This window comes from Rhineura floridana, chromosome 18, assembly GCF_030035675.1.
Source record: "Rhineura floridana isolate rRhiFlo1 chromosome 18, rRhiFlo1.hap2, whole genome shotgun sequence".
In the NCBI taxonomy this organism is placed as follows: Eukaryota; Metazoa; Chordata; class Lepidosauria; order Squamata; family Rhineuridae; genus Rhineura; species Rhineura floridana.
In genome coordinates, this window is record NC_084497.1 from 8,298,625 (window position 1) to 8,583,852 (window position 285,228).

The 285,228-nt window shown below is 47.7% G+C and overlaps 8 protein-coding genes and 1 long non-coding RNA gene across 18 annotated transcripts; 2 read left to right on the forward strand and 7 right to left on the reverse strand.

Annotated features, from left to right (window-relative positions):
* Positions 1-1,437: 1,437 nt before the first annotated feature.
* On the reverse strand, positions 1,438-10,215 carry LOC133372864 (uncharacterized). The gene is made up of 4 exons (XR_009759566.1): positions 9,912-10,215; positions 2,710-2,747; positions 2,430-2,534; positions 1,438-1,630 (listed from the first exon to the last, which is right to left on the reverse strand). It is a non-coding gene; the product is annotated as an uncharacterized LOC133372864 (long non-coding RNA).
* A 3,984-nt stretch (positions 10,216-14,199) lies between these two features.
* TMEM259 (transmembrane protein 259) lies at positions 14,200-40,183 on the forward strand. 2 transcript variants are annotated; one of them, XM_061601957.1, is made up of 11 exons: positions 14,200-16,014; positions 18,020-18,295; positions 23,938-24,109; positions 26,147-26,257; positions 27,469-27,591; positions 29,184-29,284; positions 31,300-31,357; positions 31,775-31,858; positions 33,035-33,167; positions 35,112-35,211; positions 37,153-40,183. In XM_061601957.1, exons 1-11 carry the CDS (start codon positions 15,790-15,792, stop codon positions 37,897-37,899), a joined length of 2,130 nt encoding a protein of 709 aa, XP_061457941.1. In that variant the 5' UTR covers positions 14,200-15,789; the 3' UTR covers positions 37,900-40,183. The 2 variants fall into 2 exon arrangements, with proteins under 2 accessions (XP_061457941.1, XP_061457942.1); XM_061601958.1 differs by having other exon boundaries at positions 23,938-24,055.
* A 4,545-nt stretch (positions 40,184-44,728) lies between these two features.
* GRIN3B (glutamate ionotropic receptor NMDA type subunit 3B) lies at positions 44,729-99,294 on the reverse strand. Its single transcript, XM_061601838.1, has 12 exons — positions 99,021-99,294; positions 83,981-84,089; positions 78,549-79,302; positions 61,689-62,284; positions 59,896-60,178; positions 58,248-59,009; positions 56,216-56,361; positions 55,282-55,397; positions 51,809-51,960; positions 50,088-50,252; positions 47,244-47,311; positions 44,729-45,179 (listed from the first exon to the last, which is right to left on the reverse strand). Exons 1-12 carry the CDS (start codon positions 99,292-99,294, stop codon positions 44,795-44,797), a joined length of 3,810 nt encoding a protein of 1,269 aa, XP_061457822.1. The 3' UTR covers positions 44,729-44,794.
* A 1,963-nt stretch (positions 99,295-101,257) lies between these two features.
* Positions 101,258-135,180, reverse strand: WDR18 (WD repeat domain 18). 2 transcript variants are annotated; one of them, XM_061601302.1, is made up of 10 exons: positions 134,865-135,179; positions 128,225-128,335; positions 119,988-120,121; positions 117,086-117,227; positions 115,980-116,123; positions 115,334-115,398; positions 114,482-114,606; positions 106,534-106,700; positions 103,359-103,427; positions 101,258-102,522 (listed from the first exon to the last, which is right to left on the reverse strand). In XM_061601302.1, exons 1-10 carry the CDS (start codon positions 135,099-135,101, stop codon positions 102,391-102,393), a joined length of 1,326 nt encoding a protein of 441 aa, XP_061457286.1. In that variant the 5' UTR covers positions 135,102-135,179; the 3' UTR covers positions 101,258-102,390. The 2 variants fall into 2 exon arrangements, with proteins under 2 accessions (XP_061457286.1, XP_061457287.1); XM_061601303.1 differs by lacking the exon at positions 128,225-128,335 and having other exon boundaries at positions 134,865-135,180.
* A 2,812-nt stretch (positions 135,181-137,992) lies between these two features.
* KXD1 (KxDL motif containing 1) lies at positions 137,993-146,126 on the reverse strand. 6 transcript variants are annotated; one of them, XM_061600992.1, is made up of 5 exons: positions 145,988-146,126; positions 145,146-145,260; positions 143,765-143,917; positions 142,797-142,843; positions 137,993-139,806 (listed from the first exon to the last, which is right to left on the reverse strand). In XM_061600992.1, the coding sequence occupies exons 2-5, from the start codon at positions 145,238-145,240 to the stop codon at positions 139,580-139,582; spliced, it is 522 nt and encodes a 173-aa protein (XP_061456976.1). In that variant the 5' UTR covers positions 145,241-145,260; positions 145,988-146,126; the 3' UTR covers positions 137,993-139,579. The 6 variants fall into 6 exon arrangements, with proteins under 6 accessions (XP_061456976.1, XP_061456975.1, XP_061456974.1 ...); XM_061600991.1 differs by having other exon boundaries at positions 145,855-146,126; XM_061600990.1 differs by having other exon boundaries at positions 145,790-146,125.
* A 156-nt stretch (positions 146,127-146,282) lies between these two features.
* FKBP8 (FKBP prolyl isomerase 8) lies at positions 146,283-173,069 on the forward strand. 3 transcript variants are annotated; one of them, XM_061600988.1, is made up of 9 exons: positions 146,283-146,537; positions 161,966-162,300; positions 164,570-164,739; positions 166,006-166,094; positions 166,408-166,625; positions 167,913-168,085; positions 169,014-169,091; positions 169,979-170,116; positions 171,911-173,069. In XM_061600988.1, the coding sequence occupies exons 2-9, from the start codon at positions 161,994-161,996 to the stop codon at positions 171,995-171,997; spliced, it is 1,260 nt and encodes a 419-aa protein (XP_061456972.1). In that variant the 5' UTR covers positions 146,283-146,537; positions 161,966-161,993; the 3' UTR covers positions 171,998-173,069. The 3 variants fall into 3 exon arrangements, with proteins under 3 accessions (XP_061456972.1, XP_061456971.1, XP_061456973.1); XM_061600987.1 differs by lacking the exon at positions 146,283-146,537 and adding an exon at positions 152,601-152,707; XM_061600989.1 differs by lacking the exon at positions 146,283-146,537 and adding an exon at positions 152,756-152,831.
* A 4,280-nt stretch (positions 173,070-177,349) lies between these two features.
* On the reverse strand, positions 177,350-180,924 carry LOC133372681 (heat shock protein beta-11-like). Its single transcript, XM_061601607.1, has one exon. It carries the CDS (start codon positions 178,157-178,159, stop codon positions 177,512-177,514), a length of 648 nt encoding a protein of 215 aa, XP_061457591.1. The 5' UTR covers positions 178,160-180,924; the 3' UTR covers positions 177,350-177,511.
* Positions 180,925-181,004: 80 nt separating this feature from the next.
* Positions 181,005-181,936, reverse strand: LOC133372682 (heat shock protein 30C-like). Its single transcript, XM_061601608.1, has one exon. The coding sequence runs from the start codon at positions 181,603-181,605 to the stop codon at positions 181,066-181,068; it is 540 nt and encodes a 179-aa protein (XP_061457592.1). The 5' UTR covers positions 181,606-181,936; the 3' UTR covers positions 181,005-181,065.
* A 3,273-nt stretch (positions 181,937-185,209) lies between these two features.
* Positions 185,210-198,337, reverse strand: LOC133372428 (uncharacterized). Its single transcript, XM_061601030.1, has 7 exons — positions 198,229-198,337; positions 195,562-195,648; positions 194,928-195,147; positions 194,137-194,282; positions 190,218-190,334; positions 187,877-188,138; positions 185,210-185,379 (listed from the first exon to the last, which is right to left on the reverse strand). The coding sequence occupies exons 1-7, from the start codon at positions 198,259-198,261 to the stop codon at positions 185,375-185,377; spliced, it is 870 nt and encodes a 289-aa protein (XP_061457014.1). The 5' UTR covers positions 198,262-198,337; the 3' UTR covers positions 185,210-185,374.
* Positions 198,338-285,228: the final 86,891 nt, after the last annotated feature.

The window sequence follows — 285,228 nt, forward strand, 5'->3', positions numbered from 1 at the left end:
CCGTCTCTTTAAGTTGTCTAATTCGTCTGCTGTGCATATAATCCCTTCAATCAAAATAGAATTAAAACACAGAAGAAAACTCTAATAAAATCTTCCATTTCAAAGCCAGGCTAGTTCAGGAGAGTTAAAACAATCACCAATCTTTAAAAAGTTCTTACGGGCGACAGCGCCCAGGATGGACTAGTGGTTGGAGCAGTTAGTCTGGGACTTCCCCGGGATGCAGGTTCAAATCCCTGTTGGTGCGTTCAGCAATTTTGTCTCGCAAATGACGCTTGCAGTCATGAAAGATCCCAGAATGGAACTTTGTGCTCAACAGGACAGTTCCTGTGGTTCTTGAGCACCTTGGGCTGCCCGGGAAACCAGAGGCTGTGGGTTCAAGTCCTGTTCGGTGCCTGACTCTGTTTCGCCCTGAGTGGCTACTCAGGATCAGAGCCTCAGATAAGAGTTTTGGAGACCTTCTCCCAACAGCTGCTATAGCACAGCGGGTGTGAGTGGGTGTGTTGCCTGTCGGTGGAGCCAGAGGCTATGAGTTCGAATCCCACCATGTCCTGGAAAGAAGCAATAATGGAAGAATCAGTGATTATTGGGGTTTAATACCGTGCTGCTTCTGTGACCCACACACACAGAGCCTATTTGTGGAGGATAAGACTATCAAGGCCATCAGCCATTATGGATAATACGTACAACCTCTTATATCAGACAGCAGTCTGGCTCTGAATGCCAGTTGCTGCTGGGAGTCTCACGTGGGGAGAGTTGCTCTTGTGCTCAGGGCCTGCTTATTATGGGATTTGCACAGGGCCATCTGGTCGGGCACTGTCAGACCAGGGTGCTGGATGATTCGATGGGCCCCTTGCGCTTGACCCTGCAGCCAGCCTCTTCGGGATGGTCTGATGTCCTTAGCCAAGAGTGGCTAGGGTGCAGAAGGGCAAGGCTTTCTCTGGGGCCCCTTAAGAACAAGATTGGGATCTCCAAAAGATAACCAAGTGCCAGGTAATTCAGAAGGCACTAAAGGACGCAGGCCGGTGGTGGTGCAGATTTGCCTCTGGGAAAATGAGGATAGCTGGGTGCTTTGTAGCCTGCCCGGGATTTAAAAGAAGGTGTTGGGTGGACAGAGTCATCATCCCCTTCCTGCCCCCCCCCCCAGCCAAACACACTCCAGGGTCAGACAGATGGGCGTTGATGAGCCCCCCCCACGGACAATTAATTCATTCCTGAGGCTGCAAACATACCTGCAGTTATCTAGCTATATAAATGCTGTGTTTCCTGTAAGTGAAAGTTTTAACTAATCCCTTGCCAGCCCCTCATTCTACAATCACACCCACCCAAATCTCCTGTAGACCCTCGTCCCTTAGGGTTGCTTCGAGGAAAGGGGGTTGTCGGGGCACTTTCTATCAAACCAGAAGAGACCCAAAGGAAGGACAAAAGCAAAATTAGCATGACTTTGTTCTAACAATGTTTTATTATACACAACAAAGATAAAATGCATATGTGCTGCAGAAGGCGGTCAGCGAGAACAAATTGTCTCGCTCTCATCGCTGCCATAAAATCACAAGCCCAGGATCGGTCCTGGGACTGAGCCGTCCTCACAATCCGTCCTCAAAGGCCTCCATATTTTCTATCACCATCTCATCTGGGTGGAAGAGAAAAGAGGCTGAATGATGCCAGCTTTATTCGTTTCTTTTACGCTCCGACCTTCACCCGAAGGTGCCGGGGTGGAGACGCTCCAAATCCAAACCCAAGTTCCGGCCACAGTATTTGGCCTCAGCAATCCCAGACTCAGGCAGCCGCTGGGTTCGACACGGCCCCGCTGGGCCCACTGGGGCTGCCCCCTATGCCCACCGTCACTGCTGCTGGTCCCTCAGGCCCTCCCCAGGGATAGCCGCCGGTCCCTACAATTTGGGGCCAGCAAGAGCACCTCACCTGGCAGTCACTCCCCCCAAATATTCCACCCCCTCTCCCGCTTATGTGGCCTCAGTGGTGCTTTCAGGTGAACGTCAGGCAGCCCAGGCAGGCAGCCACCGTCTTTGGTTTCCCAAGATGCAGTGCCTGACGCTGATGCATTTTGGGGAAGAGAAGATAGCAGCCCCCCAGGCATGCACGCCCACCCCCGAGAAAAAGCACCAAGGTGTGAGCAGGGGATGGGTGGATGGGAATGGGGGCCCAGCTTGGTGCGAGGGGGACCCATCGGGGCGCTTTGCCAAGGGCATCTCCAGGCCCAGAGTACGGATTCGAGCAGAAGAGCAAAGAAGTCAGTTCTCCGTCGTGGACAGGAGGAGGGACGCTCCGGCCCCAAACTCAGGGCTCAGCGTTTGATGCCGAGTGGAACTGGCCATTCCAGGCCAAACGCCTGCACGGTCCCCCTCTGGGCCAGACCCACAGGCCTGTCTCCAAACACCTTCCCCGGATCTTTCACGCGGCATCCCACTCACCACCATGGCCTGCCCGGTGGAGTCCTGGACAGGGTCTCCTCTCCAGTGAGCCTGGGTGCACGTCTCATGAACAAAGTGCAGGGAAGACTCGTCCGGAGGCAGTTGCTGGAAGTGGCCAGAGTCAGGCTGTGAGGGAATTTGGGGAAGGGCTCCTCTGCGTCTGAGACCGCAGCACTGGGGGTCTTGCGGGACCCCAGAGGCCAAACGCCACGAGGGGGCCTTGGGCTCTGGGCAGGGGAGGGATTGACTACCTGCTACTTCTCCATCCTCAAATACTCACCTCAGGCAATGGGGAACCTCCGCTGATCCGCCGGGAAGCTGCAAGGAGACAAGCAGGAAAGGAGACGGAGATGGATTAGTTCATCTCCTAGCGTTTGCCACAGCGGATGATTATCACCCTCATCTTCCAGATCTTCCTGCTTCTACTGTTTTCTAAGTCCTCTTACAGGGGGTGGGGAACTGTGGGGTGGACTGAATGAACAGCATACGTTGGCAAACCACGCTGCTGTTCTCAGTACACTATCTCTCAAGACATTGCGATCTGACCAGTGGAAAAACAGGATGTGGTTAACTTTATGGCTGTAAACGATACTGACATCTGTAGTGGTTAAATAACTGCCTGCATATTGCCACGAAGATAATGCTGTTGTACTATGTATGTACGTGATGTTATACAATAGTTAAAGGTCATAGGCTGTTTATGGAGAGAAAATAATCCACGCCTCCAGGCGGAGGTAAAATAAAAGCGGAGACCAGAATTACGAGGGGGGCTCCGAAATTGAACTCTGGTCTCACCGTGTCTCACTGTGTCGTGATATCTACATCTGGTGACCCCGACGTGATTCAGAACAAACACCCTCGTACCCACTGGCAGGATCAGCCAACGGTGCACCTCAGCGTACAGCTCCCATTCGTGAGTATGGGGGGGGAATTGTCAGCTCAGCAGAAGGTTCATGCACAAGAGCTACAAAAAATTTTAAAACAGGATACCTCAGCTTTTATAAGTCGTTCTCACATTGAATCATTGTTAAAAACAATTCAATGTCAATGTCCATGGTATCCAGAGCAAGGATCACTACGTCAGTCAGATTGGATAAAGATAGGGAGAAAATTACATGAAGAACCAAGAGCACCTATTCACCATCTCTTATTATGGCAAAAGTGTGCTGAGGCCATTAGTCATTTAGGGATAAAAGAGACATCGCTGTTTGCCAATTCTGACCAGAAAACTCCTCTTTATCCCCAACTTTCTTTACCTACACCTGAAAAGGATATTGAGAAATTTGTAAATGCTCCTCCATATAGCCCTCCAGTTCAACAAGAACAGGTTACTGGGAAGGTTAAAGCAGCCATAGCTCAGGCTGCAGCCTCAGGATTATTATCTATGGAAGAAATGGGAGACTGGGAGGGTACAATTTCAGCTTTTCCCGTTACATATCAGCCAGATCCTAATAATGCTAATAATCGCATAGCAACTTGGACAGCTCTTCCGTTTTCTGTTATTAGAGAAATAAATAAGGCAGTAAGAGAATATGGGATTACGGCTAATTATGTACAAGGGATGTTGGAAGGAGTAGCTACTGGATATAACATGATCCCTCAAGATTGGAAGGATCTCTTTAGGATGATTTTGACTCCTTCGCAATATGTAGTTTGGGACCAAGAATTTAGACATGCTGCTATAGCAGCTGGGGATGCTAATATCATTCCCGAGCAAATTTATGGGTCAGGTAATTTTGCTACCATAGCACAACAAGGGGTATTGCCTGAAGCCGCATTTCATCGAACTGCTGAGTGTATACAGAAAGCATTTAAAAAGGTGCCTGCTGGGAAAGAACCCTTACGTTCTTTTACGAATGTACGGCAGCAAGCAACAGAGCCCTATTTTCAGTTTGTTGACCGTTTGAAAGAGGCTCTGACACGGCAGGTTGATAACCCTCAGGCACAAGGGGAATTATTGTTAAAATTAGCTTACGAGAATTCTAACACAGACTGTAAAAAGATTTTGAAAAACATTATTCATAGACCGCAATATGAATTGGGAGACATGATTCAAGCTTGTGCAGAGGTAGGTACACATGTTCATGCCATGACATTGTTAGCTGGGGCATTAAGACAGGGTAACAAACCTACAGGCAATTGTTTTAATTGTCAAAAGCCTGGTCATTTCAGAAGGGAATGTCGGGCTCCTGGCGGAGGAGCATTTAAAGGTGGGGGCACTGTTACAAACCGGCCAAAGAAAATCTGTCCGAAATGTAAAAAGGGTTATCATTGGGCTAATCAGTGTCGTTCAGCTCCCACTACCAATACCAATGTGTCTTCCCGTCCTATTGAGGGAAACTGAACTTGGGGCAGGCTTCCAGCCCCGAATCTCAAGGAAGTGTACCCACCCCTGCTACTCAAGGAAGCGCTGGAATTGATTTAATACATGCAGAGTCAAAAGATGTTCCTTTGCCTGGAGCAGTTCTTTTAATGCCTACCACACTCACTGGCCCTTTACCAGAAGGCACCGTAGGCCTTGTACTACCGCGATCCTCTGCTTCCAAGAATAATATAATGGTGGTACCTGGTGTTATTGATTCTGATTATCAGGGAATTATTTATATTCAGTATTGGAGTCACCTTCCCCTTCAGTTGAAGAAGGGAGATTCTTTTGCGCAACTATTGTTATTGCCATATCGTCTTTTCACATCGAACACTTCCTCCCAAAAACGTACTGGTGGATTCGGATCTACAAGGACGAAATCGCCGAGTGTGAGTATTTCAGGTAATCCTTTCCATCCACAGGTAGCTGCAGTACTGGCAGAAGTGACCAGGGAGAAACCGGTTCGTAAGTATTGTTTAAACAATGTTCTTTTTGAAGGTATTATAGATTCTGGGGCAGATGTCACAGTAATTGCTGAACATAACTGGCCATCCTCTTGGCCAGTAGAAGTGGCCCCTTCTGTGTGGGGAGTGGGCGGAGCTCAGGATTCAAAACGGAGTAAGGATTGGATACAAGTTGTTGCTCTTGATGGTGATCGTATAGCCCACATTCGCCCTTGTATTTTGGACATTTCAGTAAATCTGTGGGGAAGGGATTTACTGGAGCAATTCCAGACCACCATTGTTATTAATGATTAGCCAACAAAAGGCAGCTCTTCCTTTACAATGGAAGACAGACATACCCATTTGGGTAGAACAATGGCCCTTACCCAAAGAAAAATTAGAAGCTCTGCACCAACTGGTAAAGGAGCAACTGGAAGCTGATCATATAGCAGAAAGTAATAGCCCTTATAACACCCCAGTGTTTGTGATTAAAAAGAAATCTGGAAAGTGGAGGCTCTTACATGATTTACGAGAAATAAATAAATTAATTGTGCCCATGGGTCCGCTACAATGTGGGACGCCTAATCCAAATTTAATTCCATATGACTATTCCTTAGCTATTATAGACCTGAAAGATTGCTTTTTCACAATACCGTTACAAGCGCAAGACGCACCGAAATTTGCGTTTACTGTTCCCGTATATAATAACTCTGGCCCTGCGCAACGATATCAATGGAAAGTGCTACCTCAGGGCATGTTAAATAGTCCAACCCTATGTCAACAGTTTGTAGACATGGCCCTGCGACCCTTTCGGGCTCAATACCCTACATTATTGGTCTACCATTATATGGATGACATCTTGGTGGCTGGGAGAACCCTCCCATCTATGTGGCAACAACACCTTACTGATCATTTGTCACAGTCAGGGTTGCAGATTGCCCCTGAAAAGGTACAACTCAAAGAACCATTTCTGTATTTAGGACATAAATTAATGCAATCCTACTCCACTCCTGTATTGCCCTGTCTTACTTTGTCAATGAAGCCAACTTATGTAGAACTACAACAATTCTTGGGTTCTATTAATTGGATTCGACCATATTGTAAACTTACCACTCAAGACATGGGGCCTTTATTTGAATGTTTAAAACAAGGACGTCAACCTGCAGATATTATTACTTTAACGAAACAGGCAAGGCAATCCCTAGAATTAGTTTCTACAACGTTAAAAGCTATTTGGGTGGATCGACAAATATTGAATAAACCACTGATTTTATTTGTTTTATTTGATGGAAGCCAACTTTTTGCTGCACTCACTCAGGAGTCAGGCTCCAATGCTACACATATAATAGAGTGGCTTTACTTAGCCCATACACCAAAGTCATCTATCACAACTTTGCCAATGCAAGCAGCAGAAATAATCCAAAAAGCACGATTACGATCAAGGCAATTATTAGGTATCGATCCGGTTGAAATTTCGTTGCCTCTTAAACTTTACACATGGGAAAATGCTGTTGCGCTTTCTGATGACCTTCAATGGGCTTTAGTCTCTTATTTGGGCACAATTTCATGTCGTTCCTCATCAGATCCACGGCTTCAAATTACACAAAAAATTCCTATCCAGTTTCAATCTGTAATCAGTTTACAACCCTTACCTGCGGTCACGGTCTATACTGATGGCAGTCCAACTAGAGGGGTTGTTGCATGGCACGAGCAGGGGGTTTGGAAGACAATTTTCACCTTACCCCAAACTTCCGCTCAGAGATCTGAGTTGGCCGCTGTTAGTATGGCGCTGTTGACTTTTGCAGATCAGGAGGTTAACATTATTACCGATAGTCTTTATGTTAAGAATGTTGTACTTGCATTACCCGGTAGTTATGTCTCTCCCATGCTGGACACTAATCTACTTGCTCTTATGCTTACACTTCAAAAACTCATACATACTCGGTCTTGTCGATTTGCTATATTTCATATTCGCAGTCATCAACCTTTCCCAGGATTGTTAACAGAAGGTAATCAATATGCTGATCAGGCTCTTCGTGCCCTCCTTTGCACACCCATAGAAAGTCATGCCCTTCATCATCAAAATGCTAAAGCACTCCAGAAGCAATTCCATCTTACTGCCCAGGAAGCCTCTGCCATTATTCAACAATGTCCCCAATGCACACAGTTAACTCTATCCCCAGAACCAGGAGTGAACCCACGAGGTCTCATAGTTAACCAGTTGTGGCAAATGGATGTTACACATTTTCCTACTTTCTCCCCATGGAAGTATTTGCATGTTACAGTAGATACATATTCCGGATACATATGGGTAACTCCTCAGAAAGGGGAAAAAACTAAGAATGTTATTAATCATGTCATTCGTTCTATTGCCATCATGGGCCAACCTCAGACGATAAAAACTGATAATGGTCCTGCATATGTTTCACAGCAATTTGCACAGTTTTGCACTAAGTGGTCCATTACACATTTGTTTGGTATTCCTTATAATTCTACAGGTCAAGCTGTCGTCGAACGTACCAATCGTACCCTTAAAGAGCATTTGCTTAAACAAAAACAAAAAGGAGGAGTACCACTGGGATTGGCCACCAAAGAGGAGTGGCTGGCACAAGTGTTGTTTACCATTAATCATTTAAATTTGTCTCAATCTCCCAATACTCATTTTTCCTTTTCTACTCGAGCGCAGCGGCATTTTCAGCAGTCGGAGTCTCTACCTGCCCCGCGGGTGCAGTTTCGGCAACTACCAAATCCAGAGTGGAAAGGCCCAGTTCCGCTTATAACGTGGGGTCGAGGTTACGCGGCTGTGTCTACGCCTGACGGTCCTGTGTGGGTACCTGCTAGGTGTATCCGGCCCTGGAAAGACGATGTCCTGGCACGATAATCTTAAGAATCCCATCCCTAATTTTTCTCTGCAACTTCAGGATACTGGGATGTCTTCCAGGAAGCGTGGTCGGAATGTTCCGCAACCTCCCGTGACTTGGGGCCAAATAAAGAACTTAGCAACACAAGCAGAAAAAGCAATGGAACAAGCCGGGGTGGACAAGACAACTGAGAATACCATTCTTGCTTTAATTGCGTCTTTAAATACAAATTCTATTTTTGTACTTTGCATTTGTTGGATTTTAGGAAGCGCCGGGGCTGACAGGTTGGGGCAGGAGTTGGGGATGCGGTTTCAACACAATATCTGGGTTCAGTTAGCAAGAATGACAAATGTGAGTGACTTTTGCATGACTGAACATGTACAGGAAATGGGTATGTTGGGAACATGTTTAATACCCGTATGCAAAGCACCTGGGGATATTGGGAACATTACAGGACTTGGGCGGTTCATGAATACTTCAGAGATTAAATATCATACTGTTTCGAATTGGGGAACTCCAACCTTCCAGCTGCCTGTTAATGCTTTTCAATTATTTACATCACATGTTGCAAATTCCATTAATAATACGTGTGCTCGGATGGTTAATTGTAGTCGACATAAGGTGCAGAAGGGATATTTCTGATACCATCTGTTGCCTGAGTCGACTGGTTCCCATTTTCCTTCATAAAAGGGAGTTGCTAGCCCAACGTAGGAATTGCTTAATAAAGCAGAAAGTGTATCACTAGCCATCTCCCTTGTTGGACTTCCTGCATTGGCAGTAAGTAACAGCAATCAATTACATAAATTAGCCTGTAATTATGTTAAGATGATAAATGCCACCTCTCGAGCCATTGCTTTGTTAAATGAAGAGCAGGGTATATTAAGACAAGCTATCTTGGATAATCGTGCAGCTATAGATTACCTGCTATTACAACATCAGTTGGGGTGCGAAACTATAAAGAATATGTGCTGTTTTAATTTAACTGACAACAGTTTTGAAATCAGAACACAGGTAAAAAACTTGAAGGATCTAGCTAATAACATTTTGCAGGACGCCCCTACAACTTGGTGGCAGTGGCTTTGGAGTTGGCTGCCCACTGGATGGCTAAGTCAGATTCTTAGATATGCTATTCTTTTACTCATTTTAAGTATAGGCTTATGCTGTTTTTTACAATACCTTTTCCAGACGTGTACACCTGTTGCTCCGCGACCATTACGTAGTAATTACTTTTTGCTAAAAAATAAAAAAGGGGGAGATGTGGGGTGGACTGAATGAACAGCATACGTTGGCAAACCACGCTGCTGTTCTCAGTACACTATCTCTCAAGACATTGCGATCTGACCAGTGGAAAAACAGGATGTGGTTAACTTTATGGCTGTAAACGATACTGACATCTGTAGTGGTTAAATAACTGCCTGCATATTGCCACGAAGATAATGCTGTTGTACTATGTATGTACGTGATGTTATACAATAGTTAAAGGTCATAGGCTGTTTATGGAGAGAAAATAATCCACGCCTCCAGGCGGAGGTAAAATAAAAGCGGAGACCAGAATTACGAGGGGGGCTCCGAAATTGAACTCTGGTCTCACCGTGTCTCACTGTGTCGTGATATCTACAGGGAACCTCAAGCCCCGCGGCCAAATACAGGCTCCCAGGCCTCTCTGTCTGGCCCTTGGCCCCCTATCCTATCCCCAAGGGGCCATCCTAATCCACTCCCTCCCAGTGCTTTTTCGGGGGGAAGTAAAAAAGAGGTGGCTGTTACAAAAAGAAAGCCCTGTTCCCTCCCCCCCCAAAACAGGGCCCCTGCTCACCTGTAACCTCAGCGGGCCTGTCTTGAGGGGGGGCACTTAATTTTGCCTCCACCTCAGGAACCCCCGTAGTCTCCTGAACCTAGAATGGGGGGGAGCGAAAGTGAGACAGAGAACCAGAAATGTTGTTGTTTGAGGTGGAGGGGCTCTGGAGAAGACGGGATTGTTGCAGAACAGCTGGAACCGAAACGTGGGTGGCCCAGTCTGTAACTGCAGGCACGTCCCTCCCATTTCATGCAGTGGAATTGACAAGGGCACAAGATGTGACCAGGACTACTATCTTAGAGGGCTGGCTACTGGCATGGGGATGACCCCACTTCACGGAAAAGAGGAGGAAGAGGATATCTCTGTCTATGATCCATGATAGGGATGTAGAACCTCCAGGTTCAGAGGCAGTCTACCAGTTAATGCCACCCGCTACAGGACAAGCAACAGGAGCGGGCTCTCGCTTGTGGGCTTTCTGCAGATATCTGCTTGGCCGCCGGACTAGACGGGCCTTTGCAATAGGGCTCTTTCTATGCTCTATGCTCTTTCAAGGCACACACAGGGACGTGGCCTGTGGCCTCTCTTTTGTGTGTCTGTGTCTCTGTGTGAAGCCGCTTCATTGCCATGCCACATCACATGGAGGGCTTCCAGCGTTGCGCAGGGCAGCGACTGCCGAAGTGATCTCCAAGGGGCCGTGGGGGGGGGGGACCCCGGGGCAGAAATGGAGGCAGAAGAAGTCTTACTTACATTTTGAGCATGGTGAGATGTGCCTGGTTAAAAGCAGACAAGCCCCTGACTAAACTGCCTACCTAACCCGCCTAAGCTAGCCCTCCCGCCCACCCCCACCCCAGCCCTATCTCTACCCGCCCTACGCCTAACCCTAACTCTAAATATCTAGCTAAAAAGTATAAAAAAAGAAATGAAAATAGATGAATAGGGAAAACCGAAAAGAAAAAGATAAACAAAATATAAATGTAACATATGCACAAGAGGCTACTGTAAGGACAGAATATGGAGAAACCGATTGGTTCCCCATCGGAAAGGGTGTGAGACAGGGGTGTATTTTATCACCCTGTTTGTTTAATCTGTACGCAGAACGTACCATATGGAAAGCGGGACTGGACCAAGATGTAGGAGGTGTGAAAACTGGAGGGAGAAATATCAATAATTTTAGATATGCAGACGATACCATTCTACTAGCAGAAGCCAGGAACGATTTGAAACGAATGCTGATGAAAGTTAGAGGAAAGCACAAAAGCGGGACTACAGCTGGACGTCAAAAAGACTAAAGTAATGACAACAGAAGATTTATGTAACTTTAAAGCTGACAATGAGGACATTGAACTTGTCAAGGATTATCAATACCTCGGCACAGTCATTAACCAAAATGGAGACAATAGTCAAGAAATCAGAAGAAGGCTAGGACTGGGGAGGGCAACTAGGAGAGAACTAGAAAAGGTCCTCAAATGCAAAGATGTATCACTGAACACCAAAGTCAGGATCATTCAGACCATGGTATTCCCGATCTCTATGTAAGGATGTGAAAGTTGGACAGTGAAAAAGGCAGATAAGAGAAAAATCAACTCATTTGAAATGTGGTGTTGGAGGAGAGCTTTGCGCATACCATGGACTGCGAAAAAGACCAATACTTGGGTGTTAGAACAAATTAAACCAGAACTGTCACTAGAAGCTAAAATGATGAAACTGAGGTTATCATACTTTGAACACATCATGAGAAGACCTGATTCACTAGAAAAGACCATAATGCTGGGAAAAACAGAAGGGAGTAGAAAAAGAGGAAGGCCAAACAAGAGAGGGATTGATTCCATCAAGGAAGCCACAGGCCTGAACTTACAAGATCTGAACAGGGTGGTTCATGACAGATGCTCTTGGGGGTCACTGATTCATAGGGTCGCCATAAGTCATAATCGACTTGAAGGCACATAACAACAACAATATAAACAAAAATAAAAATAACCGAAATGAAACTCCTCCACTCCTCTCTCTTGCTCTGCAATCCCCTCCTCCCACTCCTCTTGCTTTTCTCTCCGCTCCTCACTAACCCACAGGCTGGACCACCTCCGGCTGGTGCCTCTTAAGCCGGCTGCCAGCGATGTCACAAAGGAGGACAGGCCACGGTCACCGGGGCAACCCGCTTACCTGTCAGTTGTCCTACGATGAAGCAACCTAAGAGCTTGGAAAAGTTACTTTTTTAAACTACAACTCCCATCAGCCCCAGCCAGCAAGGCCACTGTATTGGGTTGATGGGAGTTGTAGTTCAAAAAAAGTAACTTTTCCAAGCTCTGGTTGGGGTGTCGCATTGGGACCTGGGAGACCTGGGTTCAAATCCCTGCTTGGCCAGGAAGCTCACTGAGTGACCGGTCACTGCCTCTCAGCCTAACCTACCTCACAGGGTTGTTGTGAGGATAAAATGGGGAGTGGGAGACCCATGTTTGTATCGCACCTTGAGCTCTTTAGAATATAAATATAATGGATAAATAACAACTTTCTGCACAAGACATGAGGCTTCGTTCATTACTTTTAATATACAACAATCCTTTTTCTTAGAAAAGCTGTGAATGTAAAAGGGAAGGAAACTTCCTTGCTGTGCAATAAAGCCAAAGGCGCTGGAAGTACCCAGTGACCTGACCCAGAGCTCCCTGAGACGGATCCGCCAAAGTTTCAAAGAGGAACAGGGGACTTTTTGTTGCCCCCCCAAGGACACCGTGCCCGGGCAAATGGAGGGCGCCTGCGTAGCTCCGTCGGGTTGCCAACCTGGGGGTCCTTTCCCGGGAGGAAGCCCCACTGAACACAGCAGGACCCCTTTGGAGTTCACGTGCAGAAGATTGCGCCAAAAGATCTCGTCTCGAGCTTCAGCTTGCCAACGCATCTTCCGGACTGGCGCCAGGGGTCGGTATGCCAGGGCACCTGACGAGGCCCCTGCTCCAGGATTTATGGCTAATTCCATCTTGCCTGTTGGATCCACTTTGCAGCTGCCTTCCCTTTACGATCCATGCATCTGACCCTATCCCCAGCCAGGGAAGATTCATCCTGCATTCTGTCTGCCCAGAACAGAGGGGATGGGATGCACTCCTCTACCCCTCACCATTTTACTCCTCCTCTTCTTGTATTTGGACATCTCTTGGCTGCCCATCTCCAGGGTCAGCGGGGCGGGACTGAACGAAGCCCGTGACGAATCCGCTTTCAGCATCTCGGATCCTTCGGCCATTCAGCCAATGGCCTCCTCTTGATTGATAGACGCAGAGAAGTCAGTCTCCAAGGAGCAACAGCAGATGCACAGAGCTCTGGGCTCCAACTGGGAGGAAGGGGCAGGATATAAACGTAATAAATAAATAATACATACATAAGCTCTGTGGGGCAGCTGCCCGTATTACGGCCTGTGTGAGAAATATTCAGCAAAGTGGCATGGTTCACATTCTCTAATGCAGATACATATTATTAATCTGATATGTCCCACTCAGAGCAATTGATTATTACGTCCATTGATTTCAATAACAGTAATAATACTTATTCAATCACTTTCCACACATTTGTTGTTGTTATGTGCCTTCAAGTCGATTACAACTTATGGCGACCCTATGAATCAGCGACCTCCAAGAGCATCTGTCCTGAAGCACCCTGTTCAGATCTTGCAAGTTCAGGTCTGTGGCTTCCTTGATGGAATCAACCCATCTCTTGTTTGGCCTTCCTCTTTTTCTACTGCCTGCTGTTTTCCCCAGCATTATTGTCTTTTCTAGTGAATCAGGTCTTCTCATGATGTGTCCGCAATTAAATGCAATTCAGTCTTCAGTAGTAAGAGATCAAATGCAAAAAGAGGGCTGGATCGGAGGTTCCCTTTCAGCGTTTGCAGTGCTTTCAAATCACCGGGCCTCTCCAACAGTTTCCAAAATTGTACACATCGTTATGATGATGAATTCAAGATGATGATGACTTGGAAAGGACAGGAAGCAAAGATATCTACAAGGCAATCAAGAATCCGTAAAAATGCTATTTTAAAAACCCCATCCTTTCCTCCGACCCGGTATCCTTATCAAGACACAGACAGAAATTCGACAGGTAGAGACGAATTCATGGAAAGCGTGTGGAGTAAAAGGGAGAAAATGGAACAATCGGATATTTTCGCCTTGGAGGTGCAAGTGCTTTAAGCTGAAAGCCTGCGGATTCCCTTCTCCTTCTCTTCTTCACTCACACATGTTCCTCCAGATCCGGAAGTGTACCTGAAATCATGGTCGCCGCATCCCTTCCCTCTGTGGGTTTCCCCCCCCCAGAATCCCTTGCGGCCCACCTCGGAAGTTTCTCTCTGTCTGGCTCACACCCGCCTCCTGCTGACGTCACCGCCGCCGAGGCGGGGAAGAACCAAACAAGATGGCGGCGGCCCGAGCGGACGCGAAGGGGAACTGAAGCAGAGGCGACTCAGGGCCGGGGCGCTCCCTTCACCGCGGAGGCCCCGAAACAAAAGGGGGGACGCCGGCCCGGCTCGAACTTTGCCCGTTTTAGGGCCTTGGAAGCGCCTCTTCCCCACCCCAGTCTACTGACACCTGTGTGTGTGGGGGGCGGCCGCATGTTTTGGGGGTGGGAGAAGTTCTCTTTTGCTTTGGGGGAGCCCCCCACCCCATTGAAAGCCACTCTCCTCCTTCCCCCCCTTTTAAGAACCCTCCCCCCCATTGTGGATCGTTTGGTTTTGCGGCTCCTTCCCCATTAGGAAGGGGCTTTCAGGCGCCCTCCTGCTTCACCCCTCCTTGTGAGGTAGGCCGTTCTCCCCCCCCCCTTTCCTCACTTCCTCCCCCCTCTGGCAAAGCTGCTGCTTCTGCTTAAGATTGTGCCCCCCAACTGGGAGGGATTTGGCAGCCCCCCCTCCCACTGTTGAAACAAGAGGTTGTAACCCCACCACCACCTTTCTCCCCCCCACGTTAAGGGGGTGTTTTAAAGTCGGCCTGTCTTGACTCCCCCATTTTTGTTTTTCTGGCAAATCCATTCCTGTTTCTAATCCAAATTCTGAACCCTCTCCCAATTTATACCATCTCATCCCCCCCCAGTTCTTTTCAACCTCATTAATCTCCCCTTTTAAAACACATCTTGATATTTTGGGGGTAACTTTCTTTCCCCCCCCAAAAAAAACACGCTACCAGATTGGACCCCTTTGGAGGGAGGCACCCCTTCCCACAAGGCTGACCCCCTCTCCCTTTTATGTTGGGAATATCTCTTCCCTAATCAGAGGTCTTCGTATCTGAAATTATCCCTATCGTTTCCTCTCCACCCCTCTGAGTTTTGGGGTAGTTCTCTTTGAGAGGAGGATCTGATTTCTCTGTCTTGCAAGCCCCTTTCTGCTCTGTCATCTTGGGGTAGCCCCTTTCCCTTTTCACCCTTTTCATTTTGGAGTTAATTCTTGCCCCAACTTAGTGTTTAACACCCCCCCAAAAAAAGCCCCTTTAGATTCAGTCTCTTCCCCTGCCCCCAAGCATTGTAAACTCCCCTTCTAACTTTGGCTAAATCAGCTTAACATCCTCCCCACTGTTTTTTTGAGGTGCAGTGGGGTTGTGTCCATTTAGCCTTTTACTCCTCTGCAACTGTGGTGCCTCCCCAAACTTCACACTTGCTTCCAAAGTTATTGAAGCGTTCACATCAAACCGTTTAAAAGACGGTATCTATTTTTTGGCGTGTGGGATATCCTGTCCTGGACTGTTTTTCCTTCCCTTTTGGGGTGGGAGTGACCCACTATTTTTTTCATTTCTCCCCACCCCCTTCTTGAGCGCCTTCTCCAGTCAGAGCGGAATTGATTTGCACGTGGCAAGCTGACGCCTTTCTTGGAAAAGAACAGGGGGCCACTTCTGAAATTGCTGTCGCCACAATTCCCCTCTGCCGCCAGAGGCTCAGGATGTCAGAGAATCAACCCAACCACCCCCACCCTCCAATGAACAATAATGTGGGGGGCAGGCCCCCTGCCGGAAATAACCGAGGGGTCCGCAACCTCAACCAAAACCCTCTCATCAACGTCCGCGATCGCCTCTTCCATGCACTTTTCTTCAAGATGGCTGTCACCTATGCTCGCCTCTTCCCTCCTTCCTTCCGTCGCATATTTGAGTTCTTTGTACTTCTTAAGGTAATGTTTGGGGGAGGCACGGAAGTGGGTTGTATGTAGCACAGGGTTGGGGAGCGTCAGACCTGGGAGCCAAATGCGCCCCTCCAGGCCTTTCTACCTGGCCCTCAGAAGTCTCCCTAGGCCACACTCCCTTTACACCTTCCTTGAATGTTTTTGCCTGGCTGCAATGCGCCCTTGAACTCTGATCATGTCTGGTGCTTGCCTGGATGAAGGATAGAGAGGTGTGTGTGTAGAAATTAGCTTGCTGTATGTACAAAGATAATATTTACATTGATTGCTCTGCCCACTTTCATCTCTGGCCCCACCCACCACTGTCATGCAGCCCCTGTAAGGTTGCCCAGAAGAGAATCCTCATATTTCTATTTCAAACTTAGTATTTAACTTTGCATTTGCCTACATAGAATAGTTTTCATAATTTGTGGCCCATAAACCTGGGGAGGGAAACAGCCTCTGTCCCCTCTTCCAATCTCGTCCACTTTTACAAGAACCTTCCTGGTTGTCTAGGTGCAACCCTTGATCACCACAGGCGACTAGCCATTTAGAACTCTATGCTAGGTGAATATCGTGCAGTCCTGTCGAAGGAGTACTTGGAGCGGGTGGGTTTAGATAACACTAGCAGCTTGCTTCAAAGTTTTTAAACTGTGCGTGTGTGCGTTTTTGCTGTGCTTGGCAGCACGTGTTTTCACATGGGTTTATTTATTAGAATAAAATAGTAATAGCGGTCAAAGCTTACAAAACGTGTTCAGTCAGTGTTGCCGCATTTTGCAGATGGGGGAGACTGAGGATGAGAGATTGGTGCCTTGTGTTATGAAAGTTAATGTCAGTATAGGCAGTACAGGTTGTAGAGCATGGAATCATAGAATAGTAGAGGTGGATGGGGCCTCTAAGGCCATCAAGTCCAACCCCCTGCTCAATGAGGAATCCAAATCAAAGCGTTCCCGACAGATGGCTGTCCAGCTGCCTCTTGAAGGCCTCCAGTATCGGAGAGCCCACTGCCTCTCTAGGTCATTGGTTCCATTGTCGTATGGCTCTAACAGGTAGGAAGTTTTTCCTGATGTCCAGTTGAAATCTGGCTTCCTGCAACTTGAGCCCATTATTCCATGTCCTGCACTCTGGGACGATTGAGAAGGGATCCCGGCCCTTCTCTGTGTGACAACCTTTCATGTACTTGGAGAGTGCTATCATGTCTCCCCTCAGTCTTCTCTTCTCCAGGCATGCCCAGTTCTTTCAGTCTCTCCTCATAGGGCTTTGTTTCCAGTCCCCTGATCATCCTTGTTGCCCTCCTCTGAACCTGTTGCAGCATGTACTTTGTATGTAGCAGCCCCTCATTCAATCCCTGGGAGAGGCATAGAGAACCTCTGCCAATCATTGTAGACGTTTCTGGGCTAGATGGTCTGATCAGGTACGAGGAAGCTTCCTGTGTCTTAACCCCACAAGACACAGAGCAGACACCTGAGCAGAATTCCTTGAGGGCTAGCAACTTGCGTGGACTCCTAGAAGTGTGGAGGCAGGCCCTGTATGCCAGGTGTGGGGAACCTTGGTTCCTCCAGATGTTACTGAGCGACAACTCCCATCATTCCAATGCATGATGGGAGTTGTAGTTCAGCAACATCTGGAGGGCCAAAGACTCCCCACACCTGTTTTAGGTGATTTAATGAAGTTTCTTGCTTGATGCAGGTAATCTTAGAGCCCGAGTGTGTGTGGAAATTAGCCTATTGCACAAAGGTGAAATTTACATAGAATAGAATAGTAGAGTTGGAAGGGGCTTATAAGGCCATCCAGTCCAACCCCCTGCGCAATGCAGGAATCTAAATCAAAGCATTTTGGGCACATGGCTGTCCAGCTGCCTCTTGAATGCAACATTTGTTGCTTTGCCCACCAGCCGCTTGCACGGGGCCTCCGGACGGTTGTCCAGAAGGGAATGTGGCCGTCGGGCTGAAAAAAGGATCCATGGCCTCGGCGCTCATCCATCTGTCTCTTCCCCCCGCCCCATTTTCTCCTCTAGGCCCTGTTTGTGCTTTTCATCCTGGCTTACATCCACATCGCCTTCTCCCGCTCACCCATCAACTGCCTGGAGCACGTCCGGCACAAGTGGCCGCGGGACGGCATCCTGCGGGTGGAGATCCAGCGCAACTCCAGCCGTGCCCCCATCTTCCTCCAGTTCTGCGACAGTGACAGGTTCCCCGGCATGGTCATCGAGACGCTCGGCGGGGGGGAGGAAGAGGAGGAGGAGGAAGAGGAGGAAATGACCGTGGAGATGTTTGAAAACAGCTCCATCAAGGTAGAGTGGGACCTGCCTTTGACCCCGCGCGTCTTTTCCCTCGTCTAGTTCCCTGTTGTGGAGATCCTCTTGGATACAGAACAGCATTGCTGCTTCTCCCTGCTGGGAATGTAAAACGCTGGCTGCTTTTCCGAGGTGACGTTCGGTGGCTGATTGAGCCCCCAAGGAACGGTGTGCGAGCTGCCTCGGTTGCAGGGCGGCGTATAAATAGCACAAATGGGGAGCTGTGGGCCAGGTGTCCAAATGTGGCTCTCGGGGCCTCTTTAACCGCCCTTGGGACTCTTCCCAAGGCCACCTCTTGAGATCAGCCCCGTGCCGGCCTTGCTTCACGCCTCCTTGAGTATTTCTGCCTAGCTGGAAATGTGTCCTTGAACTCTGATCGCTTTTCTTTTCTCTGTCCTCCATCCAGGCAGGCAGAGGGGTGTGTGTGTAGAAACTAGCCTACTGGACAAAGGCAACATTTGCATCTGTCGCTCCACCTACTTTTGCATCTGGCCCCGCCCACCACTGGCATGCAGCCCTGCGGGGTTTGCCTAGGAGGGAATGTGTGGCTGTCAACGATTCCCCACCCCTGACAGAAGCAAACTAGAAAGAGCCCTGCTGGTTCAGGACAGATCTAGTTCTCACAGAGGCCAACCAAATGCCCCAATGGGAAGTCCCCCAGCAGACCCCGAGTGTGACAGCAACTCTCCCCACTTGTGATTCCCAGGAGCTGATAGTCAGAGGCATGCCACCTCCGGCAGTGGAGGGGAAACATAGCCATTGTGGCTAGTAGCCATTGATAGCTTTACTTCCCTTGAACTTGTCCAATCCTCCTCTAAAAAGCCATCAGACTTTGCTCACCTCTCTTCCAACGGCGTCCTCCTTCCAACAGCCAACTTGCCAGATCCTTCCAAGAAGCCCCCGAGTCAGGTCCTCCATGTCTGTTTCTCCGCTTGTTATTGGTAACTGGAGAAAGTCTCTTCCCCTGTATTATAAGGAGGAGTTGGCAAACTGACCTATGTCCAGCAACCAAGTCCTATGGCAAGTGTAGCCAGCGTGTGGCTCTCCAGATGATGTGGGGCTCCCCGACTCCCAGCATGGCCCAAGGGTGAGGGAGGATTATGGGAGATGTGGTCCAGCAACTTCTGGAGGGCCACATATGTTCCCCCATCCCTGATCTAAGAAGGGGCATTCCTTATTGCATGTCAGAGATGGAAGAATGCCTTTATTTAGAAGAGGCAATCCCTCCTGCGGGGGAGTGTCTCTTAGGACAGGGAACATCCGCAGTCCTCCAGAGGTTGCTAGACTCCAACATGGCCAGTAGTCAGGGATGAAGGGAGTCGAGCAGCATCTTGAATGCACCTCGTTGGTTACTCCTGTCCTATGGGGGAAGGGTTGAAATTACTGGGGATGTTTAGTGTGGAGAAGTGGTTAGGAAGGGTTCCACCCCTTCCTCCATGAGTCCATTTGGGTTTTACAGCGCCTGTCAGGAAGATTAATCCCTAGAAGACAAAGACATACAAACATTGCTGGATTTTATTCTTGCTTACAGTCTTGTCAAATAGATGTGCAAGACAGTCGGTAAACAGAAGCTCACACATCCTTCCCCCCCCCCCTCAAAACGATGAGCCGAAGCTGTTTCCTGCTGTTGAAAAGCAGCCTCAGTCTTGGCCATTTTTCTGACGGAGGTTTTGTGCCTTGGCTCACTCACTTGAGTCACCGGGAGCTTCATTTGCTGCTCCGTGGGGCGCTTGCACTGGGGACTGGCTCGTGTAGGCTCAATGTGTGGAGTTTGTTTTTATCTTAGCAAGACTTGTATACCGCTTCATTCAAAAAGTATCTCTTAAGCGGTTGACATAATAATATAGAACATTCATTAATCTCCTCCCCCCCCGATTAAAGTCAGACTTTAAAAAGCAGCAGACTATGGGTTGTATGGAACTGAGCTCCACTCAGAATAGACACACTGAAATGAATAGACCTAAATAAGTGATGTCCGTTAATTCGGTTGGGTCTAGTAGGGAAGTTCAGTCTGCCCTCTTGATTCTAAATGGCATCCAGTTGCATCCTGTTCCTTGATCCCAGGAACCATCATGCAAAATTTGATTCTGAACTCTTAAGAGGTCTCCAGATGCATAGCAAACAGACATGATATCTACCTAATAAAATGGTGTCTCTTGGGTCGGGTTGCCTTAAACGAAAAGAGTTTTCAGCAGGCATTGGAAGCAGTGCAGTGAAAGTGTGCCTGCCTCATATCAAGTGGCAGGGAGTTCCAGAGAGTTGGTGCTGCCATGTTAAAAGGCTGATTGCTCCAAGTGCAGAACAAACATTATGTGGAGTTAGTGGGCTGGGTGTTTTTAAAGTTTCTTCTAAGTTCTACACAGCTAGCATAAATCCCTCCCTCCACCAATACTCATTTCCCACTCTTTTTCCATGCTATCAAACCAGCATGAAGTATGTTAAGGGTTTGTTAGATCAAATTAATGGCTTGTGTGAACATCGTCGGGTGTCCCAGGGTGGTAATGTGACTGATTTTACTTGCTCAATTTACTTCTTAATTTCATTTAATTTTCCCCAATATGGTTTCTTTTCTTTTTTTAAATATCCCTTTACGTTGAGAGTAACCCAGTGAGAGATTAAATAAACCAGCGCTACTGTTCACCGGCTGCATCTTTGGAGCTAAAACGATATTCATTATATTCAAACAGTATAGTATCATTGTTCTTGATATTAGATCTAACTGGGACATTTCTTCATTCAGGATTTATTTTATCTTGGGGGAAGTGGCTGCGAGGGGGCTTATATTGGCTGATTTCTTTGTGCAGATGCTGGAAGATTATCCTGCTGTTTGTTTTTAAAAAAAGTCAAGATGATGCACTATTCCTCAGTAGTGCAATGGGTGGCCTTCTGTCAAATGCAGAATGTGCGGGAGGGGAAGTTTTTAATTAACCGTCAAGCAAAGTAGATATTTATTCTACTCCAAGGTAGGCTTAACCTACTTTACAAGGTTGGTGTGAGGGTGCAACAAGAGTTGCAGGGAAGCCAGGGGTAAAATCAGGGTGATTAGAAGAAGTGATTAAAAAAAGGTGTAAGTTAAAAAAAAAAAGAATCCAGTTCCCCCAGAGTATTGAATGTGCAATACTCCAGACTATTTTAAAATAAACAAATTCTTTATTGCACCCTGAGGAAAAAAAAGGCTTCTAATTATAATAAAAAATATTCAGACAGATTCTCAAGAGCAGAGTCACTGGTGCATGAAAACAACGAATCCAGTCAGTTGTGATTGTGCTTCTACATTTTCATTCAAGGTTAGCCAATGTGGTGCCCCCCAGATATTGTTGGACTGCCACTTTATCCCCATTTGCCGTGCTAGATGGGGCTGATGGGAGTTGAGAGTCTGGTGAGAAACGGATATTCCCATCCCTCATCTAAGAAGAGGCATTCTCTGCTCTCAGGAGGGAATGCCTCTTCTAAAAATAGGCATTCTTCCATTTCTCCTATGCAGTAGGGAATGCTGCCTCTTAGAGCAGGGATGCTACTTAGACCAGATAATGTCGGATTCCAGCTCCCCTCATCCCAACAATGGTCACTCTGGCTGCAGCTGATGAGCAGTGGAGTCCAAGAACATCTGCAGGGCACTCCGTTGGCTAACCCCTCTGATTGTTAGCCCACTTTGAGCAAAGCCATGATTTACAGCAAATGCCTTTTTGAAGCCTCCCTGCAGCCAGCTGACTGGAGTCCAGGAGGGCACTTTGAAGGAGGTGGTGGTGGATGTCTTTTGAATAATCTTTATTAAATTTATTTTTCCAAAGCGCTCCTTCCACATAACAAAACAAACGTTTTCAGCGATGAGCATGGTGCGTATATTTCAGTGCACAAATATGCTAATACTCTCCCTATAAATATTTGCTTGTCTAAGAAATCAGATTTATTCATAATTCATTAATCTACTCTACTAAAAGTCTTGTCATCCAAATGTTAAATAAAAAATGGAAACGGACTGCCTTCAAGTCGATCCCGACTTATGCTGACCCTGTGAAGAGGGTTTTCATGCCAGGCGATATTTAGAGATGGTTTACCATTGCCTTCCTCTGAGGTTGAGAGCAGGGACTGGCCCAAGGTCACCCAGTGAGCTTCGTGGCTGTGTGGGGATTCGAACCCTGGTCTCCTAACTTTTTTTCTTATATATTGTTTGACTCCTGTTTTCCCCTACAGTTCCTCCTGTTTCTTTAACACAGTTGTTATTTAAATAAGTGACATTTGTTCCCAAATGCTCCTTAGTATGCTTTCCACATTTTAGCATGCATAATCCTTGCCAGGGTTGAGATATACAGCTCAGAGTTCAGAGAAAAGCTGATCTTATTTCTGTCTTAAATGTTTCATTTATAATCCTTATCGCCATCCTCCAGGATTGTTTCGCTTTCACACGTTCCCATAAAGCCTCCCTTGCTGTGATTATTGCAGAGGTTATATGGTAATTCTGGAGCCACGGCAGGATAACCCCCTGTTCCTCATCATGACAGCCTTTGTGCTCGAAATGAGGGAATTTGGAGCCCAGTGCTCAAAGCTGACCTTGGCAGGCTGGTGGGCTCAGGTGGGCTGTGCTCTGAAGGACGCAGGTCCCAGTCTGTGGAGGGTCATGACTCCAAACCGACAACCTTGAACTGAGCTCGGGGACCGGCCGTGGAACCAGATGAATTTTACAGAAGGGCCGCAGTTCAGTGGTAGAGCCCGTGTTTTGCATGTAGAAGGGCCCAGGTTCAATCCCCGACATCTCCGGGTACGGTTGGGAGAGAACTCCGAGTCTCAAACCGCCCTCAGATGTTTGAGAGGGAGCGGTGGCCTGGGACAGGGCATTCTTTGTGGCAGCCCCTCTGAGCTGTGGGATTCCTTCCCCACAGAGGTGCGCCGGGCACCTTCATGAACTATTTTTTGTTGCATACTGGAGACACACTTCTTTATATTTAACATCCTGCTATTTAAATACATTTTAGGACCCGCCTTATTCTTCTGATCGTAAATTCTTGTAACTGATTTCAGTGTTTTTTTTATTATTTTGTCGTAACCCACTCTGGGACCTTACGGTGAAAGGCAGCTAAGGTGTGGGGTGAATGTGTGGCGTAGGGAGCCAGAGTTGTGTGGCGGTTGGAGTGTTAGACTGAACGTAAGAACATAAGAAGAGCCTGCTGGATCAGGCCAGTGGCCCATCCAGTCCAGCATCCTGTTCTCACAGTGGCCAGCCAGGTGCCTGGGGGAAGCCCGCAAGCAGGACCTGAGTGCACGAACACTCTCACTGGGACCTGAGAGACCCGGGTTCAAATCCCCACTCAGCCATGAAGATCACTGAGAGGCTTTGGGGGCTAGGCATTCTCTCACACAGCCTAACCTACCTCACAAGGTTGCTGTGAGGATAAAATGGAGAGGGGGGGAGAATCACGTATGCCACCTTGAGCTCCTTAGAGGATAGAAATGTTAAAATAAAATAAAATCAATCAATAATAGTAGACAGTGCTGAGCTTGATCGACCGATGTACCTCATTTTGTATAAAGCACCTTCCTGTGTTCCTATGAATATAAACGAGCTGTCTATATAAGCACACACGGGCTCTCTTTAATCCCCTTCTCTCTATGTTGTTTTTTCCCTCCCCTCACTGACGCAGTTTGAGCTGGATATTGAGCCCAAGGTCTTTCTCAAGCCCTCCCGGCTGAGCGGTGCCAAAGTGCTGGCCCCCAACGAGAGCCAGGAGTTCTCCTTCAGTGGCGAGCCGGCTTCTAAAGGTATGCAGCCCCTCAGCGAGACTGTGTCCGAGTTTGAGATGCTAGCCAAAACAGGTAAAGACACCGTTGCAGCCTAAAATCTTTCTTCTTCCTTTCTTTCTTTCTTTCTGTAGTTACTAGTCCTTGCATGTCAGTAAGTTTCTCTTTTGAGAAGGAGTGAGCCCACAACGGAGAAGGCCCTGTGGCCTGTGCTCTCCCCCAAATCTCGGGGCACATGGTCCCTGAAATGGACCCTCTCCCAATGATCTCGGTGCCCGTGGAGGGAGGGGGTCACATGGGGGGAGGCAGTTTTGGGGGGGTGGAGTAGGCTGCAGGCCCCTGCGTCCTCCCTGTATGTGCTTGATCGCACTTAAATACGCCTGTTGTGCCACCTCACACATCAGAATGCATGCCTGCCATCACCCAAGATGGAAGGCGGGGTGAAGCAACTGGGCGTATTTAAGCATCCGTCGGCGGTGCATGCACGCAGGGGTGATGTTGCCTGGGAGAGCGGAGCTCCTGTTCTGCAGTCCGTGCCACACTCCAGTTGCGGCCTGTGACCCGGCGCTGGCAGGGAGGGAGCTTCACCCTCCCAGCCACAGGGCCCTTGGCCAGTGCCCGACCTGGCCATCCGCTGGCGCCCGGGCCTGGTGATGTTGGCCTGGGCTCAGTGGAGCATACAGGCACATGGGTCCCAGTTGCTGAGCTGGATCCAAGTGTCCTCCTTGCATAGTTATTTATTTAATTAATTAAATAGTCTGTGCCCTCCAGGAGTTACTGGACTCCAACTCCCATCAGGTCCAGCAGTCAGCGTGCCCAGTGGCAAAGGATGATGGGAGTTGGGCATTCTGCAACACCTGAAGAGCTGCACCCCTGATTTAAAGCATCTTCTTCTTCTTTTAACCCCCCCCCCAGCCTCGCTCTTCAGCTGAAAAGGCTCACAGAGCAGCTTGCAAAGATCAACGAACAAGACCCCTAGAATCTTAAAGAGGAGGAGTCTGGTGCCCTCTAGCTTTTTTTGGACTACAACTCCCATCAGCCCCCAGGCAGCTGTGCTGTCTGGAGGCTGATGGTAGTCCAAAAGTTCTAGAGGGGCACCCGGTTGGGGAAACTGATCTACTACTCTCTCGCTTGGCTTCTGCCACCATTGAGGTGGAGCGAATGAACCCACAGCACTCCTCTGCTGTGGGCAGCTTGAAGGCCCATCTCTACGCGGCGTCCTGTTTCCAACCGTGGGCAAACAGTGTGCCTCTGGGAAGCCTGCAAGTAGGATTCTACCCCCCAACTCATCTTGTTTGTCCCCAGCACTTCTTGTTCTAGAGGTATACTGCCCCTGAACATGGGAGGCCCATTTTGGCTAATAGTCACCAATAGCCCTTCATCCTCTAGCATTTTGCTTAATCTCCTTGATGCTGCTGGAGTCCCAGCTCCCATCATCACCACCACTCTTGACCATTGGCTGTGGCTGCTGGGAGCAGCAGTGTAGCCGCCTGGGGTTTTACGTTTTGGACGCCAGGTCCCCATATCTCCAATGTCCTACTAGCCAATCAGCGTGAAAGGCAAGTGTGTTAGCCACTGAGAAGAGTCTTCTAACTTGCTTCCTTGCCATTTCCTGTTGATTGGAGCCAGTCGGAGTGAAAGGGGTTCCTATTAGTTCCTACTTCAAAAAGCCAACTTGTGGAGAGGGAGAATTCTGTAATGGCAGAAGAAGAGACAGGGAATCCTGACGATAGCACCCCATCTATATCATCAAGCAGTTCTGCAGCAGCAGGAGATAAATGTGCAGGCACTGAAATTCAGTAATTCAAACAAGATCTCTGACAGTGAGAAAGGACAGTCAAATGGTGACAGTGAGAGAGAAGCAGACAGCAACATTCAAACCTGGCCAGATTATTCTGTAATCTTAGAAACTTGTTTTGAAGCCTTCTCAGGTAGCTATGGATATGCAGGTTCATCTCAACTCATTGGATTACCCAGCTGGATTTTCCTGAATCAGCTGACATGTTGTGAATTTGGGGGTGGGTGGGTGATGGTGGAGACCTAGGGAAATCTCCCGTTTCCATCCTCTTGGCCTTGCGCAATGACCCTTCCTTGCTTTTTGGCACCTTCCAGTCTGGCCCCAGGAAGAGTACATCGTCGAGTACTCCTTTGAGTATGGATTCCTGCGCTTGTCTCAGAGCACCCGCCAGCGCCTCGGCATCCCTGTCATGGTGGTGACGCTTGGTAAGTTTCCTTTTCATTCTGGCCACGCTGCCTAACCGCTGCTGCTGTTCGTTTCGTTGTTGCCTGCCGGGTGTGAGCCTGTCCTCTCACTTTCACATGAAATGCCTTTTTCAAAAAAACAAATTGAAGGTCCTATATAGCAGGGGTGGCCCTCCAAGAGGTGCTGAACTCCAACTCCCATCTGCCCTGGTAGCCAGCGTAGCCAAATGCCCAGCGACGTTTGGAGGGTCCCCGACGGTCACCGTCCCTGTTGCTTGTGAGAGATGGATGAGTGCCTTTATTTCGAAGAGGCGTTCCCTCCCGAGAGATGGAGGGGACATCTGTGGTGCTCTTGGTGCGGTTGGACTACAGTTCCCAGCAGCCAGCTTGGCCACTGGTCAGGGATACTGGGAGCTCTAATCCAGCAGCATCAGGGTCTTCCATCCCTTGTATCCATCACTTGGCAGCAGCTCTCCAGGGTTTGAGATGGGACGTCAGAGCCTAAAAGCAGCCCCGCTGCTGGATCAGACCAGAGGGGGCATCCTGTCCTCAGTGGCCAACCAGATGCCCACTGAGCAAGCGGGACCGGAGTGCAATAGCTCCCTACCCAAATGGGAATGTCAAAACATGCAGACCTTTGTAGCCGTTCCGTCATTCTTTTCTGCCCTCAGATTCTTGTTCCCAGCCATCTAAACTTGTAATGTGGTGATGTGATGCCCCTGGCAGTGATTGGCTGAGCCGCCCTGATGTCAGAGTGTGCCTCTGTGTGCCATTGGCTGACCAACTTCAATAGTAAACGTGTTCACAGTGCCTCAGCATCCTTTGCTTTGTGCAGTCGCAGCAGACTTGTGTCGTGGGGGATTATTACTGCAGATGGGGAAAGCTGCCTTGCTGAAAACCCCCGGATGCAAGAGGTGAACTTGGGAGCTCCCTGACTCGTGGTTCAAGTCTGTCTTAGCCGCTTATTCCTGTGCAAGCTTTGCTCCCTCCCAGTCCCAGTGAAATTGTCCGCTGCTTCCTTCGCAAGCTCCCGCTCCTTCCCCTTCAGCAGTTGAGACTGTTTCTAAACATTCTGAGACTCTACACCAACTCCTCGTTGCAGGGGTGGCTTTGTTGCGTAGCTGTGAAATGTGTTCACCATCCCAAGCCCTCGACTTGCTTCTCTTTCCCACACCGCAGGAACGTTTTCTCTGTCTCGCCTCCGTTAATTCTTGTCTCCACCTATTTGTCAGACCCCACCCGGGACCAGTGCTTTGGGGACAGGTTCAGCCGTCTTTTGCTGGATGAGTTCCTCGGTTACGACGACATCCTCATGTCCAGTGTGAAAGCCTTGGCAGAAACTGAAGAGAATAAAGGTTTTATTTATATATATATATATTTATTATTATTATAGTTTGTTTATATGCCACTTTTGGGCCAAAAGGCCCCCAAAGTGATGAACAGCACATTATAAAATACACTGCAAAAAAAAAATTAAAAATTGAGTCCATCTTAACTAGAGTCTGCTCAATGCAGGAATCCAAAGTAAAGCATATCCGACAGGTGGCTGTCCAGCTGCCTCTTGAAGGCCTCCAGGGTTAGATGTGAGATGCTGAGCCGTCCAAACGCTATCCCAAATCATCCAGCACCCCTCATGCATCCCAAAGTGTGAAGTATTTGTGTGATGCAAAGGTCTAAAAACAGTAAGACCTCATTCCTCCAACTTTGTTCCTCCAGATGTTGCTGAACTCCACCTCCCATCAGCCCCAGCAATCAGGAACAATGGTCAGGGATGGGGGGGAGTTCAGCAACATCTGGAGGAGCCATGGTTCCTCACACCTGCTATAAACAGGAAAATAAAACCATAGGTGTGCAGTTAATAGTCCATAAATTGACTGGGTCACACCTTGGGGAAAGCCTTCTTAAATGAAAATGCCTTCAGTTAGATGCGTTAATATCTTGAGGCAGAGTGCCTGTCTAATTTCAGCGGGCAATTGATTCCAGAGGGTTAGGGTTGCAACCCTGAAAGCCGCTTTCTAGCACAGGGCAGATGGTACCTGAAAAGCGCAGTTGCCAGATAGGAATATATGGAGTGAGACCGTCCCTTAATTTCAGTGGGTCTACTATAATTCATGGCGTCTTCGCTGCTTGCAATAGTTGCTAAGCCTGGCAAACACCTTTCCATACAAGTTTGCATATTTAATCTATTGATTTACTTGCAAAATAATTCCATACTGTCAATGCGTGTGTGTATATATATATATGTACACATATATATTTCACGGCAATGAACAGCATAAACTCAGCACAGAATCCGGTCCTTTGGTCAATTTGCACATCGTGAATTAACTGTTTTCAAGTTCCTAGTCCCTATGCCAGGGATGGGGAAACCTGTGACCCTCGAATCTGTTGTTGGACTCCAGCCCCCATCACCTTTAGCAATCAGCATGTCCTGGCATGTCTAGGGTATTTATTTATTTATTTATTTATTTATTAAATTTGTTGGTCGCTTTTCTACACACACGCGCGCACTCAAAGCGACTTACAGGTAATAAAAAAGTAAAAGATTGAAAAATACATAAAAAGTTAAAAACAGAACAGTACACAAGCGGTGGAGCAACCCTTCTTAGGAAAGCTATATAACAAGCCTTCCAAAAGCCTTCCAAATTTAAAAGTAGATGCCTGGGAGAAATGTTTTTGCCTGGCACCTAAAGATGGACATGATGGTGCCAGGCGTGCCTCCCTGGGGAGAGCATTCCACAAACGGGGGCCACCACTGAGAAGGCCTGATCTCTTGTCGCCTTCGGAGGAAGTTGTTGGGAGTTGTAATCTGGCAACATCTGGAGGGCCACAGATTCCTCCATCTCTACTTGAACGCTGCAGTGTCCCCTTTTTAAGAGTTGCTTTGGCAGATTTCCAGTATTGTTTACTGCTGAAAGAGTTGAACGCCTCCCTCCTCCTTGTTCAGGGTTCCTTCGCAACGTAGTCTCCGGGGAGCACTATCGTTTCATCAGCATGTGGATGGCCCGGACATCATACGTGGCGGCCTTCGTCATCATGGTGATTTTTGTGAGTGTCTGTGTTGGCCTGTTAACCTTTCGTGGGCTGCCTTTTGGCCCCCTTGGATCCCTGGAGACTGTTTTAGGGCAAGCGCAGACTGAAACCGTTCATGATTAAACCAATGAATATGTTGAAATATACCAAGAGTCAATCATTTTTGACACTTCAGTAGTCGCAAGTGGGGGAATCATCGTAGGGAGCTGCCTTATCCCAGTCAGATCCCTGACCCATCTAGCTCTACACTGACTTGCAGACGCTCTCCATGGTTTCCAGCAGGGACACTCCCCTGGTCCTGCCTGGAGATGCTGGGGACTGAACCGGGGGCTTCTTGCATGCAGAGCAAGATGCTCTGCCACGACGTTGTGCCCCGTGCTTCAAAAATAAAGCAAGATTTTGGCCGTTGTGGTTCTGTACAAAGGGCTTAAAAGGAAGCCACCTTCAGACCGTTGATCTGTACCTCAGCATTGCGTATGCTGAGTAGCAGTAGCTCACCAGGACTTGAGGCAGGGAAACTCTACCCTAGCTGGAGATGCTGGGAATTGAACGTGGGATCTCCTGCGTACAAAGAGGACGCTCTGTCACTGAACTACGGTCCTTTGTCACAATTTAGAACAGAGCTTGGAAGATTACTTTTGAAAAGGAGTAAATTACAGTTCCCCCAAAAGGAATAAATTACCATTACAATTGTTCTGAAAGGGATTGATTACTTTACCATTACTCAAAAGTAATCATTACAGTTACACTTAAGTTACGTCAAAACAAAACTAGAGTGCCTGCAAGGTGCTGGCCTTGGCTGCTGCACATCTAAGTAGCCTAAAACCACATTAAAAGTAAACACACACACAGAGGTAGTAGAATAATTCTTTTTATCCATAAGATAGCAATGGTGGTCTCTCCACCCCGTCTCGCTCTCCACCTCCTCCCTCGTCGCCTCCTCCCCACCCACAGAGCACGAGGGAAGGGCGAGGCTGCACAGAAGCCCAGTTTGAGGCACATGATTTTCATCCACAAATCAGAGGAGCAGAAGACTTCCCCTGAGTAATGCCCAAAAGTGATGCTGGAAACATTACAGTTACTCCTCAAAAGTAATAAAATTACTCCCTGTTCTATTACAATCAAAATGTAAAGGAATTACCCACTCGTTCCTCAAAAAAGCAATGAATTACAAGTAATTTGTGTTTTTTGTAACTAATTACTTCCAAACTCTGCTTTGAACACCTTCCCCTTCCTGATAGTCTGGAGGTAATCTTTTGCTCACCATGGGTGAGGGGCCATTATTTATGACCCCGCGTCTTCATGTTAATTCAGTCGGTGAGAATGGGGAACTCCGGGAACTCATTCTCCAGTTTTTGTGTCCAGGCTCTTTTTTTGCCTCTTAGCTACAGTACCAGGAGACCTCCTGTGTGTCCCAATTTATTTAAAGAATTTTGAATCCTGCTCTTTAGCCAAAAAAGGCTCCCAGAACTGCTTAACAAATCTCTTAAAAAAAAATTTTTTTTTAATAGCCCCTACCCTCAGGCTTACAGTAAAAAAGGGCACAGCATGAAAGAAACACTGATTGGGAGGGAGGAGGAAATAAGCAAACTCAGGTTCAAGTTCTTCATTACCAATCAGGATACACGCCCCAAATGGCGACATACAGAGAAATTTATTTGCTGCATTTATATCTCACCATTCCTCACAGAAGCTCAGGATGGCATAACCAGGTTCTGTGTTATCCTCACAGCAACCTTGTGAAGGGTAGATTAAGCTGAGAGATAATGACTGGCCCAAGGTCACCCAGTGAAGTTCTGGGACGGGCAGTTGGGCGTTCCTCTGAGGCTGGGTAGTCCTTCTTATTAAACCCTCTAAAAGTGAACTGTTTGAGAGCTCAAGTGAACCGTCCCTTCAGTTTTTAGTTCAGGTGAAAGGGCGGGTGTCTGTCAGCTGTTAGAATTTTTTTTTGTCTGTGCGAAGGGGACACTGGCCCTATATTCATGGGGGACCGGCGGCTCTGATGCTCTCCCGCACTTTCTGTTTTTCAGACTCTGTCCGTCTCCATGTTGCTTCGATATTCACATCACCAGATCTTTGTTTTTATCGGTAAGCGTTTCAACTGTGCTCGCCGGTATCTTTTTGCAGGCGCTGAGGCCAAAAACGACAAGCTACCCAACCCTAGGTAGAGTGTTTGACCAAGACTTGCATCCCCAGATTGCCAGATGATGGGAGCCATAGTTCAGCAGCAACAGGAGGGCTGCCCCTGGTTTAAAAGAGCCAGCTTCAGTAGCTTTAATTTGAAGCTGGCTCGCTTTGAAGCTGGCCGTAGTTAGTGTCAACCACAGTTTGTTGGCTCGGACAAACCACGGTTAGGTAGAACTGGCAGGAGCTCTCTGAGTGCTGTTTCTTGTAATCCTTTTCAACGGGAAGATTGAAACTGGGAGCTTCTGTGTCTAAAGCTGAGATTGGGGTGTCTTCCTTCTGTCCTTTTGAGGGCTTTTTCTCTCCCCCCCCCCTTTTTAGTGGACCTTCTTCAGATGCTGGAGATGAACATGACCATTGCCTTCCCGGCGGCACCCCTGCTGACTGTCATCTTGGCTCTCGTAGGTAAGGGGGCAGCCTTGCAGGAACGTCAGGAGCTGCCTTTTATATACCAAGCTGGGCCTTTGGTCCTGTCTACCTCAGGAAGGCCTCTGGCCCCAACTCCTCCAGGGTTACAGCCGGGGAGCCCTTTCCCCAGCCTTGCTGGGAGATGCCAGGCATCGAACCTGGACCTTGGGCGTGCACAACGGATCCTCTGCCACTGAGCTACAGTGTTCTGCTATGAGTTACGGTGCATTCCTTTAAAACTTGAGTAAGATCCCAGTCCTCATGGTTCTGAATAAAGGGTTGATTTAAGTAGCAAAACAGGAAGCTGCCTCCTGCGGAGTTGGATTGCTGGCCTATCAACCTCATCGTTGCCTACTCTGACTGGCAGCAGCCCTTCAGGGTTGCAGACTTGGGGGCGTCTCCCTCAGCCCTACCGGGAGATGCCGTGAACTTTGGCAATCAAAGCCCAGGAACGTAGGAAGCTGCCTCATTCAGAGTCGGGCCATTGGTCCATTTCACTCAGTTTTGCGTACACTGACTGGCAGCAGCCCTTCAAGGTTTCAGCCCCGCCTGGAGATGGCAGGGATTGAACCTGGCGCCTACCTGGGATGCTCTACCCGCTGAGCTACAGCCCCTTCAGGTTTTCACCATCACCCCTTGAGGAGAAACCAGCTGGCAGAGAGTTAAATGGAGCCAAATTGCAATTAACATTTTTTACTCTGACTCGGGACATCTGAGGCTAAGGGAGGAGGAGGAGGTTGTGAAGGACTTCCGTTCCCTTCCTGAGGTCTCCCGACTGACGTTTCCTAACACCCCACTGGTCTGGGTTCTCCCCACCACCGCTGTATTTTAAATATAACCTAAGCTGCCTCAAGAATATTGGCTAATCGGTGTGGGAAATAAGATTTGAAATTGCCCCTCTCACACACGGAAGATTTATTCAGCCAGCCCTCTGGCTTCCTGAGACCTAGAAACTTGGTCTCCTGTTTCATTCCATGAACAAAATGAAAGCTCTGCCTCCCAGGTTTTTCTGCACTCCGGGAGGTTAAGTTCTTGGTCATAAGTAACTGTAGCGCCAAGTGGCTTTAATGTTCGCTGTCTACCGGTGGGCCAAACTAAGAAATCTTGGTTGGGATAACGGCTTATTGACCTTCTGTGTCTCCCTCTCTCTTCATTCATCCACCCGCCTGGCAGGCATGGAGGCCATCATGTCTGAATTCTTCAACGACACCACCACGGCCTTCTACATCATCCTCATCGTGTGGCTGGCAGACCAGTACGACGCCATCTGCTGCCACACCAGCACCAGCAAGAGGCATTGGCTGAGGTAGGGAGGCGTGAATCTTTCTTTCATGACTTCCTTCTGTCCCGCCTTTCCTCCTCCAGGGAGCTCAGCGAGGTTCTCCTTGCCTTCCCCATGTGAACCTCCCAAGCACCCTGTGGGGTAGGTTAGGCTGAGAGACGGTGACTGGCCCCAGGATCGCACGCAGGGAGCTTCATGGCCAAGAGAGGGACTTGAACACTAGTCTCCCAGGTTCTGATCCACCACTCTGAACATCCCACTGGCTCTCTTCTGCCAGGCCATCCCTCACCCCTCAAGCTAAGCCCTGTCTGTTTCAACTGGCTGCCTATTTGCTCCCGAGCCAAGTTCAAGGCTTTGTGAAAGCCCTGTGCAACTTGGGACCAGGGATCCTAGCTGACCACCTCTCCAGGTATGGATCAAGGCTATCTTTAGCTTGCTGTTTTTTTATAACCAGCAGATTGTCAAAACGGGGACGCACAGAGAACACCCTCCCTCAGGTTACTTATGAGGTGAAGACAGGAATGGCCTCTTACATGTTTACCCAAGTGACCCTAGACTCTTAACTCGGGTGGGGAACCAACCTCTGGGCCAGTCATGCCCCCCCCCAAGGAGTCCAGTTTGGCTTGTAAGGCCATTTCTCTTAAACCTTGTCCACCACTAGTGACATAAGCTGATTGGCGGGAGGTCAGGGTTTGATCCTACCTTGGCTGTGTGATCCAAGGTTGCATAGCCAAGGCAACAGGATTTAATCCCTGTTCACCAGCTCAATGGAGATTAAAGCCTTATTTTATGATGCAATTTAAAGCAGCCCACTCAAAAGAGCTACTTCAGAGAAGCTTTTGCAAAGGCTTTTAGACAGTACCTGCACTCCCATTTGCTCAGACAGGCGCTTGGGGGCTGTCTTACAGCCTTTTCCAAGTCCTCCTGCGTGTCCCTTTTAATTCTCCAAGGTCAGGGAATTAAAAGGGGACGGTGGGGAGAGGCTTTTCCAAGTGTCCCCTTTAAGTCCCCAAAGCGCAAGGGGTTTTGACAAATGGGCATCCCCACCTGCCTGCCAGTCTTCTGATGTCATAATGATGCTGTGTGACTGACAGGTGGACGGCCCCGCCCACCTGTCAAATTTGGCCCATGAAGCCGATCCTGATGAGGGTCCGGCCCATGGAGCCAAACAGGTTCCCCACCCCTGCTGCTTTTTAATTTTTTTGTTTCCTACATAGCGATGATGTTTGGTTTGGTTCTTACCTAGTTTGCAGGAAATCTTACTGAATGTTGTTGCGTTTTTATATAAACCGCTTTAGAGGTTGTTATGAAGCGGCATCATTTTTCAGCCAACAAGCAACACTGGCAGGGATTCTCCAAGGTCTCTGGCAGAGACGGGATGGGTCTCTCCTAGCCTGAGAACTCGAGTTCATGTATTTGAGATTGGGAAGGACTGTTTCTCTCCCCCTGCGTCCGCTTGGGTGACGAAGGTGACATGGCAAGGCGCCTTACACCGAGTCACTCCACTGGCCTTTCTAGCTCGGTGCCAGGACACAAAGTGGCAGCAATTCTCCAGGGTTTCAGGCAGGGGGCCTCTCCCATTTCTACCCAGAGTTGCCGGGGCCAGGCTTGCTCTCCCGAGCCGGCAGCTGCTGTCGCTTGTGGCTGGTCTCTCTCTCTTGAGCCAATTGCTCTTTGCAGTTTCGGGGCTCTTGTGGCTGGCAAGGCTCAAAGGCCCCTTTTTCCCTCTGTGCCATTTTCTCCTCTTTAAACATCCCCCCCGCTGATAAATTTCCTGTGTGCCTCTCTTGGGGAAATAACCTGCTTTTTAAGAAACTGTTCTCAGCTCGCTTGTTTTGCCTGCAGTTGGGTGCTGGTTTGAAACGGTGGGGAACGAACCATGCGTCGTTGATTTGGGGTGGCCACTGCATTTTCCAAACGCAGTGTAAGTTTGTAAAAACAAAAACCGTTCTCTGTTTTCCTTCCCAGGTTTTTCTACTTGTACCATTTTGCCTTTTATGCCTACCATTACCGCTTCAATGGGCAGTACAGCAGCCTGGCGCTGGTCACCTCGTGGCTTTTCATCCAGGTAGGCTGCCAGTTCCACCAGGTCTGTTCGAGAGAGGATCCCTCACTGTGAAGAGGAGAATTGCGGTCACGGTTCTGCGTGGGCTGCAGACCTGCAGCTTCCCATGCAGAATGCGGAAGGGGCAGTTGGCGGGGTGCCCTCTGGACTCCCAACAGCCCATGAGAACAGATCTGGATTGGGATCACTTGGCCACCATAGTCCCTGCATTGGTAGCTTTGAGAGTGGATTACTGCAGTGTACTCTCTGTGGGGCAGCCTTGGGCCCGGGATACCTTAATGGCTGCCTGGGAGCCCTTATGTCCCAGCCCGACCACAGAGAGCATCCGGAGGGATGCTGTTAATTGTCCCCCGTCTTTAAGAGGCCCAACTGGCCTCAACTAGAAGTCGGGCCTTCAGTGTCACCAATCCAATGTGGTGGAACGCTCTTCCAGCAGAGATTCAGTGGGCACCCTCGCTTTTGACTTTCGGGTATCTCTTGAAGGTCTTCTTAATGCCGGCAGGCCTGTGCAGTTGTTTAAAACATCTCTTGAGTAGCCAGTCATTTTTAATGATTGTTTTGTATTGCTTTTAAATGTTTTTAGGCTGTTATACGCCTCACCTGAGGTTTTGCGAGAGGGCGGTGGATATAAAAGAAGAGCCTGGCTGCTGGTCAGACCTAAGCGGGCCCATCTGGCCTGGCATCCTGTCCTAGCAGTGCAACAGCAACTGTCCTCACTTGCTGTTCCCAGCAGCTGGCGTTCAGAGGCATTTACTGCCTCCAAGAATGGCAGGAGAACCTAGCCTTTGTGGCTAGTAGCCATCGATAGCCTTTTCCTCTTCCTCCATGAATTTGTCCGATGTTTTAAAAACCATCCCAGTTGGTGGCCAGCACTTCATCAGTCAGCGTGGCCAAACAGTCAAGGATAGTGGGAGCTTGGGAGTCCGACAAATTTCAGGAGGGTATCCCACTGGCTACAGAATTCGGCTTCCTTGGACAGAGCCACTTTTTAGGAATTTTGCTTTGAAGTAAACAAAAGACGCTAGCCGAGTCGCTAAACCTTGAAAGGATGTGTGAAGTCTCAAAAGCTGAAGAGGCGGCTGACCTGAGATTTGCAGCGATTGAGGGAAGGTGGGACTCTGTCAAGCTCTTGGGCCTTTCCCCATGCCTAGTAAGGCGACATTAGTTAGGGGAAAACAGGGATTGGCTAAGCCAGCTGCCTGTCATAGTCAGGAGGGGCCTTTGGTTCCGTTTGCCTTGGCTGCCCCCATCCCAAGAGCCAGCCCAGGCCCAGAGGTGGGGAGCATCCTTGCCCCCCTTTCATGCTGCCGGATTGCCGTTCCCATAATCCCTGGGCATGCTGGCTGGGGCTGACAGGAGTTGTAGTCCAACGTGCCCAGAGGGCACCCTTTTGGCAAAGGCTGGCCTAGACTAAGCAGGGGCCTAGGAGAGCTGAGGCATTCAGGCAAAGGCATTCAGGGCACAAGCAGCAATGGGTCATGGGGAGTTGGCTTCTACCGAGTCAGCCTGTTGGGGCCCCCTAGCGCTCCGGGGTTTCAGGAAGGGAGTCTGCTGGGGATTGAACTTGGGTCCTGCGTGCGAAGTAGGCACTCTGCCACTGAGCGGCATTGCAACTGGGAAGTGGTTGAGACAACTAGCCCAACCCTTGCCTCCACCTGAGAGTAGTGTTGGGAAACGGCAGAATAAATTGTCCCAAAACTATTGCATCGTTTCGGCGGGCCACAGGATTTGGCATTCCTTAGCACAGAAATGGGACGGCAAATGTTTCCTTATTTTTTTTTAGAAAATCCATTTTGCTTTTGGCTTGAGGGTCGGGGGTGGAGCAGGCCGTAAAACGACCCTTGATTCATAACTCGCCTGCTTTGGTTGTGGGAGAGCCAACGTGGCGAGTGTGTCTCTCAACCCCCTTTTCCCTGCGCTTGTGTCTCCGCCCGCCCCCCACAGCATTCCATGCTCTACTTCTTCCACCACTACGAGCTGCCGGCCATCTTCCAGCAAATCCGGATCCAAGAGATGCTGCTCCAGAACCAGCAGGGTGGGGCCCAGACCACCCTCCAGGACAACCTAAACAACAACACTGTGGCCCCCGCTGACCCCAGTGGCTTGCGGCCCCACATGGATGCAGGCCCCTCTGGGGAAGGAAGTGGCCCCCTTGCCCCCGAGGATGCCCACACGGCCGCCGTTGTGGCCGCCACTGTGGCCTCTCTGGGAGACAACTTCAACTGGGTGGCAGAGACGGCTGTCATTGCGGAAGCATCCTTCTTGTCCAACCTGAGCGGCTCCCTCTTGGACCCCAGCGTCTCGCCAGAAGCCGGCGGGGCCTTGCAGGACGCTGCAGCCGCTTCGAGCATGATAACCCAGATTCTGGTCAGCAGCGACCGAGCAGAGGCTGCCGTGGGTTCTGTCGCCATAGAGGTCACGTCAACAACTGGGGTGCCTTCGCTGGCAGCGGCACCTTCTGCTGCCCCCCTCGGTTCAGCACATGAGGACGTCCCCCAGCCGCCAGAGGGCTTAGTCAGCCAAGCCAGACCTCAAGACACAGACTGCCTCGCGGGCCGTCGCTCGCCGGACACCACTTTAAGAAGGCCCCCGAGTCAGGCCTCCGAAGAAGGACTTGCTGTGGCGGGCTCCTGCCCTGTGCCACCGGACAGCACCACCTCCCTAGACCCAGAATCCCGCAGCCTCTCCTGAATGCTTTCCCTCGTTGCGGACTGTATGCCTGTCCATTTCTGTCCTGCCCCCGTGATTCCCCTTGAACAAGAGGCAGAGCCAAAATGCGAGATGCAAAGCAGGGGGAACCCTTTCACTTCCACCCACCCATCCTCCTTCTCCAAACCCAGGAAAGGGGGAAAATGTGAATAAAAAATAGGGGCTAGCGCTAGTCGACAGGAGAGTCCCCCCATCCTCTGCTTCCTTCCTGTTCTGCGTTGTGCCCCGTTGGGTGAACTAAGCTGCAGCTCACCTCTGTCCTGTGCACCCCCCCCCCCAGCTTTTCAAATCACAGAAAATCATGGGAAGTCCCCTTAGCGTCTGCTGGAAATCTTGACTTAATTTGTACTAGAATGATTATTATTTTTGTGCTTTCTGTTCCGTTGGGCAGCGGGGGGAGTATGTGGGGAGACAAAGAAATAAGCAACAGGTATCATGGCGCAAACTCTTAATAGGGGAGGATGGGTGGCTGTGCAAGGACCTGGACCCTCACGTGGATGTGAGATAGTTTTGCTGAGAAGCGGCAGCCCTGGAAACCTTGGGATTCCTTGCGGTCGCTGGTCTTCAAGATCCTTCACTCTGGAAGCGCTGGAGTCAGAGAAACTTCTGCCCAGGCTTTTTAGAGCGTGGGTTGCGCATATATAACACAGCCTCTATGAGAGTAAAACATGAGATTTTTCAAAAAATTGCTGAAGGGTGTTGCAGAGGGCTTTTTTTGTTTTCGATGATGTGATGCACTTGGAAAGATGTGGCCGATCCCCCCTCTTGTGGAGGAAGTCCTTTTTGGCCACCGCAAAGCCACTCGCCACTCCCCGGGTGCTTTCAGGGAGCCAGCAGGAAAATGATTGTGGCCAGCCAGATTGTGGCTAGCTATCTGCAGTGGTTGGTGGGTGTCAGTTGGGTATGTCCCCCCCTTTAAACCTCTGGAGGAAAAAAACCAGCATCCGGATGAAATTGCAGAGAGCTGAGGCTCTAGCAAGCTAGTTCACCATGATGCATGATTAGCGACGGGCTTGTGGAGTAGGGAAGGAGGGGGGGTTGTTTCCCTTTCCATAGTCCCTGGTTTCCAGCCCTGATATGAGCTGATGCTCCAAGATGGAAGGGGGGGGGGAGTCTTGAGATTAAGCGTAGGGCTTGGTCAAACATAACAGCCAGGGCTGTGGCTTCATCATTAGTTGTTGGGGTTTTTTAGTTGTGCTAACTCAGCCGTTCGATGGCCACCCACACAATATTCTCTTGTTGATGCCCCTTGCGCAGATGCCACAGCCTCAACCCTCGTTTCATGCAGCATAGTGGCATAGAATATTCCTTCCCCCCCCAGTGCCTTATCTTGTAAGTGGGATGCCTTTTGAAGACGATTTTGCATCCAAAGTGCCACTGATAAAGGGGCACTACTCCCCTCCCTCCCTAAAAGACCTGCTTCCCGATACGGACTGCTCATCCCTTTCCAGAATGGAGCTTTGCCCCCATAAATTGAGGCTGGGGAGGGGGCAATTGAGAGTAGAAGTGATTTTAGCCGTGCGACTTAGTTGGCTCTGAAGCTTTAAGCGCTGGAGCGGCTTTTAAAGCAGATCTAGCAATAGCGAGAGGTAACTGAGAAGCCGAGGTGGAGCCGTTCAGAGGATTTAACGGGAATTCTGCCCCTAGGGCTGCACCATCCTTCCACATGGGCTGGAGCGGGCCGGATGGAGTGCCCTGGAGAATGTAGGGTTGGTTTTTTATTTGCTGTGGGTGCAAACAGGTCACTTGCAGCAAACAGGAGATACCTTAGAGGGTGGGGGCTCACAAGGGAGCGCATAAGGAGCCACTGCCCTTGCTTAAGTGCAGGCCTGCGCAGGGCGCATGCGCACAGGTGCAGTGTTGAAACTTTCAGTCAAGCCAACACCATCTTAGGCTGCTGCACTCTTAAATTAAAGCTGGGGTGTGTGTGCACTGGAAACCCCCTTAGTTGGGTTTGAGGGCAGAAGGCAGGTGAGTGTAGTGGTGAGAGCAGCCCAGTCATGTGCAATATATCAGTGGGATCATTTGCCACCCGCTGCCCATCCCTCTTCCACTTGGGGGCTGAGGTTGCTTGTGCGAAACTAGACTGTTTTTGGGGGGGTGCTTTTGGGGTTAGCATTTTTATGGGGGAGGTGGTCAGGTAGAAGGGGCTGAGAGCAAATCAAAGCAAACCATACCTGGAATGAAGAGTAGAGTTCATTCTATTTAATGTACAAAAAATGTATGTATATATTATAAATATATATATTAAATACTATATCTAACACTGTTGCTTTCATGCTTCTTTTTCTTACCTTGCGGTAGAACAGAGTACCCTTTTTTGCAGGGAAACCGGTCCCCCAAAACATGCAAAATCCAGGACTATCTGCAAGAGGGTTAAGGGCCGTCTGTTCCAGAGAAATCTCTTCCACGGAGAGCTATGCTCTCCAAATCTCCCTTTTTCATAGGTTTATCTGTCCCTGCTCCACTTTTAGTACTGCTGCTTACACTCATCACCGCAAGATGAGCATTTTGTGCCCCCCCAAAGATTCCAGAACTCAAACTGTGATGCTCTTAAGGCTGGGCCGTCACCAGCTCTAGGAACTCCCATCAGCGGTCCCAACCTGCATTAATCGCCTATTTCTTTCAAAATTGAGTATTGCTTATTTTTCATTTGTTACAAAACTTCAATGAAAGGTCTGAAATGATCTTGGTGCCCTCAACCCCACCCTTGAGGAAATTACCCTGGTGATTACTGGCCCGTGATGAACAGGGCTGACATAAATATTCTGCCATTTCTTGTGTGGAGGCAGAATCCTAGACTTCGAAGGGACCTTACATGCTGTGTAGTCCAACTCATATGCACCCTCTCCCTCCCCGATTGACGCAGAAAAGTTTGGAGGGGGGAAATACGGAAAAACATTTTGTGGGTTTCCAGAATGGCGCTAGAGAGAAACGGAGCGGTCTCGGAAGCGGCCTGCCACATGGATCTCCCTAGCTCAATACTGGCTGCACTGACTGTCAGCAGCTCTCCAGGGCTTCAGGCAAGGGAGCCTTTCCAAGCCCCACGTGGAAATGCTAGGGGTTGAGCCTGGGGCCTTTTTGCATGCAACGCAGCTGCTTTACCACTGTGCTCCTTTCTTCAAAAATAAAAAGATTCTAGTCCTCATGATTCTGAAAAAAGGGCTTAACAAAGCTGCCTTATACGGAGGCAGGCTGTTGATCCTCAGCTCACAGACGTCTACACTGACTTGTCTCTGGGGGTTTCTTCTTCCCCAGCTCTACCTGAAAATGCCAGGTGCCTTCTGCATGCAAAGTGGTGCTCTACCCGAGCCACAGCCCTTCCCTAAAAAAGCACCCAACTTTCCAAGTGGAGAAATAGGGTTAATGGCTCGCATTGTAGTCCCTGAAGTCTTTTACTGTCCTACTTCTGTTTTGAAATAGAATAAAGCTAGTCTTTTGAAACAAGACCAAAAGTCTTAATCTACCCATCATGGTTCCAGAGTTATCACATACATGATGGCTTGGCCAACCCTGACTCCCTTCTACATTGGTTTTCACGTATAGAAATATATGTGTATATATATGGGTTAGCATGCACAGCTATAGCCAGGTAGTTGTGTTTGTGCCTAATCGGGCCGGCAGCTGGGCTTTTGAGTTTGCATTTCTCAATCAGCATCTCATTGCAGCTAATGACTTTTGAAGAAAGCTGTTTCATGTAACAACAGCACAGACTTGTGGCTTTAAAAAGGAGGGCTTAAAACCGCGCTAGCCTTCAAGCACCTCCAATGTAGTTTTTTGGGTCTCAGCTAGCCTTGGTCACCTTTTAAAATCTCCGCAACAATACTAAATTAAGAAAGCAAAGGCTCCAATCTGCAGCCGGACCTCTCTGGATGTGCAGAAGCTACGTTGGCTCTCCAGATATTTTGGACTATAGTTCCCACCCGCCCACAGCTTGGTGCAGCCACCTGATTCTGCGACTGATAGGAGTTATAGCTGAAAGCAAACTGGTTCAGAGGTGAACATGCCACTCTCTGAATTGCAACAGGCGCCTTCTTAAAAACAGGATGGATACTTCTAAAGATAAAGCATCTTACCTGAATGCAAAAATGACATTTTGGTTTGTATTCAAGCATTCCCCCCACCCCCAACTCGGTCCTAAGTCTCAAATATCTTATGTGAAAGGCAATTCTGAATTTGTGTTCTTAAGAACATGAGAAGAGCCTGCTGGATCAGGCCAGTGGCCCATCTAGTCCAGCATCCTGTTCCCACAGTGGCCAACCAGGTGCCTGGGGGAAGCCCGCAAGCAGGACCTGAGTTCTGAAGCAGAATGTGTAATGAATTCTAAACTGTGGGTGCATGATGATTGTTTTTAAAATGAGTATTTTACATTTGGTGAGATACTGATATTTCTCGGATAAATTCATCTTTCAGAGTTTTTGATATTTTGCCTTGCAATTTGTGGGCTCAGTGCTGGTCCTCCTTTCAGCCATAACTTCACTGGCAAGTTGCTTGTAGGGACACAAAGGACCCCCAACATTTGATATGCAAAGCCAGCAATTTTAGCTGGGTTTCCCTGCTGCAGACACAGAGGTATAGGCCTGATCCATCCATCCGTATTTAACAAAGAGAGAGATGGCTCTTTAAACATGCCTGCTCCACTCCCTGGTGGCAATTGCATGGATATATTTTTACTCTTCCAATTTGGGTCCTTTGGCAGGCACCAGGGTTGAATAAGCTATGAATTAGCTCATTGTCTCTCAGCCTCAGTTTTCCCAGCTGCAAAATGGGTGCACTAGTTACTTAATTGCACAACTTAACTGTTGTGAGAAGCAGCAGAAAGGAAAGGTGATTTTTTTTTAATGCTTCCTGTTTTGATGGTAGTGGTGGAAGGATAATTAATGATCCTGGCAAGCGGGTGAACACCTGGGCCCAACTGGAAACACTTTACACTATGGCACAAACCAGTATCCCATCTGGTTTACAAAAGGTACCCTTCACTGAGGTAAATTATGCTGTTGATTAACAAAGGCCAGACTTCCTAGAACTGATCTTTCCCTAAACAATGTAGCTTGCAAGAGTAGAGTTCCCCTGCAAACTAATTTTGGAAAAGCCTGTCTGCAATCTGGGTTGCTCAGTCAAATCTGACATCTGCAAGAACTCCTGGGCAAGTTGTTTAAGCTAACCGTTGCTATAACCTGTTATAACCTTTGCTATAACCGGAGTTGCTTGATCAAAGCAGAGTGTCACAAATGCCCCTCTGCAGGCTGACACGTTCAGTTTTGCTAAACCAGAGCTGCTAGAACAACAACTAAACTGTGCTAAACCAGGGCTGATAGATGAAGCAGAGCTCTGCATGAGCCCCTGTACTCTTTCACAAGTTACTCAAGCAAAACTTTACTAAACCTGAGCTGCTTGATAGATCTTTGACGGTACATTATAAAATTAAAAACAGGCTGAAAAAACCTGGGCTTGCAGCAGAAGACAGTGGCTTCTGCCCTCAGCAAACTGCTTGCCAAGCTTCCTTCAGTTGACAGATGACCAGTTCATGCTTTCCTCACTGCTTCAAAGGCCCCAATGATTTTTAAGGACCAAATGACATTATTCCATCCTAGCAAGAAAAATGTCACAAGACTGGGTCCACGGCTGCATCTGCACTATACAACTAAAGCATTATTACATCCCTTTAAGCAGGCGTGGCTTCACCCCAAAGAATCTTGGGAACTGCAGTTTGTGAGGGGTTCAGAGTTGTTAGGAGACCCCTATTCCCCCCCTCACAGAGCTACAATTCCCGAGTGGTTCAAAAGCCAATCCCTCTTCCCAGAGCACCCTGGAATTGTAGCTCTGTGGTGGCAATAGGGGTCTCCTAAGAACCCTCAGCACCCTTCACAAACTACAGTTCCCAAGATTTTTGACTGTTTAAAGTTGCATCATAGCACTTTAAATGTATACCGTGGATGTGGTCTCGCAGAGCTTGGAAAAGTTATTTTTGAACTACAACTCCCATCAGTCCAATCCAGTGGCCATGCTGGCTGGGGCTGATGGGAGTTGTAGTTTAAAGAAGTAACTGTCCCAAGCTCTCGGTCTGTGGCAGGTACTAACAACAGCCATCCATCTTGAGGAGGATGGATAAAGAGTCTGTGTGCCAACTGGCCCTTGGTATTGTCAAAAATTGGTTAAGAGCCTCTTGGGTTGGCTATCCTTTTCTTGCACAGGGAAGTCCTGCATTAAAATAGAAGGAAAGATAGGTGCTAGTTTTGAATTGCACTGAGCAGGGGGTTGGACTTGATGACCTTCTATTGGCCCCTTCCAACTCTACTATTCTATGATTCTTTGAAAACTCTTTGAGCCCAAACAGTGTAATCTATTAACAAAAGGCTGCAGCCTCACTAGAACAAAGGCGTCTCAGCCCTGCAGAAAATCAATAATCATCATGAGGATGAAATGCCACTTGCAGAAAAGCAATGGGGCCCTGTCAGAAACCAACAACCAAGTTGAAATATTGATCTGCCATCAGCTGAGTCAGGCCGGGGTGTGGCCCTCCAGATGTTGCTGGACTCCAGCTGCTACCATCGTCCCTGACCATTGGCCCTGATGGCTCTGGCTGGTGATGCCTGGAGTTGGAGTCCGATGACAGCCGGAGAGGCATCAAAGATGTCCTCCGTCCCTGGTATAGCTGGCAACGTACAGGCCTGGCCGCCCTGCCACGCACCCCCCCCAGCCAAAAACATAAAAATCTGGGAAAAGGAGGAAGAGGGTAGAGCCCAAGTTCTTGCGCTGCAGTGCAGGAGTCCTCGTGTAGCCTTTTCAAAAGAGTTTCATTGCGCGGGTGTTCTTGTAGAGCCTCTTGGAGCCATCCCATGGGGGTCCCTGGCCCGCCAGGCCCTCTCCCTCGGCATCACCTGTCTTCCTTGGCCTCCTTGATCAGTGCTTTGAGGGTGGGCGGCAGGCGAGGGGCCTTCGGCGGGGGCCCGAGGGCCACCATCAGCTCCCCTTTCCGCACCAGGGCGGCCCTCAGCTGCTCTCGCATCGCCTCGATTTGGCTCTCTAGTTCTTTCAGCTCCTTTTCCTTGGCCTCTTTGCTGCCCTGCTGCGGATCCTGACCGTTCATGCAGTGCCAAACGGTGTCCTCGCCCTCCTCTTCCGAATCCGGCGAATTGTCGATGTTGAAATGGACTCGCTTGTCCTCCTTCTTCACAGTTGCCCGGCGGAGATTATTCCAGCCTGGCCGGTTGGCAGGTGGGGGCGGCTCAGGTTCCTCTTGACTCTGTTGAATGTTGCACCTTTTGGGGGAGTAGTAAGGGGGGGCAAGAAAAAAGATAAAGAGGTGACTGCCAGACTAGCATTGCCGGGCTTGGCACATAGGCTCAGGAGGCAAAATTGCATATACAAATTTATACTAGAGATGCATCTAGGCAAATTAAGATGCTATAGTAGGTTCTGTCACCCGCCCCCCCCACAAAAGGTGACCCCTGGTGACTAACATCTGTGCCATTTTTTTTTCTCAGTCACAATCACAACTTCCATATTTTGTAAGGCTCCCCATGAAAAATGGAAATGTACTGCCTTCAAGTTGATCCCGACTTATGGTGACCCCATGAATAGGGTTTTCATGGTAAGCGGTATTCAGAGGGGGTTCACCATTGCCTTCCTCTGAGGCTGAGAGGCAGTGCCTGGCCCAAGGTCACCCAGTGAGCTTCATGGCCATGTGGGGATTCGAACCCTGGTCTCCCAGGTCGTAGTCCAACACTCTAACCACTATGCCACACTGGCTCCCCATGAAAGTCCTTCCTAATTTTTCTCATTAAGTTACATATTTCAAACAGGAATATGTTGCTTTTTGAACATGTATGCAAAGTGGTTTACACCAACACATTCTAGGTTTGCCTCGATCTAGGTTTGCCTCCACCCTCGCTGAACTCGCAACAAGGGACACCACTGAGATGAAGTAAGAGGAGGAAGCTGACAGGCAGGGCCACCCCCTTGGTTGCATGCACGTGAGGTGGGGGCTGGCAGAGGGGACTGCCCCATTTTCCCTAAAGGACCCAGCCTCCACCAGAGAGGAGGGGGAAAATAGACTGTTTCTGTTCTCTAGGATATTAGCTATCCCTTCCAATTTTGCAGATGATACAAATCATAGAATCATAGAGTTGGAAGGGGCCTTGTAGGCCATCGAGTCCAACCCCCTGCTCACAGCAGGAAATCCACAGCTAGAGCATCTCCCGCAGATAGCTGTCCAGCCTCTGCTTGAAGACATCCAGCGAAGGGGATCCCACCACCTCCCTAGGCAGTCGGTTCCATTGCCGAACTGCCCTTACTGTCAAGAAGTTCCTTCTAATGTCCAATCTGAATCTACGCTCCTGCAACTTAAAACCATTAGACCTAGTCCTACCCTCTGGGGCAGCAGAGAACAAATCTTTACCCTCCTCTATGTGACAGCCCTTCAGGTACTTAAAGAGTGCAATCATGTCACCCCTCAGCCTTCTCTTCACCAGACTGAACATGCCAAGTTCCTTCAACCTTTCCTCATAAGACTTGTTCTCCATACCGGCTATCATCTTCGTCGCCCTCTTCTGAACCCGCTCTAACTTGTCTATATCCTTCTTAAAATGAGGCGCCCAGAAATTGGGAGGAGAAGCTAATACCTTGGAAGACAGAAACAATATTCAAAGTGATCTTGACAGGCTGGGGCATTGGGCTGAAAACAACAGAATGAAATTTAACAGGGATAAGTGCAAAGTTCTCCGTCTAGGAAAAAGAAACCAAATGTACAGTTATCAGGTGGGGGATACTCAGCAACATTATGTGCGAGAAGAATCTTGGGGTTGTTGTTGATCATATAGGCCTCATCTTGAATATTGCGTCCAGTTCCGGACTCCGCACTTTAAGAAGGATGCAGACAAACTGGAACGGGTTCAGAGGAGGGCAATGAGGATGATCAGGGGACTGGAAACAAAGCCCTATGAGGAGAGACTGAAAGGACTGGGCATGTTTAGCCTGGAGAAGACTGAGGACACTGCTCTCAATTATAGCATTGAAAAAAAATTTTCTTTCCACTGGTCTGATCATTGTCTTTGAAATCAATCCCTGAACCTCTTGCCTTTGGCAAAATGGAGCACTCCCCTCAGGATATCATGTTGGAGGTGGCCGCTTGCAATAAATCAACACCGACATACTTCTAACGTGTTATTACATTATTACAGGGCATTCTTTTGGAATTTTATATATGTAAACTTCTCCTCAGCAAAGGCTGATTAAATTTGGATGACGCAAGTCTGCAGAATTCATCCCAAGAAGGCGACAGAGTCGGGAAGAAGCGACAAGAGTGATTTTCAAAATTTATTTACCTTTTGTCCAAATTTAGTTTTTTGTTCCTCTGCTCTTCCAAACCCATGTTCAGAGCCCAGTGGATTTTCTGAGACATATTAAAAAGCAAATAAAACAAGAACAAGCCAACAAGGAAACAGTGAGGCCCCAGACTGGCAAGACAAGATTTCAATTGAAAAAAAGAAAAATGTCTCTGAGCATATGAGGAGTGCACGTGGCTCTCACTGCCATTTAGCAATAAACCAATTTCTTGAGAGGTCATTTCCTCACATCTGCATAGCTGTCTTTTGCAATAATAATTCTCCCTGTTTTTTAATGTGAGCAATTCAGAAAGCAGGAAACTGATCCAAGCCTTTGAACCATGAGAGAATCACAGAAGGGGCTCCAAATGGTCATCTAACTGAACCCCGTTGCCCAAACAGGCAAGAAACCTGCAACAACATCCCTGCGTTAGTCGGCCTTCCATTAATTTGATTGAGGCTGCAACACTCACCTGAGAGTAAGTCCTACTGAACTCGGTGGGCTTACTTCTGAGTAAACACGTGTAGGGTTGCACTATTAATATTTTCTATCTTCCTCCCAAGAATTCAGGTGGTGTGCTTGGTTCCGCTTCCTACTGTGTGTGTGAGAGAGACTAACCTATGATAATCCAGTAGGCATTGTATTTTTGTATTGCATTTAAAGCACACATAGCGCTCATTAAAACCATGTGGCTTCCCCCAAAGAATCCTGGGAACTGTACTTTACCCCCTTGCAGAGTTACGGTTCCCAGCACACGTAACAAACTACACCTCCCAGGATTCTTTGGGGGAAGCCACATGCTTTTAATGAGCGCTATGTGTGCTTTAAATGCATGGTGTGAATGTGATCCAAGTGTTCATTAAAGCCAAAATTATGCAACCCTCTAGCTGGCAACTGAAGGCATAAAAACATCACAGCGCACTAGAACAGGGCACTCCTCCCCCCACTTCACTCTGCAAACCCAGACAATACCCCACAGCCTATGCAAGGGTGCGTTCAAAACTGTGGTCCTGGGTTTTGCAAGACACCTAGACCAGTATCCTGTTTCTAACAGGGCACAGCCAGACGCCACAAGCAGGCCACGAACACAACAGTTGTTCCCTGTTCTTTGCCCTCAATACTTGACATTCAGGGATAGACTGCAGCTGCACATGAAGGCTCCATTTATTTGTGACAGATAATGGTCACTGACAAGCCCTCATCTAAAAACTGCCACCATCAAGCATTAAGAATGTCAGGACTGGTGCCTGAGTTTGCTTTTTTTCGTCATCCCTTTCTGTTCCTTTTCTCTTGTGTGTCAAGTTTTTTAGATTGTAACCCTGCAGGCAGGAACTGTCTTGTATTAATTGATTTATGTAAGCCGCTCTGGGAGCCTTTTTGGCTGAAGGAAAAAATGGAAATGGACTGCCTTCAAGTCGATCCCGACTTATGGCGACCCTATGAATAGGGTTTTCATGGCAAGGTGTATTCAGAAGTGGTTCACTATTGCCTTCCTCTGAGGCTGAGAGGCAGTGACTGGCCCAAGGTCACCCAGTAAGCTTCATGGCTGTGTGGGGATTCGAACCCTGGTCTCCCAGGTCATAGCCCAGCACCTTAACTACTACACCATGCTGGCTCTCAGGCTGAAGAGTGGGGTATAAATTCAACAAATAAATAAGTGCCTGGCCAGTTTGAGTCAACAGACCATCTAGTCCAGTGTCCTTTGCAAGAATCTTCATGACCAGCAGCCATTATGTGACCTGCCAGAAATTGGTCCCCCATAAACTGCTCAGCCACGGTTTACACAGTACACTTCAAAAGATGCAATCGCATCCCGAAAAATGCACGCAATTGCAAATTGCATGGCCAGCAGTTTGCAAGGGAGACAAGTCTACCTCTGCTGAGACATTTCCCGCTCTGCTTTGATCACCGTACAATGGATCTTCTTGCAGCGGAGGTGCAATTGCACCCGTTGCCTTCATTTCAAACACCCTTTCTCTTCGCTCCCTGCTGAACAGCTTGCGCTGAGGGCTGATGTGTCTGCATGGGAAAGAGTAGACACAGAGAGGAACCTCCGTGCTTCCTAGATTGTCTTTTTCCTTCTAACACGTGTTGATGAACCTTCCAGTGTTAGCCTGATACTCTTAGAGTTGTTGATAACTCCATCTCAGTTAGGCAGTTGGGACCTATCAAACATGCATTTCTTTTCATAAATGCCAGCTTCGCTGTTTTCTTAAAGCCCAGCATCCAAGGCAAAGTGTGCTCCTCCAACAGGAATTCTGTTGCAGTTCAGCTTCCAGTGCTAACAGGCTGGGAGCTCACTGCGATCTGTCACAGAGCAGGAATTCTCCACCTCTGGTTTGCAGACCTGCGTGAGAGTCACGGGGAGGGTGGATGAAAGACCCACTCTTAATTGCACAATTGCTGCACTGTCTGTGGGTGAGATCCGGGGTGGGGGGGGTGTCCTATATCCTGAGAGAAAGTAATCCACTTTCAGGGATTACAGTCTGCAAGGTATATGTGTGTTGGGGTGGTGGTGTCATTTCTCTTAATTTTGGTAGGCGGTTTCGACTAACGTACCCACGTTTCGCAAGCAATCTGTCCTAACAGAATGCGTTGCTGTGTGTGATTTTCACTGATATCATTAGTGTTCATTTTTCACTACACTTTCCCCGAATACAGGCATTTTTGGAAACATTGCTTGAAGAACTGCATCACACGGTGCGGATCGGCACCAGTTTCGAAGGGTGGCTGCGTTTCAGTACTCACGTCGTTTCGGAAAGCGCGAATTTGGTAGATACAGTCTGAAATGCGAACTGAATCAAATCCCCCACCGCTAGCCTGGCTACAAGATACTCTCTTACCTGGCTGGTGTGAAGCCAGTAGTTGAACTTCTTCTTGCGTCGGATGCGGGGCAAAACGAGGCAGTAGAAGATGTGTTCTCCGACGGAGGTGAGCAACGAGCCCGACAGCCCAATGCAAAGGAGGACAAACAGGCCAGAAAAGTGGTAGATCCCCATCTGCAGAGTCTAGGAAAGGGGGGACGGGACACAGAATTTAACATGGCTTGAAATCAGCACGGTTGCTGAAGCCCCTGAGTCTTTTTCAGAGTGCTCTGAGTATTTCTACACAGCTGGTCTATTTCAGTGCGGAGGCGAGCCTGGCTGGGAGTCCAGAGTCTGTGAGTTCAAATCCCCGCTCGTGTCTCCTGGGCGTCAAGGGCCAGGTAAAGATCACCCTACAGTGAGTGGCTCAGGGGTTACATGCCCTGCCACTTGTGCAGCCGTGGGCATGCTGCACAGTCCCAAGGAGCTGTGTGATGCTCGTCACAGACTGATATGCTCAGGGAAGCTTATCTGCCCCTTCTCCTTCCGCCCTTTCCTTCTTCTTTTCTTCAACTGTCCGGGAGAGAGGAGACAACTTTGTCTCTGCTCTCTCTCTGGGCGTTGTGCCTACAACTTAGTTAGTTAGTTAGAACTAGGTATGCCTTTCCAATCTACTATGTATATAAAGTAGGTTTTCTTATTTTACTAAGTCTTAAATCTCAGTAATCTAAATGCAGGGCAAAAGCCTGCTACTTAGGTAAATATGCACACAGCTCAGACCACAGAGGCTCTCTGCTTATATATACATATTTCCATAACGTTCTGGACCCCGCACTTTAAGAAGGATGCAGATGAACTGGAACCGGTTCAGAGGAGGGCAACGAGGATGATCAGGGGACTGGAAACCAAGCCCTATGAGGACAGATGGAAAGAACTGGGCCTGTTTAGCCTGGAGAAGAGAAGACTGACGGGAGATGTGACAGCACTCTTCAAGTCCTTGAAAGGTTGTCACTCAGAGGAGGGCCAGGATCTCTTCTCGATCATCCCAGAGTGCAGGACATGGAATAATGAGCTCAAGTTGCAGGAAGCCAGATTTCGGCTGGACATCAGGAAAAACTTACTGTTCAGCTAAACGACAGTGGCCAATGGCCTAGGGAGGTGGTGGGCTCTCCAACCCTGGAGGCATTCAAGAGGCACCCGGATAGTCACCTGTCGGGGATGCTTTAAGTTGAATCCTTGCATTAAGCAGGGGGGTTGACTGGATGGCCTTAGAAACCACTTCCAACTCTACTAGTCTAGGATTCTATGTGGGAGCTTTTCAGTTGTTGCAGCTATTTATAAGCCATTATGAGTCAGAGAAAACTCTGTACCTCTACCGCAAATCATCCAGAGATTTCCCAGTACATCAGTCCTCTGCAGCCCTGCCAAGCAATGAGCGAAACTGTCCATTTCATTTTCCCTTCCTTCCTCATTTTTCCACTCTCAGTTTCACTTCTCTACATCTCCACACCAGTGTGTGGTTTCCAGCCCCCCCCCCCCAAAGTCCTCATTTGCATATGCCTTTGAATTCCTCCTAACATACACCTTTTTTGGTTGCAACTTTGCCTAATATGCACATTTTTGCAAAGCAAACACGATGCATCTTTTTACGTTATTTTCACCAATGTGCACATTTTTTCTGCACGTTCCTCGTTTCGGAAACTCAAAGTTTGCCCTTCAACACAGACTGAACCAAATCTCTCCTCCCCATCTGCACATACTTCAGTGACGGCGAAGACTCGCTTCCCACAGGGAACCATCTTGTACCATTTGTCATGCAGGAGGTCCATGAATCCAGCTGACTTGTAGCGACTGATGAATTCTGAGATGTTGGAGGTCAGAGGCGAGTTCTGGGGGAGGCCAATTCCATAGCCTGGAGTGTGATTTTTTTTGGAGGGGTGGAAGTGTAAAAAAGAGAGTGTTAATAAAAGCACATCCGTCTCAGTTTTGAACATATGCAGAATAGGCTTTCTCATTTTCCCAATCTTAAGTTCCTCATATTTCCACATCAGCTTGCACATTTTTATTTTTTTTAAAGTCCCTTGTCAACATTTTGGCGAGATTTTCCTGTAACATACACGGGTTTGACTGCAATTTCTCCAGAGAGACACTGTTTGGCAACGGCTCCCGAACATAATGCATTTTTGTACCCAGTGCATTTTTCGTGCACATCGCTTGGCCGGTTGAACTGCATTGCAAAATTTGGAGAAGTGCAGATTTGTCTTTTTAGTTTGCCTAATTGTTTTGGAAAATGCTTCCATTGGTTTGGGAACAAGGTCTCTGGCTGCTATTAGCTATCTGGTTTTAGTTCATCCCTAAGCGCTGAACAGAAACGATTCTGTACAGCACAATCTACCCGGCCCCTACGTATCTTGATTGCCACATCTTTACCTAATGCACTTATGGAACTCCTGGCCACTTGAAAATGGAGGATTAGACAGTTTAGCGAAGAAAAGGGCTATCAGCAGTACTCAGCCAGGTTATCTGTATGGAGCCTCCACTTTTAGTCGCAGGGTACCTTTCTACACCAGGAACGCTGGCAGCACAGGACGGGGCATTGCCGGCTCCAGGAAACCATCTGGCTTCCACTGTTGGAGACAGGACACTGGGCCCAATGGTCATGAGGACGGCCTCGTGGGATCAAGGCCCAAATAGGCCAGCATCTTCTTCCCAGCTGGATGCTTCCAGGGATCCCAGAAAGCAAGACTCAAAAGCAACAGTTTTCCTTTTTTGCCCTCCTGCCCTGATCTGGTATACTTCCACTGCATCTGGAGGTTCTGTTTGGTGATTGTGGGCCTGTGGATCTGGCCCAGCAGTGTTTTTTCCCCTTGTTTGCTTAAGTATCCTGCTTTAAAATTTAACAGAACCTTTTTAGATGGATGGACCTAAGAATATAAGAACAGCCCTGCAGTGCAGGCCAGCCTAGTTCAGCATCCTGTTTTCAAAGTGGCGTTAAGAGGCATTGACTGCCTCCAACAGTGAAGGGAGTACATAGCCATTGTGGCTCGTAGCCACTGACAGCCTTCTCCTCGCCCATCAATTTGTCTAACCCCCTTATAAAGCCTTCCAAGTTGGTGACCATCACTATGGGAGCGAATGCCAAGGTTTTGACTATGCACGCTTTGAAGAAGGCATGAAGAAGACCCAAAGAAATCATCCACCTCTGTCCTGAGTTCAGCTTCATTGGAAGGCCCCGAGTTCAAGAATTTATGCAGAATTTTATGCCCCTCCATCATGTCTCCTCTTCCTCACTTCTTTCCCTAAACAGAAAAGCCCCAAATGTTTTTCCTCACAGGCGAGTGATAACTCCACCCCCCTGATCATTTCCATGGCACCTTCCCCAGCTCTGTAACATCAGTTTGTACAACCGCATGAGATTGCCAGTTTTATTTCTTACGGATGGATGAAGAGAGAAATAGATATTGTTATGGGATCGGGGGTTGAGATAGATTGTTTCTCTGGATCCCTTTGAAGCCTGTAACCTTGGATCTGATTGAGTGGTCAATCTGCAAACCCAAAGGGATGTGGCCAGGAGAGATCCTGTTGCTATTGAAACTCTTTTCAGGGGATAAGCCCTCCTACCCCATCCTGATCCTGAAGCCACGGTGAGGCGTTTGTATTTTTAGTCTTGTCTTGGGGGTGAAGGTGGAAAGACATAGAGAGAAGCCTGTCCTCTGTGTCTGAACCCCCAAAGCTATCGGTAATGTGTAGTAAGATCTGATGGACTGTTAATGCTGAGAACCCCTCCATCTTAAGCGGAGGTTGTGAATATGTGTAAAAAAACCCCATATATCCTATAAGACACCATAGCCTCCTCTGACCTTCTTTCCAAGGAAACCAAACCCTGGGAAAGCTCAGGAACCCCTGGAAGCATCACACCACTCGGGAGATTTGAGCTGGCGCACAACAATACTATAGGCACACAAAACAAATCCATTCAGTTGCCCTCTCGTTGCCTTAAAGAGCATTTCTCCATCCTCCCCTCCCTCCTGCCAAAAATGGCAACCTCACTTTCTCCAGGGGCAGTCAATCACTTTGCCTTGAAGCCAAGGCCAAGGGCATTTCCCCAGCTATCAACAGACGGTAGACAGCAAGCTGGCAGATGAGAGCAGACCAACAGCGCAAGGGAGGCGCAAAAGGGGGCAGTTTAAAGAAAGACGGGGTTCATTTGTATTCCCCTCAGGTCCTCCATTTGCCAAGGCGCTAATGAGAAACGCAGAGATCAAACAGCATCAAAGATGATGCTCAGGCGAGGGCGAGATATAATTAGGGATGTCAAAACGCAGGAACAGGGATATTGGGAGGTTTCTTCTGCCTTCCCCCCCCCCTCGAGCATTTGCAGCAAACTTTTGAAGGCCACCCCTCCCATTCCTGGCTGCCACGGGGGCAGGGGGAGATGCCTCTTTTCCGATCTACGGATTATTCAAGAGTGTACTAACATTCCTGGTTGCCAGCCCTACACAACAGCCCTGCCCTTGTGAGCCAAGATTACTGTGAGAGGGAAGTTGCCTGTGCAGACTCATCCTTCCGGGGTCCAGATCATCCCCAGGGCTGAGTCCATGCAAGGAAAACGGGTGCCGGGGCAAAAATTAAGCCCCACAGAGAGCAGAAAGGTGGCGGGCGGGTCATTGTCTTGTGCCAACTGATGAAGTCATCAGCGGCTGGCGCTTCGGCCCAAACAAAGCTCAGCCTCTTTGAATAAGAGCAGGCTGACTTTGGGGAAGCTGTTCCAACCTTCTCTGAGGCCACTTGTGGCTATGGAACTGCTGACATCCTGTGGCAAGGAGTTCCACAGGTTCAAGGCACAGGGTTGCATCCGGCGAAGTCCCACTCGGGGCAGACCAAGGGCATTCCTTCATCGCCCCACCTGTGTTTGCCTCTGGCACCGGCCAATCCTGGCTAGTGGCCCTTGGAAGAGAATGAGACCGTCGGGCTGGAAAAGGGGCCTGATCCAAAGGCTGGCATATGCCCCTTCTGAAGTGAAATGGTTGAACCCCCCTGGGACAACATCCACCGCCCTCCCAGCTTTAACCTTTGACAGCCCCACTCAAAAGATTCAGTGAGCTGACCCAGTTTCATTACAAGGTCAGAGTTATGATCGACCCGTGCACTGCCCCAATCTCGCCTCGCTCTCAGAATAATTCCGCTCAGATCTCTCACTAACTGAGCGGGGCTCTTAAATGCTTTCCCAAACCTTCAATAGCGAAGGGCTTTCCGACAGTTAGCAGTTTGCAGTCAGAGTCAATGGACACTTCGTAATCCAGAAGGGACTTGTCCATGATGAAGGCGTTCAGCTTGGGAGGGTTGGTCCTGAGGAAAAAACCCCAAAATTATGTGTAAATTATGCCAGGAAGCCAAACAGAGACTACCTTGAGCAGGTGGAGGAGGGTTTATGGTCCTGATAAAATGGGGAGCTGGGCCCCACGTACACCACCATGAGCTCCTTGCAGAAAAGGGTGGGTAGAAATCATAGAATCGCAGAGTTGGAAGGGCCCTCTAAAAGCCTCTAGTCCAGCCTTTCCCAACCGGTGTGCCTCCAGATGTTGTTGGACCACAACTCCCATCAGCCTCAGCCAGCATTGCCAATGGCTGAGGCTGATGGGAGTTGTGGTCCAACAACATCTGGAGGCACGCCGGTTGGGAAAGGCTGCTCTAGTCCAACCCTCTGCTCAATGTTATCCAATCCAAATTAAAGCATCCCTGACCGGTAGCTGCCCAGTTGTCTCTTGAATGCCTCCAGTGCTGGAAAGGCTACCACCTCCCTAGGTAATAATATAATATAATATAATATAATATAATATAATATAATATAATATAATATAATATAATATAATATAATATAATATAATATAATATAATATAATATAATATAATGCATTTTGGCATGTTACTTCTGTTAACATTATTTTTGGCACATTTTACCCAGTTTATGTATCTTTGCACATACTACTTGGCTGGAGAACCACGTCTGAAAAATGCAGAGACGTGCAAATTCTGAAGGACGGGCTGCGTTCCGGTCTGCATACTGGCCCAGTTGTCCATTTGCACAACTGAGGTAGGTTTTCCTTTCGCTGTGAACGGGATCAAATTTCCTTCCCCATCCCTGCCTGGAGGCCCCCCGTACATACTTGAGCATTTTGACCCCAGCAGGCGTGGTGGGGACGCTGAGGCGCCGCATGTACTCGTGCATGTCTGGGAAACTCTTCTTGATGTATTCCTCCGCGCTGCTCTCCCAAACGGTCCCAAAGCGAAACCCCTGCGACGGATGGTGCAGCTACGAAAAAAGAGAAGAAGCCAAACCGGGAAATTCTTTCTAAAACCAAAAAACATCTGCTGAAAACTCCACAAAGGGAAAGAGATTTGCAGTGGCAAATTCAGAAGCGCACGGTCCCTTCATGATAGTCACAGCCACACACACACCCCTCTTTTTTTGCTGCAGGGTTGAGAATGAGATCCTTGTTTACGCCTCCTTTCACGACGAGCCAATCAGCATGAAAGAGGAGTGTGTTAGCTACTGAGAAGAGCCTTCTCCATGGCTGACTCCTTTCACTCTGATTGGCTCCAGTCAGCAGGAAAGGACAAGGAAGCATGTGAGAAGACTCTTCTCAGTGGCTAACAGACTCCCCTTTCATGCTGACCCTGCTCCCAAAAATGTAAGGGGTCTAAGACCCTCCGAGACCCCAGACAACTACAAGAAGGAAATGAAGCAGGGAAGGGAGGCAAGGAAAAGGGGTTTGGGGGGGAGCCCCTTGATCCATCCCCTTGCCAGTCTCCTGGCCAGCATGGTGTTTAGAGCAGAAGGAACCTTTTTCAGACTGAGGGCTGCCTTCCTTTCTGTGCAACTTTCCAGGGGCCACATGTCAGGGTGGGTGGGGCCAGAAGTAAAAGTGGGTGGAGCAAGGAATGTAAAGTTAACCTTGGTACAGCAAGCTAACTTCTACACATGCCCCCCTTTATGCGCCGTCCGGGCAAGCAAGAGGCACGATCAGAGTTCAAGGCGGCCAAAGAAGGTCAAGGAGGATGCAGAGAGCTCTCTTTGGGGGCTAAATATTGCCAAACCTTTTGATTTTAAGAATTCTGAAATGAAGCCAGGTGTGGGACTAGGATTTGGGTACTGTGCCATGAAACTCACCTTCTCACTTGCCTTAGGAGCCAATCAGCATGAACGAGGAGGGGAGTGCTAGCTGCTGAGAAGAGTCTTCTCAGTGACTGGCTCACCTCCTTTCACCCTGACTGGCTCCTATCAGCACGAACGGACAAGGAAGCATTTTTGTAGCTATGTGAGAAGACTCTTCTCAGTGGCCAGTGTGCTCCCTTTTCAGGCTGATTGGTTTGTACCTAGGGACCCTGCTCCCAAAAAACGTAAGGGGTCTTTGACACACATCCCACGACCCTCAACGACTATACCCCTGTTGCTCTGATCATGCCTCTTTGCTTTCCTGGATAGAGAGGGGTGTGTGGTTATTGTGCAAAGGTAAAATTTACATATGTTGCTCTGCCCACTTTTGCCTCTGGCCTCACCCATCCTGACATGGCTAAAAAGGCTTTCCCACCCCGGGGGTAGATCAAAGCTTATTTTTGAGGGTGCAGGGACATGCACACTGTAAGACTTGATACAAGTTTCCTGATCTGAGCTGCTTTTCAGCCCTTCATGTAAATAAGACACAGGAGCTGCCCAGTCCGGGCTCATGTTTGGAGATTTATGCCTTGTCTTTTTGTCAGCTACGGCATTTGGAACAGATTGATACTGGTTCCACCAGCAAAGCATTTGAAACATTGATTGATTGAATTACTGCCATTCAATCCAATGGTTAGTTTGTGTTAGTTTAGCCTGAAAATTCTTTGTTTGTGCTCTGCATTTGGGGGGGTGGGGGGGTTGTTTCTTGTTTATTATTTTGTATTATTGAAAATGAATAAAAACGATTATGGAAAAGGTGAGAAACAGAGACTGTGTATGCCCCGTACATTTAAAGCACATGACTTGTCCAGTGGGCCCCATGTGCTTTCAGTGCGCTTTCAATGCGCTTTCAATATGTGGTGCGTGCCCAGCCTGGGAATAAAGAACTGATTTAAGCTTTCGCGGATAAGGGAGGGTGGCCAAGGAGGACAAGGTGAAAGGGGTGCGCATGTGTGTCTGGGAATGGTCACCGCCACCCTGACCTTAGGGTCGTGAACCCCAGAGAGCTCCTCAAAGGTTTTCTCGCCGACCATCACTGCAGCCAGGTTGGCCGTGTAGCTGGACAGGACCAAGAGGCAGAAGATGGCCCAGAGGTTCATCAGGAAGCGCCCGGTCCAACATTTCGGCGTCTTGCTGGAGACGGTGCGCCCAAAGAGGATGGCGTAGCACAGGTTGAGCGCCGAGGAGTAGGAGAAGATCTTCATGTGGTTGCGTCCATGCGGAGTCATCCCATAGGGGCTCTTCCATTCGTAGAGGGTGAGGAAGAGGGCCGTCATGTGGAGGGCCACAAAGATGCCCACCCACATGGTCCAGTGCAGAGGCCACATGAAGGCCCCTATGGGCGAGGCCGTGTCCCGGACCCTGACGAGGATGCCCAAGCTGGTGGAGAAGAAAGGGCTCGTGAAGTCGATTACTTGGCTGCGGGCCGAGTTGATGCTGAAGGACGTCACTGCCATGTGGGCCATGCCGCTCAAGAGGTCCCCCACCAGCCCAGTCCAGCGCCCATTCTTCCATGCCCCATACTTCCCGTCCCCCACGATATAGAGGTCAAAGTCAAAGGTAAGGTCTTTGCCCAGCTTCTCCAGGAGGTCGATGCAGTAACCGTAGCAACACTTCCGGTACTCGATGGGCACCGAGCCGTTCTCGGAGTTGAGCTCGTCAAAGAGGGCGTCCAGCACAGCCGAGTCGTTGGTGCGGGGGTCCAGGCACAGCTGACCCGCTGGACAGTTCCCTTCTTTGTCCACCTGCACAGATCACAGATAAGCACTTTTTTGACACCAAAGAAACAAGAAAACATCTTGATCAGGGATGCAGAATGTCTGTGGCCCTCCAGATGTTGCTGGATTCCCAACTTCCCATCGTGCCTGACCATTGGCCATGCTGGCTTTTGGGGCTGATGGGAGTTAGAGCCCATTTAGGGATGTGTTTCTTATTTTTCCAATTAAAAAAAAAAAACGCTCATGAACCCTACACCAGACCACTCTCTCTCTCTCTCTCTCTCTCTCTCTCTCTCTCTCTGGGGGGATCACTCTCCTTCAAGATTTCCTATGTCAACAGGACTTCTCTGGCCCACATTCTTACACACGCAGATTTGCTCCATGCAAGGAACAAAGGCACTGGCCAGCATGGTTTACTTATGAATGGAACTAGTCTAACCAGCAGAGCAGGGTTCGCCTCCTAAAAACTGCATGCTTCATCTCTGCAGGCCCAGGAAGATAGGACGGGACGGGACACACAGATATAATCCATACCACTCCACAATCCTATAACACTATGTGTGTGCGTGTTAGGGGAAATGCAGGTTGAGTGGTTAATGTGCATAACAACCGGGCACCACGCACATTTGCCAGGCTTCATGGAGAATGTGCACACAATCTGTCCATGAAAAGGGAATTGTAAACTATAATGATAAATAATCTCCAGCAGTCCTTGGGAAATATGCATGTATTGGCTGCATTCTGTAGATTCCCCGGGGAATTATGCATAACCTCCAACGGGCCTTGGGGAATGTGCACAATGCCCAGCTGTTCTGCACATTAACTGCACATCTTACATTATCCCTAAGATATATATAAAAAAACCCTTTTTTAGGTTTGTAATAAATGCAGGCACTGTGCATCTCCTACACACCTCCCGGGTAAAGACAAAGGGATGCTCCACCAAAGTCACCACCCGCAGCTTCATGCGGCAAAAGCCCTCCACTTGGTTCCTACGCTGCAGGCGCTGCGGCCACATGCCCTCCTCCACCTCCATTTTGCCCCCTTTCCAGCTGCCCACTGTCACCCATGTGGGCTGGCCCACCGAGTCCTTCAAAAGGCTCCACACTTTGTAGTGGCGCTCCGTGTGGACACGGGATGTGTTGCGCACGCAGACCTCGCCTGTTTGGCCACGGAAGGATGTGTTGGCTAAAAACCTGGAAAAGGGAAGAAGAGAGGGGGCAGGGAGGGAGAGAAAAGGGAGGGTAAAGCTAGAGTCTAGGATTCCTGATTGGTTGTACTGCATTGGTTTGACATTAACTGGGGTTCCTTGGGATGAAGGGCGAGATATACATTTAATTAATAAATAAATAAACTTGTGGAACTACCTGCCGCAAGAGAGAGAAAGGAAACCAAGGTTCTGGGATTCCTGATTGGTTGTACTGCATTGGCTGGACATCAACTTGTGTTACTGCCTGCCACAAAGGAGAGAGGGAGGAAAGCAAGAGTCTGGGGTTCCTGATTGGTTGTGCCGCATTGGTTGGATGTTAACTTGTGGAACTACCTGCCACAAGGTTTGGCAATAGCCAGGACTTTAAAAAAAAATCAGGGAGGAGAGGTGTGTTAGCCCAATAGAACCTCTGTGTTCAGAGGAAGACTATCTCTGAGGACCAGATGCTGGAGATTAACCATAGGTGGCTTCTTATGCCCTGCCTGTTGGCTTCCCAGAGGCATCTACCTGTTCAGTGCTGGAAATGAGCAGGTATGCATCAGATCTGACACAGCAGAATGCTTCTGATGTTCTTAGGGAGGAGGAGACCATCAATGGCTATTTGCTGTGCATTCAATGACTCCTAATTCAGGCTGAAGGTAATTGAATCACCTACTCTCAGAAGAGGCTGCCCATCATGTCCCTGTAAGAGTCCCTGTAATCACCCTACACCAGGGAGGCTGGTAATTCTGCCCTTTCTTTGTATTGGATGTAGTTGGATCAGTCAATCATTCCCAAGGGAGTCACATGGCAGAATTATTGGCTGTCAAAGGAGGCTGTACACTGCACCCCTAAATGAGTCACTGTTTTGCCCTTACCTCCTTCCTATCAGTCTCTGTACTGGACTAGATCTCAGTATTCAGTCACTCCCAACACAAAGGAAACAGCAGAATTGCCTGCATTCAATGGAGTCTGCTCGTCATGTCTCTGTGAGGCTCACTGGCTCTAGGCCTGCTTCCTATCACTCAATCTCTAGTGCTGCATCTCTATGCCAGATGCCATTGGATCCTTTCCCGCTGCAGGGATGCAACACAGCTGCTAGCCCTCACAGGCAGCTGCTTGTTGCATCTCTCTACGAGTCCCTGCTCTGGACTTTCCTCTACATTGGGCATGACAAGATCACCCAATCCCTTACACCAGGTGGAGGTGAAGCTTGCCTACAGGGGAAGCTACCCATTGCAGCTAAGTTCCCTGCTCTGAGTTTGCCTCCACATCAGGCATGACAAAATCACCCAGTCCCTCACACAACACAGAAGTGAAGCTGAACTACCTGCTCACAGGTGAGGCGGCCCCCTGCATCTCTGGATGAGTCCCCGCTCTTGGCCTGCTAAGAGCAGAGACTCACACACAGGTCACTACTGTTACTTCTATGCCTTTTGAAACTAACTTTTTTCTGGGGGAGGTTTAGTTTTAGCTAACTTGAAATTCTGGGGCCACTGTGGCAATGTCTTACTCACTGAGAGAGGTAGCGTCCTGAGGACTTGGAGGCAACAGCATGCTTGTCATTACAGTTCACCATGCTTTGGATGAGGGTGAGCTCCGGCTGGATGTAGACAGCCTGGGAAATGGCCCTGGACACCAGCTCCACTGCATCATGGATGAACTGCTCCAGGGATGGTCTTTCTACTTCCCCATAGGCCAAGAGGCCCAGGGGTAGCCCTTCTGTTTGGAGCTTGTCCACGTTCTGAGGTTCCCCTAACACCCAATGGAACTCCTGAAGCACCCCTAGCTCCTTCGCTGTCCGGAAGATCAGCTGGGAGAGAGGCGCGTCGCAACCGAAAAGCAGGGCCGGCCCGGGGAGCTCCTGGTATTCCTCTAAGTGCCGGCGAAGAAGATGGGCGGCCTCCGGCTCATCCAGGAAGCTCAAGTCGACCACGGCCGTTCCTTCCAGCTCAGCGTGGCTGGTCCAGAGGTCCACAAAGCCAGACACATCCCAGACCTGGCAGAGAACCAGGGTGACCTCATGCCAGTGGTTGAAGCGGAAGATGTTGGCCAGCAGCTCCAAGAGGGTCTCAAAATCGCTGCTCCGGTCCATGTGCAAGTGGAAGGGGTTCTGCAGAAGGAAATAAAAAAGCGTTTTGTGAAAGTCAGCTAACTGTCCTATATTTCAATCGCAACCCACAGAATCACCTGTTATGTTATCTTATATTATGATTCTAGCACGGAAAATCCATGGAGGCTGTGTACACACCAAATATTTAAATCACATTCCCAACCCTTCCAATCCTGGGAACCATAGTTTTGTTAAGGATGCTAGGAATTGTAGCTCTGGGATTTTATTATGATGCATTTATTGCAACTAAATTGTACGTCGCCTAGAGTGGCCATCGGCCAGATAGGCGGCTTATAAATTAAATTATTATTATTATTATTATTATTGGGAATGGGTAAACTACAGTTCTCAGGATTATTGGGAGAGGGGAGGGATGTACTTTAAATGTGTGGGTGCAAGAAGAGTTGAGCTCAGTAAGAAATCTTGGCTTAAAACAACACAAGCTTCTAGTCCTTATGATTGCTAAGATGCCAAAACTACTTAGAGGCCTCCACCTGATTCACAAAATGTTAAGTCAATGAACTGGGCAAATTTTAGATTGTTTTAACTTAAGAAGTGTCTCACTAAATCAGTTCAACCAATGTTGCATAAGTTCACCTACAGTATAAGGGGGGGGATGTAAAAAAATAATAATCCAATCAAACACCCACACAGAGAACGAGGATCTTAGACTAAGCCACATCTAACATTGTTGTCGTTTACCAGATGTCTTACCTGCCCTTCACCACAAGATCCCAGGGCGGATTACAGCAATGTAAAAATACAGTATTTAAACCAGATAAACCCGTTTATAATCAGAAGAATAGGGTGGATCCCTTTTATTGTGCGTTCATGAAGATTTGTGCTCATGACGGTTATATGCAATCCCGCTTTCAACACCGTTCGCTGCTGCAAAAGTTTCCGGTGCAAGTCCTGTACCTTCCTGCTGAAATCCTGTAACTTTTTATACCTTTTAAATGCCTGCGGAAAACTTTGCTGCATTGCCAGGCTTCTGCTGGCAATTGAGAAGATCTCTTTCTGCAATAGTTAGTTAATGGTTCCTGATTTCAATTCTTTAATGGTTTTATCGTTTCTTTATACATGTTGTAAAGTGCTTTAAAACTTTTTTTATGAATAGCAGTATTTTGATTTTATAAATAATGTAATTTGATAACCAATATAAATAATTTTAATAAATACTTTTATAAATAATATAAACATAAAATACTGCAAATGCTCTGGTTTATTTGTTTATTTACTCACTCCAGCTTTTGTTGTGCTGTAGAGCAAGAGCGCCCCTCGGAATGGCAATAATGAAGACGGGCAAAACATCACCAACCAACTGAAACAGAGGAATGATGTGTGAACGACCCAGTATAAATCTAGTATAAATCCAGTACAAACTCAGCCATGGAGCTCACTGGGTGACTTTGGGCCAGTCACTATCTCTCAGCCTAACCCACCTCACAGGGCTGTTGTGACGATAAAATGGGAGAGGGAGGAGAATCATGTATGTATGTCACCTGGGAGCTCCTGGGAGGAAAGGTGGAGTAGAAATTGAATAAATAAATAAAATATAAATCCACCACTATGTGTCAATGACATGTTGCAAAAATCAACAACACTCCAGTCTGGAAGGACTCTTTATCTCCGCCGGCGGCAGCTCCATATCAGTAGGGCAGTGGAGTCCACTCCAGACTCCAGTCTGAACTTTCAAGGAACTGTGCAAGGTTCTGAAAAATGATTCCCACAGTAAGTGGGACAGCTCCTTGAAAATCTGGCCTAAAACCTGGCACGGATTCCACTGCCCCACTGACGTGAAGCCACCGTCCGCCACTAATCTCAGGTGTCCCAAAAGTGCATCTTCAGCATAATCAATTCTCTGCTCGCTTTATCACCACTTGACAATTTCTTGAATTGCATGGAGCCTGGGCCTTAGAATCAGCTACTGGAACTCAGCACTGGCTAAAACGAATTCCTAATGTTATGCTCAGAGGCTCTCTTGACTTCTTCATTGCTTAACAGGTCCCCCATGGCTAGCTGTTCTCAGGTTATGGGGCTGAGCCTCTGCTTCTTTCCCTCAGTCCCAATGCCTGCCACTGCTGGAGAACCCCACATAGGACATCCCGGATGAAATTGGGATGCCTGTGTTGTTGTGTGCGAGGCTATCACATCGGTGGACCTCAGCGAGACGTTTAGGGACTCCCAGTTGGAAGCAGAGCAAAGAGGCAGGCCAACACTAGGGGTCAGCAGAGACCTGCAGTTCAGTGTAAACACAGCGGTGCAACATCTGAAACAGACATCCGAACTCAGAGGGAGAGAATCAGTCCCCCTTCCCTTGTTGGGAAAGGCCAGGAAATGAGCAATGCCTTCTAGAATCAACACTGTGGGGAAAAGATGCTGGACTAGATAGCTCCTTGATCAGACCCAGCTCTTAACAATCGCTGCATGGAGCCTCCACCTCCAGTAGCAATCTACCTCCGAATACTAAATGGTGGAGGGGAGGGGCATGGGAGGGCTGTTATTCTCAGGCCACTGGCTGTTTTTCCAGAATTGGGAGCTACCCAGCCCTTTGAGCAAGATTATTATTTTAAAATCATACGAATGGCATGACAATGTCCATGATGACAATGGAGCAGTATCAGTCTCCAAGCTTTGCTAGAGTCCCCTACCCAGAAGCCAGCAGCAAGGAACCTCCGGCCTTTTAAAAAAGGTAAAAGTATCCCCGCACTTGTAGTGCGAGTAATTTCTGACTCTTAGGGTGACGTCTTGTGACGTTTACTAGGCAGGCCGTATATATGGGGTGGGATTGCCAGTTCTGTCCCCAGCCTTTCTTTACCCCCCAGCGTATGCCGGGTACTCATTTCACTGACCACGGATGGACGGAAGGCTGAGTGGACCTCAACCCCTTTTACCGGAGATTCGACTTCCTCCTTCCGTTGGAATCGAACTCCGGCCGTGAGCAGACCTTCGGCTGCATTACCGCCGCTTACCTCTCTGCGCCACGGCCTCTCCATTTGGCCTCTGAGGCTGGTTCGGCTGAGCCACCTGCCCGGCACCTGGGCACTTGCACAAGTGAGAGAAACGAATGAGGAAGAAGGCACATGTGGCTTTCCTGGTGTCCAGACCCAGGCTAGGAAGGTCAGAAGCCGCTTTGTAGCTGCCTTATCTTGAGTCAGACTGTTGGTCCAGCTAGCTGAGTACTGTCCACACTGACTGGCCAAAGCTATGTATGGTTTCAGATGGGGACCTTCCCCAGTCCTCCCCCGAAGGTGCCATTGGGGATTGAACCTGGGACCTTCTTCATGCTAAGCGGATGCTCTGCCACTGAGCCACAGCCCTTCTCTTAAAAACAAAGCAAGATTCCAGTCCTCATCGCTCTGAATAAAGGCCTGATTTGAATTTATACAGAGTCAGACCATCTACCTCAGCCAGATCTACCCAGAAATGCTTGGCACTGAACCTGGGGCCTTCTGCATGCCAACCAGATGCTCTGCCACTGAGCTATGGCCCTTCCTCTTCATGTTACAGGATGGCAGGCAAATATATATATATATTTAAAAAGCATGCTTTTGGAGTCCTTTTGTTAATGTGTGGTCTTTCACTCTCATCTAGGCTACTGACCTGCACAGGGAGAAAACACGAGCTGCCCCCCATGCAATCTCGACATGATCGCGCACGTGTTTGCATCGAGCTTCTTTCATTCACAGACAGTGAGTGGGGAAAACGACGCATAAGGAACAATCTCCACGCAGCCACATGGGCAATTGCGTCAAGGGCGTTCCTGTGCAGCGCCTTTAGCCATGCTTATGGACATCTTTATTTCCTCATTATGGCTGATCGCTTTGGGATGTTTTATTGGGATGTGATCTGTAAATGAAATAAGATTTTAAAAAATCAAGGAACGCACACGGGTGACACAAAGGAGTGGGAATGGGATTTGGACAAGGCTGTCATGTTTCACCACTCCTTTCAAGTCTCCTGTTCACCAGGGAAATAATGTCCAGACTTACTTAAGTCCTACTCAGAGTAGACCCACTGAAATCAACAAATCTGAGTTGGTCATGTTCCTTGGTTTCAGTGGGGCTGCTCGCATGACTTAGTCCAGCAACGAGGAACATCAGGCCTGGGGGCCAAATGTGGCCCTCCAGGGCTCTCTGCCTGGCCTTTGGGACTCCCCCATGCCACACCGCTTCCCTACAGGCCACACCCCTCACTAGCCTGGCTGGAACATGTCCTCGAACGCCGATAAAGCTTCCTGCTTGCCCGGATATAGGATTTAGAGAGATCTGTGTAGAAAAACTAGCCTACTCCACAATGGTAAAATGAACATTTCTTGCTTGCCCCATTATTTTTTTTGGCATGTGGCCCCTGGGAGGTTGCCCAGAAGGGAGTGTGGCCCTTGGCTACTCATCCCTGGCTCAGATGGGCACAATCCCTAATTCCTTCAGGCCTTCCACCATAGGGGCCAGCCTTCGCCAACCTCCAGATGTTTTAGACTACAACTCCCAACAGGGAAGCCCCGCATTTAGCCTCTCGACTGGGGCTGGTGGGAATTGTGATCCAAAATATCTGGAGTTCACTAGGCTGGCAAAGTCTGATCTATAGCCAGAACTGGATACAGTTGTTTAAGGGACTTCAGGGGTGTAGCCATCCAGGGTCTCGGGGGGTCTTTGACTCTTTACTTTTTTGGGAGCAGGGTCCCAGTGTCTCCAGCATCCTATGAGCCAATCAGCATGAAAGGGCAGTGTGTTAGCTGCTGAGAAGAGTCTTCTAACCTGCTTCTTTGTCATTTCCTGCTGATTGGTAGGTAAACACTGCCCCCTCTCATGCTGACTGGCTCTTAAGGACGTCTATTGTTGTCGGAGAAGGCATTAACAAGGATCTCATTCTCAACCCAGCAGCAAAAATGGGATGGTAATGGCTGCAACTATCATGAAGGGACCCTGCACTTCTGAATTCGCCACTGCACTGCTGGAGAGACTGAGGGTGATGAGGATGGAGCAAAGCTATACAATGGGGAATTAAAGGCAGGAAAATGGGGGGGTCATGTTGCAGCAACCCCTTTGGAGAACCTACAGATGTTTGTTTATCTATTTACGTTGTGTGGATTGTCTGTTGTTTTTCAAACTGCCCTTCTTCACATGAGATCACAGGGCAGTTTATAAATATGGACAATTAAAACAATTCTTTATTTTTTAAAAAAGCATTTATAGTTCAAAATGGTAAATACAACCCCACAAAATCCAGAGCTCACAGCAAAATCCATTAGGCCCCCATCCGTCCATTTTACGAAACAGCGACTGCAGCAGAGATCCTGGTTCTGCTCCTTCTGTCCCCCAAGGCCCTTGGGCACCTGTTCCATCTAAAACCTGGAACGGATTCCCTGTCCCACTGACATGGGAGGCACCGGTCTCTGCTGCTTTCAGGGAGGGGGGCATGTCAGCCTTCCAGATGCGGCTGAATTTGGCTCCTTTTGTCCCTGACCATTGCTTGTGCAGGCTGGGACTGATGGAATGAAGAATCCGGTGATCTGAGAGAGACAGATTTCCCCAACCCTGATCTAAAGAAGAGGCCTCCCCTGCTCTCAGAAGGGAATGCCTCTTCTGAACAGAGGCATTCTTCCACCTCTTGCACACAGGAGGGGAAATGCTGCTTCTTAGACTGCGACTGGGGGAACCTGCGGCTCTCCAAATGTTGTCTGTCATCCTTGACTATTGGCCATGCTGGCTGGGGGGGGCAGGTGGGAGTTGAAGGCCTGCAGAGCACCCCTCCTGGCTTTAAAGCAGGCCTAGGGGCAAGTTAAGCCCCTCGGCCCTCCCTATTTGGACTACGAGGCCATTCCAGCCCTGGGGTGGGGCAGGCATCAGATCTGCGGCTCTGGGAGGCACGGGCTCAACTTCCCGGATAAACACTCTCTGGGTTACATCCACAACCTTCTGGATGAGACCGGAAGGCCTGGGCAGCTGCCATCCTATGCTCAGAGACTTTCTGGAGATATACAACATACTAAAAGCCTTCTCTCCAAGTTCAGCTATCATTTATACAGCTTTTGACAGAGGCAGAAGGAATATAAAAACTGCTTGCCCGGCACTTCCAAAGCTTCTTGGCCTGTCAACTCTGGGCACCGACTCTGCTGCGAGGAAAAGCTGTAAAGATTTGAAATCCAGACTCTTGGATGAAAGAATCCCATTGCCAGATCTAGCCTCGCATTCTGTCTCCTCAACAGAGGCTTGCAAGACGACTCCTCGCAAACAGAGCCCCAGTGGTACCCTCCTCTTTCTATTTGTTCTTGGGAAAAGGAAATATTTGGAAGTGGGGTAAAAATAGGAAGGCAGACCTCGTATTTAAAGGTAGGCAGTCTCTGGACATGGAGGTTCAATTAAAATATCACGGCTAACAGCAGTTGGCAGCTGGGACCTGCAACAAAATGTCACAGCATTTTCCCATCTTTTAACAAGCGTGAAGGGTTCCAGCCAGCCAGCCGTGCCCTCTGCCAGGGTACTCCATTCCATTACCTCCACCCAGTTTAAAAAAAGAAAAAAACTCAGCTGTACATCTGTAACCTGCCCAGCTGAGCATGCCAATACCTATGACGGAAAATTAAAAGCACTGGGATTTTTATAGGAATTGCAGGATCCCACCCCATCTCTATTTTCCGGCAAACACTCCCTCCATGATCATACAGGTCAGCCAGCACCATTTGCCTGTCCACGCTGGCCAGTGCCACATTTTGCAACAGCCAACTCCACCCCGGGCTCATTGGGCAAGTCACTTGCTCTCTCAGGGCCTCAGTTTTCCTGGCTGTAAAATAGGAGTGACAGCAATCCTCACGCCATTGCTGTGCAGCAAGTGGGAACCATTTCTTCGGCAGGCTGTGAGACATTCATTAGGCAATGAGTTGCTTGCATCGAAGCACCGAGTGCCCTCCCAGAGAAGGAGCTGTCTGCTGCCTCTCTGGATGATTTACGGTTCTGGCTCCAGCTCTTCCCAGGCGGCCTCTGTAGGGAATGTGGGTAATTCCACACGACGTGCGGCTGGATGATTCCATCCTTCCCAATGCAGGCAAACAACAGCGCCACCTACCCTCAGAGGAGTCTGCTCATTATGTCTCTGGCAGAGTTGCCACTCCATGGCACGCCCAGAACAGTGACTCATGCAGATACACAGGGAGGGTGGGATAAAACAAGGGCAGGGAACTTACAGCCCTCCAGAGGACCACAGGCTCCGCAGCCCTTAACCAAAGCGTCCTTCCACTGCCAGAAGTTTGGGAAACATCACAGCACTCTTTTCAGTCCGAGGGCCACATTTCCCTCTGAAAAACCTTGGGGGGGGGAACATGTCCGTGGGGGGCGGAGCCAGAGGCAAAAGTGGGCAGAGGAACAGATGCAAATATTACCTTTGTACAGTTGACTAGTTTCTACACACATTCCTATCGTCCATCCAGACAAACGAAAGAGGCATTATCAGAGTTGAAGGGCAAATCGCATCCAAGCAAAAACACTCCAGGAAGGTGTGACACAGGACCAGTGAGCATGACCTGGAGAGGGGTGGCAGCGGCTTGGAGAGAATCCCGAGGGCCATATAGAGAGGCATGGAGGGCCTGAGCTTCCCCACCCCGTAAGACCATACTATTAGGTTCAGAGTCAAAAATCACCCAAGTGCATCTCTGATTAAGCCACAATCCCAATTTTCAGATGGTTGGAGCCAGAATTCTCTGTTACATTCAGGAGTCTGCTTGCACCCCGTTCCCCCCCCCGACACACTTTACAGCAATTAATAGTAATTGGGCATGCAATGATCTCCAGGGAATCCAGAACCTCGCAGGCGAATCATGAAATTATCATGACCCTCTCATCAAGATCAGCACAAGCTACAAGCCCTTATCTGCCTTTCCCTCCCTGCCCCCAAAGCTACCCCATAAATATATCACTGCAACTTCAGCCCTGCTGATGAAAAGACTCTGAGGGGGTTCGTCTAGCAAAGGAACGTCCTTGAGATTTAAGTTGGGTGCAGGGATTATTTGCTAATGAAAGCCGCCTGTCTTTCATCGGCAAAGAGGTGGCTGGTCCCAAGGGTCGCCCATAAACATTTGCCGCACGGCTGTCTGATGCGCCGTCCCGGTAAATAACTCCACTGTTTTTATTTGGCAAACAGCAGAGAGGGCAAAAAGGACGAGAGGCGATTTGAAGTGCTCAGATGCACAGGAACCTAGGAATGCCTTATATCGAGTCAGGTCCATCTAGCTCAGTACTGTCGACACTGACTGGCAGCAGCTCTCCAGGGCTTCCGGCAGGGAGCGTCTCTGAAGGCAAGAATCTGGGGCATCACCCTTACAAGGTATATCTAAGGGATCTGGGGGGGGGGAGTTGAGTTTAGGGTAATCTGCAGCCTGCAGGCCGGATGCCACTGCCACCCCCCAGCCTTCAGGGAGGGCCCACGCACCCTCCCCTCATCAGTCTCACATGTTGACCACTGAATTCCTCAAAGGCACATCACAGGAACACCAGACATCTGCTAATAAGGACATTCAAAGCAGGTCTTTAAACTGCATGACACTATAAAGCAAGGCTGGACACCTCTGGGTACTTTAAACCTTGCTGGACTCCCAACTCCCAGAAGCCAGCATGGCCAATGGTCAGGGAGGAATCATAGAATAGTAGAAGGGGCCTCTGTCCAATGCAGGAATCCAAATTAAAGCATACCCGGCAGGGGGCTGTCCAGCTGCCTCTTGAAGGCCTCCAGTGTTGGAGAGCCCACCACCTCCCTAGGTCATGGGTTCCACTGTTGTACCTCTCTAACAACTAGGCAATTTTTTCCTCATGTTCAGGTGAAATCAGGCTTCCAGCAGATTGAGCCCATTCTTCCATGTTCTGCACTCTGGGACGACTGAGATCCCGGCCCTTCTCTGTGTGGCATCTTTTCAAGGACTTAAAGAGTGCTATCTTATCTCCCCTCAGTCTTCTCAAGGTCTTTCCGTCTCTCCTCATAGGGCTTTGTTTCCAGTCCCCTGATCATCCCCGTTGCCCTTCTCTGAACCAGTTCCAGTTTGTCTGCATCCTTCTTAAAGCGTGGTGTCCAGAACTGGACGCGGTACTCAAGATGAGGCCTAACCAGTGCTGAATAGAGGGGAACTAATACTTGGACAATTCCAAGATCCAAAATGATGGGAGTTGAAGTCCAGCAACATCTGTAGGGCCACAGGTTCCCTAGCCCTGCTCTAAGAAGCTGCATTCTGTACTGCAGGACAGAAATGGAGGAATGCCTCTCTTTAGAAGAGGCATTCCCTCCTGAGAGAGGGAGATGCTCTTAGAGCAGGGATGCAGAACCTGCAGCCCTCCAGATGTTGCTGGACTTCAACTCCCAGCAACTCACATGGCCAATGGCCAGGGAGGGTGAGGAGAGCTGGAGCCCCACGATACCTGGACGGCCACAGCTCAGCTATAAAGTTTCACATTTTACAGATGGGAAATCGAGGCTAGCTTGCCCTATGCCACATGATAAGCCATGGCAGGCATGGGGCTTGAAGCCACATCTATCCTCTGGATGCCCAGCTCTCTCCCTCTCTTCCCTTCCTTAACTGCGCTGTCTCTTTGCTCAAAATGGGAGGCCTCACCTTGCCAAGATATCGCTGTGTTGACTCATCTTTTATTTGTTGCTGGGGAGAGATATGATGTCAGTTTACCTTGAATGCAGAAGTTATCTCCTCCGTAATGAGGATGTTTTTCACGGCACAAGGGAACTCTGTCCAAAAAACTGAAAAAAGGAGTGGATTGTAATGACACACACACACCCCTGGGCCGGGCCTTTTGACAGAAGATGACAGCATCCAAGGAATGGGGGCGAGGTGACAGAAGCAAGGTAGAACTATTTTTTTCCTAAAGGACTCAGGGAGTTGAAGAAAACACCTTTGCCAAATGTGCCATGGAAATTGGCCTTTGCAAGACCTCAGCTGCTTTGCCGGATGAGCCTTGGCTTGATCCCGAAAGGTGGTCTTATCAATGAAGTATGTTTAAGCCTGTAGTTAACTGTCCAATTCAAATCAGCGGAAGTTAGGAGGGCCTGGATCTTCCCCATATTAAATATATAGAATTATAGAATAGTAGAGTTGGAAGGGGCCTATAAGGCCATCAAGTCCAACCCCCTGCTCAGTGCAGGAATCCAAATCAAAGCATGTAAACTGTCTGCTTGGTTAATTTATTTTTAAAAGAGGGGCACTGGTGCTTATATGGATGACATACTCACCCTCTAACTTCCTTTGTCATTTCAGACACAAGCCCAGAATGCTGCCTTTTGCCGAGTCAAACAGTTCATCCATGTAACTCTGGATTGTTGACACTGAATGGCAGCAACTCCCCAGAGTATCAGGAGATTCGGGGGGCTGAACCTGGGACCATCTGCATGCAAGGCTGGCGCTGTAGCGCTGAACTCCATCTCTTTCCCAAAAACAAAGTAAGACTCTAGTACCCATGGTTCTAGATAAAGGGCTGATCTAAATGTGAACATAATAAGCTCAGCATTGTCAACACTGATTGGCAGCAGCTCCCAGGTTTCAGGCAGGGGAGACTCCCAGCCCTACTGGGAGACGCTGGGGATTGATTGAATAAGATGCTGGTGTTAGCTGTTCCCACAGATGTGTGGAAAGCTTATTAGTGAGGGGAAGGCACTTTCCACGTGCTCAGAAACAAACCAGTGATGCTTTGAGAGCAGGTGAGTGGCTGTGCTACAAAGGAGAAAGCTTCCCTTTGCCTCCCCATTCAAATCTCACTGCCAGCTCACTCGGTGACTCTTTCTTTCAAGCTCATGTCTCCAATATGCAGACTATATTAGAATCATAAATAGTGAGTTGGAAGGGGCCTCTAAGGCCATCTAGTCCTGTTCAGTGTAGGAATCCAAGTTAAAGCATTCCTGACAGGTGGCTGCCTAGCCGCCTCTTGGACGCTTCCAGGGTTGGCGAGCTGACCACCTCCCCCATTGTCTCAGCGCTCTAACAGGAAGTTTTTTCCTGATGTTCATTGCCTTCCTGTAACTTGAGCCCATTATTCCATGTCCTGCACTCTGGGATGATCGAGAAGAGATGCTGGCCTTCCTCTGTGTTTCATGTACTTGAAGAGTGCAATCCTATCTCCCCCTCAGTCTTCTCTTCTCCAGGCTAAACAGGCCCAGTTCTGTCAGTCTCTCCTCATAGCGCTTTGTTTCCAGTCCCCTGATCATCCTCATTGCCCTCCTCTGAACCTGTTCCAGTTTGTCTGCATCCTCCTTAAAGTGCAGTGTCCAGAACTGGACGTAGTACTCAAGATGAGGCCTAACCAGTGCCGAACAGAGGCATGGTTTGGAAACTATATTTCTGTTAATGCAGCCAAGGTTCAAATTTAGCCCTTCCTGTCTGCTCTAGGTTAGGAAGAGTGAGTGGCAAAAAGGCATCTCCTTTACACGCAGATCCATTCCATCTGTGCATTAGCAGATTCAGTTTTGTGATCTGGGTGCATTTTGAGACAGACTTGAGTCCCACAGCTGGGTCAAATCGAAGGATATCTGTGAGCCCTGTCAAAATTTCAGTCTAAGGCCGGTGCCAAGAAGGGGAGCTTCAGTCCTGCAATACATTTTCCTGCCAAGGCCCATGTTCTGAAAGACAGTAAGTGGAAGGTTCAGGGCAGACAAAACAATGGACTCCTTCACGCAGTGAATCGTTAATCTATGGAACTCACTCCCACAAGAGGCAGCGATGACCACCAACGTGGATGGCTTTAAAAGAAGATTAGACAAATTCATGGAGCAAAAGGCTATAAATGGCTACTAGTAACCACACTCACTATATTCACCTGTGCTGTCAGAGGTAGGATGCTTCTGAATAATACCAGTTGCTGCGAATTGCAATTGGGGAGCATGTTGAAGTTGCACTCTAGCCCCGCTTGAGGGCTTCCCTTTGGGGCATTCGGCTGGCCATTGTGAAAACAGGATGCTGAAGTAGATGGGGCCCCTTTGCAGGCTCTTTGAATGTTCTTCGGTGAAATAAGAGCACACTTCTCTGAGCTTACACAGAGTGCCCTTTCCCCACTGCCATAACGGCATCGAATCCTGAGATGTTAAACGCTGAGGGGCTCACGACTTTTGAAAAAGGCTGGGTTTTTTTCTTAAGATTTATTTCAAAACCTATTTAAAATTGAGCCCTCTGCCTGAGTGCAGAGAGGGAATTGTTTTTTTTTTCCACGGAGTCTGTGAGCACAATACAGATTGCCTATATTGGTTGCAGAGGAAATTGAAAGAGAGGCAGGCACCCAGCGGAGTCGAAGGAATTCTCCGAGATCACTAATGTCCTGAGCCACAAGACGGTGCAATTGGAAGGGGAGCCAAACCAGGAAGGAAAAAAGGGGGGAACACATCAAATACATCCCTCCCCCAAAATCCTGGCATGACCTTGGAAGGAGATTATTTATCATTTCCAAACAATTCCTAGATTTTTCAGATAGGAGGCTTGAAATTCAAAGGGATGGAGAAGGGGGCAAGGGAGATTTGAGCTTGTTTTGCCTGCCTCTCTGCCGATCACCCCCCCAGGCCCCCAAAACAGCCAGCCCTTCTAAAGCCAATACTGGATGGCACCAATAGCCTCCCCACTTCCACACGCTTGCTGTCTTTTACTCCCAAAATGCACAAGGCGTGTTTTATATTTTTAATAGAGGTGCCAATAGTGGTGCCACTGTGACAAGGTTCGGGTGCCCTAGTGTGCATAGTGATAGCAATTTCCCTCCCCCCCCCGGGAGAGGGGGTCTCCCTCCCTGGCTTTGCAAACCGGCCAATTCCTTTGCCATCATCTGCAAGTGGGGGCCAAAAAGCAACGAGAATCTCTGCCAATGAAAGCAGGCGTTTTATCACAAAATCTGGGGGAGGAAGGTTTCTCCTAGGGATCTCCCCCCCCACACACACTACACTAAACACACACACAGAATTTCGGTCCTCAGGGAATGTGGAATCCCACCTGGGGTGGAACTGGAGGAGCCAGAGCAACTCAAGGAAACAAGGTGCTAGTCCTCATTACCAGAACCATGTGAGCCAGTTTGCAGGTGGGTAGGGAGAGTTGCTGGATCTTTGAATGAGGCCTGCTTGGGTGAGTGGGCTTGTTTGACCCAGGAGAGCAAGACACTGCTTTGTAGCTCACAAAGGTGGTGTGGTGCAATGGTTAGAGTGGTAGATGAGAAGCAGGGAAACCTGGGTTCAAATCCCCTTCTGCCACCAAGCTCGTTGGGTGACCTTGGGACAGTTATTCTCCCTCAGCCTAATCTACTTCTCAGGGTTGTTGTGATGACAATGTGCTGGGGCGGGCGGCGTTGAATACTGACCTGAGCTGCCTCCTTGGGAAAAGGGTGCTGTTAAGACATGGGAAGGAACCATAGCTTTGCTTGCAAATGTCTCGTTCTGAAACCCTGAAGAGCTGCTGCCAGCCTGTGTAGACAATAATGATCTAGACAGATCAAGAGTCTAAGGCACCTTCGTATAGAAATCAGAATCATGAGGACTGGAACCTCACTTTATTTTGGAGGGAAAGGCCCATAGCTTAAGGGGAGAGCACCTGTTTGGCATGCAGAAGGTTGCTGGTTCAGTCCCCAGTGGCATCTCCAGGTAGGGCCACTGCCAGTCAGTGTGGACAATCCTGAGCTAGATAGTCTCACCTGACATCAAGTCAGCTTCCTATGGAAGGAGCTGACAGATCTGTTCCCATTCAAAATACTGTAACAAATAAATGCAGCATGCAGAGAGCGATTATATCCTGGCATGGATGCGGCGTGGGGAAAGTGGTACAGACCATCTGGGAAAAGCAACTGGGCCCCCGGATGCCAGCTTGAATTGGCAGAGGACTCTACCACATCCAGCATCTCTCTCTCACACACACACACACTCACACCCCATTTCTCAAAAGCCCAGCCTCCCAGTGACTCATGGGACACAAAGAAGACTCGGGGCCAAGCATCAGGTTGAGATGTTCGTTCTTGAACAGCTGGCTGCCCGGTTGCAGATGTTCATGCATTTCGGTAGGTGAGTAGACCCATTGAAATGAACGGACCTGAGCAAGTAATGCCCTTTGACGCCAGCAGGGTGTAGCAGTTAGAGTGCCTTGCTGGGACCTGGGAAACGCAGGTTCAAATCCCGGCTCGGCCATGAAGCTCGCTGGGTGATTTTAGGGGTACCAGTCACTTTATCTTTCAGCCTAGCCTACCTCACAGGGCCGTTGTGAGGATAAACAAATCGGGGGGACAGAACCATGTTTGTATGCCACCTCAAGCTCCTGGGAAGAAAGGCGGGATACAAATGCCACAAATAAATAAATAAAGATAAAATAATTCCCATGGGTCTTCTCTGAATATGACAAATGTTGGATCATTCAACCTATTTGAAGTCAACAGTCCCAAGTGGCCCACAGTGGGTGGGTGGCACAGGAATATAAAGCCAGAACAAAAATGGGTTTTGGCTGTCTCCAACAGTGGGATTCAAAATTAATGGCTCTTTCATAACTCGCCTCGGGCATCCAGGGGATAGACTGCCCCTGGGCACGGAGGCTCTGCTGTGGTGGCCACCAATCGCTCTGGGATAAGAAGAGGGCCTTCCTGAGAACACAGCAAAGCTCCAAACCTTGCTTCCAAACAGTGGACACAGGCAGGTGCCCTCAGGGAGGCCCTAAGCGTGGAAGAAAGGCAATGCTGCTTGCTGTCCTCAGCAGCTGGTGCTCAGAGGTAGGCTACTTCTATATACAGAGGCTCCATTTCATGGCTAACAGGGTGCTGTCGGATCCTTGTAAGGCCACAAGCAACTGCCAAAAAATATCTTCCTGCGATGTAAGGTGGGTGGGGTGGGAACAGATGTTATGCAGAAGGTGTATACAAATCAATAAAAATTATTTGAAAAAAATATATCTTCCTCCGAACACAGATGTAAAATGGGCATTTGTGACCAATAATAAGTCCCCATGAGCTTCCACGTTCAGGGACAGTCTACCTCCGAATAGTGGATAGCAGAGACAGAAAGAACAAGAAAAGGCTGCTGATGTTGTTGTTGACAATGATGCAAGATCCTTCTCCAGTCATTCCTCTCCAGCTTCCAGAACTCCCCCTGCCAACGGAAACTCACTGGCAGTCATCAGGTGTGATCTCACGCAGCGACAGCCGCCTCTGCTGTTTCTGGCCAGCATCCGGCACTCGGAGGTAGACTGCCCCCAACCATGGAAGCTCACAGGGATGAAATAATAAAATGAGTACATAAAAATAGCAACAACTAATAGCAGTCAACAGTCCCGGCCCTTTCTCTGCTGCGTCCAGATTCCCCAAGTAAGATCGCCCCTGGACATGGAAATAACAGCCATTTGGGCTTCAATCCTGTGCCTGCTTACTCAGGAGTAACCCTCATTGAATTTAGTCGGCCAATATGTTTAACACAGCAAAACTCTATTAATGAGTTACATAAATAATAATAATAATAATAATAATAATAGTATTGCATTATAATAAAATAATACAATAGTCTAAGATATTCCTAGTACCAGAATCACTGCAGTCACGCAAGCCATGGTAAGAACAGGGATAATCAATATTGCATTCCAATAAAATAATTCAATATTATAAAATATGACGAAGCACTCCGACTGCCACATAGCTGCCACCTGCCGCGAGCTTGTTTATGAGGGACGCCGGTGGATTTTTAAATATATATATATATATATGACACATTCAACTACTGCTTCTCGGTAGACTTCTCCTGAAGATGGAGGCTCATAGGCACCACCAACCAGTGGGTCCTTCTGCAGCATCCGTGGCCAGCAGCTTCCCATTCCCTGCTGGCGGGGCTGTAGCTTGCTCTTGTCCATGGAGGCTCCACCAGTGGGCAGTAGTGTAGTGGCAAATTCAGGAGTGCAGGGGCCCTTCATGTTAGTCACGCCCCCTCCCCCCTTTTGCTGCTGGGTTGAGAATGAGCTCCTTGTGAATGCCTTCTCTCATAATAGACATCCCAAGTAGCAAATAAGCATGAAAGGGGAAAGGGGATCGCTACTGAGAAGACTCTTCTCAGTGGCTGACTCGCCTCCTTTCACTCTGGTTGGCTCCAATTGGCGAGAAAGGTCAAGGCAGCTTGTTAGAAGATTCTTCGCAGTGGCTAAGCCACTCTCCTTTCATGCTCACAGGATACTGGAGACATAGGGACCCTGATGGGACCCTGCTCCCAAAAAAGGAAAGGGTCTAAGCCCCCGAGACACTGGCGGACTACACCCCTGCCGGCAGGGCTGACTGACTGACTGACTTACCCGGGTCCTGAAGGGCATGGGAGTCGCCAGCTCCTCCTCCTCTCGGACGCTGAGGAAGGGGATCTCCAGGAAGGCGGCGGCGGCGTCGAGCTGCAGGAGCTCCCGCCGGGACGCCGGGAAGGCGAGGACGGCGGCCACGCCGCGCACCACCAGCGCCTGGCAGAGCCAGCGCGCCAGCGAGGCCGGGTCCCGGTGCCGGGGCGCCCCGGGCACCACCTCCAGGCTGAGATTGTAAGGCAGGGCGGCGGCGCGGCTGGCCCGCGCCAGGGCGTTGCGCACACGGCTGTCCGCGCCGCCGGCGGGCAGTAGGGCGCCCAAGCGCACCGTGTGCCCGATGCGGGCGAGGATGTGGCAGGGCTGCGGGTGGCCCCTGGCCGGCCCCGCCGGGAGCAGGAGGAGGAGGAGGAGGAGGAAGGCCAGGCGCCCCCAGCCACGGCCAGGCGCCCGGCGCAACTCCATAGAAGGCAAAGTTGGGGGCGCCCAACCCCTCCGCCCCCCTGGCCCCGGGCTTGGCAGCTGGGGAGGGTCGTCTAGGGGGGCGGGGAAGCCGCCGGCCAGGGCCCGCCCATGGAGGGCGCTTGGGGGCGGAGGAGGGAGGGAGCCGGCCACCCGGCGGAGCTCCTTCGACGGCGCAGCAGCAGCAGGAGCCGCGGCGTTGTGCGCTCTGCCTCTCCGCCGCCTGCGCTCTGCCGCGCGCTCTCCAGGCTGTGGCGGGCGGCCGCCGCTAGGGGCGGCAGAGGGCGACTCTTCCACCCTAGAAAAATCAGTTTTTTTAATGTATATACGTGCATTTGTACATCTGTATCTTGCATTTTTGCAAGGATTGGTTGGTTGGCACGGGCTTTGAATGAATAAGTAAATGAGAAAAAGGGAGGGCCGTGGTCGAAGGCGCCAGGCTCGGAAAGAAAGAGAGAGGAGGACCAGGAGAAAAGGAAGGCGGGCTCGGCTGTCGCTGGGCATGGACAGAGTGCGGAGGAGGCGAAGCGAAGCAGAGCAGAGAGGTGAGATTAGGGTGTGGTGAGCCTCCACCGCGATGGGAAGGGAACGGCAAAGCAGAGCGTGTGCAGAGTGTCCGGAAAGTGGGGGAGGGGGTAACGCGGGCTACGATGTCTCTGGGCACGTAGGAAGTACGGAGGAGGGGAAAAGGGGGGAACGAACGAGGTAAAGGGAGGAAGAGGAGGAGAGGTGAGGAGATTCTGGCGGGGCGGGGCTCCAGAGAAGGTCATGGTCACTCAGAGCATGTGCAGAGGGCAGGGAGAAGTGCGAGGGATGAGACCCAGCTGCAAAAAGTCGGAAAAGGAGAGGGTTCCAGCAAGCGATGGCCGGAATGGGCCCTTTATAAAAGAAATTGATGCCAAAAACACTGGGATGTGTTAGAGACACTTGAGAACAACATTTAGGAACAACAACCATTCCAATAGGATTTTTATTAACCCTTTAACAACCAAAATGCCCTCTGGAACGGAATGAAACAGCCCGGAACGGCGACTTCCCAGCGAGCCAGACCTCCCAAATTCACCAGTCCCACATGACTTCATGGGATGCATGCAATAAGACACAAAACTTCCATGCAAACCACATTCCGATACTCGTTCCGGGCTATAATACGCTTTTACATAAAACAGCCCAGAACAGCGACTTCCCAATGAGCCAGACCTACCAAATTCACCAACCACACATGCTGCTGCCTCTCCTTTTGTTGGGAAATGGGAGATAACACGGGATGACCCAGGGACCTCTGGGCTGATCTTGCTGTTTGTAGGTCCACTAAGCAGCACTATTGATGCTGCTATCAGGTTGCGAATGGCTGGTGAATTGGAGAGAGAGAGAGAAAGAGAGATTGGAGGGGCAAATCGGCTGGCAGAAGGGGGAGAGAAATAGAGTTTGCCTTCTGTGAAATAGATGTGCTATCACAGGAAAAAATGGGTTCAAAGAAGTGCTCTTGTGTGCTTGGGCTCCGACTCCACCTCTGCCTTGTATTCAAGTTCTGGGCCAAACCTCACCAGTTTGCTTTCTGTGACATGAGTTTCTGACATAACTACTTTCAAAATCAAGGTTATTAATGTCTGGAACCTGTGCGAGGGACTCCCACTCATTGGGCAAGAGCGCATGAAGTGGAGGCAGAAGAACTTTCCAGTCAAAAGGCTCTCAGGCAAGAAGGCTGGAGATCAGGACCTTGGACAGCCACTGCCAGTCTGAGGGCCAAACTAGATGAGATACCAATCAATCAATAAACAATTGCACAATGAGCTTTGCAACACTAAATTGAAGGTGCAGGGCAGCTGATCCCTAGTGGCTAACTCAAAGTCTTCTGTGAATTTAGTTGACCTGCCTAGTTTGAAAATTGCCATTCTGGGCCATTTTCCCAACAAAAATGGGCCTTGTAATGTGGTTGCTGTGAAAGCTTGTGGCCCAGAGCATTGACTCATACAGTTATGCAAGACTGGTGCATTTGATTGACTTGGCTGGTTCAGATGTTGTTCTGGGCTCTGTTCAGAAAGATGTATTATTGCATGGAACGTGGTTTGTGTGGAGGTTTTGTGACCTTTTGCATGAATCCCATCGAGTCATGTTGGACTGGTGAATTTGGTGGGTCTGGCTCGCTGGGAAGTCGCCGTTCCGGGCTGTTTTACATAAAAGCGTATTGTAGCCCGGAACTGGTATCGGAACGTGGTTTGCGTGGAGGTTTTGTGGCTTACTGCATGAATCCCATGTAGTCATGTGGGATTGGTGAATTTTGGGAGGTCTGGCTCACTGGGAAGTCGCTGTTCCGGGCTGTTTTACGTAAAAGCATATTATAGCCCAGAACAGGTATTGGAACGTGGTTTGCATGGAAGTTTTGTGTCTTATTGCATGAATCCCATGTAGTCATGTGGGACTGGTGAATTTGGGAGGTCTGGCTCGCTGGGAAGTTGCCATTCTGGGCTGGACTGCAGACATTCCGACAGCTTTGGCGGATAAGGATGTGAATGTTGCATGAGGTCACATCAGCGGAGCCAACCAGTGGCAGACACTTCACCACCAACAAGGAGAATGTAATATAGATTTCTCACCCACCCACCTTCAACATTTGCACCCCAGATTTTGTGCTATTGGGTCCATTAGATATGAATAATAATTAGGATTGTAGCCTTCCACCATTCCAGTGTGCAAAGGCGGAAAATGTTAACAGATACTGAGTTCTGAAGCCTGAGTGTATTTATATTATACTATGAGAATACTTTAGAATTATCTAATGTTTTGTGTATTCATTAAACCTTACAACAGGCCTGTAAGGTAGGCCATTGTTATTATTATTATTATTATTGAGGTGGTGGGCTCTCCAACACTGGAGGCCTTCAAGAGGCAGCCAGACAGCCACCTGTTGGGTATGCTTTAATGTGGATTCCTGCATTGAGCAGGGGGTTGGACTGGATGGCCTTATAGACCCCTTCCAACTCTATGATTCTATTTATTATTATTATTATTATTGCCAGTGTGGTGTAGTGGTTAGAGTGTTGGACTGAAACCTGGAAGACCAGGGTTCAAATCGCCGCTCAGCCATGAACTTCACTGGGTGACCTTCGGCAAGCCGCAATCTCTCAGCCTAACCTACCTGACAGGGTTGTTGTGAGAATAAAATGGGGAGGAAGGAGATGCATGTACACCACCTTGAGCTCCTTGGAAGAAAAAAGGTGGAATATAAATGTCAAAGTGTGGTGTAGTGGTTAAGGTGCTGGACTACAACCTGGGAGACCAGGGTTCGAATCCCCACACAGCCATGAAGCTCACTGGGTGACCTTGGGCCAGTCACTGCCTCTCATCCTCAGAGGGAGGCAATGGGAAACCCCCTCTGAATACCGCATACCATGAAAACCCTCTTCATAGGGTCGCCGTAAGTCGGGATCGACTTGAAGGCAGTCCATTTCATTTTCATATTTCAGATGACAATGGGATCTGAAGTGTCTGGTGAGTTAATACTCAAAGTGAGATTTAAACTGGGGAAATTCTTAGCCAACACACTCCATCAGTCCTCAGTGTTCATTTTCAGCTTTTCCCCCCATTAAAAAGTGTGCAAGTTTCTGCCTCTTAAGGAGTGTGAAAGTGTGAGAGCAACACAAGAAGACATTTAAGATGTTCCAGCTTTCAAGCTCCAGATGGCTGGGTCATTCACTCCACGCTGCTCCCTCCATGAACAGAATTGGGCAGAATTATGCAAAATACACAGGGCTGCAAACCTCTGGTTTTTTTTGTGATGCACAACTGTGGATTTCCCTCCTCGCCACCATGCCTTGTTGTCAGTGATTTTGTCCAGCATGTTAGAGCACTGTACGGAACAACTCTCCAGTAACGTGGTTTGCATTGCTAAAAATTCTAAGGCCCATTGAGAAAGGCTCTTTGTTACTGAGTAGGGATTCTAACTGATATCCTACTCAGTTCAAGTCTCACTGCACTCGGATCATGACACGCAAGATCATAATGGAGCATGTGCAGAGTGCTTGATTTGGGGAGAGAGGTGGGGAAGCGGACAAATCTGGCCCGCGGGACACAGTCTGGTCCACCGAAAGGAGCACACCACCTCCTGCTTTCTCACAGCTCCCGTCCATTCCAATGCAGAGAAATTTTCGACTGTTTGTAGCTTGTGTGGATTAACAAGAATGGATGCTGTTTGGATATTTACATCTACCTTTGGCCCCCGGTGGAGGCTCAAGATATTTACCTGAAGCAGAGTCAAAGAATCATAGAATAATCTAATTGGAAGGGTCCTGTAAGGCCATCTAGTCCAACCCCATGCTCAATGCAGGAATCCAAATGAAAGCATACCCAATAGGTGGCTGCCCAGCTGTCTCATGAAGGCCTCCAGGACTGGAGAGCCCACCACCTCCCAAGGCCATTGGTTTCATTGTTGTACCACTCTAACAGTTAGGAAGTTTTTCCTGATGTTCATCCGAAATCTGGCTTCCTGTCACTTGAGCCCATTATTCCATGTCCTGCACTCTGGGATGATCGAAAAGAGATCCTGGCCCTCCTCTGTGTGGCAACTTCTTAGGGAAAAATAAGAGGTCTTGTTCCCCGAGGTTTTTTATGAAAATCTGGAAATACCAAGGGTTGAATCTGCAACCAGTTGCTCCGACACTGGCCCGCAGGTCAAAATTGTTGCACGGGAAGTGGGGTTAAATTCCCCCCAAATAGAGGGGGACAGGACTTGAGCCCTTCTGGATACTAAAAATGTACACGCATGCCCCCCCTGCCAGTTTCCACCATCAGCACCCGCATCTCTGTCTGTGCGCACAGGTGGCGTTGCTGACAAGACGTTGCGCCCAGCGGCACTGATGGCAGGTTGCATGGGGTGACCGGAGGTGCTGATGCACCAATCATCCACCACTCACCCACGCACACACCACCCGGGATATTATGGTATGTGCGCTGACAGCCAGCCAGAGTTCCCCTACAGAGTCGGGGAGCAGTTAATACGAAAGGATTGTGGGGGCACTACTCTCTCTCCACCCTTCAGTGCTTCATTATGAATTCTGGCAATCTCTGTCATGACAGCATTAATCCCTGTGGCGAAAAAGAGAAAAAAGCCCTGTGGTTATGTATATCTATATAAAGTGCATGAGGCGTGAAATCCAGGCCAACTCATGGTACCTTTTTCAAAGCCAGAGCGAAGCTTTTCCGCTGTTACCGCCCTCGACTGCTTCTCCTCACTCATGCATCGGTGTATGCGTGACCAGAATTCAAAATCTAAGCTCCAGACCTCTCACTTTTGTTGTTTTGCATCTTTTGACCATGGAGAGCTTCAGGATGCTTCTGAAATTAATGTCCCCCTGGATTTGGGAGTGCTGAGTCACGGGGCCTTGTGGTCACAGTGGCATCGGTGCCTAGGGGGAGCCTAGTTCTTCTGTCATTGTGCTTTTACATTTCCCCCCCTCACTGGATCGTCACCTTGCAGTGGTGAGTGGGCTTGTGTGTTCCAATGAACCCTGCGAGCGATGCCGTTGGGAGTCATGTACTCCCAGCAGGGTCACCCATGGCGGTCAGGTCAAGGGAGAGGAACCAGACAAAGAACGATCCAAGAAAGTCCTCAACGGCAGAACAGGTGGAGGATAACAATGTGTACGTTACAATGGCTGTGAAGGCAGATGAAGGCTGCAACAGATAAAGGACTTCCAATCATCGTGGTACCCATGCCATTGGATCAAAGCCTTTTTCTGTCAGGGTTGTGTGTCGATCGTGGTGCGCCGATCTCCCCACGTAAAACAAATTTGCGCACATAGCAAAAGTCCCGTGGCGATTGGCAAATGGCGACGGGGTCAGGACTGTGAAATCCAGAAGCCCCTAGTCATGGCCTGGCACATCGGCGGTGGATACAGATTCAGACGGATCCATCGTTAAAGACGGTATTTTGGAAGACAATCTTACTCGGTCTCGAGTGATCGCCAAGAAGACATTTCCCAATTTCGTACAGGCCCACAATCAACTGGCAGCAGAATTAATTCCCCTCAGTTCATTTGTGCGTTGCCAGCACCACCACCCCTGAGGCATATGCGCACGTTGATAAAATCCCATTCAAACAAACAAAACCAGTGTTGAGATGACTGGGTGTATGCAATCAATACCTGCAAATGCTCATTTTCTCCTCCCGCAGAGTTGCATTTACAGAACTACGTTTTCCAACTATGCCCTCGGCCATGTTGGACGGAAGATAGAGGCGAATTCCAAGAAACCTATGGCTCTGTATCTGCGGTGGGGGAGAGGTAGAGGATATCCCTCACTACCTACTATTTTGCCACCTATATCAGACCCCTCGAGAGAGATTCCTGGGACAGATTTTGACAGCTTTACAAGGCGAGACTCCTTATGTGAAAGTTTCTTGGCTACTGTCAGATTGTGACCCGTATGTTACTTATAAAACAGCTCTGTTCGCTAAGGCAGCAAAACACATTCGGGCAAATACATTGAACGCAATCGCAGTGGACTGCACAGGGGACTCGTTAAATTGAATTTATTTGTACTTTGTTTTTGTATATATATATTCTTTCCCGTTGCGATGGCTTTTAGTCAAATACAATAAAATGATTTGGTTGGTATGCAATTGTGGGGAAAGACTGTTGTTGAACGTGTGGATCCATGGCTACTAGCCACGATAGCAAAGTTCTCCCTCCACTGTCGTAGGCAATAAATGCTTTTGAAGCCCAGTGGCTAGAAATCCCGAGCAGGGAGAGTTGCTGTTTGTCCTCAGGTTGTGCGTGCGGCGTCCCATTAGGGCATCTGGCTGGCCACTGTGAGGACTGGAAGTTGGACTAGACAGGCCACTGACATGATTGAGGAAGCTGTACTTATGTTCTGAAGATTCAGGACAGACACAAGGAAGGACTTCTTCAGATAACGCATAGTTAAACTGTGGCATTTGCTCCCACCAGTGATGACCACCAACTTGGATGGCTTGGAAAGAAGATCAGACATATCCATGGAGGAGAAGCCTGTCAACAGCTACTAAACCTGATGACTACGCTCCACCTTCACAGTCAGAGGCAGGATTGCTCTGATTACTAGTTGCTGGGAATCACAAGAGGGAAGAGTTGCTGTTCCGGTTGGATCTTTCTTGTGGGGTTCCCAAAAAAAGGCATCTGGCTGGCTGCTGTGAGGACAGATAGCTGGACTAGATAGTTCCCCCTTGGACCTGATCCAGCAGGGACACGCAAACCTGCCATGGATGACGGAAGAGTGTCAACCCCAGGGAAACTGACAACTCCCTCTTCTGGTGCGGGAAGTGGACTGCAGATGTTCCAACAGCAAGGAAGACCGACGTGAAAGGCGACTGAAGGACAATCATCAGAAGAAGAGCCATGCTTGTCCTTTGGGGCTTGAAGGAACACCCCCAAAGCAGTGAACAGCATATTTTTTAAATATTTTATTTTATTTTATTTTGATTTATATCCCACCCTTCCTCCTAGTAGGAGCCCAGGGCATGTAGCCCTCTGATCATGCCTCTGGAGGACAGAGAGGGATGGGTGAGCGTGTGTAGAATACAAAGGTAAAATGGACATTTGTTGCTCCACCCACTTTTCCTTCTGGCCCCGCCCACTGCTGTCATGTGGCCCCCAGAAGATTGCCTAGAAGGGAATGTGGCCCTCGGTCCATAAATAGTCATCTTGTTTGAAACGGAGACCTCAGTTGATGCTTATTTCTAAAAACTTACAATATAGATTTTTTCCTCCCAGCGTTCCCCTTTTTATAAATTAAGAAAAAACATTTTACCAAACCCACAGCCCTGTTTAGGGAAATAAAACTGCACAGTGAGTTTTCCAATAAATAACAGAGAGATGCCATTTGTCTGATAAATGAGACTTGCGAGACAAGCACGTTCCTTCTTCATATAATAGTAGTCCATTTATCCACACCAGTTGCTTTGAAAAACCTTAGTCAGCCGTGCCTCGCCGTTTCTAAGTAGCAATGACAATCTTAGTGGCAGTTAACAAATTAATGCTTTTTTAAGAGGACATTGAATTATGTTATCCAAAATGGTTAATAAGACGGTGCAGAGGAGTCCAAGTTATGAGGAAGATTAATCTTATACACCACATGTGGCCCTCAGACTACTTTTATGTGGCCCTCAAACTGATTTCAAAAGCTGTCTGTAGGTAATCGACAGAGGAAGGCGAGGGATGGGGTGAGCCCACCCACTTTTTCCTCTGGACCCACCCACCACTGCCTTCAGCCCTGCCCACACTCACCATGTGGTCCCTGTGAGATGACCATTCGCCAGCCGAGTGCCCTCCAGGTGTTTTGGACAACTCCCATCAGCCCCAGCCAGCATGTACATATGATGCTGGGGCTGATGGGATCTATAGTGCAAAATGGCCGTGCCAGCTGGGGCTGATGGGAATTGCTGTCCAAAATGGCCGTGCTGGCTGGGGCTGATGGGAATTGCTGTCCAAAACTGTCGTGCCGGCTGGGGCTGATGGGAATTGCTGTCCAAAAAGGCCATGCCAGCTGGGGCTGATGGGAGCTGTAGTCCAAAACATCTGGAGGGTATCAGATTGGTCAAGGCTGCATTCAGGAGTAATACTAGATATATATTTTTTGTCACAGCTGGAACACAGAATGGGACCTTGAAGGAAGAAGATGGAGGGGGTGGGGGGCACAATTCTCCCTGAGCTCTTGCAAAGTTCCCTCCAACATGTTCATCTAAAACACCCCTTCCTCTCCTTCAGACAGAACCCTCCTCTTCAGTGGAGGCTGATACCCACTGGGCCAGCTAAGTGGAGGCAGAGCCAAGGGAGGCTGAGTTATGGGGTGTGGGTTACCAGAGGCAGATCTAATGGTAGCAACAGAGCCATCCCTTTTCAAATTTGCCTTTTCTTTCTTTTCCCAACTGTGCTCTTAGCAGCTTTGGAATGGGCAGAAATCCAACCGGTGCAGCTTTGGTTTCTATCTGCCAGACATTTTTAAAAGGTTCAGAATGGAGGTGGTGGAAGAGGAAGGGAAAGCTCTGCATGAGAGTCACTTTATGCAAAAATAATTTTCTCTCCTTTAGAAGACAGACTCTTTTTTTTCCTCCCCAAGGGATCAATAAAACAGTTCACAAACTGTTATCTATTTAACTCCTGACTCCAATAAAAAAAAGGGATGGGGGACGGAAAACCTTTATTTCTTTGACAGTAGTAAAATAGAGCATTCCCAAAATAACAACTCCTAGCTGCTTTGGTGCTTATTGATTGGGTATGGAAACAGCTACATTTGAAGGCTCATCGCTCCATGCAGACCCAGAGTCTATTTTAAATGCAATCCCAGGTTTCCTTCCTGGGGCAGGTGATGTGATAAGAAAGGAGCCTCTGAGCATGTGCAAAAGTGTCATTTTGCCATTGCATGACCATGCAGTCAAGATCTCTCCCATACACACGAGTAAAGTGGGCTTCCGAAAGCTTGTGGAAGGGGTACTGAGCTTGAAAAATGCTCTGTTCAGATGCATCTACTCCAGGGGAGGCGTGAGGTCAGTCTGTAGGCCAGGTGTGGCCTTGCCAAACTTTTCTTTTAAATGGCTCACCAGCCAGCCCTTGATCCAATTCATTGGTGCTGAAAAACAGAGAGCTTCTTCTCTTCTTCACTGAGCGCAATGGGGAGGATAATTGAGACGTTACCACCACCCTTAAGAGTAGATTGGAGTGTTATGGAGACAGGAAGGAGCGACTCGAAGTGCTTCGATGTTTCCTGGGCGCTTGTCTGCAGCCAGCACTAGGAAATTGAGTGCTGCAATCTTCTGGCGAACGATAACAGCCAGAGCTGGGCGGAGCGGCTTAAACCCTTCCTGCCCAGACCAGTGCCACATTTCAGGGGGAAATACCACCCCTCTGCCTGCTGCTACTGATCTACACAGATCAGCTGAGAAACGGGCTCAGCTGTACCCGTGTGTGTCTGAGAACGTGAGGGGCCGCACCCATTTTCCTGACCACGCCCACTTTTAATGACCACACCCACCACTGGCATGTGGCCCCTGCAATGGGGCAGTGCGGCCCTTGGTCTAAAAAATGCTCAACACCCCCAATCTAATGGGAATGGGTTCATTCCAGGGGTGGGGAACCTTTATTAGCCTGAGGGCTGCGCTTCCTTCTGGGGAAGGGCAACCCTCCAGGGGCCGCATGCCAGTGGTGGGCAGGGCCAGAGGCAAAAGTGGGTGGAGCAAGTAAAGTATATGTTTACGTTTGTACAGCAGGCTAGTTTCTACACACTCTCTCTCTCCAGCCAAGCAAGCCAAAGGCATTGCCCCAGTCCAAGGACACATTATTTGTTATTTATGCATTACATTTATATTCCACTTTTCCTCCAAGGAGCTCAAGGTGGCACATATGGTTCTCCTCCCTCTTCATTGTAGCCTCACAACAATCCTGTGGGGTAGGTTAGGCTGAGAGGCTGTGACTGGCCCAAGGTCACCCAGCCAGGACAGTATGAAGCAGGGCCAGGGGGAAGTATGACCTGGGAGAGTCCTGAGGGCCAGGTAGAAAGGCCTTGAGGGCCGCTTTTAGCCCCTAGCTCAGAAGTTCCAGCAGCCCTGCTATGGTCACACTATTCCCCCCCTCCCACAATCCTCATATATTTTATCTCTGTAAGGACGTTTGGGCTGTTTTTAAGCAAGGGGAAGGGGGAAAAAAATCCCCCTTTTCCATTTTGAAATAACAGATGAGAAAGGAAGATAGCCAGGCCTCATCTTGAATACTGCATCCAGTTCTGGTCTCCGCACTTCAAGAAGGATGCAGACAAACCAATGGCCTAGAGAGGTGGTGGGCTCTCTGACACTGGAGACCTTCAAGAGGCAGCTGGACAGCCATCTGTCGGGAATGCTTTGATTTGGATTCCTGCGTTGAGCAGGGGGTTGGACTGGATGGCCTTATAGGCCCCTTCCAACTCTACTATTCTATGATTCTATGAAGGCATTAACATAGGTCTCATTCTCAACCCCGCAGCAAAAAAGGGGGAGTGGGCACGGCTGTGGCTATCATGAAGGGACCCTGCACATCCAAATGTGCCACCACACTACTGCCACTGGTGTCCAAAACTAGGACTGGTCGTCCACTTGGACACACAACTATTATTTTAAAAATGCCTTGGGATTTGTAGAGACATCCAAAATCTGTTTGTTCTCCAGCTGGCCCGCCAAAAAAACACAACAGCTTCTTGCGTAAAGTGAAAACCAATTACAATAATAGCCACCACTTTAAGGAGGGGGCGGGGATGAATAATTATTGCCAAGTGTGAGCCGCCCCACAATATCAATCACCCCACAGACAAATGTAATAAGTTACAGTCGGCTAATGGATTCTTCTCCCTTTCTCCTCTGCATTTGACACGTGGAAGAATGCCTTGTGCAGGGGATTGGACTAGATGGCCTTACGGGCACCTTCCAACTCTGCTATTCTGTGATTCAATGAGATGGGGGGCTGGCTGTGTTTAGACTGTGGATGTTGGGTCAGTGCCCCATTTGCCCAAATGGACCAGCCTCCTCTGAAACACATGAATAAAGACTATAGCTTTAAACTCTCTCTCTCTCCCCCCATGCTCCAGTTCAGAAACTTGTCTTCTGTTCCTGGGCAAAACTGGCTACCCAATTACCATATCAATTTTTGCTGTCTCAGGTCTGTTGTTGTGCTTTTCATCCCATATATATCTAATTCCCCAAATGCTAAATTTCCAGAGATTGATGGAGTGTTATGATCTGTTGTGCAGGAGGAAGAGAGGGACCCCCCCCCAAAAGCCCCCTCATCATCCACTCCTGTTTCGTGCAGATGGAGAAGCCTTGTTGCAGAGCGCCCGTGAATGTCGACAGAGTGAAAGATTGGCTGACACAACAGGGACATCTCTCCAAAGACGGATGCTCGCTCTCTGTTGCCGCTGAGGGATTAGCTGTTAAATCAACTGGATCACTTGCCATTTTTGACTCGGTCTGTTCTTCTTTTTAACTAAATGACGGGTGCAGGCAAAATGGGGAGGGGAGGAACAGGACAGAGTGAGGTGGTTTATTTCCGTCTCTCAGGGTTGCAACTGCCACTTTTGATGGAATATAGATGGAACAAGAGAGCCTCCATTTATTCCAGAAGAATCAGGAACCAGAGAATCCGTCTTCCGGTTGAATGGTAGCCACAATTTGGAACATAGAAAGCTGCCTTATACCAAGTCAGGCCACTGGTCCATCTAGTTCAGTGTTGTCTGCACTGACTGGCAGCGGCTGTCTGGGCTTTCAGGCAGAGGGTCTCTCCCAGTTGTACTGGAGATGCTGACGCAGATTGAACCTGGGACCTTTTGCACGCTGCCGCTGAGCTATAGAAAATGGAAATGGACTGCCTTCAAGTTGAGCCCAACTTATGGCTACCCTATGAATAGGGTGTTCATGGTAAGCGATATTCAGAGGGGGTTTCCCATTGCCTCCCTCTGAGGCTAGTCCTCCCCTAGCTGGCCAGGGCCTGCTCAGCTTGCCACAGCTGCACAAGCCAGCCCCTTCCTTGTCCACAACTGCCAGCTGGGGGCATCTGGGCTCCTTGGGACTATGCAGCTTGCCCAGGGCTGCACAGGTGGCAGGGCACGTAACCCCTGAGCCACTCCCTGTGGGGGTGTTCTTTAGCTGGCCCTTGACACCCAGGAGGCACAAGCGGGGATTTGGACTCACAGATTCTGGCCTCCCAGCCAGGCTCTCCTCCCCACTGGGCTATACCAGCTGCTGGTCCGAGCTATGGCCCTTCCCTTAAAAATAAAGTAAGATTCTAGTCCTCCTGATTCTGAACGAAGGACTGCTTTCAGCAGGAACACAGGAAGCTGCCTGATACTGAGTCAGACCATTGGTCCATGTAGCTCAGCATTGCCTACACTGACTGGCAGCTGCTCTCCGGGATTTCAGTCTGTCCCAGTCCTACCTGGAGATGCTGCTGGGGATTGAACTGGGGACCTTCTGCATGCCAAGCAGATGCTCCGCCACTGAGCTATTCAAACGTGATGCTCGTCCCGCAACTGGTAAGCGTAGAATCCTTGATCCGAGGGGCCAGGCTGCTGCGTTCATGAATATGTGATGCTTACCACCCTACAGCACATGCTTGTTGACCTTTCCCCCTCATTCCATAGTCTTGGAATCGGGAAACTCAGGCCTGCAGGCATCCACCCCCCCATCTCCAGACCGCCCCTTCCTCCATCTGGAGCAAAAACCAAGTCGAGGGTGTGCCTTGCCCTATGTGTTAGGCTGGTGACAACTTGAGAGGGCCCCATGGTCATCATGGAGGCTATGAAGTCCCGAGCCGGAACACTAGAGGCAGCCTCAGCATGGACATTGAAATCACCCAGGACTTTCGTGCTGGGCTCCTCCAACACCACAGCCGAGATGGCCTCCACTAGCTCAGTCAGAGAAGCTGCCAGGCAGCAGGGTGGATGGTACACCAGCAGCAACCCTAGTTTCCTGTCTCCTTGGTCCAACACCAGGTACAGGCCCTCATAGTCCCAAGACAGAGTGGTTTCCTGTTGACAGAGATGGAAGTTCTGTAGACCACAGCAACTCCTCCCTCCCGTCCCTGCAACCTGTGCTGGTGTTGCACCGAGTATCCAGGTGGGCAAAGCTGGCTCAGATCAACCCCTCCCAGCTCACCCACCCAGGTCTCGGTAATGCACACCAAATCGGCACCTTCATCCACAATCAAATCATGGATGAGAGTGGTCTTATTGTGTACCCATCTGGCATTAAACAACAACAAACACAGGACAGTGGGCACAGCAGATGAGCAGCGAGGAATCCATCCATGAGAGGAGTGGGAGGGAGGAACAAGGGATAGATAGCGTTGCCCTCATCTTCTATGGTAATTCACCACCACCCCATGGCTATACTTCCCTCTACCCGTGATCACTGAATTTGGGGTGGCATCACCCATGTCTCTCTATACTAAGACTCCTCCTAAACATCTGATATGGACCCAACAAGAGCCCACCAACAATACCTATTGGAGCCAATTATCCCAGTAGGCCTCTGAGAGAACTGGGAACAGTCAGACCCACTCAATATTTTTCACACAGGGCACATCTACTCCCCCTTCTGTCTCATGCCCAGGGAGGGCCAGCCTTTGGCCTGTTACAGACTCTCACTCTGAAGGTATCTGGCAACTTTCTCCTATCATTCAGTTCCCTGCACAGGCTCTCACCCTGTGCAGGAACCACAGCTTGGAAAAGTTACTTTTTTGAACTACAACTCCCATCAGCCTCAGCCAGCATGGCCACTGGATTGGGCTGATGGGAGTTGTAGTTCAAAAAAGTAACTTTTCCAAGCTCTGGCAGGAACTACATATGAGCCACACGCCCTCTCCACTACCAATCTCCCCCAGATTGGTTAGGAAAAAAGAAAGAAATAGGATCTCTCTCTCTCTCTCTCTCTCTCGGGACTCCCTAAGGGACTCCCCAAGGGGTGAGCCCCTTGGGCGTTGTCCTTGGGCGGCAACCCCGCCGGTGGCAAATCCGCCGCCCAAAGGCAGCTGGGGTTATATGTCCCCTGACCCAGCCAGGAGCTGATGCAGGGGGCTGCAAGATTAACTGCAGCCTCTCTCTGGAGCCAGGGTCAGGCAGGGGGTCCCAGTCCTTGCAGCACTTACCAAGGATGCCAGCTGTCTCAAAAGAGCGAGCAGGTCTTCTTCAGTCCCCTAGTGCTGCAGCTGTTCCCCATGTTAGGCTGCATTAACAGAAGTATAGTTTCCAAATCACACGAATTATTCAGGACTGGTTAGGCCTCATCTTGAATACTGCATCTAGGTCTGGACCCCGCACTTGAAGAAGGATGCAGACAAACTGGAACGGGTTCAGAGAAGGACAACAAGGACTATAATAATAATATAATAATAAGAAACTTTATTTCTACCCCGCCCTTTTTCCAGTAGGACTCAGAGCGGCTTACAACTAAAAACAACACCATTAAAAAAGAATTAAACTATGAGAAAAATTAAAACCATAAAATATAGGTTAAAAACAGCGGACAATTTAAAATAATAAAATCATATAATGTAATCACCAAACCTATGACACTTAATCCTGGTCGTTCTCTATCCCAAATGCCCGTTGAAATAAAACAGTCTTTACTTGTTGCCGGAAAGACGGCAAGGAGGGAGCTGATTGCACCTCACTCGGAAGGGAGTTCCACAGCCTAGGGGCGGCCACCGAAAAGGCCCTATCTCGTGTCCGCATCATATGTGCTTGCGAAGGTGTGGGGAACACAAGAAGGGCCTCACCTGAAGATCTCAAATCCCGGACAGGTTCATGTAGGGAGATACGATCTGTCAAATAGTCTGGACCTGAGCCGTATAGGGCTTTGTAGGTCAAAACCAGCACTTTGAATTGTGACCGGAAACAAATTGGCAGCCAGTGGAGCTGTTGTAACAGGGGAGTTGTATGGTCCCTGTAACCAGCCCCGGTTAGCACTATCAGGGTACTGGAAACAAAACCCTATGAAGGGAGACTGAAAGAACTGGGCCTGTTTGCTCTTAAGCAGGGGTGGGGATCAATTTTCAGCCTGGGGGCCTCATTCCTTTCCAGGGGCTACATGGAGGAGAATGCGGGCGGAGCAATGAATGCAATTTTTGCCTTTGTACAGCAGGCTAGATTGTACAGACACACACACTCCTCTCTAGCCTCCATCCAGGCAAGCAAAAGAGGCATGGTGAAAGTTCATGGGTGTGGCCGAGGGAGAGGGGGCGTGGCCTGGGGAGAGTTCCGAGGGCCAGGCAGCGAGGTCTGGAGGGCTGCCTTCGGTTTCCGGGCCTGAGGTTGCCCACCCCAGCATTTAAGATTTGGGGATTCTTCTGAAGTTAATGAGATGGCAATGAGTTCAGGTGGATGGGGCAATCTTCTCTCTTTCGCCTCCTCCACCTTTCCCCGGTCTTTCTAATGTGGCAGTCAGTGGAACTACTCGAGTGTGCCGAGGATTTTAATTTGTCTCTTTGGGGCCAGTGGCTGAATTGCAGTTCATTCCTGAGGATGGACAGCATTACTGACAGTCGGGATCTGTCAAGAAAAGCCGGTGGGGTGTACAAATGGGAAGGAGACTCTCCGCCTCACGCGCTGCAGTGATGGGGAGGCAGCAACAGCAGCACCCCCCAATGGGGTAAGGACACAGAAAAGCACCCTCCGGCCCCAAGGAAAAGCCGCTTGCCCTCCACAGCTGGGCGAGGGGCTAAATTCACACAGTTGCAAACCAACATTGGTTTTGACCTATAAAGCCTTACACGGCGTGGGACCGCAATATCTTGTGGAACGCCTCTCCCTCTATGAACCTACCCGGTCACTTCGCTCAGCATCTAAGGCCCTCCTCCGGGTACCAACCCATCGAGAAGCCCCAAGGACAGTTACTCGATCTAGGGCCTTTTCTGTAGTGGCCCCCAAACTGTGGAACAGCCTCCCCGAAGAAGTACGCCTGGCGCCTACGCTCCTATCTTTCCGGCGCCAGGTTAAGACCTGGCTATGCTCCCAGGCATTTTAAGCGTTTATGTTATAATTTTAAAAAAATTCTTTTCTTTTCTTTTGTTCCTGCTTGTGTTCATTGTTTGTTGTCTGATTTTATTGTGATTTTGTATTTTAACCTTTTGTACACCGCCCAGAGAGCCACTCGCTATGGGCGGTTTATAAATGAAACAAACAAACAAATAAATAAATAAACGCCTTGCCCTGTGCATCACAGCGCCCAGAATGTGGCAGGGATGCAGGAAAGGGCTCCAGCACCCTGGCACAAATCGCCAGACGTGGCTAGGTGGAAGGCGGTGATTTGGGCTGCATTAACCCTGCTGACCCTGCAGAGCAAAGCAAGGGTGTCTTGGTGTAACGTGCACGCTCAGCGCTCATTTGTTCGTATGCTTGCTAATTTGATCATCTTCCTTGCACCTTGAAATTTCAGGGCAAAATTTGGTACGCATACTCCGGATGCAATTCTGCACGTCTGCGGTTCAATGCTAGCTTGCCACCCCCTCCCTGTCTTCTCAAGAAGGGGAGGGAAATGTCAAATGCATTTTCTTGTATTTTTAAAGTTTAGCATTTCAGTAAAAACCTCTAAGCGGTTTACAAGAAGCATTGAAATCATCAATAAAACCAGTTAAGAACAAGTACTGTACTTCAATCGAGCATTTAGAAAACGATTAAACCCGCAGCAAACGAAAAGATGAAAACACAGCAACAGCTGGGTGTCTGGAGAGGCAGAAATGTTTGAAGCAAGCGCCAAAAAGAGTACAGCAAAGGTGCCTGCCAGATGTCAATAGGCGGGGAGTTCCAAAGGGTAGGTGCTGCCACACTAAAAGCGATTTTCTTCCTATTGCGAAATGAGTATTATGTGGCATTTGCAACAGTGCCCGTTCCGCAGGTTGAAGCAGCCTCGGAAATAAAGATCGGAGGTGTGTGTGTGTGTTCCAGCTTCTTCCATAACCTAGAATTGTAGAGTTGGAAGGGGCTTATAAGGTCATCGAGTCCAACCCCCTGCTCAATGCAGGAACCTTAAGAAATAGGAACCTTCCACCCCACTGCTTCTTTTAAATCCTGAACTCCACAGGACAGTGAACTCTACATGTTTCTCTGCTGATCCTGAACTTATGTGAAACTGAGGAGGAAAAGTGCTGGTTGATAGAGGTGGTTTCTACTAAACTTTAGGATAGCGACAGTGAGCCTGGTTAAAATTTCCTAATGGTACACTCTGTTTCACAGTGGGACAAGGCTGCGTCGAAGGGCAGTGGAATGCTCATTCGCTGGTGGTCTTTAAATCGAGGCTGGATGGCGATCCTGCAGCAGCAGGGGGTTGGTCTGGATGACCTCTGAAGAACCTTCCAGTTTTTATGATTCTATGAACAACCCTGGCTGCAGGATTCCTTCCCCACCCCTCATCCCCATAACTGTCAGAAAGCCTTCTGCCTATTTAAACAAATCAATGCTAGCAGGAATTGATTGCTATTTGGAGAACTAGCAAGCCTGGGGAAAAGGACGGCTTATTTCAATTTTGTTTGATCTTCAGACAGAGATTGGAAGGGATACATCTTAGCCTTGAAGCACTGTAAGGATGATAGAATCTGGAAGTTGGGATGTTTGATTGGTCCCCAAAGGCAGCTTGCTGTTATGGCAGAGTCGGTTAGAGGGTCAGGCTAAGACCCCGGTTCAGATTTCACCTGATCCATGAAGCTCACTAGGTGAATCTAGGCCAGGCACGCCATCCCTCAGCCTGACCTACCTTGCAAGGCTTTGCGAGGATTAAATATGTAAGTGTGCATGTGTGTGGCAAAATAATATGTTTTGAGCTCCCTGGATGTAGTCAATAAACAATCTGATTCATTTTTCAATTGAATCTTCCCTGGACAGAGGCAGTCTACCCCTGAATGTCAGATACTGGGCGGGGGTTGCAAAGAACAGGGAACGGCCATCATATCCTGCTTGAACGTTTTCTGGAGGTGGTTGACTGTCGCCTGTTGGGAACAGGATGCTGAAACAGAAGGGGCCCTTTGTGCCTGAATCCAGCAGAGTGCCAAACCTCCATGGTTAGAGGCAGTCTACCTCAACGTACCACATTACATTTTTCTTGGAGCAAAAGCAGAGGGAGAGTTTGCCTTAACAGAAAGAAGAAGAAGAAAAGAATTAGCAACAAGGCCAAGTGAGCTATTAAGCAAATTCCTGTGATGGATAGTTTATCTGCTCAGCACCCGACAGCTAATTAACGAGATCGATTGCAAGGCAGGTATATGAGACAGAAGAAACCAGTGTGTGTGTAGATACTCTCTCTCTCTCTCTCCCCCCTTCCAAAGGTGCCGAGGAGAGACCTTGTCATATAAACCAGGACTGACTGCAGATTTATCCAGAATTAGCGTGGGGTGACTGGCAAGGAATGACGCTGCAACCCTCTGAGCAGCGTGAACCGGGCAGGTGATCCTTCATTTATCGTGCCCTGCCAACCTAAAGTGAGATTAATGTGGCATCTCTACCCAGGAAGAGGAAAGGATGGCAATTGCCAGAATTTGGGGTGGTGTTGATGGTGGTGCTGATGATTCTGCGTCCCCAATCCAATGCTCCAGGACACTCCAGGACAAGGCTTGTCAAAGCGTGTAGAACTGTTGAGGGACGACTCCCCTCTCCCCCAGGAAATGCAGGGGCATCGCAGAGAAATGTTTTGCAACCGTGTTCTATATAGAACAGGGGTCCCTAACGTATTTTGGAGACTGGAGGCACGTTTGGGAACAAAACAAATCTAAGGAACTGTTGTGGGCGTCACAAAAGACCCATTTCGCAGGAGAAAAAATGGCAGTGCTCAGGACAAGAACCTTCCCCCTTTCTCCAAGAAAAATCAGACAAAATGGCTGCATCCCCCTGCCAAAACAAATAACACAGCTTTTTAAAAGTGGGGAGCCCCCCCCTCCACCCAAGACCTCCAATTGTGCAGCTTTCGAGCACCTTTTTTGAGTTGTTATTGCTGTGACTCTTCCAAGTTACAGGAAGCCAGATTTCAGATGACCAGGAGAAACTTCCTGACTGTTAGGGCGGTACGACAGTGGGACCAATGACCTCAGGAGGTGGTGGGCTGTCCAACACTGCAGGCACGCAAGAGGCAGCTGGACAGCCACATGTTGGGGATGCTTTAACTTGGATTTCTGCATTGAGCAAGGAGGCTGGACTTGATAGCCTTACAGGCCCCTTCCAACTATTGGAGAAAGGCCGTAGCTTAGTAGTGGAGTATCCCCTTTAGCTGCAGAAGGTCTCAGGTTCGATTCCTTGAATCTCCAGTTAGGCTTGGGAATGTCTCCCCAATTGGAGCTCTGGATAGCTGCTGTCAGTCAGTGTACTGAGCTAGATGGAACCAGGGTCTGCACTGTGTAAGGCAGCTTCTTCTATTAATGAGGACTGGAATCTTAACTTTGTTTTAAACGGGCCATAACTCAGTGGAGCAGTGTAAGCTTTGCATGCAGAACAGGGGCGAAGAGTCTCTGGCCCACAGGCCAATCCCCAAACCACACCCACCTGCCTCACGCCTGACATCATGGATGACATCAGCTGTGGGGCAGGTAGAGATACAGCTGGCGTAGCTGCACACGTGAGTTCCCCTTGGGGTACTCAGGATCGCACAACTGAGATACTTGCGGCAGGGCTGCGCGATCAAGACCCACGCAGGGATCTTGGGCGCACAGCCGACCCAGCAGGGTTTGACTTCATCAGCCGAGCTGCTTGCGGCAGGGCTCGGCTTGGCTGAGTGATCAAGCTCCACGCAGGGATCTTGGGCGCACGGCCGTCCCATCAGCTGAAGGATGCTGTGCAACTCAGGCCTGTGGCCTGTCTGTCTACAGGAGACTGAAAGAGGCTGTTGTGCAAGAGGGTGGTAGGCATTTAGCATTCAGGCATGGCAGTTCCGGACCCCGGACTGCTCTCATTGAGCCCTGTGGGCTGAGCAAGGGGAGATGTTGTCTCAGCCAGGGATCAGACTCATTTCAGGGCCCAAGAAGGCTGGCGGAACTGATCTTTCCAGTGAACGTGCCCTCTTGGGAGAGCTGGTTTGCCATATTTAAAGGGCCCACAGCCTATTCTCCAGTCACAGACTGCTGTGCGTCTGTAGAGCTGGAGAGTCATTCATGACAGGGCCATGTCTTCATGCTGCAATGCTGAGGGCTCCACCTTGAGTGGGGCGCGATCGGTGCATTGTCTGAATCCAAGTCCTCCTCAAGCCAGCACAGGAACCCTCAGGCAGGGGACGTCACAGATGGAGCACAGCAGACCCCCCCCCCCCAAGCAATAGTTATTGTAGTTTGCTCATTTCTATAATCCAGTCTAAGGTGCTTTGAGGACAGCAGAAGAAATCAATCTGGCCAAAGAGCCTCTTGACGCAGCCTGTTAAAAACTCTTTAATTTGTGAGATCAGGATCAGATTTTTTTTTTAAATTAAATATATAAAACAACCCACACAGCAGCTCCTAGGTGGTTCACAAGACAAAAGAAGAATTGGCCTTTATTAAGCTAAAAACATTATCTAAGCATCCTGGCATGAGAGTCAGGCACTGTATCCAGACACTCAGGGTTATTGAATCACACTTTCAATCAAATGGGTTCTCCCTTCAGGGTTAGCTTGGACTGATCTGCTGGGTCTCCCCCCCCCCCTTTAAGAGAGAAAGACAGATCTCTTGCAAAAGCTAAATCTCAAAAGACATCTCGCCTGCAGCGACAGGAAACCCCCCCCCCCACACCTAGGTTCAAGTTTAAAAGGCAACTTTAAATGACATCATTTAATGCGTTTCCAAACAGTGCGGCAGCCTAGATGTCTCTGGGAAGCCCGCAAGCAAGGCAGGAAAGGTGATGGCAGTCTCTCTCACTGCTCCTCCTTAGTGCCTGGCATTCCAAGGGAGACTGCACTGGAACGCAGAGGCTCAGTAACAAAAAGCCATTAGGGGTCATTGATGCCAATAAACTCCTCTTCGTTCTCCCTGTATTAAAGCAGCAGTCCCATCTTGTGGCAGCGTGTTCCACAGACTATGTGCATATAACTCCTTCCCCCCGCTTTGGCCTCTCCTAAACCGCAATCAGAAGAACCGTTCCACAGAGCTGCAGCCATACCTTGCTTTTGTGGAAAGGGAGTTCAGGCGCAAGCAGATTCACTAGGTTAAAGCAGGATTAGTTGGTAAAAGTGTGTACCAAAATAAAATATTTTTAGATATTTTTATAATTGTTAGGTTCACTTTGTTTATTCTGTTATGTACATTGTTGAGATTTATTGTTTAGTTATGCTTGTTTAAAATGTGATGCATTGTTTTTCCTTTTAATTATACCAAATATGAATTGTATATTATATATTGATTTTTATGTTGTAAACCGCCCGGAGAGCTTCGGCTGATCCAGAAAAATCCAATCTTGTAGTCCCGAGTCTGCTTCTTTGGCTGGCTTTGCTGGGTGGGGCTGATGGGTACTAGGGGTCCTTGGAAGGGCCACAGGTCCCCTGTCCCCGCTCTAAGAAGTGGCATTCCATTCTCTTAGGAGGGAAACCTTCTTCTAAAGAGAGAACGCTGTGTCTTAGAGCAGGGCTGGAGAACTTGTGGTGGCCCCTCCAGACGTTATTGGGACTCTATGTCCCATCATCCTATTAGCCGTGCTGGCTGGGGCTGATGGGAGTTTGAGGGGGGCAGCATCCTCTGAATGAGATGCTTCCTGGAAGACAAGGCGTTTGCTATGATTCCATTCATGCTTTTTGAATGAACGCACAACAGAAAACACAATTTCAGTAAACCGTCTTTGTTCTTTTCTCTCTAAAAACACACACACTAAAAAGGGGGATTTGCTCTGAGGCAAAATCAGAGGAGGTACTTCTTTTAAAGAATGTGAAATCAAGACAGACAAGGAGAACACAAAGGACAAAGCAAATCCACCGTGCTACAAGAGCACCGTGATTCTGGTGGCGGGGTATGCAACACCACATCACGCGACCAGACATCCCAAAGAGCAGGCGAATGATCCCATCTGGCGCATTGTGGAAATGTGGACTTCAGGGCTTCACATTGCATGCGGTGGGGGTGAACCTGTCAATGCTTTCCCCACACATTAAACATGTAAAAGACAAGCACATCGGGGGAAATGCTTAATTAGGCACCCTCCGACAGGCTAGCTTACTATAATGAGAAATACGAATTCTCCCACCGCACCCAAAGAGGTCACAGTTCCAGATTCTACCACCTCATTCTGTAGAACTTTAAAACAAACCTCCCCCACCCCGGGCCTCCCCACTCAAAAGGGAAAGGTTAAAAAAGCGCAGTACAGAATAAGGCCCCTTTGCTGAGCCTGCAGCTCAGCAAAAAGTTAACAGGTCAGGCTGCTGGTTCTAACCACTCTTGTCCCAGGCCAACGGCTACGAAAGGAAGATCTGCAGGCTGGGGAAGTGTCAGATAGTGCCCCAAAGGTGCCCCTTGCCCAAAGGAGCAGCTATGAGTCCCAAAGGACAGAGAGACGCAGCAACCAGATCACCGGCCGCATGGGGCAGGCTTCTCCTTTGGGGCAAAAGGTGAGGATCGTCCGTCGAGAAAAACGCCAGTTGATCTGTCTGAGGAAGAACACCAAGAGGGCTGCGAAACAAGAGGGGGTCATCTCCCCAGCTCCTTCCGATGTACAGTTGGCTTCTGACCCATAGAGCTGACCTGCTGTCTCCCCCCTCCAAATGTGTCTGGCTTCGTGAAGGTCTCAGAGTCTAGTCCTGCAGCCGTGCAATGGTACAAATGGGGTTTCTGCAAAGACACACATATACCCCTCTGACTAGGGAAGGGGACTCAATATAAGGGCAGTGTCTGCAGGGGGCCACCTTCTTGTCCAAGGTGAGGTACCCCCCCCCCGGTTCAAACTAGGGCACTAAAAAGGCTCCCTATTTGCTTGGCTTGATGATGATGCGGCTTGAGAAATCGAAAAGGCTCTTGTTGATCTTCCGCAAGGTGCTCACTTCCTCCTCCAGCTCCGTCAACTGGATTTTCAGTTGCTCCTGGTCGCCCATCAGGTTCTGTCAAGAAAAGGTTGAAGGAGGTTGGGGATGGAATTGGAAGAGGGCAAGTATCCCAGCATCTATTTGCGCCCTCTGGATCTGGGACACCTAAATCCCTTCAGTCCAGACAGACAGCTTAGCCAAACCAATGCTCAGGGATTGGAGAGCCACACGTTCCCCCATCGCTGCTCTGAATAGCAGCGTTCCTTAATACGGAGGCTCCCAAACTGCGGTGCCCGAGCTTCGTTCAGGTGGCCCACGGCTGAAATATTCATATCGCGTTTTAACTGCCTTTGTTGCTCCTCTTATTATATTGGCATTGTGCTGTATTACAATCTGGATTCTATGGAGTACCAATTTTGTAATACAGTCTAAGAAATAAAAACAGCAATAAATATACAATTAAGAAAAACCGGAGACAGCACCCGGCACCGCGGGTTGCAATTGCTACGACAGATTGGAAAATCACGAAGATGGGGTGGGAGAGAGATCTGTTCCAGAAGGATTATTTTGGAACTACCGAACGGATAGTTCTCCGCTTTCTGCTTTGAGGCCCAATTTGGTTTTTCAGTTTCTTAAAAGAGCATCTTGTCACTTCATATTAGGCTTTTATTTTTCAAGGCGCTCCCCCCCCCTCCCCAATTTCAGTTTTTCAAGGCAAGGAGAGTGAAGGATTACCTGCCACAACAATATTAAGAATTGTTGGTCTACTGTTACCAAAGAACAAAAGTCTGACTGCCTAACCATCAACACTTTGGTTTGGCTGAAAACAAACTAAAAAACCAAGGTTGCAAGGTTTTGGAATCAAGCCTTCCCTTCCGAAGTCTATTTGCCGTAGGGATAGGGGGATTCACCTTTTCTCTCGTTGAATACATCTGTGAGTACAACCGCTCTGCTTTCTCGAGGTAACTCTCCCCAGATCCCTGCAGAAGATGGAACAAGAGCAAGGAGGTCAAGATACAGGCCAAGGTAGATGACGCTTTTCACTAGGGTGTTGTGACTGAGCTAACACCCAAGGGAAGCTGTCAGCTTAGAGCCACGACTCTGGCGAACAGTATGTTCTGGCATGTCTGGTGGGGAGGAAGCGAGCCTCAAAGTACTCCTCGATAAGAGTGCCGCGCCGCTAAGAAAAAAGCAAATGGATAGTCTCTCAACGGAATCCAGAAAAGCTGACAGCCTTAGACTGCCAGTCTTGAAATTTAAAGAAAGAGGATCACGGTGCATTAGTGGTGATAACAGGAGCACAAATAGATTTTTGAGAAGGTGTTCCTTGGAGAGAACTGGGTGGACAGGGGGAGAGCGGCGAACAGGCAAGCTGCCAGCAGGGGAAAGCGTTGAATACATCCTTGCGCGTAGTCCCAGGTGGCTTCTCTGTTAAACACGCTAAAAGCTCAGCGGAGAAACGTGGCCTGGAACGCAAGGCATTTTTGCATCCTCAACCGCAACACTCTGACTTTTCTATCCAGGTCTCTGAAAAGTTCACACACAACACACACACAAAGATTTTTAAGTTTATGTGAGACATGTTGCCATCTGGCATGACCACACACAGCGCCTTTCCAGGCAGCACCACCACAGCCCCAAAAGTTGCCCTCTTCTGAACCTTTTCCAACTCTATAATATCCTTTTTGAGATGAGGCGACCAGAACTGGACACAGTATTCCAAATGCGGCCGCACCATAGATTTATACAACGGCATTATGATATCAGCCGTTTTATTTTCAATACCGTTCCTAATTATCGCTAGCATGGAATTTGCCTTTTTCACAGCTGCCGCACACTGGGTCGACATTTTCATCGTGCTGTCCACTACAACCCCGAGGTCTCTCTCCTGGTCGGTCACCGCCAGTTCAGACCCCATGAGCGTATATGTGAAATTCAGATTTTTTGCTCCAATATGCATAATTTTACACTTGTTTATATTGAATTGCATTTGCCATTTTTCCGCCCATTCACTCAGTTTGGAGAGGTCTTTTTGGAGCTCTTCGCAATCCCTTTTTGTTTTAACAACCCTGAACAATTTAGTGTCGTCAGCAAACTTGGCCACTTCACTGCTCACTCCTAATTCTAGGTCATTAATGAACAAGTTGAAAAGTACAGGTCCCAATACCGATCCTTGAGGGACTCCACTTTCTACAGCCCTCCATTGGGAGAACTGTCCGTTTATTCCTACTCTCTGCTTTCTGCTTCTTTTTGACTGAAGACTGGGATAAAAATACCTTAAAGAAAGCATTCCCAATGGGACGCCACCCCAGAAGCAAAGCATTAAGTTGGTGGCCAGACTCTGTTCCTTATCCCTAGCATATTGTATTCACAGATAGAGTTCCCCTGAACAGGAGGTTCCACTGTGGGTAGGATCCACTGTTAGATCCAATATAAAAACAGCCTTACTGGATCATTTCAAAGGCCAGCCCAGCATTCAGAAGCAGCCAGTCTGATAAGAGTGATAAGCAGCCAATCTGCCGCTCTGGGCTCCTACTGGGAGGAAGGGCGGGATATAAATCTAATAAGCAAATAAATAAGAGTTGTATCCAGTGCTGGTCCTTAGAGCAGACCCACTGAAATTAATGAACCTAACTTAATCCATTAACTTCAATGGGTCTACTTTGAGTAGGACTAGCACTGGATACTATCCATAGACTCCAGGAAACTCACAAGCAAGGCCTGAAGGCAAAAACAGCTCCCCCCCATTATTAATCCCTAGCACTTGGTGTTTGGAGGTTGACTACCCCTGAACATGGAAGTTCCACATAGCTAACTATCAAGGCTGTCAACAAACCTTTCTCTTGCTCGCTCCTCTGTGTCATTCATTTAAATCCAGCCTTTCCCAACTTGATACTCTCCAGATGTTATCAGACTCCAGACTCCCAGAAGCCCCTGCAGCTGCATGGCCAATGGTCACGGATGACAGGAAATATAATCTAATAATATCCAAAGGGCATCAGAGTGGGAAACGCAGATGTAACCCTTATTTAGAGCCTCCCCACCAAGTGAGTGGCCACTGAAACATCTTTATTTATGTAAATATTTATAAATTGCACTTCCATTTAAAAAAAAAAAATTAACAAGGCGTTCACAGGAGCAGCAGGCACCTTCTGTTTTGATTTTTTAAACATCTGCTGAAAACCTTTCGATGCCACCAGGCTTATGCAGGCAATGGAGAAGATACCTTCCTATAACAGTCAGTGATCTCTGATTTTAAGTTTTTACATGGTTTCATGTATGTAAACTGCTTGGTTTTTTTTTTAAATGAACAGTGGTATACAAATATTGCTATAATCAATAAAGACTGGGGGGAAATCAAGGTTGTATGCAATATTAGTCCTACTCAGAGCAGACCCACTGAAATCAATGGATAGGACTAACTTGGATCCATTAATTTCAATGGGTCTACTCCGAATAGAATTTAGTTGGATGCAACCTACATTCCTCAAAAGGCGTGCCTGAACAGCAGTTTTTAAAAGGAGTGTGAAAGAAAGCAGGCATGATTCCCCGCTTGATTTCTACTGGCAGGGAGTTCCATAGGGCAGGGCCTGCTGCACTAAAGGTAAAGGCCGACTGAACTTCAGGAGCACTGGGGGGCGGGGCAGAGTGCCCCATCAGAAGATCTCAGTGATTGAGGTGGAGCATACAGAATCAGGCAGTCTTTGTAAATTAACACAAGAACCTGGAACTTGGCCTGATAGCAAAGCGGCCGCCCCCAATTCTGGAAGTTAATTTATGCGTTGTGGTGCATGGCTGGTCTTGCCTCCGAGACACCCAGGTGTGGTGGAAAAGTATCAGCCCATTACTGCCTCTGCATTGAATAGCAGGATATAATGCACGCTCTCTGTCAGTCACACGCTCTTGCCAGCTAGTTCCTTTCCCAGAGGGCTAACTGTACCACAACATGCAGCCCAGCCTCTCTAAGATCTGCATCACTTCATCCAGCAGAGACTAGCCACCTGCGCTGGCTGGACGGGGTAAACAGGCTCGACCCATAGCCGCACGACTTGACGGAGCATCCCCCCTTGCCAACCGCTCCCGTACCTTCTGATGCAGCCCAAGGCAGAGCGTCAGCCCTTCGCTGGCGGGGCTCCCGGCGCTCTCGGCGGCGTAGAGGTGGCGGCTGAATTTGGGCAGCGGGACCCTTGGCTTGCTGTCTGGGTTAAGCATGTTGGCCGGGGCCAGGGTGATGAACGCGTTGGTGACCGGACCTGCCGGACAGAGAGAGAGAGATTTTGCTGCAAGGTTAACGGACATAGCAAGCGGCACTGGACTGAGTCAGACCATTTGTCCGCCTACCTCAATTTCAGACCAGGTGGCTCTTGCAGTTCCTACCTGGAGACCTGAACCTGGGACCTTCTACATGCAAGGCAGATGCTCTTCCTCCCCCCAAGCTACAGTCCTTCTGATCTACTTACGACTGGGTTAAGAAGCACATCAGATGGCATTTGATGAGCTAATTAAATTCCTAGGGCCTTAAACAGGGGCGTAGTTGTCCAGGGTCTCAGGGTGTGTGTGTCTTAGAACCCTTACATTTTTGGGAGCCAGGTCCAAGCAGGGTCCCTACGTTTCCAGCATCTTATGAACCAACCAGCATGAAAGGGGAGTGTGTTGGCCATTGAGAAGAGTCTTCTCACATGCTTCCTTGTCCTTTCAGGCTGACTGGAACTAATCAGAGTGAAAAGAGGTGAGCGAGCCATGAAAAGACTTCTTGGTAGCTAACACACACCCCTTCCAGGCTGATTAGCTCCTAGGGATGTCTGTCCTTGTGGGAAAAGGCATTAACAAGGACTCAGAAGCAGGATTCAAACCTGGCCAGACTATTCCGCGGCCATGATGATCATGAAGGGACCCTGCAACTTCTGGGTTTGCCACTACACTGCTGGCCTTGAACAAGTTTGTTTGAGGCAAGGAAACGACTTGTTGGTCAGAGGAGCGTTGGCCTACCTAGCGTGGTTGGCACTGACTGGCCGTGGCTCTCCAAGGTTTCAGCAATGGGTCTCTCCAGCCCCTTCTGGAGATGCCAGGGGCCGAGTGTGGGGGCCTTCTGCATGCAAAGCAGCAGCTCTATCACTCAGCAACGGTCCTTTCCCCTGAAAATAAAGATTCTAGTCCCCATGGTTCTGAATAAAGGGCCACTTGAAATAAGACGCTGTCTTCTGCAGAGTCAAGATGTTGATCCATTTATCTCAGTACTGCTTCTACACTGACTGGCAGTAGCTCTTTGGGGTTCCAGACAAGGAGTCTTCCCCAGCCCGACCTGGGGATGCCAGGGACTAAGCCACACACTATTTTGTTTTTATAAACAAAAAGTGGCAAAGTAAGATTCTAGCCCTCATGGTTCTGAACACAGGACTGATTTCATAAAAGGAACATGGGAAACTGCCTTATACCGCGTCAGACGCTTGGCCCATTTAGCCCAGGATACCTACACGGGTTGGCAGCAGTTCTCCAGAGTTTCAGGCAGGGAGTCTTTCTCCAGCTGCAGTTGCAACCGAGGACTGAACCGGGGTCCTTCCGCATGCAAAGCAGGGGCTCCACCGCTGAGCTTTCCCAGTGGATGGTTCTGCCGCTCAGAATTGAAGGCACGTGCGTGCACACGTTGCGTTTTCCCTCGCTGGCTTGTTTCTCTCCTTCAATCGGCTAGAAACGACCCCGAGGCTAGCTGGAGGGAGCTGTTTTGTGATCTCCCTGGGGGGGTACACAGGTGCAACCCAAGCACCTTGGCCTCCCATCCTCTGCCAGGCAAGCCATCCATCACTGGGCCCCAGCGCCCGCAGCTGCCTCCCGGTAATGATCTATCACATACATCCGTTCAGCGGAGTTAATGAGCGCTCTAATTACCGCATTTACGCACACAGGCTGCCGTGAGTTTCAACCCTTCCCCCCCTCCCAAAACCTCAACTCACCTCTCTGCTTGCTCACTCGCTCTGACACACAAATTGTCGCATCTATCATCTACGCAGAGGAGGAAGACTTTGGAGACAAAGGGGGAAGCAGGAATGGCCTACTGGGCAGGAGCAACCCTGGCCTACATCGCAAGGACACGAGTGTGACGAGGTCCTCCAGGCAGATCTACAGCTCATTACTCATCAAGCCAGGCATTAATTCAGCGCCCACACCTTATCCAGCACTCGTCCCTGTTGGGCAGCTGATCGAGAGCAAACACCTGACAAAGCCTGGCACTGGTTAGGCCTCATCTTGAGCACTGAGTCCAGTTCTGGACACCGCACTTTAAGGAGGATGCAGACAAACTGGAACGGGTTCAGAGGAGGGCAACGAGGATGATCAGGGGACTGGACAAAAAGTTCTGTGAAGAGAGGCTGAAAGAACTGGGCCTGTTTAGCCTGGAGAAGACTGAGGGGAGATACCTGATGCCCTTATGGGCCCCTGGCTCAGTTCAGACTGAGGCTGGCGGGGCAGTACCCCATTTGCCCAACTGGACCAATCTCCTCTGAAACACATGGCCAAAGGCTATAGCTGATGCAACTACTCTGTGATTTGATGATAAAGAGTCATAGCTCAGCAGCAGAGCATTCCTTTGCATGCAAGGGGTCTCAGGATCAATTCCCTCACATCTCAAGGTAAGGCTGGGAAAGACTTTTGTGTCTCAGACTACCGAGGGCTGCGGCTAGTCACTGTGTTGGATGGCTCAAGGGCCTCGCTCTGCATAAAGGCCGTTTAAAACCAGCTCCTAGAAGGGCCGTAGCTCAAAGGAAGGGCCTTTGTGGCCCCACCTTCAATTCCCAGCATCTCCAGGTAGGGCTAGGCGTGTCCCCTGCCTGTGAAGCCCTGGGGAGGCCCTGCTAGCCAGTGTGGGCAATGCTGAGCTAGAAGGACCAAGGGTCAGTATAAGGCGGCTGCCTTGGTTCCTCCCTGAGGAAAACCAGCAGAGGGGCCAGCCTGAAAGGGAAACAAATTCCTCAGTCACTTCTTGCCCATGGCTGCCAACAGATCGAGGCTGCTCTTTCGACGCTTCAGACGCACCTCCAGCTGCAATAATCTCAGGGGCTCTCTTTGTCTCTCTGCCTTTGGCATCCGCATGCCGAGACAGACAGCCCTCCGCAGCACTGGTGGCCAGCTGAGGCTCTCGGCCAACGCCAGCAGCTTTTGGAAAAGCTCGCTCTCCTCCGCAAGGGGCAACCTGCCACCCGCCCACCTCCACCCCCCTTCCGAGCAGCAAGAAGACAGACGGGGGCGGAAGAGGGCTTCCCGCAAAAACTTAACAAAAAAAAGCTTTGGTGAGCCACAAACTGCTTTCCCAATTGAGTTGTAGGAAGACAGGAAGGCGGCCTCGTGCTGAGTCAGAATGCTAGTCCACCTGGCTTGGTGCAGGCTTATGTGGCTGTGCCCGTCGGGACTGTGGGGCGGAAGGCAGGGCGCCCAAAGAGCAGGCAGAGCTGGAGGCAATGACAGGCGGAGCTAACTCATTCTTGTTTTCTCCCTGCTGAGTTCTACCAGGGGCGACATTGACATTAAGAAGAAGCTGACAGGCCGGGCTGCCCCCTAGATTGGCTGTAAGTAAGGCAAGCAGGCGGGTAGGTGGGGGCCAGCTGAGGGCAAACTGAGGCGGGTGGGCAGCGGCCCGTTTGCCCTAATGAACCAGCCTCTCTGCACCAGGGGTGGCCAATGGGGTGCCCACCACATGTTTCTGGACTCCCAACTCCTGCCATCCCTCACCATGCTGGACTGCTGGGAGCCCAGCAACATTGGGAGGGCCTGACAGGTTTCCCCAATTTAAGAAGAGGCATTCCCTGCTCTCAGTAAAGAATGCCTCTTCTAAGCAGAGGCATTCCTCCACCTCTCACATGCAGTAGACCAGGGGCGGGGAGAGCATCTGTGGCTCACCAGATGCTGCTGGGCCGTGCTGGGAATTGGGAGACCAACAACATCTAGTTGGCACCACGCTGGCTACCCCAGGTTTACACTGACAGGCAGCAGTGGCTCTCCAAGGACTCATACCGGAATCCATCTCCGCTCCGCCTGGAGCAGGGACTGGGTGGCACAGCGTCTGCCTGGGATGCAGAAGGTCCCGGATTCAATCCCTAGTTGAAAAAAGGATCGGGTAACAGATGGCAACAGGAGAGATTTAGGGGAAAGAGCTGCTGTGACGTGGAGGGGCTGTCATTTATGCAATTATTTTATCCTGCCCTCTCAGGAAACATCAAGGAGGTGTAAACAGCCATTAAAAGCAGCACAGAGTCATCGGGAAAGTTCAAACAACTGCACAAGCCTGTTGGCATTAAAAAAGTCTTTGAGAGGCACCAATGAGTCAAAAGTGAGGGTGCCCACCGGATCCCTGCTGGAAGAGCGTTCCAGCGCATAGGACTGGCGATGCTAAACGTCCGACTTCTAGCTGAGGCCAGTCTGGCCTCTTAAAGATGGGGGACAATTAACAGCATCCCTCCAGATGCTCTCTGTGGTCGGGCTAGCACATGAGGGCTCCCAGGGAGCCATTAAGGTCACCTGGGTCCAAGTTGCTCAGGGCTTGGAATATATCAACCCAAGAGCCTCGAAACTGGCCTGGTGGCACATCCAGTGCTGGAGCAGCCGCTTAGCACATGGGACATCTCTACTTAAGAAGGATCTGGCTAAGAGGCAGGGGCCTCTTTGAAGGACGAAGATGAGGGGTTTTCTGGGGGGAGCCCAAAAAGAATACTTTTTAAAAGAGGAGGACCTGGAAGCAGGGATGACGCCCCTTTGCTTGAGACTCTGGACAGCCGCAGCCAGCCAGAGGAGAAGATACTGGTTGGCATAGATGCATAAATACTCTGACCTGGAAGGTGCCATAGCTTAGTGAGTAGAGCAGGTGCTCTGTAGCCAGAAGGTCCCAGTTCAATCCCTGGCATCTCCAGGAAGGGCTGCGAATGTCCCCTGCCTGAAATCCCACAGAGGTGCTGCCAGTCAGTGCAGACAGTACTGAGTTAGATGGACCAATGGTCTGACCCACTATAAAGCTGTGTGTATGCTGGCTTTGCGTATACCCCAAATAAGGGACATACTGATGTGAAACCGCTCTTTGGAGGGGGAGAAGAGACAACAGGCGGCTGCAAAGTTTGAAAACCATCGTCCACCCTGCCCATATTCTGCCAAGCTTCAAGCACTTGTAAGAACTCACTCTCAATTTCCTGTGAGAGTTGCTGCTCTGTCTGCAAGAAGGCAAGCCCCGAGCAGCGGCTCATGCAGAGGCAACAAGAGCCCCCCCCCAATATTGCTACACCTCTGCATTTAGTGTGACTGAAGACTCCAACAGCACCCAGTGCTAAGAAGCAGCAAGATTAACTTGGCAAGGCTGGAGCAGAGCAGAGCCTCGGACAGAGAAGCAGCAGGCAGGCTCCCTCACGGGCCGAGTGCTCTGAGCTCACAGGAGCCTTTTGTCATTTTGTTAGCTCACCTCCCACGGCGCCACTTCTAGCTTGGGAATTACTGGCCTAAGCACTAAGCCTGCGGCTTGTTATCAAAGAAAGATGAGCTCTCTCCCAGACAGTGGTGGAAGCTAAGGACATAGAACGTGATTAAATCACACGATTTCGAGTGCCGCTTCCAGTCTCGTTATTAGGGCTGTCTAGCTGCTTGAGAAGGATTGACCGGCCTCCACCCTTCAAGAGATCAGTTTCGAAGGGCTGGGGTGAATACAGGAGAAGAAAGCGACTGGAAGCCTGGCGCAGGGGACCAAGCGGCTAATCCGGGTCTAGCGGGTGGGGCAGGGAGGAGGAGGGAAATGCCAACAAGGCGCAAGGGTGTCGAAAGAAAGAAAGAGACGTCCTCAGCAACTGAGCTGCCAGCGACGGCATCTTATCTGGTGTTCTGCACTGCAGAGATAAAGGATGTCAATGCCTCGCCAGGGCACTGACAAGAGCAAGAGCATGCCGAAAAGCAGGGATGGGATTTTTCAGGGAAGGGGGGGAAGTAACTATGAATTTGAAGGCAGGGAGGCTGAAGCAGGATGGACAACAGTTATTCGGAACACAGGAAGAGAATGATTTTCACCCTGTATAAATGGAGGATAGTTTAACTAGTTCGAGGACGCCTGGGAATTGAGCTGCACTTCAGCCGAAGTGGAATCTGGCGGCAGATTCGGAGGTTCCCAAAATAACGTGGGAGGGAATTCTGAGGGAGGAGGGGCAGAAGCACAACAAGGTCCCAGCAGGAGAAGGCGGAAGGGGAATGTTTAGGGGAACCCCAGCAAGAGAGATCCCCCAACCACCTTCTGGATGCCCCGAGTGTGGACTCTGTCCCACCTTGTGGCAAGAAGTCCACTGGCCTCTCCTGAACCTATAGCCAATCTGTTTCATTCGGTGACCCCTCCCCCACTCGATGCTGAATGGTCCAGGCTTAAAGAGCAACAACACTAGCATCTACAGACCCAAAGTCATCGTATATCTCCTGAGTTCCAGGTCTCCTTGTGAGCAAGCAATCCCTGAAATTCCTTCACCACCAACAGCTGTGTTTAGGGTGTGGTCTAAGAGGCCAGAGCGTACAAGGTCTCCCCTCTTGAGCCTTTCAGTTGCTGGAAACCTCACAGGTCTCTGGCTCCCTTTCCCCAAAAATCTCATTTCTGGTTCTTGCCAAGCTGCATCCTCCTTGGACTGTGCTTCTGGGTGACATTTTGGACCTGAATTGGGTCCCCAAGCATCACTCTGGTTTGTTAGTGAGTCTTGTACCTCTTGGGACTGGGACCCTCGCCCCCGAGGGCATTCACTGGCATGTGACACTTGTTTAGAGGGGTCAACAGAACAGGTAACGACCGCATGGAGGACAAGCTGTGGGTCGAGGGGTCCCCATCTGCCAGACCCTGGACATCAGCAAGTACCCACAATGCCAACTGCTGACGCAAGCCCCAGCAAGTTCTCCCAATATTGCTGCGCCATAAAAGCTGTTGAGAACACAGGCTGTTTTATTTTCCAATCCCTTTCCTAATAAAACTCCAGTAGAGGAATTTTCTTCTTCTCAGTCAGGACGGCGTGTGGGTGGCTGACAGCTGAGTTTCAATTGGCCATGCTCCGCTCCCAAACGGCATTGTTATATTTTGGCACTGGCTTTGCAAGAGGGTGCAGCTATCAAGCGCACCTCAGCACACCGGAAAATTTACGACTGCAGAGTCACATCGTGCTGTTTTTAATATTTGGCCATGCAGATTTTATATGCCCCCTTAAATTGCCAACCAAACATTTTGAGCATTACTTAAAAAAAACACCAACTCTGTCTCTCACCCACAAACCCCAGTCAATGCTAAGAGGATTCCGTAAATCACACTGCGTCGGTAATGACGTGAAGCACAGACATGGAGATCGTTAAAATGAAGATGGTATGCCACAAAGACGGATTTGACACAAGCAAACGGCAGCTGAGATAACACCACCCTCCTTCTCCTGATTTTTGGGGGGCACCAAAATGGGGAGATTTTGCAGGAAAGGAACTCAAGATGGCTCACTAAGAACCCCTAAAATTTGTGCTCAGGAGTACCAACCTGAAAGTATTTCTCCTAATCTAACCACTGGGGAAAGAACTTGCATACAAAAGGTCCCAGGTTCAATCCCTGGTGGCATCTCCAGGAAAGGCTGGCAGAGACCCCTGAGTCAAACTCTGGACAGCTGCTGCCGTTCAGTGCAGATAATACAGAGCTAGATGGAGCAATGCTCTGATCCTTCCTACGTTCCTAATAAGGGACCTATTGGCAACATTGGGAGCTGTCCAGCGTAGACAGTACGCAGCTAGACAGACACAGGCTCTGACTTGGCATAAAGCAAAGTCCTAGGTTCATACTCTAACCATTTACTTAGAACCATGAGGACTAACTTCGTATTTTGTTTTTAGAGGAAGGGCTGTAGCTCAATGGTAGAGCATCTGTTTTGCACCCAGAAGGTCCCAGGATCATTGCCCGGCAACATCTGCAGGAATGGCTGAAATCCAGTCAGCGCAGAGAATACCGGGCTAGATACCACTGAGCTATGGCTCTTGAATGCACTCTTGTGCATGCAGCCACACACACCTTTGTAATTCACCGTGCGCACGCACTGCTTGCTCTGAATGTCCCACAGCCGGACTGTTTCGTCGTGCGAGCCAGACAGCAACAGGCTTCCATCGGTAGAGACAGACAGGCAGGTCACCTGGTTCCTGGAGGGGGAAGAGAACGAACAGAGCTTGAAGCCGAATTGTCCCTCAAGTGCAACTGCAGTTATCCATGTTGCAACCGAGGGCGCAGGGAAAGGAAAAGGCTGAAATAGGGCTGTGACCACAGCCCAAATGCCTGCCCCTCTGCCAAAGCTCTTGTAGGCTTGAGGGGGTTAGGATCCAAGGCTTAGGTCAGGGGTGAAGAACCTCAGGCCTGCGGACTGAATGTGGCCCTCCAGGCCTCTCCATTTGGCCCTCTCCTTAGGCCACATCTGTCACTGGCCCTGCAGTGTGCCTGCCTGGGGTGTTTCCATGAGCTCTGATAAAGCTTCATGTTTGCTTGGATGAAGGATAAAGAAGGTGTGTGTGTAAAAACTAATCTGCTGTACAAAGGTAATATTTACATTTGTTGCTCCGCCCACTTGCGTCTGGCCCCACCCACCACTTGCTTCCCATCAACATCTGATTGGCCACTGTGAGAACAGGATGCTATACGAGGTGGGCCTCCTGTGGCCTGCGCCAGCTGCCTCCATCCTCAGAAAATCCTTAACACTCCCCCCCCTTATTTAATCAAGAGGGAATGGAAAGCCCTATTCTGGACCAGCCAGAGTGCCCACCACAGATATAAGGACACGCTGATGTGCTCCAGGAAATGGGGCCGAGCTCAGCGGACGTGCGATGCTGCGGGGCGGACGAGCATCTGAAAGAGATGGGGGCAGGGAACACTCACCGGTGCCCTTTGAAGAGCTTCCCGTCCTCCCGCTCTGTCTGGAAGCCCCTCTCCCTCTGCACAGGCTGCAAAGAGGAGGGGGTAGAGTTACAAACTAAGCTTTAATGCACCGTCAAGAAATGCGGGCGGGCGGGACCTAGCAATACAGGAAGCTGCCGTACACCGGGTCTCATCCTGTTTCTACGTACAGCCCAGGGTGGGGAAGTGGATCCGGCTCCTAGGCTGGATCCTTCTCTCCCTCCCACCCCCATTGGCCAAGCCTGACAGCTGGGCGGGGCTGCCCACCTATCAATCACCTGACACGTCAACTGCCTCATGCCAAGTCAGAGCACTGGTCCATTGCTCCACAATATTCCTCACACTGACTGGCAGCGGCTCTACAGGGTTTCAAGGCAGGCATCTCTCCCAGCCTTATCTGCAGACGCTGTCGGGGGCTGAACCTGGGACTTTCCGCCTGCAAATCAGGGGCTCTACCACTGAGTGACGGCCCTTTCCCAAATACCCAGCTGTGTCCTCACCTACCCCACACCTGACCTCACGTATGACACGTGGCTTGCCTCAGAAGCAACCGTCCACGCTGCGCTCAGAGAACCCGGTTTTCGTACCCCCAGAGGACACCCAAAGCACCATGCCGAATCGGACCTACCCAGGCACAGAGGTCGACTTGGAAAAGGGAGCCATCCATGCCGCCGCAGAACATGTGGTACTCCGTGAGGTCAAGGGTCACCGACATGATGCCCACATCAAAGACGACGGAGAGGAGGAGGTTGCCTGAAGAGATTTCCCAAAGCTTCAGGAAGGAGAAGATCAAAGGTGAAGCCAGGGATTTATAGAAGGTGGGCCAGAAGTCCCTCTGTGAATGCGACAGCTTTGGAACAGACAGACAGCCGCCGTACATGGTGGAGAGGTGCTTAAGAGGAGATGGGGAAACATCTGTGGCCCTGCAGATGTTGCCGGACTCCCAATTCCCAGCATGGCCAACAGGCCGCCCTGCAACATCCAGAGGGTCCCACAGGCTCCTCCCCTCTGCTATAAATGGACACGGCCAATCCGAGAGCAAGGAAGGATCGCCACACGAACTCTGCAGCTGTGCTATAGTGGGAATCAGAGGCCTGCCCCTCAGTAACTCAAAGCAGGGCTTTTTGTGTGGCTGCCCCTGTTCTGTGGAACAGCATTTCTGTCGTGTTACAACAGGTGCCCACTCTATCTGCACTTTCCGGAAACAACTGTAGGCATTTTAGTTCCTACAAGCTTTCCCAGCCGGAGGAATAGGGCTTTGCCAGGGGTGCCGACTTTGTATTTATTTTTAAACTTATCTGGTGCTGTTTTCTGTGTTGGGTTTTTTTTTAAATTTAAAGCTGTTTTTACTGTATTTCATACACGGCATTGACACCATGTGTGTGGAAGGCAATTAATTAATAAATAATAACGCTGGCTAACCTTGCAAGACTGTTGCAAAAGATCACCAATATGGATATGAACCAGTTTTTTTAAAATAATCAGGAAACCGTACACAAGTTTAATGTTAAAGGATTCAGCTTAAGCAAGACAAGTACACCCCACTCCTTGAATCCCATTGGGGCATCCAGCTGGCCACTGTGAGGACAGGATGGTGGAACAGAGAGGCCTTTGGTTTGATCGAGCGTGGCTCTTGTTACGAAGCTCTCATAAACTGTGACAGTAAAATGAAACCTCCATGCACAGAAGCACTCTACCCTCAGATTACCAAATGCTGGGGACTTGTTCCCTTACCTTTGCTGTCTGATCCAGGGAGGCTGTGGCAGCCCGTGCCATGGGGCCGCCGACCCCACAGCAGAGGTCCGTGATGGGAAGGCTGTGTCGTGACCACACATGCCAGGGCTCTGGGCTCTGGGTGTGCTCGACCTGCAATATGCTGAGGGAGGAAAAAAGGAAGGAACAGAACCTCAGCACACAGCAACAAGCAAAGCGGATTTGTTTTTGTTTTGGAAGGCCAGAAGGCGCAAGAATTGGGCTTGAAGATTCAGGGGTGCCAGGTGGCAGCCACTTGTGTTCAAGGGAAGCCTAGGAAAAATAAACGAGTTCCAAGTAATCCACACAAAGGGGAGGTTGCCCACTGCATCGGCACGTTCTCTAATATAGCCCCCACCTCTAATACAACTCCAGGCAGCCCGCATGGCCAATGGTCAGGGATGACAACGGGAGGTGGGAGTCTGGCAACATCTGCAGGGCCCCCACAGATGTTCCCCCCCCGATCTAAGCAGCAGCATTCCTTACTGTAAACGAGAGATAGAGGAATGCCTTTATTCAGAAGAGGCATTCCCTCCCGAGAGAGGGGAATGACTCTTCTCAGATCAGGGATGGGGGAAACTGGTGGCCCTCCAGATGTTGCTGGATTGCTGCTCCCATCAGGCGCAACCAGCCTAGCAAATGGTCTGCACGCTAGAGATGGAAGAATGCCTCTGTTTAGAAGAGGCATTCCCTCCTGAAGCAGAGAAATGATTCTTCTTAGAGTAGGGATAGGGAAAACCTGCATTCCCTTCAAGCGTTGCTGGACTTGAACTCCCACCAGCTCCAGCAGCCAGCATAGCCAACGGTCATGGAAAATTATGGGAGTTGGAGGCCAGCAGCACCTGGAGGGTCGCAAGTGAGGGCCTCCTGAAAGTGGGGAATGCCTCTCCTTAGATCAGGGTGGGGGAAGCCTCTCTGGATAAGGCCGATGGGAGCTGGAGTCGAAGGAAGTTGGGGAAGGTCACTGCAGCCTCTCACTCCAACCGCCCTCTCTTGTTTCTCCTTCACTGTGAAGTACTCAACACCCAAGGCCTGGCCCTTCCTGTTATTGCTGCCCGTTCTTCATTGCTCATCATCCGTAAATGGTCCCGATCAGGGACTGTGCAAACAAAATAGTGCCCTCCTTGGCAAGGAAGATGCTGACTTTACTCCCGGATGGGTGCAGCTCTAAAAGCCACAAGCAAGACAGATGACCAAACTCAAGACTGTGCCATACACCAGTGCCGGGGAATCTCAGGGCTGGGGGCCCAATGCAGCCCTCCAAGCCTGTCCATCTGGCCCTTGGGACTCTCCTTGGCCACCACCCCCTGGCTCCACTTAACACACTCCTTGAGGGCTGGGATGCATCCTTGAACTCTGAGATAACACCTCTTGTTTGCCTGGATGCAGGATACAGAGGGGTGTGGAGAGAAATGAGTTTAGGCAACGTTTCCATTGGTTGCTCTACCCACTTTTGCCTCTCATCCTGCCCACCACTGGCATGTGGCCCCCAGAAGGGAATGCGGCCCCCGGGCTGAAAAGGGCTCCCTACCTCCATCCTACACAGTGTCATTTTGTCCCTGCTGAAGTGAAGAAGGCTGCAAGATTCAGGATGAAGGGCTATTGTCCTTGGACGGGGCCTGATAAATTAATGGGGAGGCAGCGAGGCCGAGCACGAAGCCTCCCTTGGGCCGGCTGCCCCCACAACCCCAACGGTCAATGCAATTAAGGAAGAGATGACGCCTGTCAAATCACCGCTTGCCCGGGGGCCAGGGACGTGCTCACATCTCCATGCCAGCTGCACCTTTGATGCACAGGGAGGCAAAAAAACAAAAATGAAAAATGATGCTGGCACAAAGGCACATTCTGCCCAGCACAGCGGGCAAAGGGTCGGGCGGCTGTGGCTTCCGTTGTGCAATTATTTCCATCAAAGAGGGCCAAAAAACCAGTCCGATTTACTGGAAGGGGGGGGTCTACTGGCAACAGAAGATAAAAGGACTGATGTAGCAGTGGTTCCCACACCTCCATTTGACGAAACAATTTGTTTCAATTAACAGCTACTAAGAGGCGGCGGCTGCCTGCTGCACCCCTGCACGAGTCACTGTTCTACCCTCGCCTCCTTCCAATCAGCCTCCAGCGGGGGCAGGTCACTCTACTGAGCCTCTGCGCAACTGGATCAATCGCCCCCTCCCTGACAAGCAGAGGAAATTGTGTGCCACGCCTCTGCACGAGTTGCTGCTCCGGAGCTGCCTCCAAGCAAGCAGGCCTTCATTTTAAGAAGCGACTAACAAGAGATGTACACAGGCGAGCCAAAGGGTTATGGACTAGAAAACGTTTTGTGACTGTATGGGCAACGTCGACGCAGAAGGTGGCAGCTTCAGCGTTTAGAGCCTCTAGTTGAAAAGGATACCAGGCAAACAGGCTGGAACGGGCGTCCCTCCAGAGATGGACCGGCTGTCAAGAAAAGAAATGGCACAAAATCCGTCGCTTTATGCCAAGAAGAGTCTGTTGACGTCGCACCTAGGAAGCAGTTGTATCTCGAGTCAGCCCACTGGCCAATCTAGCTCAGTGCAGTTGACACTGACCGGCAGCAGCTTCCCAGTCAGGGGTGTTCTCTCCAGCTGTGCTTGGAGTTACCTTCCCAGGGGTGGGGTTTTGAAATGGAAAGAATCCCTGCCTGAAACTCCAGACAGCTGTTGCCGGCTGGTGTAGACAGCATACAGCTAGATGGACCAATGCTCTGGACTCTGTATAAGGCAGCTTCCTACATTCTTATTCTCCGCACACTGGTAGGCAGCACCCCTCGATAGGTCAGGTTGCTTTGAGCCTGATTTAACGTTTCCGTACAAAACATTTGCGGGCAGCTGCGTCGATGATGAACGCAGCGGTGCTGACTTGTTTGTACCTGTAAAGGCTCCACACTATGACGAGGCTGTCTTTGGCTCCGGAGAGGAAATGGCTGCTGTCGTCTGTAAAGGCCAGGCAAGAGAGGTCCTGGTAGTGTCGGTTCAGGATGGCGAGCAGGTTCCCGCTAGACACCTGAGGCCCGAAAAGGGGTGGGAGAGAGGAAAAATAAGGAGGATTTAGGCACTCAAGATGCCCTGGACTGCCTCTTTCCCCAGACTGCATACAGTTACAAACAGAAAGCGGCCAAATTGGGGAAAGAGCTGCAGGTCAGGGGCAGAGCAGCTCCTTTGCATGCCCAGCGCCCCAGGTTCAGCCCCTGGCATCTCCAGGTGAGACCCCCCCCAGATTCTGAGATACTGGCATCTCTGCCAGTCAGTGTTGACAATACTGAACTGGATAGACCAGAGGCCTCACCCAGTGTAAGGCACCTTCCTCTGTTCCTAAATTCCAAACAATCAACACAGACTCTGCCTTATACAGCGTCAGACCACCGGCCTACCTAGCTCAGTGCTGTCTTCACTGACTGGCAGCGGCTCTCCAGGGCTTCAGGCAGGAGATGCCGTCAGGGATCCAACCTGGGACCTTCACACAAAGCAGGTGCTCTACAACTGAATCGGGGGCCTTTCCCCAAAGATAAAGTAAGGTTCTAGTCCTCATGGCAAACAGACAATTTAAATAGGAACACAGAAAGCTGCCTTATGCCCAGTCAGGCCGTTGGTCCACACTGACTGGCGCTGCCTCTCCAGGGTTTCAGGAAGCGAGTCTTTCCTAGACCTTCCTGGAGTGAACTAAGGACCCTTCTGCACGCAGAGCGGATGCTCCACCACAGAGCTGCAGCCCTTTCCCAAACTCAGGTGTGTGTACTCTAAGACCACAGCATATGCCATCTACCTGCAGCCCCTCTTGTCCCACACAGAAGGCACGGGGAGCACTGGCCCTTCAGATGTTGCTGAGCTACATCTCCCATCAGCCCGTGCAAGGCTGGTGTGGTTAGCCCGCCACACAAAGGTAAATGTCACATCTGTTGCTCTGCCCACGACTGGCATGTAAGGTTGCTCAGAAGGATGACGCGGCTGAAAAGGTTCCCCCATCCCTGAGTGAACAACAAGAACAGGTGCCTAAGCTTGTTCATCCCCCGTCCCCAATCTTCCCTCCCTGTTCCTTTTTCCTTGCGTGTCGTGTTTTTTAAATTATAACCCTGCAAATGGGGGGAGGAAGGGACAGGGACTACCTTCTTTCAATTTACTTTTACATAAGCTGCTCAGGGGGCCTTTTTGGCTGAAGAGCTGGACATAAATGCTCCAAATAAATAGGAAAAACTACACAAATAAATAAAACTAAAGTGATCATAAAATGTCTCCGGGGCTGGGCAGGGTGGAGAGCGCCACTGCCGTCACCCTTGCAAGACTGCGCCTTTTGTCAAGTGGTTTGGATGTATTTGGAAAGACCCAAATTTGCTACTTTTAATTCATCCAAGACACATCCAATTATTTTAAAGCCTTGCCAATCCTGCTATTAAACCAACATCCCCTCCAACCACCCCACCTTCCCTTTGGGACATTAGGAACACAGACCACTGGTCCATTTTGCTTAGTACTGCCTACACTGACTGGCAGCAGCTCTCCAGGGTTTTCAGGCAGGAGTCTCTCACGGTCCCACCTGGAGATGCCATCAGGGACTGAACCTGGGACCTTCTGTGTGCAAGGCAGAATGCTCTACCACAGAGCTACAGGGCTTCCCGATTATCTCTGTTAAATTTATTTTCTGAATAAAGGATAAACAGCTGATTAGCTTTTTATTGGTGGCAGACTGGGCATTAATTCCAAGATTCTGGGAAGATTTGAAAGGTATCTCTGTTCTGTTGTTATATACTAAAATTTGGCAACAAGCATTGATAGAAAAAATGACACAGAAGCTGAAGACTGCAAAAGGACAAACGTGCAAGCATTTGTTGCAGAAGGTTGGAGCTCTTTTTTTGTACACTAATGCGGCAGACAATAAAAACAAGGTCCCCAACGCTTTTCAGAACCTTTGGATTTCATAAAGGTGACTACTACTACTAATATAATAATAATAATATACTTATTGGTACATTTAGGTGCAGGAAAACCTGTTTTATATATGACGTACCCCTCTCGCTCTCAGTTAATGTATGAACTGAGTTCTTCACCATGTCAAAATATGTATATAAAAATAAAAGTGAGGCGATTTGCAAGGATCCTTGCAAGGATTTTACCTGCGGTAGCAAGAAGAGAGATGCCTCGGTAGTTCTCACAATCTGTTCTATCACCCTTCTTGAAAAGAGCGATAATTATGGCGTCCCTAAAGTCTTCCAGGATCTCCTCCCTCATCCAGATGTTTTCCATGAGCTTATGAAGCTGTTGTGTAAGTTCTTTAAAGACTTCAGCACGAATCCCATCAGGTCCACTAGCTTTGTTATTTTCCATTTGATTGATGGCTTTACTGGCTTCATCCCGATTTGGGGATACTGCAAGCTCCTCTGTGGTTTGTTGTTGAGGAATTTGTGAGAAGACCTCTCCAGCCATGATAGAGTTACAATTAAGGAGGTCGTGGTAATGCTCTTTCCAACGCAGTGCAATAGACTCTTTATCCTTAAGAAGTTTGGTACCATCCTTTGAGCGTAAGGGATTCGTACCATGATTTGCTGGTCCATAGATGGTCTTTGTGGCATTAAAAAAGCCCCCTATATCCTGAGCATCTGCAAAATGCTGGATTTCTTGAGCTTTCTTTGTCCACCAGCTGTTCTTAAGTTCTCTAGTTCTTTGTTGAATCTCAGCCTTTGCACTGGCATAGATTTTCTTCTTAGCAGTACAGTCAATGTCGTTCTGCTATATCCGGAAGGCCTTCCTTTTCTTGTCGATGATACATTCAGTCTCAGTATCATTCTCATCAAACCAGTCCTGACGTTTCTTAGTTCGGTATCCATTACTTTGTTCACATCCTGCAGTAATGGAAGTCTTCAGTTTAATCCAGCGTTCCTCGACATTTTCAGGGATTTCCATAGGTAGATGTTTCTTAAGTGTTGTTTGAAAACAAGCTCGTTTAATACGATCTTGAAGGGCATGGGTGTTCATTTTACGCCTTGGTTTTCTTCCTTGGAGACTACGTTGAGGAACAATATTAACTGAATTAATCTGTGATCTGTCCAGCCGTCATCAGCACTCATCATGGCCTAGTGAGGAGTACATCACGACGATCTCTAGCACGGACAATTACGTAATCTAGGAGATGCCAGTGTTTTGATGTTTTAAAGGTATTTTTCTGGTGAAAGAGTGTGTTTGTAATAACAAGATTATGCTCTGCACATTTAGTGAGAAGTAGAATTCCATTCAGGTTGCTGTTGCCAACTCCTTCACCCAGCACGGCCACTCGTTAGGGATTTATTTATTATTGCGTTTCTACCGCACATTTCCTGTTGGAAAGTGTTGTGGATGTAACAGAACTGTGAGTTTGGTCTGCATGAGTTAAAAACAGAGAGAACCTCAGATTCCTAGGCTGTCTCTGTCTTTGATCTCTGCGCTGATCTTGTGTGAATTTAATATTCTTAGTTGCTGCTTTCTCACTTCCAATTTCCTGCTTCTTCTCAGTCTCTGGACAAGAGAAGACATCTTTTGTCTTTGTCTCCCAAACACGAGGACACAGAGCAGGCTTGATCCATGTGCTCTCCAACTTAGGTAGTTAATTTAAAAGCAGACTGTCTTCTATCACGTTATGTGTTTCCTAAACAGACAGCTTTCCTGTTTTTCAAGCCTAAAATCTCAGCGTGACTAAATCAGAAACGTGCACTGCTTAAGAAAAGAGTCTTACACACATACACAGCTTGCTCAGAGAAGCTGCAAGACCACTCCGCGAACATTTCCTCCAAGGAGCTCCAAAAGCATACATGGTCTTTATCTCTCCTGCCCCCATTTGATCCTCACAACAACCCTGCAAGGTATGTTAAGACTGAGACCAAGCCAAAGTCACCCAGTTCACCCAGTGAACGCAGGGCTCCCTAGTGCTAGTCTGGCACTTTAACCACCACGCCACACTAACTCAGAAGGTGGGTGGGAGTTGTAGTCCAACAATATCTGGAGAGCACCACACTGGCAATCCCGTACCCAGTAAAGCTGGGGTGGCACACTCTACTTGCTGCTGAATTACAACTCCCAGCAGCCTGCATGGCCAATGGTCAGGGGTGATGGGAGTTGTAGTCCACCAACATTCAGAGGGTGCCACGTTCTGACAGGCAGTAGGCTCTCTGGGAACATAGCGGGAGAAAGGTGGTTCCCATTCACCCACCTTCTGAGATCCTTTACACTCAGGGATGGGGGGAACCTGTGGCCTCCAGGATGTTGCTGGGACTACAACTCCCATCGTCCCTGACCACTGGCCAGACTGGGAGTTGGGAGTCCAACAACCCCTGGAGGAATGAGGGTTCCCCTGCTGACACAACTTTGCATGGAGATGCCGCCAGGGACTGAACCAGGGATCTTCTGCCTGCAGAGCAGGAGCTCTACCACAGAGCAGTGGTCATAGAATCATAGAATCGTAGAGTTGGAAGGGGCCTACAAGGCCATCTAGTCCAACCCCCTGCTCAATGCAGGAATCCAAATCAAAGCATTCCCGGCAGCTGGGATTCCTGCATTGAGCAGGGGGTTGGACTCGATGGCCTTGTAGGTTGCGGGTCTGCAAACTGCAACAGGGCTTGGTAGCCAAGGATACAGTTCTACTAGCCAGCAGGAATATGCTGAAAGTGCCTCTGAACACAAAGTGCTTTTCCCTTTCCACTTTCCCTTTCCAGTAAGTGCAGCCTCACTCCCCGCTCTGTTACACACACACACAGAGCGTGCCCAGATTGAAAGGCTAAATCCCCAACGGACTCTCCAGGCAGGGCTGGGACAGGCTTCCCCCCAAACCCCGGACAGCCACTGCCAGTTAGTTGTAGCTAGATAGACCAATACCTTGACTCAGTATAAGGCAGCTTCCTATGTCCGACAAGGGAAGGGCCGTAGCTCAGTGGCAGAGAATCTGCTCTGCATGCAGAAGGTCCCGGGTTCAACCCCAATGACATCTCCAGGTAGGGCTGAGAATATCCCCTACTGGAAACCCTGCAGAGCCACTGCCGGCCAGCGTTCTTTAGGCTTGGGCCCCCAGATGTTGTTGGGACTACAACTCCCATCAACCTCAGCCAGCACAGCCAATGGCCAAGGATAACGGGAGTTGCAGTCTGACAACATCTAGGGCCCAAGCTTGAAGAACAGTGGTGTAGACAATCCTGAGTGAGATGACCCAACGGTCCGAGTCAGGAGAGGGCAATTCCCTTGGCTCCTTCCCCCCATCCTCTTTCTGTTCCCCACACACCTCCTTAAAGTAGAAATTTAACACTGTCCCAAACTCCCTTTACATACACCAGCCTTCCCCCAATCTGGGGCCCTCCAGTTGTTTCGGATCACAACTCTTGAGCTGGTGGGAGTTGGGAAGTCCAACAACAATGGGAGGGCCCCAAGTTGGGGGAGATTGCTGTACGCCATTATGAACGCAGCCTCTCTCACACACACTAAAACAGACCTGGTTTTTCACCATTCATGTAGCAGAGGCTCTCCAACAAATCCTTCTCCCCCCCCCCAACCTCCCCCTCTTGTCCTTTGCCCTCCAGAGAGCTTAACTTGTGCCCAGGCACGATCTGCTCTCAAGACCAGGGCAGGAGACAACCCTCCCACCCACCTTTTCCTTCTAAAAGAAAGAGGTGTAGAAAGGCTACTAACAATGTTCTCCCTTCATTGTCGGAGGCAGTAAATGCCTCTGAGCAGACTTCCCATTGGGGCACCTGACTGGCCACTGTGAGAACAGGACGCTGGCCTGGATGGGCTACTGGCTTGATCCAGCAGCCGGACTCTTTTTATAAGATTCTCCTGCAGGACACTCGACTGGCTGATAATCTTAGAAGTGGCTGCAGAACTAGGGAGGAGGAACAAAGCCAGCCGGTCCAGGGAACCCCCTCTCCTGGAGACTCTGTTCGGCTTGGAAGGGAAACAAAGGTCGCTCCTGCCCCCTTGTGGCAAGGTCTGGGTTCTGCACATCAACAAGCCTCCAAATCCTTTTGCTGCTGTTAAAAGGGACTAAGAGAGCCAGGACTATGACCTGGGAGACGAGGGTTCGAATCCCCACCCAGCCCTGAAGCTCACTGGGTGAGAGTCACTGCCTCTCAGCCTCAGAGGGAGGCAATGGTAAACCCCCTCTGAATACCGCTTACCATGGAAGCCCTATTTGTCGGAATCGACTTGAAGGCAGTCCATTTCCATTTTTCAAAAGGGACTAAACTTTAGCAGCCTGGATCCAGTTTGCTGTTTGGAATGAGGGGACAGGAAGGGAGGAGAGCAGCCCAGCCCCCACTGTTGCGTTTTGCCTTTCTGGCAGTGCCTCTGTGCCTGGGGAAAGGCCTCCCAATAAGGACCGAGGCAGCAAGGATGGTAGCTCACTGGCATACCTTCTGCCTTGCCCACAAAAGATTCAGATGCTGGCTGTCTCCAGGTAAGGCTGGGAATGTTCCCTGCCTGCAACCCTGGAGAACCACTGCCAGTCAGTGTTGACAATACTGAGCTATATGGACCAACGGTCTGACTGGAGCAAAGCAGCTTCCTATTTAAAACCACCCTTTTATTCAGGAACAAGTTCTGCAATCTTGTTCTGTTTTAAAGAAGGCCGCAGCTCAGCGGCAGAGCTTCTGCCTTGCCTGCAGAAGGTCCCAGGTTGAACCTTCAGCATCTCGAAGACTGGGAAAGGCTTCCTCCCCCAGAGATGCACCTCTTTATCTCTGGCACCTGATATTCCCAAGCTTCATCCTGGTGGCCAGCAGCGTGCCTCTGAACGACAAAAGCGGCGGCTGCTCCTCGGAGCAATCCTTGTTCCCCCTCGTTCCACGCTCTTTCTTCTAGATCTACTTCACTTTGGAGAAGCGGAAGATTTCTGGATGTGAAAAGTCTCTCCCCCCAGCCCTGCGAGCAACAGCAGCATCTTTGCCCCAGCCCTCCAATCCTAGCTGCAGTAGCCACACAAGGAGGGTAGTCGACCCCTCCCTCCTCGCTGGTGAGGTCCATCCTGGCGGCCCTTCCTGCCCTTTCTCTTCTGGTGTTTGTGTGTGCCAAGGGCCTGACAGCCGCGGCAAGGACAGCTAAAACCAAGACATTTCAAAGCTGCAAACTGTGAGGCTTACTTGCAAGTAAGCACCACAGAACACAATTAGGCTTCCATCTGAGTAAATATGCATGGGAAAAAGACACAAAATAGTGGCGGAGAGCAAAGGAGACGAGGAAGCACTGACAGGCTGTAAGGGATTTTTGGGGATAACCGAGATCACATCTGTGGAGTGCTTTGAGCAAAAGCCTTTTCAACCCACTCCAACCCCTTACCCAAATTACTAGTCTTTTGCAACCAATCCCACCTCCCACCTCCACGCACAAACCCCTCTGCAAATTCCTCCCATTTCTGTTCCATACAATTCCATCGCATACAGCTTTTAAATTGTATTTTCATTGTTTGTTTCACTTCTTGTACTTTATTTTTATTTAACAAAATTTACATGCTGCTTGATTGCAGATAAACCTCTCGTGGTTTACAAAAAAAACCCACTCAAGTTAATTATATACTGTGTTACGATTTGCATTCCACAGAATTCAAAATGTAATACAAGAAGATATAAGTAAAAAGCAATACAAATGTAGTTAAAATCCTACAACACCTGGTGCAGTCTAGTTTGGGAACCGCTGTTATATATGGTCCCACCTGTTCTTCTGACTGTAAAAGTGCTGTAACTGATTTTAACGTTGCATTTTAAAGTTGTTGTGTAACTTGCCCTGGGACCTCATGGTGAGGGGCAGATAAGAATGAATCATCACCATCTCAGTTCAAGATGCTTCACGAGGGCACAGGGTAGGTCCAGTGAGGGGTGAGGCCTTAGAAGGGCACTGAGGAGCAGACAGAGATGCATAGAAGTCCTCAAGTTACCCTAAGCTTGCTGTAAAGCCAGGTGTGCTGAACTTTTGGCCTTCCAGATGATGCTGGACTACAACTCCCATCATCCCTGCCCACTGGCCATGCTCGGTAGGGCTGATGAGAGATGCAGCTCAGCCACATTGGGGCAGGGGATGGGAAAGGTTCCCCACGCCTGCTTTGAGCCACCCTCCTGCAAGGGGTCAAAGGCAGACCGGTCGCCCGTTTTGCCACCTTCCTTACCTCCCAGAGGTAGATGCTTTCGGCAATACCTGCCAAGATGTAGAGGCCATTGGGAGAAGCTGCCAGACAAGTCACCAAGCCCGGGCATATTATCTTCTGCTGGAGCTGATCCTGGGCAAAGAAGGGAGCAAGGATAATTATCTATTTATTACTTATTAAAGCATTTTTATACCAACTGACAGCACAGTGGGGAAGAGAGCCTGGCTGGGAGTCCAGAGTCTGTGAGTTCAAATCCCTGCTCGTGTCTCTTTTTTTTTTTTTACAATAATTTTTATTCAAATTTTCATAAAAGATAGAAAACAAAATCATAAAACATTCAAAGACAAAAAACAAAACAAAACAAAAATGATTAAACAAAAAAAAATAAAATGTTGACTTCCCATTTGTCACATATCAAATCAGTTATAGGTCTACAATATATAACAATCCTGTCTCTTAAATCATATTATAAAATCACTTTCCTCCAGTAGTTATCTTAATTAATCATCAAATCTCATAAACATTACTTTATTCTTTCCACAAAAAGTCAAAGAGAGGTTTCAATTCTTTAAGAAATATATCTATCAATTTTTCTCCAAATAAACATGTCAATTAATCCATCTCGTTAATAATAATAATCTTATTGTCATAACCATAGTCCAAATAAACATTTCGATTAATCCATCTCATCAGAATCTGTTAGGTCCAATAATTTCAATAGCCATTATTCCATTATCCCTATTAGTTCCATCTTCCATCTTCAATAGTCCTGTTAAGTCCAGTAATTTCAGTGTCCAATCTTCCATTATCAGTATTCCATAATAATCTTGCTGTCATAGCCATAGTCATATAATAAGAGTCTGATGGGAATTTCCTCTATCCCAAATATTTTCTTGCCATCAATTCTGAATAAGTTGCTGAAATACTGTTGTAAAGTCATATCTGTGTTCTTCTTTTTTACAAAATGCACTGGCTCATCTCTTAAGAGTTTTTCCATTGTCACATGGCTGCAGTTAATTCCATGGATTTTCTCTATATCAAGCTCCATCACATCATTCCAGTCCAGAAGATTATCCAAGCCATTGATAACTTTATCTCTAATATCTTCATTAATTTCTTCAGAGATAACGTTAAATTCCAAACAGTAGATTTTATTTCTAAAATCCATAAACTCCAGATCTTTTTCCAATTCCACATTTGTTCCAATCTCCAGGGCTTGTATCTTCCCTTTATTTTTTCTTTTCTCATCTCTGATCTCATTCTCCTCTCTCACAGGATCCCCTATTTCTTTAAACTCCTGCGTCATTTTGCTCAGTTCAATTTTCAGCTCCTTACTACCCTGTCGCAGGGTTTGTTTCGTTATCTCAATCTCATCCATTATTTTCTGAAACATAGTTACTTCCAGATTCTCAGCCACTTTCTTGATTGCCATTTTTAAAACCACGAAAACAAAGCAAAACAAAAATAAAGAAAAACCACTTCTTATTTCAGCAACAATTGGGTTAATATTCCAGGCTTGATGACATCACAGTATAAACAGAGCAACCTGCCTTATCTCTCTATGTTCAAGAATGCAAAACAAATTTAGTTCCCAGCATCAAAACAGTTAGTGGCGTCGTGAAGAAGCAGATTCGTCAAAATAAAATAGACCAAAAAGAGAATAGTCCCAGACAATATAGTATTCCTTGGAATAGAAATCAGGAATAGAAATCCCTCTTCTGTGTATATCTTTAGAATGCACTTCCCGGACAGCTTTTTGCGACAGAAACAGAGATAAGCTGTTAATTTCGTGGATAACAGAGAAGAGTTATAGCTCACCCAGAAGCTGTCCAAAGCCGATCAATCTGACAAATCTCCTTTTGCTGCAACAATTTAAACCAAGTAAAAAAAATAATAGAAAGAAGGGTGCTTGCCTGTTAGTCCGTTCTCTCTTTAAAGAAAAGATAAACGTATCGCTTAAGCAGATAGAGCTTGTTCGAAAGTCCGTCCGGCATTGTTGGCTGGACCTTATCTCATAAATTAATGAAATCCAGTCCTCCCAACAAAAACAGGCTTTTGAGGTTGATCTCTACGTTTCTCCCTGCCCGGGAGAAATTTCATCAGTCAAAAAAAAAAATGTTCTGACTGATTTATATCTGAATAAGCTTCTTTTGAGGCGGGAGCCCGTCCCAAAAGCAGGCACAAGCGAAGTCACCCTTCCCGGAAGTCCCCTGCTCGTGTCTCAAGGGCCAGCTCAAGATCACCCCCACAGTGAGTGGCTCAGGGGTTACGTGCCCTGCCACCTGTGCAGCCGTGGGCAAGCTGCATAGTCCCAAGGAGCCCAGTTGCACACCAGCTGGCAGTTGCGGACCAGGAAGGGGCTGGCTTGTGCAGCTGTGGCAAGCTGAGCAGGCCCGGCCAGCTGGGGAGGACTAGCCTCAGAGGGAGGCAATGGGAAACCCCCTCTGAATGATGCTTAACATGAAATCCCTATTCATAGGGTAGCCGTTAAGTTGGGACCGACTTCCATTTCAAAACATTTTTATACCACCTTTCATGTCAGTCTCCAGGTGATGGAGATTTTTTTAAAAAAACTTAAAATATCACAACAAAAATGCAGCTACAATGAAGAGATTAAATCCCCATAGTAGAATCAAGCACCAGCCAAGGCTTGGGGCATGCAAATATGACTTTTAGGAGGCACCAAAAATGGATGCAGCAGGAAACACTTGACCGGGTAGAATCTCAGCCAGGATTGGGGTGGGGATGACAACACACCACCTCCCCCCCCCAACAAAGAGTTGGATACACAATTTACAGCTTATGCCCATGCAACTATAGAACAGGCACTGCTCTTAAAAAACATGGCATTGTAAATAACTACACTCTGGTAGCGGAAACAAGAAGTGCTTGGTTTGTGCCGTCCACATTTTAAGCTACTGGGAGCTGAACAGAATAAATAAAAGGGGGGGGGAGTTCAATTTGAATCCATTACTTGGGAAATCCTTAAATCTTTGTCACCACACAGTCAGAACAGGAGAGGTTTAAGGCAATAATGAGGTCAGGGAGAAAAAAAATTGAAGTGAAAGAACGGGATTCCAGCAGAAAAGAGGAGCAGGACTGGAGAGGAACAGCACCTCAGACAAGCAGGCGGCTCAACTTATCTTTTGGCAGGTCTGATAAAAGTGAAAAGAGATGGCTCGGAATTCTAGAGGGCCCAGGATGAAAGATTACTCCTTTCTCCTACTCATAGCTTTGAAAATCCTAATGCTTTAAGGCTGCAACTGTATGTAAAAAAATGCCTGTGGCAAAACCTCATCCAAGCTACTCTCTCCCTCTCCCTCCCCACCTCCGTCTGCAGTACCAGGTTAATAGTACTGACCTACCTTGCCTGGCTATCATAAGGTTTAAAAATGTACGGTATGCAAAGCCCAAATAAACTATCACTGGCTTTCTCTTGTAGGCTATTTATTATGGGGTGATGCTTTCTGAGAGGGTTAGCTTCCCACGAGGAGAGGCAGGGGCAACGGAGAGCAGCCTTCCCCACCCTCGTGTCCTCCAGACGTTTTGGATTACAACTCCCAGCATCCCTGACTATGCTGGATACTGGGGCTGATGAGAGTTGGGGAGCCTGACAACAACTGAACAAGATACAGATCTGCCTGTCCACCGATCTAAGAAGAGACATTCCCCTTTCTCAGGAGGGAATGCCTCCTCCAAGTAGAGGCACTCTTAAGGCTTATGCAAACAGAGCGGGATAATCCACGGTTTTCATATTCGGTTTGTCATCTGATAGTCCTCACTTTGCCTTTTAGTTCGCTCTTTGCCAATTAAAAAAAATGCTTTTTTGCACCCGCACACGCAGCGGTAAGACCCCTACATTCTTTTCACTTTTTCCAAGCTCCGCCTCTAAAACCTCCCCCTATCAACCAATTGGTCAGAAAAAAAATTACGTATGCTCCTCTCCCCCTTTGCAACAAGCACAATATGGCTGTAAAGGAGTTCTTGCCTAGAAGGAAAGGCTGCTGATCGGTTTCACGCTTGCCTTCCTAGGAGAATGAAATTGACAAAGCTTTCCAGCAGGCTGGAATGGACCAGAAGCCCTTTTCTTGTTTGTATTTGCGATATTACACTTAAAGAAATATATGCTTTTCTGCCTTTATTGATATTTAAGGAGACACACACGCTGGCAATGCACTTATTTCTCCAAAAAAGCAAGAAACTTGTCCCCCCCTTCTCCCTTTCCTTCCCACAGAGAATGAAATTGACAAAGCTTTCCGGAGCAGGCTTGAAACCAACCAAAAGCCCTTTTCTTGTTTGCATTTGCGATATTACACTTAAACAAATGTATGATTTTCTGATTTGAAGCAAAAAACCCAGCAAGTAGAATGAAATTGACAACACTTTCGGAGGAAGGCTGAAACCGAACACCCCCCCTTTCTCGCTTGCTGTGCATTGCAGATCTCACCCAGAGCGGCCGCCCAGTTTGCAGGCTGGCAAAAAATAAAATGCATCTCCGCAGTAGTTGCAGACGCCCCCCCCAACACCCCACCATTGCGATGATTGGTTCAATTTCCCCAGGCTTATTCTCGCACATGCGCAAAAGTGCAGATACGTGATTGGCTGGAATGAGGAGAAGGGGCAAGGGGAACCGCCCAAGAACTGCCCATCAGCTGTAAGGTGCGCGGTATTGCATCCTAACTCCTGAAGGCACAGCGGATGATTCCCGATTTTAAACAGCAAATCGCATTTTTGCCGGTATTGCAAGGAGCGGATTTAACCCGAGAAAATGCGTAACAGCGCAAGACGTCATTTGGACGACCGAAAAATAATGAACACACATAGTGAGCGTGTCACACATTTTGCAGTCGTCTGGATGAGCCCTTAGATAAGGAAGGGGAACATCTGTGGCACTCCACATGTTGTTGGACTACAACTCCCATTGTCCCTGAACACTGGTCATGCTGGCTGCTGCGGGTTGGAGCCCAACAACATCTGAAGGGCCACCGATGCTCCCAGTCCCTGCTCTAAGCAGCATTTCCCTTTCTCCAGAAGGGAATGCCTCTTCTAAATACAGTAGGGCCCTGATTTTTGGCATTCCGCTAATACAGTGGCTAAAATTAGAGTAAGGCCCCACTCATACGGCACTTGTTCAGCTTTAACAGCATTTTTTGGGCATCGGGCGCCATTTTATTGAAGGAGTTCCACTTTTAGGCAGGTTTTGCTTTTAGGTGAGGGTCTGGAACGTAACCCGCTGTATGAGTGAGGCCCTACTGTAGAGGCATTCGCCTCAATTTCTTGCATGCAGCAGAGAATGCTGCCTCTTAGGTCAGGTATGGGGAAGCTGTGGCCCTGCAGATGTTGTTGGACTACAACTCCCACCGTCCCTTCTAAACAGAGGCATTCTTCTGTCTCATGCCTGCAGTAGGGACCGGAAGGGAGAACCCGGAGCATCTGTTCTGTATGCAGAAAACACCAGGTTCAGTCTCTGATCATCTTCAGGTAGGGATGGGAACGTGCCCCATTTGAAACTCTAGAGTGTAGCTGCCAGCTAGTGCAGACAAAATTGGGCTTCCTTAAGTTCCCTCCCACCCCCTGGACCTATTGAGAAGGAGGCTCTCTAGAGGACAGCTATCTGCCCCATTGCACCCCATTTGATTTATCTAACTTCCCCGGGCATTCACATGTGTGTGTGTGTGTGCATGTGATGGGAGGGTATCCATCCTGTTCAAGAGATGGGGGTTACAGGGAGAGATGGGTCTATGGGAGGCCCACACCCACTGACGACTAACTTTGGTTCATTCATTTCAATGGTCTATTCTGAGTAGAACTTGGTGGGATGCAACCCAGAGTTATAGGGGGGCTGGATTTCCAAGGGAGAAAGTCTCCTACATATTTCTGTAAGGGGGGACTTCCTGATGGGGGGGCTGTCTGAGGAGAACAATTCCCATGGGGGGAAATTCCTGAGGAAGACATATTTTTATGGGCACCTTCTTAAGAATTCCCATGGAGAGGCCATTTCAATGAGGGATTACCAAGGATGAGAACTGGGGGGGGGGGGAGCTTCCAGAGGAAAATTCCCATAGGGGGCTCATTTCTAAAGGGGAGGTCCCTAAAGATGAGGATTCCTAGGATGGGGAGTCCATATTCCTACTGGGGGGGGGCTTCCCGAGGAAGATTGCCATAGGGGGTTCATTTCCAAGAAAGATGGGGCTTCTTGAGGATGAGGACTCAGGGGAGGGGAGGCCATGCTTCTATGGGTGTGGGGGCTTCCTGAGTATTCCTGCAGTAGATTCATCTCTGGAGACTTCTTGAGAATGAGGGCTTGGGGGGAGTCCATATTCCCATGGGGGGGGCTTCCTGAGTATTCCCATTGGGGATTCATTTCCAAGAGGCCCTTCCTGAGAAGGAGGACTGGGAGGGGAGTCCATGTTCTTATGTGGGGGCTTCCTGAGGAAGATTGCCATAGGGGGTTCATTTTCAAGAGGAATGGGGCTTCCTGAGGATGAGGACTCGTGGGGGGGGCTTTTGGGGGATCCCTATGGGGAGGGTTATTCCCACATGGGTGGGGAGAGGAAGAGGCACGCACTCCTACCTACTGTGTGCAGGGCCCCCGCCAACCCTCCCCCCTAAGGCTGCCAGGGCCGCGCATGCGCACTCTTCCCTCCCCCCGCGGTGTTACCTTCCTCTGGAGCTCCCAGGCGCCCACGCAGGCCTTGCCCAGCTGCGCCCCGAGGAGGTGCTCCCCGCCCAGCAGGGCCAGCCCGCGAGCGGCGCAGCTGCCCCCGCGGTACCCGGCCACCGACGCCCCGGAGCCCACGTCCCACACCGAGCAGCAGCCGCCTCCGCCTGACGAGGCAGCCGCCTCCGCCGCCGACACCAGCGCCACCTCCACCGGGCCGCTGCCGGCAGCCGCCATCTTGCCCGCCCCGCTCTCCCTCTGGCGCGCGTGCGCAAGCGCTCCAGCCACTCCTAGCCGTCCTCTGCCCAAGAGCGACTTCCGGCCCTCCGCTCCCCGCAAACCGGAAGTTACCATAGAGGTAGAGGGATAGAGAAACACGCACAATCTTCGTAGCCGCCGCACAGTTCGCTGTCGCTCCCCAACTCTCGCGATGGGCAAGGGATGACGGGAGTTGGAGTCCCAACGGCAAAACTGGCGGCCCTGTGTATAAATCCCGACCTTACTCGAGAGAGCAGTTGCGCCCCGAAGTCTCACTCAAGAGTAGACCTATTGAAATAAAAAGGACATCACTTATTTCAGTGGGTTGCAGCCAATTAAGTTCTACTCAAGAGCAGACGCATGGAAATGGCCCTCACAGTCACTTTCAATGGGTCTGCTCTGAGTAGGACTAAAACTGGAAACAACTCGGTGGATCTGCTCTGAGTAAAACTCAGTCAGAGGCGGCCCATTGAAGCCAACCGACTAAACTTATTAATCACACCAGACCTTGGAAAAGTTACTTTTTTTAAACTACAACTCCCATCAGCCCCAGCCAGCACGGCCACTGGGTTGGCTGATGGGACTTGTAGTTTAAAAAAAAAGTAACTTTTCCAAGCTCTGAATCACACCCATTGATTTCGATGGGTTTACTCTTAAGTACACAGAACCCTAGAACATTAAACAATAACACCCTCATAATTAGCATAATACACACCATTTTTTTGGCATGTAACATATTAAATAGCAAAATGATTGATCACACCCATTGATTTCAATGGGTTTACTCTTAAGTATGCCTTAGCTGTATAGAACATCTAACAATCTCATAATCAGCGTAATACATACCATTGTTTTTGCACGTTAACATATTAACAAATAAGACATTGTTTAATAAAAACACTATTATTAGGTCGGTAGAATACCATTTGATATATATATTATGAATATGATATAAACTTAAGCATCAAACAGTGCTTCGGACAACTTTGTTGTGGTTCCCAGAAGGATGCAGCTGATTGCTAAAAAGTGTGGGGTAACATCTGTAGCGCTCCAGATCTTGTTGGACTCTCCTTAACTTGTATCAGTATCAACAGCCAACCTGGCCTGTGCTCAGGGAGGATGAGAGTTTGGGAGTCCAGCAGCATCTGGAGGGCCACAGATGTTGCTCATTCCTGACCGACGTAGCTGCATTCCCTACTGAATGTGAGAGATGGAGGAATGCCTCTATTTTGAAGAGGCATTCCCACCTGTGAGAAGGGAATGTCTCCTAGAGCAGAGGTGGGAGACTATTATGGCCCTCCAGATGTTGCTGGACTACAACTTCCCTTAGCCCCAGCAAGCATGGCGGACGGGCAGAGAGGATGGGACTTGGGGTCCAATAGGACTGGGAAGGTCCCATCCTTGTGTTAAACCACGTTGCAGTGGGGAAATAAAGCCTTTAAAAGCAAAATGCTTCAGCATCTGCCTTCTTCAGCTGTTCTGATGGAGGTTTAGAGCCGCAAAAGGCAGCAGAAACCAAAATGTTTTCTGTGAAGACTTCACTATCTTTTTGTCTTACAGTACAATCTGACTCAGAAGTCTACTCAGAGATAGGTTCTATTGAATTCAACGGGACTTACTCCCAGGTAAGGAGGTTCGGATTGCAACCGTAATCCCTGTAAAGAATCAACAAAACACACAATATCATATGGCTAATATTTTACATATTATAGACAGAATACAGAACTTAACAAACCTCAACTGTCATCTAGCAGCAGCAAAGGGAGACAGAAGCAGGGCTGCACCAACAGCTCTGCTGAGAGGCCAGCTGCCTTTGGCCTTCCTTCAAATGTCACCTGGTGGCAGCCATTTCATCAGACATCCAGGACTGTTTCTGTCCTAGCTTGTCCTTATCAAGACTGTAAATTTAAAAACTGGTGCCTGAGGTTGCTTTTCCCCCCTCCTCCCTTCCCATCTCCCCCCCCGACATGTGTTGTGTCTTTCAGATTGTTAAACTGGAGAGTAGCAGCTCTCTTACTACTGCATCTTGATGCTGCATTCAGGAGGTGGGTTTCAGCTAAAGAACCGGGGAGGAAAACGCTCCAAATAAATAAAAACACCATCGGCCATCAATCTATCACATGCCTATTAAAATAAGAGTACAAAACTCAAAGGAAACTGCGGTGATCCATAAGTAAAAATGCCAAAAGCCACCGTTGGGACTACTTTGGATCAGACCAAAATATCACACACACAAAACCCACCAGCAACCTTTAGAGTTCTGCAGAACATTGGTCTCAAAGCTTTGCAAAGCAGGAAAAGTCGTGCAGGGGGAGCGAGAGAAGGTAAAAACCACAAGGAACTAAAATTGGCTTGATGTTGTACGCCCAGCTCGGCCTAATAGCCAGGCTGACAAACAGCACTTGATAACTTGAAAACTTGCTTGCCGTTTTGTGACATTTTGATTAGTCCAAAAATAAAGCAGGGATGTGGAACTTCAGCCCCAGGGGCTGAATCTGGCCCTCTTGGCCTGTGTATTTTGCCCTCGGGACTCTTCACTTCCTGGCCCTGCTCTGAACCCTTTTTGAGCGTTTTTCCCCAGCTGAGACGTGTCCTTGAACCGATAATCGCTCTTGCTTAACTAGACGGAGGTGCGTGAGTGTGTAGATGCTAGCCTACTGTACAAAGGGAAAACGTTACATTCATTGCTCCATCCGCATCTGCCTCTGGCCCTGCCCACCTCTGGCATGTGGCCCCTGGAAGGCTGCCCAGAACGGCACTCAGCCCTTGGGCTGAAAAAACATTCCCCGCCCCTGATACAAAGCAATAAATTACAGTATAATAAAAGTTTTGTACACCAGAGCACACATGTCATTATTAGAAACACCAGATCTATCAATTAACTCTTTTATTGGTTAATAGTACCTCCTTATTAATCTCTGTAAACTTGTTAGCCGTACAAAAATATTATTTTTCTTCTTTGAATTATAATGCATTTCAGGATGGAAGTGGTTCTTGTTCCAACCTCCACTCAACAAATTTAGTTGTTACCCAAGTTCCGGAAAGGGGAACTGTTAATACAAACGGCGGTACACATAGGGGGCTTAAAAAGCAAACACAACAGATGTGGACGCTCATCAGCAATACAGTAACTGATGGTATCATCAAAGGTGGGCATCCAAACAGAACAGGGGATCATATCCAGCTCAGTCCTACTTAGAGCAGTCCTGGGAAAGGAAGGGACCAAAGTTAGTTACATCCATTAGTTTCAGTGGGGCTACTTCAAGCAGGACCAACGCTGGACATAAGCCAGGAAGGTACCTATTTGACTGTTAAAACATGACATATAACAGGTGGGCTGAGGCGGTCAGCAACCTCCGCTTAAGATGGCGCTTGTGTAATTATAAAGTGTGTTGTCAGAAGATGAAAAAAGTTGTGCAAGACTCTGAGGGGGAGTTACAAGGAACTAGCAACAGAGATTACTGTGCGCTCCGACCCTTACTGAGTTAGCAAGCATACTGAGACAGGTGACCAGATCTCGGCCCAAAGAGCGGTTTTCTTTGGGGGGGGAAGGCACAACCCATTCGACATCTCAGCCCCATGCATGAATGGAGACTGCACAGGAACATGGCTTGCTTCAAATAACAGGGAGAAATAACTGCGTTCTGCTATTAATGCTCATCCCTGTTAAAACAGGATGGCAGCAGGGGATAAACCCCTCTATCATTCATTGTCACTCATTCTCACTAGGAACTCCCTCCATCCCTCAAAGATTTCCTTGCGTGGTCGCAGGGTACAACCAAGCCCACTACAGCAGGCTGTTATCGTAGGAGGTTGTTTCAAACAGGAACAGACCCATCAGAATTAATGTTAGCCATGTCAATTCATTTCAAATGGGCCTACTCCGAGTATAATGTTACTTAGAGGATTGAGTTACAGGCTACTCTGTTTACAGGGTAAAGAATGAACCAGCTGAGAGCAGTTGCAGGTGCGAGCGGGTGACACATTTGCTGTTTTTATGAAAGCCGCACAGTTTGGGCTGATGGTATCCCAATTACAGCCTCCTCCCTGGAGTGCCTGCGTACATATATGCATGTCTTAAGTGTGGTTATTGTTGGCCGGGAGGTTGCAGTCAGCCCTTGGTGCAAATGCCCAGTTGTGCAACTGGGCATCCCCGTTTAAGCCATTCCCTCACACACACCCCAAATGTGAACGGGCCACTTGCCGTTTTGCTTATTTGGCATAAAAATCACAGACCAGCACTGCAAGGAAGATGGCGGTTCATGCAAAAAGCCCCTTTGTTCATGCTCCCTTCGCTGCCTGCGAGACGCAGAAACAGTTGGCCAAGACAACACAGAAAGTACAGATTTTTTTTAAAAAAAGAAGGGTCTCCAATTTGCAAGTCCAGCAGCAAGTAGGGGGTGGGGAAGGCCCACCTACACCCCGTCCCCCACCCCTAAAAGCTTAACTTGCACGGACTAGTCCGTCTCATTGTCGTCGTCTGTTACACTCTGCCCGTTCACAGCTGGCGAGTCATAGGGGCCCTGGGACAGGTCTTCGAAGTCGTGGCTGGTAGAGGGGGAGATGATGTCCGGGCTGGTATCGCAGGACTCCGTGCTCTGCTCCGAGGTAGCAATGGTTGTGGCGGTGCTTTTGGGGATCGGGTCAAAGTCATCATCTTCCAGGATAGGGGATTCGTGGATATCTGTGAATTATAATAGCAAGGAGGGAGACAGATAGATAAGAGAGGGATTGTTGCAGAACATCAGGGGAGGCTAGAGAGGGCCACACCAGCTATGCCAACATAACAAATGCAGGCATTGTCTCCGTCTCAGGCTCTGTCCATTCTATGGAAGGCACAAAGCTGGTCTACCCTACAGGACCGTTGCGGAGGCCGCCAAAATAATGCTGGTGCTGTTTGAATGCTTAGGAAATTATTGTTGCTGGACTGGGTTTTTTTTACGATTCTGGGGTGGAGGCCAAGAATAAAAAATTAACAGAGTTCAATTGTTAAAGGCGTAACAAAATCTGACACACAAGACTTGCTCAGGCAAGGGGGGTATTAGATTTCTACGATGTACATGACATTATAACGAAAGGAGGACTGCCGACACTTTTCTAAAACGTGCATTTGGCTGCGGAAGGAAGGCTAAATCACCAGTCTTTGGTTATCAGTTTTGCTGTCTGTGCAGTACAGGCATGAACTGTACAGAGGCATCGCAGGCTTCTCCATGAGGGCAAAGGGGACACTGCTCCAACAATCGCCTTCTGTCGTCATCCAGCCCCCACCTGCCTGCTCAGTCTCGCTGTGGCGCTTTGTAGAACTGAGCAGGGAGGAGGAGAATGGGGACAAGACTAGAACTGAGTTGGCTCCTGTGATGTTCCTATATTAATGTATATATGGTAAGTGTTGTTGTTTAGAAGATACATGGTAAGTGGAGTGAAAGAGGAGGGGGAGTGAATGGGCAGTAGAATGCTGGATGATTGGCTGAGTGTTTTAAAATGGCTGAGAGTATAAAAGGAAGAGTGACAGGTAAATCTGGGTGGATGTGAGGTGGTGAACGTTGGAGTGGATGTTGATAGGTTGCTTGGTGGGGTTTGAGAGAGTGGTTTACCAGGAGAGAATGGAGAAGGAGGGGGGTGGAGTTCGGATTAGTATTGAGTAAAACCATATGCTTATGTGCCTTAAGAAGAAATCTTGTTAATCTTGTTAGCTTTGTTATCTTTAATAAATACTTAATTTGGTTTACCAAAGGCCTGATCCTTGGCTGGGGTTTCACAGACCAGAAGGGAGGGTAAGGTAATGACCAAGGCTGAAGGGAAACTGTAACAAATGGTGGCAGCGGTGAAGAGAATAACAATACCAGTATTCAGAGTCTCTGGGAATACTAGTATTAGGACGTGACTGGTGGTTGCCTAGCAGGGAGATCTGTTGAGATCTGTGCTAGAGCAGGGAGAGAAACAATAAAAAAGGACAGTCCGGACTGGTGGAGTCCCTGGTGGTGCCTAGTGACAGGCAGTAGCCACGCGCAGGTAGGAACCTGACAGGGAGAGCCAGGGAAGGACGCCTCACAGCTCCGCCTGCCATTGGCTCTGGCTCCGCCTACTGTTTGGACTCCTGCCTTCCGCCCTACCAGTCACAAGGGCCAGCAGCAAAAGTTAAACAGAGGTGATGCCAGACAAACTCAGGATGGTGAAGAATAACAAATATTAATACAGAACTTAATAGAGACTATTGCAAGACATGACTGTGCATGCCTCTAGCCATATTCTGGACCTCTGGATCAAACCCGGTCACCCTTTCATGCAGGGACTTCAGGGGTGTAATGGAACCTCTCTTCACTTTCCTTCCCTGGCATGCCTCCCCCAAATTTGTTATGGGTTCCCCCCAACCAACTCTCTGGAGCAGATTTAGAAACGCAAGTGCATTGGTTATTTAATTTTTGTTTCACAGACCTCCCTCTGAGCCAGACTGGATGGAGGGCGTTCTATGAATGAATCAAAATCAATCAATGTAAGTGAAATGCTTGGAATGCTCTTGGGGTTGAGAAACCCTAGGGGCCAAATGCAGCCCTCCAGACCTCTCTGTCTGACCTTTGGGACTCTCCCCAGATCACCTGCCTCACCAGCCCTGCTTCACACCTTTATTGATTTATTTATTAACTTTATATCCTGCCCTTCCTCCGAGAAGGAGCCCTTGAGTGAATGAGTGAGCCAATAGTACGATGTGGCTGCAAAAAAGGCAAATGCTATTTTAGGCTGCATTAACTACTAGTTCCGCTCTATTTGGCACTGGTTAGGCCTCATCTTGAGTACTGCCTCCAGTTCTGGACAGAAGAACGCAGACAAACTGGAACAAGTTCAGAGGAGGGCAATGAGGATGATCAGGGGACTAGAAACAAAGCCCTATAGGAAGAGATTGAAAGAACTGGGCATGTTTAGCCTTGAGAAGAGAAGACTGAGGGGAAATAGAATTGCACTCTTCAAGTCCTTCAAAGGTTGTCACATAGAGGAGGGCCAGGATTTCTTCTCGATCATCCCAGAGTGCAGGACACGGAATAATGGGCTCAAGTGACAGGAAGGCAGATTTCGGCTGAACATCAAGAATAACTTCCTTAACTGTTAGAACAGTACGACAATGGAACCAATGACCGAGGGAGGTGGTGGGCTCCCCAACACTGGAGGCATTCAAGAGGCAGCTGGACAGCCAACTTTCAGGTATGCTTTAAGTTCAATTCCTGCCTTGAGAGGGCGGCGGCAGCGATCTCGAAGGCCTTATAGGCCCCTTCCAACTCTACTATTCTATGATTTGGCCAGTGTGGAGGGAAACGTTTTCCAGACCAATAGATCTTGGTCTGGGTTGGGGTGTGTTCTTGAACTCTTACAATGCTTCTTGCTTGCCTGGATGGAGAATAGTGAGGAGTGTGTATAGAAACTAGCCTCCTGTTCAAAGGTAAAATTTACATTTGCTGCTCCACCCACTCTTGCTGCTGGCCCCGGCCACCACCGGAAGGGAATGCAGCCCTCAGGCTCAAATGTCCCCCCAAAACTATTGTGAAACATGCAAGTTAATCATAGTTGTTATTATTACCACTACTACTACTAGATGGAAGGCAAAATTCTGTCTTGAGAACTAGGATCATGAACCACAGTTAAAATATTAAGCAGAGAGAGTGTGTGTGTTCCGGTACTCACTGCTAAATGCCTCTGGATACTGTTTTGCTAGCTTTCCTTTCAGCGTCCTGTGTGAAGCAGAAAGAACCATGGGTAAGAAAGTGTTATTAATAATGTGGAAGAAAAAGGTGTGGTGGAAACAGTTTCCAACCCTTCAGCAGAAGAGAGGTTATTTTTATTTGTGATTTTGTTTATATCCCATCTTTTCTTCGAGGAGCTCAAGGAACATAGTTATCCCCCCCCCCTGTTTTATCCTCACAACCACCCTGTGAGGTAGGATAGGCTCAGAGTGAAGTGATTGGCCAAGGGTGCTCCGTGAGCTTTGTGATGAAGTCGGGATTCAAACCCTGGTCTTTCAGGCCCTAGCCTGACGCCCTACACCAGGGGTGGCTAACTTGTGGTCCTGCACATTTTGTTGAACTACACTTCCTGGTAGCCACAGCCACCATGGCCAACAGCATGGAATGATGGGAGTTGTAGTTCAGCAAGATCTGGAGGGCCACAGGTTCCCCAGCCCTACTCTATGAAGCAGCGTTTCTTACTGCATGCAAGGGATAGAAGGACGTCTCTATTTAGAAGATGCATTCCCTCCTGAGAGAGAGAGAGAGAGAGAGAGAGAGAGAGAGACTGGAATGCCTCTTCATAGATCAGGGATGGAGAAACCTGTGGCCTGCCAGTTGTTGCTGGAAGACAACTCCCATCAGCCACCACAGCTAATGGTCAGGGAAGATGGGATTTGTAGTTCAGTAAGATCCAGGGACCGTAGATTAGCCGCCCCTATCTATACCACACTAGCTAAGACTATGCTTATGCAAGGCACTGCAGACCTTATGACACGTATGAGCTACCTCCAATCTTAGGATGCACCTTGCTAAGACTCTCAGCTCCAGACAGGGCTCAGAAGCAGGTGAGCAAGGCCTGGCTAAGTCCTTAAAGCCAGGGAGGGAAACCCTCAATGGCCAAAAGATGCATGCGTCGACCTGCTTCACCTGATTCTCCGGAAGATGCTGTCCAGGTCTTTCTTCATCTCCACTAGCGTCCGCGTGTGGTGGAGGAACTGCTCGCTCATCTGCTGCATGCGGACGCCAGACAGGTTGTTGAAGTTGAGCAGCATCTCGTTGGTTTTCTCAAATCGGTCAAGCCTGGAGAGGAAGACAACCAGTTTGCTTTGGGGCTGGCTCAAGAAATAGGTTTCAAATACAAGGATTTAGGGACACCTTCTTTCAGGAGCTACAAGCAAGCATAAGAACATAAGAAGCATCCGGTTGGATCAGGCCAAAAGAGGCCCATCTAGTCCAGCATCCTGTCCTCACAATGGCCAACTTGGATGCCCCCAAGTAGGGCCTGAGTGTAAGAGCAGCTCTCCTCACCTGCGATTCCCAGCAACGGGCACTCAGAGAGGCATGCAATCTCTGTCAGTGAAGGTAGGACAAGAGCCATTGTGGCTAGTTGCCATTCATAGGAATATCCTCTACGAATCTGTCTAATCTTTCAAAGCTATCCAGGTTGGTAGCCTTTGCTACCTCTTCTGGGAGCAAATTCCATAGTGCTGTGCGCTATATGAGGAACTACTACCTGTTAGTTTGTTCTGGATCTTCCAACATTTAACCAGAGGTAAGGATCAGGAATGCTCGACCTGAATATCTTCACTTCAGCAAAGCTTTCGACAAAGTGCCCCATGATATTCTGATTAGCAAGCTAGAAAAATTGGGGCTGGATGGAACAACTATCAGGTGGGCCCATAGCTGGCTAGAGAATCGTACTCAAAGAGCGCTTATCAATGGTTCCTTCTCAAACTGTGGGGAGATAACGTGTGGGGTACCACAGTGCTCTGTCCTGGGCCTAGTGCTCTTCAACATTTTTATTAATGACTTGGATGAGGAGGTGCAGGGAATGCTTATCAGATTTGCAGGTGATACAAAATTGGGAAGGATAGCTAATACCCTGGAGGCCAGAAACAAAATTCAAAGTGATCATGGTAGGCTGGAGAATGGGACTGAAAACAACAGAATAAATTTTAATATGGGTAAGTGCAAGCGTCTACACTTAGGAAAAAGGAACCAAGTGCACAGTTACAAGATGGGGGATACTTGACTCAGCAACAGCAGCGAGAAGGATCTTGGGATTGTTGTTGATCACAAGCTGAATATGAGCCAATAGTGAGATGTGACTGCAGAAAAGGCAAATGCTATTTTAGGCTGCATTAACAGAAATATAGTTTCCAAATCATGTGAAGTATTGCTTCCCTAGTATTTGGCTATTATTAGGTCGGAAACGGAGACAGAATGTGAATTAGGAAAAAGAAATGGTGCCACAGTGGATAAGCACAGTGTCACAATATATATGTATAAAAGCCAGCAGGCCACTCACATGTTCTTTTGAGCCAGGATGATGGCATTCACGTCCTCTGAGTTGACCATGCCGAGCACTCGGCTGCAAAAGACAGCTGAGGCAGTGGGCTCCATCTTATCACGGGGCTTCTAGCCTGACGGGGAAGAAGAGGAGGGTGAGGGTGGCAAGAAGGATGACGGAGCAAGAAGAGGCCTTGCCACATCAACTTTGGGGAAGTGCTTCAGGCAAGCAATGAGGACCCACCAGGAAGGGCGCAGCTGAGGGTGGCATCTCTGCAGGGGAAGGGCGGGTGAAGGAAAATCCCCCCCCAGGTAATCTCTGCATGCAGCAGCAAAGGACAAAACAGCAGCAGGAGGGCTGCCTTTCCTAGGGGGTAGATGTCTATGAGACTCGAGAAGAACATGTTGAGCTTAACCCCCCCTCCCCCAGAAGAATAGTCCAGCCCACCTGTTTTCTAAGGGACCCCCACCCAACCCCATTCAGTAACGTCCTACGCCCCCAACAGACTCCGCCTCATTTAATACCAACCTCTCCCACTCCAAACAGCCCCCCCTTTCAAAACCACCCACCCCTGCTCTCAACAGGCCCCACCCCAGTTGGAGAAAGCCCCACCCACAATAAGCCCCTCCCCATCCAAAACAGCCTCCCCTAAAAGGACCCACCCCCGACAGACGAAGCCTCTCGCTCCACCGCCTATCCCCGCCCCCTGCACAAAGGCCCCGCCCACCTCCACAACGCCTCACATGCCGGGCGCTGTGTGGGGCCACTAGGGCGGGGGGGCCGTGAGCGGGGGTCGCGACGGGGAAAGTTTTCCTCCTGGCTCAACCTCGCCGCCGCGGTTTGCCTTCTGCCATACACACCGCCCAGCTCACTCGCTTCCGGGTTGAGGCGCGGCTCACGCACGGCGCGACCTCGACAGCTGTTTTGCGTGGCGTACGTGCGTGTGTCGTCTTGGAGGAGGAAGCTGGTTTCCTTGGAAACGGGCTCCTCCTTCCGCCTCCCTGCTCCAGCTCCGCCTCTCCTCTGCTTCGATTTGGGAAGAGGCACCCAGACGGCCCCGCCCCACGGCTCGCTCTAGGCCACGCCCCTATAGGCCTCCCTCAGCCCCTCTCTTTCGAGGAGGAGCTCTCTGGCTGCCTCTCCTAGTAGGTGCGGCTGCAGGGCAGCGCCCCTGAGCATGTGCAGAGTGCAGAAATCCATATATAGCAAAGTAGGCATATGTTGCCACCCCCGGGCTTCTGGGCACGTACAGAGTGCATCCCCCCCCAACAGTAGGGTAGGGACAGTCTGCTCTCGCTTGGGTTTCTGGCCACGTGCAGAGTGTATTTTGCTATAGACAGCAAGGCAGGCACAAGTCGGTTCCCAGGGTTTCTGGGCACGTGCAGAATGTATTGCCCCATAGATAACAAGGTAAGCATATCCCCCCCCCGGGGCTCTGGCCATGTGCTGAGTGTATTTCTCCATAGATAACATAGTAGCCATATTTTGGCCCTCAGGGTTTCTAGGCACATGCAAATTGCATCCCCTCTCGGCAGCAGGCTAACAACAGTTTGCTCCCATGTGGGTTTCTGGCCACGTGCAGAGTGTATTTCTCCATATAGAGCAAGGTAGGTGCAAGTCGGTCCCCAGGGTTTCTGGGCACATGCAGAGCTTATTTCTACATAGACAACAAGGTAGGCACCAGTTGGTCCCCACGGTTTCTGGCCATGTGTGGAGTGTATTTGTCGATAAACAGCATAAATGTAAATGTACTGCTTTCAAGTCAATTCTGACTTATGGCGACCCTATGGATAAGGTTTTCATGAGGCTGAGAGGCAGTGAGTGGCCCAAGGGCTTAGCCTACTTGACAGGGCTGTATGTAAGGAGGATGAAATGTTCTTTTTTAGGTGCAGTTTTAATTGTGCTGCCTGTTTTATGCTGCTTTTAGCCTGGCCTTTTAAAAATTCTTTTTAGAAACTGAAATGTGACGGGAGGTATAAAATACTTAAAATTAAGAAAACAAAAATAAAACCACAATGCGGTTGATTTCTGAGAAGACAGTCATAGATTAGACTTGCAGATGAATCCACTCTCACTGCGCTGTGTCAAGAAATCCTTCCTTTTGTCTGTCCTGAATCTCTCAACATTCAGCTTCATTGGAAGTCCACGAATTTTAGTTTTACGAGAGAGAGAGAGAAAAAACTTTCCGCTGTGCACTCTCTCCGCACCATGCATCATTTTATGCGCTTCCATCATGTCGCCTCTGACTCGCCTTTGCTCGAACCTAAAAAGCCCCAAACGCTGCAGCCTTTCCTCCGAGGGGAGCTACTTGATCCTTCAGGTTGCCCTTTTCTGAACCTTTTCCAGCTCTACAATCTCCTTTTTGCGGTGAGGCGACCAGAACTGGGCAAAGTATTCCAAATATGGCCGCAGCATAGATTTGTCCAACGGCATTAGGATATCAGCAGCTTTATTTTCAATCCCTTTCCTAATGATCCCTCGCATCGAATTTGCCTTTTCCACAGCGGCCGCCCACTGGGTCGACATCCTCATCGAGCTGTCCGCTGCAACCCCAAGGTCTCATTCCTGGTCAGTCACCCCCTGCTTCAGTCCCTGTGAGAATATAAATGTGAAATTTATATATTTGTGTGTGTGTGTTCTGACTTTATGCTTGCTAATGCTGAAGCGCATTTGCCATTTTACTGCCCGTTCCCTCATTTTGGAGACCTTACAATCCTTTTTTTTGCTTTAACCACCCTGCCCGATTTGGCATCCTCAGCAAACTTGGTCCGGGATGATGGCAGATACATCAGCAGCAGCATCTGAGGCGCACCAGGTTGGCAAAAGCCTGTGTATTGCTGTTTAATGCAATGTATTCTGTTTCATTTGTATACCAGGTTTTTTTTATTAATTTTGCCCAGAGTTGTGAAATTAAAGTCTGGGGTGGGTGGGGGTGCGATACCGTGAGGAGGGGCCAGAATTCACCCACGTGTGTTAAATTTACAAGGGCGAGAGTCACATACTCTGAATCGCTGAGCAATTAATACATAGCCTGACTCCTGGGTTAAGTAATCTTTGGACACATCACGAGAAGACATGATTCATTAGAAAAGATAATAATGCTTGGAAAAACAGAAGGAAGTAGAAAAAGAGGAAGGCCAAACAAGAGATGGATTGATTCCATCAAGGAAGCCACAGACCTGAACTTACAAGATCTGAACGGGGTGATTCATGACAGATGCTCTTGGAGGTCGCTGATTCATAGGGTCGCCATAAGTCGTAATCGACTTGAAGGCACATAACAACAACAACCAGGATGTCAGAACTTGGCTTGTAGGATCAGGCCAATTATCATCATCCAGCATTTTCCACAAGGCATGCGAAGCTGAGAGCCCCCCTCTGAGGTCTGCTCTGCAGGCAGGTAGGCTGCAGCTGAACATGGGAGTTTCTGTTCGATTAGTTTCCATAATGAGTGTTGCCTTGCAAAATCAGCTTATAACCAGGTTCACTGGTTTCATGGACTCCCTGTAACCAGGGCATGATGGCAATCGCCTGCGTCTAGTAATCTGAGTTAGACTTCCTCTGTAAATGGAGGTTCTACCTCCGTCTCATGGCAGTGGAGCAGGGATGGGGAACCTGGCACCCTCCAGATGTTGCTGGACTCCTGCCTCCCATCAGCCCCAGACGGCATAGCCGCACTTTTAATATTATTTTTAAATTGCTTGGTGAATGTCAGAAGAATTTAGTTTTAGTTTCAGCTGATTGTTCAAATGCCATTTTTATGCAGTGGGTACGCACAGCCCTTTTTATTTATTTATTAAATTTCTTTGTTGCTTTTCCTACAAAAGTGAACCCCAAACGACTTACAAGCTACAAAAAAAAAAAGTTAAAACTGGTATAAAAACCTTAAACCAAAGTTAAAAACACATTAAATATATCAGCGGTGGAACCACCCAGCCCCTAAAAGAGGCTACAGCTTCAAAATCATGTAGCGTGTCAGATGCCCCACCTGCACACTTTTGGGAGGTGGGCACCTCCTATAGACAGAGCATCTATAAAACATTTTCTCTTGGGAGGTCGTTGCATTAAGATTAGCCAATGGAACCTGGTTACTTTTGTCAGGGGCTGGTGTTGATGGGCCTGTTGCTTTTCACCGCAGTGCCCATTTTGATAGGCTCTCCTGATGAAAAGCCAGCATGTCTGTGTCTCTCGCATCCACATCGACAGCAGGCTTGCAGGCCAACTGCAAAACCCCGAAATCTCCCTTTGCTTGCAAGACAGAAAGCCCTTTTAACATGCCACAAAACTCTGTGTTCTTAATCCAGGTAACAAACAGCTGACTGCTTGTTCTCATTTAGAACATGCTAAAGCACCGTGGGGAGGAGAGCCTGGCTGGGAGTCCAGAGGCTGCGAGTTCAAATCCCTGCTTGTGTCTCAAGGGCCGGCTAAAGATCACTCCCAAAGTGAGTGGCTCAGGGGTGACGTGCCCTGCCACCTGTGCAGCCGTGGGCAAGCGACATAGTCCCAAGGAGCCCAGATGCCCCCAGCTGGCAGTTGCGGACCAGGAAGGGGCTGGCTTGTGCAGCTGTGGCAAGCTGAGCAGGCCCTGGCCAGCTGGGGAGGACTAGCCTCAGAGGGAGGCAATGAGAAACCCCCTCTGGATACCGCTTACCAGGAAAACCCTATTCATAGGGTCGCCATAAGTCGGGATCGACTTGACGGCAGTCCATTTCCATTCAAAACTTTAAAGCACATGGTTTCCCGCACAAGAATCATGGGAACTATAGTTTACCCCGCACAGAGCTGCAGTTCTCAGCACCTTTTAAGTTTCTAGGATTCTTTGGGTGGGGTGGGGGTGAGTGAAATGTGCTTTAATGTTTTTATGCTATGCTTGGTTGTTGTGATGTGCCTCCAAGTCGATTACGACTTAGGGCGACCCTACGAATCAGCAACCTCCAAGAGCATCTGTCGTGAGCCACCCTGATCAGATCTTGTACGTTCAGGTCTGTGGCTTCCTTGGTGGAATCAATCCATCTCTTGTTTGGCCTTCCTCTTTTTCTACTCCCTTCTGTTTTCCCCAGCATCATTGTCTTTTCCAGTGAATCATGTCTTCTCATTATGTGTCCAAAGTATGATAACCTCAGTTTCATCATTTTAGCTTCTAGTGATAGTTCTGGTTTAATTTGTTCTGACACCCAATTATTTGTCTTTTTTGCGGTTCATGGTATCCGCAAAGCTCTCCTCCAACACCACATTTCAAATGGGTTGATTTTTCTCTTATCTGCTTTTTTCACTGTCCATCTTTCACATCCATACATAGAGATCGGGAATACCGTGGTCTGAATGATCCTGACTTTGGTGTTCAGTGATACATCTTTGCATTTGAGGACCTTTTGTAGTTCTCTCATAGTTGCCCTCCCCAGTCCTAGCCTTCTTCTGATTTCTTGACTATTGCCTCCATTTTGGTTAATGACTGTGCCGAGCTATTGATAATCCTTGACAAGTTCAATGTCCTCATTGTCAACTTTAAAGTTACATAAATCTTCTGTTGTCATTACTTTAGTCTTTTTGACAGTCAGCTGTAGTCCTGCTTTTGTGCTTTCCTCTTTCACTTTCATCAGCATTCGTTTCAAATCATAACTGGTTTCTGCTAAGAGTATGGTATCGTCTGCATATCTTAAATTATTGATATTTCTCCATCCAATTTTCACACCTCCTTCATCTTGGTCCAGTCCTGCTTTGATATGTTCTGCGTACAGATTAAACAAATAGGATGATAAAAGACAGCCCTGTCTCACACCCTTTCCGATTGGCAACCAATCGGTTTCTCCATATTCTGTCCTTACAGTAGCCTCTTGTCCAGAGTATAGGTTGCACATCAGGACAATCAGATGCTGTGGCACCCCCATTTCTTTTAAAGCATTCCATAGGCTCCCATGATCTACACAGTCAAAGGCTTTGCTGTAATCTATAAAGCACAGGGTGATTTTCTTCTGAAATTCCTTGGTCTGCTCCATTATCCAGCGTATATTTGCAATATGATCTCTGGTGCCTCTTCCCTTTCTAAATCGAGCTTCGACACCTGGCATTTCTTGCTCCATATATGGTAAGAGCCTTTGTTGTAGAATCATGAGCATTACTTTACTTGCAGGGGATATTACGGCAACAGTTTGATAATTATTGCATTCCCTGGGGTCCCCTTTCTTTGGAATTGGGATGTATATTGAACGCTTCCAGTCTGTGGGCCATTGTTTTGTTGACAAATCTTAGTCAAAATCTGGACAGATTCAGTTTTTTTGCCCAGCATCTAAAGATAGATAATGATGGTGCCAGGCGTGCCTTCCTGGGGAGAGTGTTCCACAAATGGGGGGCTGTCACTGAGAAGGCCTGTTTTTTATTTTATTTTTATTTTTATTTATTCGATTTCTTAGTCGCTCATCTGGCTGGCTACCCAGCCACTCTGAGCGACGTACAAAGCAAAAAACATATAAAACATCAAAAACACCAAACACTAAGCAAGAAAGCTAAACAATAACATAAAAACTAATTCAGTTACAATAAGGCTTCTCATCTGTATAGTCCAAAATGTGCGCCTTCAGATGGAAACTCGTGATGTGAGTCTTCCCACCCTTCCACAAAGACCGGTGTGGGTGATAGTCCATATGCAAGACCGAAAAACAACACCCCCTCTTGATCTCAGCATCCAACATCCAGTACATTCTCATGTTGCACCCCTCCACACCTCTTTTGGAGGGGGCTCATGAAGAAGGGCCTCCGAGGCCGAGCACAGGGTCCGGTACATATAGGGAGAAGTAGTAGTTGCCACTGTAGTTACTGAGGAAGTTGCAGGAGGCTCTTTGCTTTCTGGGGAAGTAGCGCTGGCCATGGTAGTCACTTTGGAAATGGCAGGAGTCTCTGTGCTTTCTGGGGAAGTGATGGCCGTGGTACTCGGCGATGAAATTGTAGGAGGTGCCGTGCTTTCTGGGGAAGTAGTGGTGGCCGTGGTAGTCACTGAGGAAGTTGTAGAAGTCTCTCAGCCCTTGAGGTATTGGGGTCCTGAGCCACATAAGGCTTTATAGGACAAAACAAGCCCTTTCGACTGGGCCCAGAAACAAATTGGCAGCCATTGCTCAGAATTTGAGAAATGAAACTTTCAAAAGTGCCCCTGGGCTACCTTTGGCAAGAAAGGAGGATGTTAAATAAATGAATAAATAAAATGTAAAAAGCCACACAAAATGAGAGCACATCAATAAAATCAAAATGCTAAGTCGATGTTGATATGCATAAGGCATATTTCCACTGTGCTCCCTGCCCCAGTTTGATTTGACAGCTACTGATCCAGTGTGTTGCATTTTTTTTGATGCAATAATAATGATGCCTGTATTTAAAATTTAAAATGCCACCTGTTCTTAATGTTCCCTGAGCTCCTGTCCCTTTAAGAGGTCCCTGTTGCAAACTGGAGGGGGGGCGGAGCGGAGGTTAGACTTCCAGGCTCTGACGAGCAGGCCGGGCAGCCTATGGAATTGGCTTCCTGTTGTCAGCTGAGCCAGTCTGGGGGCACTGAGGGGGCTGGGCTGGGAGAGGAAGCATTCCTGGCCCAGGTGAGTGTGTGGCAAGCAAGCAAGCTGTATTGGGGGGTATTAATGGGGGTGTCTTGGAGCAATGCAACTGGGATTTGCATGGGATTTGCAGCCTGGGGAGGCTCAAGCTTTCTCCCCTTGTTTTGTGAGTGTGCGTGAGCATGTTGCGTTTGCGATTTGCACCTGGGCCTGGGAGCTGGTTTGAACTCTGCACTCCCAAAGGGAGCTGGTGCAAAGTACAGGGGCTGATCTTGGCAAGCTGTGGATGTTGGATGTTTGTGGTTGGAGATTTGTTGTTTTGGCTTGGCTGTCCAGTGTGAGAGGGGTTGGGAGTAAGAAGGGTTCGGATCCCTAACCCTTTTGGAGCCCCTCCCAAGGAGATCTGCGTTGTGGGGAGGGTGGTTTTGAAGAGGCCAGGCCACATCGCCTCACGAAACTTGCTTTCAAACCCATCGCAACTCTTGTTTCCTCTTTATGCTGTTGTTGTTCAGGCGCAACTCATTTTTTCTTTCTTTCTACATACTGTTGCTTGTGAGCCTTGCGGGGCAGATTTCCCCTGGCGCAAGTTTTCCTAGATCATGCCCGAGCTTGGTCTGAACAATCCCTGAAAAGCGTCTGCTGTGATCAGCTTTCTAGTCCTCAAGATGCCACAGGGTTCTCAGTGGGTGGCGCTTTTCTACACCTGGTTTCTCTATGTGCATACTTCATTTTGTGGCCTAAGTATGCTTACTTCGAAATCAGCCCATGCTACGGTGTGTGTTATGGGGAATTAGTTGCTAAAATACGGGCTAGGTGCAATCCTAAAGTAGTTTACAAAGAAGCCAGTTTCCCTGGATTCCTTGGGGCTTGCTTCAGAGTAAAACCTGCTTTTTGGATCAGGCTGTTGGATTGCAGCCAGCTCACTTTTCCATGTGCTGTTTCTATGGGTCAGAATGCATTAATGATAATGATGGTATGTTGTTGTTATGAAAGGGCAGGATAAAAAATTGTTTCCAGTTATCTGAATGTTCAGATCGAAACACTGATCCTTAACAGCCCTTTGAGGTATTAGAGTGGGTGGTGGTGTTAGACCTGGAGCTGGACAGAGAGTAGCTTGGTTAAGATTACTTGGTGAGTTCAGCCATGGCAGAGGTGAGATTCGAACCAGTGACTTTCTGACTGATTGCTCAGTTCCTTGCCTTTTTTTTTTGGCATAGCACCCTTCAATGTGTTACTATCTCCTCTTGCGTTTGTGCTCACTCGAGGGCAGATAATGAGTCTCTTGTTCAGACTTGGAAAAAGACACTCACGCAAGGCACTAGTCCACAGTGTACCTTTGCCAGCTCAATTGTTGGCCTAAACAGTTGTCCAGCCTTTTCCTGTCACCTGGAGAAAACGAGGGCCAGTTTATCATCTTGCTTTTATTTCAGGTCGCTTCTTTTGTTCCCTTTCCTCACATAAACAGCTATTACTTATGGGATTATGGTTTCTTTGTGCCATAAAGGCAGCAGTTCTGCCTGGTACTTCAACTGTTCGCCCTCCTCTTCTCAGTGGTTTCTACCCATTATCTGATTCTTCTGAGGTAGACTGCCCCTGGATGTGGACGTTCCATTGGCTCTCGTGGCTAATATGTGCCAAGTCAGACGCCGCATCCTTGTTGCTTGCGCCCAGTTCAGGGGTCTAGGGAAAGGGCCGTACCTCAGTTGCAGAGCACCTGCATTGCATGCAGAAGGTGCCAGGTTCAGTCTTGAGAAACTCCCTGCCCTGAAACCCTGGAGAGCTGCTGCTGCCAGCCAGTGTATGCAACACTGAGGTGGATGGACCAAAGGTCTAACATGGTATAAGGCAGCTTCCTGTTTAAATCAGCTCTTTCTTTTTCCCCGGAACCCTGAGGACTGGAGTCTTCACTATGTTTAAGGAAAGGACCACAGCTCCATGGCTGAGCATCCGCCTTGCATGCGCGAGGTCTCAGGTTCGATCCCCAATAGCATCTCCAGTCAGTGTAGACAAAACACCCTGCCATCTCTCGACCATGTAGCCTAAGACCCCAGGCAGCTGCCTAATGCTGAGTCAGACCGCCGGTCAACCTAGCTCAGAACTGTCAACACTAACCGGCAGCGGCTCTTCAGGTTTTCAGGCGGGGAGTCTTTTTCCCAGCCCTGCCTGGAGATGCCATCGGGGATCAGATCTGGCACCTTCTGCATGCATGGTTAGGTGCTCTAACCACTGAGCAACGCCCATTCCCACAGGGAGTTCCGCAGGTTAATACCATATTGCACAAACAGCAGCCTCTTGTTGTTTGTGCTGTGGATCTGTTGACGGCGAAGGCAGAGCCGAGGAGGTTGAGAAGGGTCAGCGTGGGATGATCCTGGCTCTTGTCAGCTGGGACAAGTGCTTGTGTATAGATTTGGAAGGCATGCAAATGTCTGAAGGTTAGGGAAGTTTGATCCAAAAAAACCTACATCTCGGAATGAAACCTATGAATAAGCAGATTTATTATAATCATCAACCCCCAAAGGCAGCTGGATAGCCACTTGTCAAGTATGCTTTAACTTGGATTCCTGTGTTGAGCACGGGGTTGGACTTGATGGCCTTAAATGCCCCTTCTAACTCTACTATTCTATGATAGTCGTTTATGGTGTATCCAACTACGTTTTACTCAAGCGGAGATCCACTGAAATTAATGAACCTAAGTTTAGTCATGTCTACTCTTAACTCTAGATACAACTAATTATCATTATTATTTTCTAATTTACTGTTTTCCCCCCCAAAAATGGGTCACTGGGTCATAGAGTCATAGGTACATTTAAAGCACACAACTTCTTCCAAAAACTCCTGGGAACTGTAGTTTGCCCCTCACAGAAGCACAGTTCCCTGCACCCTTAAGAAACTATAGCTCCCAGGAGTCTTTGGGAGGAAGCCATGGGTTTTAAATGTATGGTTGCACGCAGTTTCATAGTTGCATACTTGGGAGTAGATCCACCAAAATTAACAGCCATGCAACTTAGATCTATTACTTTCAGGGGGTCTACTCTGAGTTGAACCTAGTTAGCAACAACCCATTAATTTATTTTTCTTCATCTTTTTGGCTGAGCAGCTCTCAAAGAAGTGAGTGGTTATCTGTTTTAAAATACAACCACATCACAACAGTGGCAACAAATTTTGAGTTAAATAATCACATTGGCGTTTTGGGGGTGGGAATTCTGGCATTTGTGAGTCTTAGAGCCGCTAGAGGCCTAGATCCAAACCTCTGCTTAGAGCCAAAACTGGCTAGGTGACTTTCATCCAGGGACATTCTGTCTCTCTGCTTAACCTATCTCACAGGGTTGGCGTCAGGATAAAACGAGGGTGTTAAAAGTCTTATTGATTTTAAAAATGGTTGCCTTTTGAAAAAATCCTGTTGGGTTGGTGTGGCTACTCTGCGAAGGTCCCGTAGCCCGTCCAGCCAGTTGTTAAGTGGTAGGTCACGCCCCAGCTAAACCTGTTTTCCTGGCACAGTTTTCATCCTCCGGGCTGGGGTGTTTTTGCTTCTGGGGAGGGCTGGCAATGGTTTCTCTAACCTTAAGTGTTGGGCAAATGTGAAATCCTCACTCGTCTGCTTCAGATGCTTTGGGATGACCAAATGCAAAGGCATTTCTACACCCCCCTTATTTTTTTTTAAAAAAGAGAGATTTATCAAAAAAGGAGCGAAGGAACCATAAGCTAGGAAGCGCTCCATTATCAGCGCTGTGGTTTGATGTGTTTTTAAATGTTGTCATTATAACATTCATGCAGACCCGGCCAAAAAAAAAAAATCACACTGGCTGTCTTTGTGCTCCAGTGAGATTTCCAGTGGAAGGATGGGGTAACTTTATCCCCCAGACACCATTTTTTGTCTCGTGTTGTTAGCCCAAGTGGGTTTGACATTACAAAGCACCCACTTATTCAGAGGAGGTATAATTTTTCTGAGCAGTAAACGCTGGTCCCTTCTCTGTGCAAATTGAGCAACCAACACCATGACTGCTCCTTTAAAAAGCTTTGATTTTTATTTTCCATTTCAAACAACGCAAACTATGTTTTAATGCAAAAGTAAAATGTTATGAAAACATTGCAAACTGTGTACAAAAACTTTATTAAACCTGAGAAATGACATGAATGGTCTTGTGGGGTAATTTTTAACCCCATTAATAAACTTGCAAAAAAACCAACAACCCTCACCCTTAATCAGAAAAACATCCCTAAACAACATTTTGTGCCAACCTGATGACATTCCCCCCCAGACAGCAAATTTCCATTGTGCTGTGCTCCTGGCAAAGGTACCTCCTGCACCTGTTGCAATGTTTGCTATCCTGTGCCCTAACGCCACTGGGGAAGTGCCTTTTTTTGCTGGAAGATGCTTCAGGTAGAGATGGAAGTTGCACTTCATGGCCAAAAGAACAGATGATGCATCCTGGATGGCTGGGTTTAGATAAGGTGGATCTACAGTTCACTACAGAATCATACTCAAAGAGTGCTTCTCAATGTTCCTTCTCAAACTGGGGGGAGGTAACGAGTGGGGCTCAGTCCTGGGCCCAGTGCTCTTCAACATTGTTATTAATGACTTGGATGAGGAGATGCAGCGAATGCTTACCAGATTTGCAGAGGATACAAAATTGGAAGGGATAGCTAATACCCTGGAAGACAGAAACATAATTCAAAGGGATCTTGATAGGCTGCAGCACTGGACTGAAGACAGAATGAAATTTAACAGGGATAACTTCAAAGTCCTACCCTTCAGGAAACCAAATGCACAGTTATAAGGTGGGGGATACTTGGCTCAGCAATACTACCCGCACAAAGGATCTTGGAATTGTTGTTGATCACAAGCTGAATATGAGCCAACAGTTGCGATGTAGCTGCAAAAAAGGCGAATGCTTTTCAGGCTGCATTAACAAAAGTATAGTTTCCAAATTGCGTGAAGTATTGGTTCCACTCTATTCAGCACCGGTTAGGCCTTATCTTGAGTACTGCGACCAGTTCTGGACACGGCACTTTAGGAAGTATGCAGACAAACCGGAACGGATTCAGAGGAGGGCAACAAGGATTATCAGGGGACCGGAAACAAAGCCCTATGAGAAGAGTCTGAAAGAACTGGGCCTGTTTAGCCATGAGAAGAGGGGGAGATAAGATAGCACTCTTCAAGTCCTTGAAAGGTTGCCACACTAAGGAGGGCCAGGATCTCTTCTCGATTGTCCCAGCGTGCAGGACACGGAGGAATGGGTTCAAGTGACAGGAAGCCAGATTTCGACTGGACATCAGGAAAAACTTCCTAACTGTTAGAGCGGTACGACAGTGGACCCAATGACCTCGGGAGGTAGTGGGCTGTCCAACGCTGGAGGCATTCAAGAGGCAGCTAGACAGCCCCTTGTCAGGGATGCTTTAAGTTGGATTCCTGCACTGAGCAGGGGGATGGACTTGATGGCCTTATAGGTCCCTTCCAACTCTACCATTCTATGATTTTCTGAACAACAACAGTGCAACTAAGCTGGGCTTCCTGTGTGACTCCAGGCTGCTCGCCAACATAGATGTGGCCATTCAGAGGGAATGATCTCATGGCATCAGAAGCACCACCATACCTTAATGCCATATTTCACTGCCATGCCGGGCATGTACTGCTTGAAGGGGCATCGGTCCCTAAATGCAACTAGCTGCTCATCCATAGTTACGTCTGTGCCTGAAGAAGCCGCTGAACAAACATATTCCAAATGTCATGAAAGCTGCCAGTTTATCAGTGGCCTTGCGTTCCTCTCCAGTGGCGTTATCAGCAAAGTGCATGTACTTTCTGACGGCACGGAATCTCTTTAAGAGTCATCGTTGTCCTGTAGAAGGGGCGCCCTGTGGCCTCTTGTCGGGAATGGAACAGCCCTGCAAGAATCCCCAGTCCTGTATTCACCCTCAGCTGACTATGAGCCAACAGTGTGATGTAGCTGCAAAAAAGGCAAATGCTTTTTAGGCTGCATTACCAGAAGTATAGTTTCCAAATTGCATGAAGTATTAGTTCCCCTCTATTCGGCACTGGTTAGGCCTCATCTTGAGTTCCGGACACCACACGTTAAGAAAGATGCAGACAAACTGGAACAAGTTCAGAGGAGGGCAACGAGGATGATCAGGGGACTGGAAACAAAGCCCTATGAGGAGAGACTGAAAGAACTGGGCATGTTTAGCCTGGAGAAGAGAAGACTGAGGGGAGCACTTTTCAAGTCCTTGAAAGGTTTCCACACAGAAGAAAACCAGGATCTCTTCTCGATCATCCCAGAGTGCAGGACACAGAATAATGGGCTCAAGTGTGGTGCCGAGACACTTCCTGCATGGCTAGGTGGCTTTCGTTCCCTTTTCGGAAGGCACGCTCAACCTCCCTGTTGGTTGATTGACAAGAGAACGTCCTGCGCAACGAAGACTTCAGAAGTCTCCATCAAGGCCTGTTTCACGTGGCGTTGGCCCTGAGCGTTCTCTGATAGCGCCCCTGGTTGTTGTGCTGAAGGTGTCCTCCAGGCTGTTCCGTCATTTTGTCTGATCACATCACTGTCTGTGGTTTCTGGCTGCTCTTCTTGGAGAGGCTCTGCTGCGTGGGGCCTTGCGCCCTCCATCTTTCCTCCCCTCCACGAGCATGCCCTTGAGAATACCTCATGAAGGAGAAAGGAGGGGGCCATTTCTCTTGGCCCCTGCGCTTCGAAAGGCAGCCCGTCACTGCTGGACGAAGTGGAGGGCTTTTCTGCAGAAGAAGGATAGTCGTTTCCTGCACAGCTTCCCGTGTCTGGCACACAGTCCTCATTGTTGCTCGCTCACTCCTAGGCCTGTCGCACTGCCCATGTGCGGCCTTGGCCTTCCTTGCTCTCTGTAAAATGAATGGAAACTGCTTCACTATACTTAGTTGCTTGTTGTTTTATGCAAGGTGATGGTGATCCAGAAAAGTGCCCTGGGCATTTCACAGCACACCCTTCCAGCTCATCCTGCTTGGGTGGCATGAAGTGGAACAAAATACTGACTTTTTGCTGAACATTTCACAATTTCATACCCTCCAGTTCGCTTCGGCAAAGAGAGGAGTTTACAATCCTCTTTCAACTAGCCTTTTAAGTAGAAACCTTATCCCATTCTGCGTCTGTTGGAATTGCTTTTTAAGTTGTTTTTAAAGATGTTTGGTTTTAATATGTTTTTAAGGATGTTTTGTTGTAATGTGTTTATAGTGCTATTGGTTATGGAAGATGGGGTTAGATGGGGAGAAGCACAATGAGACATTGGAGAATATGTTGTAAATATTGTTATAACTGCTATGTTATTATGTTATGTATATTATTGAGATATATTCTCTACTTATGTTTATTTAAAATGTGATGCATTGTTTTTCCTTTTAATTGTACCAATATGAATTGTATATTATATATAGTATATTGAATGTTATCTTGTAAACTGCCCAGAAAGCTTTGGCTATGGGGCAGTATAGAAATTTAATAAATAATAATAAATTTTAAAGCCTGTTTTTATGTTTTTAGTGCTTTGGTTTGCCTCCCTGGGCTCCTGCTGGGAGGAAGGGCGGGATATCAATCTAATAAATAAATGACAAATAATCCCCACCAGTTTCAAAATAAAATTTAACTTTGCTTGTAGAAGCAGCAAAGCCTGTGTCCTTCCTTCCTTGGCCGTCTCATGCTCAGCAAATGCAGCCTTCCTTTGCCGTTTGCTCATCCTCTGTCACTGTGAAGGAAGTTTGTAAGCAATTCCAAAGGCGGGGAGGGGGAAATTGGACTCCGGTGCAATTGGATATGGGCACGGTAGTTCTGGGAAAACTGGAATCGGGCTCTATCTGCAAAGGACAGCAGCTTGTGATGATGCCAAACAAGGAACGCCTCCACTCTCACCAGGGGCGCTGTCGAACAAGATCGTCTGCGAATGGTTCGCTCCTTGTTCCCCCAACAAAAGCAGCTAGACTGGAGAGGACTAGGTCAAGAGCCTTTTTTGTAGTGGCTCCTTCGCTATGGAATGCCTTGTCAACTGACCTCCGCCAGGCACCCTCCTTGCTGTGTTTGCGACGGGCCTTGAAGACTTGGCTCTTTACCCAGGCTGAGCAGGGGACTTAGGTCATTTGCAGTTCTAGGGGTAGTTTTAATCTTTTGCTTATGTTTTTATGGATTGTATTTGTATTTTATTGTACGTCGCCTAGAGTGGCAGGGTAATCCCTACCAGATGGGCGACTAACAAATTTCATAAATAAAAAAAAATTTTGTTTGTTCAAGCTCGTGGGTTGATTTCAACTAGGAATACAGGAAGCTGCCTTATACTGTGTCCATCTAGCTCAATACTGTCTGCACGGACTGACAGCGGATGTCCAGGCTTTCAGGCAGGGGGTCTCCCAGCCCTACCTAGAGATGCCATTGAGGACTGAACCTGTGACCCTCGAGGCATGTGCAGCCGCTGAGCTACACCCCAGGTTTTACTCAGAGGGGGCACACTGAAATCAATGGACCTCACGTAGTCATGCTCATTAATTTCAGTGGATAAAAGTTAGTTGGATTCCGCCCCATGTGTTTAGAAATGATGGGGTATCAATGCATTTCTCGGGGTGGTTTCTTGTTTCCAGAAGGAAAACAGTCAGTGGTAACTGCCTGAAATTTGGGGACGTCCAGGTTAACATTTGTGACAATGTCCTAGGGGGCCTCCCGGTAGGTCTACTTATGTGTAAATTACACAAAGAGAAATTCACCTGGGGTCCAGATGTACCCCAGAACTCTGCACGATTAACCGGCTTTAATAGATAAATAAATAGCAGCCTTGTTCAGTGTCCTTCTAGGCAAGCCCTCTCTCTCTCCTGACCTCAGTCCTTCCACCTGCAATATGGGTGTAAAAATGCTCAGCCGCTGTGACAGAACAGAGCTTGGACAAGTTTTTTAAACTACAACTCCCATCAGCCCCAGCAAGCATGGCCACTGGATTGGGCTGATGGGAGTTGTAGTTCAAAAAAGTAACTTTTCCAAGCTCTGTGACAGAAGTATCACCACTACTGTATATATTATTAATATAACATTCTGCCCCCCCCCCGGAAAATATTTATCTCCTAGGAATTTAGGAAATCTACTCTGAGTACAAATCAGTTTGATACGACTCTATACTTTTTCTCTCTCTTCCAAAACGAGGGCCGATTCAGACGAGTTATGGGGCAGACCCCACGCTGTTGCTGCCCACCCCGCCCCCTCTCTCCCCCGCTGGCATCCCGGTTCTGTGGTGACCCCTGTGGGGTGCCCTTCTCACTCATCTCTTCCTCTTCTCCCCTGCACTTCTCTTTTTCAGCCGGCCTGATCAGTTGCCCGCAGGCACCATGGCTTCCGGAGGGGACTATCTGGACGACATCTCTCCGGACTGGGCCGGCACCAGCCTCGTAGACCTCACCTCGCCTGAGCTGGTGAAAAGCAGCACCTCCATGCTGGACAGTGGGGAAGATTTTGAAGTCCTCAATAATGATGATGCTGAAGAGGAAGAAGACGGGGACTTGAGTGGCCTGCCCCCACTGGAGGACGTCCCTGCCGGCGGGGTCAAGGACAGCAGGCAAGGACCGGCCTGTGAGCTCCCTGCCCCAGAAGAGTCCAAGGCGACGGAAGAGGCACGAGAGTGGCTGGATGTATTAGGTGAGAGGCTGTTTTTAGTTTCTGACCCATCCCTGTGGTCTGTGCCTTTTAACAGCCGTGTGACAGGCAGAAGTTCAGTGGGTGCAGGTGCAGACCCAAATGCATCTCTCCCTTTCTTCCCACTTCTACTTTTTCCTCACCCCCTATACTAAAATAATTGTGAAAAATCATTTAGGTAGGAACATAGGGAGTCGCCGTATACAGAGTCAGACTGTTGGTCCGTCTAGCACAACGTTGTCTGCGCTGATTGGCAGCAGCTCTCATAGAATCATAGAATAGTAGAGTTTAAAGGGGCCATCTAGTCCAGCCCCCTGCTCAATGCAGGAATCCAGGTTAAAGCATCCCCGACAGGTGGCTGTCCAGCTGCCTCTTGAAGGCCTCCATGGTTGGAGAGTCCACCACCTCCCGAGGTCATTGGTTCCATTCTCATACCACTCTAATAGCTAGGACATTTTCCCTGATGTTCAGTTGAAATCTGGCTTTCTGTAACTTGAGCCCATTTTTCCGTGTCCTGCACTCTGGGACAATTGAGAACAGATCCTGGCCCTCCTCTGTGTGGCAACCTTTCCAGGACTTGAAGAGTGCTATCATATCTCCCCTCAGCCTTCTCTTCTCCGGGCTAAACATGCCCAGTTCTTTCAGTCTCTCCTCCCAGGGTTTTCTCTGGGGTTTCAGACAGGATTCTGTCCAAACCTTACCTGGAGATGCCATTGGGGATTGAGCCTGGAACTTCCTGTGTGCCACGCAGATGCTCCACCACTGAGTTGCAGCCCTTCTTTTTTAGAAAGTTTTAGAGACATACACAACCAGGGGCCCTGCAACAAAATGGTGCAGCGTGAAATGCTGCTGTGCAGGGGCCAATTCCATTCCCTCTGTTGCCCACCCTCCCCTCTACTGTCTCTTAGCATGCTCAGTGTAGGCACAGAATGCTCAGTCTTCATTGGGCTGTTTTGGTAGTGATGGGTTTTGGATGGGGGAAGAGAGACATATTGTGCCAAATTCCAATTGCATTAAGATTTTGGATTGTCCCGTTGACTTCTATGGCAGCTCTCTCTTCTGTCCCTCTCTCCTTTTTTATATCTATGGGTCTCTTTGTCCCTCCCCTTTCCCCATCCTCTCCATTCCATCCCCCCCCCCAGTTTTTCTTCTTCCTCCCAATCAGACATTCCATGGCTATTGAGGAGGGGTGCTGTTCTCTCCTTAGGGTTTTTTGCCCTTAATATTTGTCTGTAGGGAGGGGTGTTTGTGGCAGGTAACAATTCAGAGCTGGGTCACAAATGTAGCTCCCAATTTCCTCCTTGCCACTGCAAATAAACACAACAAAGTTCTCCATATTAAATAGCAAAAAGCATAAAAAATCATTAGGAGTGCAACTAAATTCGCAAGAAATATATGTCTGTGTGCGCGCGCCACTTTGGCTGTGAAACAAACAGCACTTGCACCCTGAACATGGGAAATAGAAGAAACATTGATTCATATCCAGCCTTCCTTCCGAGGGCCGGGATGGGTAAGCTGTGGCCCTCCAGATGTTGCTGGACCCCCAGATTGTAGGAACAAATTCTGAACAATGGGTCCCAGAACCTTGTGCTGATTTCTGAATGAATGTTTTTACACACCAGTATCTACTGGATAGCTGCAACTGCTTTATTTGATATTTACAAATCAGTTCCTGCCCCAAGATTGGTGAACTCACGCTGAAAGGATATCGTAACTAAACAGGCCACTGAAGACGGCTAAGAAGCTGAAACGGGTTTGGCATGTGTTCATCCAGAAAATCTACTGAGGAATAGCCAATGTGGTTACATCAGCAGTGCAAACAATATTAACTATTGATTGGACCACATGCACAACCATAGTTTATGCGCTACATATAAATATGCATACATGAAGTGTGCCATATGTCCGCACTTATGTCCAAACATTTGATCTATGTATGGTTCTTGTCCAGAATTCAGCTTGTCACTTGTTTACTTTTTTTCATGTTTGTATTTTGTATTTTATATTTACTTTATAATGTATATTTTCTGTTGCGAAATGCATGCATGTTTGTGTCGTCAATCTTCCCGCTATGTTAGGTTTTTATTTCTTTATAATCTTATTTGCAGAGTTAGCATCTTTTAAACCGTATTTGGAGTTTTTAATATGCAATAGCTCTCACACATTTGGGCACCCTTCAGTTGTGGTCTGAAGGCTGATGGGAGTTGGCACCCAGAGGCCATCAGGTCAAGGAAGGTGGCTTTTAATCAGATACTCTGGGTTCCTCCCCCAGGGAGCGGCTTGTTGAAAAAGAAAGTCGTTGTCCCAGGTCAGGGCCGGGAGAGTCGGCCAGTCAAGGGCCAGGATGTCACCGTACGGCTCAAAGCCATGTTGGAAGATGGCACGGTGGTAGAGGAGAATCCTGAGCTCACCTTCACATTAGGGGACTGTGATGTCATCCAGGTTAGTACTCATTGGGGGGGGATCAAGCCAAACAATGCTTTGTAGCCACCCACAGCAGCAAATATTCTAGCTATCCCACTTACCACAATGAGGACTGGAAACCGACTTTTTTCCCTGTTTAGAATTAAGGGAGACTCGGCTAGCACTCTGCGATCTATTTGCTTTAGGGCTGTTTGATGCCCACAGCGTAAGAGGCCGGGAAAAGGTTTTAAGAGTCACGCACAACCGTTTCAGACCTTGAAACTGTAGCTCAGTGGCAGAGTTTATGAGCCCGAGAACCAGAGTCCAAGGCAGGTGGAGCTGCAGATTAACCCAATCAGTTTATCTTCTCCACGTTGCCATGGTTTGGTGATTGTGAAGAGCTCTAAAAGGACCTCTCCAAATTGAGCAAACGGGCAGCGAGACGGCAAATGCGCTGCGGCGTAGACAAGTGCAAAGTGACGCACAGTGCGGAGGAAATGAATAAATTAAATTTCACACATGCGCTCATGGGGTCTGAGCAGATGGTGGCTGACCTTGGGATCGTGGTGGGTAGCTCGATGAGGATGTTGACCCAGTGTGCGGCAGCTGTGTAAAAGGCAAATGCCATGCTGGGCGTCATTAGGAAAGGTACTGAAAATAAAACTGCCGCTATGCTAATGTTGTTATATAAATCTATGATGTGGCCGCATTTGGAACACTGTGTACAGTTCTGGTCGCCTCCTATCAAAAAGGATATTGTAGAGCTGGAAAAGGTTCAGAAAAGGGCAAACTGAATGATCAAGGGGATGGAGCGACTCCCTTACGAGGAAAGGGGCTTTTCATTTTAGAGAAAAGGCGAGTCAGAGGCGACATGATAGAAGTGTATAAAATTATGCATGGCATGGGGAAAAAAATTCACCCTCTCTCACAACACTAGAACTGAAACTGGATGGTGTAAAACTCAGGACAGACCAAAAAAAAGTCCTTCTTCACATAGCACATAACTGAAACTATGGAATTTGCTACCACAGGAGGCAACCAACCTGGATGGTTTTTAAAAGGGATTAGATAAATCCATGGAGGGCAAGTCTGTCAATGGCTGTTACTCAGTGATACTAGTCGTTCGGGGTCATAAGTGGGGAGAGTCCTGCTGTTGCGCTCAGGTCCTGCCTGGGGGCTTTGCAGAAGAGGCACCCGGCTGGCCACTGTGAGAACAGGGTGCTGGACTAGATGGGCCCCCTTTTGGCCTGATCCAGCACTTCTTAAGCGTGCCAAAATCATCTCCTACCTTTCCCCCCTTTGCAGGCCCTGGATCTCTGCGTTCAGCTGATGGAGATGCGAGAGCGGGCACTTATCATTTCGGATGCGAAATATTGCTTTGGCTCACAGGGGAGGTATGTTGGGAAGTGGAGCCAGGCCCCGCTGGGCTGGTGGGAGGTCAGGTCTCTGAGGACAGAGGATCTGCTGAAGCTTGGCCTGTGGTCAGGGATGACTGGAGTTTCAGCCCCACAACATCCTCACCAGGCTGAGGATGCCTGAAGGGTGTAGGAAGCTGGGAACGTTCTCTCTACACTGGATCGATGGGGAGGGCTGGTGCTGTCCTCTGTTGGAAGCAGCGTGCTAGGCTAGATGGATTTTCAGTCTGGTTCCACAGTGCACTTCGCAGGCTTTTTACGAACGAGGCGTGTTCTCGATCTGTCTGACCAGGAGCCCGAACATCCCCCCCGACTCGTCCTTGGCCCTCGAAGTGGAGCTGCTGGTGGCACGGAATGCCCCCGATTTGGAACTCCTCAGCGGGAAGGAGAAAATTGAGCTGGCTAACCGGAAAAGGGAGCGCGGCAACTTCTACTACCAGCGAGCGGATTACATGCTGGCCATCAACTCCTACGACATCGCCCTGAAGATCGTCAGCTCCAGTTCAAAAGGTACCTGGCACCCGTAGGGCCATGCATCCTGGCCAACTATTGGAGGACTAGCAGCTTGATTCTCTTTGTTTTAAAACCAGAAAGTTTTGCATGTGAGATGCCAGGCACCCTGAGAGTGTGGCATAAAAATACATGATGATAATGTATTTCCCCCCTAAAATGTCCACCAACAACTAGAGCAGGAGTCACCAACCCTTTGCCCACTGTAGGCCCTCGAAGGAATGTGAGTTTTTGTATTTTTTTTTTAAAGTCTCCAGCTCTCCTAGAAAGAAAGTGATAGAGCAAAATGCACAGGTTCCTTTCTAAGTAATATACAGTAGGGCCCTGCTTCTCGGCGTTCCGCTAATATGGCACCAGTGGGGTGATCAGCTGGAGGGGGTCTGGAGCTCCCCGCTCTCCAGCTGATCTCACTGGAGGAGGGGAAGATCAACTGTAGAGCGCTATAGCTGACCTCCTCTTCTGGCACGATCAGACTTCTGTGTTGGATCTGATCGCGCCCAAGGAGGGGAAGATCAGCTGTAGTGCACTCCAGCTGATCTTCTTCTTCTCCTGCGCGATCAGCGGGTTAGATTCCAGACCGTTGCGCGCTACAGCTGGTCCGCTTTTCGGCGGGGGTCTGGAACCTAACCTGCCGTATGCGTGGGGCCCTACTGTACATGAACTGAGTCAGCCTGGTTGCTCCTGCCTGTCAGTGTTATTAACCAAAGGCCGAAAGGCAGAGCTGTGATCTATATAGTTAACGTACCGTACAATGGTGTTCGTGTCTACTCAGAAGTCTCTTTGTGTTTAATGGGACTCAACTTCCAGGTAAGTGGGTATAGGATGGCAGCTTAGGGTTGGCCTTTGGGAACGACAGGGCTCTTGCAACCTTTAACAGCTGTATGGCAGGCAGAAATTCAACAGGTCAAGCTTTTTCTAGTATGGAAACACAATTATGGGAAAATCTGTACCATGACTACTCTCTAATTTTGTGTTATGACCCCCGCCCCATAGCAGCCACTTTGAGTTATGGGGCACCCCCATGGCAGCCATTTTGTGGCTGGTGCCCCCAGCACTCTCCCAAAATTTGAAGCGTTGGTGACCACCAAGCTAGAGGGCCACAGGTTTTCCACCCTGATATTAGGGAGAGTTGCTGCTGTGTCTGATCTGAATCTCCGTCCTGTGTTGATATGGAATCCCCACCCCTTTGTAGGCAAAGACTCCGCCCCTTTCCAGGCGCTAACCCCGCCCTCTGCTGGTGCGGAATCCCCGCCCCTTTCCAGTAACTCTGCCTTCTATGTGCTGCAGTGGACTTCAGCCGGGAGGAGGAGGCGGAGCTGGTCGAGGTGGAGATGAAATGCCTGAACAATTTGGCTGCGTCCCAGCTTAAACTGGACCATTATGAGGCAGCCCTGCGGTCTTGCAACCAAGTGTTGGAACAACAGCCCGACAACATTAAGGCGCTTTTCCGGAAGGGAAAGGTATGGGACAAGCTGAGGGGGGCAGCGAGCCTAACTTGGGGGGCTGACTTGAATGAATGAATGAATGAAACTTTATTTTTACCCCGCCCTTTTTCCAAACTGGAAAACTACATGTAGTTAAAAACATACAATTAAGATACAATTAAACTATACGCAACCTTAAAACCATGAAACAGGCACTTAAAATACTAAAAAACAATTTAAAATAATACAAATAATAGCATAAAACAAACCTTGTAGAGCCCAATCCTAAACACCTTCTATATTTATTATTACATGCATGTCACACCTATCTTCCAAGGAGGCGCCCACACTTTCCCCCCTCTTCGTCTTTATCCTCACAACAACCCTGTGAGGTAGGTTAGGCTGAGAGAGAGAGAGAGAGTGTGACTGGCCCAAGGTCACCCAGTGAACTTCATGTCCGAGTGGGGGTTTGAACCCGGGTCTCCAGAAGACGGGCATGGGTGCACTCCCAGAAGCTGGCATAATGAAACCAGTTGGTAATAATTACCAAGTTAAAACGAGAGACAAAAAATGGTAATGGGAGAATATTTTACACTCCAGGACATATATTTTTGATATACTGCATAAGAAGTTGCCTTACACAGAGTCAGACTCAGTATTGTCTACACTGACTGGCAGCAATGCCTCTCCTGGGTTTCAGAGACAGGGCGTCTCTCCAGCCCTACCTGGAGTTGCTGGGGATCAAACCTGGGACCTTCTGCGTGCAAAGCAGGGGCTCTCCCACTGAGCTGGGGCCCTTCCCAGCTTCACCAGGCGGGCCCTGTGAGGCATCCGTCAGGGCTCTTAGTTCTTAACAGTAACAGGGATGTAATGCTAAGAGGCTTCCCCCCCCCTAAATATATATATATATATATCTGCAAAACGATGTGGGTGAAAAGAAGGATTTTTGGCTGTTCTTTTCCAGGTCCTGGCCCAGCAAGGCGAATACAGAGAGGCCATCCCCATCTTGAAAGCCGCTTTGAAGCTGGAGCCATCTAATAAGGTGAGCATCCGAGTCGCACCTGCTGCGGGGTCTTGAACTGGGCGATTGTCTGTGGCTGGCAGCCAGATGTTTGGGCATGCATTGCCACCTCCAGATGTGGTTGCCTCTGGCTTGGATGGTTTTTCATAGAATTGTAGAGTTAGATAGGGACCGTTTGAGGGCATCTAATCCAACCCCTTGCTCAAAGCAGGGTATCTCTGCTGGGAGAAAACGCCACCCCCTAAGTCATTACCACCACCCATTTCCCCCCTTCCTTACCACCCAAATAAAATTAAGCCTAAAGCCTAGGTTCCTTCTCCCTATCCCATCTTGTGGCAGCGAGTTCCATAAGCTTATCCAGGTATGTATGCATGCATAATTTTAATTAGCCAGTTGAGTCCAGAGTGCATTTTCTTGAAGACTAGAAACACACGGAAATTCACTGCAGCCTGGCTTTTTCCTGGATCTCTACACCTAGGAGAGCCTCCACAGGTTGTCATTTGGAGAGGTAGCAAATAAATTAATTTAGGGAAGTGGAGATGGTGGCAATAGTTTTAAGGTTTTAAAAAGGGATTTAAAACAAATCCCATGTAGGATAACAAGTCAATCAATAGATAAATATTGTCCGTTTCAGCAGGACTGTCCAGATACAGGATTTAGGCTGCAATCCGGTACATGTCTGAAGGTAGCTGAATGGACCCTCCATGATCAGCAGCAGTCTACCCCCAAATATCAGTTGCCGGGGAGCCACCACAGAGGAGGCTGGTTCCCCCCCCCTTTTTTTTTTAAAGACCGAGAGGCATCTTGATGGACTTTCTGGTGTGTTCCAGGACGTCTCCTCTTTGAACTTCTTCGCAAGGATGTTAAAACATGTCTGCCATTTTCTCACTTCCCCCCCCCCCCACCAGACGATCCACACGGAGCTCTCGAAGCTGGCGAAAAAGCACGCTGACCAAAAGAATGTGGAGACAGAAATGTACCGTAAGATGCTGGGGAATCCAGAGTCCAGCAGCCCCAAGTCCAAGTGCAAAGACAAGTCATCGCGGGTAAGTCACAAACAGTCAGGGGAAGGGGGTCGCCGATGTGATCTACTGTATATTGAACAGTGCCCCATGGTGGTCGGGAGAGTCTCTGGCACCGATTGGCTGAGCCAGCGGGATCTACACACAGCCGTGAACGTCCCTGGAAGCCCATAAAGGTTGGGAAAATTGTTGCCTTTGAGATATTGCTGTACTATACCAGGCGACTATGTCTGGTGGGATGGAAGTTTTCCCCATTCCTGATTTAAGAAGAGGCATTCCCTCTCAGCAGGGAATGCCTCTTCTCAATAGAGGCATTCTTCCATCTCATGCATGCAGTAAGGAATGGTGCTTCTTAGAGCAGAGAAGGGGGAACATATGTGGCCTTCCAGATGTTGCTGGACTCCATCGTTCCTGAGTGTTGGGCTATGCTGGCTGCGGGGAGTTGGAGCAATCTTGTATCAGTCTCTCTCTTTGTCACTAATCTACTTCTCAGGGTTGTTGTGAGTATAAAATGAAAGGATTGTGGAAAGAGAAACCGTACCTTCCCCCTTGAGCTCCCTGGTGGAAGGGTAAGATAACAAAAACAATAACTAAATTAAAATAAAGTCGTCTTCGTTGTTGAAAGAATTGTAGAGTCAATGGGTGGCCCTGGTGGTCATCTAGTCCAACCTCCTGCAGAATGCAGGGTCCGCAATATTGGATGCAGCTGCAATACAGCATCCCTGACCAGCCTCTGCATAAAATACCTCCAGCAAAGAGTTCCTGTCACTTCCCAAGGCAGGCCTCTTCCACTGTCAAACAGCTCTTTGCCATTAGGAAGCTTTCCTCCTAATATTCAGCTGAAATCTCCCTCCTTGCAATCCCCAGCCATTTTTCGTTCTGCTCCCTCTGGAGCAACAGGGAACGATTCTGCCCTGTCTTCTGCACGGCCTTAAAGCCCCTCTTGTCCAGGTTGAACACTTCCACTTGTTTCTGAGCAGACTTGGGTCTGAGACCCCTCGCCCTGCGGCGGGATCAGTGTGAAGGGGGCCCATCCAGTCCGGCCTCCTGTCCTCACAGTGGCCAATCAGAGGCTGCTGAGAAGCTCACAAGCATGGCGGGGAGGCAAGAGCCCTTTCCACCTGTTGTTCCCCTGGTATTCAGAGGTAGACTGCCTCCGGTCGTGGAGGCAGCATACAGCCATCATGGCTAGTAGCTGTAGCCATTAAATGAACCTAAGAACAGCCCTGCAGAGGAGGCCCATCTAGTCCAGCATCCTGTTCTCACAGCGGTCAACCAGATGCCCCAAAAGGGAGACCCACAAGCAGGACCTGAGCGCAAGAGCAGCTCTCCCCACTTCCCAGCAACGGATATTCAGAGATATGTACTGCCTCTGACTGTGGAGGGTAGCCATCGTGGCTAGTAGCCGCTAAAAGAGCTTTTCCCTCCAACATGGATTTGTCTAATTCTCTTTTAAAGCCATCCAGGTTGGTGGCTATCACTACACTTCTTGGGAGTGGATCCCATAGTTTTAACTGGGTGCTGCAGTTGGTTTTGGGACGTGAAATCTGAATGACTCCCGTTTACCTCCAAAAGCATTTCTCTTGCGTAACAGTGATGTTGTCTTTGATTTTGATTTTTTTTTTGGTGTCTAAATAAAGGAGTGGCGTAACATAAAATATATCAAAATGTATGCTCCTTCCCTAACAGGAGTTTGCAATACACTTTTTAAAAACTCTGCATTTTATTATTTGAGCGCATGTAACCGCATTCTTTTCGCTTGGCAGTGTGACGTTGTTTTTGATGATGATGATTTATGAGATCTTCTCTCCTTCCCAGTCGATTCCGTGGAAGTGGCTGTTTGGCGCCACCGCTGTCGCACTAGGAGGCGTGGCCTTGTCCGTCATCATAGCAGCCAGGAACTAGCCCCGTCTGTGAGTGGGAACTGTGAGGCGCCCGATCTGAAGACCAGCTGCCCCTTTTATCTATGCCCCCCCCGCACCGTGCACCTGGCCCTCGATGACTGGTACGCAGTTCCGGACTGTGAGTTGGGGGGGCGGCAGCCATTTTTAGTTGACGCAGAACGCCAATGAACCACTTTGCAGGAGATGCCCCCGTGCCAGGGGATGGATGGAGAATGTTGGGGGGGGGGGTTGCGCTGTGACTGCAAGGATGGAATAACAGGAACGCAAAAGGACCTGAATGTTGCTGGTATCTTTTTTTTTAGCAGGAAAATTGGGCTGTGCTGAATGTTTCACTCTTTTAACATGTCTCCCACCCACCCCAGTGCCCTTTTGGTTCTTAATTTTTGTTTCAGGGTGGGATTCACAAGGAAAAAAGGGAAGCCAGTGGGTTGCCGGGAGAAGGTACACTGAAACGGACTTCTGCAGTGAGACAGGGTTTTGTGCGGGGGGGGGGGGTTGGCTTTAGTTCAGGTGCAAAGAACCGAAGCGGCTGTTTTGTTTAGGACTTTTTGAGAGTCGCTCCAGGGGCCGTCCCAACGGCTCCCCCTCCTTCAAAACCTTAGAAAGGCCTCTATCCAGGCAGGCCTGACGCGCTCACAGCTGTGGATCTGGACCCTGTTTTCTGGCTCGACTGAATGCCGGCGTACATGCCGGGCGCCTTGCCCTTTCCTCTGGGTGTCCGCCCACAGCACGCTTTTGGCCAGGGGAGGAGAGTGCAGGTGGGCGTTATCTCCCCCCATCATCTGCTCGAGGCCAAACGATGGGGGCAAGGCGGCCATCAATTCCTGCTTCCCAGTTTTGCCCACAACTCTTCCTCGCCCCTGTATCCTTCCTGCTGCCTGCCTTACGACGGCATTCTTGGCTACCCGAACGCCAGCCACTCTGGCTTCACCCGGATAGCGCCCTCCCCCGGCAAGATGGTACATCATTTATTATTATTAATAGTACTTTGGCCTCTGTCAGGTTTTCAACTGTGAACACCAACTACCCCCCACCCCATTCTCTAATAAAGCAAATCTCTCAGCAGTGGACAACTTCATTCCTGAAGCCATTTATTTTTACCTTTATGTTATTTTTTATTTATTAAATTTATATCCTGCCCATCCTCCCAGGAGGAGCCCAGGGTGGCAAACAAGAACACCAAAAGCACTTTGGAACATCTTGAAAACCAAAGCCTTGAAAAAATATTAAAACAAAGCACCTTTTAAAAACATCTTAAAAAACAAATTCCAGACGCAGACTAGGATAAGGTCTCTATTTAAAAGGCTTGTTGAAAGAGGAGGGTCTTCAGTAGGTGCCGAACAGATGACAGAGATGGCGCCTGTCTCGTGTTTAAAATATTTTAAATGCTTGCGGGGTTTTATGTAAAACTTCAGGGCCCAGCAGTGAATAAATATGGAGGCTGACAAGGGCTTGAGGGAGGGAGCAGCTGTGGTCATCTTCCTCGGTATATTTTAAAACATGGGTGAGAATCTGCAGCCTGCGGGTTGAATGTGGCCCTCCAGATCCTTTCTGCTTGGCCCTCAGGACCTTTCCCTGGCCCCACAATCTTTCCAAAGTGCTTTTGCCTTGCTGGAAAGTGTCCTTGAACTGTGATAAAACTTGTTTGCCTAGATGATGATGATTATTACATTTATAATCCACTTTTCCCCCCAAGTAGCTCAACGTGATGTACAAAAGTGGCTCTCTGTATCCTGATTTTATCCTCACAACAACCCTGTGAGGTAGGTTAGGCTGAGAGATGGTGACTGGCCCAAGGTCACCCAGTGAGCTTCATGGTCAAGTGGGGATTTGAACCCTGGCCCCAACATAGGAATATAGGAAGCAGCCTCATACTGAGTCAGACCATTGGCCCATGCAGCTCAGTACTGCCTACACTGACTGGCAGCAGCTCTCCAGGGGTTCAGGTGGGGAGTCTCTCCCAGCCCTTCCTCAAAGGTCCCAGTCTCTAACCACTAGACCACACTGGCTCCATAGAGCTGCAGCCATGTAGAGGGGTGTGGGTGTGTGTACCTTGTGGCTGGAATGTATCTAGCAAAGAGTCACTTGCCTGTGCTTCTCCACCCACTGTTGCCTCTGGCCCTCCCACCCATGCCGTGTGGCCCCTGAAAGGTTGCCCCCGAGGGGCTTGCCCAGGGCTGATTTTTAAAAAGGGGGAGGGGGTGTTTTAAAAGTCGGAGAATACACAACTCTGTTCCATGGAACATGACATGGCCAGCCTTCAAGTCAATCCCGACTTATGGCGACCCTACGAATACGGTTTTAATGGTAAGCGATATTCAGAGGGGGTTTCCCATTGCCTTAGAGGAAGGCTGAGAGGCAGTGACTGGCCCAAGTGAGCTTTATGGCTGCGTGGGCATTCGAACCCTGGTCTCCCAGGCCGTAGTCCAACACTTTAACTACTACACCACGCTGGCTGTCTTCTTCCATGAAGGTGCCCCAGAAAAACAGGATTTCCTATATTAGCTGGCCCCAGCAATTTGTGGCCTTTACTAGCCCCTTTGTTTCTCTCATTGTTTAAAATACTTCTCAGCTGCCCTTCCTCAAGATTCCAGGGTCCAGGTGCAAAACATGAGTAAAATTAATTCCCAACGGAAAATCCAATGGAAGATGGAAATGAAAAGCCCCAAACAATGGAGCACCCATCCTATTAATGATCCAAACTTCCTGGGCGAACCAGGAGGGCTTTATGCAGCTTGCAACGTTGGTCCTAACCGTGTCTCCTGTTTGGGAGGATATTCCAAAGTCAAGGTGCCAGCGTAGAAAAGGTCCTGTTCTCTCTAACTTGGTAACATACCTCTGTTGAAGAAGGGGTACTGGAGAAAGGCCTCTACTGAAGGCTGGTATAGGGATCAGGTATCTTGAGTCCCAACCCATCTAGGGCAGCAATGGGGAATATCTGTGCCCCCCTAGCTGCTGTTGGACTCTCGGTTCTTGTTATCCCTGTGTTGGGCATGCTGACTGCGACTCTGGGAATTGGAGTCCATCAACATCTGGAAGACGGGAGAGGTTCCTCATCTGCATTCCCCACACTCTGGTAACTTCCTAGCTGGACTACCGTATAACATTATAATTGGGGCTGCCCTTGAAGACTACCCAGAAGCTTCAGTTAGTGCCCTCCAGATGTTGCTGGACTCCAACTCTCATCATCTCATTGGCAATCCTGGATGATGGGAGTCTTGAGTCCCACAGCACCTGGAGGGCTACAGCTTCCTCATCTCCGTTTGGGGCTTTGCAGATAACCACCAGCACCTTTCAAATTGGGTTTGGCAGCGGACAGGCAGCCAATGCCAACCTTTCAAGGAGGGTTAATATGAACAACTCTGCCTGTCCCTTTCAAAATTCTAGCAGTCAAGTTCGGCACCAACTTGAAGCATCTGGGTAGTCATAATCTTATTTTACATTTCATTTATTGATGGAGGCTAGCAATAAAAACAGCTGGAGTTGACCTTGGGAAGTCCATATTCAGTTGTCTCTGTTTCTTAAGGATCTCCAAGAGCTGGTCCAAGAAATGGAACGCCAGCAGTCCTCCAATGGCATTGTTGGGAATGTGCAACATCAACGCACTTTCAATTGGCGCAAACCCAAGTCTGGTTTGACAGTGCTTAATTCTTGCAGTTCAGATAGACTGCTTCTACTTCTTTGCAATAGAGGAGCTCAGAAACCTCTCTGCGTTTTTAAAAAATACACAGCCTTGCTCAGATTCATCACTCAGCCTGGAGCAGCTGACAATGCCTAAGAGCGTGCAACAGATATTAGTGCAAGAACCTAGGCACTAAGAAAAGCCACTCCTCCCTTGGCTATTTAGTGACTTCTACAAAGGTCTGCTTGCTCCAACTTTTGCAGTTCCACTCTGCAAAGGCTACAGACCTTCCCTGCTGTTTGTTCCCAGCAATCAGGTACTCACAGGGAGACTACCTCTGAAGATGGAGGCTCTCCTTAGCTGTAGCCAATGACCATTGTTAGGCCTGTTTTATATCTTTTCCAGTGGTGGCCAGGCAGATGCGTTAGGAAGCCTACAAATGGCTTATTTCCTATTGTGTCTGCTGTGGCAATTCCTCTGTCCGTGGCAATTCCAACCTGTCGTAGTTACTAATCAATGACCACAAAATGATTCCATCTTTTTTTAAAAAATAATCAGCCATTTAAGCGACTGGCCACAAAAGTCATCTTTGTCCTGTGTCACCAATAACACTCTGGCCAAATGCACTTGACCGCAGTAGGCTGCAGGCACAGGGCCACTGAAAAGCTTCAGGGGGCGCCCTATACTCTGCCCAACCTGCTACCCTTACTAAGCCTCTAAGAGCAACCTGATAGCTGGGTTTTCGTTTCTGACGTCATGCCAAATTTAATTCCGTGTTACGGGGGCGGCAGGGAAAGGAACTGTACTCCATTTAATGGATTGCATCCCATGTTCATCACACTCGGAGTAGACCACTGAGGTTAATGGACAGGACTTATTTGGGCCCATTAATTTTCAGTGGGTCTATTACTATGATACAATTATATTAACAATACAATTTTTGCACCTCTTTTCTGCATCCAATGTGTCTTGCATAGAGCTGTTTTCTGGACTGGACCCACTGGCTAACAATGCAACACTCCATTTGTCCAATATTGTGAAATCCCTGTCCAACACACACACATATTTCCCCTTTGCCTTCTCTGCTTCCTGCACATCCCCGTGGAGTCTCGCTTTCATCTTAAAGCAGGCTTCCCAAACCTGGTGACCCTCCAGACGTTGCTGAACTCCCATCACCCCTGACCTTTGCGCTTGTGGCTGTTGCAATGACACCCCCCGCAAACACTCACATGTAGGTAGGGATGGGTGAGAAATTCGATTCAGTTCGCATTTCAAGCTGAATCTATTAAATTCACACATTCCAACACAACTCGAGGACCAAAACACTGCCATCCTTTAAAATTCTTTGAATTTTGCAACCAGAAATGCGTCTGTTAGGGGGGAAGCGTGCATCAAAATGAGGGAAAATAACAAGCCAAAAATGCATTAGACGACGAGAAATTGCTTGCAAAAATTTGTATCAAAATTGTCTACAAAAAAATGTGTTTATTAGGATAAATTCACACTACAATGCCGGAGCATTTTCTCATGAGGACTTTTTAAAAAAATATCGCAAATTGCTGTAGAAAGGTGGAGAACTGAATTTAAGATTATAAAAATTGGAGAGAAGCGAAATGGACAGATCCTTCCATCCCTGTCTGGAGGGTACCAGGGCAGGCTGCTTCACCCAGAGGAAATTCTTTTTTTTCTTTTAAAAAGCAAAACACAGCAAGCAGAAACCGAACCACGTGGGAAACCAAAGAAACCGTTTTATTGCACACAAGGAACAAGAGTGAAAAGTCAACAAGATCAGCTGGCATTCCGGCAGTAGGCACACCAGAGGCTCTTTCGATCGGGGCTGAGCTGCACGCTGATGCCTGCACCGCCCGTCGCGGGCCAGAAGCGCTTGGATTGTCAAGGGTCCCTCGGATTCTCTCCCCGGCCTTTCTCCTCTGCGCTGGCGCCAGGAATCTGCTGGTCAGCCGGCTTCACGTCGATGGGGATCGTTTTTGCCGTGTTCCCCGGCGAGGCCAGGCGGGGGGCCTCGATGCACAGCTGCCCGTCGGAGGCCAAGGAGCACGTCACGGCCTGGAGGTCCACGTCGGCGGGGAGGAGAGTCTCCCGGCGCACCTCTTGATGCTCCCGCCAGTAGCCACCCTCTTCTCCCTCGCTCTCGCTCTGGCGCTTGGCGGTCACCGTCATTTTCCGCCCATCCAGTTTCACCGCCACCTCCTCCGGCGAGAAGCCGGCCACGTCCACGGAGAAGCGGAACGTCGCGTCCGGCTCAGCCTTCCCGCCGCCCGGGGCCACGCTCTCTGCCCGCCGGCCTTCGCGCTTCCACGCCCCGAGCGGGGACGCCTGCCAGAACGCGCGGCTGAGCCGTTCCATATCCTGGACGTGCCTCTCCACGTCGTTCGCCACCTGGTCGAGGAGGCTGGGCCCCGGTGGCCACAGGACCCTGTAGGAGGGCTGTGGCTCTCGCAGCCACGCAGGGCCGAGGCCTGGCAGTGGCCAACGCCGCTGCGGGAGCATCCGGAGCAGGTAGCGGGAGTAGCTCGCCATGGAGACCCGGCGCAGCCCAAGGAACAGTTTGCTTTCGTTCGCTCTCCCTCGCGCTCTGCCTGGCCTCGGAGGCGCGGCTGGCTTTTTATAACCCCGGCCTGCCTGCAAACACAGCGGAGCTTGGCGCGGGTCCAGAAGTGACGCAACGGCTCGCAAGAGCTTTTCCAAACCAGCCTGGAAGGCAGGCGGCTGTTCCGGAGACGTCGAGAACCAGAAAGCGGGCGGAGGCTCCAGAAGGCAGGGAGGGAAGCTGGAAAGGAATGGCAGCCTCTAGAGCAGCCTTTCCCAACCAGATGTTGTTGGACTACAATCCCCGTCTTCCTGACCGTTGGCAATGCTGGCTGAGGCTGATGGGAGCTGTGGTCCAACAACATCTGGAGGCACTCCGGTTGGGAAAGGCTGCTCTACAGGCCTGATCACTGCACAGCAGGCTGCCCGGCTGCCCCACCCCCCTTGCAATGTTTGGAAATAAGGCAGCCTATTCTGGCAAGGAAAAACAGCAGGGAGTAGAAAAAGAGGAAGGCCAAATAAGAGATGGATTGATTCCATCAAGGAAGCCACAGACCTGAACTTACAAGATCTGAACAGGGTGGTTCACGACAGATGCTCTTGGAGGTCACTGATTCATAGGGTCGCCATAAGTTGTAGTCGACTTGGAGGCACATAACAACAACAACATTCTTGCAAGGAGCTGGCCAAAAGCATGCTGGTTTCGATGGGGGGGCGGGAGGTGGGCAGGAATGCTATCAGCAGAGCCTGCTTTTCAAAGCTGAGCTCTGGCCTTGCCAACCCCCCCATCCAACCCAAAACTTTTATTGACTGATTTATTTATTTATTATTATACTTGTATACCACCCCATAGCCGAAGCTCTCTGGGCGGTTTACAGTAACTAAGAACAAAAGCAATTTAAAACACAATTTAAAAATTTAAAACAATTTAAAAACACATGCTCAAATGCCTGGGAGAAGAGGAAAATCTTGACCTGGCGCCGAAAAGATAACAGTGTTGGCGCCAGGCGCACCTCATCAGGAAGATCATTCCATAATTTGGGGGCCACCACTGAGAAGGCCCTCTCCCTTGCATTTATATCCCAGCTTTTTCTCCAGAGAGCAAACGGCCAAGTATGTGGATTCATCTCCCCTCCCCCATCCTTTTTTACTCCCACAGCAACCCTGTAAGGTAGGTTAAGGGGAAAGAGATCTGGCCAGCTGCTATCAAAGAGCCTGTACAGGCACATGGAGCCCTGCCCCAGTTTTTTCCTTCATGCCAGCCCTGGGAGATGGGCCAGGCCTCCTCCTCTGTCTTCTCTTTTAGAAATAGACATAGCTGCTTTTGCAAGCCAAGGGAACGTGATGGGAGAGCCAAGATGGGAAATAAAAATCCCCCAAACTGCTGCAGAAATTTGGAAAAGGGGCATTTGGAGAGGAATTGCGGGCTCTTCTTGCACCTCATTGCATCATCCACCAGGCCAGGGCCCAGGACAAAAAGACGGGAAGACCAGGATTTTTCTCCCTCTTGCCTACTCAAAACGCCACCAAGTGGCAAAGTTATTTAAATATTTCAAGCTCTTAAAAACCAGGGGCGAGCTGGAGACATTAAAAGGCACGCTTCAGTTTGCTAAGAGCTGGTGCTGATGCATTCAAATGTTTAAAAGGGTTGCAAGCAAGCAAGTACTTAAATTTTGTCCTCAATGTAAGCTTCCTGCTAGAGTAAGTGCCATCAAATGGAGTACGGGTTGAAGCCAACTAGATTCTACTCAGAGTAGACCCACTGGAAATTACTGGCTTTGCTCCCATCATCTTCATTCATTTCAATGGGTCTACCATGCCTGCCAGTCCCGATGGGCACCAGGCCCCCCAGTGCTGAACTGGAAAGGCCTCTTCCCTGTTCTTTGTATCTGGCAGGTAGAAGTCAGAGGTAGACTTATTTTGGATGTGGAGGTTCCACTAAGCTATCATGCATGGTGAATAATTGTTGAGACATGCCTCCTCCTTTCCTGAATTTGCCTGATACAAGGGGTGTGCAATCTGGTGCCCTCCAGATGTTGCCAGACTCCAACTCCCAGTAGCAGCCAGCATGGCCAATGGTCAGAGATAATCAGAGCTGGAGCCCAACAATATTTGGAGGGCTACAGGTTCCTGCACCCCTGGTCTCATCCTTTTTAAAGCCATCTACTCATCTTGGGTCAGGTAGTTCCACATGCCAATGTCATATTGTGTTAAGGAGGTTGTTCTTTTCTTGAGAGAGAGAGAGGGTGTCTGTTTTGAATCTCCTGCCCCCCATTTTCATGTGAAGCTCCCCAAAGACTTCAAGAAGCAGGAAAAACCCCGCTTCTGAGCAAATGGTTGCAACAAAACAGGAACATTCAGAGCCAAAATTTACAACAGAAGGCATTTTCTTCGAGCTGTGAACGTATGCAGAGGTGCGCCAAGCAGCCTCCAAGGGCTTTGCTCCTCTTCGTGCAGAGTGCTTCGGTGACCCCATTTGTGGGCAACCTTCCAGGGCTCAGAGGCAAAAAAGGGCATGCAGAAATTAATATACATTTTACTTTTGTGCAGTAGTTTAGTTTCTACACTCACACACCCCTCTCTGTCTTGAATCCAAGCAAGCAAGAGGCACAATCAGAGCTCAAGGGCACATTCCCACCCAGCCAGGCAAAAACCCTCAAGGTGGGTCCCTGCGTGAGAGGAGATACGCCTGGGGAGAGTCCCAAGGGCCAGTTGGAGAGGGCTAAAGGGCCACATTTGGCCCCCAGTCCTGAGGATTCCCACCCCTCTACAAGACATATCTATCCCCTTACCTACCCAATATCTGCAAACTGACTGTTCACCACGAGAAAGGGACTGTATTTAAAAATATTTATTTGCAGATAAAAGCAAATTCAGTCTCTTCGGTTCAGTCTCTCTCAACCTTTGGTCCGGCTGTTTTCTGTAGATGTGGGTTCCTGTGGGGCTTCTGCGGCAGGTCCTGGTAAGTTGACCTCGATGGGCACCGTCCTCGCAGCAGGTTCCGACGGTGGCGCCTCGATGCGCAGCTGGCCTTCACCAGAGATGGAGCAGCTCAGGCGCTCGCGGTCTACACTCCCTGGGACGTCCCATTCCCTCCGGAAAAGCTCATAGCGGAAGGGTCCCCCGGGGGTCTGCGTGGCCTTCTTCCCTGTGAGCACCACCTTCTCGCCCTCCAACTTCACCACCAGCTCCCGGGGGTCAAATCCGGCCATGTCTTGCGTCACCGCGAATGTGCCACCGGGGCTTGCCACCTCTGGCCTGTGGGCCATCTCGCGGCTGGCCGTGCTGTGGCCCATGGGGTGCCAGTTGCCGCTCAGGAGTTCCCACATGGAATCCATCTCCTGCTCCAGTTCCTCAAAGAGCGATTGGGTCCTCGGCCACAAAGCCCGGCTTTGCAGGGGGCTCCGAGGGGCTGCAAGATGCAATCGGCACAACATCTCGGCACAGGGATGCGTTCAGGGTCCTCTCCTTGGAGTCGTGTGGGTTTTGCCTCTGCCCTTCGAGACAGCTTGTGTTCCACTCTCTGGAAATCCCTCGTCTTTTATTCAGATCCCAGATGCTGACACAAACCACTTCCAAAAAAGGGTGCCTTTAACTCAGCACAAAGGCACCTTGTTGCGGGGTTAGTCAGTCACCCAAAGGGGCCCAGTGAGGCAACAGCCCTGCCACTTTCATCTCCCTGCAATCACTGCTGGGGCTCGTGGCCAGTTTCGAATTAGTGATGGGCTTCCGGGCTCATTCAGGCCAAAATAGACTCTAGGGCCGTCTGAGTCACCGATGGGACAGCTGCAAGCAAAGAGAGAGACAGGCGTCATGCAGGAACCCAGGCTTGCAAACACTCCAATGAAGAATGCTTGGAGGCACAAATATATAAACCACAAGAGGCTAATCCTTTGTTTCTGAAGCTTTACTTACCATTTTTCTGGGTTAAAGTGCGAAGGACGCTTCTTGGAATTGCTTTTGGTTGTTTTAATTTGTTTTATCATAGAACATGGCAGTTGTGGCTATTAGCCATCGATAGCCTTTTCCTCCTCAGTGTATTTATCTTAATCTTTTAAAGCCACTCAAATTTGGTGGCCATTCCTGCCTTTGGGGGGAGGGGGAATTGCATGGTTTTAACTCTGCGCTGTCCAAACAAGTCCTTCCGTCTTTCCTGAAATCTGCCAAAATTCAAACCTTGCTAAATTGCACCCAACAAGAAGGGCAAAACCTTGCTTGAAATGCTGGACAGCCACAGCCCATCAGTGTAGTGCTAGATGGTTCAAGGGACCGCATCGGTATAAGGACAGATCCACACCATACATTTAAAGCACATAACTTCTTCCAAAGAATCCTGAGAACTGTGGTTTCCCTCTCACAGCACAAATTCACAGCACCCTTAGACTACAGTTCCCACAATTCTTTGGGGGAGTCATGTGCTTTAAATGCGGATTGGATGTGTTTTAAATGTATGGTGTGGACCTGCTTCCTATGTTAACAGGGGTGCACAATGTGTTTACTTTAAACCATAAGGGGGAAATGGCTAAAATAAAAGAGTGTGTAGCATTAATATTTAAGCCATTTATTTACCACTTTTCACAAGGACCTCACAAAGTGACCTACACAAGATTATTACAACAATGTATTGATTTTTTTAAAAAAAATTACAATAAAATGGAAGAGACTTTTTTTGGTTTCGTTATATATATATATGGGCTGTTGCATCCAATGTTGGTCCTATTCAGACCCATTACAGTTAATGGACATTGCAATTAATTAAATGTATATCCTGCCCTTCATGTAGGAGCCCAGGGTGGCCAACAAAAGCACTAAAAACACTCTAAAACATCACAAAAACAGACTTTAAAACATCCTCAAAAACAAAACATTTTTAAAACTTTGTAATTTTTTTTTAAAAAAAAAAAGCTTTAAAAATGCATTAAAAAGCAATTCCATCACAGATGGAGACTGGGATAAAATCTCTATTTAGAAGGCTTGTTGAAAGAGGAAAGTCTTAGTAGGTGCCAAAAAGATAACAGAGATGGCGCCTGCCTAATATTTAACGGGAGGGAATTCCACAGGGTAGGTGCTGCCACACTAAAGGTCTGTTTCCTATGTTGTGCAGAACGAACCTCCTGATAAGATGGTATCTGCAAGAGGCCCTCACTTTCAGAGCGCAGTGATCGACTGGGTATATAAGGGGTAAGACAGTCTTTCAGGTATCCTGGTCCCAAGCTGTATAAGGCTTTGTACTTGTGTTTGGTTGTAAGTTGCCCAGAGTGGCAGATTAACCTCTGCGAGATGGGCGTCTAACAAACCTAATAAATAAATAAATTGTACACCAGAACCAGCACCTTGAACTTAGCCCAGTAGCTGAGAGGTAGCCTATTAGGCCTATTAATTTCAATACATCTACTCTAACTTGGGTGGATTCAGCCCACTATCTAGTGGGAGGAGTATTATCACATTTTGTATTTTATGATTTGATGTTTTAATGATTTTCTTGTACACCCCGTGATTTCTTTTCAACGAGCTGGTGGCTTAGAAATGGTCCTATAAATAAAATAAAATGATCATGCCCCTATTTTCAGCTGTGACATGTCAAAAGGGAGTGCAGTTTGCAGGACTAGGATCTCTGAGACCTGGGTTAAAATCCCCCACTCAGCCATAAAGCTTACTTCCCTTGATCTTGGGGGCCAGTCATTGTCTCTGAGCCCAACCTACCTCACAGGGTTGTTGGGAGAGCCACGTATGCCTCCTTGGAGAATATAAAAGGGTGGAATATTATTGTAACAGAAATTAAAATGTGAGTTGGAAGAGCGATTCCTGCCCATAGTTCAGTGTTTCATTGCATAGGTGCTGGCTTATGAAGTTTCTATTTACAAGCCTCTGTAGTAAGTACATAGGTCACAGGCCAAGGATGCCAGACCTCCAAGCGTCTTGAAATAGATGTTGACACTGCTGAATGTGAGTCATCTAGATCTCCCTCTCCCCCCCAGCAAGAAATAGTTTCTCTAAGGCATTTCCACCAACAGCTGTCAAGGTCTTTCCTTCCACGTTCATATTATACAGCCACGAGAGTGGCTGTGTACTATAAGCAGCATGGATTTTTCACATTCCGCAATGTTAAATTGAAAATACCCCCCATGCCATTCTGCTGCTTCCCATAAGCTCATTTCAAAACAAAACCTTACAAAACATATAGTCCTGAACTCAGAAACGCTTGCTTAACAACCCTGTCAATTTTCATGGCAACACACCAAAGAGTCAGAGAAAATAGAGAGTTCAAAGTGTAGAAAGAGAGAAAAAAACTTTAGAGCCCTTCTGGACTTGTTTCTGACAGAGTTCTCAATCTGTTGAAATTAATTAAAAATCAGCCATGTTCACAGAATACCTGTAATCCTATTATTGACCTTGCCCCATACTCTGAACTTCATCTTCTTCAGTTTAAAAGTTTTAAAAAATGCCTGGCTGATTTTTAATTAATTTAAGAACTTTTGCATTGAACCCAATTATAACGTCAGGCATGCCCAGTAAGAACCAACTGTCAGTGTTCAAAAGCCAGACTCACAGCTGCTTGGCTTGGCTAATCAGGGGGCCACACCAGATTTTGATTTCACTTGCAGTCATGGCTTCCCCCGAAGAATCCTGGGAAGTGTAGTTTGTGAAGGGTGCTGAGAGGAGACTCCTATTCTACTGACAGAGCTCCAGTGGCCAGAGTGGTTTAACAGTCAGCCACTCTGATTGAAGGTCTGTGAGGGGAACAGGGAGTCTCCTAGCAACTGTCTGCACCCTTCACAAACTACACGTCTCAGGATTCTTTGAGAGAAGCCATGACTGCCCAAAGTGAAATAAAGGCCTGGTGTGAATGTGGCCAGGGACAGCTTTGGTTTAAATTTGGGTGGGAGGCTACATGTGCCTGCTGTAGAATAACAAGGTGGGGGAAACCCTGAAAAGCAAAGGGCTAGCAGAAAAGTAGTTTTCTAGATCAGCCCTAGCTCTTCTGTTAATAACAAACAACTATTTTGATGAGGAACCAACAGAAGCCAGTGAATACCAATGTGAAAAATTAAGGCTTTATTGCAAACTCAAAATAGACAAGACATTTTAGTATCAAAAATAGCGTATCCAGTTTCCAGAGGGCTCCGATCAGGAAGAGCCGCCCCAACAGAAGACAACATCACTATGTTGCAACATCTGAGCCAGGAAATAAGTCAAGGATCTCCATTATTCTAGAAGAAACAAAAAAATAAACAGAATTCACCGGCAGTTGTCAATTCTGGAAAACTTCAGAGCTTTACAAAAGTAGCGTGTGGCTAAGGGGAACAAGCTGTATTCAAGACCTCAAAAAAAAGTGTTAGAGCCTCTGCTTTGCATGAAAAAGGTTGCAGGTTTAATCCCTGGCATGTCCAGTGGGGCTGGGCGAGGGTCTGAAGCCCTGGAAAGTTGCTGCCAGTCAGTGCAGACAATACTGAGCTAGACAGACCCAAAGTCCATCCCTATAAGGGAGCATCCTACTCACCTATTTAAAAACCAGCCCTTTATTCAGAACCAAGAGGACTGGATTCTTTCCCTTGTACTTTCTGGAAAAGGTGCGTCGCTGAGAGGTAGAGCCCCTGATTTGCATGCAGAAGGTTCCAGGTTCAATCTCAAGTGGCATCTCCCATTTAAGAGGAGTAGGTTGCCGGTTCTGGAAAAAGGGACCCTCTCTGACACGGCCTGCGTTCATCATGATTGGCTTGCACAAAAGGTCACATCCACACCATACATTTAAAGCACATGGCTTCCCCTAAAGAATCCTGTGAACTATAGTTTGTGAAGGGTCTGCGAGGGACGAATGACAGTTCCCAGCATTATTGGGAGGACATATGCTTTAAATGTGTAGTGTGTGCAGCCACAGGCTGTGGAGGGATTCTAAGACAGCCATTGGTCTACAGTGGGGGGGGGTTGTGACCCACGTGTGCGGTGTGCGGTGTGATCCAAATGGGACATCAGACAGAAATTTGGGCTTCTTATTTTGGTGGGAGGGATGGCTTGCTTTTTTCAACAAGGGAGCGACACACAGTAAACAGTGTGCATGCAATATTTTTCCTGTTTAGGAGGCTGTTCTGAGGTTCCAACTGAGCAGGCATGGGGAAACTTTGGCCCTCCAGATGTTGCTGAACACCATTTCCCATCATCCCTGGCCACCGGTCACGATTGCTGGGGCTGATGGGAGTTGGAGTTCAGTAACATCTGAGGGGCCAAAGGCTCCCTACGCCTGATGAGAGAACTGAGATGGGTCCCCCCACACAGGTAAGTAAGGGAGGAGGGCTCTACATGGATGAGACTGCCATAGATTGCAGCTGTGGGATGCATCTTTCCTGCCACAGATTTGGGAGCTCCCTGCATTCGGTAAGCTAGGGTATCAGGGACAGTGTTGTGTTAAGAGCCACCCTGTAGGATCAGGCCTGAGGGGGCCCATCTAGTCCAGCATCCTGTCCTCACGGGCCAACCAGATGCCCCAATAGGAAGCCCACAAGCAGGACCTGACGGCAACAGTAACCCTCCCCACTTGCGATTGTCAACAACCAGTATTCAGAGAGAGACATACTAAGTGACAGGAAGCCAAATTTCGCGCAGCATCAGGAAAAACTTCCTAACTTTTAGAGCAGTAGGACAATGGAAACAATGACCCAGGGAGATGTCGGGCTCTCCAACCCTGGACACCTTCAAGAGGCAGCTGGACAGCTACCTGTCGGGGATGCTTTAAGTTGGATTCCTGCATTCAGCAGGGGGTTGGACTTGATGGCCTTATAGGCCCCTTCCAAATCTACTATTCTATATCAGATTTTGGAAATTTTAGTAAGGGGTGGGGGGGAGAGATTTGTTACACACAAGCTTCTAATGTGCTAGCTTACTAGTTTCAAGGAGCTTCTTTTTTAAAAAAAAGGAAGGGAAAGGGAAAGATATGACCCTGTGTGCACCCCCCACTGCAGAATTCAACCTCCCCCCCCAAGCTGGTATAGCCCAGTGGGGAGGAGAGCCTGGCTGGGAGTCCAGAATCTGCGAATTCAAATCCCCGCTCATGTCTCCTGGGTGTCAAGGGCCAGCTAAAGATCACCCCCACAGCGAGTGGCTCAGGGGTGACGTGGCCTGCCACCTGTGCAGCCGTGGGCAAGCTGCATAGCCCCAAGGAGCCCAGTTGCCCCCCAGCTGGCAGTTGCGGACCAGGAAGGGGCTGGCTTGTGCAGCTGTGGCAAGCTGAGCAGGCCCTGGCCAGCTAGGGGAGGACTAGCCTCAGAGGGAGACAATGGTAAACCCCCTCTGAATACCGCTTACCATGAACACCCTATTCATAGGGTTGCCATAAGTCGGGATCGACTTGAAGGCAGGCCAGTTTCTATTTTTCCATGCCAGCAAAAAGTTGTACCACTGTTCTGTCACTAGATGGAGCCCCTGGAGCACTACAACCTTACCCAACCATTTCCATTGCTGGGACATGCCTTACAGAGCAGCAGACTGCCCAGTCCAGTTAGACTAGTGTATCTTAGGTAGTGGTGTACTGGTTAGTGGAGTGTTGGGCTAGGAGTAGGACCTGTGGAGGAACCCTCCCACCCATTCCTCTGCCCACTTCTGCCAGTGGCATGGGGGTCCCAGAAGGTTGCCTGCAAGGAAATGCGACCCTCAAGACAGCGGAAGGAATAAAAACAATTCATCGTGTCAGTGTGCAAGTTCACAAATCCTTACCGCCACTCACGTCCACCCACTGGTCTTGGGAGTCACTGCTAGAAGCCACAGCAGCCTCCTGCATGTGCCTCTCCACAGGGTCCTGACTTTGCAGGCTCCTTCCAGCTTCCACAACAGGAGTCTCTGGGGTTACACTTGGGTCACCACTGGTACTCAGGGCCTCCTGCCCTGGTTGCTCACTTCCATCCCCAGAAGATCGGAATGACGGGGCCTCCTTCCCACTGGCTCCAGGGCTGGCCTCTCCTCCTCTACTCAGACCCTCCTACAAGACAGTTAACGAGAGATGAGCTTGGCTGCAAGCCATCCACGCTACTAGCCTACTATAATACCCTTCCATTGAGACTGCCCTTGAAGACAGTTTGAAAGCAGCTCACTGGTGCAGGATGCAGCAGCCAGGGGACCAGCAGCCACTATTGGACAGGTAACTTATACCAGGCCTCAACCATCTGCAGTGGTTTCTGGTGTCATTTCAGAGCCCAATTCAAGGGGCTTATCTGGACACACAAAGCCCTAGAGGATTTAGGTCTCTAATACCTAAAGGAGAACCTCCTCCTCGGTAGATCTGCCTGGGTGTTAAGAATGCAGGGGAAGGCCCTCCTGGCTGTTTCTCCTATGATGTGAAGTTTGTATGAGTTAACAATTTAGCCACATGCATAAACTCCGAGTTCAAAGGGGCCTCTAAGGCCATCTAGTCCAACCCACTACTCAATGCAGGAATCCAAATCAAAGCAGCCCTGACAGGTGGCTGTCCAGGTCCCTCTTGAAGGCCTCCAGGGTTGGAGAGCCCACCACCTCCCGAGGTCATTGGTTCCATTGTCTTATAGCTCTAAAAGTTAGGAAGTTTTTCCTGATGTTCAGTTGAAATCTGGCTTCCTGCAACTTGAGCCCATTATTCCTTGTCCCACACTCTGGGATGATCGAGAAGAGATCCCAGCCCTCCTCTGTTTGGCAACCTTTCAAGGACTTGGAGAGTGCTATCATATCTCCCCTCAGTTTTCTCTTCTCAAGGCTAAGCATTATTTATTTATTAAATTTATAATGCCCAGTTCTTTCAGTCTTTCCTCATAGGGCTTTGTTTCCAATCCCCTGATCATCCTCTTTGCCCTCCTCTGCCCTGTTCCAGTTTGTCTGAATGCTTCTTAAAGTGGGGTGTCCAGGACTGGATGCAGTACTCAAGATGAGGCCTAAACTGGTGCCGAATAGAAGGGAACCAATACTTCACGCAATTTGGAAGCTATACTTCTGTTAATGCAGCCTAAAATAGCATTTGCCTTTTTTGCAGCCACATTGCCCCGATTGCTCATGTTCAGCTTGTGATCAACAACAATCCCAAGATCCTTCTCACATGTAGTATTGCTAAACCAAGTATCCCCCATTTTAGAAGAGCATAAGAGTTTTACTAGATTAAGATTTAAACTTTAATCCAGTCAAGGAAAAACAAAATCACACCAACAGTTCTTCTACCCCAATGAGATTTCCAGTGGACAATACAATCCTCAGAGCCAGAAAAACACTTATTCAGAGGAGGTAGAAGGTTTCTGTGCATTTGACTCCAGTGATCTTGTTTTTTAAAAAAAATATATGTTTTTTTTAAACTACCCCAATCTGCTAACATTGGCTAGGGTAGTTATTACACTCCCAATGCATTTTTGGGGCATAAAATGTCCCAGGAGGCTTCCTTTTTTGTTGTTCCCGAAGGAAAACAGTAAGTGGTGACAGGCTGAAATTTGGGGATGCTGTACGGGTGACAAGGTCATAGAAAGACTACCCTCGAGTCTACTTGCACAATGAAAACTGCATCAGGGGTTGGCTTTTGCCCCCCAAAATTGGATGAAGGACCTGTCTTAGCCCATCTTTTGGGAGCGAGTTCCACAGGTTTTTAGCTTTGCTGTGTGTGAAAAACTCTTTCCAGTTGTCTGTCCTGAACCTCCAGTGATTCAGTTTCGTTGGACGACGCTGTCACGGTTCTAACATTACCTGCTCCTATATGGAATGCCATTTGGGCAAACCTTCCCCTGTCGTTGCCTTTTGAATGGAGAAGCTCTTAAACCGTTCTCTTCCCATGCCAAGATCTGTCATCTCCCCCCAGCTCCCCCACCAATATTTAGGACCGCTCCATTGCGGCTCCTCCGATAGAGCAGGATGTTGTTCACCAAATCTGTAAGCCTAACCCCATTGGATGAATACTTCCTCTTTCTACACTGGTAGGATTTCAAGAGAACCTCTGAGGGTATACAGAGTGCCCTTCGCTATCCCCCACCACTTCCAAGGAGGCAGGACAGTTCTTCCACCGCCACAGGCAGCCAAGTTAAATGCTCTTTTTTAAAAAATAAAATAAAACCTGCTGGCTCAGGTCTTCCTTCAGCATTAGAATTCCATCCTTCTCCTCGACCTCCAGATCTACCTCCGTGCTGTTCTGAGATTTATATTCTTCGCTGTCCGTGTCCGATTTTGCGGGCTGGTGGGAGAGGAGAGTGGCTTGAGAAGCCTGTTCTGGAAGAGGACAGACCTATCCTGTTCTGCAGAATAAGGTCACAGTGGTGGCTAAGCCCTACCTACTTCAGCCTGCCTTCAGCTAGCACCCACCTGCCTGCCTTCTTACTTACAACCAGTCCGGCCTGGGAAGAGGCTCAGAGTTGCCCCTTGCAGAACTCATCAGGGAAGTGGGTGGAGAGAAAACCACCATTGTGTTACCTGCCTTCTGCCCCACCAGTCCCCATCTACAGGGGAACTTGCACTGCTAAAAGTCAACCTTTCTTAGTACCACTAGTCAAAGTCCTTAAACAGCCCCCCCTCGCTAAGGAAGGAAAGATGCCTGAGATAATCCTAAGGAGTTAAGCCCCAGCTGACAGTTGAGCCATCAGCCTCGATTAACACATCACTAGCTGGCAGCAGTAGCTGGGAGGGACCAGCCACACATATAAATTCAGAGCACCCTAGTGAGGGAGCCTGCTCCACGAGCAAGAGGGAGCCCGCAGCTGATGGAGTGTCAAGGCGAGTTAAGCAGCAGATCGAGATCGGCAGCAGGGCGAGGAGGCCAGGGCCCCCCACTCTGCCCGTCTGTTCCCTGACCTCAACTATACCGCAGTCCCCAACCCATTAACGAAATAACCCTTACACAAAACGATGCAGGTAAGAAGCCAGCAGGGGTGTGGGGGCTTCCCAGTGTTTTGCACCGCCTGCAGCATGTACGACTATCTGCCTGTTGGACAGAAGTCGTGGGTATGCTCTCGGTGCAATGAGCTCCTGGCTCTCCGGGAATGCCTTCATTTCCTTGAGGCCAAGGTGGCTGACCTGGAAAAGCTGAGAGAGGCAGAGAGGTGTGTGGAGGAGGCCTTCAGGGATGTTATAGCTGTGTCCCACTCCAAGGATGATAGCTCGTCTGCTATCATGGACAATGATGGTCTCGGGGAAGGAGAGCATCCAGCTGAGGAAGAGGGAAACGATCCCTTAGAAGGGACCCATTCCTTGGGGGATGAGCAGCTATCCTCCCGTGCCGATATATCTCTGGGGGGTGGAGGGATCATTGTAGTGGGTGATTCGATCATTAAGAACATAGACAGTGGGGTGTGTGATGGGCATGCAGACCGCAAGGTGTTTTGCCTGCCTGGTGCAATGGTTGCATCGTTTAGATAGTTTGGCAGACAGTGCTGGGGAGGAGTCAGTGGTCGTGGTGCACGTTGGCACCAACGACATGGGGAAATGCAGCTGTGAGGTCCTGGAAGCAAAATTTAGGTTGCTAGGTAGGATGCTGAAAGCCAGGACCTCCAAGGTGGCTTTCTCTGAAATGCTACCGGTTCCACGCGCAGGACCAGCCAGACAGGCCCAGCTTTGCAGTCTCAATGCGTGGATGAGACAATGGTGTTGGGTGGAAGGGTTTGGATTTGTTAGGCACTGGGGAACATTCTGGGACAAGCTGGGCCTGTACAAAAGGGATGGGCTCCGCTTGAACCAGAATGGAACCAGACTGCTGGCACTTAAAATTAAAAAGGTGGCAGAGCAGCTTTTAAACTGACTGAGGGGAAAAACCCGACAGGAGCTGAGGAAGGTCCGGTTCGGAATAAACCTCCCCCCTGGGATAAAGACCAAAGAAATGATGAAATTTTAAAAGGGTAGGCCTAGAAGTAGGCATTGTGAGAGCAGGAGCACAGGATATCAATTCAGAAGGGCAAAATTACCACAGGCCAAACCACAGGTGCCAAAGACACTTGAAGAGAGACACTGCTTACAAGTGCCTGTACGCTAATGCTAGGAGCCTGCGAACCAAGATGGGAGAACTGGAGTGCTTGATCTTAGAGAAGAACATTGATATAGTGAGCATAACGGAGACCTGGTGGAATGGAGAAAACCAGTGGGATACGGTTATCCCTGGATATAAACTATATCGGAAGGACAGGAAAGGACGTATTGGTGGCGGAGTCGCTCTATACGTGAAAGAAGGTATTGAATCCAGCAATCTCGAAACCCCAAAAGAGGCAGACTCCTCCACAGAATCGTTGTGGGTGGTGATATCTGCAGGAGCGATTTAATACTGGGAACGATCTATCATCCCCCTGATCAAAATGCTCAGGGAGACCTTGAGATGAGATATGAAATTGAGGAAGTATCCAAACTAGGAAATGTGGTAGTAATGGGTGACTTCAACTACCCAGACATAGACTGGCCGCATATGTGTTCCAGTCATGACAAAGAAGCAAAATTTCTAGACATTCTAAATGACTATTCTCTAGACCAGTTGGTCATGGAACTGACCAGAGGGATGGCAACCCTGGACTTAATCCTCAGTGGGGACCGGGACCTGGTGCGGGATGTAAGTGTTGTCGAACCGATTGGGAGCAGTGACCATAGTGCTATTAAATTAAACATACATGTAAATGGGCAATTGCCAAGAAAATCCAACACAGTCACATTTGACTTCAAAAGAGGAAACTTCACAAAAATGAGGGGATTGGTAAAAAGAAGGCTGAAAAACGAAGTCCAGAGGGTCGCATCACTCGAAAATGCTTGGAAGTTGTTTAAAAACACTATATTAGAAGCTCAACTGGAGTGCATACTGCAGATCAGAAAAGGTACTGCCAGGGCCAAGAAGATGCCAGCATGGTTAACGAGCAAAGTCAAGGAAGCTCTTAGAGGCAAAAAGTCTTCCTTCAGAAAATGGAAGTCTTGTCCGAATGAAGAAAATAAAAAAGAACACAAACTCTGGCAAAAGAAATGCAAGAAGACAATAAGGGATGCTAAAAAAGAATTTGAGGAGCACATTGCTAAGAACATAAAAACCAACAACAAAAAATTCTATAAATACATTCAAAGCAGGAGACCATCTAGGGAGGCGATTGGACCCTTGGATGATAAGGGAGTCAAAGGTGTACTAAAGAACAATAAGGAGATTGCAGAGAAGCTAAATGAATTCTTTGCATCTGTCTTCACAGTGGAAGGTACAGGGCAGATTCCTGAACCTGAACTAACATTTGCAGGAAGGGATTCCGAGGAACTGAGACAAATAGTGGTAACGAGAGAGGAAGTTCTAGGCTTAATGGACAATATAAAAACTGACAAATCACCAGGCCCGGATGGCATCCACCCGAGAGTTCTCAAAGAACGCAAAGGTGAAATTGCTGATCTGCTAACTAAAATATGTAACTTGTCCCTCGGGTCCTCCTCCGTGCCTGAGGACTGGAAAGTGGCAAATGTAACGCCAATCTTCAAAAAGGGATCCAGAGGGGATCCTGGAAATTACAGGCCAGTTAGCTTAACTTCTGTCCCTGGAAAACTGGTAGAAAGTATTATTAAAGCTAGATTAACTAAGCACATAGAAGAACAAGCCTTGCTGAAGCAGAGCCAGCATGGCTTCTGCAAGGGAAAGTCCTGTCTCAGTAACCTATTAGAATTCTTTGAGAGTGTCAACAAGCATATAGATAGAGGTGATCCAGTGGACATAGTGTACTTAGACTTTCAAAAAGCGTTTGACAAGGTACCTCACCAAAGACTTCTGAGGAAGCTTAGCAGTCATGGAATAAGAGGAGAGGTCCTTTTGTGGATAAGGCTTGCACACCAGCAGTGACTATGGATGTACAATGGGGTTATTTTGATTTATATTTTCTGCAGTAAAAGGAAATCCGGATTAAATTAAACATAAATAGGGGCTGACATTTTGGCAACTACAACACACAGACATGATGAAATACCTTGTGTGCTTCGAGTAGCACCAAATCTACAATAATCTCCCACATTGTGAAGCACCCTTTAAGGGTCACAGGTACCTCATAAATTGGGTCATCAGGATCATCTTCATCTGATAGTTCTTTCTGCAGAGTTTCCACCCAGCAGAGATGATCTTCTAGAGCAATGTCATCCTGTTTTCTTTTGTTCCCCTTGCCTGATGGATAGATGGGCATTTTCAATGTCTCTGCAGGAGGAGAGAATTTTTTAGCATAGTTGATGGTGACAAGCACTGATACTCTTAAAAAAAAAAGAGGATTGATTCAATGGGTGTAGATCTAGAAAGGCAAGTAGGGTGTACAAGCATGCATATATTAAGGTAAAGTGTGCATAAAAATTAAAATACAAGAATGTGTTCTGTTGGGGGAAATTACTTTGCAAAAATGTGTTTATCATCAATTTATTTGATTTATATCCTGCCCTTCCTCCCAGTAGGAGCCCAGGGACATGCCGATGAACTTTCATGAGGACTTAAAAAAATAATAATTGTGAACTCATGTGGAACTGAGAACTGAACTTAATGTTGGAAAAATGAGGCAGATTTGCCCATCCCCGATTAGGGGAAATGTGCCCCCAAATGCTGATGAATTTTCAAGAGGACTTAAAAAAATGGCATACTAACACAGAAAATGAGCAATTGGTTGACAGACTCGCTCGCCCCTAACCAGAACTGCTGGGAAGCCAACCTTGCCACTCACCATTGGCTCCTTCCTTCCCAGTTTGGGCAACTCATCAGCTGTGACGAACAATATTGAAAATCTCCCATGGAAGACGGCAGCCAAGGCCCGTTGGGGCCCAAGGAACAAGGTGACGTAGAAGTCCCATCTCTTACCTTCAGAGACAGCCTTTCTTTCTATGATGGGCAGATATCCGAGAGCCTGCTGGACCCGACAAGGGATGAACGCAAGGAGGACGTGACTCAGGGTCCCCAGCCGCTTCCTGGCATGCCGTACCGGTCTGTCTGGAGACTGGGCAGGGTGGCTTTGGCCACCAGGGGTCCCCGCAGGGACCACAGAGTGAACCCAGGAGAAGACTTTGCGAAGTGACTGGAACTAAGTACCAGAGGACAAAATGCTATTTAGAGATGCACATACCAGACTTTCCAAGCCAGTATCAATATGCAGAGCTGGAGACAGAAAACCTGACACTCAGCACTCCCAAAACGTGGGTGATCAGGCCGCTGAGCTTTCACCAGCCCAGTGTATTCCCCCCTCCGCACCCATGGTCAACCTCTGGGCAGTCCATAAAAAAAGGATGGTCTTGCTTCTGGATGTCCCTTTGGTATTCACAGGTAGACAACCCCTGAATAGTGAAGCTCCATTCTTAGCTACGCTCTCTATTGACGACCGTTTTAAGTCCTTGGGTTGTATCCAACCAAGTCTTATTCAGCATAGTAGACCCATGAATTGAATTACTTCCAAGGTCTGGGTCAAAGCCCCCCAAACCTCCCAGTGGCTATGACTTACCAAGTATTTTAGCAGGTGGCAGTGGGCTATTCTTTCAAACCAGGCTGTCACAGGCGCTTCAGGGCATCCCTGAGGGGCAGACGCATCCTAAAAGGAAAGAGTCCTGTTTGCCAACGTTAGGATGCAAAATATCCTAGGAGATTTTAAATAGCATGCAGGGTATTTGGATCAGGTCATGACTACAAGCCCGTTTTCTTCTACCAGATGTGGTCTTTAGCAAGTGGGAACAGAACGCTTGTCAGGGTTGGTTGAAATGAACATGCAGAGTTCAGAATCTGGTGCCTGAGTTTTTGCTCATTTTCCTCTCCCCTCCTCACCCCCTTTTCCTTTTGTGCCACATCTTTTTTTAGATGAAGGACCACGAGGACTAGAACCTTGTAGCTCAGGGGAAAGGCCCCAGCTCTCAAGGGAAAGGCCCCAGCTGAGTGGTAGAGCCCCTGCATTTATTGCATGTAGACGGTCCCCGATTCAATCCCCAACACCTCCAGGCAGCGCTGGAAAAGGATCCTTGCCCCGAACCCTAGAGAGCTGCTGCCAGCCAGTGCTACAATGTTCAGCTATAGACAGCAACAGGTGAATCTGTCAGTCTGGATTTCTCTTTTTTCCAGTTTTAAGTTCTGTTCTGCACCTTAGGTTGCTATTTTTAAAAGAAGTTCTCATGAAAATTCAACAGAATTTTTCACGTGAATTTCCCCTACTCAACACACTATTGATGCAGCGTTGCCTAATATATACGATTTTTCGAAGCAATGTCTCCTAATAGCATGCAGTTTTACATGTCATTTTCACTAATATGCAAGATCCTCCGTGGCGCAGAGTGGTAAGTGGCAGTAACGCAGCCGAAGGTCTGCTCACGGCCGGAGTTCGATTCCAACGGAAGGAGGAAGTCGAATCTCCGGTAAAAGGGGTCGAGGTCCACTCAGCCTTTCATCCATCCGTGGTCGGTAAAATGAGTACAAGGCTTATGCAGGGGGTAAAGAAAGGCCGGGGAAGGAACTGGCAATCCCACCCCATATATACGGTCTGCCTAGTAAACGTCGCAAGACGTTACCCTAAGAGTCGGAAACGACTCGCACTACAAGTGCGGGGACACCTTCACCTTTTCACTAATATATGCACTTGGGCAAGTGCACATTTTGAAAGAGGGCTGTTTCAGAAAGTGGAAATTTGGCTAGTTCAGTATCTGAACTGAATTTCTCCCCAATAATGCCTAGCTACAGATGGAACAGTGATCTGACTTTGCATAAGGCAGCTTCCAGGGCTTTGCTGTCTTAATAAGGTCCTTCGATGCAAAGTCTCCAACAAAAGATGCATCTCTGTTGCATGCGTGAAGCATTTTTAAAAAGCACCACAAAATATGTAACTTCAAACACACCCTCTGCAATAATCAAGCTATAGGTCTTTAAAAAAAAACACAATATTAATGTTACACCATTATTAAACATAATCAAGCATAGTTCTGAACACTTTGATATAACTGACAGAAAGCTGTAAAGTTCTCCCTCTCCCCTGAAAGCCCATATCTCTTTTTACCCAAGAGACAGAAACACCCTCATGGCTTTAAAGCAAAGCAAGAAAAGGCTATTGCAGCAGGCAGATGTGTTTAAAATTGTGCATTTGTGTGTGGATGCAACCATGGTTTTGTGGGAGGTGTTAAAAGCATGCTTCTCTTTTCCATCTCTGCAGTAGAGCTGGAGTGTAGGCTGAAAATAGCTACATTGCTTTATTTCTATGCTGCCCTTCTGGCAAGGAGCCAGACTCTAGTAGGATGGCTAGATGCAAAGAGAGTATAGGGGACTCCTGCACCTTTAATAGTGGCAAAAGAGATCAGAGGGCTCCTGCACCTTTAATTGTTGTGCAGGTGAAGGAATTTTAACCAGGTGTGGCTTGCTTGACAGCTATCACCTGCTGAAATCCCCTTGTCCTACACAACTATTAAAAAGAATGCTCTTTGGCACCTCACAGAGGTGTTCAGGGAGTGCCTGAAGCCACCATCCCTTTTGCACCAGGCCCCAATTTCCTGCCTCTTTAAAAAATAAAACTTTGCATACAGGGCAGAAGATGGGGTACTGGAAATGCCCCTAGCCATCTTAATCCCCCCCCCAAGACACTAGCCTGTGCCTTCTAAAAAAAATAATAAAGCACCTTGCAATAACCCCTAGTCAATAACCTAAGGTAGTTTTTAAAAGGGGTTAAAACACAAATAGAGCTAGCGTGGTTAGTGTTGGACTGGGACCTGGGAGACCTAGGTTCAAATGCCCTCCTCCGCACCCACGAAGCTCACTGGGCTAGTCATTGTCTCTCTCAGTCTAGCCTACCTCACAGGGGTGTTGTGAGGATGAAATGGAGCAACAGGAGCCGTGTACACCACCTTGAGCCTACCTCACAGGGCTCTTGTGAAAGTGAAGTAATAACAATAAAATAAAAGATTTAAACCATCAACAGGGAAGTAACATAGCAATTATCTCAGGAAAGGCATTTAAAAAGAAAAAAACAGACTCAATCAAGCTTTCCCCTGCCTAAATGCAAAAGAAAATGAACTCAACAGAGAATCAACCTCCCTCCAGGATTGCCCTCCTGGATCTAAGAACTGATGAACCAGTTGTAAGAATTTTAAAAAATAATTTCTTTACTAAAACACCCAGCGTTCACACAAACAGCACCGACCTGGCTAAGCCTGCTTGGATCCTTTGTCTCCATTACAGGTAGAGCAAACACATTTTGAATTCAGTACTGCCACCTCCCCGCTTTAAATAGACCTTGTCTCAGCTGCATCTGGTTGACTTTCTTCCATGTTTCTGCACCGGAAAGAGGCTGCCTGTGGTCCTGATCCCCAAAGCACTTAACCTGGGGCTGCCCCCTGAGGTGCGTGTGGGAATGAGGGATGGAAAGATCTGTCAAGTTCTGTACTCTGTTTTTCAACCTTAAATTCAGTTCTCTACATTTCAACAGTAATTTGTGGGTTTTTTTTTTAATCTCCATGAAAATTCTCCAGCATTTTGCAAAATTAGGTTGGCTGCTGGTTCTCATATCGTTTCGGAAAGTGGAAATTGGATAGTCGGCTTGAAATGCAAACTGAATAAAATTTCTCACATCCCTAGTGTGAATATGGGGTTGCAACCAACGTAAGTCTCCTACTCAGGGTAGGCCCATTGAAATGAAGATGGTGGGACTAACTTAGCGCTATTCATTTCAATGGGTCTACTCTGGGTAGGGCTTACAGCCATGGTGTCAGCAATTAGAGGAGGTGGGGCCTTGGTGAGAGAGCCTCTATGGGGCCCCCTCCCTCACTGCAGCAAGTTCTGGGGGTGGGGGGCTCCAGCCCATGGGGCCCCTTCAGGCGTGTGGGACCTGGGCATTGGCGCCGGCCCTATGACTACTTTTGATACTTTTGAAAAAGGCTATTTTGTTCATGATTTGGCCAAAATTGGGGGAAGGCAGAGCTTGTGGGTCTCATTAAGCCCTCCCCATCTTTCCCTCCCTCCCAGCATAGAAAAGGACTTCTGCTCTGCTGGAGGAACAACATCCAGCTCTCCACCCACTAGGTGATACTGCCCAGTTTGGTCTGCTTTGTGAGTAAATGGTGCATTTGTTTGGCTTGATTTTTTTCCTCTTATGAATCTCCACCACTGGTTCCCAAGCAAATAGCTCTGCCTGGTTTGTTCAAGCCTTTGTCACAGAAGCCCCCGTGGGGGCAAGCTGTTGCTGTGCCTGCCCCCCCCCAGATATCGCTTCCTTCCTGCATGACATCAGCTACTGTCCTGCACACACACCTTGTGTCTTCTACAAAGGCCTGGTCAACCAGAAACATTAAATAAAGTCTATATGCTTATGAATTTCCTTCCTATGTAACATCTTCAAGTTATCTATGACCTGGGAGACCAGGGTTCGAATCCCCACAGAGCCATGAAGCCCACTGGGTGACCTTGGGCCAGTCACTGCCTCTCAGCCTCATGAAAACCCTCTTCATAGCGTCGCCATAAGTCGGAACCGACTTGAAGGCAGTACATTTACATTTTTGCTCTGAGTAGAATTTAATTGGGAGCAACCCAATTAAAACAATTTCATAGGTAACTTAGGCTGTGCATGCAGTAAAGCCCCCTTGAACGCAACAAGATTTACTCCTGAGGAGAGGTCACTAAAACTGCACTGTTAAGCTTCAAACCTCTGCATGCTGCTTACTTGGGAGTAAAGCCCCCTTGAACTCAGTGGGTCTTACTTTTGAGTAAACAGGCCTATAGGCGTGACCTGCCAACAGGCTCACATATAAAATGATGTGTCCATAGAGTTAGTGTGGTATAGTGGTTAGAGCAAGGGGAGAGACAAAGTGGTGCCAGCCCGGTGTTGTTGGACTCCATTCCCCATCGTCCCTACCTGTTGCCCATGTGGGCTGCTAGGCGTTCAAGTCCAACCACATCAGCTGTAAGTTTAACAACGTGCTTGAGCTTGCTTTTCCCCTTCTCCCTCCCTTCCTTTTATTCTCCCGTGTCATGTCTTTTTTAGATTGTGAGTAGGGTTGCCAGGTTCAGGGCCTGAGACTGGTCCTGTATCTTTAGGAGAAGAGAAAGTCAGCCAAGTGCAGGTGTTCTTGCAATTCTCCCTTCCCCCTGCACAACTTTTAAAGATACAGAAGACCTTGGTTGCCAGGCCCGGCCTCCAAGAGGTCTTCTGTATCTTTAAACATTGTGCGAGGGGGGGGGGCAAAATTCCACTTTGTGGTTTTTCCCATTACAGTGTTGCAAGAACACCTGCACTTGGCTGACTTTCTCTTCTCCTAAAGATACAGGATCCGGGATCAGGCCAGGAACCTGGCAACCCTAATTGTGAGCCCGACAGCAGGGACCTCCTCTGTCAGAGGCAGTATACTTGTGGATAGCAGGTGCTGGTAGGGATGGAAAGTTCTGTCAATTTTGGACCTTTCACCTTCTGATTTTCCCAGTCTTAAATTCACTTCTCCACATTTCTGCAGCAATTTGCAAATTAATTTAAAAAATCCTCATTAAAATTTTCCAGTGTCTTAGTGCAAATTTCTCCTAACAAACACGTTTTTTTGCAGGCAGTTTTGACTCATGTACACATTTTATAAATAATGCATATTGGTATGTTCTTTCCACTCATGCATTCGTTTTTATGCATGCTTGCCCCTGATGTGTGCATTTTTGTAAACTTTGGTTTGGTTGGCCGAACCACATTGCCAAATCCAAATAAGTGCAAATTTCAAAGGATGGCCGTACTTCGGTTGCCATAGTGTTTCAAAAATTGTGAATTTGTTTGATTCGGCTTGAAAGGCGAAGCTGAATGGAATTCCTCACTTGCTGGAAACCGCAGGAGAAGAGAGCGCTCTTGCGCTCAGGTCCTGCTTGCGAGCTTCTCTTTTGGGGCACCTGGTTGGCCACTGTGAGAACAGGATGTTGGACTAGATGGGTCCCATTTGGCCTGATCCAGCACTGCAGGGCTCATCCTAGGTTCTTATGGCTATCTTAGAACTGATTTTTACAATAAGACTCTCTCTTTCTCCCCCCTCCACCCAGGGAAGCAAGAGGCATGATCAAGGATGCATCCCCAGGAGTCTGAGCTTCCCTGCCTCTAAGGGAGCAGTGGATGCCGACTCCCATCAGCTTCACTGGCCAGCATGGCCAATGGTCAGGGATGATGGGAGTTGGAACCCAAGAACATCTGAAAGGCCACAGGATGGGTGAGATGAGAACCGGAGGGGGAGGCAGGTTTGAACTCCCACTCAGCCTTGAGCTGACTGAGTGACTTTGGCATCAGTCCCTGACTCTGTTAGCCTAACCTACCTGGCAGGGTTGTTAGGAAGGTAAAAAGGAAGGCAGAGGAAGTCTGTACACTGTACTTGAGGTTCTTACTTGAGGTTCTTTCTCCTGAGCTAGGAGCCAAATCCTGAAAGAACCTATATCTTAGGAGACAGATCCTAGGAGAAGGAAGTGTATAGAAAGCTAGTTTTCAACACCACCCTAGCAGGAAAGCTTCAGGGGACACTGTAAACAAGGCTAAATTCCAGCCGGAGAGAAGGGGAAAAGGAAACTCCACCGATACATACAGGGAGAGAGTCAGCTCAGTCCTTGCTAAAAAGGGCAGCTTCAGCCTTCCTGAAACACAACCACAAGCTCTGTTTCCCTAGGTTAAAGAAAGGTCAGGCTGTTCTAGGTGGGAAAACAACAAACACAAAAGACTTGCCTGGAAGGCGCAGCCCCTTGCTGAGATTAAAAGCAGCCAAAAGCTTAAACAGCCCCGCCCCTTGCTCAGGAAGGAAGCCTGAGAGAATACTAAAGAGTTAAGCCCCAGCTGATAGCCCTCAGCCTCAAGTAACACATCATTGGCTGGCAGCAGTAGCTGGGAGGAACCAGCCACACATATAAAGTCAGAGCACCCTAGCGAGGGAGCCTGCTCCACGAGCTAGAGGGAGCCCCAGCTGACGAAGCGTCAAGGCGAGTTAAGCAGCAGGGCGAGTTAAGCAGCAGGGCGAGTTAAGCAGCAGGGCGAGTTAAGCAGCAGGGCGAGTTAAGCAGCAGGGCGAGTTAAGCAGCAGGGCGAGTTAAGCAGCAGGGCGAGTTAAGCAGCAGGGCGAGTTAAGCAGCAGGGCGAGTTAAGCAGCAGGGCGAGTTAAGCAGCAGGGCGAGTTAAGCAGCAGGGCGAGTTAAGCAGCAGGGCGAGTTAAGCAGCAGGGCGAGTTAAGCAGCAGGGCGAGTTAAGCAGCAGGGCGAGTTAAGCAGCAGGGCGAGTTAAGCAGCAGGGCGAGTTAAGCAGCAGGGCGAGTTAAGCAGCAGGGCGAGTTAAGCAGCAGGGCGAGTTAAGCAGCAGGGCGAGTTAAGCAGCAGGGCGAGTTAAGCAGCAGGGCGAGTTAAGCAGCAGGGCGAGGAGGCCAGCAGGGCGAGGAGGCCAGCAGGGCGAGGAGGCCAGCAGGGCGAGGAGGCCAGCAGGGCGAGGAGGCCAGCAGGGCGAGGAGGCCAGCAGGGCGAGGAGGCCAGCAGGGCGAGGAGGCCAGGGCCCCCCACTCTGCCCGTCTGTTCCCTGACCTCAACTAAACTGCAGTCTCCAACCAATTGACGTAATAAACCTTAAACAAAACTATGCAGGTAAGAAGCCAGCAGGGGTGTGGGGGCTTTCCAGTGTTTTGCACCGCCTGCAGCATGTACGACTATCTGCCTGTTGGACAGAAGTCGTGGGTATGCTCTCGATGCAATGAGCTCCTGGCTCTCCGGGAACGCCTTCATTTCCTTGAGGCCAAGGTGGCGGACCTGGAAAAGCTGAGAGAGGCAGAGAGGTGTGTGGAGGAGGCCTTCAGGGACGTTATAGCTGTGTCCCACTCCAGCGATGATAGCTCTCCTGCTATCATGGACAACGATGGTTTCGGGGAAGGAGAGCATCCAGCTGAGGAAGAGGGAAACGATCCCTTAGAAGGGACCCATTCCTTGGGGGATGAGCAGCTATCCTCTCGTGCCGAGGATATATCTCCAGGGGGTTGAGGGATCATTGTAGTGGGTGATTCGATCATTAGGAACATAGACAGTGGGGTGTGTGATGGGCGTGTAGACCGCAAGGTGTTTTGCCTGCCTGGTGTGAAGGTTGCAGATATCGCCTGTCGTTTAGATAGTTTGGTAGGCAGTGCTGGGAAGGAGTCAGTGGTCGTGGTGCACGTTGGCACCAACGACATGGGGAAATGCAGCCGTGAGGTCCTGGAAGCAAAATTTAGGTTGCTAGGTAGGATGCTGAAAGCCAGGACCTCCAAGGTGGCTTTCTCTGAAGTGCTACCGGTTCCACGCGCAGGACCAGCCAGACAGGCCCAGCTTTGCAGTCTCAATGCGTGGATGAGACAATGGTGTTGGGTGGAAGGGTTTGGATTTGTTAGGCACTGGGGAACATTTTGGGACAAGCTGGGCCTGTACAAAAGGGATGGGCTCCGCTTGAACCAGAATGGAACCAGACTGCTGGCACTTAAAATTAAAAAGGTGGCAGAGCAGCTTTTAAACTGACTGAGGGGAAAAACCCGACAGGAGCTGAGGAAGGTCCGGTTCAGAATAAACCTCCCCCCTGGGATAAAAACCAAAGAAATGATGAAATTTTAAAAGGGGTAGGCCTAGAAGTAGGCATTGTGAGAGCAGGGGCACAGGATATAAATTCAGAAGAGCAAAATTACCACAGGCCTAACCACAAGTGCCAAAGACACTTGAAGAGAGACACTGCTTACAAGTGCCTGTACGCTAATGCTAGGAGCCTGCGAACCAAGATGGGAGAACTGGAGTGCTTGGTCTTAGAGGAGAGCATTGATATAGTGAGCATAACGGAGACCTGGTGGAATGGAGAAAACCAGTGGGATACGGTTATCCCTGGATATAAACTATATCGGAAGGACAGGGAAGGACGTATTGGTGGCGGAGTCGCTCTATACGTGAAAGAAGGCATTGAATCCAGCAATCTCCAAACCCCAAAAGAGGCGGACTCCTCCACAGAATCGTTGTGGGTGGTGATACCATGCCCCAGGAGGGACTTAATACTGGGAACGATCTATCGTCCCCCTGATCAAAATGCTCAGGGAGACCTTGAGATGAGATATGAAATTGAGGAAGCATCCAGACTAGGAAATGTGGTAGTAATGGGTGACTTCAACTACCCGGACATAGACTGGCTGCATATGTGTTCCAGTCATGACAAAGAAGCAAAGTTTCTAGATATTCTATTTTTTTTTTAATAATTTTTATTCAAATTTTCATAAAAGATAGAAAACAAAATCATAAAACATTCAAAGACAAAAAACAAAACAAAACAAAAATGATTAAACAATAAAATAAAATAAAATAAAATGTTGACTTCCCATTTGTCACATATCAAATCAGTTATAGGTCTACAATATATAACAATCCTGTCTCTTAAATCATATTATAAAATCACTTTCCTCCAGTAGTTATCTTAATTAATCATCAAATCTCATAAACATTACTTTATTCTTTCCACAAAAAGTCAAAGAGAGGTTTCAATTCTTTAAGAAATATATCTATCAATTTTTCTCCAAATAAACATGTCAATTAATCCATCTCGTTAATAATTATAATAATCTTATTGTCATAACCATAGTCCAAATAAACATTTCGATTAATCCATCTCATCAGAATCTGTTAGGTCCAATAATTTCAATAGCCATTATTCCATTATCCCTATTAGTTCCATCTTCCATCTTCAATAGTCCTGTTAAGTCCAGTAATTTCAGTGTCCAATCTTCCATTATCAGTATTCCATAATAATCTTGCTGTTGTAGCCATAGTCATATAATAAGAGTCTGATGGGAATTTCCTCTATCCCAAATATTTTCTTGCCATCCATTCTGAATAAGTTGCTGAAATACTGTTGTAAAGTCATATCTGTGTTCTTCTTTTTTACAAAATGCACTGGCTCATCTCTTAAGAATTTTTCCATTGTCACATGGCTGCAGTTAATTCCATAGATTTTCTCTATATCAAGCTCCATCACATCATTCCAGTCCAGAAGATTATCCAAGCCATTGATAACTTTATCTCTAATATCTTCATTAATTTCTTCAGAGATAACGTTAAATTCCAAACAGTAGATTTTATTTCTAAAATCCATAAACTCCAGATCTTTTTCCAATTCCACATTTGTTCCAATCTCCAGGGCTTGTATCTTCCCTTTATTTTTTCTTTTCTCATCTCTGATCTCATTCTCCTCTCTCACAGGGTCCCCTATTTCTTTAAGCTCCTGCGTCATTTTGCTCAGTTCAATTTTCAGCTCCTTACTACCCTGTCGCAGGGTTTGTTTCGTTATCTCAATCTCATCCATTATTTTCTGAAACATAATTACTTCCAGATTCTCAGCCACTTTCTTGATTGCCATTTTTAAAACCACGAAAACAAAGCAAAACAAAAATAAAGAAGAACCACTTCTTATTTCAGCAACAATTGGGTTAATATTCCAGGCTTGATGACATCACAGTATAAACAGAGCAACCTGCCTTATCTCTCTTGTGCAAGAATGCAAAACAAATTTAGTTCCCAGCATCAAAATAGTTAGTGGCGTCGTGAAGAAGCAGATTCGTCAAAATAAAATAGACCAAAAAAAGAATAGTCCCAGACAATATAATATTCCTCGGAATAGAAATCAGGAATAGAAATCCCTCTTCTGTTTATTATCTTTAGAATGCACTTCCAGGACAGCTTTTTGCGACAGAAACAGAGATAAGCTGTTAATTTCGTGAATAACAGGGAAGAGCTATATCTCACCCAGAAGTTGTCCAAAGCCGATCAATCTGACAAATCTCCTTTTGCTGCAACAATTTAAACCAAGTAAAAAAAATAATAGAAAGAAGGGTGCTTGCCTGTTAGTCCGTTCTCTCTTTGAAGAAAAGATAAACGTATCGCTTAAGCAGATAGAGCTTGTTAGAAAGTCCGTCCGGCATTGTTGGCTGGACCTTATCTCATAAATTAATGAAATCCAGTCCTCCCAACAAAAACAGGCTTTGAGGTTGATCTCTACGTTTCTCCCTGCCCGGGAGAAATTTCATCAGTCAAAAAAAAAAATGTTCTGACTGATTTATATCTGAATAAGCTTCTTTTGAGGCAGGAGCCCGTCCCAAAAGCAGGCACAAGCGAAGTCACCCTTCCCGGAAGTCAAAGTTTCTAGATATTCTAAATGACTATTCCCTAGACCAGTTGGTCATGGAACCGACCAGAGGGATGGCAACCCTGGACTTAATCCTCAGTGGGGACCGGGACCTGGTGCGGGATGTAAGTGTTGTTGAACCGATTGGGAGCAGTGACCACAGTGCTATTAAATAAAACATACACGTAACTGGCCAATTGCCAAAAAAATCCAACATGGTCACATTTGACTTCAAAAGAGGAAACTTCACAAAAATGAGGGGTTTGGTAAAAAGAAAGCTGAAAAACAAAGTCCAGAGGGTCACATCACTGGAAAATGCTTGGAAGTTGTTTAAAAACACTATATTAGAAGCTCAACTGGAGTGCATACCGCAGATCAGAAAAGGTACCGCCAGGGCCAAGAAGATGCCAGCATGGTTAACGAGCAAAGTCAAGGAAGCTCTTAGAGGCAAAAAGTCTTCCTTCAAAAAATGGAAGTCTTGTCCAAATGAAGAAAATAAAAAAGAACACAAACTCTGGCAAAAGAAATGCAAGAAGACAATAAGGGATGCTAAAAAAGAATTTGAGGAGCACATTGCTAAGAACATAAAAACCAACAACAAAAAATTCTATAAATACATTCAAAGCAGGAGACCATCTAGGGAGACAATTGGACCCTTGGATGATAAGGGAGTCAAAGGTGTACTAAAGAACGATAAGGAGATTGCAGAGAAGCTAAATGAATTCTTTGCATCTGTCTTCACAGTGGAAGATATAGGGCAGATCCCTGAACCTGAACTAACATTTGCAGGAAGGGATTCTGAGGAACTGAGACAAATAGTGGTAACGAGAGAGGAAGTTCTAAGCTTAATGGACAATATAAAAACTGACAAATCACCGGGCCCGGATGGCATCCACCCGAGAGTTCTCAAAGAACTCAAATGTGAAATTGCTGATCTGCTAACTAAAATATGTAACTTGTCCCTTGGGTCCTCCTCCGTGCCTGAGGACTGGAAAGTGGCAAATGTAACGCCAATCTTCAAAAAGGGATCCAGAGGGGATCCTGGAAATTACAGGCCAGTTAGCTTAACTTCTGTCCCTGGAAAACTGGTAGAAAGTATTATTAAAGCTAGATTAACTAAGCACATAGAAGAACAAGCCTTGCTGAAGCAGAGCCAGCATGGCTTCTGCAAGGGAAAGTCCTGTCTCAGTAACCTATTAGAATTCTTTGAGAGTGTCAACAAGCATATAGATAGAGGTGATCCAGTGGACATAGTGTACTTAGACTTTCAAAAAGCATTTGACAAGGTACCTCACCAAAGGCTTCTGAGGAAGCTTAGCAGTCATGGAATAAGAGGAGAGGTCCTCTTGTGGATAAGGAATTGGTTAAGAAGCAGAAAGCAGAGAGTAGGAATAAATGGACAGTTCTCCCAATGGAGGGCTGTAGAAAGTGGAGTCCCTCAAGGATCGGTATTGGGACCTGTACTTTTCAACTTGTTCATTAATGACCTAGAATTAGGAGTGAGCAGTGAAGTGGCCAAGTTTGCTGACGACACTAAATTGTTCAGGGTTGTTAAAACAAAAAGGGATTGCGAAGAGCTCCAAAAAGACCTCTCCAAACTGAGTGAATGGGCCTAAAAATGGCAAATGCAATTCAATATAAACAAGTGTAAAATTATGCATATTGGAGCAAAAAATCTGAATTTCACATATACGCTCATGGGGTCTGAACTGGCGGTGACTGACCAGGAGAGAGACCTCGGGGTTGTAGTGGACAGCACGATGAAAATGCCGACCCAGTGTGCGGCAGCTGTGAAAAAGGCAAATTCCATGCTAGGGATAATTAGGAAAGGTATTGAAAATAAAACAGCCGATATCATAATGCCGTTGTATAAATCGATGGTGTGGCCGCATTTGGAAGACTGTGTACAGTTCTGGTCGCCTCATCTCAAAAAGGATATTATAGAGTTGGAAAAGGTTCAGAAGAGGGCAACCAGAATGATCAAGGGGATGGAGCGACTCCCTTATGAGGAAAGGTTGCAGCATTTGGGGCTTTTTAGTTTAGAGAAAAGGCGGGTCAGAGGAGACATGATAGAAGTGTATAAAATTATGCATGGCATTGAGAAAGTGGATAGAGAAAAGTTCTTCTCCCTCTCTCATAATACTAGAACACGTGGACATTCAAAGAAGCTGAATGTTGAAAGATTCAGGACAGACAAAAGGAAGTACTTCTTTACTCAGCGCATAGTTAAACTATGGAATTTGCTCCCACAAGATGCAGTAATGGCCACCAGCTTGGACGGCTTTAAAAGAAGATTAGACAAATTCATGGAGGACAGGGCTATCAATGGCTACTAGCCGTGATGGCTGTGCTCTGCCACCCTAGTCAGAGGCAGCATGCTTCTGAAAACCAGTTGCCAGAAGCCTCAGGAGGGGAGAGTGTTCTTGCACTCGGGTCCTGCTTGCGGGCTTCCCCCAGGCACCTGGTTGGCCACTGTGAGAACAGGATGCTGGACTAGATGGGCCACTGACCTGATCCAGCAGGCTCTTCTTATGTTCTTATGTTCTTGGAAGAAAGGCGGGATATAAATTCAGCCAATCAATCATTCACATGCTGGACCAGGCCAAAGGAGGCCCATCCCAGTCCAGCATCCTGTTCTCACAGGGGGCAACCAGATGCCCCAAAGTGAAACCATGATCTCTCTCTCATTTTTCCAGTCTTAAATTCTGCAGCAATTTGCAATTTTTTCCCCAAATCCTCATGAAATTCCTCCAGCATTTTAGCGTAAATTTCTCCTAACAAACACATTTTTGGCGAATAGCATTGCAAAATTTGAATAAATGTGAATTTCGAAGGATAGCTGCGTGTTCGTTCTCATATTGTTTCTAAAAGTGCAAATTTGATAGCTTCAGCTTGAAATGCAAACTGAACTGAATTTCCCGCCCATCCCTAGTGCAACGGAAATGGAGCTGAGCGTAAGTGTCAAGGAACTGCTTTCGCTCTGAATAGCCCCTCTCTGAAAAAGAAGAGTGCAATTGTGTACACAGTCCTCCCCCAACCTGCAGCCTCGGCCATCTACATCCACCTGATGCTGCTGACTCACCTCTGGAGCGAGTGTTTTCTATGCTACTGAGTCACCTTTTCCACCCTGCAGTTTCTGGAGATGCTGGTGCACCTTTCTGTCTCCCTCTTTCTCTCTCGCACAATGCACCTTTCTTTTTCTTGTTTGTAAAAAAGAAAGCTCTGATGAGAGCTCAGCCGCCTAAGCAATGAATTGGTTTTGTTCAAAAGGAATGAAAGACATTTCTGGGGGTGCGTACGCTGTTGGCAGGATATGTCCTGTCCTCTCAATCTCTTCTCCCCTTGCCGCTGGTATTGTCTGTCCATCTGGTGAGGAGGCATAATCTCCTGAACGGAGGCAGCAGGTGCAACACTGGGATCTGGAAAGGCTCTCTGTTGGAAATGACATCACTGAGCAAAAAGTGATTGGGTCTGAGCAGAGTGTATAAAATCAAGGCCGGGCTTCTGAGCTGGGCAGAGAACTCTGGAGCATTGGCGGTGGCAGTGGTGGGAAGAATTCCTCTGGATATTTTTGATCCCTTGGGCAAAATGGCCCACCAGGAACAGGTGTGGCCTGTCCACAGCTCTCTGCTGAAGCGGACCTCTGGGGACCTCTTCAAGAATATGGTGACGCCAGACCGCATCCCTGAGTTCATGATTCCTTCCTTGGACATTCTCGAGGGGCACTGTGTTTTTGGCAAGGAGAAGCGCCTGGTGCAGGGACTCCAGGAGCGCGAGGCTTCAAGGAGTAAATCCAGAGTGTCCCCAAAGGAGGACTGCTGTCGCTTCCGCCCTGACTCCCTCCCGACGTCTTACGCCAGCATTGAGGTGGATGCCACGGGGAACGACATTCCTGATCCTGTCACTCGGGCAGCTCTCTCTCTTCCCCACTTGCCGAAGATCACCACCCCCTACGTCTTCTTGGCCCTCGGGGAGAGCCCCCACATCACAAAGGAAGAGGCCATGTTTTTCCAGTTTGATTTAGCTTCTCTGGGGGATCCTAGCCCCAAGCGAGATCTGGAGCCACAAGTGGGCCGCCCACAATCTGTTAGCCATGGGAGGACACCAGCGGCCTGCACAGATGTCAGCTCAAAGGACCACACCCCTTGCCGAGCTCAGAAGCTGAACAGACCCTGCCTATCTCATCAGAGTTTGAGCCCAATAAGAGGTCTCCATGGGTTTAACCCACCAGGCCCTCCGGCCATGGTAGATCCAGTGGGCCCCTTGGAAGTGATGCCGTCTTTAGGAGGTGGCTGCTGTTGAAGCAATTCCAGTCCTGAGCTCCTGGGGCAGAAACCCAGGAAGAACCTCTTCCGAAATAGCCTGAAAAAACATTTTGCATGCCTTCGGAGCCAAAGGGTGGCAAAATTTCCTTCCTCTTACTGATGCCCTCGCTAGAGTTTGCTCACTCTTCCCAGGGGTCAAAAATGAGGGTTGTTTTTTCCTTCATTGCCATCAAGCAGCCGACCATTTCCCTAGAGTGAAGAGGGATGCAACACTGTCAATGCAGCAGGACAGCTTTGAAAACCTCCTCGCTGGGTTCCGTTGGGGAAAAAAGGCATTCTTATCTGTCTTGGGCAAGCTCTAGGCTGAAAAACACCAAGAGTCTGAAAATTTGCAAAATGAAGAAAAGGCTGAAGCAGAGTCTCCTATTCCTGTGCCCCCCTGACCTTGCTGGTTATTACCGGGGCAGGATTTGCAGAAAAACAGTAGCAAATGAATCCTTCACGTTACTCCATCAACAGAACTTTTTTTTTTTTTAAATACTCCTCCAAGCAGAATTATAAAAATTGAACTTGGGGGGGGGGGAGGTCAAGGAGATTCCTTGAAGCTAAATTTGGAATCGGTGCACATGTGTTGGAATTGGTGCACAATCTTTGGTCTGGAAAGTTTTTCCTTCAACACATGTAAAAAGGTGAAGGCCCTGAAGAAAATGGGGAAATTAGAGGAAAAACTGTTTTCTGGAGTTTTTTTTCCCCCGGGTTTCCCCAATTTTTCTGAAAAAAAAAACCTGGGTAAATTTGGATCTCTTCCCTATTCTTCTGGTTTTATTCTGGGCCTTCAAATCTCTAAGTGAGGGGATAGGTTATTGATCAGTGGCAGGACATGTGCTTTGCAGGCACGTGTTCAATTCTCCTTAGTAGGGCTAGGAAGGAAAACTCCATGCCTGAAGCCCTGGAGAGTTGCTGCCAGTCGGTGGACATGACTGAGCTGGGCAGTCTTACTCAGCAGAAGGCAGCTTCTTCTGAGATCTCGATGCACCGCAGAGAATTCCATTTTGGGAGCGAGCAAATCCTCCCCACCAGCCTTTGCCAACCTGTCAGCCTCCTGAAGGTTTGGAGTGCAACTCCTATGAGTCCTTGGTTGGGGCTGATGGGAGTTGTAGTCCAAAACATTTGGAGGACACCAAGTTGGTGACGATGTCGCTGCACGTTAGGAATGAGTGAGAAATTCGGCGCATTTCACATTTCAAGCTGAATCTATCAAATTCACCCTTTACAACATGAGTACTGAAACACAGCCATCCTTTGAGATTAGCCCTTTTTCCAGATTTTGCAATGCAGTTTGCTAACCAAACAATGTTTGCAAAAATGCATATGTTAGGGGCAAGCATACCTCAAAATGAATATATCTGAGTGTAAACAGCAGGGAAAATGTGGCTTGCAGAAATGTGTACATTAGTCAAAACTGCCTGCAAAAATGCATTCATTAGGAGAAATTTGCACCAAAATCCTGGAGAATTTTCGTGAAGACTTAAAAAAAAAAAAAAGCAAATTGTTGCAGAAACGTGGAGAATTTGAAATATAAGAAATGGAGTGGACTGAAATGGACAGATCTTTCCATCTTGACAATGCATGGGTTTGCACACCACAAGTCTGAGACTCTACAGAGCAAAATGTTTGCTGTAGCTCTCCTTTCTTAATCAGTGATTTTTCAACCCACCCTCCATTCACCCTCATCTCATTCTGCTGTGATTTAAAGCTCCCTTGGAGCTGACAGATTAATTCCTGGAGCGGAATTCAGTGGATTTCCACGTTGGGCGCCAAATGTTGGGTACAAATTTAAACCCCCTCCCCTCCCCAGTAGGGTGAGCTAGCGCACACCTCAGCCCTGACTAGGCACGCAAGCTTAATAATTTAATTTACCTGTTAGTGGTCCAGCCAGATACCAAACATAAAGCAACACACAAAATACTTCTTGATCAAGAGGGATCTCTGAACTGCAGACAGGAGTCTGTCAGGGCAGAGAGCGTCGTTTATTCTTAAAGCATCCATTATATGGTTTTTCATAAGTCAACAAGATACAATATTGTTAAAAATCATCAATGGGATTACAGTATTACAGAGATAAGTAAGCGCATTTTGTTCATCATTGTTACATTTCTTTTGATTCTAGAAAAGCGAGAGTTTTGATAAAGAATTCATACACATGTCAGTTTAAAGAAACTTGTTTTTAGATAAGAGTTATGAAAAGGCGAGGAAAAGGAGCAGATTGACACCAAAAGAGATAAAATGTTACTAATGCATCTGTGACCTTTACTCATTCAGCAGTATTACATAAATCTTGTGGATACAATTGTAGTAAGATATTTTGAGAAACGTCTTGTGTTGTGCTGACCTAGATACAATGTTATATGCTGTGTATAGTGATTGAAAGACAGAGAGAAATAACAACATCGAGAAGGGATACATTTTATCTCATTTTTACAGAGATGTTTATAGTCTGAGAGGCGCCTTTGGGTTTTTCTTCTCATGAGAAGAAAAACAAAACTTAGAGTTGTGTGTGTCCTTCTCACCCCCTCTTGATTCCAGAATTCATTGCAACACTGGTTCGGACAATAACGTAGGTTTCTTGACAACTCTTTGACAAGTCTTAGGGGTCTAGGTAAATTTCTACCTAACAATTGCAATAACAAAGAAATCTGCCTAAAGACTCTCATTATCTCTCTGTGTATGTGCCCACCTGCTCTCCTGTCCCTGCAATTGTTAATAAACCCATTCTCATGCAAAATGATTTGGTGGCTTTTTGTTTGCTTATTGAAAGTCCCTTACCTCAAGCGCTCCAAAGCTAAACAGTGAGTGACCCTTGCTGATCAGAAACTCAGCCTCCCTGCGCCTTGTGCCTTCCACCACCAGGGGCTGCTAGTGAGAGGAGGGACCTGCTGCCAAATTGCAGCTGGGTCCAATCACCTTGCAGCCCATAATCCTCCTGGCTTGTGTCAGGTGACGCATGAGGGCCAATCCGGTGCTGATGGCTGATATATAAAGACTCTGGAGAGTAAACAGCCCCTCTTAAGAGTCTCTGCAGCTGAGGAACCCCAATCCCAGTCTATCTCTTGTGCCCCCAATTTCCCACTTGTGGCAGCTCTGGCTCACAGGAGGTTGTTCCCCTGCGGTCTTGCGTGTCTGAACTATTGAAAATATAGTTTCTTGGATGCAAATCACAAACAGCTCTGTTATTGGCAAAGCAGTGTATTCATGACATTGACATACTTGTCGATTGTCATCACCACTGTACTGTCATTGGCCCTGGTTCTAGCCCTCCTGGGCTCCCTGCCTTTCATCCTACTTGTCAATATACTGACTCTGCAGCCCTCTCATTTAATCCACAATTTTCAGGGTGCAATGATGTTGTCCTGCCTCAGGAGGGCAGTCTTGGCCCACCTGCAGCAAAGCAAAAGCACAGATTGATCAGGGTATTTTAATTTATTTTAAAAAGCCCTGATGATAATCGAGCTTTAGTCAAGTGCAGCAGAGAAGCTTGATACTTCTCCTCGAGGCTAGGAGCACTCTACCCCTAGCAGACCTCAAAACTGTAAAAAAAAATATTCCTGGGATCATGCAACTCACTCCACTTCCAAACAGGCACACCCACCCACACCTTATGGATAAAGAACTATTCTACTACTTCTGTATGTGCGTGTTTATTTTTAATGTTGTTTTAGGCTACTTAGATGTGCCGCAGCCAAGGCCAGCACCTTGTAGGCGTTTTTTTTAAAGTAACTGAAATGTAACTGTAGCGATTACTTTTGAGAAAAAGTAAAGTAATCAGTTACTTTCAGAGCAATTGTAATTGTAACAGTAATGACTACTTTTTTGGGCCATGCAACTGTAACTGTAATTTATTACTTTTTAAAATTAATCTTCCAAGCTCTGCTCCTCACTGTTCAATTGTGTTTTAATCCTTTTGTCATGCGCTGCTGGTTAGGGGGCGTTTGCCCCCTCTGTGTTTTAAAAATGGACACTTACATTGAGCCTCTGGGGAGGGGGACAATACCTCAAGGAGCCACTCAGGAAGGAAGGAGCAACAAGGAACTCACTGCGTACACTGATGAAAAACTTAACTCTGTTTCCCTCTATTTCCCATATTCAAGTAGTGCGTGCCGAACATTGTGTCGTTAAAACAGCATGGCCCATGCTATTTTAGGCTGCATTAAGAGCTGTTTCTAAATCACGTGAAGTATTGGTTCCCTTCTATTCGGCACTGGTTAGACCTCATCTTGAGTACTGTGTCCAGTTCTGGTCTCCGCACTGCAAGAAGGATGCAGACAAACTGGAACGGGTTCAGAGGAGGGCAACAAGGATGACCAGGGGAATGGAAACAAAGCCCTATGAGGAGAGACTGAAAGAACTGGGCAAGTTTAGCCTGGAGAAGAGAAGACAAGGGGAGATATGATAGTAATTCGTTACTTGTAACGAATTACTTCCAAGGTCTGGGGAGAAGCCAACATTCCAGGACAGCGAATGAATAAAAACTGGAAAGGTCCATCTAGTCCAGGAGTAATAATGGGGGTTATTTCAAACTAAGTTCTCCTCACGGTACAGTCACTGAAAATAATGGATCCAAATCAATCATATCCATTAATTTCAGCAGGTCTAAAAAAGACTCAAATTCATTTTCACCACTGGGCTGGATGATGAGACAACCTCTTCTGCCGGCTCTCACTCAGATTATTATTATGATTATTATTGATAATAATATTCTGCTAAAGCCATTTGTCACTCAGAGGGGTGGTTGAGAGAGGAGAGCACGCGTGTCTCAGAGCTTCTGAAGCTTTCTTCGTTTGTTTGGGGAAGGCAGGGCAAAGCCTTTCATGGGCTTGAAAGAGGCAAATCCCTCTCACATGTTGTGGGGTGTGTGTGAGAGGGAGGAAGAACGTGTCCTGCCCAACAGTTGATCTGTTTGACAGTTGACGAGGGGGGATTGAACTTGGGACTTTCTGTATGCCAAACAGGGGTTGTACCCCTGAGCTATGCCCCCCTCCATGGATTGTCCCTGGCACCTTCTTTGAACTCTGAGGCCCCTGAAGGGCACAATGTGGCCAGGAGGCGACGTAGCCGCTGGGTCGAGAGGAACCTCTTACAGCATGAGAAAGGTCAGCTGCTGCCCAGACCTTCCTCTTTGCCGCTGAGCTTCTGGGCAGACAGAGAGGAATGCCTCAAAGCAGGTTGCTGTCATGCTCAGGTGACAGATGGGCTTGTTCTTCTGAAAAGGCTGGGACACTGGAGGGAGTGCCTCCTTGCTAGTCAGGACTGGAGAAACTTGTGATGATGGCCTCCAACTCCTGGTGAACCCAAAAGCCAGAGCGGCCAATGGTCAGGGACGATGGAGTCCAGCAACATTTGGAGGGCCACAAGATCTCCTTCCTGGGTCTAAGAATCAGCATTCTGTTCTGCATGCCAGAGGTGGGGAATGCCTCTATTTAGAAGAAGCATTCTCTCTGGAGAAAGGGGAATGCCTCTTAGAACAGAGATGGGGACAACCAAGGCCCTCCAGATGTCATTGGACTCCCAGCAGCTGGCATGGCCAATGGTCAGGGGAGCTGGGAGGTGGAATCTGGCAATATCCAGAGGACTATTGATTCCCCAATCCCTGTGTCATGAACCACTGTCGCCAGTTCGGTCCCAGGACTCAGTTCCCAAACCCAGGGCAATTGATCCTGGCAAGGCACAACCCATACCTTCCGTACCAGGTCTGAGTAAACCAATAACAACCCTGCAAGGTAGGTAGACTGCCACCCCCCTTAATCCTGGTCACCCACTCTGGGCCAAGGGGAAGCCCAAAGTGCCAGAAATAGACCTGCCAGGGATTCAAACAGAGAAGAGCTAAAGTTACACTCCTTGTCTTGGAGCCTTAGGCAAAATATCCAAATATACTATAGACTGTGGTTAATTGGCCAAGATACTGGATTCAGAGCCAAATCCCCTCCTGCAATGAACACACACTGGTAAATAAGAAGTAGTTTTAGTACACAAAACCCACAGCCCTGAGGGCCAGGTAAAATACAGAGAGTTACAGCCACAGACAAAAATAACAAACTGTCTAGCCCAGCCTTTCCCAACCAGTGTGCCTCCAGATGTTGTTGGACCACAACTCCCATCAGCCTCAGCCAGAATTGCCAATGGTCAGGAAAGATGGGAGTTGTGGTCCAACAACATCCGGAGGCACACTGGTTGGGAAGGGCTGGTCTAGCCTACTCTACACTTACAACAGAGGTAAACGGCAAAATAACTTCATGATTCCACATCTCCCCAGAGATGCATAGCCTGGGTAGCAGATGGAACCCCACCTAGGTAGCATCAGCAGGAGATCATTGGGGAAGAAAGACTAAGGTCTGAATCCTATTCTTATGGGAAAATGCCCAGCGACAGCCAGGAATTAATTAGCCAATCAGGGGGCTTTCTGATGATGAAACCTTCTGGAGCTACTGTGCCTAACCTTCCCAGGCCGCTTGGCCTTGAAGTACCCTCTCCACTGAAAAGCAGGTGTTCTTACCTGTAGCCTAATTAACTCGCTTCACCTGTGAGAATGGCAAACTCATGGCCTTCTCAGAGGCCCTATTTCAGGCAAGATGTCCCCCCCGCCCCACAATTCCCCATTTTATAAAGCAGGCATTCTTGACACCCTGGGCTCATGGATCCACCAGAAATTGGCCACTCTTCGATTTGCTCGCCCAGGTTTAGGACAAGTCACTAGATGCTAAGGACGTGTGGAGGCATGGTTTTCCATTTTGTATTTGTTGCATGAAACACTGGTTCTGTTCTGCTGCAGTTCGCTTTCTGCCAGAAATAAAATTATTCTTCTCATGGCCTGCTGTGGGAAAATTATATAGGTTACATCATACCAGTGTGGTGTAGTGGTTAAGGTGCTGGACTACGACCTGGGAGACCAGGATTCGAATCCCCACACAGCCATGAAGCTCACTGGGTGACCTTGGGCCAGTCACTGCCTCTCAGCCTCAGAGGAAGGCAAAGGTAAACCCCCTCTGAATACCGCTTACCACGAAAACCCTATTTGTGGGGTCGCCATAAGTTGGGATCGACTTGAAGGCAGTACATTTACATTTTACATCATACTGCATCTAGTTCTGGACATGGCACTTTAAGAGGGATGCAGACAAACTGGAACAGGTTCAGAGGAGGGCAACGAGGATGATCAGGGGACTGGAAACAAAGACCTATGGGGAGACATTGAAAGAACTGGGTGTATTTAGCCTTGAGAAGAGAAGACGAGGGGAGATATGATAGTACTCTTCAAGTCCTGGAAAGGTTGCCACACAGAGGAGGGCCAGGATCACTTCTTGATTATCCCAGAGTGCAGGACGTCGAATAATGGACTCAAGTGACAGGAAGCCAGGTTTCTGTTGAACATTAGGAAAAGCGTCCTAACTGTTAGAGCAGTACAACAATTGAACCAATGGCTTTGGGAGGTGGTGGGCTCTCTGACACTGGAGACATCCAAGAGGCAGCTGGACTGCCACCTGTTGGGGATGCTTTAACCTGGATTCCTGCATGTAGCAGGAGGTTGGACTAGATGACCTTACAGACCCCTTCCAACTCTACAATTGCATCTCTCAGGAGGCTCCGGGGCTGAGCAAAAGAACGCAGTGAGCCAGGACTGAGTTGCAAAGCCCTGGCAGCTGGCTCCTTGCCCACTCACAGCAGGTTGAGCTGCCTATTGACAGACCTGTGAAGCCGTTTGCTTTTGAAAACCTGCCGGAAAAACAACGGAGAGTAAAATGGCAAGTTTCCCAAGCCAGGGAGTGTGTTGTGCCGTGATACCTGACTGCTTAAACCAGCGTTACCCAACCTTTTTCGACCCAACGCCCCTTTGCAAAATATTTTTGTGCCCAATGCCCCCCTCAGATTAAGTATACGCCAATGCTTCCTATTCTTCCCTTAAAATATGAGTCATGCATAAAAGGTATTTTCAATGATTATTACTGATCGTTTCTATCATGCTTTTTTATTGCACTTAGATTACACGTTGAATTCTTAGTATGATTTATTAATACACATACAGAGTTATAGTTATAGAAAAGTAAATAAAATGAGATTTATTATAAAATACTAGTGTGATCCTTGAGCTTGATGAGTTTTGGCTAACTTCACAATATCTGGAGTATACTTGGATAGTAATAGTCTTACACTGTGTTACTTAACAACAAACTCATTCAGTTTACCGGCATTGTTTTGTTAAACAAGTTCATTTAAACATCACAGAAACAACTGGTAGCAAGTGTGTCCCATTCCTGAAGAAAACTCGTGGACATTCAAAGAAGCTGAATGTTGGAAGATTCAGGACAGACAGAAGGAAGTACTTCTTTACTCAGTGCATAGTTAAACTCTGGAATTTGCTCCCACAAGACGCAGTAATGGCCACCAGCTTGGACGGCTTTAAAAGAAGATGAGACAAATTCATGGAGGACAGGGCTATCAATGGCTACTAGCCGTGATGGCTGTGCTCTGCCACCCTAGTCAGATGCAACATGCTTCTGAAAACCAGTTGCCGGAAGCCTCAGGAGGGGAGAGTGTTCTTGCACTCGGGTCCTGCTTGCGGGCTTCCCCCAGGCACCTGGTTGGCCACTGTGAGAACAGGATGCTGGACTAGATGGGCCACTGGCCTGATCCAGCAGGCTCTTCTTATGTTCTTATGAAAACCAGCGAATAACTGACTGTCTGCGTCCCCTGTTTGCGCACGGCACTCATCCGCCAATACAGCCAGCTTATCAAACACTCTCTCGTGATTGGTTCCAACATCCCTCAAGAGAGCATCGGAACATTACCTAGTGCCGGGGCGTGGCTAATATCCCCATTCCTGGATATGACACTGGCCGCTATGCATGTTATTTCCATGAATTGAGACTCTTAAATACATTCTAACTGGGGACAAAACAGTTTAAAAATTAATGATTTGCGTATGAAATAAAAGGGAACTTAAATGCTTCAGATTTTTAAGGAAGCCCATTTTTAATGTTGTTTGAATTGTTTTAAATATGTGTTTTATTGTATTTTGATATTGTCTGTTGTGAACCGCCCAGGGAGCTTCGGCTATGGGGCGGTATATAAATTTAATAAAATAAATAAAAATAAAATAATAAAATAACTGTTGCATCAGAATGCCAAATGTCAACGCCCCCCTAATGAACTCAAACGCCCCCCTAAAGTTTGTAGTCATGCCAACGCCCCCCTGAAAGGCTGTAACACCCCCCAAGGGGGCGCTACCGCCCACGTTGGGAACCGCTGGGTTAGGGTTATGGAACTCTAAAGGTCTGCCTCCCTCACCCTTACTGTAACTTCTTGTCAGGTGACATCGCCCCGCTCTTTAATTGGTTAGCTTTTCCCTCCAAAACCTGCCTCAGTTGTTTCAGTCGTCAGTGAAGTGAGCAGCAGGCCTAGTAGCCCCAGAGGACCACGCTCCTTTTTACCTCTCTCTTAGAAGTTTCCTCTGTTGAATCTACCTCTTCAACAATCCTAAATTTACATTTTGTGACTAAGCTAAAAAAAAAAAGAGCATCCAAAAATGCTGCAACTCTTGTTGAAACGTCAGAAAAGTCAATGGGCAGGAAAATCCCAACTGATGCACAGTTTCCTGGGAAAGCTCAAAGAGTAAATCCTATCAATATTATGTAACGCGTAGGACGGTGAATGGAACCATTTAGTGCCCATTTCCCTAAGGTTTTCATGAGGGAATACAGTGGGTCCTGTGCTGCCTCCGCAGGGTTTAGAGTTGTATAGAGAGAGACTCCTGTTGTGCCAAAAAAGGCTTTTATTAGGTTAGAGTTATGGGACTCCAAAGGTCTGCCTCCCTCACCCTTACTGTAACTTCTTGTCAGGTGACATCGCCCCGCTCTTTAATTGGTTAGCTTTTCCCTCCAAAACCTGCCTCAGTTGTTTCAGTCATCTGTGAAGTGAGCAGCAGGCCTAGTAGCCCCAGAGGACCACACTCCTTTTTACCTCTCTCTTAGGAGTTTCCTCTGTTGAATCTACCTCTTCAACAATCCTAAATTTACATTTTTTGACTGTGTAAAAAAAAAAAAGAGCATCCCAAAATGCTGCAACTCTTGTTGAAACATCAGAAAAGTCAGTTGGGCAGGAAAATCCCAACTGATGCACAGTTTCCTGGGAAAGCTCAAAGAGTAAATCCTATCAATATCATGTAACATGTAGAACGGTGAATGGAACAATTTAGTGCCCATTTCCCTAAGGTTTTCATGAGGGAATACAGTGGGTCCTGTGCTGCCTCCGCAGGGTTTAGAACAGAGCTTGGAAAAGTTGCTTTTTTTGAACTACAACTCCTACCAGCCCAATCCAGTGGCCATGCTGTCTGGCTGATGGGAGTTGTAGTTTAAAAAAGTAACTTTAGAATTGTATATAGAGGGACTCCTTCTGTTCTGCTAAACAAGGCATTTATTAGGATAGAGCAGCGATTCCCAACGTGGGCGGTAGCACCCCCCTGGGGGGTGTTACAGCCAGAGCTTGGAAAAGTTACTTTTTTGAACTACAACTAAAACTGAGATCCTCTTGGTAGGTGATCGGTCCAAACTAGGAATAACTCAAGTGACTTTCAACCAAATTTCTGTTCCCTTGAGTGACCAAGTCCGTAGTTTGGGTGTCATCTTGGACTCCCAACTGACGATGGAGGCTCAGATAGCGGCAGTTTGTCGGACTGCACTCTACCACCTGTCCCTCATTCGCAAAATCTGCCCCTACCTCCCAAAGCATCTTTTACCAACTGTAGTCAGTGCCTTGGTTCTCTCCCGTCTGGACTACTGTAATGCTCTATATGCTGGTCTCCCTTTGGGAACTTTGCGTAAGCTTCAACTCGTTCAGAATGCGGCGGCTCGACTCATAAAGGGCTGCCATAGGAGAGAACACATCACCCCAATCCTTCGGGAACTTCATTGGCTCCCGATAGTGCTGCGGGTGAAGTTTAAAATACTAGCTTTAACTTATAAGTCCTTTTCTGATGCTGGCCCAATCTATTTGAAGACCAAACTCTCTCTTCTTGGAGCAGATGGGCGTACGAGGTCCTCAGCCGCTAGACTTTTTGTGGTTCCATCTATCAGGGTGGCCAGATTAAGTGGTACTAGATCTAAAGCCTTCTCCATTGTGGCTCCCACGCTATGGAACACCTTACCAGTTGATCCTCGCTTAGCCCCTTCACTTTTGGGTTTTCGGAGGCAGTTGAAGACATGGCTTTTTGTACAGTCAGATGAATGAACATGCCACAGTTAGGTGGCTAAGGGGGTGGTCTGATTTTTGGGGTCTTATGTGAACAGTATTTTCATTATGTACCTGTTGATTTTTATTTTGATGTTGTTTTTGTATTTTTATTCCTTTGTATGTCGCCTAGAGTGACAGGTTGTCCTGCCAAATAGGCGTCGAATAAATTTTAGATAATAATAATAATAAGATAATAACTCCCATCAGCCCAATGCAGTGGCCATGCTGGCTGGGGCTGATGGGAGTTGTAGTTCAAAAAGGTAACTTTTCCAAGTTCTGGTTACAGCCTTTCAGGGGGGCGTTGGCATCGCTACAAACTTTAGGGGGGCGTTTGGGTTCATTAGGGGGGTGTTGACATTTGCTGGTCTGAAGCTGAAGCATTTACGTTTGCTGTCCACAGATAGAGTAGAAAGAAAGGCAGAATCACAGTGTCATTCTTTGCCCCACACTAACCTACCGCAGCTAAAATGCCAAAACATCAGGAGGATGTAGCCAATCCAATCCAGGCTTACTTAACTGTACCTGAAGTCACATGTATGCTACTTCAGAGTAAAGCGGGTTATTTCGCCAGTAACATCGATGGTGGCTATAGATATGTTTGGGGGAACTGAGGCAAGGGTTGCCTGCAGGAGTTCTTGAGCTGTAGGGGAAAGGCCCCATGATCTGTTTATATCCCCAGAGACAAAAGAAGGGAGTCTGTAGGCTCGGTCTGGTAAGTAACCTACAGATTTCTTTGGGCAGGGTGGAAAAAATGAGGGGCTTCTATTATTACCTTACAGTGTTGATTTTGCCCTGTTCTTCGAGGTAGGTTTCTCTCCTACGGTCTGATTCACCCTAATTTGAATCAGAGCTTGGAAAAGTTACTTTTTTGAACTACAACTCCCATTAGCCCAATCCAGTGGCCATGCTGGCCAGGGCTGATGGGAGTTGTAGTTTAAAAAAGTAACTTTTCCAAGCTCTGAAATGTCCTCATACCCTCACTCCTTCTATGAGGATTTAATGAGAAGCCAGGATAAGAAGGCATTTCAAAGCTGAGAAGGCTATGTTCTTTCGGAGGGTCGGGGTGAGGAGGAGAAGTGTGTTTATTTATCCGCTTTGCAGCTGTTTTCAAAACGTCTCGCCTTCTCAAGACATGTAAGCTGGAGGCTGGAACTACAGAGCTGTGAACTCATCGACATATGAGGGGGTCTGAGTCAGATGGCAAGACCCTGCAGGAGCGGCACGCGCCTTTGCAGTGGGACTTTTTTGCGGTACGCAGTCTCTTGCCGCTGCAGACGCTTGCAAATCTTGCAACTCGTGCACCTCCTTCTGCCTTCCTCCCAGGCTTGGTAGCACTAAGTCTAAGAAGTCATTACGGTGTCTGACTGACAAGGTGTTATTTGCCCAGGCCGTTGTAATTCTGTCTGTATCATTGTGCCCTGTTTGTGGCAGTGAAGAGACACGGCGCGCGCTTTGCTTGTGTTAGCAGGTCTTTCCTTGACCCCACGTGGATTTTTCTTCCCTGTAAAGGCCTTATATGTGTTCAGGTGTCTCTCTAGGTCAGCGATTCCCAACGCTGGATAGCGGCCACTGTCATAAGTTTGGACTTAATTAGTGTAATCTAAGTACAGTAAAAAGGCATGATAAAAACGATCAGTAGTAATCATTGAAAATACCTTTTATGCATTACTCATATTTTAAGGGAAGAATAGGAAGCATTGGCGTATACTTAATCTGAGGGGGGCATTGGACACAAAAAGATTTTGCAAAGGGGCATTGGGTCAAAAAAGGTTGGGTAACGCTGCTCTAACCTAATAAATGCCTTCTGTATAGGGTTGCCATATTGCCTGGTTAGCCGGGTTTTACCCAGATTCTTTGCATGCCACCCGGCACCCGTTTAGCCCCTTAGGTGGCCCGGATTCTCAGCTTTAATTTAAAAAAAAAAGTTTCTAGGTGGTCCGGTTCTCGAGATATACATAAAAACATCAGCCTGACTGTTAAATCTTTCTTTAAACAGTACTGTATAGCTCTTCATGGCTTTAACCCCGCCCATCCAGGATTGCAGCCAATCAGTGAAGCCAGGGTTGCATTTGGTTCACCTGAGGCAGTGTGTAGAAACCTCATTGCAATGCCAGAAAATGGTTGTTTCCCCCTCTGTTTATCTGAAAATTTCATAAATTGGGTAAGTATATACATTTCAGTTTTTTTCTCCTCTTGTGTGCAGGAGTCAGATCTTGGGCAGTGTTTTGAAAACCTTCCCAATAGTTGCTTTTGTAACAGCAATGCTAATCCCATATGACCAGAGTAAATCCCATTGAATTCAACAGGACTTCCTTTTGAGTAGACATGGTTATGAATGTGCTGAAAATCAATGGGACTTTGGAGTGAATGTAAAAAAGAATTGTGTTTGTGTTCTCTTTCTGTCCTTTCCTCTCCAGTCCTATTTTAAAGCAAATAGGCAGGGCTTACTTAGGTATTACAGTTTTTATTCTGTAGGAAACTAATACTGATTTTTTTAAAACTAATACTGATTTTTCTGCAATGACCAACTGGTTTGACAATAAACTATTATATGGGCTGTATGTATTTATACATCTGCAGTGTGTGCGTGTGCGTGTGTAGGGAGTGTTACTAACAACCCTGTGAGGTAGGGTTGGAAACCAAGGCAGCTCACAGCAAGAAATAAAGCCATTTAAAATCCAATAACCATAAAAACAAGTATAAACAGTTGCAAAACAGCGTAAAGTGGCATGATTTGGAATTTTGGGTTGTGTGAATGAAGTTGCTTATCACTTGAGGTTGCATTTCTGTCCCTGTTTGAGTGAGCCCCACTGAATACACTGGGACTTGCTTCTGAATAAATAAACCTAGGATTGCACTATAAATATCTTTACAGTTTGTGTAAATAATAAATATATTTGATAGTCATGCTTATATAAATATTTCTTCATTTATCATATTTTTGGTTTTTGGTTAGGAATCCTGACTGGTTGTGAGATGCTTAGTTTTCTGCCTTACTCATAGGAATCTTGTTGTGGTTGGTATGGTGTTGCATTTAAGAAATCATGGTACCAAATGGCCTGAATCAGTATAAGGTAGATTCCTTGGTTCCTAAAAGTGGGAAGAGACTCAAGGGCAACAGTGACTCCAATATTTATTTATGTATTTTTATTTACAACATTTATATACCGCTTTATTGTAAAAAATCTCAAAGTGGTTTACAGAAAGAATTAAAACAATAAAATTATTGGCAAAAGCATTAAGGACAGATACTTAAAAACATTCAAAATAATAAAACCAACAATGAGTTAAAAACAGATTTTAAAACACAATAGCTTCCACATGCCTGGAGAGGCTTGCCTCAAGGAAACTGATTTTAGCAGGTGCTGAAAAGAGGCGTCAATAGGCAAGGAGTTCCAAAGCGTAGGTGCTGCCACTTAACAGGACTGATTATTTACAAGAGCAGAACAAGTACTATGTGGCACCCATAACATGGAAAGCACAGCTTGAACTTGGCCTGGTAGCAAATCAGCAACCAATGCATATTTCAGAGCAGAGGTATTATGTGCTGATAGGATCTCACTCGTGTCAGCAATTGTGCTGCAGCATTCTGCATTAACTGCAGTCCCCAGGTCAGGTTGTGCTGCATGGGGATTTCTGTGACCTTGGCTGACTGGCTGCTAGGATTTTTTTAGTTTGGGTTTTTGCTTATGAATCCTGACTGGTTGTGGGATGCTGAGTTTTCTGCCTTACTCATAGAAATCTTGTTTTGGTTGGTATGGTATTACATTTAGGAAAGTGTTACTTCCTTTTGTTCCCCCCCTTTGCATTTCACTTATCTTTAACCTCACTCCGTTACAGCCATAGAAGCAACAGCAGCATATGCAAGATAATTAACTCCCATTAGTGATAAGAACAAGAATTTATAATTATTATTTCAATTAAAACAAGAGGCTTATCAATACTTTGAAGAGGACCAGATATTTTATTTTCTTTCTGAGCCGAGGACTGGGTCTTTCATGATGCCTGGTGGTGGGGGGACAGGAGAGTAGTTGATAAGACAGACATCCTGGCATTGGTAATCTAGTTAGCAAGGTATGTTTGGGGTTGTTGCACACTTCCAGGCCCAGTTTCATTTTGAGTATGAAGGTGGAACCTGGGTAGATGTGGTTGATCAAAGGGAGAAGAAATTTTGAGGTAAGCTCTGCTTTTTTAAAACCTAAGAAACATACAGATACTTTGAATGTCTGAGTGCCTGCACCAGTGGAATACTGGAGGAACTTGTAAAACTTGCTGCAACAGTATTTAGAACTGAGCATGTGGTGTGAAAGACACCTTTTCCTAATGTTTTGGCTTCTTGTTTTTCTCCACCCACCACATCTCTGAAATATAGCATATATGTAATGGTTAACCATACTAAAAAATGTAAATAAGTTTATTTCGGTCAATGACCAGCAAAGGTTAACCGTACTGCTGCCCTGACTTACTTTATGTTTGTTGCTATTTTGTGTTTTTATTATGTTTTTATATTGATTGCGTATTTTTATTGTTTTTATTATATTTGTAAGCTGTGCTGAGCTCTGTTTTTAAAAGCAGAAGGGCAGGATAGAAATCCTCTTAATCAATCAATAAATATTCCATAGTGTTGGAAACTAGAGTCTAGGCATTTAAGGCTGAAAATGTTGCTTTTAAAAAAAAGATTTCTCACATCTTTCCCCAGTTTTTGGTGGTAATTCCTAGGCACAAAAACAAAACTGGACAATCCAAATATTAATATTCAAATAATTTGCATAATATTCTCTTGGGTTCACAAGTCAAACAAGTTTAAATTTTCCTGGGTTGTTGAAGATGGCAGTGAATTCAATAGGACTTACTTTTGAGTAGACGTGGTTAAGATTGTGCTATAAATTAATGGGACTTTTGAGTGAACATAGTACAGAACTGTGTGTTGTAAATCTTTCTCAATCTCTCCAGTCCTATTTTTAAAGCAATTAGGCAGGGTTTGCATGGATATCGCTGCTTTCATTATGTAGGAAAATAAAACTGATTTTATTTCCCCCCCCCAAAATGTTCTGCAATGACCAACTCATTTGGACAATAAACTATTATATGCTGTCTATGTATTTTTACATCTCATTTGTGTGTAGTCTTCCCAACAACCCTATGAGGTAGGATTGCTGATTGGAAACCAAGGCAGCTCACAACAAGAAATAAATCCCTTTAAAATCCAGTAACCATATAAACACTTGCAAAATAGCTTAAAGTGGCATGATTCTGAATTTTTGGTTGGGTGAATGTTCCTTATCACTTGAGGTTGCAGTTCTGTGCATACTACCCTGTTTGAGTAAGCCCCATTGAATACATTGGGACTTGCTTCTGAGTAAACAAACATAGTATTGCACTACATATATCTTTACAGGTTGTGTAAATAATAAACATCTTTGATAGTCATGCCTATATAAATATTTCTTAATTTAAAGCACATGACTTCCCCTAAAGAATCCTGGGAAGTGCTTTCCCCTTCACAATTATAGTTCCCATCAGCCTTAACAAACTACAAACAAACAAGTTCCCATGATTCTGTGGTGGGATTCATGTGCTTCATATGTGCGCTGAATGTGCTTTAAATGAATGGTGTGGATCTGCCCTAGGTGTGAGATGCATTCATTAGTGAACAATAATAAAATACACTTTTTTAAACAGGGCTGCAGCTCAGTGGTAGGACATATGCTTTGCATGCAAAGGTCCCAAATTCAATTTCTGGAAAAGACTATTGCCTGCAATCCTGGAGAACCAATGCTAGTCCATGTCATCAGTACTGATCTAGATGGTATCAAATGGCCTGAGTTGGTATAAGGTAGATTTAGGGTTGCCACGCTCAGGGCCTGAGACTGATCCTGTATCTTTAGGAGAAGAGAAAGTCAGCCAAGTGCAGGTGTTCTTGCCGCGCTGTAATGGGAAAAACCACAAGGTGGAATTCTCCCTTCCCTCTGCACAACTTTTAAAGATACAGAAGACCTCTTGGTTGCCAGGCCCTAGATTAGCCCTCCTTGAATCTGACTTTTTCTCCTGGAAATGTTTACTCCTTTCTGTCCAGACACTGGGAAGGAGGCTGAATGCGCTGCAATTTCAGGTCGTGAGAATACCAGAAGAGCCCTTGCAGCAGCTGGATGAGGCCAGATGGGGCCCATCTAGTCCAGCATCTTGTTCTCATAGTGGCCAACCAGGTGACCCAATGGGCAGCCCCCAAGCAGGACCTGAGCGCAAGAGCAACTCTCCAACCTTGTAAATCCCAGCAAATGGTATTCAGAGGCACTTACTGCCTCTGGGAGTGGAGGCAGAACCTAGCCATTATGGTTAGTTGCCACTGATAACCTTTTCTTCCTCCATGAATTTGTCTAATTCTTTTTTGAAGCCATCCACATTAGTGTAATGGCAAATTCAGAAGGGCAGGGTCCCTTCATGATAGTCACAGCCACCCCCTTCTCGTTTTGCTGCAGGGTTGAGGATGAGATCCTTGTTAATGCCTTCTCCCACAACAACAGGAGCCAATAAGCTTGAAAGAGGAGAGTGTTCGCTACTGAGCAGAGTCTTCTCAGTGGCCAACTCACTTCCTTTCACTCTGATTGACTCCAATCAGCATAAACGGACAAGGAAGTGTGTTAGAAGACTCTTCTCAGTAGTTGACGCAGTCCCCTTTCATGCTGATTGGCTCACGGGGTGCTGGAGGCATAGGGACCCTGCTGTCAAAAAGTAAGGGGTCTAAGACCTGAGACCCTGGACTACTACATCCTTGGCCATGGTGGTCATCACAGCCTCTTGTGGGGGTGAATTCCAGTCTTTCCCTATGCGCTCCATGAAGAAGGCTTTCTTGAGCTTGTCCTGAATTGTCCAACATTCAGCTTCCCTGGATGTCCCCAAGTTCTATCATAATGAGAGGGATTTTTCTCCCTCTATCCACTTTGTCTGCACTCTGCATAATTTTATGTGCCTCTTACTTGGCTTTTTCTATGAACTAAGACGCTCCAAATGCAACCTTTCCTCATAGGGGAGTTATTGCTCTGCCTCCATGATAATTTTGGTGGCACCTTTTCCAGCTCTGCTATGAGGCGAGGTGTCCAGAATTGGCATAGGTAATCTGAGTGCGGTCCCTTCTCTGCTGACAGCTACGAATGGATGTCGGTTCTTTATAAAGCCTTTATAAAATTTCACTCAGGCAAGGGATATCTCCCCATGTGACAAGGTGAAACCTTGTTGCCGCTGTGCAAACACTGATTGAAAGCAGTGGTTTTCCATGGTTTCGGATGGGACCTTTCCGAGATCTACCTGGAGATGCCAGGGGTTGAACTTGGGGCCTTCTACATGCAAAGCAGGTGCTCTGCCACTGAGCAATGGCCCTCTACTTCAATAGGAACCTGGGAAGCTGCCTTATACAGAGTAAAAGCCCTGGGTCTATCTGGCTCAGTATTGCCTACACTGACTGGCAGTGACTCTCCAGTGTTTCAGACAGGGGACATTCCTGGCCCTACCTGGAGATGCAGGGATTGAAACTGGGACCTTTTGCATGCAAAGCAGATGATCGACCATTGAGCTACACTCCCTTTCAGCTACACTATAAGTAAGATACAGTTTCCCTGTTTGAACACTGCTGCTGTTTACATTTTATTTATTAATTTATTGCATTTATATCCAGCCTTTCCTTCAAGGAGCTCCAGGTGGCATACAAACATGGCTCTCCCCTCCCAATTTCTTATCCTCGCCACAACCATGTGAGGTAGGTTGGGCTGAGTGGCAGTGACTGGCCCCAGGTCCCAAATATACAGAAATATAAAATATATAAATTACGTTTATAGGAATCTTGCATTTGTTCTGCAATACATTGCCCTTCTTTGGATCTGTAAAGCCATCAGGGCAGCTGTTCTTCTGGTTCAAGACCCAAATTGCCAATGATTCAAAATGGATCACAGGTTGCAACTGGGCAGGCTGTGCACAGCGTTAGTGTTCATGTGGCATGTGCGCACATTCATGTATGTGCGATATGATGAGATGCACGTATGATGAGATGCACACAGAGATTTAACTTCTAGGGACCCTGTGGAGGGCGCTGAATTTGGATGCATGATACAGTGAGCGACTCACTATAACAAAAGGAGGGACAATGATCCAGAAATTTTAAGAACAGTCCCAGCTAAATTGGGGGTGTGCCTACGTGGAACCCTTGCAGAAAGTGAAAGGCAAGCCTTGGTCTCTTTGTCTCCAAAAGCTTAAAAGGTTTGGCCTCCCCAGGACACAGTTTAGTTGTCATCTTACAGCTCATTAGCATTAATCCCGAAGAAAAGGATTTCTGGAGATACCGTGTTGAAAGGAAGAGGGAAACCTCGAAGGGAACGACAAATCTAGAAGCTGCAGCTTGCTCGGTCTGCTGGATCAGGCCAGAGATCCATCTTGTGGAGGGCTGGGGTACATCTGTGGCCTTCCAGATGTTGGGCTTACCAGTTGCTGGAAACCACAGAAGGGGAGAGTTGCTTTTGTGCTCCGGTCCTGTTTCTGGGCTTCCCAAAAGAGGCATCTGGCTGGCCACTGTGAGGTGGGCTCCTGGCCTGATCCAGCAAGCTGTTCTTATGGGCTCCTGATGGCCGGGATGGGATCTGTTGGCCGGTGCCCATTCAAAAGCATTCCATTGACCTAACAGGCTGGCATCCATTCGAGTTCCTTCTGTATCTGCTAGCCGCTGCTTTTACCAATCCGTGGTTTTTTTTGCTTTGAAAAAATATTTATATTAATATTGATATTTTAAAAGGAAATATTCATATTTGAAGAAAACATTGATATTTTAAAAGGAATTATCTATAAATTATACTTCTTACAATCAATGTGTTAGAGGCAGATTTTTTTTAAAAAAAATGTCTGCTGTCAAAAAAAAGCTGCATTAAAATCCGATCCTCAGTGACTGACAATAAGTCAATCAATGGAAAATTTGGTACCAAATCTGAATAGGGTGGAGTTCTAGCACATCCCGAGCCAATGGTCAGGGATGATAGGAGTTGCTGTCCAGCAGCATCTAGAGGGCCCTAGGTTTCCTCATAGAATGATAGGATCATAGAGTTGGAAGGGGGCTGTAAGGCCATATAGTCCACCCCCTTGCTCAATGCAGGAATCCAGATTAAAGTATACCCAACAGATGGCTGTCCAGCTGCCTCTTGAATGCCTCCAGTGTTGGAGAGCCCACTACCTCCTGAGGTCATTGGTTCTAAGAAGTAGCATCCCCCATTGCTTGCAAGTGATGGAGAAAAGCCTCTGTTCAGAAGAGGCATTCCCTCCTGAGAAAGAGGAGTACCTCTTTTTAGATCAGGGATGGGGGAACATCTGTGTCCCTCTAGATGTTGCTGGATTCCAACTGCCATAATAATCCCTGACCATTGGCCATGCTGGCTGCTGGAGCTGTGGAGTCCAGCAACATCTGGGGGCTCATATAGGTTCCCCACCTGTGCCTCGCTAGATGCTGCTGGACTTCAGCTGCTGTCCCTGACCATGCTGGCGGCTGGGGCTGATGGGCGTCATTTTCGAAGAACATCTGGGGTGGCACAGCTGTGCACCATCTCTGCGTTATTGCAAAGTTTACATCAGCCCCCATCACAAACTGATAGGGTACAGGAAAAGCTTTGGAGAAAAAGGTTCAGGCTGGGAGAGGCCTCGTTGCATCAAACAATGCAGTCTTACTGGATTTCCTGGCAGCTTACAAGGTCTGGAGACACTTGACCCCCTGTCCCATTCCACTGCTGGCGCCTACACACCCAAGGGCTGTCGCTGTCCCACATGGCCTCATGCCTTTGATTCATTACAGATTGTGTCTTGTCCCTGTTGCAAGGCTGGCTTGCTCTCAGCTGGCCTGCTGAGACAGTTTGAGAACATAACGTTAGCATGCAGGAACTTTGTTAAATCAGGCCAAAGGCCCATCTAGTCCATGCAGGACATGGAATGATGGGCTCATGTGACGGGAAGCCAGATTTCGGCTGAACATCAGGAAAAACTTCCTAACTATTAGAGTGGTACGATAACGGAACCAATGACCTCAGGAGGTGGTGGACTCTCCAACACTGGAGGCATTCAAGAGGCAGCTGGACAGCCACCTGTCAGGGATGCTTTGAATTGGATTCCTGCATTGAGCAGGAGGTTGGACTAGATGATGCAGATGATATAAAATTGGAAGGGATAGCTAATACCATGGAAGACAAATTTCAAAGGGACCCTGATAGGGCGGAGCATTGGGCTGATAACAACAGAATGAAATTCAACAGGGATAAGTGAAAAGTTCTACACCTAGAAAAAAGAAACCAAATGCATGGTTGTAAGATTGGGGATACTTGGCTCAGCAATGCTACATGCGAGAAGGATCTTGGAATTGTTGTTGATCACAAGCTGAATATGAGCCAACAGTGTGATGTGGCTGCAAAAAAGGCAAATGCTGTTTTCGGCTGCATATTGGAGGTTGCTGATTCATAGGGTTGCCATAAGTCATAATCGACTAGAAGGCATATAACAACAACAAAACAGAAGTATGGTTTCCAAATCGCGTGACGTACTAGCTCCCCTCTATTCAGCACTGGTTAGGCCTTATCTTGTGTACTGCACCCAGTTCTGAATACCACACTTTAAGAAGGATGCAGACAAACTGGAATGGGTTCAGAGGAGGGCAATGAGGATGATCAGGGGACTGGAAACAAAGCCCTATGAGGAGAGACTGAAAAAACTGGGCATGTTTAGCCTTCAGAAGACTGAGGGCAGAAAGGATCGCACTCTTCAAGTCGTTGAAAGGTTGCCACACAGAGGAGGGCCAGGATCTCTTCTTGATCATCCCAGAGTGCAGGACATGGAATAATGGGCTCAAGTTACAGGAAGCCAGATTTCGGCTGAACATCAGGAAAAATTTAATTGTTAGAGCAGTGTGACAATGGCACCAATGGGAGGTGGTGGGCTCTCCAACCCTGGAGGCCCTCAACAGGCAGCTGGACAGCCACTAATTTAATTCATACTTACTTCCCTAGAGCATACTCAGAGATAACTAAGCTATTTTCTGTTGTATAAGTTATATCTCTTTTGTATTCTGTTCTATCCAAAACCAATAAAAACATTATTAAAAAAAAAAGTTGGATTCCTGCTTTGAGCAGGGGGTTGGACTTGAGGACCTTACAGGCCCCTTCCATCTCTACTATTCTATGATTCTATGACCTTAGAGGACCCTTCCAACTACTATTCTGTGATTCTAGTTCTCACAGTGGCCAACCAGATGCCTCAATGGGAAGCCCCCAGGCACGAACTGAGCACAACAGCAACTCTCCCCGCTTGTGATTCCCATCAAGTGGTCTTCAGAGGCATCCTGCCTTCGACAGTAGAGGCAGAACGAAGCCATAGTGGCTAATAGTCATTGGTCTAAGAATCATAAGAACATAAAAAAGTTCCCTTAGCATAATGCATCTTGTATGTTATTTTCACCAATATATGCACCTAATAAATTGTGTTTCCGTTTGTGGATGGTTCTGAGAACTGCAAATTAGGTAGATTTGCATTAAAATGCATTAACGTTTCTCCCCCACCTCTGGTCGCTAGCCTTTTGTCAAATGAGTCTTGGTTGGGGACATGTGACAGCTTGAAGGATCGGGGCCCATGTCTGGGATTTCCACCATTCTCCTTGTCTGAGCTTGGTCTTCCAAATTTCTGGGTCCTTCCCCTCCAAAACACTAGCAGTTCAGCTACTGTTCTGGAAAGCAAGTGAAAGTAATTCCTTTCTGAGTTTTGTCTTATGCAGACGTGTGCGCACATGTGCTCATAGCATACATTACACATGCACACTCGCTCATGCACACACTCACACACTGACACACATATATACACAAACAGTGTGTTTCTGAAAAGGGGGGCAATTGTTTAGCTCATACAATTGTTTCATTTTTATCAAATGAAAATACTGCCCCTTCCAAATGTTCTGAAATGACGTAGAAAGAGGGAAAGGAACTTGTGAAAAAGCCAGGGAATGCAAGTGGGGAAATGCACAGGAACCCTGACAGGACAGAAGAACGCGGCAGCTTGAGGAACGTGTCAGGGGCCGCATGAAATTAAGGCAGGGGCCGTGTGTTGCCCACCTGTTTGCAGCATCAAGCCTTTGCAGATTTGCAGCATCAAGTGAGCACCACTGAACACTTGAAAGCATACTGTCTTCAAGTATTATTATTGCATTAATTTGCCCTTTCTGTTTTCAACTTTTTAAATAAAGGAAAAGAATCAAGAGGGTGGGAAGTTGAGGGGAAGAAGACAGAACCAGTCAGCTTGCTGTGCTTTAATGAATAGCACCGCTTGCAGTCTGCAGACTGGATCAGCCAACTTGATTCGCTTCTCCTGCGCGTTCTGGTCAATATTTAGAAGCCTGTCACGCCAGGACATGCCTCTCTCTTAACAGCGGGGCTGGTTTTTAGTGCTTTACAAATACTAATGAGTGTTTGGTCAGGTACCATAGCTTAGCTGAGAAAATATGTAGCCATGCTGTAGCAAAGAGATAGGGAATCTCAGGCCCTGGGGGGCAAATGTGGCCCTCTAAGCCTTTCCATCTGGCCCTTGGGACTCTCCCCAGGCTACACCTCCTCTCCTGAGCCCCAGGTGGCCTTAATGCAGGTGGCCTTTTTCCCATGCTGGGACCCTCCAAGTTGCTACCTACCCATTTCCCTTAATTTCCCTTTATTTCTTTGCAAAAACGACTTGGGAGGAAACTTATTTTCTCCATGGCTTGTCTCCAAAGCCATAAAAGCTTTGTATATTTAATATGTAAGGCGGCTGTTCAAGGTGCAGGGGTGTATATATGCATCAATGGAAGAGCTTAAAATCATATTTATTTATTTATTGCATTCATACCCCTCCTTTCCCCTAAGATGCCCAAGGTGGCATACCTTGGTTCAACATGGTTCTTCCCCTCCTGATTTTATTCTCACAACCACCCTGCAAGGGAGGTTAGGCTGAGAGATATAGTGACTGGCCCAAGGTCACCCAGTGAGCTTCATGGCTGTGTGGGGATTTGAATGCTGGTCTCCCAGGTCTCAGTCCAACACTTTAACCACTACGCCACAAAATGTCAGCTGTTCCAGGGCCGGCACCTAGACCAAAGCCTAATTCCTTGATCTCAAGAACCACTATGCAAAATTTGATTAAAGTCAGTGCAGTTCGGAAAGGTTTGGTCCGCCTTCTTGATTCAAAATGCCATCCGAGTGTATCCAAACAGGCAAAAAAACCACTCCTCTATCTCATCATGCCAAATTTGGTGATGATATCTTAAGAGGTGTCCCTATGTGTAGAAGACAGACAGACAGTTTTCCAAAATATAGATCTGGAGTATCATAAATCATTCCCCTTCTAAAGAAAACAAAGATAGACTTCCCCTAGACATGGAGGCTCCATGTAATGCCATCAGGGGTTTCAATACAAATCCTTTCCTCTTACTCCTGGCTCATTTCCCTTCCCTTCTAGCATGGGAAAGACTGTGTGGAGAACAGGCACATCACAATCGATTGAGCAATCCAAGGGATGCTGTTTTATGGGATTAGCTTTGATGGGCAGATAAATTTGATATCCCCTTTTTTTGTCTTGAAAGGTAGGGCAAGGGGGTATCAACCGATACCCTCCATCAATCTGCCGTGATGCACAGAGGTGAATCTGGAGAGGATTTTACCAGCTAATCATATGTAGTGTTTCTTTTCTCTAGGGTGAATGGACTGGGGGAAGAGGCACCTTATGAGGCCAGCTATAGCTCTTGGAATTCCAATGCCTTCAACAAACACCAGGTAAGAACTTTCCCCGTTTATCTTGACAATTCTGTCCAGTCGAGAAGGCGGCCACAGTTGTGTATGAGAGAGATCAAAGGTGTTGTCCAGTTGATTGCCAGTGAAACTTGAGCCATCAGTGTGATGGAGATGCAAAAAAAAAAAAGCTTGATCAGGATTTGCCAACTTGGCACACTTCAGTAGGTCTACTCTGAGTAGAATTTAGTTAGATACAACTCAACATTTCTATCCCCTAGGGTGGTGACCAATAAAACGGCAGAATTATAGAAATTTGGGGGAAAAACTGCACACCATTTAAAATGCTTCAAAATACTCCCATATCCTCCCAAGGTCTCTTCTAAGGCTTGACTCCAGGCTCAAATTCCTACTCAGTCCTGAAGTTCCTTCTGTGTTGTCATCAACCAAGGCTAGCCAAACTGGCGGCCTCCAGATCTTGTGGACTACCTCGTTCTAGGCTATTAGTGATCCTGGTTGGGTCTGATGGAAGTTGTCATCCTAAACAACCACAGGGCCCCACATGGTTTACCTGGATGACATTGCTTCTTTTCATGCTTTTCCTGTTGACTTGCTTGCCAAGGAACATCTGTGCTGCATTCAGGGCCTGCTTTGGGGCTTCTCCACTTGGCCACTGTCAGACTCGGCCGAGCTAGATGGGTCCCCTTTGGCCATATCAAGCAACTGGGCTCTTCTTAGGTTTATTTATTATTTTATTTATATCCCGCCCTTCCTCCCAGCAGGAGCCCAGGGCGGCAAACAAAAGCACCGAAACCACCCCAAAACATCATAAAAACAGACCTTAAAATACATTAAAACAAAACAACTTTAAAAACATTTTTTTAAAAAAAGCTTCAAAGACATCTTGAAAAAAAAGTTTTAAAAAACATATTAAAAAGCAATTCCAACACAGACGCAGACTGGGATAGGTCTCAAAAGGCTTGTTGAAAGAGGAAAGTCTTCAAAAGGCACCAAAAAGATAAGAGATGGTGCCTGCCTAATATTTAAGGGGAGGGAATTCCACAGGGTCAGTGCAGCCAGACTAAAGGTCCGTTTCCTATAGTCCGTTTCCTATAAGATGGTGTCTGCAGGAGGCCCTCACTTTCAGAGCGCAGTGATCAACTGGGTATATAAGGGGTAAGACAGTCTTTCAGGTATCCTGGTCCCAAGCTGTATAGGGCTTTGTACACCAAATCTAGAACCTTAAACTTGGCCCTGTAGCAAATGGGCAGGTTCTAAGGCAGTTCCTTATCTTCTTAGATGGGTCTGCCTGCATCTTTTTAGCCAAGACAGCGAGACAGAGTTTCCATGTTGAGAGACAGTCTACCACGGAGGCATCAAATTCTGGGGGTGACCAACAGCGAGGCTGACAGTTAACTGGTGCTGTTGGCGAGAGGACACTGGAATAGTAGAGTTGGAAGGTGTCTATAAGGCCATCTAGTCCAACCCCCTGCTCAATGAAGGAATCCAATTTAAAGCATACCTAACAGGTGTGCCATCTCTTGGATGCCTCCAGTGTTGGAGAGCCCACCACCACTCTAGGTCATCAGTTCCATTGTCCTACAGCTCTAACAGTTACAAAGTTTTTTCTGATGTTCAGTTGAAATCTGGCTTCCTGTCACTTGAGCCCATTATTCTGTGTCCTGCACTCTGGGAAGTTTGAGAAGAGATCGGCCCCAGCCAACATGGCCAGTGGTCAAGAATGATGAGAACTGTAGTCCAGCACCACCTGGGGAGCCAAAGTTTGGGAAAGGGTGGTCTTGGAAGCCGCAGGGGAAAATAAGTGTTCCCCCTTGCAGTGTGGGGTTGTCTGGGATGTCCAGTGGTGATACTTGTGGTGTAGTGGTTAAAGTGTTAGACTAGGACCTGGGAAACCAGGGTTCAAATCCCCACTTGGCCGTGAAGCCCACTGGGTGACCTTGAGCCAGTCACAGTCTCTTCGCCTAACCTACCTCACAGGGTTGTTGTGACGATAAAATGGGAAGAAGGATGGAAGAACTGCATCCACCACTGTGAACTCCTTGGAAGGAAAGTAGATAAATATAATTGAAGGGATGGGTCAGAAATTCAAACCAGCTTGCATTTCAGGCCGAATTGATAAAACCTGCACTTTCCAAAACTGTATGAGAATTGAAACACAGCCAACCTTTGAAATGCTCACTTACCTGAATTTTGCAATGCAAAAATGCATAGATTAAGAGAAAATGTGTCTAAAAATGAATATAAGTGAAAATAATGGACAAAAATGCATTATATTAGGAGACATTGCTTGCAAAAATCTGTACATTAGTCAAAACTGCAGACAAAAAAAATGTGTCTATTCAGAGAAATGAGGAATTTATTCAGAGGACTGACAATTTTTCAGGAGGATTTAAAAAACAACGAAAAACTGCTGCAGAACCCACTTTTCCATATTGGTTTGGTGGCCTCGAGATCCACACATGTCCTGTTTGTGATCGGATTATTGTGAAAACCAGATTATCAAGCGTCCATACATGTGGGTTCTTTTTTTCTAAATTGCTTTAGCATTGGCCACTCCCCTAAGTCCACTCCCTTTCAATGATTGGTCCATAATGGTTGTTTGCTTTTCACACGCTTTTTCAGAAGAGCGCAGAAACTTATATCTTTTTTTAATTCCCATGCATGCATCAGTTTGTGGACGTGCTATTGGGTGGGAAGGAGATGGAGGGCTTGGCATATGACGGAAGAATGCCCATGGACCGCCTATTGCAGGTAAGTCATTGCATCCGAGCGCATGGACATTAATGCAATTGATTATTGGTTTAGGAAAGCATATCGCTTTTTCAGTGGCGTTTCTAATGCAGATTTGTGAATGTGGAAATCTGTAGTAGCTTGCCACATCATGAATTAATGAGGACACAAAGCAATAACAGTGCAGATTATACAATGCTTTTTCATTGAAAAAAAAGGAAAAACCAACATAACTGAAGCTGACAGAGACTCCTATCCCTAGCTGCTTGGGAGGAATGCAGATTTGTGAATGGTAGGAAACAAAGACTCCCAAGGGCACATCTTTGTCATTTTGAAATCCACAAGTAAGAGTGCTGCTCTCTACTTTCCCACCTCATTCCAAGGAGTCGTTCCTCGGTTGAATGGCATCAGGCGACAGCCAGCTGGAGGTTGGGGAGATGTTCGCCAAGCTGTTAAGAGCGAGATCCGCAACTATGGAATGTGGGTGATGTCATGCTGGTGCTGGCCGGCTCCAGAAATGTTGCTGTTGCAAGGAATCCCTAGAGACGGATAATGCAAATGGACAGAGAAAGGAAGTGGGTAGGGTGGCATGTCGATGTTCAGTGTCTGAAACAATGTTGTGGTTGTTTGTTGAACACTTTCCAGCCAAGGGAACAACTTTAAAGAGAAGTTGGACTTACTTGCCTCTCTAAAGAGTTACATGAACATACCATAGAATCCTAGAATAGTCGTGTTCGAAGGAGCCCATAAGGCCATCCAGTCCAACCCCCTGCTCAGTGCTGGAATCCAACCTACAGGTAGCTGTCCAGCTGCCTCTTGAAGGCCTCCAGGGTTGGAGAGCCCACCACCTCCCAAGGTCATTAGTTCCAGTATTCTGTGAATCTACAATTCTATGGAATTCTCTCCCACAAGAGGTAATGATGACCACCAGCTTTAAAAGATGATTAGAAATATTTGTCATGGAGGACAAGGCTACAAATGGCTACTAGCCACGATGGCTGTGTTCTCCCTCCACTGTCGGAGGCAGTATGCTTCTGAATACCAGTTGCTGGGAATTGCAGCTGAGCAGGGTTGCCGATGCACTTGGGGCCTGCTTGCTGGCTTCTCTTTGGGGCATCTGCTTGGCCACCGTGAGGATACGATGCTGGCCGAGATGGCCTGACCCAGCACTGCAGGGCTCTTCCGATGATCCGCCTCCCTGGATATTCTTGCTTCTGACCTCAAGGTTGTTTAGGTTTAATAGGGGAAAAGAATTCAATTGGCGTAAGAGAATCTGCAGGACCAGCATTCATCCAGTATTCTGACAGGCTTTCTCAGGTTAAATAGGGATTGTGGGTGGCTCTCTGTCACAACAAACCATTGTCATCTCTAACTGGCTCTCCAGGAAATATTTATTTTACTCATTCCAGCTGTTGGAAGAGAGGAAGGGGGCACAAAGGTTTTCTCCTGGTATCTTTTCCTTTCACCTTGGCAATGCAACCCCTTGTTCTGGTTAGAAATGCATTCATGACATGTGTGAGAGAGGTAAATTGGGCCATTAAAGACTTCCTGAGCAGCCACCGTGAAAAAGGCAATTTCCACACCAGGCAACATTAGGAACCAAAGCTGCCAGTGTCATGGGGCCATTATACACATTGATGGTGTAGGGATGGGCGAAATCTGTTAATTTCAGAGTATCTGAATGTCTCATTTTTCCAATCTCAGCCTGCCAATTTGTGATCCCCCCAAAAAAAAGTCCTCATAAAAATTAATTTGCATTTTAGTGGCAATTTCTCAGACTATACCTGTTTTTGTATTCAATCTTGCCTAATGAACACATTCTTGCAAAGCAATTCCTCCGAATGTAATGACTTTTTCATTTTAGGTTCACTAATATATGCATTTTATTGAAACACTTTAACTCATTATATGCATTCTTTTGTACAGAAATTCAATTTGGTTAACGTTTAAAGGCAAGCCTGCCTAATCTCCACTTATTATAGTAGGAAGTAGGAGATTCACTGCAGACACATGGAAGTCCTTCACTCAAATCTCAGCCCTTCCATTGGTTCACTGGATCACCTTAGGTGCCCCAGTCCCCAGTCTGCAAGAGGTGGACAGCAACCCAGCCTTACCTTACAAGGCTGTTGTAAAGATTAAAATGGGATCATGCTTCTCAGACTTAACCCTCTACCCACTCACTGCTTTTCAACCGCAGACCCTTTCGGTCAGTGTTTAACCATCCAACCTCTGCTTTTCACTCTTCCAGCACTCACAACTTTTTGCCCGTGACCCCTCAGTCTCTGAAATTTCCTTCCTCCCACCTATTTCCAGTTTAGGGACTTCTCTGGAGGGGCTGTGGTGCAAATGTGGAGGGCAGGGATAGGGCACACAAATAACACACTCACACACGCTGCTTCACACCTGCAAATGCCTCCACCCAGTCCGCTTCTGTCTGGCTTTAGCTGGAGAAAAGCTACTGTGTGAGCTGGCATTAAGAACAATTTTGCGATTTCCTTTTGTGTGCTGGAGGTGAAATATGGGGAGCTTGCTCCATCCATCTCCTCGCTAGCTGACCGTAAAGACAACAGAGCCCTGCCAATTTCCTCGTCAGTTTCCCTCCACCTCCAAAATTGTGATTGATCGAGTGGCTCGGCAAACAATGGTAAGGTCTCGCCTTGGCAATCTGGCAAATGACGGATGCAATTTTCTAGCCAGCAATGGAGGAAGGAATACTGTATAAGAACCTAAGACGAGCCCTGCAGTGAGGGATCAGGCCAGAGGGGGCCTGTGATGATCCCACCTTTGGCTCCACCTGTCAGGTTCCCACCTGCTTGTGGCTTCCACCTTTCACTAGGCACCACCTCAGGACACCACCAGTCAGGATCGTTGTTTTTATTTTTTCTCACTCTGCTCTAGCACAGATCTCTCAAGATCCCACTGCTAGGCAGCACCACCAGCCACTCCCTGCAAACAATACTGCTAGAGACTTCGCCTTAGTCTCCCTATGGCTTGTTACTTTGTGTCTGGGCGCCCTTGCTGTCCACAACCCCCCTGTATCTTTGTCTATAAAGCATACAATCCTGGGTTGCTCTGGATACTTGACGCTGTTACAATTTCTTCCTTCACCGCTGCCACCATTAGATACAGTTTCCCTCCAGCCTTGATAATTACCCTGCCCTCCCTTCTGGTCTGTATATCTCCAGCCAAGGATCAGGCTTTTGGTAAACCAATAAAACCATTTATTTGATAACACTAGGAAATAACAAGATTACTTTAGGAATGTTTAACAAGCATATGGTTTCATACAGCACCACTCTTATGTTTCCAGTTATATATATTCTGTCCAAATATCAGCCTAATAGAATCCAAACCTCCCCCAGAACTCTGTCAACTCAATCCCAACTGCCTCCCACTTCAACTCCTTTCCAATCACTCTCCTCTCAACTTTCCCCACCAACCTCTCATTTATACCTTCAGCCATTCAAAACACTCAGCCAATCATCATCCAATGTTCTCCGGCATTCTAGCCCATGTACTCCCCCCTCTTACTCAATTCACTTACCATATATCCCTATATAAACCCGCACGTACCATATTTACAGTTTTTAACATATAAGGACATCACAGGACCCACCTAGTCCAGCGTCCTGTTCTCACAGTGGCCAACCAGATGCCCCTAATGGAAGCCCCCCAAGCAGGCCCTGAGCACAACAGCAGCTCTCCCCCTCACTTGTGATTCCCAGCGACTGGTCTTCAGAGACATCCTGGCTCCAACAGTGGAGGGAGAATATAGCCGTCGTGGTTAGTAGCCATTGGTAGCCTCTTCCATCAATCCTGTTTTAAAGCCACCCAAGTTGGTGACTATCACTGCCTCAGTGTGGGAGTGAATTCCATTTTTCTAACTACGCCCTGTGTGAACAAACCCTTCCTTTTGTCCAGCCCCCTGAATCTCCCAACAGTCAGCTTCATTATTTCTTAATTTATTTCAATATTTATAGGCCACACTGTCATTAAAAAAAACCCCACAGCAAGGCAGTGTACAGCATGCAAAATGGCAACAAGACAAACAGAAACATCAGGAAAAATGTCAATGTCTGCTGAGTGGGAAAAGGAAAATTCACTTTGCAAAGGCTTGTCTAAATAGCACAGTTGTGGCAGACATCCAAAGGCAGGGAAGAGAAGACTGAAAGGTTGTCACCCAGAGGAGGGCCAGGGTCTCTTCTCAATCGTCCCAGAGGGCAGGACACAGAAGAATGAGAGATGGTGGGCTCTCCAACCCTGGAGGCCTTCAAGGAGCAGCTGGACAGCCACCTGTTGGGAATGCTTTAACCTGGATTCTTGCAATTTATTTTATTTTATTTATTATTTATTATTTGATTTATATGCCACCCTTCCTCCCAGCAGGAGCCCAGGGCGGCACTGAGCAGGGAGTTGGACTAGATGGCCTTATGGGACCCTTCTATTTTTCTATGATTCCTGCCAAGCCTCTACTGGCAGGGAGTTCCACAGGGCCTGTAACACTAAAGGCTTGGTACCTATTAAAAGCTGAGCAAACCTTGAGGGCTACGTATGGAACCCCAAGAATCCCACATTGGAGGATCTCAGTGATTGAGGCAGAGCATAAGGGATCAAAGACGGCCCTTCCGATACTTTGGGCCCAAATTGTTTAGGGTTTGTGAAGAAACTTGAACCTGGCTTGGTAGCAAGCTCAGCTTAACTTGTTGCCAGTAACCTGCTCCTGTGAGCAGTCTGGCAGTTGCGTTCTGCACTTGTGGATGTTCCCGAGTTCTTGTGTTATGAGGCTTCTCATAAAATCCATTTCTTTAGCCACAACCCTTATATACTCAACCACAAGTTTGTCACTATTCCTGAATTTCCAGTTCATATTTAATGACCCCAGAAGAATTTGGTTGCTTCCTCAAAACTCAAAAAGTCAGTGTTGACTCTCAAAAGTCCTGTCATAAACTTAACAAAGAAAATGAAGAAACAGCAACCCACCCACATTAGCAACAGTTTATAGAGTCAGGCTTAAAAAGTCCGAGGGCCCAAGTTAAGCCTCCATCAGCCCTCTGTGAATGTCTAGACAGATTTCCCCAGTTTAAACCCTTCCCCTCTTCTTTGTTTGCCATGTCTAGTATTCAGAGGTATACTGCCTCTGACTGTGGAAGTTCCATTTAGTTGTTTGCCACAGACAGGATGGGTGTGGGAAAAATGGGAAGGTTTTGTACATGTAGTCGTCTGGTAGGTTTCAAACTAGATTGGGTTCAGAGGAGGGCAACGAGGACGTTCAGGGGACTGGAAACAAAGCCCTATGAGGAGAGACTGAAAGAACTGAGCATGTTTAGCCTGGAGAAGAGGAGACTGAGGGGAGATATGATAGCATTCTTATTTATTTATTTATTAGTCGCCCATCTGGCTGGCTGTCCAGCCACTCTGGGCGACGTACAACATAGGCATATAATACCTAGACATTAAAAATCTAAAAACACCCCAAAAGCCTGCCTGAAGAACCAGGTCTTTAAGGCCCGGCGGAAACTCATCATGGAAGGGGCATGGTGGAGATCATTTGGGAGGGAGTTCCACAGGGTGGGGGCCACAACTGAAAAAGGCCTCTCTCTAGTCCTCATCAGTTTGGCTGTTTTGACTGATGGGATGGAGAGAAGGTCTTTTGAGGCTGATCTTGTTGGGCAGCATCGCTGATGATGCTGGAGGCGCTCCTTTAGATAGACTGGGCCGAAACCATATAGGGTTTTAAAGGTCAGAACCAACACCTTGAATTGGGCCCGGCAAGCAACTGGTAACCAGTGCAACTCTTTTAGCACTGGAGTGATATGATCTTGCCGGCGGCTGCCTTTAATCAGGTGCGCCGCCGTGTTCTGTACCAGTTGCAGCTACCGGACCGTTTTCAAGGGTAGCCCCACGAAGAGCGCATTACAGTAGTCTAGGCGAGAGGAGACCAGGGCATGTACCACCGATGGGAGCAGATGACTGGGAAGGTAGGGGCGTAGCCTCCATATCAGATGGAGTTGATACAATGCTGCCCGGCTCACAGCCGAGACCTGAGCCTCTATGGACAGCTGGGAGTCAAGAATGATCCCCAGGCTGCACACCTGGTCTTTCGGGGCAGTTGCACCCCATTAAGCACCAAGTTAACATCCCCAACCTTCTCTGGTCTCCCACGAACAGTACCTCGGTTTTGTCAGGGTTCAGCTTCAGCTTATTCCTTCCCATCCAGCCACTCATCGATTCCAGGCACTTGGACAGGGCTTCTACAGCCACTCTTGGTGAAGATTTAAATGAGAGGTAGAGCTGCGTGTCATCAGCATACTGGTGATACTGCAGCCCAAATCTCCTGATGATGGTCCCCAGCGGCTTTATATAGATGTTAAATAGCATCGGGGAGAGGATGGAACCCTGTGGCACCCGACAAGTGAGAGGCCAAGGGTTAGGGTTACGGTCAAGTACATGAAAGATTGTCACACAGCGGAGGGCCGGGATCTCTTCTCGATAGTGACGGGTAATGGGAGGTATGGCGTTCAGGTAAGGGGAACTCGTCCCAGACAAATTGTGTCTGTGCCTTGTTCCGGTTCTCCTCATACCCACAGGTTTATTGGTTGTCCTATCAGCCAGCTCTCAGATCTCCAAGTGCTGCTTTTGAATGCCAGGTCGGTACATAATAAAACCTCCCTTGTCCATGATTTAATTCTGGAGGAGAGTGCCGATCTGGCATGTATAACCGAGACCTGGGTGGCTGATCAGGGAGGAGTTGCTCTTTCCCAGCTTTGTCCACCCGGGTATTTGGTTCAGCACTGTGGTAGATCTGAGGGCCGGGGAGGGGGGGTCGCTGTGGTCTATAGGAGTTCTTTCCCTCTCACCAGGCACCCTGTCCAGACGGCGACTGGTCTGGAATGTCTCCACCTTGTATTGGGCCAGGGAGACAGACTAGGAATACTGTTGGTGTACCGTCCACCTTGCTGCCCAATGGCTTCCTTAGCTGAGCTGACAGAGATAGTCTCGGAGGTGCTGTTGAGATCCCCTAGACTTTTGGTACTGGGGGATTTCAACGTCCATGCCGAGGCTGTCTTATCTGGCGCAGCTCAGGACTTCATTGCCTCCATGACAACAATGGGGCTGTCTCAATTTTCTACCGGCCCAACACATGTGTCGGGACATACTCTTGATTTGATCTTCGCCACTGGACATGGAGATGGTGATCTGGCGGTGGGGTGTTTTTCATCTACCCCATTGTCATGGACAGATCACCGCTTGCTGAAGTTTAGACTTACAGCGGCTCTTTCCCTCTGCAAAGGTGGAGGATCTATTAAGTTGATCCGCTCCCGGAGCCGGATGGATCCTGCAAGTTTTCAGAGGGCTCTGGGAGATTTTCCGGCTGATAGGACTGGTGCTCCTGTCGAGGCCCTGGTTGCACTGTGGAATACAGAAATGAGCCGGGCTATTGACATGATCGCTCCCGCGCGCCCCCTCCGGTGTAGAGCTCATACAGCTCCGTGGTATACCCCGGAGCTGAGAGCAATGAAACATGAGAGGAGGAGGCTGGAGTGCAGATGGAGGAAAACTCCCAGTGGATACAATCATGCCTTGGTAAGTGCCACCAATAAGTTGTATACAAAAGCGGTAAGGACAGCAAAGAAGCTTTATTTTGCTGCCTCTATTAGATCATCTCTGCCGCCCAGTGGAGCTTTTTAAAGTCGTGCGTGGGCTTTTACACTCTGGCCCCCATGATACTATGGAAACATCGGAAGCCCGCTGCAACAAAATTGCTGGACACTTTCAAGATAAGATCGCATGTATCCGCAGGGATCTTGACTCCGATGTTGCGACAGATGAATCCATTGAAGTGTCCGGAGCACGGCCTTGTCCTTCACTATTGGATGAGTTTCAGTTGGTGCAGCTCGAGGAAGTGGACAAGGTGCTTGGAATGGTTCGGGCAACCACGTCTGTTCTGGATCCTTGCCCATCTTGGCTAGTGAAAGCTAGCAGGGCTGGGACCACCGGTTGGGCTAAGGAAGTGATTAATGCCTCCTTGAGGGAGGGAGTAGTCCCTGGTAGCCTCAAGGAGGCAGTAGTGAGACCTCTTTTAAAGAAACCCTCCTTGGACCCAGATAACTTGAACAACTATAGACCGGTGGCGAATGTCCCTTTTTTGGGCAAGGTTTTGGAACGGGTGGTTGCCGGCCAGCTCCAGGCGCTCTTGGATGAAACCGATTATCTAGATCCGTTTCAATCCGGTTTTAGGCCCGGTTTTGGCACCGAAACAGCCTTGGTTGCCCTGTATGATGACCTTTGTCGGGAGAGGGACAGGGGGAGTGTGACTCTGTTGATTCTCCTTGATCTCTCAGCGGTGTTTGATACCATCGACCATGGTATCCTTCTGGGGAGACTCGCGGAGTTGGGTGTCGGGGGCACTGCTTGGCAGTGGTTCCGCTCCTACTTCGCGGACCGTCACCAGAAGGTAGTGCTTGGGGAACATCACTCGACACCATGGACTCTCCATTGTGGAGTCCCTCAGGGGTCGGTCTTGTCCCCCATGCTTTTCAACATCTACATGCAGCCGCTGGGTGCGGTCATCAGGAGTTTTGGAGTGCGTTGCCATCAATATGCTGATGACACGCAGCTCTATTTCTCCTTTTCATCTTCTTCAGGTGAGTCTGTTGATGTGCTGAACCGTTGCCTGACTGCGATAATGGACTGGATGAGAGCTAATAAACTGAGACTCAATCCAGACAAGACCGAGACACTGCTGGTGAACGCCTTCCCTGCTCAGATGGTGGATGTTCACCCTGTTCTGGATGGGGTTACACTCCTCCTGAAAGAACAGGTACGTAGTTTGGGGGTTCTTTTCGATTCTTCCTTGTCTCTCAAGGCCCAAGTGGCCACGGTGGCACGGAATGCGTTTTACCATCTTCGTCTGGTAGCCCAACTACGCCCCTATCTGGACAGGGACGACCTCGCCTCCGTTGTTCATGCTCTGGTAACTTCAAGATTGGATTACTGTAATGCGCTCTACGTAGGGCTGCCCTTGAAGACAGTTCGGAAGCTTCAGCTGGTGCAGAACGCGGCTGCCAGACTATTGACGAGGACCAGTCGGTCTTCGCATATAACACCTATTCTGGCGCGTCTGCACTGGCTCCCTATTTGCTTCCAGGCGAGATTCAAGGTGCTGGTTTTGACCTATAAAGCCTTACACGGCGTGGGACCTCAATACCTTGTGGAACGCCTCTCCCACTATGAACCTACCCGCTCACTTCGTTCAGAATCTAAGGCCCTCCTCCGGGTACCAGCTCATCGGGAAGCCCGGAGGGTGGTTACTAGATCTAGGGCCTTTTCTGTGGTGGCCCCTGAGTTGTGGAACAGCCTCCCCGAAGAGGTACGCCTGGCGCCTACACTTCTATCTCTCCGGCGCCAGGTAAAGACCTTTTTATGCTCCCAGGCATTTTAATCTTTTAATTTTCTTAATCTTTCTACTTTTAACATGTATCCTTCTTAATTTGTGTTGTATTTCGTTTTTGTTGTGCTTTCTGTTGTTTGTTTGTACATGCTTTTGTGATTTTTTACTATGATATGTTGTATTTTATCTTGTTTGTTCACCGCCCTGAGAGCTATTCTGCTAAGGGCGGTATATAAATTGAAATAATAAATAAATAATAAAAATCATCCCAGAGTGCAGGACATGGAATAATGGGCTCCAGTTGCAGAAAGCCAGATTTCAACTGAACATCAGAAAAAACTTCCTGTCAGAGCAGTGCGACAACGGAGCCAATGACCTTGGGAGGTGGTGGGCTCTCCAACCTTGGAGGCGTTCAAGAGGGGATGCTTAAAGTTGGATTCCTGTGTTGAGCAGGGGGTTGGACTGGATGGCCTTAGAGACCACTTCCAACAATATGATTCTATGATTTTGCAGGACTTCTTCTGGGGTGTGGATGTGTGTGAGTGAGAGAGAGAGTTTTGACCAATGTACACATCTTTGCAAGCAATTTCTCCTAATATAATGCATTTTTGGCTGCCATTTTCACAGATACTTTAAGTTTCATGCACATTTCTCCCAAATTCATGCATTTTTGTAAAGCTGGCTTGGTTGGACAACTGCATCACAAAATCCGGATATGTGCAAATTTCGAAGAGTGACTGTTTTGCTTCTCAAGTAGTTTCGGAAAGCACAAATCTGACAGGTTCATCTTGAAATGCGAACTGAATCACATTTCTCCTCCCTCCCTAGCTGCAGTCAAATGGCAGAGCATCTGCTTTGCATGCAGAAGGTCCCAGGTTCAAGCCCCGGCATGTCCAGTTAAAATGATCTCAAGGAGCAAGTGATGGAAAATGATGGAGAGGCAGTGTGGCCTAGTGGTTAGCGTATCAGGCTAGAACCTGGGAGACCTGGGTTCAAATCCCCCCTCACCCATTAAGCTCCCTGATAACCTTTGGACAGTCACAGTCTCTCAGCCTAGCAGAGAAAGCTGCCTTATACTGCGTCAGACCATTGGCCCATCTAGCTTCATGTTGTCTACACAGACTGGCAGCGGCTCTCCAGGGTTTCGTGCAAGGAGTGTCTCCCAGCCCTACCTGGAAACGGAACCTGTGACCTTCTGCGGCAATGTAGTGGCAAATCCAGAAGAGCAGGGTCCCTCCATGATAGTCATAGCCACCTCCCCCTTTTTTGCTGATTGGCTGAGAATGAGATCCTTGTTAATGCCTTCTCCCATTTTTCCAATCTTAAATTCAGTTCTCCACTTTTCTGTAGCAATTTGCAATTTAAAAAAAAAATCCTCGTGAAAATTCTACAGAATTTTATTCTGTTAATGTACACATTTTTCCAGGCAGTTTTGACTTATGTACACAATTTTTGCAAGCAATTTCTCATTGTATTTTGTGTGTTACTTTTGCATGTTATTTTCGCTCATATGTTCATTTTTATGCACACTTTCCCCTAATAGATGCATTTTTGCTGCATTGCAAAATTTGAATAAATGCAAGTTTCGAAGGATGGTCCTCATCTTGTTTGGGAAAGTGTGAATTTGATAGGTTCAGCTTGAAATGCAAACTGTACCAAATTTCTCTGTATGTATGGTATGTAAGTCCCACTGAGGTCAGGTTTATAGCCACTATTGGTCATAGAGTACTAGACCCAACTGAAATAAGTAGATATGGCTAACAAGTCTCTTAATTTCAGTAGGTCTACTTTGAGTAAAAGGATCCTCCGTGGCGCAGAGTGGTAAGCGGCGGTAATGCAGCCGAAGCTCTGCTCACGGCCGGAGTTCGATTCCAACAGAAGGAGGAAGTCGAATCTCCGGTAAAAGGGGTCGAGGTCCACTCAGCCTTCCATCCATCCGTGGTCGGTAAAATGAGTACCTGGCATACGCTGGGGGGTAAAGAAAGGCCGGGGAAGGAACTGGCAATCCCACCCCATATATATGGTCTGCCTAGTAAATGTCGCAAGATGTCACCCTAAGAGTCGGAAACGACTCACACTACAAGTGCGGGGACACCTTTAGCTTTTTACTCTGAGTAGAACGTAGAACTTACAACCCTATATTTGTTTAAACCTTTAGGCCTAGCAAAAGAATCCCAAACATCGAACATTTCAATGAAAACATTGAAACAATCCATCACGTGTGCAGATGTTTTTGATTTTGACGTGCGTCGTAAAAACGAAGGAGGCTTCTCTTTTTAGCGCTGACCCCTTTCCTGTTTGCTAGCAAGAATTTAATTGTTTGGCTGGTTTGTTCTATCTGCAAGTCTAGTGAGGAGTTGTTCCAGATTCCTGTGTCTTACCTCCTCATAAACAGAACAAGAAAACTATCCTCTGCTACACCCTCTTCCTCTAATGTATATGAAGCCTCAGATTAATTGGGATGATTCCTGAAGTGGGCATTGAAAACTGCATGAAAAGGTGTCTGCTGAAACCTTCACACACCTCCCTCCAAAAGTCCACTTACTCAGAATCATCTTGCAAAACAGCTTTCATAAGAAGTAACCTCCCCCAGAGTAGTCACCCCAATAGATAGCAAATGGTGAACGCTGGGGTTTGCAATCAGACCAGGAACTCTGGTTCTGTCACTGGGTCTTTTTTTTTGGTCGATTCTGGGTCCCCCCATCCTTCTCCGCTAACCACAAAAATGATATTTGCTGAGGTTGACCCTTCAGTGAGACCTGGCCCACTCCATCGGATGTTTTATGATATGGTTGAGCACTCTGCAATGTGATGAAATCGCTCCTTTTCAGGTAAGGGCTGGGTCCTGCCCTTGATTGATGCTTTTATTCAGGGTGTGTTGACTTCTTAAGCTAATAGGTTTGCCGTCCCTGGAGTTAGCATTGTCCACTGCACTTGACACCTGCTTTCACAAGCAGAAGGGTGACGAGGGGAGCTGGTGGGAAAGCCAGTCTCAGGGGCACGGAAGATGGACTGGAAGTTTCACTCAGTTCAGTCCTGTCTCAGGAATATATTTATCATTTTGATGCTTTCCTTCCACATGTGGACTTCATCAGGTAAGGCTTTTCTCTCCCTATTCCCTCTTTGGAGCCAAGGCCAGCTCATCCGCAGAGGCGACCTACGGAACGGCACAGAGGGCCAAAATTCTAACAGTATGCAAAAGTCTTGGGAGTTGCACTTGCTCCTTGGATTTCTGAAGGCAGCCAGGAGAGGCAGCTGAATGGTTTGCTGGCTAGCCAATATCTCCACACCCACTTTGGGGAATGCATTCGAGAGCTTGCAGTGGGGCATGGACACAGTTATGGAAAGGAGGAAGCAACAGATCTGATCGGTTGAAAATAACATCTAGAACCCCTCATTCGACTCCTGATTGTTTAATGCGTCCTTGATACGTTGCCCAGGACAAAATGGGAGGCAGGGAGGGAAAAATGTAATCTTATTGGTGAACTAATATGGTAAAAGGGGTCGAGGTTCACTCAGCCTTCCATCTATCCGTGCTCAGTAAAATGAGTACCTGGCATATGCTGGGGGGTAAAGAAAGGCCGGGGAAGGAACTGGCTGCAGAGTCAATTTGTTGGTGAGATATCGCTCCTGTTTCTCATACATGCATATGTGGTGAGAGTGTGTAAAAATCCAAATACTTTGGTCATTAGTGGCATGAGAAATTAGAAATCCACACTTCTCTGAATTTTTCAGTTCAGTTCTTCCAGCCAAGTGATGCATACAGTATGCTAGGGGGAAAGCATGCATAAAACTGCATATATTGGTGAAAACTACAAAAGTGCATTATATTAGGGAAAACTACTTTGCAGAAAAATGCACAACAGGCAAAACTGCACACAAAAATGTGTCTATATTAACAGAAATTCACACTGAAGAGTTGATGGATTTTCATGGGCAGTTTAAAGAACGTTTGCAGATGTAGAAATCTGGAGGACTAGACTGGAAAAATAAGAAACGGAGAGAATCCAAAATGGACAGTTTTGGCCGTTTCTGGAGTCTGTGTCGTGTCATCTGTGTTTCCCATAATTTCCATGTGACAGTTGCATCCAAGGTAATTAGAAACTGGTTTTTGAGTTTGTGTTCCTCTGCCAGCTCCTTTGGTAGTGAAGCGACACTGTATTAGTGACATATTTGGTGTTTTGGAAACAGGAGAGTTGACAGGGATGCGGAGATGGGAAAACAGAGGTGCTGCTTTGTGCAAACCGCAACATTCCTTCGCCTGTGCCGGGGGGGAAGAGATCTACTTGGTGGTTGACTATTGGGCTGCCTGTCCTTGTGATGATGATGGATAAGGAGCGGGGGCAGGGACAGAGAGAAGGCTCATGGGTTTCAGGGATCCTGGAGTGGGTGGGCTTGGGATGGAAAGATCTGTCCGTTCCTGTTCTCTTCCTTTCTCCTTTTTCCAATCTGAAATTTGGTTCTCTGCATTTCTTGTTAAAAAAAATCTTCATGAAAAATGTTCAGCATTTTAGTGCAAATTTCTCCTAAAGCATATTTTCGTAGGAAGCTTTAACTCATGTATACATTTTTGCAAGCCGTTTCTCGTCATATTCCATGTTATTTTTCACATACATATTTATTTTTGCACACGCTTCCCCCCAACTGACGCATTTCTGTAAACCTTGTTTGGTTGGTGAACTGCATTGCAAAAAGTGCACGTTTTGAAAGGGTGCCTGTGGATCGGTTCTCATATTGTTTTGAAAAGTGCAAATTTGATAGATTCAGCTTCAAATGGGAATTCAGTCAAAATCCCTAATCTGCACACAGGCAGATCACACACCCCCAAGGATCCCTCTTTAAGAACACGAGAAGAGCCCTGCAGTGCGGGATAAGGCCAAAGGGGGCCTATCTAGTCCAGCATCCAGTTTTCACAGTGGCCAACCAGACGCCCCAAAGAGAAGCCCCCAAACAGGACTTGAGTCCAACAGGAACTCTTTCCCCACTTGTGATGCCCAGCAACTGGGATTCAGAGCAGGTCTGGTGAGTGAGCAGGGGACATGACAGAGGTATATAAAATTGTGCATAATATTAGAACCCAGTTGGGTCACCCAATGAAAAGATGTTTTGTTGTAATATATTTTAAAGACTGTTTTTATGATGTTTTAGAGTGTTCTTAGTGCTCTTGTTTGCCTCCCTGGGCTCCTACCGGGAGGAAGGGGAGGATATAAATCTAATAAACAAACGAGTGAATGAATGAATAAAGCTGAAGGGTGGGAGATTCCAGGACAGACAAAAGGAAGGACTTCTTTATTTAGTGCATACCTAAATCATGGAATTTGCTTCCACAAGAGGTAGTGATGGCCTCCAACTGCGAAGACTAGGCAAATCCATGAAGAATAAGGCTATCAATGGCTACTGCTAGCCATGATGGCTATATTCTCCCTACCAGCAACTGGTATCTAGAGGCTGACTGCCTCTGATAGTGGAAAGAGTACATGGCCATTGATAGCCTTTATCCACCATGAGTTTGTGCTCGTCTGGCTGAATCTTCCAACATTCAGCTTCGACGGATGGTCCTGAGTTCTAGTAACAAAAACAGAAGAGCCCTGCAGTGCTGGATCAGGCCAGAGGGAGCCCTTCTAAGTCCAGCATCCTGTTCTCATTGTGGCCAACCAGATGCCTCAAAAGTGCCTTTGCTCAACTAAGATTGGTACGCCAACTGCACCCGTTCCTTGACCTGTCAGACTTGACTACGGTGACACATGCCTTAGTTACATCCCGATTGGACTACTGTAATGCGCTCTACGTAGGGCTGCCCTTGAAGACTGCTCGGAAACTTAAACTGGTACAAAGAGCTGCAGCCAGGATGTTAACTGGAGCTGGGCTCAGAGAACATACAACCCCGCTGTTGTACCAGCTCCACTGGCTTCCAATCTGTTTCCGATCACAATTCAAAGTGCTGGTTTTAACCTATAAAGCCCTATACGGCTTAGGTCCAGGCTATCTGTTAGATTGTGTCTCCCTCTATGACCCTGTCCGAGCTTTGAGATCATCTGGTGAGGCCCTGCTCAATATTCTATCTTTCTCACAAGCTTGCTTTGTAAAAACACAGAATAGGGCCTTTTCAGTGGCTGCCCCTAGATTGTGGAATTCCCTCCCTAGCGAGGTTCGACTGGCTGCCTCACTTTCATCCTTTCGTGCCCAGGTTAAGACTATTTTATTCAGACGGGCTTTTAACTAATATTGTCTTTTTTAACTTTTACTGATTTAATCTATTTTTAATTGTTTTAAACTGTATATTGCTTGTTTTTAATTGATTATGGTTTTTATTTGTAAGCCGCCCTGAGTTCCTTGGAAAAAGGGCGGGGTATAAATATTTTATATAAATAAAATAAATAATAAATAAAAGGGAAGTCTATAAGCAGGACTTGAGAGCCGCAGCAATACTCCCCACTTGTGATTCCCAGCCACCACTGTTTAAACACATCCTGCCTCTGATCTGGAGGCAGTGCACAGCCATCGTGGCTAGTAGCCATTGGCAGCCTCCTCTGTGAATTTGTCAGGAGCCCTTTCAAGGCCATCCAAGTTGGTGCCCATCACCCCACCTTGTGGCAGCGAATTCCGCAGTTTGAGGAGGCGCTATGTGAAGAAGTCATTCTGCACAACACAGGAAGCGGACATTTAGTATGGTGGCACCGACCCTTTGGAATTCCCTCCCCTTAAACATTAGACACAGCTGGTATAGCCCAGTGGGGAGGAGAACCTGGCTTGGAGTCCAGAGTCTGTGAGTTCAAATCCCCGCTTGTGTCTCCTGGGCGTCAAGGGCCAGCTCAAGATCACCCCCACAGTGAGTAGCTCAGGGGTGACGTGCCCTGCCACCTGTGCAGCCGTGGGCAAGCTGCATAGTCCCAAGGAGCCCAGTTGCCCCCCAGCTGGCAGTTGCGGACAAGGAAGGGGCTGGCTGGTGCAGCTGTGGCAAGCTGGGGAGGACTAGCTTCAGAGGGAGGCAATGGGAAACCCCCTCTGAATACCACTTACCATGAAAACCTTGTTCATAGGGTAGTCATAAGTCGGGATCAACTTGAAGGCAGTCCATTTCCATTTTTCATACATTAGACAGGCACTATCTCCGCTATCTTTTTGGCACCTATTGAAGACCTTCCTCTTTCAACAAGCCTTTTAAGTAGAGATCCTAGTTTGAGTCTGTGCTGGAATTGCTTTTTAAGATGTTTTAAAAGACATTCTTATTGTTTCATCACTTGTTATTGGCCACCCTGGGCTCCATTTGGGAAGAAGAGCGGGATATGGATTTAATTAAAAAATAAAATAAATAACATGGGAGCCAAACTAAGTTTGTCCCCTAGCTGTAGCTGATACAGTCTAACAGGGGTTCCCAACTTGGCCACCCTCCCATTGTAGCTGGATTCCAACTCCCAGTGGCCCCCAGCAGCCAGCATGGCCAATGGTCAGGAATGAAGGGAGTTGGAGTCCAACAACATCTGGAGGGCCACAGATGTTCCCCCAGCCCTGCTCTAAAAAGCAGCATTCCCTACTGCATACAAGAGATGGAGGAATGCCTCTATTTAGAAAAGGCATTTCCCCTGAGAGAGGGGGATGCCTCTTCTTAGACAAACGGTGGGGAACCTGTGGCCCTCTGGATGTTGTTGGATTCCAACTCCTAGAAGCCATCATGGCCCTCAACACCATGTTGGCTACCTTTGCAATGTAGCACGTCACCCAATGCAGGATTTGTGCATGGGGGTGTATGTTTGTTTAAGAGCTAGGCTGAGAAGCGAGTGAGAAGAAAAAGCAGTTTTGTTGGCATTGTCAAAGGAGAGCGGCTTAAAAGTTCAGAAAGGGTTTGCCGAGATGGAAATTAAAATGGCACTCTGCCATCTCTAGGACCCAAGGGAAATGTGAACAGCACATTTCCTGGGTCAACGCTGAAAGGCAGTGAGGCCTGTGGTGCGGAGGAGAGGGAAAGCAAGGGGTGGCATCTAACAAAGTCCTCTTTAGAGTAGACCTATTGAAGTTAATGGAGTAGATGATGATGATGATTAAATTACCCACCCTTCACCAGCAGGTCCCAGGGTGGGGTACAGCAGTTTAAAATTGAGAATTTTAATCAAATTACAATCACAGGAATAGGGTGCTTCCTGACACTGTGCATCTCAAGTGCCAAAGGCCAGGGTAAAGAGGCACGTCCTTAGCATTTGCCAAAAACTGTACAGTGAAGGTGCCAGGTGCACCTTGGTGGGGAGGGAGTTTCAGAACTTAGGGGCTGTCACAGAGAAGGCCCTCTCCTGGGTCACCATCCTCTGAGCTTCTGAGGGTGGCGGAACTACCAAAAAGTCCTAACTTAGATCCATTCATTTCAATGGGTCTACTGTGAGGAGGTCTGAGTTGTATGCAACGCCAAATCTCACCCCCCGTTTCTTCAGAGGAGGAGAGATGGCATTATCTGTCAGAGCCACAAGGTCACTCATGGACCTTCTTTGCTTTGGCAAGTGAGTGAGGTGATAATGAAGCTTTCAGGTTTCTCTGCTGTTTGTGAAACACCATCATAATCATTTAATTCATTGCCTTCCACACATGTCTCATGGAGATATGCAAAATACACTCTCCTAGCTGGGGAAGTGAACCTTGGACCTTCCAGATGCAAAGCAAATGCTCCACTACTTAGTCACAGCCTTTCCCCAATAACAGAATCAGAGAAGTGGAAGGTAATCTCAAAATGTCATCTAGTCCAATGCAGGAAATCTGCTGCTGAAGCATCCCTGATAGGTTGGCCACCCAATCTCTGGTTAAGCATCCCTGATAGGTTGGCCACCCAGTCTCTGGTTAAGCATCCCTGATAGGTTGACCACCCAGTCTCTGCTTAAAATAGTCCAGCAAAGAAGACTCCACTGCCTCCCAAGGCAGTCTGTTCCACCGTGTTTGGTATTTTACAAATATGTGTGAAATAGGAATAGTTTCGTGGTCCTATTTCTTAGAAGAGATATAAATGCAAGCAGCAGGATGAGACTCAGCCAGCCCACCCTTTCCCTCACACACAAATAATTACAGACACAATCTTCTGAAGTAAAAGATAAAGAATGTTTACTCACAACCATTCTCCCACATCTGATTCTCCCACAGAAACGGTTACCTCCAGAGGGATGATGTCAGCAGAAGAGGGAAACACGTCCCCAACATCAGTGGTTATGGGCACAGGGAGAACATCAGGAGAAGAGAAAAAGCCTACTTCACCTACGGTTCCTGCCACAGAGACCACATCAGCTGAGACACCAACCACATCTCCAACACCTACAGTTATCGCCACAGACATAACATCAGCAGAAGAGCCAACTACGTATCCCACACGTCCCATGATTGCCACAAAGATGACATCAGTAGAAGAGCCAACTATGTCATCAACACCAATAATTATCACCACAGGTAAGATACCAGCAGAAGAATCAACGATGTCTCCCACTACTATAGTTACTGCTTCAGAGACAACATCAGCAGAAGAGCTCTTGAGATCACCCACACCTGTGGTTACCGCCACTGGGATATCAGCAGAAGAGCAAACCAGGTCTCGCAGAACAAGAATTACCGCTAAAGAGACGACTTCAGCAGAAGAGTTAACCACATTTCCTACATCAATGGTTACCATCACAGGTTCAACATCAGTAGAAGAATCAACTACATCTCCTACACCTATGGTTACCGCCAGAGAGACCACATCAGCTGAAGCACCAACCATGTCTCCGACCCCTACATTAAATGGCACAGGGATGACATCAATAGAAGAGCCAACTACGTCTCTGTCACCCAAGGTTACTGACACGGATAACACATCAGCTGAGGCGTCAACCACATCCCGAACACCTACAATTATTGTCACAAAGGCGACTTCAGTAGAAGAGCCACCTACATCTCCCACAGCAAGAGTCACCAACACCTCCAGAGGGTTGACATCAGCAGAAGAGGGAAACACGTCCCCAACATCAGTGGTTATGGCCACAGGCAGAACATCAGGAGAAGAGACAACGCCTCCCTCACCTACAGTTCCTGCCACAGAGACCACATCAGCTGAGACACAAACCACATCTCCAACACCAACAGTTATCACCACAGACACAATATTAGCAGAAGGGCCAACTACATCTACACGTACCATGATGTCCACAAAGATGACATCAGTAGAAGAGCCAAGTATGTCTCCAACACCACTGATTACCACCACAGGTATGATACCAGCAGAAGAAGCAACAATGTCTCCCGCTACTATGGTTACTGCCTCAGAGACAACATCAGCAGAAGAGCTCTTGAGATCACCCACACCTGTGGTTACCGCCACTGGGATATCAGCAGAAGAGCAAACCAGGTATCGCAGACCAAGAATTACCACCAAAGAGACGACTTCAGCAGAAGAGTTAAACACATTTCCTTCATTAACGGTTACCATCAGAGGTTCAACATCAGTAGAAGAACCAACTACATCTCCCACACCTATAGTTACCGCCGGTGAGACCACATCAGCTGAAGCGCCAACCATGTCTCCCACACCTATATTAAGTAACACAGGGATGACATCAGCAGAAGAGCCAACTATGTCTCCATCACCCAAGGTTACTGCCACAGATACCACATCAGCTGCGGCGTCAACCACATCTCCAACATCTACAATTATTGTCACAAAGGCGACTTCAGTAAAAGAGACACCTACATCTCCCACACCAACGGTTACCTTCAGAAGGATGACATCAGCAGAAGAGGGAAACACGTCCCCAACACCAGTGGTTATGGCCACAGGCAGAACATCAGGAGAAGAGACAACGCCTCCCTCACCTACAGTTCCTGCCACAGAGACCACGTCAGCTGAGACACCAACCACATTTCCAACACCTACACTTATCGCCACAGACACGACATCAGCAGAAGGGCCAACTACATCTCCCACACATACCATGATGGCCACGAAGGCGACATCAGTAGAAGAGCCAAGTATGTCTCCAACACCAATAATTAGCACCACAGGTAAGATACCAGCAGAAGAATCAATGACGTCTCCCAGTACTATGGTTACTGCCTCAGAGACAACATCAGCAGAAGAGCTCTTGAGATCACCCACACCTGTGGTTACCGCCACTGGGACATCAGCAGAAGAGCAAACCAGGTCTCGCAGAACAAGAATTACCGCTAAGGAGACGACTTCAGCAGAAGAGTTAACCACATTTCCTACATCAACGGTTACCATCACAGGTTCAACATCAGCAGAAGAACCAACTACATCTCCCACACATATAGTTACCGCCGGTGAGACCACATCAGCTAAAGCACCAACCATGTCTCCAACACCTACATTAAGTAAAACAGGGATGACATCAGCAGAAGAGCCAAATAAGTCTCCATCACCCAAGTTTACTGCCACGGATAACACATCAGCTGAGGCATCAACCACATCCCGAACACCTACAATTATTGTCACAAAGGCGACTTCAGTAGAAGAGCCACCTACATCTCCCACAGCAAGAGTCACCAACACCTCCAGAGGGATGACATCAGCAGAAGAGGGAAACACGTCCCCAACATCAGTGGTTATGGCCACAGGGACGACATCAGGAGAAGAACCAATGCCTCCCTCACCTACGGTTCCTGCCACAGAGACCACATCAGCTGAAACACCAACCACATCTCCAACACCTACAGTTATCGCCACAGACATGACATCAGCAGAAGAGCCAACTACATCTCCCACACGTCCCATGATGGCCACAAAGATGACATCAATAGAAGAGCCAACTATGTCTCCAACACCAATAATTATCACCACAGGTAAGATACCAGCAGAAGAATCAACGACGTCTCCCGCTACTATAGTTACTGCTTCAGAGACAACATCAGCAGAAGAGCTCTTGAGATCACCCACACCTGTGGTTACCGCCACTGGGATATCAGCAGAAGAGCAAACCAGGTCTCGCAGAACAAGAATTACCGCTAAAGAGACGACTTCAGCAGAAGAGTTAACCACATTTCCTACATCAATGGTTACCATCACAGGTTCAACATCAGCAGAAGAACCAACTGCATCTCCCACACCTATGGTTACCGCCAGAGAGACCACATCAGCTAAAGCGCCAACCATGTCTCCAACACCTACATTAAGTAACACAGATATGACATCAGCAGAAGAGCCAAATAAGTCTCCGTCACTCAAGGTTACTGCCACGGAGACCACATCAGCTGAGACACAAACCACATCTCCAACACCAACAGTTATTGCCACAGACACAATATCAGCAGAAGGGCCAACTACATCTACACGTACCATGATGTCCACAAAGAGGACATCAGTAGAAGAGCCAAGTATGTCTCCAACACCACTGATTACCACCACAGGTATGATACCAGCAGAAGAAGCAACAATGTCTCCCAGTACTATGGTTACTGCCTCAGAGACAACATCAGCAGGAGAGCTCTTGAGATCACCCACAGCTGTGGTTACCGCCACTGGGACATCAGCAGAAGAGCAAACCAGGTCTCGCAGACCAAGAATTACCACCAAAGAGACGACTTCAACAGAAGAGTTAACCACATTTCCTACATCAACGGTTACCATCAGAGGTTCAACATCAGTAGAAGAACCAACTACATCTCCCACATCTATGGTTACCGCCAGAAAGACCACATCAGCTAAAGCACCAAACGTGTCTCCCACACCTATATTAAGAAACACAGGGATGACATCAGCAGAAGAGCCATCTAAGTATCCATCACCTAAGGTTACTGCCACGGATAGCACATCAGCTGAGGCATCAATCACATCTCCAACACCAACAGTTATCGTCACAAAGGCGACTTCAGTAAAAGAGCCACCTACATCTCCCACAGCAATGGTTACCTTCAGAAGGATGACATCAGCAGAAGAGGGAAACACGTCCCCAACACCAGTGGTTATGGCCACAGGGAGAACATCAGGAGAAGAGCCAACGCCTCGCTCACCTACGGTTCCTGCCACGGAGACCACGTCAGCTGAGACACCAACCACATTTCCAACACCTATCGTTATCATCACAGACATGACATCAGCAGAAGGGCCAACTACATCTCCCACACGTACCATGATGGCCACAAAGGCAACATCAGTAGAAGAGCCAAGTATGTCTCCAACACCAGTGATTACCACCACAGCTTTGATACCAGTAGAAGAGCCAACGACGTCTCCCACAACTATGGTTACTGCCTCAGAGACAACATCAGCAGGAGAACTCTTGAGATCACCCACACCTGTGGTTACTGCCACTGGGACATCAGCAGAAGAGCAAACCAGGTCTCACAGACAAAGAGATACCACCACAGAGAGAACTTCAGCGGAAGAGTTAACCACATTTCTTACATCAACAGTTACCATCACAGGTTCAACATCAGTAGAAGAATCAACTACATCTCCTACACCTATGGTTACCGCCAGAGAGACCACATCAGCTGAAGCACCAACCATGTCTCCGACCCCTACATTAAATGGCACAGGGATGACATCAATAGAAGAGCCAACTACGTCTCTGTCACCCAAGGTTACTGACATGGATAACACATCAGCTGAGGCGTCAACCACATCCCGAACACCTACAATTATTGTCACAAAGGCGACTTCAGTAGAAGAGCCACCTACATCTCCCACAGCAAGAGTCACCAACACCTCCAGAGGGATGACATCAGCAGAAGAGGGAAACACGTCCCCAACATCAGTGGTTATGGCCACAGGGACGACATCAGCAGAAGAGCAAACCAGGTCTCGCAGACCAGGAATTACCTCCAAAGAGACGACTTCAGCAGAAGAGTTAACCACATTTCCTACATCAACAGTTACCATCACAGGTTCAACATCAGTAGAAGAACCAACTACATCTCCCACACCTATCATTACCGCCAGAGAGACCACATCAGCTAAAGCGCCAACCATGTCTCCAACACCTACATTAAGTAAAACAGGGATGACAGCAGCAGAAGAGCCAAATAAGTCTCCATCACCCAAGTTTACTGCCACAGATAGCACATCAGCTGAGACACAAACCACATCTCCAACACCAACAGTTATCACCACAGACACAATATCAGCAGAAGGGCCAACTACATCTACACGTACCATGATGTCCACAAAGTCGACATCAGTAGAAGAGCCAAGTATGTCTCCGTCACTGAAGGTTACTGCCATGGATAGCACATCAGCTGAGAAACCAACCACATCTCTAGCACCTACATTTATTGCAACAGACATGACATCAGCAGACGAGCCAACTACATCTCCCACCCCTTTGGTTACCACCAGAGAGACCATATCAGTTGAAACTCCAACCATGTCTCCCACCCCTACATTAAGTGGCACAGGGATGACATCAGCAGAAGAGCCAACTATGTCTCCGTCACCTAAGGTTTCTGCCATGGATAGAACATTAGCTGAGGCATCAAACACATCTCCAGCACCTACTTCAGTACAAGAGTCACCTACATTTCCAACACCAATGGTTACCTCCAAAGAGATGACATCAGCAGAAGAGGGAAACAAGTCCCCGACATCAATGGTTACGCCCACAGGGACAACATCAGGAGAAGAGCCAACGCCTCCCTCACCTACGTTTCCTGCCACGCAGACCGCATCAGCTGAGACACCAACCACATCTCTACCACCTACAGTTATCGTCAAAGACATGACATCAGGAGAAGAGCCTACGGCAATGAATACCGCCACAGGTATGATACCAGCAGAACATACATGCTTATTCTCAACATTAATTTGAATGGGTCTTCTCTGAGTGGATGGGATACAACTCTTAATCTGGGATGTGCAGATCATGTTAGTTCCCATTGGAATTTGCAGAAATTGCTGCGTGAAATTCTGCTGCTATGGGCTCCTGCTGGGAGGAAGGGCGGGATATAAATGAAATAATAAATAAATAAATAATAAATTCTGAAACAACAATATGGTGGAATGAGGGATTGTCAAGGTTCAATGTTGCCAAGACCTGGGACCTGAGGCCTCCTTGGGAGAAGACCAGGAGGAGCAGAATTCTCCAGAAACCTACAGACCTCCTGTGACCCCAAAGAGCCATTGGATTCAGACATCCTCACCCCAAGACTGAACTTCTCCACACTGGCTGCCTAGCTTCCTGTTGAGCCTTTAGTACCACCGTCATCTCCTTCCAGAGCCACAGGAGCAGAGGAGTTGGCGAGACAGGAAGGAACCTTGGGACATCATGTATGTGAAGTTATAAAATCACAGAATTTTAAAATAGTAGAGTTGGAAAGACCTCTAAAGTGATAGAATCCAACCCCTGCTCAGTTCAGGAATTCAATTTGAAGCATCCCCAACAGGTGGCTGTCCAGCTGCCTCTTGAATGCTTCCAGTGTGGGAGAGCCCACCACCTCCCTAGGTAATTGGTTCCAGTTTCATACCACTCTAACAGGTTTTTCCTGATGTTCAGCTGAAATCTGGTTTCCTGTCACTTGAGCCCATTATTTCATGTCCTGCACTCTGGGATGATCAAGAAGAGATCCTGGCCTCCTCTGTGTGACTCCCTTTCAAGGACTTGAAAAGTGCTATCCCTTTGAATGTTGTTTCTGTCCTCCAGGGTATTAGCTGTCCTTCCCAATTTGTATAATTTGCATATTTGATAAGCATTCTCTGCACCTCTTTCAGGTGGAGAGGGGAGTGCATAGGGGCAACAGCAACAGATCAGAGCCAATCTGAGAGCCAAGAAGGGGCTGAGCCTCCAGCTCCTTTATAATCTGGAGAAGGGCCGTGGTTCTGCTTTGCATGCAGAAGGTCCCAGGTTCAATACCCATCATCTATAGACAGGACTGGGAAATAGTCCCTTTCTGAAACCCTGGACAGGTGCTGCCAATCATTGTAAACAATACTGAACAAGATGAACCAATCATCTGATTCGGTGTAAGGCACCTTTCTAAACATCCAGCTTGAGCTGCTTCGTCGCCGAAGCAACATCGCTCTTATAACTCCATGCTCCAGCCTTCTTGAACTGGGAAAACAGACTGGAGTCCCCTGGTCCCTGATTGTTTGTGCCTTAAAATTAACCCAGAAGTCAATTATTGGGAGTTTTTATAGTATTCTGCTCTTTTATCAGGTGAAGTTATTCAGCCTGTCACAGTTGGCCACGAAGGAGCTGAGCATGGAAAGACAAAGATGCACGCTTCAACACTATCGCCATCAGTTACCCCATTCTCTATTCATGTTGCTGAGACGACAGACATGCAGAGTAAGTTATCAGAACACAGCACAAATGGAATGGAATCTGGTTTGAGCTGCTTTCAAAGGAGTGAAGTTCAAATTATTATACAAAGAAGTTCAGGATTGTTAATGTTAATGATCCAAAATTTGGGGTGGAAGAAAGAATTTGCCCCTTAAAAAAAAAATGCCCCTAGTTTGTCAAGAACCTGCAAAACGGGATAAAAAATGTTCTTCAATTCAGGGTGAGGGCAGGAAGCATCATCCCTGGTTTAGCTTTGTTATGTCAACACCACATACCTTAATCTGATTGGCTCTATGGCTCTGTGGCACCATCTCACTGCTCATCGATTGGCTGGATCACATAGCCAGAAAGAACAAAGTTGATTTGAAGCAGGTGTGTCTTTGTGACATCATCACATTGTTTAACCTGATTAGTTACATGGCTCTGTGGAACCATCACACTGGTTCCATGCTCCCTAACTGGCTGGATCACATATCCAGAAAGAGAACTTGATTTGGAGTAAAGCACCAACGCATGTTACAAGTGACCTGAACCAGTGCGGGTGGGGATAGACAGAAAGGCAATCTATTCTTCCCTCTGCTGATTCCTCCTCTAAAGTGTTTGTTGCTTTTGCAGGCTTTGCTCCTCCCCTTCCTCCTTCTCTTCCTGTCGTTCTCAGTTAGTTATGGCTCCCTGAGTGGAAGCCGCATGGCTGCATCACATGTATGACTGCCTCTTCGTAGTAGCAAACCTTACGTTTCTTTATTCTTTCAACTAGCAGTTGAACAGACCATTTTTTTCCTGCACTCTGGTGCAATATTGTTGTTGCTGTTATATGCCTTCAAGCCGATTATGACTTATGGCGATCCTATGAATCTATTTATATATATATTAATAGGTTTTTAATGGTAAGAGGTCTTCAGAGGTGGTTTACTATTGCATCCCTCTAAGCCTACGGCACCCGATATTCCCAGGCGGTCTCCCATCCAAGTACTAACCAGGCCTGACCCTGCTTAGCTTCTACCAAAAACTCTAATGGATTTACACTGGAAAGGACAGTAAAAGAGAATGTGTAAAAGGAAATGTTTTGTTCAGCTCCATTTCGCTGCCAAAATGATTGTCATGGGAACACCCATATTGGTATTAGAAGGCATCTTTATGGTGATGATGCAGAATTCATGACTTTGTAACTGGCCCCAATTCATTGCCAAAGTGATTGTGACGGGAACATCGAAGTTTGGTATGACAGGGCATAATGATGGTGAAAATACCATAAACTATTTGGGGATTTCCCCATTGCTACAGATTGAAAATTTAAGATTTCAGACAACTGTCCATTGTACTGTGGACAATTCTTAGCAGGCTGTAGTTACCGAATGACTCCAGCAGGAGGCAATATCTAATCATGTGATTTGAGGCAAAGCTTAGCATCAGAGCAGGTCACATTGATTGATTGATTGATTTATATCCTGCCCTTCCTCCCAGCAGGAGCCCAGGGGGGCAAAGAAAAGCACTAAAAACAATTTAAAACATCATAAAAATGGACTTTAAAACACATTAAAACAAAACATCTTTAAAAACGTTTTTTAAACAAACTTTCAAAACATCTAAAAAAAGATAAAAAACATTTTTTAAAAAAGAAGGTTTAAGAACATATTAAAAAGCAATTCCATCACAGACGCAGACTGGGATAAAATCTCTACTTAAAAGGCTTGTTGAAAGAGGAAGGTCTTTAGTAGGTGCCAAAAAGATAACAGAGATGGCTCCTGTATAATATTTCAGGGGAGGGAATTCCACAGGGTAGGTGCCGCCACACTAAAGGTCTGCTTCCTATGTTGTGCGGAATGGATCTCCTGATAAGATGGTATCTGCAGGAGGCCCTCACCTGCAGAGCGCAGGGATCGACTGGGTATATAAGGGGTAAGATGGTCTTTCAGGTATCCTGGTCCCAAGCTGTATAGGGCTTTGTACACCAAAACTAGAACCTTGAACTTAGCCCAGTAGCTAATAGACAGCCACTTGGATTCATCAGCAATGTGACACCATCTCAGAGCAATAGTACAGCAATTAGGGACACTAAAATGTCACGAAAAAGTGAGAAAGCTCTTCTTTAGGTTGGATGTTTAAAATCCTAAAAGATTTGGGTCCCAAATATCTGAAAGACCACCTCCTTCCCTACAGACCCTCTTGGGTGTTGAGATCAGCAAAGGGGGCCCTTTTGGTAGTTCTGCCACCCTTGGAAGCTGGGGGTGGTGGCGGCGGCCCAGGAGCGGGCCTTCTCTGTGGCAGCCCCTAAGCTGTGGAACTCTCCACGCACAGAGGTGCATCAGGCATCTTCATTACACAGTTTCTCTTGTATGCGGAAGACGCACCTCTTCTTCCTAGCTTTTGACCCTTGAGATGTATTGTGTATTTTTAGGACCCGCTCTAGTTGGGAATGTAACTTGGTTTAAGCTGTTTCTAATATTGTATTTTACATTGTTGAGACCCACCCTGGGACCTTCTGGTGCAGAGCAGGGAACAAGTTTATTAATGCTTTTGATTATTTATTTTATATAATTATTTATTAATAATAAACTTTTGGACCTGCCCTATTTTTCGGGATGTGATTTTGGATTTTTTTTAACTGCTTTTAATGACGTAATCTAAAATGGTTGTGACCTGCTCTGGGACCTTTGAGTAAAAGGCAGACAATAAATTTAAATAATAATAGGTATATGCAGACATAAGGATAGGGCTCCTACTGGGAGGAAAGGCGGGATATAAATTTGACAAATAAATAAATAAAAAGACATTTGATTCAATTCAATACAGGCATAGCTATCTAATTTGTACTACCAAAATAAGCCAACACGTTGCCTTTGAAATTTGCCCTTCTCTGAATTTTGCAATGCATTTCTCCAGCCAAGTGACATGTACAAACTCTTGCATATACCAGGGTACATGTGCATGCATGCATGCATAAATAAAAAGTCAAAATAGGCTGCAAAATGCATTCCATTAGGGAACATTACTTTGCAAAAATGTGTATATTCTGCACAATTGCAGACAACGATGTGCGTAATTAGTAGAAATTCACACTGAAATGCTGCTGAATTTTCATGAGGGCTTTTTAATTTTTTAAAAAAACTGCAAACTGATGTGGAACTGTGAAAAAGTGAATAGAAAAATGAGAAGCTGAGGGAAATCAAAACTAAATACCAATCCAACAGTTAAAACTTGCAATCGAAAAGGTAATGGGGTGGCTTACGAATCTGCCTGGGGAAGGTGATCCCCAAATGAGGAACTGTCATTGAAAGAGTCATTGTCACTCCTGAAAGAGTGTCTGTGTGTGTTAGGGTTGGAAAGATCTGTCACTTTCAGTTCCCTCAGTGTCTCCTTTTTCTGATCTTAAATTCAGTTTTCCACATTCCTGCACCAATTTACGATTTTTTTTTTTAAAAAAGTCGTCATGAAAATTCTCCAGCAGTTCAGGGCAAATTTCTCCTAATAAACATGCTTTAGTAGGCAGTTTTGACTAATGTATGCATTTTTGCAAGCAGCTTCTCGTCCATATAATGCATTTTGTATGGTATTTTCATTTGCATATTCACGTTTATGCCCACTTTCCCTGAATATTTGCATTTTTTAAAAAAAATTGTTTGGTTGGTGAATTGCATTGCAAACTTAATGGAAGTGCGGATTTTGAAGGGTGGCTGTGGTTTCTGAAAGCGTGCCTTTGATCAATTCAGCTTGAAATGCAAACGGAGTCGAACTTGTCGCCCATCCTTAGTGTGTGGGCTCCTCCGGGTCGCTATACTACTAACCCTTCCCTACCTTGCAAATATAGAAACAGTCCTGCTGAGTCAAAGCGTTAGCCATCTGTTCTAATATTTCAGCAGTGGCCACTCTGGCCACATAGGGAAAGCCAGGGACCATTGTTTGTTTGCACCCAGCAGGTAGACTGCCTTGGCACACTGAACTTCCATGTAGCTGCCACAGTTAAAAGCCGTTTGTTAGAAGACCCTCCAAGAGTTTGTCTAATCTCCCTCTAAAGCCTTTTAAGTCATCACCACACCCAGCCAGCAGTGTGTTTCATAAGGAAATTATGCAATGTATGCAGAGGTATATTTCCTTCTGTCAGTCCTCCCTCAGCTGAGCAATTTCACCTGGCAATCTTTGAGCTTGAGAGTTGTGAGACAGGGAGGGGAAAAATCCTTTCTGCACTTTCTCCACATTGCATCAACCTTGCATCTAACCTTGCATCAAAATAATCAAGGGGACGGAGCCATTCCTCTATGAGGAAAGGTGACAACATTTGAGGCTTTTTTTTTTTTAGTTTAGAGAAAAGGCGAGTAAAGGGGAACAACAGGATAGAGATGCATGTCGGAGGAGGCATGAAACAGAGTGGCTTCTGGAACCCTGAATGGAAGCACTTCATGCTGCAACATTTTGTCGCAGGGCCCTGCAACGTCATTTCTTGATATGGTGCCCCTTTCTGTGAGTGGCACAGTTTAAGGAGGCTATTGGCAAACTGGAATGGGATTCAGAAGAGGGTAACAAAGGTAGGGGGCTATGGAAAAGTGGGTATGTTTTGCCTAGAGGAGAGAAAATTGGGTGTGGGGGATAGAGACAGGATAGCCTTTCAGAGGGCTGTCACACAGAAAAGGGCAAAGGGTTATTCTGCACTGCCGTCTTGGAGGGCAGGGATACATCTGAGGGGCTGAAGACACAGGAGGGTAGATTTTGGATGAACATTAGGAGAAATGTCTTGACAGTCAGAGCAGATTGACAATGGAACTAATGACTTATGCGGGGGGGGCTTTGCTGGAGATCTTAGGCAGGGGCTGGAGGGCTCCTTTTTGGCCCACAGAATAGGCTTATCCACATGTCATGCTAAACACAGGTTTAAGCCATCTCTACAAGGAGTTGCATGAAAAGAGGGCACACGTATATTATTTGTTTATTATTAAATGTTTGTCGCTTTTCTCCACAGACCCAAAGCGACTTACAATCAATGAAAAGATTAAAAGCAATATAAAACAGTAGAAACAAATGAAAACACAATACATATATATTGAAGGCAGCCGAAATTAAGAGCCAAATGCCTGGAAGAAAAGTGTTTTTGTCTGGTGCCTAAAGATAGGTAATGATGGTGCCAGGCGTCCCTCCCTGAGGATAAATGGGGGGCCACCACTGAGAAGGCCCGTTCTCGTGTTGCCACCCCCTGCACCTCCTTCTGAGGAGGCACACAAAGAAGGGCCTCAGATTCTGAATGCAGGGGTATATGGCAAGATTCTCCTTGAGGTCTTGGGGTCCTGTGTTGCACAAGGCTTTATAGGTCAAAAGCAGCACTTTGAATTGAATCGGGAAACTAATTGGCAGCCTGTGCAGATGTGCCAGAATTGGGGTTATGGGCTCAGACCGTTTTCCTCCAGTGGGGCTGCTGAATTCTGCACCAGCTGCAGTTTCCAAATGGTCTTCAAAGGCAGCCCCACACATAACACATTGCAGTAATCTATCCTAGAGATTACCAAAGCGTAGACCACAGAAGCCAGGCTATCCCTGTCCAAATAGAGTTAGCTAGGCCACCAGCCGAAGCTGATGGGAGGCACTCCTCACCACCGCAGCCCCTTGAGCCTCAAGTGACAGTCATGGATCCAGGAGTATCCCCAAGCTACGCATCTGCTCCTTCAGAGGGACTGTAACCCCATCAAGAGCAGCCACAACCCCTCCATCAGGTCTAGGGAACCAGCCTCTCACAGTGCCTCAGTCTTGTCTGGATTGAGCTTCATCTTACGGATGTGTTGATCTGTACAGCTCAACTGTTGTGTACACAGACTGTACGCGCCGTGAATGTTACGCTCAAATAGCTGTACAAGTGCACAGCTCAACTTTTTGGGTACACAGATTGTAACATGAACAGAAGCTGTTTAGTTCATGTGGGGGAGAAATATGCAAAGAGTAACAAGCCTGGCATAAAGAAAGGGTGCGTTTTGCCAGAGTGAGGCTCAGTATGGTGTGCTGTGCATGTCTGCATTAAAACGCACTCGTGCCACAAAGCTCTAGCTCTGGATGTCCTGAATTGCATAGGGAAGTTGGGCTCAGGTGGCCTCCAACTCCCCCTCCAACTCCAGAATCCCATGCTCCTTTTCAAAAAGCAGACAATCCCTCCAAGTTTGTCATGGTGATCCATAAACGTAGGTCAAATGTGTGGGGAATGAATGTTTGAGGAAATGAGAATTGCTTGCAATGGGCATTTGATTAGTCACGTTGTGCCATCACAGCTCAATGCTCTGAGGGAAGGTATGCTGACCTTTTTGAAAAACAGAAAGTTTCTGTTGATTCCTCTTATCAAGGGCGGGGAAGGTCGAATTCTGAGTCCTGGGACGATCCACAGGGGGCGTGTCCTCTTGCACCTGCTCCTCAACAAAGGGTTTGGCCAACCCAGCAAGAGATGGCACTTTGAGACGAGACGTGATCCACGCCAGAAGCACCATCTCGTCCGGGCCCAGTCTCAAAGCTGAGAGTGTAAAAAGTACATGGCATTCTTAAAGTGTGAAAAAAATAGTGTGTTGTAATTTTTACAACGTTTCCAGGATATGGGAGTGTATTTGGTCGCCTATCTCTTGGGTAAGTGACTATTTTTATTATTTTTGGTCTTTACTTTGCCCACCCGGCACCCTCCATATGTTTCGAACTGCAGCTCCCATCATACAGCCGTGCGGGTTGGGGCTGATGGGAGTTGTAGTCCAAAACATCTGGAGGACGCCAAGTTGGTGAAGGACAACTTGGTGATTTGCTAGCAAGCACGAAGACAGGACAAATCAGCATTTGCAGGATGACTGCAATGCTTTATGCTGTAAGGATTTTTTCCCCCAAATTGTTAGACAGAGATATAATCAAGACATCAGATCCCATTGTGACTTCCCATTGCCTAGGGATGGGTGAGAATCTCAGTTCAGTTCACATTTCAAGCCGAATCGATCAAATCTGCACTTTTCGAAACGATATGGGAACCAAAACGCAGCCATCCTTTGAAGATTGCATTTATCAGAATTTTGCCAGTCAGTATTTACAAAAATGCTCAGGGGCAAGTATGCATAAAAAAGAATGCATGCTTAAAAACATCACGCAAAAATGCATCAGATGATGAAAAATGGCTTGAAAAAATCTGTACATTAGATTAGGAAGATGTGAAATGGAGAGACCCCAAATGGACAGATCTCCCCATTCCTACCAATGCCATCGTGAATTTTGTGGGGTGCAAAGAGGATCGGGCTATATCAAGGCATCAATAGTGATTTGCCATTCTGTCTGTCATAGGTGTGGGGAACCAGATGTTGCTGAACTACAACTCTCATCAGCCCCAGCAATCATCCTTTGATGGTCAGGGATGATGGGAATTGTAGTTCAGCAACATCTGGAGGGCCAAAGCACCCACCCAACCTGATCTATAGCTTCTGTTGGACTAAGGTTGCAATGCTAAGCCTAAATGCGTGGGAGCAAGCTCCATTGAATTCAGTAGTACTTACTCTTGTTTAAACACAGTTAGGATTGTGCTGCCAAATCCTACACAGGGTAAACCCATTGAAACGGACAGTCTTTCTAGTTAATACTGCTCCTGTGACTACTACTACTACTAATACTGCGACTACTACTAATAATGGTGGTTCACTGCCATCCAGGATGCCAGACTTGATGGGCTTTTGTCTTTTTGGGGGAGGGGGCTCTGAAGGAAAGGGGCGGAGCTCAGTGGCAGAGCCCCTGCTTTGCAGGCAGATGGTCCCAGGTTCAATCCCCAATAGAATCTCAAGGCGAGACCTTTGAGTCTGAAACCCTGGGGAGCTGCTACCAGTCAGTGTAGGCAACACTGAGCCAATGGGCCAATGGTCTAACTTCCTGTGTTTCTGTTCCTTAATTAGAGCTCCGTGTTCAGAGGCAGTCTACCTCTGAATGCCAGCTGCTAGGGGAGGCAGAGTGGAGGGAGAATTGCTTTTGGTGCTCAGGTCTTGCTTGCAGGATTCCCAGGACAGGCATCTGGTTGGCTTCTGTGGCTGGAATGGATGGGCCCCGTTTGGCCTGATCCAGCAAGCTCTTCTTATGTTCTGATTCCCAAAACTGCTAATCTAATTTTTAAAAAATGACTAGTGTGAAATATGAATTTCATCCATCTGTCCAACGTTAACGATCACCCTCCTGCACAGGGCCAAAAGTGATCTGTCCCAGGCCTTTGTTCCAAACGCTGACCAGACTTTCTCAGGCAGAATAAGAAGGCTATGGCCATCTCCTGTTTGTTATGTGTACAGGTAGACTGCCACTGTGCACTGAAGCTCCATTTTAGGTGTCCCGGATAATAAGAGCAGTTGCTTGATGTGTTCTCTGAGAATTTGCCTGATCTTCTTTCAAAGGCATCAAAGCCCCAGCAGTCTCCGTCGCCGCATCTTAGGAACACTGGAAGTTAAGATTCCAGTCCTCATGATTCTCACTTAAATAGGAACACACAGAGCTATGGCCCATTCTTCATTTTTCATAAGTGAATTCTGCCCTGATGTTTTCCCATTGAACCCACTGAAATTAATAAACATTTCAGCTGAACATCAGGAAAAACTTCCTAACTGTGAGAGCGGCACGACAATGGCATCAATGACCTAGGGAGATGGTGGGCTCTCCAACCCTGGAAGCATTTGAGAGGCAGCTGGGCAGCCGCCTGTCAGAAATGAATTCCTGCATTAAGCAGGGGGTGGACTAGATGGCCTTGTGGGTCCCTTCCAATTCCAACATTCTAAGAGTCTATGATTCTATGGAATTCTCTCCCAAAAAGAGCTAGTGATGGCCACCAACTCGGATGGCTTTAAAAGAGGATTAGAAATATTTGTGATGGAGGACAAGGCTACGAATGGCTACTAGCCACAATGGCTATTTCTCCCTCCACTGTCAGAGGCAGTGTGCGTCTGAATACCAGTTGCTGGGAATTGCAGCTGAGCAGAGTTGCCGATGCACTTGGGGCCTCCTTGCAGGCTTCTCTTTGGGGCATCTGCTTGGCTACTGTGAGGATACGATGCTGGCCGAGATGGCCTGACCCAGCACTGCAGGGCTCTTCTGATGATCCGCCTCCCTGGTTAGTTGGATTGCATTGAGCAGGCGGTTGGACTGGATGGCCTTACAATCCCCTTCCAACTCTACTATTCTATGATTCGATGACTAACTTACATCCATTAATTTCAGGGGTCCTCTCTTGAGTTGGATGTAGCACAGGATTGTAAGCCCTAGTTAGAGTAGACCCACTGAAATGTAATGAACCCATGTTAGTCATGTCTGTTAACTTCTGCTCTGAATACATTTGCATACCGGTTGTGGAAATTGTGCAAATGGAATTCAAGGCTGGGAAAGCCAGAGGACGAGAAGAGTCCGCTCTGGCAGATCCATCCATCCATCCCCACGCAAGGCACCGATTGCAGTTTGTGAACAGCTTTCGTTCAAGTTCTTTGAGCCCAGCACCTGCTCCCTTTGTCCTTCAGCCACCGTCAATTGCCTTGTGTCTTTTGTTACTGAGCATGAACAAAAGGAGCTTGAAAGCAGCAGGGCAGACCGGCCCTAAGAAATTTCTGAAGGAAAGGATATAGGAAGTGCAGGCTGAAACAGAGAGGGGGGTGGGGAGCCTTACTGTACTGGGTTTTAATGTAATTAGAAGGCTCTGCCTGGCAAGTCCACCCGGCTCTGGTCTTTCCTAGCTAAAAATAAGCACAGTGACCTCATCGGACTATAGGAAACTGCTTTCCATTGAGTCACACCCATTGCTCCATTGAGCTCAGGACTGTCGGCACTGAGGGGCAGCTGATGTCCAGGGTCTTAGGCAAGGAGTCTCTCTTCTGGCCCTACCTGGAGACGTCAGCGGAGACTCAATCTGCAACCTTCTACATGCAAAGCAGAAGCTCTACTGCTGGGCTATTGGCTTCCCCCCTAAAATTTAAAGTAAGATTCCAGTCCTCATGGTTCTGAATAAAGGGCTGATTTCAGCAGGAACCTAGGAAGAGGCTTTGTACTGCTCTTTTTAAAAAGAAAGTCTGCTCAAAAGTTTGCAATTTAAAAAAAAAATAAAAACGTATGCATGAAAATTCGTGCACATTTCCGTGCCTTTCTCTTAACATACAACACATTGGCATGCAATGTTGCCAAATCTGCACGTCCTTCAAAGACATCTTCCTGAACAGAATATATTTTTGTGTGCTATTTTCATCAGTTCAGACATTTATGTGCACACTGTTTAGGTCAAAGAGACACATTGCAAAATTCAGAGATGTGCGAAGGGTGTAGCGACATTCTGGTTCATGTACCGGTTAAGGAAGTTTCAGTTAGTTCATTTTGCATTTTGGAAACTAGGCTTGACGTCCTGTCGCTCACTAAGAAACCCTAGCTGTCCTCAGTCCAGCACTAGCTAACGTCAGAACCTAGGTATTTAAGAAGAGCTCTGTTGGATCAGATGGAGGGCTCATCTAGTCCAGCGCCCTGCTCTTCACAGTAGCCAATCAGATACCCCTGGGAAGTTCACAAATGGGACAGTTTGGAGGCAATGGTGCTGAATTTGCTTATGGGATTGGCAACCAATGGAAAATGGAGAAGGGCTGCAGCTCAGTGGTTAGAGCCTTTGCTTTGCATGCAGAAGCTCCCAGGTTCAAACCCTGACTATGTCTGGGAAAGTCCCCTGTCTGAAAACCCTGGAGAGCCACAGTCAGTGTAGATGGTATTGAGCAGGTGGGCCAATGGTCTCATTTAGTGTACCACAGCTTCCTATATATGGGTTTTTTCAGTTTGTTGTTGTTATGTGCCTTCAAGTCGATTACGACTTATGGCGACCCTATGAATCAGTGACCTCCAAGAGCATCTGTCATGAACCACCCTGTTCAGATCTTGCAAGGTCAGCTCTGTGGCTTCCTCTGTGGAATCAATCCATCTCTTGTTTGGCCTTCCTCTTTTTCTACTCCCTGCTGTTTTTCCAAGCATTATTGTCCTTTCTAGTGAATCATATCTTCTCATGATGTGTCCAAAGTATGATAACCTCAGTTTCATCATTTTAGATTCTAGTGACAGTTCTTGTTCAATTTGTTCTGACACCCAATTATTTGTCTTTTTCGCAGTCCATGTTATCCACAAAGCTGTCCTCCAACACCACATTTCAAATGAGTTGATTTTTCTCTAATCTGCTTTTTTCACTGTCCAACTTTCACATGTATAAGAGTAGACCCATTGAAATTAATGGACCTAAGCTAGACATGTCCATTAATTTCATTGAGCCAACCCTGACTATGTCCCCAAGTGGCCTGCTCTTAATGACGGCAAAGTGGGGCCAGCTGAAATCCAATTAAGATAGTGACCCAACCTGATTATGATTTGGCTCGTTGGCATTGCAAGTCTCTCCAGTTGGGGTGGAGAAGCCTTGGGTGCTGCTTCCGTTCCCTTCCACGCCCTCTTACAAGCTGCAGGGCAAAGCTGGCAGAGGCCAGAGGCTCTTAAAAAACTTCCCAGCACGTAGAATCCTAGAATTGTGGAGTTGGATGGGACCTATAAGGCCATCAAGTCCAACCCGTCATCGAGTCCAACATCGAGTCCAAGTCACCTTGCTGAGACACTGGGCTGGCAGCCATTGGGCAGCACAAGACAAGTGGCGTCTAGCAGCAGAACCTGGGGTGGGGCATATATTACATGTTCCCCATTCCTGGCCTCAACAGTGAGAGGAATAATATAGAAGGGGGCTACTTGGATTCAACTCCTCCACTTGAGAGTCCTGTTTCTATCAGTGGCCAATCAGATACTTCATAGTAGACCACAAGCGGGGCAACAACGCAACAGCCCCTCTCCCACGTGTCACTGCAAAGGTGAGCTTCTTCTGAATGCAGAGGCTCCACGGCTAGCCGACCTTGACAGGTGCGGCCTCTAACACAATGTTGCAATGCAGGGCACGCCTGATCAGTGGGCCTGCTTCCTTTCAGGAGACTCCATTCCGTTTCCCTTCCCTCCATGCAGGGATGGTTCTGCCACTCCTGGAGCTGATGGGAATAAGGAACATTGGGAGATCTGCTGTTCCTTTCCTCCTGCTCCGTGAGGGCAAAGGAGGGAAGTCTACTTTCAAAGGCTGAATTTGTACAAGGGCACGCTGGAGTTTTGCTCTGGACACTTTTTCAGTGCCAGGGCTCAGCCACGGATTAAACATGAAAGCCAATAATGAAGAAGAGGGAGCCCTTGGGCATGTGCAGAGTGATGTCCGTGTTTTCAAGCTCCTCCCGCAGAGCTCCAGAGGGCAAGAGGAAACCTCCAGGCAGGCTCAGGGATGCATTTTAGGACTAAAGCTAGGGTTGCCAGGTCGCAACCATCCAAAAACCTGAGAAAATGGGGGTGGGCCCTAGTGACGTCACAGGGCGGGCCCTAGTGATGTCACAGGGCAGGCCCTAGTGATGTCACAGGGCGGGCCCTAGTGACATCATTAAACATGATACATTGTATCAACCACAGTTGCTTGGAGCATACCATTAAAAAAAAAATTATCTGGAGATTAAAATAGAAATCTTACCTAAAATAGGGTGTTCCTAGGTCCATCTGAAGTGACAAGGTCATTCTTTCTCACAAGCTTAGGGTGATGCAAAATGGAAATGGACTGCCTTCAAGTTGATCCCAGATAGGGTCTTCATGGTAAGCAGTATTCAGACAGAGGTGGTTTACTATTGCCTTCCTCTGAGTCTGACAGGCAGTGACTGGCCCAAGGTCACCCAGTGAGCTTCATGGCTGTGTGGGGATTCAAACCCTGGTCTGCCAGGTCACAGTTCAACGCCTTTAGGGAACATTTAATCTAGCTTACTTGCTTCTGGCAAGAAGGGTTTACGTGCCCTCAGGCCAGGCCATTATTGGAAGAAAGGAGCTTAGTGTTGCAGAGATGTTAGATGGGAGCACAGATGGATGCCCCTGAAGGCAGCAACTGTAAACATGCTTATTCAGGAACTAAGCCCCATAGAACTCAATAGGACTTACTTCTGAGTAGATGTGGTTGCAGCCATGTTAAACAAATTAAACCAGAACTATCACTAGAAGCTAAAATGATGAAACTGAGGTTATCATACTTTGGACACATAATGAGAAGACATGATTCACTAGAAAAGATAATAATGCTTGGAAAAACAGAAGGGAGTAGAAAAAGAGGAAGGCCAAACAAGAGATGGATTGATTCCATCAAGGAACCCACAGACCTGAACTTACAAGATCTGAACAGGGTGGTTCATGACAGATGCTCTTGGAGGTCACTGATTCATAGGGTTGCCATAAGTCATAGTCGACTTGGAGGCACATAACAACAACAGGCTTCAATCCTAAATACATATAGTAGGTTGTATATGCCCTGCCCTATGGAAACAGTGGGACTTATGAGTAAACATTCATAGGATTGTGCTGTTAAGTATTGAATACAGCTATTTTTGTTAACCTTTTAAACCTCAATCAGCCTTTTTACTTTGAGCTTTTCATTGCATAAATTATTCTAGACATTAACATTTCATAATGAAGTTTTGCTTTGCATATAGCTTACAGATTTCTGGTTAGTCATGCAATCATTCCAGAGTCTTTTAGATATTGAATAAATCTGTTGCTGTGTCTTAATAAGGCAGTACATACAGAATTAATTCTGCTGCAATCAGCGAGGAGCTGGGTTGCACTCATGGTGCGACCACATTCAGTGAAATCAGTGATAATTTAGGTTGCTGTCCTATGCATATTTAGGACTGGGAATAAATATTGTTAGTGGGTTAGACTTCCGGGTAAACATACATGGAATCAAACTGTTAATTTCATAAAAAAGAAAGCAAAGCTAGTTTAAGGGCAGATGTACTGGCTGTTACAGATGCCATATTAAATACCGCAGGGACTTTCAAAATTGCCCAGAAGGGCAAATTCCAGCAGACATAGTTTCTCACAACATTACAACCTTCCAGAAATTGTAAACTACTGTTAATTAAAAGGCATATAGGAAGTTGCTTTGCATTAAGCCAGGCCATTGGTCCAACTAGCTGAGTATTGTTTTGCAGGATTTCAGACTGGGGTCTTTCCCAGCCTGACTTGGAGATGCCAGGGCTTGCACCCAGAACGTTTCCTGTTCAAAGCATGTGGTATACCACTGAGCCCTTCCTTCAGGAATTTGCTTTTTTAAATCTGGCAGTGTTATAATGCAGGGTGGGGAAACCTATGGCACCCAGATGTTGGACTACAACTCCATTCCTGACCATTGGCTATGCTTGCTGGGACTGACAGGAGTTAGAGCAGCCTTTCCCAACCAGTGTGCCTCCAGATGTTGTTGGACCACAACTCCCATCAGCCTCAGACAGCATTGCCAATGGTCAGGAAAGGTGGGGATTGTGGTCCAACAACATCTGGAGGCACACTGGTTGGGAAAGGCTGAGTTAAGAGTCTAACAACATCTGGAGGGCCATGGTTTCCCCAGACCTGCTGTAGTGGCTGGTGGATCTTGAACTGTAGTGTATGTGGCAACTGGATATTTGCAGGATCAGAGCCCTCTGATAATCAGTTTATTGACCCAATGGGAGTTTCCACCCACAGCTCCCATCATGTATCAGCTGACAATTTTAATCAGGTGTGTGGAACCTTTGGCCCACCAGATGTTGCTGAACTACAACTCCCATCATCCCCAGCAAGCATTGTTAATAGCTAGGTAGGGATTATGAGAGTTGTAGTTCAACAACAACTAAAGGGCCACAGGTTCCCCACAGCTGCTTTTAACTAACTAGAGTCATTTATTGATTAGCCAGAAGACAACATGATTCAGATTATGTTGCATTGTGACTGAGCTGGGACACAATGGATCATCTGTAACCATTAGAAACAACAAGCTGACATGACAGCCCTTAACATGACTATATCTTCACTAAACTAACATTACAAAGTTCCCAACAGTTTGTAAGCTGCAGTCATAAACTGTAAAATAGCTGAAACTATATCAACATCTATGTTCAGCAGGCACTTTGAGATAAAATAATTACAGCTGAACCTTCTATATTGTGCAGTAATTTTCAAGCAGTTTCTTTATTTACAAGCTAAAGGAAACATCAGTTCAATACTATGTCGCTCTACAGGTTTGAGTAATACTATACATACACTTCATCCCTGATAATTTCCAACAACTCTTCAGCTTGTGTTTACACATCCTTAGATTTCTGGCAAGCAATCACTTTGTAACCAGCTAGCTTATTTTATGCACAAGTTTAAAAATGTGGTTTCAAGAAACGAGCAGTCAGACTCAGTTCAGTTATTATTTCTTCACGTTCTGTTCTGTGCCTCTTGCAGCCCAGTCCCACCTACATTTACTTGGAAGTAAGTGCTGAGTTTAATAGTAATTAAGCTTGTGCGTGCACAGAATTTCAGCCTAAGGACAGAAGGGACTACATATTATTTTAGCAAATGCAGGTTCCCAAACCTGTGGTAGCCAAAATAATGTAAAGTGAAAGCAGGGGAGAACTGGCATGTTATTTTACTTTATCTGGAATATTTCTGTTTCACCCCATCCCAGGCTGGTTAACAATGCAAATGTTGGAAAGGAGAGAGGAATCTTTAAACTTATCTCTCACCTGCCAATTCCCCCTCCTCATGGCTCTAGCAGCTCAGTTTACTTTCAGTTATGGAGTCCATAAAGAGTGGGAGCAATGACCCAGGCAGGGGGTATTTGTCTGCAATAGCAGAAGGTGTAGTGGGGCTGAATCTGCTCACTCCACAGCTCAGTTGCCTGCCCCCCCCCTCTCTCTCTCTCTCGGGCCTACCAAGCCTGTTTCCCCGGCGCGACGACTCCCAAGCAGAGGCCTAGCTACCAACAAGCTGGGCCGGCCTCCTCCTCCTTCTTGCTCCAGGGGCGGCGGCTACACTTTACTCACTTCCTGTCTCTCTAGTAGTCCCTCCCTCAATGACAAAGGGCGGGAAGGCGGCCAGTCAATCACGCATGCATGTCAATCACGCATGCGTGCCTGAGGGAGACACTGAAAAGCCGGAGATCAACGGCTTCAAACAAACTATGGCCGGAGGCCGGAGACGGCCCCGTTTTGCCGAAAACTCCGGCAGAAAACCGGAGACCTGGCAACCCTAACTAAAGCATTGCATTGTTCTTGCATCAAGTGGCTCCTAAGGAGAGTTAAAGACATCCATGTGAGAAGCTGAGAATGTTTATAAGGAAAGGATTTTGAGCCTCTCCCCGGCTGCGCTGTCCTTTTTTAAAATTCCAGATGCAGGAATAAACTCCTCCCCCAAATAGTTCTGTGACACACTTAGGCCTCGCTGGGCAGTTTTTGGAGTGCTCCCGGCGTATTTTTTTCTCTTGCAAACTTTGGGGTTCACGTGATCTCATGGATCCATCCCTTGTGTGTGAGGGTGGTATAGCTTTGTCTACATAAAGGAGGAATCTTAGAGAACGGAGTTCACTGTTAAAGCTATTGATAGGCCTCTCCTGTGGTAAAGTCACACTAAAATGCTGAAGATTATTCATGATGATTTTTTCTCCAAAAAATCCACAAATTCATAGAATCATAGAATAGTAGAGTTGGAAGGGGCCTCTAAGGCCATCAAGTCCAACCCTCTGCTCATTGCAGGAATCCAAATCAAAGCATTCCCGACAGATGGCTGTCCAGCTGCCTCTTGAATGTCTCCAGTCTAGGTAATTGGTTCCATTGTCGTATGGCTCTAACAGTTAGGATGTTTTTCCTGATGTTCAGCTGAAATCTGGCTTCCTGCAACATGAGCCCAGTATTCCGTGTCCTGTACTCTGGGATGATTGAGAAGAGATCCCGGCCCTCCTCTGTGACAACCTTTCATGTACTTGAAGAGTGCTATCATATCTCCCCTCAGTCTTCTCCTGGCTAAACATGCCCAGTTCTTTCAGTCTCTCCTCATAGGGCTTTGTTTCCAGTCCCCTGATCATCCTTGTTGCCCTCCTCTGAACCTGTTCCAGTTTGTCTGCATCCTTCTTGAAGTGTGGAGACCAGAACTGGATGCAGTATTCAAGATGAGGCCTAACCAGTGCTGAACAGAGGGGAACTAATGCTTCATGCAATTTGGAAACTATACTTCTGTTAATGCAGCCTAATATAACATTTACCATTTTTGCAGCCACACAGCACTGTTGGCTCATATTCAGCTTGTGATCAACAACTTCCAAGATCCTTCTCACATGTCATATCACTGAGCCAAGTATCCCCCATCTTATAATTGTGCATTTGGTTTCTATTTCCTAGGTGCAAAACTTTGCATTTATCCCTGTTGAATTTCATTCTGTTGTTCTCAGCCCAATGCTCCAGCCTATCAAGGTCTAAATTTTGTTTCTGTCTTCCACGGTATTAGCTATGCCCCCCAATTTTGTATCATCTGCAAATTTGATAAATATGCTCTGTACCTCTTCATCCAAGTCATTAATAAAAATGTTGAAGAGCACTGGGCTCAGGACAGAGCCCTGTGGTACCCCATTCGTTACTTCCGCCCAGTTTGAGAAGGAGCCATTGATAAGCACTTTTCGAGTACAATTCTGGAGCCAACTGTGGATCCACCTGATAGTTGTTCCATCCAGCCCACATTTAGTTAGCTTGCTAATCGGAATATCATGGGGCACTTTGTCAAAAGCTTTGCTGAAGTCGAGATGTATTATGTCCACAGCATTCCCACAGTCTACAAGGGAGGTTACCCGATCAAAAAATGAGATGAGATTAGTCTGGCAGGATTTGTTCTTCATAAATCCATGTTGGCTCCTAGTAATCACTGCATTGTTTTCAAGGTGCTTACAGATTGACTGCTTTTTAATCTGCTCCAGAATTTTTCCAGGGATTGATGTTACGCTGACTGGTCTGTAGTTCCCAGGTTCCTCCTTTTTGCCCTTTTTGAAGATAGGGACAACATTAGCTCTCCTCCAGTCATCCGGTACTTCACCACTCCTCATGATTTCACAAAGATAATAGGCAGCGATTCTGAGAGTTCTTCAGCCAGTTCCTTCAATACTCTAGGATGCAGTTTATCGGGCCCTGGAGATTTGAACTCGTTCAAAGTGATTAGGTATTCCTTGACCATTTGTCTATCAATCTCAAGCTCCAATCCTGCCCCTTCTACTTCATGACCCTCCCGGGAGGGTCATATGCCCTTTTTTGGGAGAAGACTGAGCCAAAGTAGGAATTGAGCACTTCTGCCTTTTCTTTGTCATCTGTTGTCATTTTGCCATCCTCATTGAGTAGCTATACCACCATTTCTTTTCTCTGTCTTTTACTATGGACACACCTGAAGAAGCTTGTTTGTTGCTTTTAGCGTCCCTCGCTAGCCTCAACTCATTCTCAGCTTTAGCCTTCCTGACACCATCCCTGCAATTCCGTGATACCTGCCTGTACTCTTCCTTTGTGGCCTGGCCTTTTTTCCACTTCCTGTATGTGTCCTTTTTTGTTTTCAGGTCATCGCTAAGCTGTTTTCCCCCTTTTTTCCTTGTTGGAATTGCTTACCATTGGGCTTTTAGAAACTCCCACCCACCCTGGACTTCTTTTCTCATTCGGGTCACTTGCCATGGAACCGTACTTACAATTGTTCTGAGCTTTCCTGAAGTCCAGGGTGCGCATATGGCTCAGCTTTTGCTTCTGTTAAAATCAAGAATTCAAGTATGGTGTGGTCACTTTCCCCCAGAGTTCCCGTAACTGCCACTTCATCCACCAAATCATCTCTATTGGTTAGAATCAAGTCCAGGATAGCTGATCCTCTGGATTGTTGCAGATTGCTACAGAAATGTTAAGAACCGAATTTAAGATTAGAAAAATAAGAACTACAACCAAAATTGACAAATCATTCCATCCCTAGTCACTGACAGCCATGAGATCTAAATTTCCATTGCGTTTTTTAAAAATTAAAAGGGTTTATAAAACGATTTCCTTACAGGATTCTGCTCTAGGTGCTGAAAAATAATCTAAATGGGACCATCACATACACAGGCAATCTGTCTCTGAAGGACATAAGCTGGAGACACGCCACAGAGGAGGGCTGTTTCCTTTGTGCCCCACTTGCAAGCTTTCCAGAGGCATCTGATTGGCTAGTGTGGCAAATGGGATGCTGGAGTAGATGGGCCATTTAATTGAATCCAGCAGAGCTCTTCGGAGGTTCTCACGGAGGACAAGCCTAACAATGGTTATTGGTTATGATTGCTAACTGGAACTTCCACTTTCAGAAGCAATCTCTCTCTGAATACCGGGTGCTGGGGAACTAGAGTGGAGGAGAGCTACTTCTCCTATGTGCTGCTTGTGAGCTTCTTGGAAGCATCTGATTGGCTGCTGAGGGAGCCATGATTCCTGGATGAGATTACCCTTTGGCTTGATCTAGCAGGCTTTTCTTATGGGGACTAATCAGAGCTTGGAAAAGTTACTTTTTTGAACTACAACTCCCATCAGCCCCAGCCAGCATGGCCACTGGATTGGGCTGACAGGAGTTGTAGTTCAAAAAAGTAACTTTCCCAAGCTCTGGGACTAATGAACAGAGACAGGAATAGAATGAGCAAGAAATAGGATAATCCAGGAGTCACAAATGCGTTGCTTGATGGGGGGGCTTCCAATTAATGTTTACAAAAATGTTATCTTATGGGAAAATGTGGATACAAATTACTACATTTGTGAAAACAACAGACAAAAATGCATTACAATGGGGGAAATTTCTTGCAAAAATATGTGTGTTAGTCAAAACTGCATACCAGAATTTTTTTATTAGGATAAATTGAAAATGAAACGATTAGGATAAATTTGCACTAAAATGCATGATTTTTTTTAAAAAAAAATGCAAATTGCTGCAGAAATGTGGAGAACTGAATTTGAAATTGGAAAAATGAGAAATGGAGGGAACCAAGACTGATATAACCTTTCACCCCTAGTAAGGCAGAGTCCTCTTCCCAGCATTAGGATGTGGCTTTCGTTATGCAATACAGGAGGATTTGCCTCTTTCCTTAGTGGCAGATTAAGGTCACAAAACGGTCATAGCACGATGGTCAGAGCGTCTGCTTTGCAGACAGAAGGACCTGGGTTCAATTCCTGATGTCTACAGGTAGGAATGTCTCCTGCCTTAAACCCTGGAGAGCTGCTGCCAGTCAGTGCAGACAACATGGAGCGAGATGGACCACTGAGCAGAGCAGCTTTTCCATGCTACTAAAACCTCCCTGGCTGGACCAGTGAAAAAGTCCATCTCTCTCTCCAACACTGAGCTGCCAGGAGGCCCACAGGTAGGGTATTAAGCCAATGGCCCTCTCCTTTTGCCCCTCCCAGCATCTGGTATTCTGGGATAGACTGCCCCTAAACATGGAAGCTTATCCTAATTAAGAGGCTACAAAGAGCCTCGTTGGCTCTGACTGTGAGGACAACAAGTTCAGCATCCTGCTTGCCACAGCAGCCAGTCGGATGCCTCCAGATAGCCCACGATCAGGACTTGAAGGCAATGGTGTACAATTCTGAGAGGCCACCCTTAATAAGTTATTACGCTGCTGTTCAACCATATTCCCAGTTTGCTGCTTGTTTCCCAGCATCAGGTGATTCTGAGGTAGGCTGCTCCTGACTGTGGAGGTTCCATCGAGCTCTCTCAGTGAATTGCTGTCGACAAAACCTCCCCTCCATGAACATGTCCATTCTGGTTTTAGAGACTGTTTGGTCTGGAAAAGGTCACCGAGCTTTAAGGTCTGAGCTGGTTTCACAAAGCAGGAAGCCAAATGTTTCCTTGCAATACTTCCGTATAGGTTTCTCTCTTTGATGCAAAGGAATTCTCCTTTCTCTCCCTTGCCTCCTAGGCAGCTCTGGTGTCAAAACAAATCAAGATCATTTATTGCAAGGGATGGCCTTCCCCTCGGCAGCGCTAATCCTCTGTGACACCAGCTGTCACATTCTGGCACGCCACGGGCTGTTGACACTGGAAGGGAGATGAAGCCAACCACTTAGGCAATCCACCTGATCTTCTGTCCTGGTGTTTATTTTATATAACACTCTGACCTACTCAGAAGGGAAAGCACCACAGGTGATTATAGGCTCTGCTTGGAGTTGCGGTGACAGAGAACACCAGAAAAGCCCTTGCAGCAGCTGGATGAGGGCAAAGGGTCCCCCATCTAGTCCATCCTCCTGTCCTCACAGTGGCCAACCACTTCCCAATGGGAAGTCCCCAAGCAGGACCCGAGCGCAACAGCAACTCTCCCCATTTGCAGCTGGTATTCAGAGGTAGATTGCCTCTGATACTGGAAACAAAATATACAGTTATCATAACAAGTAGCCACTGACAGCCTGATCTGTCATGAATTTGTCTAACACCATTTTAAAACTCCACATAAGGAAGAGACTTGTTGGCTCAGACCCAAGAGGGCCCAT

Bases quoted from the DNA above. Each gene is read 5' to 3' on its own strand.
- TMEM259 (XM_061601957.1), top strand. From the start codon at position 15,790: ATGTCAGAGAATCAACCCAACCACCCCCACCCTCCAATGAACAATAAT. The intron at 16,015-18,019 runs GTAATGTTTGGG...TTTCTCCTCTAG, and splicing joins AGTTCTTTGTACTTCTTAAG to GCCCTGTTTGTGCTTTTCAT. The intron at 18,296-23,937 runs GTAGAGTGGGAC...TCACTGACGCAG, and splicing joins TTGAAAACAGCTCCATCAAG to TTTGAGCTGGATATTGAGCC.
- GRIN3B (XM_061601838.1), bottom strand. From the start codon at position 99,294: ATGGGACGGCCGTGCGCCCAAGATCCCTGCGTGGAGCTTGATCACTCA. The intron at 59,010-59,895 runs GTGTGTAGGAGA...TGATCTGTGCAG, and splicing joins CCTTTGTCTTTACCCGGGAG to GTGGACAAAGAAGGGAACTG. The intron at 55,398-56,215 runs GTATGTACGGGG...TTTTTTCCTCAG, and splicing joins GCTGGGGTCAAAATGCTCAA to GACCAACCCTCCCAAGCTGA.
- WDR18 (XM_061601302.1), bottom strand. From the start codon at position 135,101: ATGGCGGCTGCCGGCAGCGGCCCGGTGGAGGTGGCGCTGGTGTCGGCG. The intron at 106,701-114,481 runs GTGTGTGTGGCT...TCTGTCCGGCAG, and splicing joins GCGCACGGTGAATTACAAAG to GTCCGGTCACCAACGCGTTC. The intron at 102,523-103,358 runs GTGAATCCCCCT...TTTTCTTGACAG, and splicing joins TGTATTCAACGAGAGAAAAG to AACCTGATGGGCGACCAGGA.
- KXD1 (XM_061600992.1), bottom strand. From the start codon at position 145,240: ATGGAGCCCACTGCCTCAGCTGTCTTTTGCAGCCGAGTGCTCGGCATG. The intron at 143,918-145,145 runs GTGAGTGGCCTG...CTTCCTCTCCAG, and splicing joins ATCCTGGCTCAAAAGAACAT to GCTTGACCGATTTGAGAAAA. The intron at 139,807-142,796 runs GTGAGTACCGGA...TATAATTCACAG, and splicing joins GTATCCAGAGGCATTTAGCA to ATATCCACGAATCCCCTATC.
- FKBP8 (XM_061600988.1), top strand. From the start codon at position 161,994: ATGGCTTCCGGAGGGGACTATCTGGACGACATCTCTCCGGACTGGGCC. The intron at 169,092-169,978 runs GTGAGCATCCGA...CCCCCCCACCAG, and splicing joins AGCTGGAGCCATCTAATAAG to ACGATCCACACGGAGCTCTC. The intron at 170,117-171,910 runs GTAAGTCACAAA...TCTCCTTCCCAG, and splicing joins GCAAAGACAAGTCATCGCGG to TCGATTCCGTGGAAGTGGCT.
- LOC133372681 (XM_061601607.1), bottom strand. From the start codon at position 178,159: ATGGCGAGCTACTCCCGCTACCTGCTCCGGATGCTCCCGCAGCGGCGT.
- LOC133372682 (XM_061601608.1), bottom strand. From the start codon at position 181,605: ATGTTGTGCCGATTGCATCTTGCAGCCCCTCGGAGCCCCCTGCAAAGC.
- LOC133372428 (XM_061601030.1), bottom strand. From the start codon at position 198,261: ATGGAGACAAAGGATCCAAGCAGGCTTAGCCAG. The intron at 195,649-198,228 runs GTCGGTGCTGTT...CTTTCCTTTTAG, and splicing joins ATCCAAGCAGGCTTAGCCAG to GATGCGTCTGCCCCTCAGGG. The intron at 188,139-190,217 runs GTTTTATTTTAT...ACTGTCTTGTAG, and splicing joins AGGAAGACCTGAGCCAGCAG to GAGGGTCTGAGTAGAGGAGG.